The 241,775-nt window shown below is 49.9% G+C and overlaps 7 protein-coding genes and 1 pseudogene across 20 annotated transcripts in view; 4 read left to right on the top strand and 4 right to left on the bottom strand.

Annotated features, from left to right (window-relative positions):
- Positions 1–15,940: 15,940 nt before the first annotated feature.
- Positions 15,941–21,554, top strand: LOC309378815 (struthiocalcin-1-like). The gene is made up of 5 exons (XM_081927514.1): positions 15,941–16,052; positions 17,870–17,967; positions 18,766–18,903; positions 20,077–20,191; positions 21,282–21,554. Exons 1-5 carry the CDS (start codon positions 15,986–15,988, stop codon positions 21,341–21,343), a joined length of 480 nt encoding a protein of 159 aa, XP_081783640.1. The 5' UTR covers positions 15,941–15,985; the 3' UTR covers positions 21,344–21,554.
- Positions 21,555–25,542: 3,988 nt separating this feature from the next.
- On the bottom strand, positions 25,543–61,779 carry CPT1B (carnitine palmitoyltransferase 1B). Of its 4 annotated transcripts, none has more exons than XM_081926952.1 (20): positions 52,577–52,713; positions 52,229–52,376; positions 50,284–50,444; positions 46,391–46,530; positions 45,506–45,683; positions 44,323–44,424; positions 42,863–43,000; positions 41,153–41,230; positions 40,626–40,733; positions 39,143–39,227; positions 37,549–37,744; positions 36,760–36,945; positions 34,089–34,194; positions 33,403–33,519; positions 31,931–32,095; positions 29,531–29,665; positions 28,380–28,532; positions 28,067–28,180; positions 26,537–26,629; positions 25,543–25,936 (listed from the first exon to the last, which is right to left on the bottom strand). In XM_081926952.1, the coding sequence occupies exons 3-20, from the start codon at positions 50,422–50,424 to the stop codon at positions 25,847–25,849; spliced, it is 2,325 nt and encodes a 774-aa protein (XP_081783078.1). In that variant the 5' UTR covers positions 50,425–50,444; positions 52,229–52,376; positions 52,577–52,713; the 3' UTR covers positions 25,543–25,846. The 4 variants fall into 4 exon arrangements, with proteins under 4 accessions (XP_081783078.1, XP_081783079.1, XP_081783080.1 ...); XM_081926953.1 differs by having other exon boundaries at positions 52,232–52,376; XM_081926954.1 differs by lacking the exons at positions 52,229–52,376; positions 52,577–52,713 and adding an exon at positions 61,759–61,779.
- LOC309378843 (lys-63-specific deubiquitinase BRCC36-like) lies at positions 60,122–65,315 on the top strand (annotated as a pseudogene). Its single transcript, XR_014173333.1, has 3 exons — positions 60,122–60,158; positions 63,953–64,343; positions 64,790–65,315. The product of XR_014173333.1 is annotated as a lys-63-specific deubiquitinase BRCC36-like (transcript).
- Positions 65,316–66,610: 1,295 nt separating this feature from the next.
- Positions 66,611–76,411, bottom strand: LOC309379126 (kelch repeat and BTB domain-containing protein 13-like). Its single transcript, XM_081927970.1, has 4 exons — positions 76,076–76,411; positions 72,666–73,397; positions 68,692–68,992; positions 66,611–67,401 (listed from the first exon to the last, which is right to left on the bottom strand). The coding sequence occupies exons 1-4, from the start codon at positions 76,346–76,348 to the stop codon at positions 67,007–67,009; spliced, it is 1,701 nt and encodes a 566-aa protein (XP_081784096.1). The 5' UTR covers positions 76,349–76,411; the 3' UTR covers positions 66,611–67,006.
- A 2,711-nt stretch (positions 76,412–79,122) lies between these two features.
- Positions 79,123–96,838, bottom strand: CHKB (choline kinase beta). The gene is made up of 11 exons (XM_081927320.1): positions 96,611–96,838; positions 93,068–93,176; positions 91,674–91,787; positions 90,230–90,363; positions 89,164–89,268; positions 88,334–88,392; positions 86,957–87,044; positions 85,785–85,893; positions 81,840–81,946; positions 80,770–80,851; positions 79,123–80,558 (listed from the first exon to the last, which is right to left on the bottom strand). The coding sequence occupies exons 1-11, from the start codon at positions 96,787–96,789 to the stop codon at positions 80,502–80,504; spliced, it is 1,143 nt and encodes a 380-aa protein (XP_081783446.1). The 5' UTR covers positions 96,790–96,838; the 3' UTR covers positions 79,123–80,501.
- Positions 96,839–97,052: 214 nt separating this feature from the next.
- Positions 97,053–106,741, top strand: LOC309378836 (uncharacterized protein). The gene is made up of 5 exons (XM_081927543.1): positions 97,053–97,233; positions 99,063–99,218; positions 101,045–101,146; positions 104,541–104,666; positions 106,300–106,741. Exons 2-5 carry the CDS (start codon positions 99,063–99,065, stop codon positions 106,441–106,443), a joined length of 528 nt encoding a protein of 175 aa, XP_081783669.1. The 5' UTR covers positions 97,053–97,233; the 3' UTR covers positions 106,444–106,741.
- A 13,345-nt stretch (positions 106,742–120,086) lies between these two features.
- On the top strand, positions 120,087–164,769 carry MAPK8IP2 (mitogen-activated protein kinase 8 interacting protein 2). Its single transcript, XM_081926809.1, has 12 exons — positions 120,087–120,217; positions 138,411–138,516; positions 145,412–145,636; positions 150,532–150,649; positions 152,754–155,042; positions 155,614–155,689; positions 157,662–157,834; positions 158,658–158,767; positions 160,027–160,146; positions 161,614–161,684; positions 162,100–162,198; positions 163,073–164,769. The coding sequence occupies exons 1-12, from the start codon at positions 120,153–120,155 to the stop codon at positions 163,143–163,145; spliced, it is 3,525 nt and encodes a 1,174-aa protein (XP_081782935.1). The 5' UTR covers positions 120,087–120,152; the 3' UTR covers positions 163,146–164,769.
- Positions 164,770–178,329: 13,560 nt separating this feature from the next.
- SHANK3 (SH3 and multiple ankyrin repeat domains 3) overlaps positions 178,330–241,775 on the bottom strand; it is a 436,398-nt gene continuing 372,952 nt past the window's right edge. For 4 of the 10 annotated variants that reach the window (XM_081926705.1, XM_081926703.1, XM_081926710.1 and 1 more), the window contains 7 exons: positions 234,722–234,857; positions 229,175–229,255; positions 227,775–227,798; positions 222,625–222,752; positions 219,910–220,003; positions 202,074–204,387; positions 178,330–182,081 (listed from right to left, as the gene is read on the bottom strand). In XM_081926705.1, the coding sequence (XP_081782831.1) occupies positions 181,538–182,081; positions 202,074–204,387; positions 219,910–220,003; positions 222,625–222,752; positions 227,775–227,798; positions 229,175–229,255; positions 234,722–234,857 (3,321 nt within the window). In that variant the 3' untranslated portion in view covers positions 178,330–181,537. Of the gene's footprint in view, positions 182,082–192,126; positions 192,723–198,837; positions 198,891–202,073; positions 204,388–219,909; positions 220,004–222,624; positions 222,753–227,774; positions 227,799–229,174; positions 229,256–234,721; positions 234,858–241,775 lie in introns of all 10 variants that reach the window. The other 6 variants (XR_014172130.1, XR_014172131.1, XM_081926708.1 and 3 more) reach the window with 6 other exon arrangements.

Raw genomic sequence — 241,775 nt, 5'->3', positions numbered from 1 at the left:
TGCCTCCGTGGGTTTGGCATGGTCTCAAGCCAAACAACTTTGAAAACAAGCAACAAGATCGCCTCAAATAACTTTCGTGATTGAGGCCTCTGGAGTTCAAATGTCTTCCAGTCAGAAAAAGGGTTTCTCAACCAGTCCCTCTGCCTTGGAGCCTCCATGAGTGGCAAAGGATTCTGGGTGCAGCACATTTCCTGGTGCCCATTACCGCTTTGAATTTGCACGGCCATTGTCCAGTGGCAAGGAGAGAGTGAAGACAGGGGGAAGTTTTTCTCTCTCTCTCCTAACACCAGAAGTCATGGGCATCCGATGGAGCTGAGTTTTGGAGGTTCCAGCACAGATAAACAGAAACTCCTTCACCCAGCACATAGTTAAACTATGGAACTCCCTCCCACAGGAGGCTGTGAAGGTGTCATGAATGAGCCAAGCCCCAGGGAAGGTTTGCAGCCAGATCCCAGTGAAAGTTTGCAACCAGCTGAAGAAAGCAGCCAGGAACAGAGAGGGTTAACTGCCAGGCAGGATGAGCATCGGCTAGTGCCAGCTCCCCCACCCCTTGGAGTGCCATTTGATAAGGGAATGGCTGAGAGCAGGCCAACGCTCTTAAGATGTGCAAACTGGCACAAACAGAGAAGGAAGCAGTTTGTCAGAATGGGAAGAGATCGGAACTGAGCCAATCCCTTCTAAGACTAGGCTAAGGGGAGGGCTGTTAGACCGGAAACAAAGCAAGAGGCACAAAGTGAGAAAGTTCAATATCTTCTGTAAACGGAAGGGGTCTTTAGTGTTGGAAAAACGCCCGGGAAGGCCGCCACCTTCCCAAGACACTGGGGTGTCTCTCCGATGGTCACTCTCTGGCTGTAAATCTCCCGCAGTCCAGAGAGACTTGTGATAAGCAACCCCTCCTTCCTGAGAGGAGCACACTCGTCTTCTGGCATCCCATTGCAGAAGAAAGAGTCATTCAGTAGCTCTAAACTAAATTTATTTTACGGTCTATATACAAAGAATCTATCAGCATGTCTGTGCTCTCTCAGCATCAGTACAGAAAAACATCACACACAGAAGTGAAACTAAAGTTCCAGCAGTATTAAGACTTCCTGTCTCATGCTCTCAGACACTCACATGATATAAACTACATAGTGCTACGTACTGGAGCAGCACAGGTGGATAAAAATCCTAACATCACTCCCCCAATTTTAAGTAACCCTCACTGTGAAAGCTACTGCAGCATCAAGAGACAGAAACATTTGTCATACACATAGTATACCCCTGTTGTACCAGTTCCATTCTTGGAACTACCTGCAACTGGATTGACCAGTTCAAACCTCTGGTTACCTGTCTTCCATGGGACCAGAGCTCTTGCTCTATCTTGGTCTGAGGAAACAGTGTTGACTCTTGCAACCTTCAGGTGTGGCTTTGTCTCTCCTGTGGACAAGACCTCAGTGTCTGGTTTGAGCTGCTAGCCACAGCTATACATGCAACAGCTGTGTTAGCAAACTCCTGAGAGTACCTCTTGGGTGGCAATCCCTTTGTGACTCTCTCAGATCTACGTATCAGGTGCAAATCCTCTTTGCTGGCTGGTTCTTCCTTGGGACTTTTGGGAGAACCATGACCAACAGTAAACAGTGGCTCTGGCAATTCCAGTTCGGCCTCAGACGATGGCCTGGACATTGCTTGTGTACATCTTTCAATAACCGTGTCATCTGTACTAGAACTCTCAGTGGTGCTTTCAGCGTCACTCTCAATGTCATAATCTATATGTGTGTTGGCATTTATGGGGAAACTGTGGAGAAACTCTCCTGTCATGGAGTGCATTCTGCATTCCTAGTAAGAATCACTGTGTCAGAATCAGGCAATAAAACTCTGTATTGACCTTTCTCATAACCCATGAAAATGCCTTGTCGTCATGACTGAGCCGTCTGGAGCTATCTGTTTTGACAATAAATCATCCCTTTTAATTAACTTCACTTACTGGAAGTGAGAGCTGGACCATAAAGACGGCTGATCGCCGAAGAATTGATGCTTTTGAATTCTGGTGCTGGAGGAGACTCTTGAGAGTCCCATGGACTGCAAGAACATCAAACGCATCCATTCTGAAGGAAATCAGCCCTGAGTGCTCACTGGAAGGACAGATCCTGAAGCTGAGGCTCCAATACTTTGGCACCTCATGAGAAGAGAAGACTCCCTGGAGAAGACCCTGATGTTGGGAAAGATGGAGGGCACAAGGAGAAGGGGACGACAGAGGACGAGATGGTGGGACAGTGTTCTCGAAGCTACCAGCATGTGTCTGACCAAACTGCGGGAGGCAGTGGAAGACAGAAATGCCTGGCGTGCTCTGGTCCAGGGGGTCACGAAGAGTCGGACACGACTAAATGACTAAACAACAACAACAACACTGTGTGATCAAGCCAGGGACTGGACTCCTGACAGAAGGCCACCAACCTAGACGGGCTGTAAAGGAAAATCTGACAAATTCATGGAAGCGAGTGCTATTTATTTATTTATTTATTTATTTATTTATTTATTATCATTCATTCATTCATTCATTCATTCATTCATTCATTCAATTTATACACCACCCTATCTATACATGGAGGTCTACCAGCCATGATGTCTTTGCTTCTGCCTTTACAGTTGGAGGAACCCACACTTGCATTGTAGAAGGCATCTGATAAGGTATGCTGGCACCTCAAGATTCTTTGCCACGTTATTGCGGACCTCTATGGTGCTTCTGAGCATTTCAGCATTAGCTGAGAGACTGTAAGCTAACATAGCCTGGAAAAAACTATTCCTAAAGGAGAATCCCAAATGCTTGTATTTATTAGCAGACTATATAATCCAGGGGCCATCTAAGACTGCTTGATGGATCTGTGTATGTGTGCATGCATGCACATATTTGCGCGTGTCCACAATGTGAGAGAGAACGCAAGGTGGGCACACCAACTCTGGGGCATGCCCACTGCATTCATGAACCGCCCTGGGAGACTTGGCCAGGGGTGCCTGCAGTGTTGGAGTCAAGGGTTAGGGTTGAATTCAACCAAAAAAAGACCCAGTGAAATTAATGCACTTAAGTTAGTCCATGGTGTCTCCCTGTTGTTATTGTTTAGTCATTTAGTCGTGTCCGACTCTTCATGACCCCCTGGACCAGAGCACGCCAGGCACTCCTGTCTTCCACTGCCTCCCGCAGTCTGGTCAAACTCATGTTGGTCTCTTTGAGAACACTGTCCAACCTTCTTGTCTTCTGTCGCCCTCTTCTCCTTGTGCCCTCCATCTTTCCCAGCATCAGGGTCTTCTCCAGGGAGTCTTCTCTTCTCATGAGGTGGCCAAAGTCTCCCTACTTGTTCCTTTTCACCCTTGGGGACCCAAGCTCTCCTATTCAAATTTTCACCATGCAGGGACTCTGCAGATCTGTGGAGGAGAACATGTGGGGCAGCAGCAGTTGCAGAAGAAGGCTGCGTGGCCGGGGAGGAATGGAAGCGGGAGCAACGGGCTCATGATCCTGTAGCAGGAACCCCCCCACCCCAATCATTCTGTTTGTATAAACTTCACACACACACACACACACACTCACACACTACATATGCCACATTTCTGTTATAAATTCATAGAAAATCAACCATACATCGGATTTGCACTGTTCCATTTTTATTTTACTCCATATGACAAGAACTAACAAAGGGGGGTGACTTGGTCCTGCTCAGCCATAATCCCTTCACCATCTCAGCACATCCACAGGAGCCCTGCCCATGCCAACCCTGATGATCCCAGACAGAAGACAATCAAGATCACAAAGAACTTGCATATGGGAGTGGATTCAGCATGGACTGAAACAAAGGACACTGATCAGATCTTCCCTCTGGGGGCAGGAAACTGCAAACTCCCCTTTGTCTCCTGGAAGTGACTCATGGGGAGGGGGGAAGGGAGGAACCAGCCAGGTGACAAGACACTCAGGTTACCAGCAACTCCTCCCTCAACCCCTCCTTTCTGTAATGTATGCATGATGTCTCTGGGGGTGGGCTAGACCTAGAGGAGGGGAATTTCAAAAGTTTTTATAAGACCTTGCACACTATTCTTCTGGGTCTGTCCTCTCTCCTGCAAGTGAGGGGAATACCCTGTTGCAACAGTTCAATAAAGGCCAAGCCTACAGGCTGCTGTTTTGCTCCAAGTTATCCTGGTTGGTGTCTTTGTTTTGTCCAAGGGAGCCCTCGGATTTTTCCTGTAACAATCCACATTAAGCTGAGGTGTGGACAAGCCCCATTTGATGGACAGCAGAGACAGATCAGAGTCTGGTGATGCAGTGCCTTGGAATTCCACTGGAGGGCTGGAGCATCTCTCTGATGGGCTATCTCAGCCCCTAGGAATTGGCTCCTATACACACTGTGTGGGGCAGGGTGTGTGTTTATAACCCCCCCCCCCCCGAATGAGTATCTTAAGAGAAAACTTGTGGTGATGCCACCTCCTTGAATTCATCTCTCACAGGTGCAGATAAAAGAATCATTTTGCAGTGGACAAAAATTAATTCCTATTTCTTTTTGTGGATGCAGAGAGTGTCGACGCAATCTGTCTCTTACGTGTGTCCTTTGGGGATGAGGGAAGAGGGACCCTGGAAACTGAGAAATGAGAGGGACAGGTAGATGAACCGTTTATTGATTTATGGCATTTGAGTAAGAAAGACTCCCAGAGCAGCTTACAAAAATCCCTATGAAGGTGGTACTTGTTCTCAGAAAGACAGAGCAGACAAGGAAAAGGGAACAGGAGGGACAAGGGAAAGAATTTGATTTATTCATCAAATTCATGTATTTAATGTACTCAGGGTATTTATTCAGGAATGGGGAGGTGCACACATGGAGTAGATGTGCATTTTGGTTGGAGGATGGCAATGGGGGCCTTTGTGGTGGTGGTGGGGGGAGAAACTTCAGCCCCCAGCCCAGGAAGCCTTTCAGAGGACCAGCATGTTTTCCTCTGCAAAGTCCTTCTTGGGAGTGATGCCAAATGGAAGTTTCCAGAGAAAAGACGAAGGCCACAATTCACCCATCTGGTGGGAAGAGGGGAGACGGACCTGCCCTGTTAGGACCCTTATCAAAAAGTTCTCATGGAGCAACATTCCAGGACCATGGCTGGCGGGAGTTCAAAATGGCGTCCAACTTTGGTACCACTTGCATTCCGGGGCAAGAAAATAATAATAAAGCAATGGTGGAGGATTTGGACTGATTACAGGGGTGAAATTTGGACTGGTGGGGCGTAACTTACCAACCAGTTCTGGAGCTCATTTTGGTGAACACCATTTTTCTTTCCATTTAGCCTCCCAGAGCTGTTTGATGGTGGCAGCATGATGGCCGAAGTTCTAAGATTTGGTGCGTTGCTCGGGATTGCCTCTGGGTGACTACTGGCAGAGGAAGGCGGGTGTGGGGTGCACACTGGGTGTCAGTCGTGAGGGTGGGCGACATCACCGCACCACTCCCAACCCCACCCCACGCTCGCCTCATGGGAAATGCCCCCGGACACTGGCTGTGTGGACAGGAGGCAGCTAGGGATGCTCGCCATATGGGCGGCTAGATGTGCCACTCCACGCTCATCACGCGGGCGGCTATCCCCGCCCCCACGGGCCAGTTGCCCCACCTCCACACTGCTCCGGGTGCTGGGGCAGGTAGTTCCGCCCCTGTGGGTGATAGCAAGTTTTTACATGAAGAGGGTAAGAATAGTCTTTCCTCCTGCCTCATGAAGACCACACTGTTAGGAGTTCAGCCCACACTCGAGTAGGACCCTGGCAGAGACACATGCCCGACTGGCATGTTCCCTCCCTCCCGGTCGATTATTCAGGAGCTTCATAAGCTTTCTTCAACCCGAAAATCACAGAGACTGATGCCAACAGACATCGGCACACTTAGGGATCCACAGAGTTTGCGCATCATGCGTGACAGACCACAGCAACTCAGCATTTTGGCTAATCTACTTTATTTACATATAAACACACAGAGAGCACTGCAACATGGCTCCCTCTCTCTCTAGCATCAGACAGCAAAGAGAGAGAACAAAGGACAATAGTCCCACTTCACGGAACACAGTGACACAAACATCCTGTCTCCGTCACTTCCCACTCTGTGGAGTCAAAACATACACCGTCATGTGAAAGACAACAATCTCATGACTGCAATCACAGAGCAGGAATTCTAACGCAAACATCCCAGTAGCCTCATTCTATTTCACTTCCATTGACCACCCACCCATCTCTCTTCTGCCCTCAGAGCATTGCCTACTTAACTGAAGGGGAAATATATGAATAGATGACTCTTGGGGTCCCTTCCAGCAATACAATCCCTTGATTTGAAGGCAAAGGATCTCCCTGCATCTAGCAGCAGCTGAAAAACACTCTCTGACTAAAGGAGAAATCACCAGGGGAAATAGAACCTCATTTTTTAACACTTCTTTGGTGAGGGGAGGGGCAGAGACAAACGCCCAGTTATGCTAGAGAGGAGGTCTGCTGGGTTAAGGTGCACATGCAATTCCCCCTTTAAAAAGCGCAACAACTTTGGGCCATCTCCCCTCATTTTCTTTAAATTTAGTCCTCCCAAATAGGGGGTGTCTTATACACGGAAAAATACGGTATGTGCTGTCCCATTTCCCTTGATGCCCTAAGCCTGTGCTTATTTTGCTACATGGTTCATCCAGACCTAGTCTGCCATCAAATTTGCCTGCTATCAAAAACAGACTGTCATTCTCACATAATGAACACAGCGGCAAACCTGATGATCCTTCCGAGAGATTAACTCCACCTCCTCGGGGCATAGTTTACAACCTTCTGATATTCCAGGAGGTATTTCAGGTCGCTTATTCCTATAGATGACGTGTTCTTCATTCAGTGTGTACATCAGGAGTCACTTTTTTTTACCTCCTTTTCTCTCTTGGTGGTTTTAGCTTTCATCTTTCCTGACAGCTGGACAGATATCTCCTCCCTTCTACAGGAACATTTTACAAGACCCCTGGGAGTCCTCCTTAAACCACCGAACCTTTGATACGCCTTCTGGTGCCATCAGCACAGCTGCAGAGTAGGTTCAGAAGAAAGCTTTGGTTCTGGAGAAAGTTTGGATGGTATTAGTGTTATCAGAGAGTAAACACTACGGATGAGGATCCCCATTGTCCAACAGACAGTTCTGAAGGAGCAGGGATGTTTGCTCTTCAAATCCCCAAGTAACCTGGCCTTTGTTGACTGAAAGTGATATCTAGGAAGCGTTCCCCCCCCCCCCTTTCCATCTACCACCTGTAACTTCAGAGTTTAGAAGATGCACCTATTATGTCGGCTAGTAGCCAAGACGACTATGTTCTTCCTCCGTGGTTGGAGCTGATATGTCTCTGAGTAACACCAGCTGCTGGAATCCGCAGGACGAGAGAGGGGTCTTGGGTTTGAATCCTGCTTGCAAGTTTCCCATGATGGGCACCTGCTTGGCCACTGTGAGAACAGGACGTGGGACCACATGGGTCGTTGCCCTCCTTTCTTATAGTCAAGAGTCCTTCTTTGTAGCCTGCCAGATGGTAGTGTCAGGGTACTGGAGCCAAGGTCCCAAATATATATACATAAAGTTCATAAATGTAAAAGGCAAACACGTAAGTATATAAACCACGTGTCTGAAATAGCACAGGAGAGCAATTCTGAAGCCATTTTGACTCTCCCAAATTGACCTCAATATATTTCTCCTTTGTCTTTTTGCCTGAAAATCATGTCTTAAGGCCACATTTGTGTATGGATAGGGTGAGCCTGTGACCTGGATTCAGGAACTAAAAGTATTAACCATCACAAACGAATGGCCAGGCTGCCCAGGTGAAGCAATCAGTGACCATTATCAGGTATCCTGACAAACACGATTTCTGCTGGAGACTGCCTCCTCTGTGATGTATGTTTGATGCTTTAGGGAGGTGGTCTTGGGCTACAGGGTGGGCAATTTCAGAAGTCTATATAAGGGCTTGCGCACCATTGTTCTGGGTTCTCCTCCCTCCTGCATGTGGTGAGTGAGGACCTTGTTGCAACAGTTTAATAAAGAACATGCTCACTAGCCGCTTTGCTTCTCAACATTCCCTGCTTGGCCTCTGTTATTTTCTCCTACCAATAGGGAACCCACTTAAGGACTCCATACAGGCTCTTGGATACCCCATAAGAGGAAAGGAGCAGGTTTTTTCCCCCTTATAACATATATAAAAACATAATAAAACATTTTATGAGTAAGCCATCTTGGAGATCCTTCTATGGCATGGGAGCGATATCATCTGCCTTTTTAATTGACGATGACCTTAAGTTGCACGCTAGTGACTCAGCTAATAATGCATGTTATTTCTTCACTTCATAGCTTTTTAGCCTGCATTTGGGGATAATCTCCCGCATGGCAACAATACAAAACACAGTCTGGAACTTTGAAGCATTCCCAAAGCCTTAAAGTTAGCCAGCACATCAAAACAAGGATCCACACAGTGCAGTCATGAAAACATGATATTAGCAGACCCAGAACGGCACCACCGTATCAGCCGCCTGCTTAAAAACAACCTCATAAAAGCAGCAGAGAACAGATGCTCAGAAGAGGAATCTCCTTTGATCCTAAAGCCAGCAAACATTCTAGAAATTTCATCCAACGCAGATATGGTTGGGAAGAGGGCACGGGGCTCCTCTTCCTCTTCTGAGGTCTTTGTGTTGTGTGTGTGTGGGGGGGGGGGTGTGTGCCTTGAACATCTGTTGGGTTACCCCAGGTCCCCTCGAGGGCCAGGCACCCAGCCCAACTGTCTTCCCACCAAATGGATGCTTTAGCTGAGATTCCGGCATTGCAGGGGGTTGGACTAGATGGCCCTTGGGGTCCCTTCCAAGTTTGATTCTGTGATATTGTTACTTGAAAATCAAAATCCAACCAAGACTGTAAGGTGTGGCCAAGTTTACAGATGCTTCTGCTGACACTCCAATGTCGTTCTTCAATATCTCAAGGCAAATGACAACACTTCAAGGACCGCCTCTTTCCATATGAACCTACCCGGACTCTGAGATCATCTTCTGAGGCCCTTCTTTATGTACCTCATCCAGAGGGTGACAACCTGAGAACAGGGCCTTCTCTGTAGTGGCTCCCCGTTTGTGGAATGCTCTCCCCAGGGAAGTTCACCTGGCACCTTCATTTAGGCACCAGGCAAAAACGTTCCTTTTTAACCAGGCCTTTGGTTGATTTGATTTACATCCTATGCCCTCTTAGAATGTGGTGGGGGGTTTTATTTGAGGGGGGTGCTATTGGGTTGTTGTTTTTATGTATTTTGTGGTTTTGTATTTTGATTTTATTCTGTGAACCAGAATAAATGACAGGCAGGGCCACTGCCGACTACAAAAGGTTGCACGAAGATCGACAGTTTACAGAAGCAGAGAAATATTAATGGAAGAAAAGGAGCGTGGTGACACAACATTGCTGATCTATTAAGTTCAGAACCTGCCCTTCCTCCTCCCAAGGGAACCTCGGGTGACAACCCTTAAATGGCAAAACATATAACCAACTAGACAAGCAGGTGAACAATATTTCGGTAGCCAAACAAGAGAAATTCAAGAGGGTGAATAAGGCTATCGGTGGCTACTAGACACAACGGCTATGTTCTCCTTACCTAGTTGGAGGCCAGGAATCCTAGAAGGGAAAAGTGCCACTGCTATGCTCAGGTCGTGTTTGTGGGCTTTCCCGTGGCACTGTAAGAACAAGATGCTGGATATCTGAAGGAGCGTCTCCACCCCCATCGTTCTGCCCGGACACTGAGGTCCAGCTCTGAGGGTCTTCTGGCAGTTCCATCACTGAGAGAAGCCAAGTAACAGGGAACCAGGCAGAGGGCCTTCTCGGTGGTGGCGCCCGTCCTGTGGAACGCCCTCCCACCAGATGTCAAGGAAATAAACCAATATCTGACTTTTAAAAGACATCTGAAGGCAGCCCTGTTTAGGGAAGCTTTTAATGTTTGATGCATTACTGTATTTTAATATTTTGTTGGAAGCTGCCCAGAGTGGCTGGGGAAACCCAGCCAGAAGATGGGTGGGGTATAAATAAGTTGTTGTTGTTGTTTGATGGGTCCCCCTCTAGCCTGATCCAGCCGCCAGCTTCTTCCTTGTGCTCTTATTGTTGTGGGTTTGGCAGGGGGGTCAGTCTGGAGCTCCAGGGGCAGGGAGATCCGCCAAGGGGGGCACCACAGCGAACTGCCCCTGGAGTCTGCCTGGCTGACACAAGCCCCACGCTGCTGTTTTGGTCAGTGCTGGGCCCTGAGCCATTGCCTCACTCCCAGGAGAGACGCCTGGCTCTGGTGTGCTGCAGGCCAGACCCCGTGGTAAGTGCTGACCCCCCCGCAGTGTGCCATTTTGTCACCCCCCCTCAAGGATGACACCCAGGGCAGTACACACCCCTCACACCACCCTTCCCATGCCTAGGAGGGAATAGTGCCACTGTTATGCTCAGGTCGTGCTTGTGAGCTCTCCCTTGTGGATTTCATGGGTCCAGATTGTGGGTTTGGCAGGGGGGTCAGTCTGGATGATGCCGGGAGTTCCTTCCAGCACTTGGGGTCCTGTGCTCAGTAAGGGTTAGAATCGAATACAGGATTCAATTGCTAGTCACACAAGTTTCTGTGTTGGACAATGACTTTTGGTGACCACTGGAGTGTCATCCTCAGCATCCCAAAGGAATGAGCCAGTTTGCAAGAGCTACAACTAAGTGAGGGGGCCCTCCAGGCTTTCCTTCACCCCCCCCCTCAACCAGCTGCTAGATAGGAGAACAACAGCAAAAGTTGGGGTGTGAGAGCTGAGCTGGAACCAGGCTGGAAGCTGGAGACACGGAAACCTGCTTGCTCTGTGCTGGATCGGACTACTGCAATGCACTCTCCGTGGGGCTACCTTTCTTTTTTTATATATAAATGATATTTATTAGAATTTTCAATATTAATACAAAGGGGAAAAAAGAATCAAAAAAGGAAAAAAAGGAAAAAGGAAAAAAGAAATGACAAAAATACAAGCAATTTTTTTTAAAAAAACACACAAAATTTCTAATGCTTATTTTTCATTAACATGTTTCCTCGACCTCCTCATACCTCCCTTTTATGTATTCCAATTCCAATTATTAATTCAGCAAATCCTTATATTCCAGTTCAAATTATTAATTCAATAAGTCCTTTTCACAAAGACCTTGATTTAACCATATTTTTTCTCTATATAAACTTTTTTACTTTATCCATACTTAATTCTCGTCCATATCTATATAACAGTGCTTATTCTTAAAACAATACCCTAAAGTCGAAAGAAAGTTCCCTTCCACAAATTTCCAATTCTCCTAAGAGTAAGACAAAAAAAGATTACACAAAAGAGCAACTTGTATTATGTACACTTTAAATTCCCATTTTTTATTCCACCCATCCCTCTTCCCGGTTGCAGTCCCCAACAGATCTCAGAATATACCCATCAACCCGGTGACCTTATGTCCGAGGCTCTTAAGTCTCTCTCATGGCCCCTCTGCCACGTGGGGCTACCTTTCAAGGTGACCTGGAAACTACAACTAATCCATGCTCTGCCTTCCATGCTTCCACACGGCGCCTCTAGTCTTCTCCCCGATCGGCCATTGAATGCCCACAATCATGAGATGTAGGGACTTTCCATGATAGCTTGTGGCTTTTAAAAAGAAAGTCTCCTTTGCAGCCTTGGAAGACCACACTTTGTGTTTGGCAATTGGTTCTGAAAAAATCCTTTTTAATTATTATTATTTTATTTATGATTTCCAGTTTTATACATTTCAATAATTTTACATTTCAAAACTCGACTTCCTTCCCCCTCTTTCTGCCGTTCCTGAAATTATTTTTTTATATTTTCTGCATATTCCAAGTTAACTTAATTTGCTCATTTATTCATCTTCTTTAAATACACACTCTTATAAAACTGCAGGTTATTACAATAACCCTGCCAATCTTCTTATCTGTTTACAGTTTATTTGTAAATATTCAACAAACCCTTTCCATTCTTTTATAAATATGTTTGTTATCTTGATTTCTTACTTTTCCGGAAAGTTTTGCCATTTCTGCATATCCGATAAGTTTTTTGTATCCATTCTTCTTTCTCTGGGACTTCTTCTTTCCACTTTTGGGCAAAGTTTTCCTAAAATTTTCAATAAGGTTTAAAATAATAAAAAGAAATTGCTGGGTTATCTGATGGTGTTAGTCATTTGGAAATGCTTTTGTAAAAATAAAAAAGCAACTGATAAATTCAAATAAGAATAATGGTGGCGATGGTGATGATAAATGGAGATGATTTTATTTTATTAATGCATTTGCACCCCATCTTTCCCCCCAAGCAGCTCAAGGTGGAACCCATGGCTCTTCCCTTCCTCATTTAATCCCCACAACAACCCTATGAGGTACGTTAGATGAAGAGAGGAAGCATCTCCATTCCCATGGTCACCAAGGGAGCTTCATGGTGGAGGTGGCATTTGAACCCAGATCTCAGTCTGACGCTCTAACCACTATACCACTGCTGCCTCCCCCTCTGCTGTTTGCTGTTCCGCAAAACCTGTCTGCTTCCATTGAGAAGTTTCTGCATGTCAGTACCTCACTCCTTCCAGATTATCAAGAATGTATAAAAATTTGGCAAATGCTTGTTGGAGATGTGGAGGAAATAACGGTGACATGATCCACATGTGGTGGACGTGTGAAAAGATTAAGATTTTTTTGGGGAAATATACAATGAATTAAAAAGGATGATGGGGATAACCTTTATTAAAAAACCAGAGGCATTTCTATTAAGCATTTTAGACAAAGAGATCCCAAAAAATTCAAGAGAGTTATTCTTGTATGCAACTGCAGCGGCTCAAATACTCGTGGCCAAGGAGTGGAAAGATCAGGAGGCTCCCAAAATAACAGATTGGCAAATCAAATTACAGGAAATTGTGGAGATGGCTCAATTGACCAGCAAACTCAGAGGAAACTCAAAGCAAAAATTTGCGGAAAAATGGGATGGTTATAGAAGATATGTTCAAAAATACAATAATAGTTTTGACTCCATGGTAGCATTCGAGTGACAAAGGAAGTAAAAGGAGGTGGATAACAATTAAGGATTTGTTATGTTTTCTGAATGTATTGGAAAATTTATATAGAAAGGTTTATTGTTTTGTGTACACTCAATTGTAAGATAAAACATATGCAAAGGGACTTGACAGGAAGTCAAAATTGAAGAAAAGATTTTGTAAGATAAAATATTTATTTTCATTATTATCATTCTTATTCTTTTTGTGTGTGTGTGTTTTGTATGGGATGTTGGGGAGGAAATAAGACGGTAAATAACAAATAACAAACAAACTATTGATGTACCAGTATGTGATTTTTATTTCTCAGTTGTATTTTGTGGTAGTATGGCTGTAATGTTTTTTGTAATATAAAATCATTCAATAAAAATTATTTTGAAGAACTTTCTGCATGTCATGAATGTCCCTGGACATGTTTTAACTTTGCACAGTTCCTTTTATTTATTTTTTGAAAACGCAGAATAGTCCTTTTTTGTGCTGCCAGCTGCTGGGCCCAAGAGGGGGGAAAAGGGGGAGTCAGACTGCAGTGACAATGCAGACCTAGAGAATCTCCCATCGCCTCCTTTCATCTCCAGCTCCTGCCTTTGATCTCTCTGATAAGAGGACCATCCCTGTCTGTCCGGTTTGCTGAATCTCTCTAATCTCTTGTTTGCTTTGGGTGGGGGCTTTGGGGTTATATCTGCCACATGTCCTGCAGAGAGCCGGATCTCCCCAGACGGAGGGGGTATAAAGGCGGCAGAAACCACCCGTCCCCTCCACTGGCTGACCTGGAATCGCCTCCCTTTGGACGGACAGGTGAGTCTCACCCGCTTCCCCTTCCTTTTCTTCCCCTTTAGGCTAGAAAGCAGCAAGCTCTCCTTGTTTGATCAGTGGGTTTAGCCAACTGATGTTTGGCAGAGGATTAATATTTTTATTCCTTTTTTTGAAAAAATCATAGCCCTTTAGCTGGAAATTTGCTAGCCCCTTTGAGCAAATCTGGGACCCAACGCCGAGCCAAAGAGCTCACACAGAAGCATAGCTGTCAACTTTCAGATTTGAAAATAAGGGATCAGCAGCCTCAAAAATAAGGGATCAGCAGCCTTACCTGTCCCGGGGACAGTCTACAGGATATCTAACAATCCTGGATAGCAGCGGGAAGCAGCGGGAAATGGCACTGGAATAAGGGAATTTCCCGCAGAAAATGGGAGGTTGACAGATATGCACAGAAGGGAAACCTGTGCTTGCCAGGCCTGTGGTTGGCACCTTGCAAGGAACAGCAGCACCTAGAAAGCACAAGGGCTTTGCCCTGTCCCAGCTGCAGCCCCCTGGAAAACCTATTCTTTAGGGATAGGTAAAGGTAAAGGGACCCCTGACCATTAGGTCCAGTCATGACCGACTCTGGGGTTGCAGCGCTCATCTCGCTTTATTGGCCGAGGGAGCCGGCGTACAGCTTCCGGGTCATGTGGCCAGCAGGACTAAGCCGCTTCTGGCGAACCAGAGCAGTGCATGGAAACTCCGTTTGCCTTCCCGCCAGAGCGGTACCTATTTATCTACTTGCACTTTGACATGCTTTTGAACTGCTAGGTTGGCAGGAGCAGGGACCAAGCAATGGGAGCTCACCCTGTGGTGGGGATTCGAACCGCCGACCTTCTGATTGGCAAGTCCTAGGCTCTGTGGTTTAACCCACAGCGCCACCTGCGTCCCTTCTGTAGGGATAAATCAGAGCAAATGTCAGTTCAGAGAAAACCCTGTAGTTGTTTGCTCTGATTCAACGGTAAATATCAGGTTTCTCCTGGGGAAAGAGGTGGAGCAAGAGCAAGTCTGGATGAAACCATAGAATCGTAGGGTTGGCAGGGATTCCCAGGGGACATTTAGTCCAACCCCTTGGAATCGCAGCAAGAGAATCCCTGACAAGGGCTGGCCCAGCTGCCGAGATGCTATTGAAATACTCAGATGAATACAAATGCTTACAAAGTGTATTAAACAAAAATCTGCCCTTATTCCCTTATGGGGAACACATGAGCCCTTATAGAGTCCCTTGTAGGTTCTCCATCAGTCGGAGAAAATAACAGAGGCCAACCAGAGAATATTGAGAAGCAAAGCAGCTAGCAAGCCTGATCTTTATTGATCTGTTGCAACAGGGTGCTCCCCTCACCACACGCAGGAGAGGAGGAGGACCCCAAACCAAGGTGTGCCTGCCCTTATGTAGACATTTTAAATTCCCTGCCCTGGAGCTCAAGACCACCCCCCACATACATCAAACCTACATCACAGAAAAGGCGGTCTACAACAGAAATTTGAATGTTGTCATTTTTCCTGTCTGGCAGGTTTTCTGATAATGCCTTATCTGATTCCCTTTCCTGGTAGTCTGGCCATTCCTTTGAGATGGTGATTTCCCAATTCCTGAGACAATGGGAAGGTTCCCTCACCCCCTCCCTCCTTGCAGAGTAAACCTTTGGGAGTCAAAATGGTTTCAGGAAGGTCTTCCTGTGCTGCTCCAGACATTGGTACATTTATGAACATTTCTTATACAGTGGTACCTCAGGTTACAGACGCTTCAGGTTACAGACGCTTCAGGTTACAGACTCTGCTAACCCAGAAATATTAGCTTGGGTTAAGAACTTTGCTTCAGGATAAGAACAGAAATCGTGCTCCGGCAGCAGCAGGAGCCCCCATTAGCTAAAGTGGTGCTTCAGGTTAAGAACAGTTTCAGGTTAAGAACGGATCTCCGGAACGAATTAAGTACGTAACCAGAGGTACCACTGTATATATAAGACCTTTTTTATTATTTCAAAGGAAACAAACAGCACTGGCCACCCCAAGCAGTCAGTTCAGGGATGGCAAGGTTGTCTCCAAACATTTCTGCTTCTGGCACTGAATGGGCAAGGACCACAGAGCCCTCCTCTCTTCTCCTGATTCCTCTTCCTCTCTCTCTTCCTTCCCAGAGCTGAAGAAGAAGCAAGAAGATGGGTCTGGTTTCCTATTTCAGCCTTGGGCTCCTGGGATGCTTAGTAGTTGGACCCTTCATGAGTGGTGAGTTCCTCCAAGACCCCAATGGGGATGCATGGCCCCCCACCCTGTCTCTTGCACCCTGAAGATTTTAAGGGGATCATCCTGGTCCAGTGCCCATTATGCTTGGCAGGGGGTTGGACTCGATGGCCCTTGTGGTCTCTTCCAACTCTATGATTCTATGATGATGATGATGATTATTATTATTATTACTATTACTATTACTATTATTCCTGCTTTTTTCTTTAAAAAATGTTTAGGGATACTCTCATTTTGACGCAAGAAAACCACCATTTTATAGTTCAAATCAGGGAAAATAAATAGACAAAAGTACAAAGATTCACAAAATGTTTAGGAGTATGCGTACCCCTGAGTACCCCCAGAAAAAAGCACTGATGATGATGATGATGATGATGAATTTATACCCTGCCTTTTTCCCTAACAGGGACACAAGACAGCTTAGAGATAAAAATAAACACAGCTAAAACCCCCTTGGGGAGGGGAGAACAATAATTTTTTAAAAAGCAACTAAACTTTGATAGTATATATGTGTATACTGGTGTGTAAGAGAGAGAGAGAGAGATCTAGCCAAACATACAGATCATTGCAATGAAAGCAACACAGCTGCTGCGCTTTCCTTAAAAGCAGTCCGTTCCCAAAAGCCTCTTGGTGCAAGAAAGCCTTTGCCAGTGACAAGGAGGGGCAACAAGGAGGGAGCCAGTGTGGTTTCCCTAAGGAGGGAGAATCAGAGCTGCCTGGGAGTTTTGGTCCTAGCTTTTTGACTGTGTCATTTTAATTTGTCCACCTCGAGTCTCAATCTGGAGATCTGCACCGGGTTGTATATATAGAGTGAGAAATGTCAATTTGTTGTTGGGTTGGTTGGTTGTTTAGTGAAAGCTGGTAGTGGTGATGTGTGTATAGTTGCTCAGTCGCTTTTGCAGAAAGACTTTTAAGAATAAAAGCAGAAAGTACTCTGCAAGGACACTTTCCTCGTGGACTCTTTTATGCCGACAAGGGTCCAAGGACCAGGCTGAGGTGACAAAGGCAGGTCAGAACCCTTTTTCTTTTTTAACAAACACTGACAATATTGGCATACAGCGGTAGCTCGGGTTACATACACTTCAGGTTACAGACTCCGCTAACCCAGAAATAGTACCTCGGGTTAAGAACTTTGCTTCAGGGTGAGAACAGAAATCGTGCTCCGGCGGCAGCGGGAGGCCCCATTAGCTAAAGTAGTGCTTCAGGTTAAGAACAGTTTCAGGTTAAGAATGGACTTCCGGAACGAATGACCGTATTTTTCGCCCTATAGGACGCACCGTCCCATAAGGCGCACCTAGTTTTTTGGGGGGGGGAATAAAGGGGAAAAATTATTTTTCCCCCCAGGCGCGGGGCTGGGGCGGGGGAAGCCCGAGCTTGCCCCAACCCCAGCCCCCAGAACAGGCAACTCTCCGGGCTCCCGCGCCTTGCGGAGAGCTGCGCGAAGCCTGGAGAGCGAGAGGGGTCGGTGCGCACTGACCCCTCTCGCTCTCCAGGCTTCAGCGAAAGCCTGCATTCACCCCATAGGACGCACACACATTTCCCCTTCATTTTTGGAGGGGGAAAAGTGTGTCCTATGGGGTGAAAAATAAGGTAAGTACTTAACCCGAGATACCACTGTATAAATAAAATAAGAATAGCAAATAAGCAAATAAGCCTGCAGCCCAGACCCTTTGTGCCCACCATTGGAATGGGGCATGCTACCAGAGGTGCCCCTCCCTGTCCTCCTCTCTCCTAGGATGGGTGGCTGGGGGGCAACCAGGGGGTTCTGTATCTCTCACGATGACGCTCTGTGTCCCACGCAGGAGGTGTCCGTGCTGCACAATGTCCCAACAACTGGCTGTCTTTCCAGGGGAAATGCTATGGTTACTTCCCCCAGGAGGTGTCCTGGCAACATGCGGAGGTGAGCAGCGTAAAAGGGCTCGCCCCGAAATGGGGTGGGAGGGAGCCTTCCCCCTTTGTGGGTCCCACTGGCAACATGAGTAGGGATGCGGGTGGTGCTGTGGTCTAAACCACTGAGCCTCTTGGGCTTGCTGGTCAGCGGTTCGAATCCCCGCGACGGGGTGAGCTCCCGTTGCTCTGTCCCAGCTCCTGCCAACCTAGCTGGAAGCTCCTGTAGCCAAATAGAAGCAGCGGAAGCCATGCAGACCGTTTGGCTTCTGAAAATTGTTCAAAAACCGGAACACTCACTTCCAGGTTTCGATCGTTCGGATGCTGATTTGTTCAGAAGCCAAGGCATTTGAGTTCCAAGATATGACTGTATTTATTAAATTTCTATAAGCTAAAAAGTCCCAAACTCTGCACCCTTTTCCCTGTATTTATTAAATTTCTGTATTTAATAAATTTCTATAATCTAAAAAGTCCAAAACTCTGTGCACTTTTCCCTGTATTTATTAAATTTCTATAATCTAAAAAGTCCAAAACTCTGCACCCTTTTCCCTGTATTTATTAAATTTCTGTATTTAATAAATTTCTATAATCTAAAAAGTCCAAAACTCTGTGCACTTTTCCCTGTATTTATTAAATTTCTATAATCTAAAAAGTCCAAAACTCTGCCCCCTTTCCCCACAGGGGAGTCTCCCAACCCCATAGATAATTTTGGTTCTGAACCTTCTCCAACTCCTTTTTGAGGTAAGGCAACCAGAACATGACTCAGTATTCTGAGTATCTTGGACTCACCTTTTTCCCCTCCCTCGACCAGAATGAATGCCAGCGCCTGGGGGGACACCTGGCCTCCCTTCTGGACAGGAATGAGCACAGCGCCGTGGCCAGGTTCCTGCAGCAGGCCCAGAGGTGGGACGACGACGACGTCTGGTTCGGTCTCTCCATCCCTGGCAGGGTAAGTGAGAAGCATCATCGCCCATCAAAGAATCGTAGCCTTGGAAGGGTCCCCCGAGGGTCATCTAGTCCAACCCCCTGCAGTCCAGGAATATGCCCCCATATGCCGCTGTTGCTTGTGGTGCGTGTTGACGTTCCAGCTTCCATGTTTCCATGTGGGAGAGGCCAGAGCACCTGAGAAATTGCTGGAAGGGAGAATTCAGGCTCTCACCTGAATGCAGAATTTCCACAGCCCCAAACAGGGGGCACTTCTGGGGGTTCCCCACACAGCCCCTGAGGTTTGGTCGGCCTTTACTAGGGACCAAGCCTTTGGTGTGGGAGGCTTCGCCCTGTGGAACTCCCTGCTAGGGGAAGTTCAGCAGGACCATAGAATTGTATGTTGGAATTCCTGCTCCAGGTTTGCAGTCATGGGATTGTTGTCTTTCACATGACAGTGTATGTTTTGACTCCACGGAGTGGGAAGTGACGAAGACAGGACGTTTGAATTCCGTGAAGTGGGACTATTGTCCTTTGTTCTTTTTCTCTTTGCTGTCTGATGCTGGAGAGAGAGGGAGCCATGTTGCAGTGCTCCGTGTGTGTTTATATGTAAATAAAGTAGATTAGCCAAAATGCTGAGTTGCTGAGCTCTGTCACGCATGTTGCACAAACTCTGTGGATCCCTGAGTGTGCAGGTGTCAGTTGGCATCGGTTGCTGTGATGTTCAGGCAGAAGAAAGCTTTCGAAGCTCCCAAACGATCAACCAGGAGGGAGGGAGCATGCCAGTCAGGCATGTGTCTCTGCCAGGGTCCTACTCGAGTGTAGGCTGAACTCCTCACATTGTACAGTTGGAAAGGACCCTGACGATTATCTAGGCCAACCCCCTGCAATGCAGCTGTCCCATACGGGGATCAAACCTGCAACCTTGGCGTTATCAGCACCACGCTCTAACCAGCTGAGCTATCCAGGCTGACATCCCGACCTTCTTTCAGATGCCGTCTAAAAAAACGGTGTTATTCACAAAGTCCTTTGAGATGAGTTTCTTTCTACCAAGCAGTACTTATTTATGCATTTGTTGTATTTTGTTTTATTTTTAAAAAATGTTACGTAGCGCCTTGCTGGGTTTTTCTGAAAGCTCGGCCCCTAAATGTTCCAAATGCCAGTTCCCAGATACATTTCTCATCTTCCGCATTTGCAGAGCACCACCTGGGCCTGGGCAGACGGGAGCCCCGTGAGCTACACAGCCTGGGAAAAGTACAAGAGCTATCCTGCCCTGAAAGGCGAGCATTGCGCTGCCCTGGATGAGTCTTCAGGTGAGGAAGTGTGCAAGAGAGAGGGATTTAGGAGGGTCGCTCTGTTCTGGGCACCAGGCAGCGCTCGCGGCAGGAATCATTCACGCTCGGCGCTGTTCATCTGCGGAACTCCCTGCCGCAGGCTGTTGCAACAAGAACTCAACGGGGTGTGACACAAATGGAAATATAAAGGCAGTGCAGCATTTGTTAGGTGGGTTCCCGTGGCAACGTGCATGTTTGTCACAGGATCTGCAGTGAACAGGAGGGGAAGGAGCTATGGAACTCGCTGCCACAGGAGGCAACCCAGTCCTTTTAAAAAAGGACCAATTCATGGAGGCGATGGCTAGCAATGGCTACTGGCCCCATTGGCTATTCACGGCCTAGGATCCTCGTACCTATGGGACCGCCTCTCCCGGTATGCCCCGCAGGGGACCTTAAGACCCATAAATAGCAACACCCTAGTGGTCCCGGGCCCTAAGGAAGTTAGATTGTCTTCAAGCAGAGCCAGGGACTTTTCAACTCTGGCTCCAGCCTGGTGGAACGCTCTGCCTCATGAGACCAGGGCCCTGCAGGATCTGATCTCTTTCCACAGGGCCTGCAAGACAGAGTTGTTCCGCCTGGCCTTTGGCTTGGAATCCACTTGATCCCCTTCCCCTCTTTCCTTTTTCCTTTCTCCTTCTGTGATGAACTCCTATCTGGGGACTTTTTTCTGGCCAATGTAGGACCAGTCTGGATAGCTGGCCTTGGTGAAGACTTGACGTTTTCATCCCCCAAAAGTTTTTGATTTGAGATACACTGAAATGAGGCTGCATTTCAATGTTGTATTTTAATCTTGTTTTTAAGTTGTATTTTAATCCATTGTTTTTATACCTGATGTTAGCTGCCCTGAGCCCAGCCTTAGCTGGGGAAGGCAGGGTATAAATAATTTTTTTAATATTATTATTATTATTAATTATTGCTGGAAACCGCAGGAGGCAGAGGGCTCTGGTGCTGGGGTCCTGCATGTTTTCCTTTTGGGGCATGTGGTCGGCCTCTGCAAAAACAGGCTCTTTGGATATTCTTATTGGGCAGGTTTCCCAGGACTGACTCCTCCCTCTCTCCCCTTTTCCAGGGTTCATGCTGTGGGACAACGATTCCTGCTACGACCGGAACCCCTTCGTCTGCAAGGTGTAGACAAGCACACCTGGTGGGCAGGAATCCCGGAAGCTTCAGCACAGACCACAACCTGCCCTGCCCTGGGCGGGTGCCTGGAGACCCCGGTCTCCTGTCTCCAGCCCTACACAGACCCCCACTACACATCCCCTTTCTCCCTCTCTCAAATCAGCCACCCCCCAGCTCCCTTGCTCTGACTCTGGATGCCAACCCAGGAAGCCGCAATAAACTTCTCTTGAGCATGTAGAATGCACGTCTCTGTTTGTCTTCTATGGGACTACACTTTTTAAAGGGGATACATGGAAATTGGGACCCTCTAAAGCATGGGTAGGCAAACTAAGGCCCGGGGCCCAGATCCAGCCCAATCACCTTCTAAATCCTGCCCATGGACAGTCTGGGAACCAGTGTGTTTTTACATGAGTAGAATGTGTGCTTTTATTTACAATGCATCTCTGGGTTATTTGTGGGGCATAGGAATTTGTTCATTCCCCCCCCCCCCAAAGAATATAGTCTGCCCCCCCCAAGGTCTGAGGGACAGTGGACTGGCCCTCTGCTGAAAAAGTTTGCTGACCCCTGGTCGAGTCCAACCCCCTGCAATGCATCCATGCCAGATGGCCACCCAACCTCTGCTTAAAATCCCCCAAAGAAGGAGCGTCCAAAACCTCCCTGGGCATGTTTGCTGTGTGGCCTTCAGAGGACGGAGAGATTTTCCCTCGGCACATCCAAAGTGATAGCATAGCTGAAGATAAAAGTCTTGCAGGAGTGAGGGCAGACGGTGTGCACAGGGTCAAGAAGGCAGTTGAGGTAGCCCCAAATCTGAAAAGGCTTAGGCTGTTCTCATCTTTTGGTGGGGCAGCGAAAAGTATGGACAATGGCACTCTTGGGGAAACGGGCAAAAGAAGGGAGGCCTCTAGCTGGTACAGGAGGTGATGGTGATGGTTTTCTGGAAACCTGGTATCTTTTCGCAACATTCTCCATCAGAAACTTCTTTGGCACCTTCCGGAATCACTCCTGCAACTGTGGCAGAAGATCTTTTCTTCCATAGCCTAGCAGGGTGGGGTGGTCATGGTATGTTCATGGGGAACTGTTGTGGAAATCCACGAGACACAAAGATAGATGAAGGTGATGCATTCTGGGCATCTGATGCCACACCACCCAAGGGTTCCATTGCCAATGGAAAATGAAGCCCTCACTTCCTGGCAGCAGCCAAGGGGGGCCTGTAGAAGATGCAGCTGCCCAGAATCACAGCACCCACAGTGGATGTGCCAAGACCAGAGGAGCTCTCCTCCCCATTTCCCTCGCTGGGCAATCCGCGGTTGTTTGACAGAGTTCTTGGGCTTGGCCTGCTTCTCACCCTGCCTGTCCCTTCTTTGGAGAAGCTCCCTCATCCCAGCCCCGTCTCCATGCCCACCTTAAGATCTGACCTGCACTCAGCACACCTCCAGTGGCAAATCCTTTGAGGAAAGATGAAGGGACTGGCAGTGTTGGCCAAGAAAAATGTTGGGTGGGTGGGGGGAGGCTGCAAGACTCTTGGGGAAGCCCCGGTGGGCTCAGTGCAACTTACTCCTGTGTAAGCACTCGTACGACTGGGCTGCTTAAGTGGAACCCAAGACTTGCAAATAATCTCCAAAAAGCTCTCCCAGCAGGGATGCTCAAAAACTGCCTCCTTTGGGGTTCAGAGATGCACACTTCTTTCTAAAGCTTTCGGATTCAGCTGAGTTTTCGTGGCACTAAGAAACTGGGACCCATTAGGCAGCTTCAATGTGGACGAGAGCAGGAAGGGCCAGTGCTGCAATCGAGGGCCAGGGCATCCCTCTGTGGCCCCTTCCTCCTCTCCCTGACCAAGGCTATTGACTTGGGCCCAGCCTTGCGAATTTGGCTCCAAGGCTGCGCTGCCAATAGCCAATAGACTGGGGGGGGGGGGGTCTGGAAGGTTGCCAACGTAAATGAGTGTGGAAAAGAAGGTTGTTTAGCAAGGTGTTCTGGGAAGGAGATGGGGGGGGAAAGACTGGGATCCATCTTGGGCAGGCTGGCTGAAGGCTGGCTGGGAGAGATGCCTTGGACTCTAAGGTTGCAGTGGTGTAGGGGACAAGCCCCTCTTGAAATGACCGTGCTGTAAGTTCTGGATGTTAGGATATAGTTCCATTTCACCTTAAAAGGGTCAGGCAGGCCTGTTGTGTATCACATGCCTGTTTACGTCCAGCACAGTCTGCTGGGAACTTCCGTTGTGTATAGCTTTTGCACTACTGTTCTTTTGCTGGACATGAAGTCAAGCAGACGTGTTTTTTTCCTTTGTTCCTGAACTACGCTGAATAAATGCTGTAAATATGCTTGCACATTTCTCTGTCCGCCTCTTCTGCTGTATGAAGATTCACGCACTCTGCTGACAGAGCGTGCATGGGTCTCTAAACGTATCTGAGGCTTCTGTCACTAACTGATGCTGTTCCAAGGGAGACCGGCTGCCGGCCGGTGGCTGGAGCCGACTGGGGGCCTGCATGATGCCCCCGTCTCCCCGGCAGTATCCCAACACTGGACCCCCTCCATGCAGGCTGAAGGTGCAAATAGGTGAATAAACCATATTTCTTGAAGCTGTGACAGTCTCTGCCATGTCTCAGGACTCCAAAGGCACCACAGTGCTGGGAACCTCCTGGAGTCTTGCAGAGAGTTGGCACCCGACTTGTGTTACAATACTGCGCAAGAAAGAACATTGGTCCAATAGAGGGGCTTTGCCACACGTCCAGTTGTGCTGTGCCTAGAAAGCACTGCCCCCAGGGATTTCCTCCCTTTCCTATCTGAGTGGTTTTCTGTTTGCCACGCTGCTCTCCCCTGGAAAACCAGCTCTTTGGGACTAAATCAGAGAAAATGTCAACCTGGGGAAGCCCCGATGTTTGCTTGCTCCAATTCAGCGGCAAAGTTTGGACATTTGCCCCGGGAAAGCTGAAGAGCAGGTGAGCCCCCAAAGCAAGACGGCATCCTGTGCCCCTGTTCTCCAGCAGCTATGCAGCAAGGAGGTTATGACTGCTGACCAATGCCTGGAGTAGGCAACACGGTGACCATGTACATATGCCATAAACAATCTTTGTAGAATGCCTTCAAACCATAACAAGTCCAAAATGAAATCTTTAGTCTCAAAGTCTCTGGAAATCTTTAAATGAAGCGAGGTACCAGACTTTATGGGACGCGGGTGGCACTGTGGGTTAAAGCACAGAGCCTACAACCTGCTGATTAGAAGGTTGGCAGTTCGAATCCCCATGACAGGGTGAGCTCCCGTTGCTCGGTCCCTGCTCCTGCCAACCTAGCAGTTCAAAAGCACCTCAAAGTGCAAGTAGATAAATAGGTACCGCTCTGGTGGGAAGGTAAACGGCATTTCCGTGCACTGTTCTTGTTCGCCAGAAGTGGCTTAGTCCTGCTGGCCACATGACCTGGAAGCTGTACGCCGGCTCCCTCGGCCAGTAAAGAGAGATGAGCGCCACAACCCCAGAGTCGGCCACGACTGGACCTAATGGTCAGGGGTCCCTTTACCTTTACCAGACTTTAAACGATGACAGACAAGCTGTGAAACTTTGTGTCTTCAGCAAATATGATGTCCAACACTGAACAGTGATTCCGGAAATTGAGTACTAGAATCCTTCGTCAGCGTGGTGGCAGGATATAGAATTGCTTCATGAACCCATCTTATTTCGAATGAATGTATGTAAATGAAAATATGCAATGTTGTGAACTACATTATTACATGAGCATTGTTCCACGGGATTGGATATTTTCATTTACATACATTCTATATGTAGTCTATATATAAAAGATTGTTCGTTGCATATGTAGATGATCATCGTGTTGCCCAGACACTGCTGATGTTCTCTTTGCAACACAAAGGGGTCAGTGTGAAAGGAAGCGCAGGTGAGCCCCCCCAAAGCACAGCGACTTCCTGTGCCCCTGTTCTCCAGCAGCTATGTGGCAAGGTTGTTAGGACTGCTGACCAAAACTTGGAGTAAGAAGCCTGCGAATTTTCAGAGAAAGATCCATTCTTTGTACCTTGGCTGGGATTGGAGAGGGAAGGGCCCTGGGAATGCACACACTGCCCAAGAAAGAAGCTGAGGGGAAGCTCCCAGCTCCTGCCACCCCCCTGCCCAACTTGCATTTCCTCTGCCCCCCCCCCGTTCCCTCTTAAGAGACACCTACAGCAGAACAACTTAGAAAACAGGCTCAGCGCCAGGCACCCGCAGCCAAAAGTGTTCCTCCTTTATGAGTGACATCGTAAATACACCCTGCCCCACCCTCTTGCCCGTCTCCTGCCAGCCTCTGGGGTCCCTCCATGGGGCGCTTCCTCCGGGCAGAGAGGGCTGGGGGGGGGCAAGCAGCTGGCAGTGGGGCCCAGAAGCATCCTCTTGGTTTCCGCTTGCCAGGAAGGAGCCAGCTCTGCAGCCAGTCGGCCGGGTTTGTGTGTCTCTGTGTGTGTTCCTTGCGGCTCCGGTCAGCGTGGGCCCAGGACAGATGGGTCACCGCCATTGGAAGCCCAGTCCAAGCTCAGTCGGCCACTTTCTTGGGTGGCGTTTCAAACAGGGCTGCAATGTCCAGCATCGCCCGGTGGATGTTCTTCCCAAAGCGCTTGGAGTCCTGGAGAAGGAGAGAGAGAGTTGGGAAAGGGGAGTCAAAATGACCAAGGGGGTGGAGATACTCCCCTGGGTGGAAAGGTTGCAGGGTTTGGGACTCAAGAGAGAGGCGACATGATAAAGAATTGTGTGATTATGTTTGGCATGGAGAAAAAGGGCAGATGGAAGTTTTTCTCCCTTGTGGAAGTCCAGCGAAGCTGAACGTTGGAAGATTCAGGATGGATAAAAGAACTTCTTCACGCTGCACATTACCTATGGAACTCACTGCTGCAGGAAACAGTGATCCACCCCCGAAGTTGGATGGCTTTAAAAGAGGATTAGACAAAGTCATGGAGGATCCTAAGGCTATGCTCTGTCTCCGCAGTTGAATCAGCAAATGAAATAACCAGCTGCTGGGAACCAGAAGAGGGGAGAGTCCTCCTGCATTCGAATCCTGCTTACAAGGTTTCCCACAGGCATCTTGGTTGGCCAATATGAGAAGAGGATGCCGGACTCAATGGGCCATTGGCCGAATCCAGCAGGGATCCTCAAGGCACTTTCCCAAATGGGCCTCATCCCCATAGCCCCCAGGAGACCCCAACCCTGCCTCCCCCGTCACGCTCACCGTCTCAGGGCTGGAGAACTTGCTGGAGATGTGGAAAGTGATCAGGTTCTCTCCAGCGATGATGTAGGAGACGCCATAACCGTCATCAGCCACCTGCAGGGAGCAGAGGGAGAGGCGCTGAGGCCCACAGCAGAAGTGGGGTGGCCAGTTCCGCACCAGAGGGAAAGTGAACTAAAGGCAGAGGGGCAGTAGGGGCTAGTGGCACCGGCAGGTGTCAGAGGCTGCCTGCATTTCAATGCTGGCTTCCTGGGGTCTATCAACAACAACAACAAACTTATTATTTGTACCCCACCCAGCTGACTGAGTTGCTTCCCTCATGTATAAAAATATAATAAAACATCACACATTGAAAACCTCCTGACACGAGGCTGCCTTCAGATGTATTCTAAAAGTCATATAGTTCTTTATTTCCTTGAGATCTGACAGAAGGGTGCTCCACAGGGCGGGCGCCACCACCAAGAAGGCCCTCTGCCTGGTTCCCTGTAACTTGGCAGGGAGGGAACCGCCAGAAGGCCCTCAGAGCTGGACCTCAGTGTCCAGGCTGAACAATGGGGGTGGAGACGTACCTTCAAGTATACTGGGCCGAAGCCGTTTAGGGCAGGGGTCAGCAAGGTTTATTTTGCCTGGGCCAGATCAGTCCCACAGAGATCCCTCCATGGGCCAGAGAGAATTCCCGCACCCACGATTTTCTGCGTCTGCGCAGACACAATATTCAGCATAAGCGCATGCACGGTTTTCAGCGCCGTGGAAGCAAGTCCCCACGCTGCGCTGCTCCGGTTTAGCGCAGTGCATGAGCAGGTGGCTTGGTTCGAGGGAGGCTTGTGGGCTGGTCAAATGACCTCCACAGGCCACTTCCAGCCCATGGGCCTAAGGTTGCTGACCCCTGGTTAAGGGCTTTCAAGGTCAGCCCCCACACTTTGAATTGCGCTCGGAAACATCCTGGGAGCCAATGAAGGTCTTTCAGGACCGGTGCTATGTGGTCTTGGTGGCCGCTCCCAGTCCCCAGTCTAGCTGCCGCATTCTGGATTAGTTGTAGTTTCAGGGTCACCTTCAAAGGTAACCCCACGTAGAGCGCATTGCAGTAGTCCAAGAGAGAGATAACCGGAGCGTGCACCACTCTGGCAAGAAAGTCTGCGGGCAGGTAGGGTCTCATCCTGCGTACCAGATGGAGCTGGTAGACAGCTGCCCTGGACACAGAATTGACCTGCACCTCCATGGACAGCTGTGAGTCCAAAATGACTCCCAGGTTGCACACCTGGTCCTTCAGGGGCACAGTTACCCCACTCAGGACCAGGGAGTCCCCCACAGCTGCCTGCCCCCTGTCCCCCAGAAATGGGCTACCCAGTTTTCCCTGGGAATGCCAAGGGTTCAACCTGGAACCTTCTACATGCCAAGCAGATGTTTGAGCTACGTCGGCTCTTCCTTTTAAACACGTCCATTGCCCCCCCCCCCCGCTTCCCTCCACCCACCCTGGGGTCCCCAGAAAGCCTTTTCCCATTCTCCCCTGTCTTTCACACAGCTCCTACTCACTGGGCCAAAGCCCCCTCCTGAGGAGACGTGGTCCGGATTGGCTTCCATGTCGAACATTTTGATCTGCTGCTGGGGGGTCTGGCTGGTGGAGAGGCGCCAGGGCTCAGACAGCACCTACGGGCGGCAGGGCAGGAACAGAGTGAGTGGCGGTACCACCCCCCACCCACGCCCCTGCAAAAGCACCTGGGTCAGCAGCCCTCGCTGGACGTGCGAGAAGTCATGGGACGCCAGCTGCAGGGAGCCCCCAGCTGTGCATCAAGGCTCAACCTGCCCAGTCCTGGTGGGTGGGGAGGGAAGCCCCAAGTTGCGTCACCTTGGCGAGGAAGGGCGAGTCAACCCCCAGGTAGCGAGAGACCACGTAGAGGCAGAAGAGGTGCCTGTCGATGCCAGAGCCCGTCATGGCCAGGCGGTACATGTTCTGGTGCTTCTCAGCTGCCACCTTGAACAGCCGCAGGGACTCGGCTGGCTGCAAGGGGGAATCGGAAAATTATGGAGGAAGCAGGTGGAAGAAAAAGGTTTTCCCACCCTCTCTCACGACACCAGAACTCGGGGACATCAACATTATTTTTTTTCTGGAGTACCATACAGATATATTTTCACACTTATTGTTTGTAGGGATGTGTGTAGAGGGGGCGCTTATTAGATATTATCTTTCCTTCCTCACGTCTGTGAGTTCGGCAGTGCATCCCAATTGAAATTGAAATACTTTATTGTCACTTATACAACTTGTACACAGTGAGATTACACGAGCACCCCCCACTCAGCTCTCTTAGTCCCCTCGTTTACTGATGCACACCCACCAAACCCGAAAGTCATTAAAAGGGAAGCTTTGATAGGCTAGTTTTAGCTTTTTAGTTTAAGTAATCTAGGATGCTTTTAGGCAGACTGTCTTCTCCTGGTGCCTTACCTAGCAAACATGACTGTTGGTTTGACTGCATTGTAAATATCCTACAATAATAGTAATAAGAATAATAATAAGAATAAATTTATTGATTTTTATTAAATTATTATTAATTATTATTATTATTACTACTATTATATAGTGTTGCCATCTTTCAAGAAGTAAAAATCAGGACACAAAAAGTTGTTGAGCTTTCTTTGGGGAGATTTCAAAAATCTGGACATTTTGCCAAATCGCCCCCCCCCCGACACTAATTCCATCATTGGAATCACAGACATGTCCAGGAAAATCCGAATTTATGGGAACCCTATATAAGTCTACCACCCTTCATTTGCAGATCTTGGGGCAGTTCACTGTTGGGGGGCACCCTTTTGCTTTTGGAACGGACATCCGGAACGGCTCAAGTTTGAGAACCAAGGTACCACTGCATAACAATATATAAGAGAGAGAGAGAGTGGGAGGGAGAGAGAGAAAGTGCAAAGGGGCTTCTGACAGGCAGGAGGGAAGGGGTCAGGATGAGGGCCAAGGGGGCACAGGGAGACCCTCGCAATGATGAAACTCACACTGCACTTTGCGTTGGACATGCTGCGCACGAAGGCTGTGGACTCACTGGTGCAGGATCGAACCGTCTCCGTCCTCCCTTCCCTGAAGAGCCGCGTCATGGAGGCCTCGTAGGTGAGGCAGAACCGGCCCTTGTCCTGGAAGAAGAGGCAGTGAGGACGTGGGCTGGGGGGCAGGAGAGGAAGCCCACCTGACGGCCCCCATCAGGGACGGATTTCGGTTCGATGAGGCCCTCAGCTACTGAAGGTAATGGGGCCCTTTCTTTGTCAACAACAAATGGTCACTGTTTTTTTTTGTGTTGAATATATGCTATATGGTAATACATGGACCTAATAGGTATCTCAAGCCATTTGCACATGTCTCCATGCAACCAGTCCATGCAGAATGCAGGCACCCTATATTTAGAAAGGAGCAAACCAGGGATATTTGAGGGCATAGCTGTCAACGTTTCCCCTTTTTTAAGGGAAATTCCCTTATTCCAAATAGGATTCCTCACAAGATAAGGGAAAAGTTGACAGCTATGTTTTAGGGAGAAGGCTAGCAGGCAGGGCCCAGGATTTACTGTATTTTTCGCTCTATAGGACGTACTTTTCCCCCTCCCAAAATTAAGGGGAAATGTGTGTGCATCCTATGGAGCGAATGCAGGCTCCTTGGCTTCAGCAATAGCAACGCGAAGTCTCCGAAGCGTAGAGGGAGCGCTCCCTCCGCGCTCCGGAGGCTTCGCGTTGCTTTCGCTGAAGCCTGGAGAGCGAGAGGGGTCAGTGCACTCTGAAGGCTTCAGGTGGCTATCCCTGAAGCCTTTGGAGCACAGCGGGACCTCACGCTGCACTCCGAAGGCTTCGGGTTCCTTTTGCTGAAGCCGGGAGAGCAAGACTCTCCTGGCTTCAGCAGAGAGGGAGAGCTGTGCAGCGCCCCTTCAGCGAAGTGGGAGGAGAAATGGAAGGGGCTCAGTTTCTCCTGCCGCTTTGCTGAAAGGGTGCTGAGCAGAGAGGGGGAGATTTTTTTTCTCTTGTTCTCCCCCTCTAAAACAAGGTGCGTCCTGTGGTCAGGTGCATCCTATAGAGCGAAAAATACTGTACATCATAGGAGCCTACACAACACACAAACACTGTTGCTGTATGTAGGTTTTATTTTATTTGTTTTTTATCATAGATTTTGGAAATGTACATCCAGGGTTTTTTCCTTTAATTTTTTTTGGGGGGGGGGCAAGAGAGAGTGGGGCCCTAAGCTACAGCTTGTTTAGTTTATACGCAAATCTGGCACTGGCCCCCACGCCCCCAACTTTGCAAGGAACACAGCCAGACCCCCATCTTCTCCTAAGCCCCTTCTCAAGGCTTTGTGCGCCCTGACACTTCAGGAAAGGGTCCCAGCTAGTGGTCCCGCCCCCATTTTTTTTTTGGGGGGGGGAATACCACTCCCTCCATTCCATAAACTCATCCCTCATACGACTCTATAAAAAGCATTATTCAGAATAGCAGTTTGCACAGCCCACTTAAGGGAAAACAAGAATAAGATTCAACGCGGTAGCAATCAGTTGCACATTTCTTCAAAATGCTTAAAATAACTAAAGCTATTTAGCTTAACAAACAAAACTGGTGGACTTTGGTGGGGTCTCCAATGGCCATCTAGTCTGACCCCATGCAGTGCAGGGGTCACAGCTGAATAATCCATGATGCAGGGAGGATAGAGGGAGGTTTGTGCCAGGGTGGATTTGATTTAAATCAAATCGATTTAAATCACTAGTCAGTAAGAGTTGTTTTAAAGCATATTTTTTACAGAAAGGTTCAATCTTGCTGGCATCATCTTAATATTTACAGCCAGATGAAGGTTTCATTTTTTGGAATAATAAATTTTCAGAGTAGTTTTTACAGTTATATCAGAAATTACTGATTTGGTTATACTGTTAGAAATACATAGACAGATAATTATGAAATTATTGTGAGGTTTAATAAGTTAACTGTTTATATTTAGACAACTTTTCTGCGGTACAATCATTTCCCTAATAACAATTTAAACAATTTATTTAACTAAAACAATAACATTATAGCATATGTATCCATGTTTGTTAACTGATGTGGTTAAACAATTAAAAACAACTTTGAGTTTTAGCCCACATGAAAAACTTAAAACAAATCCTTACTTCCTGATGAAGAGCCTTTGGACTATAATGTAACTTCAACAGAAAACCTTTAGAAAGGTTTTTCCTCCAAAAGCATTTTATTTTAAAAATTCGATTTAAATTTTTAAAAATAATTCATTTTTATCCACCCTGGTTTGTGCACCGCAGCCGTTGTGCAAAGGTGCTTCTGCACGCGGCCAGTTGTGCAAAGGTGAGACCACATCCTGCACGCCCTTGCCTCGGAACCCACCTGCCACTGTTCATTGGGGAGGGGGGCCCTTACCCGAAAATGCGCCAGCTGCAGGGCGATCTGGATGAAGCTGTCTGGACTGGTCCGGCACTTCTTGATGCGACCTTTGCCAAACTCCGTGAAGCGAAAGGAGTGGAAATCCACGTCGTCCGCCAGGGTCCTGGCCACGCGGTACGAAAGCTCAATGGCCTGGCTGCACTGCAAGGATATGGCGGGGGAGGGGTAAGAACCAGGAGGGAAGACCCAAACCCTGCCCCACACTCTCAAGGGGGAGGAGGGGGCACAACAGCTCTCGGTTGGGAGCCAGAGAGCAGCATGGGCCCTGTGGCCCTGCAGATGTTCCGCACAGCGCCTGGCACTCCGCTGGAGCAAAAAATGGGGGTGCTGTTAACGGAGAAATCTGAGGGCTCCCTTGGACAAAAAACAAGGATACCAGCCAGGAACACCAGAGCAAAACAGCAGCCAGTAGGCTTGGTCTTTATTGAAGACTGTCGCGACAGGACTCCCACCTGCCACCAGGTGGAACAAGATGGAAGGACAGAACAAAAGAAGACCCCAACTTTTATTAGCAGCTAGTCCCCATGTTAAAAAGGTAAAGGGACCCCTGACCATTAGGTCCAGTCGTGACCAACTCTGGGGGCGCGGCGCTCATCTCGCTTTACTGGCCGAGGGAGCCGGCATACAACTTCCGGGTCATGTGGCCAGCATGACTAAGCCACTTCTGGCAAACCAGAGCAGCACATGGAAATGCCGTTTACCTTCCCGCCAGAGCGGTACCTATTTATCTACTTGAACTTTGAGGTGCTTTCGAACTGCTAGGTGGGCAGGAGCAGGGACCGAGCAACGGGAGCTCACCCCATCGTCGCGGGGATTCGAACCACCAGCCTTCTGATTGGCAAGTCCTAGGCTCTGTGGTTTAACCCACAGCGCCACCCGCGCTCCTAATCCCTATGTTACACCCCCCAAACTACATCACGGTTACACCATGAAAGGGGAGGTCTGGTGGCAGTAATCTGAGCATCCTGGACCCTGCCCCATGGTTCCCCTTGCCCTCCACCAAACACCCATCAAGTGAAGCAAAAGAGATCTTTACATTTCCCTGTTTCCCAGCCAAGTTAATCACACCCTTTTGTCTTCATCTGGGTTTGGTATTTCTGGAATGGCAGCCTGTCTGGCACTCAGGTATCAGGATGCCAGGGATTATCACTCAGGCAGAGGGGCTGCTGAGGAGCTGAGCTCACATGTCTATATGAACTTCTGAAGTTTTCCCAGTGAGCCAGTACATAGAGACATTTATCAGTGAACTCATACATTTGGTTTTGTGCAGCAGAGGCCCTTTGAATAGATTGGAAGAAACTGTGATGAAGTGTTTTGTGGGGACAAATCATAAAAGTCACAAAAGTGATTGTGCTGGTTTTGGTAGTGGGCTGCATGTGCATGAGATCTGCTGGAGGGGCAACCCCCCCCAACCTATACATAAATTCCTGCAACAGTGCAAAGCCTACCTCCTCAGAAATGTCCCACGTCAAGCGCTGTGGCATGGGGAGGTCTGTGTTGGGCACCCCGTGGCAATGTCCGCTGCTGCAGTACCCCAGCTGGAACTCATCTGTGGCCAGCATGAACTGGGGAGGAAGGCAGAAAGGATGAGAGCTGGGGGGGGAGAAGTTCCTATAGAACAGGCACCCCCAAACTCGGCCCTCCAGATGTTTTGGGACTACAATTCCTATCATCCCTGGCCACTGGTCCTCTTAGCTAGGGATCATGGGAGTTGTAGTCCCAAAACATAGTCCCTTATGTTTCCCTCCCCTTATGGTCTTGATTGAGGCTGCATTTTAAATTGCATTTTAACCTGTATTTTAAATTGGGTTTTTTTCCCCTCTCCCCCCCCCTTTCCCCCCTATTTTGCTGTGATTTTATTGGTGTTAGCCACCCTGAGCCCAGCTCTGGCCAGGGAGGGCGGGGTATAAATAAAATTTATTATTATTATTATTGCTGTTGTTGTTGTTGTTGTTGTTGTTGTTGTTGTTATAAAACACCTGGAGAGCCGAGTTTGGGGGTGCCTGCTATAGAATCACAGAAGTACACAGTTGGAAGGGGCACCCAAAGGTCATCCAGCTCACAGCAACCCTATCTCACAGTTGTTCACATGGGGGAGTAAAAAAGGAGGTACTCCTCCCTGCCTGCGTCTCACCTCCCAGAGGTGCCCCATGATGGGCGCATCGGCCCACGAGTGCTCAGCATTGGCACCCAGCTTGCCGTTGCGATACACCACCAGCGTGAAGGACTTGTCAAACCACCTGCAGAGAGAAGGACAACCCGCGTCAGAACAGGGCAGAGGCTGGGACAAGCCAGGCAGCCCCAAGCAGGGCCAGATTGAGGCTGGATGAGGCCCTGAGCTCCTGAAGGTAATGGGGCCCTTTCAATGTCCAGCTGTCCTTTGTCCAAAACAAATTGTCACTTTTTTGTGTTGAATGTATGCTCTATGGTCATTTATGGACCTCATAGGTATCTCGAGCCATTTGCACATAACAAAACATATATTTTAACAAAGTGATTGTTGAACTGAAATACAATTAAGAAGAAGTCTATTAATAGTGACATAATTCTTAAGCTCTAACTTAACATGATTTTTTTATTCATAACAAACTTAATAATGCAAACACATTGGCATTTGGCAATAACAAATTTCCTTTAGAAACACAATTTACAAAGACTCGCAATCTAGTCTCTAGAAACTTGCTATAACCTGAAATAATAATAGGTGTAAATATATGATGCAAATAATTAAAATATCCCTCCGGATCTGGCCCAATCGCCTTCTAAATCCGGCCCCCGGACGGTCTGGGAATCAGCGTGTTTTTAGATGAGTAGAATGTGTCCTTTTATTTAAAATGCATCTCTGGGTTATTTGTGGGGCATAGGAATTCGTTCTTTCCCCCCTCAAAATATAGTCCGGCCCCCCACAAGGTCTGAGGGACAGTGGACCGGCTCCCCTGCTGAAAAAGGTTTCTGACCCCTGCACTATGGGAATGTAGAGGTGCGATAGCCTTAGGAACATGGAGGAAGCCCAGGAAGATAGAGAAACGCGGCAGCCAGGTGTGGGGGCACCTGCCGCTCCCCTGAGCAGCTGGCACCTGGAACAGGTGAGATCCCTCAGAGCAGCAGGTGGGCAGGTGTGTGCGCTGGGCTGCCCAAAGAGCTCTTTTCTTCCCTGCTCATCAGGGGAAGGGTATTTATGGGCTCTGGGCAAACAACCAGGAGCAGAAGCATCACGCCAGGTGCCCAACAGCTGCCCCAGGCGACTCGTGGAAGCGAGCCAAGCCACGCCTGCACATCCCTACCCCAAAGGAATTCAAGAGCAAGTAATCATGGATCAGGAGTGAGGACTAGGCATATAAACGATATTGTTTTAAACCGATATTTGGAGAAAATCATGATAATAGTTGTTTTAAAAAGAGCTGGCAATTTATCGTGAATCAAGCGTGGTATTGGAAAATCTGGGGGCAGTCTATGCTTCGCCCTTGCTAAATCTGCCCAAACTCCTTCCTGCCTCCTGCAGGCAGAGAATCACCAGAACTGGCTGTGGCTGAAAAGACTAAGAAAACACAAGCAGCGTTTCCAGTTCCCCCTGCCTACGGCTGCAAATCTCAAGAGCTGGCTGGCAAAAAAAGTCAGAATCTCTCTGCAGCCAGTGGTCTGCTTAAGAGGTTGCTTAAGAATGCTGGTCCATTACTAGGAGTGCCGGATTTACATGTAAGCTAAACAAGCTATAGCTTAGGGCCCCGCTCTCTTGGGACCCCCCCAAAAATTTAAAGGAGAAAAAAACTGGATGTACATTTCCAAAATATAAGATAAAAAACATATAAAATTAAACATACATACAACAACAATGTCTTGTGTTGTGTAGGCTCCTATGATGTAAGTCATGGGCCCCGCCTGCTAGCCTGCTCCCTAAAACATCACTGATATTGACTATGAAACAATAAATATCCGGAATAACTGTTCAGTGTTGGACATCATATTTGCTGAATACACAAAGCTTCACAGCTTGTCTGTCATCCTACACAGTCTGGTACCCCGCTTCATTTAAAGATTTCCAGAGACTTTGAGCCTAAAGATTTCATTTTCTCCTTGTTATGGTTTGAAGGAATTCTATAAAGATTGTCCATTGGGTATGTTCATGGTCATTGTGTTGCCTAGACATTGCTGAAGAATATGTAGAAAGCACAGTAAGGTGAATCGGAAGTCAAAAGTGTGTGGGGAGTAAGAAGGTTTGTTGTTAGTGTGTCAGCAGTTGTTACTGACGTACTGTTCTTTTTCTTTCGTTTGTGCCGTTTTATGTAAACTGTTTTGCTATATACAGTGGACACTCATGTTGCGAACGTGATCCATGCGGAAGGCACGTTCGCAACCCGCAGTGTTCGCAACCCACAGCGCTGCATCTATGCATGCGCGGGTTGCAATTCGGTGCTTCTGCGCATGCACAAAGTGCGATTTAGCGCTTCTGCGCATGCGCGACCGCTGAAATCCAGAAGTAACCTGTTCCGGTACTGAACTGAAGGGTTCAGTCAGCCTGCTTATATAGAGTTCCACTACAGTAACCATTTTCTGTAACTATCCAATCACTGAATGTCACTTTCTAACCCTTATTTGCATATGTGGCCCAGGGTGAGAACTTCAGTACATAACACGAGGTATGACTTTGTGTGTGTGTAAAATTTAGAGAAAATATTAATAGTAATAAAAAGATATATCTTGATGTTGAAAATCAGACTCCGCCCAGCCCTAGTGAGGACCACAGCGGTGGCGCTCGGAAGGGAGGTCCAGCTAGGCAGCTGGGCAGAGCGAGAGAGACTCCTTACCTGTCGTAGCATCTCCCGTGCAGGAGGCTCTTGGAGTAAAGGTCCAGGCTGTCCTCATGGTCTGGGGAGAAGCCTTGCTCATCCTCATCCAGGGTCAGGAAGAAGGCGGCTCGCTCGATGCAGTCCAGGGAGGCCTTGTTCTTCCCTCGGCCAAAGTATTTCTTCCGGGCTTCGGCCCACGGACCCCTGGAATATAATAATAATAATAATAATAATAATAATAATAATAATAATAATAATAATAATTATTATTTATACCCTGCCCATCTGGCCGGGCTTCCCCAGCCACTCTGGGCAGCTTCCAACAAAAGATTAAAAATACCAAATGTTTTGCTCTATCAGACTCACTTTTTCCCTCCTAAAAAGTAAGGGGAAATGTGTGTGCGCCTTATGGAGCGAATGCAGGCTGCGCAGCTACCCCAGAAGCCAGAACAGCAAGAGGGATTGCTGCTTCCACTGCGCAGGGATCCCTCTTGCTGTTCTGGCTTCTGAGATTCAGAATATTTTATTTCTTGTTTTCCTCCTCCAAAAACTAGGTGTGTCTTGTGGTCTGGTGCGTCTTATAGAGCGGAAAATACGGTACATTAAATTGGAAAAATACATTAAAATTGAAAAATAAATTAAAAGCCCTAAAAGGAAGAGGAGAGCAGCCAAGTCATCCCAAAGGAGGCTCCTCCGTCTGGGGGGGAAATAAAATTCTATTGGGGGAGGGGCCTCCCCTGCTGAACTGGGTGGGGGGACCTGACCCGGGAGAGTCCCCCCTGCCCCTCCCCCAGCCACAGTGCTTACCGTTCCCCGGCGGTGAGAGCGGCCAGCCGCACCTCGTTGGGCTGGGGGGGCGAAGGGTCGTCCAGGATGCGCTGGAACTGCATCTCCAGGTCGCGGGGGGAGAGCAGCTTCCCCGCCTGGTAGAGCCACAGCTTGTAGAAGCGTCCTTTGTGGAAGACAGCCAGGTGCCTGCTGTCCGACAGGTGCAGGAGGTAGTCTAGGGGCAAGAGAGAGCCAGGATGAAAGCAGGCCTTCCTCGCATATCATTTTTTATTAAAATTGCTGTTTTGCAATTTAAAATACAGTGGTCTTCTTCTTCTTCTTTTTTGGTGATCCCTCGTAGCCGAGTACTGTATTTTTCGCTCCATAAGACACACTTTTTTCCTCCTAAAAAGTAAGGGGAAATGTCTGTGTGTCTTATGGAGCGAATGTGTGGTCGGTCGCTGGCTCCCTTTCCCAGGCCTCCATTGCTGAATGTTCTGCAGACAGAGGCCATTTGTTTCCCCAGCGACATGGGACTGGCTGATTAGATTATCCGTCTGGAAACTGTAGAAACAGCCCCCTTTCCTTTCCTAAAAAAGCTGCAGAACTGTGAGCTGAACCCCATAAAAACAGGATTTTTTCCCTTTGCAAAGTAAGCTCAACAACTGTGAGCTCATCCTCAAAAAAGGGGAGGTTTTTCCCCTTTGCGAAAGAAGCTGCACATCTTTGAGCTGATCCTCAAAAAAGGGTTTTTTTCCCCTTTCCTTTTCTAAAAACTAAGTACATCTTATGGTCAGGTGCGTTTTATGGAGTGAAAAATATGGTAAGATTGTCTTCCATAAACACGGCCTTAACAGTGAGTCCGTAAGTGACTGTGGAGGCCAATTCTGGATCCACACATCCTTCCACAGTGGGGACATTGGTTTCTGGGCAGGAGTTGATCCCGGCGAGGGTTTGCCAAGCGTGCCTTCCTCTTAGCATGGTTCTCCCTTGTGTCCTGAGTTCGAGTGTCTTCAAAGCCCAGGACACCTTTGGTAAAGGCTGTTCTCCAACTGGAGCGCTCGCAGGCCAGTGTTTTCCAATTGTTGGTATTTATACTACATTTTTTAAGATTTGCCTTGAGATAGTCTTTAAACCTCTTTTGTTGACCACCAGCACAAGGCTTTCCATTTTTAAGTTCGGAATAGAGGAGTTGCTTTGGAAGACGATCATCAGGCATTCCCCCAACATGACCAGTCCAAAGAAGTTGATGTTGAAGAATCATTGCTTCAACACTGGTGATCTTTGCTTCTTCCAGTACACTGATATTAGTTTGCCTGTTTTCCCAAGTGATGTGTAAAAATTTTGGAGATTTCGTTGATGGAATCTTTCAAGGAGTTGGAGATGGCGTTTATAAGTGGTCCATGTTTCACAAGCATATAGTAAGGTTGGGCACCCACGACTCCAGGCACCCACAGTTGCGGGACCAAGCTGGCACTCCCGCAGAGAGTCCCGAGGGCCAGGTAGAAGGTCTACAAGGCTGCTTTTCTGTACCGCACCTGAGGAATTTCAGCGCATCACACCACTGAGCTGGCAGTGGGCGCCTACCCCCACTCTGCCGTGCCACCTTTGTGCCACCCTAAATGCCACCCACCTGCCTCTTCTCCAGGGATGCGGGTCGTGTTGAACATCCTCTCCATCTGGTAGGAGCACATGGGGACCAAGCCCAGCGCCATCACCTGGGGGCAGGGAGAAGGAGTGTTAGCTGCTTATCGGGTTAATCAGTTTTCGGTCCGGCTGCTGACGAGATTGCTAATGGTAATAACATAAGCCAAAAGTTAGCATCACATCTTTAAAAAATATATTAAAAACTACGGGCTAGGACCTGGGAGAGACCAGGGTTCAAATCCCCCCCTTGGCCATGAAACTCATCGGTTGGTCGTGGCCTCTCAGCGTCGCCTAACTCAAAGGGTTGTTGCGGTATAAAATGGGGAGAATGATGAAACCCACCTTGAGCAACTTTGAGGAAAGAAGGGGGGGCATAAATATACGAGGGGAACTTCCACCTTGAGAAATGTCGTGACGTGGCATAAAAATTATTTTAACTTCTCTTGGGACCCTCAGGCAGGACCCTCCAGCGTGGCAAGAGTTGGCCTGTCTTCTGTCCAGAGAGCCTGTGAATCAGAGGCATGTCTTGCAAGCAAGAGGGAGTGGAGTGGAGTGGTTGGAGCAGGGGTCAGCAAACTTTTTCAGCAGGGGGCCGGTCCACTGTCCCTCAGACCTTGTGGGGGGCCGGACTATATTTCGGGGGGGGGGGATGAACGAATTCCAGAGATGCATTTTAAATAAAAGCACACATTCTACTCATCTAAAAACACGCTGATTCCCATCCGCGGGCCGGATTTAGAAGGCGATTGGGCCGAATCTGGCACTCGGGCCTTAGTTTGCCTACCCATGGGTTAGAGTATCAGATGCCACAACAGTCCTGCTGTTCGCAGCCTTGACGGACTCTCAACAGAACAGTGTGTTAGATCTGATGCCACGCTGACATTCACCAGCAAATACCTTTTGGGTTTCAAGGTTTTGAAAATGGGGGAGCGCATTGGATTCGCAAAAATAGGATGACCTAAATTCCCGGATAGTGATGTATGGAAGTGAGAGAGCTGGACTATAAAGAAGGCTGATGGCCGAAGAATGGATGCTTTTGAATTCTGGTGCTGGAGGAGACTCTTGAGAGTCCCATGGGCTGCAAGAAGATCCAACCTCTCCATTCTGAAGGAAATCAGCCCTGAGTGCTCACTGGAAGGACAGATCCTGAAGCTGAGGCTCCAAGACTTTGGCCACCTCATGAGAAGAGAAGACTCCCTGGAAAAGACCCTGATGTTGGGAAAGATGGAGGGCACAAGGAGAAGGGGACGACAGAGGACGAGATGGTGGGACAGTGTTCTCGAAGCAACCAGCATGAGTTTGACCAAACTGCAGGAGGCAGTGGAGGACAGGAGTGCCTGGCGTGCTCTGGTCCAGGGGGTCACAAAGAGGTGGACACCACTAAACGACTAAACAACAAAAATTCCCAGATCCTTCTTTTGGGAGCCCCCCACCCCAACCTCCAACCCCCTTCCCTGGCCCTGACTCACGGGTGGAAGGTCCTCGTGATCCAGGCGTCGTCGGTACAGCATGATGGAGTGCACGGCATTGGCTGCCCGGGCCGCCTGGTTGTGGGTGGGCGTCACATACAGGAAATCCTGGCCAAGGAAAGGGTGGGGTTGGAAGTTCGAAAGCACATCAAAGTGCAAATAGATAAATAGGTACCGCTCCAGCGGGAAGGTAAACGGCGTTTCCGTGTGCTGCTCTGGTTCGCAAGAAGCGGCTTAGTCCTGCTGGCCACATGAACCGGAAGCTGTACGCTGGCTCCCTCGGCCAGTAAAGCGAGATGAGCGCCGCAACCCCAGAGTCGGCCACGACTGGACCTAACGGTGAGGGGTCCCTTTACCTTTACCTTACTGGGACATCTGCCCATAGTAAGGGCAAGGAGCGGGGGGTGGCGGGGCTGGAGCCCACCTGCGCTCTGCCCGCTCAGTGGCCAGATTCTGGACGGTGGGACGGAGACCTGCCCCACCTCCAGGAGCACTCCCCCCCCCCACGAGACATGCCCCCCCCTCACCATGACGTAGTAGTTGCTGTTCACCATGATGGGGCTTCTTCCTCGGAGGTAGATGTACTCCTCCCACCAGTCGCTCACCTGCCGGAAGTACAACAACACCTGTCACAGCCCGGCCAGGTGGGCAGAGGAAGGGAGCGGGAAGACCCCACAGGATCAGGCGAAAGGGGGCCCATCTGGACCAGCATCCTCTTCTCAAAGGGGCCATATGGGGAAACCCACAGGCAGGATCTGAGCACAATTCTCCCCTCCCGTGGTTTCCATCCAAAAGGATTATCCCGGAAGCTAGAACAGAGCCATCCTGACAAGCTTTTTGGTCCTCCATGAATTTGTCTATTTCTCTTTTAAAGGCATCCTCTTCTCCCTTCTGCCCCCGGGACTTCAGTCTGGAGAAAAGGATAGTGATTGGGGCATGATAGAAGTTTATAAAACAATTAGGCACGCCATTGAGAAAGTGGATGGGGAAATAAAGCGTCAAAATCGAGATGTGGAAAATATGGAAACGACAAGGAGAGGCAGGACTGAGATGTGGAGATACGCTTCAGAGATCCAGACCGTGGGGAGCTCCGAAAAATTAATAATTATAATTTGGACTATAATTTGGTGTGTGTGTTTTTAATTTTTAATTTTAATTGGAGTATTATGATTGGGTATATTAATTGGGTGCTTTTCGTTGGAAAATCAATAAAAATGATTTATAAATAAAAAAAGAGAAAGTCCCCCCCCCCCCACTTATCATAAAACTAGTATTTGATGACATTCAGTGGAGCTGAGCATTGGAAGATTCAGGACGGATAAAAGAAAGTCCTTCTTCATGCAGTTAAACTATGGAACTAACTGCCACAGGAGGCAGTGATGGCTACCCAGGTGGCTATGAAAGAGGATTAGACAAATGTTGGGGTGGTGTTGGGCGTATGTGCTGTGGAAGCCCAGTCAAGCAATTAAGCTCACCACAGAGAACAGTGGTTTGGCAGAGCTGTCTTTACTAGACCAAAACCAATATCCACCGCTACACCCACTATTTGCAGAGGTTACAAGTGATCTTCTCTCTCTGAGCCCAGAGAGGGCTCTTTAACTTCAAAGTCCTTGTCATGATAAGTCGGCAGCCAAGTCCTAAGTTCAGTTGCTCGCAAAGTCCTGCAACTGATAGACTTCTCTAGGTTCTGGCAATTTTCCAGCACCTTCCCCATAAATGATCTCTCTCTGAGCCCAGAAAGGGCTCTTTAACTTCAAAGTCCCTGCTGTGCTAAGGTCCAGATTTGGATAAGCTCAGGTATGGAACTCACTCCCATGGGAGGAAGCGACGGCTTTGAAAAAGGGTTGTATACATTCATGGAGGAGGAGAGGTCTTTCGACGGCTCCTCGCCAGGATGCCAATGCTTTGCCCTCCACAGTGAGAGGCAGCCATACCAGCCGGGTATGGGAAGGGAAGACAGCCCTTGCGCTCGTGTTCTGCTTTCCAGCTTCCTACAGGCGTCCAGTGGCTTGACCCAGCAGGCTCTTATGGGAGGCTTTTGCCCAGGGAGCCACAGAAGGGGTGGGACGCCGGGTAAGAATTGGGGGTAGATGCCCAGGATGGAGAAGAGGAGGCAGGAGCTGCTCTGAGGTCTGGCAGAAGGCATGCAGGTGGAGACACCCTGGGGGGCTGCTCAAGTGCCCCACCCCCATTGACACGGGTCGGAGGGTGCGCCATGGCGGGGCAAGCAGACTCACGTAGTTGGTGGCCCACCAGGACTTGAGGATGAGGTATTTCTGGAGGCGGGGGGCCAAGTTAAGCTGGAAGTCCAAGGCTAAGGCCTCCATGTCGTCATACTTGTCTGCGTCCAGCAGGGGGCGGACAGATTCCAGGTACTGCAGGAGAAGGAAAGCATGGGAACATTGAAAGGAATCCTGCACCCTTGGGACCCCGTCGCCTTGCCCCAAGGCAGAGGAGATGCAGGATCCGAGCTTGGAAAGGGTCTTGGCATCTCCTCTGCCTGAAGAAGGTCCCCGGTTCCATTCCTAAGAGGATAGGTCACTGGGGAGAGCATGAGACTCTTAATCTCGGGGTCGTGGGTTCGAGTCTCACCCCAAGCAAGCAGGGGGGTGGGCTAGATGACCCTCGGGGTCCCTTCCAACACAATGAATCTATGACCTCCAGCGTGGCATAACGGCTAGAGTGTCAAAATATGGTCCAGCAGAGAACAGGGTTCAAATCCCCATTCAGCCACAAAGCTTCCTGGATGTGACCTTGAGGGCCAAGTTGCCGTCTCCCAACCTAGCCTACCTCACGGGGTTGTTGTGAGGAGAACGATGCACACCACCTCGAGGGAAAGGGGGCAGATAAATGGAACAAGTGTACCAAGCTACCAAATAAAAAACAGGGCTGAGAAAGGCTCCCTGCCTGGGACCCCGGAGGGATACTGCCAGTCTGTGCAGACTGCACTGGGTTGCATGAACCAATGGTGTGGTTCGTATGGTGAAAGGACATGCTCAGTGGAAGAATATCTGTCTCGCCAGAGTGGTACATGCTCTAGTTATCTCCCGCTTGGACTCCTGCAATGCGCTCTACGTGGGGCTACCTTGGAAGGTGACCCAGAAACTGCAGCTAATCCAGAATGTGGCAGCTAGAAAGGTGACTGGGGGCGGCCGTCGAGACGACATAACACCAGTCTTAAAAGACCTACATTGGCTCCCAGTACGTTTCCGAGCACAATTCAAAGTTTTGGTGTTGACCCTGAAAGCCCTAAACGGCCTCGGTCCAGTATACCTGAAGGAGCATCTCCACCCCCATCGTTCAGCCCGGACACTGAGGTCCAGCTCCGAGGGCCTTCTGGCGGTTCCCTCCCTGTGAGAAGCCAAGTTACAGGGAACCAGGCAGAGGGCCTTCTCAGTAGTGGCGCCTGCCCTGTGGAATGCCCTCCCTTCAGATGTCAAGGAAATAAGCAGCTATCCTATCTTTAAAAGACATGCTGTATTCTTTTTAACACTTGACTGGAAGCCGCCCAGAGTGGCTGGGGAAACTCAGCCAGATGGGCGGGGTATAAATAATGAGCTGCCTTGGGGCTGAAGCAAGATCTTTCTCTCCCAAGCTGTCTTGACTTGGAGGAACGGAGCCCCAGTCCCTCTTCCCTGGCTGCCATTCCCCGCCCAGGCATTGAGCGCCCGCCCAGTGCTTTGCTCGTTCCTCTTACCCTCTCAATGGTGTCCTTCACGCAGGGCACGGGCAGCTTGGGCAGGGAGGTCTGGAAGCTGTAGAGCATGGGGTTGCACCCGGACATCACCTTCACCATGGCCTGCCAAGAGAGGGGGAGGCAGATTTGACCGGTCAGCCCTGCGGGCCACAGTGTTCCGCATTCCCTCAGACTGCTCATTTTAGGGGCAGTCGGGTGGCGCTGTGGTCTCAACCACTGAGCCTCTGGGGCTTGCCGATCGGAAGGTTGGCAGTTTGAATCCCTGTGACGGGGTGAGCTCCCGTTGCTCAGTCCCAACTCCTGCCAATTAGCAGTTCGAAAGCATGCCAGTGCAAGTAGATAAATAGGTACTGCTCTGGTGGGAAGGTAAACAGCATTTCCATGCGCTCTGGCTTCTGTCACGGTTGCTCCAGAAGCAGTTTAGTCCTGCTGGCCACATGACCCGGAAAGCTGTCTGGACAAAGGCCAGCTCCCTCGGCCTGAAAGCAAGATGAGTGCCGCAACCCCATAGTCGCCTTGGACTGGACTCAACCGTCCAAGGGTCCTTTACTTTTTTACCTTTACCTTACATGTGTAATCTCACTGTATACAAGTTGTAAGGTAAAGGTAAAGGGACCCCTGACCATTAGGTCCAGTCGTGGCTGACTCTGGGGTTGCGGCGCTCATCTCGCTTTATTGGCCGAGGGAGCCGGCGTACAGCTTCCAGGTCAACATGACTAAGCTGCTTCTGGCGAACCAGAGCAGCGCACGGAAACGCCGTTTACCTTCCCGCCGGAGCGGTACCTATTTATCTACTTTGATGTGATTTGGAACTGCTAGGTGGGCAGGAGCAGGGACCGAGCAATGGGAGCTCACCCCGTCGTGGGGATTCGAACCGCTGACCTTCTGATCGGCAAGTCCTAGGCTCTGTGGTTTAGACCACAGCACCACCTGCGTCCCTACACAAGTTGTACAAGTGACAATAAAGTATTTCAATGTGCTGCCTTTCTACAAACTTACAAAGAAAACGAGGGTGCTGCGCCCAAAATCTACATGCAAACAGTAAAAGTGCGGCTTGGAGAAAAATACCAATTCTGCCGTTTAAACTGCATGAGGAACAAAAAGTGAGGGAGGAGCACGTGGAAAGGTGCAACAGAATAATTCTCCGACCCCCCCCCTCCAGCCCCCCGCGATGGCCGCTCACCGCCCAGATCTTGGTGCTGCGGCTGGTCTTCCCGTGGGGCTCAAACATCCAGCCGTGGTAGGAGAGGAGAAGCTTGAGGGTCTGTCGGCAGAGCAGGATCCCCGAAATCCAGGCACCCGTGGAGAAAAGGACGACGCCCAGGAGGTGTTTGCTCCGGGGACTCAGGCAGTAATTGCAGCTGGGGGGGGGAAGAGAGGGTTAATAATAGGGGGTGCCAGCCCCAGGGACGTGCTCCTCCTGGGTGACTCTGTGGCATCCCCTGCCTCCTGGGGCTCCTCTTCCTCTTCTAGGCACCCAAAACTAAAAAATTTGGGGGCCCCAAGAGAGTAGGGCCCCAAGCTATAGCTTGTTTAGCTTACGAGAGGGAGTTCTGTATACCTCAGTCCTGTATACCTGAAGGAGCGTCTCCACCCCCATCACTCAGCCCAGGCACTGAGGTCCAGCTCTGAGGGCCTTCTGGAGGTTCCCTCCCTGCGAGAAGTGAGGTGACAGGGAACCAGACAGAGGGCCTTCTCGGTGGTGGCGCCTGCCCTGTGGAATGCCCTCCCAGCAGATGTCACGGCAATAAAGAACTATTTTACTTTTAAAAGACAACTGAAGGCGGCCCTGTTTAGGGAAGTTTTTTAATGTCTGACGCTGTATTGTTTTTAATATTCGGTTGGAAGCCACCCAGAGTGGCTTGGGAAACCCAGATGGACAGGGTATAAATAATAAATTATTTTTATTATTCTGTTGCACGGGCAAAAATCCTTGCTCCAGAGGATCTGTTTCTTCAGACACCACCCGTCTCTCTTGCTTTGATATCCCAGGAGATGAGGGAGTGCAGGCCTGGGATGGAGAGGTTTGGGGAGACCTGGGAAGGAAGGAGATGAGGTGGGCACTCACCTGCGTGGCAGGTGCCTCTGGATCCTAAAGATCAGCCCCATGGAGACGTCAACGTGGAATAAGCTGGAGCCCAGGGTTGTCGCGAAGATCGCCAGCCAGCCGGAAGGTGTTCCTGGGTAGACCCCGGTCAGGATGCTGTTCTGTGGGAAGCAGCCGTGTCAGAAGGGAGAGACAAAAACAAACCCCTGTGTTGCAATACAGAGATATCTGCTCAAATACAGTGGCAACATGTGGCTAATGAATGTATGGTAATAGATGTGCTGCTATTGGTAGCAGAAGGTCGTCCAAAATTTTCAATTTCCAAATAATATCCAAATAATATATATATGTCAGTCCATAACCAAAGAGTAGTCAATGTAATGAGTTACTGGAACACCACGATTTTGGCCTTTCAATTTCCAAGAAGTATTGTACAGTGGTACCTCGGATTAATTCGTTCTGGAGGTCTGTTCTTAACCTGAAACTGTTCTTAACCTGAAGCACCACTTTAGCTAATGGGGCCTCCTGCTGCTGCTGTACCGCCAGAGCACGATTTCTGTTCTCATCCTGAAGCAAAGTTCTTAACCCGAGGTACTATTTCTGGGTTAGCGGAGTCTGTAACCTGAAGCGTATGTAACCTGAAGCGTATGTAACCCGAGGTACAGTACCACTGTAGTGGGTGCTCCAACGTAACGAATACAATAGCAATCAGCAAACAAGCAGAACAGTATACAGTCATACCTCGGGTTACAGGCGCTTCAGGTTGCGTTTTTTTGGATTATGCACTGCCAAAACCCAGAAGTACCGGAACGGGTTACTTCCTGGTTTTGGCGGCCGTGCATGCACAGAAGCGCTAAATTGCGCTTTGCGCATGCGCAGAAGCGCCGAATCGCAAGCTGCGGGTTGCGAATGTGCCTCCCGCATGGATCACGTTCACAACCCGAGCCTCCACTGTATCCGGATTGGATCAATTGTTTCGAAGATGAATCTTTGTCAGCTGATGATGGAATTAAACACATTACATGCAATGAATGACAACAAAAATAAACCTGCAACCTGCAGAAGGGAGGCCAGAGGTGAGGGAGCACAAGGAACCCAAGGGGTCAACCCCATCTGCATTGGGGGGGGGGTTGGACTAGATGATTCTGGGTGTCCCCATTCCCCCCCCCCCCCAGCATTCATTTAAGCAAGGATTTGGGAGCTTCTACAGCCCAGGAAGCACCTTCTCCTAACAGATCAAGGTTTGCCAAAGCTCTACAACCGGTATCCCGAATTCGGAGCAAGCAAGGGCTGTTTTCCTTGCACGAGAGGGTCCCCCTCTGCACCTCACATATTGTTATAGATCTGGGTAAACCCTAGAAATCAATAAACTGGGATATGGATTAAAGTGCAGAACAGGGCCAGAGAGGGAATTCAGGGAATTATGGAATCCAGCCTGGCCAAGCGAGCGCCATTAAGGGGGGGAGGAGATGGGGGGTGATGGGGTGTAGGTCTGAGGGGGCAGGAAAAGGGAGGTTTCAAGCAGGGATTCCTGGGAAGAGGAAGGAGGAAGAGGGGGGATCCATCTTTGATTGATTGATTGATTGATTGATTGATTGAATTTGTATATGGCCCGATACCGGGGGTCAGCAAACTTTTTCAGCAGGGGGCCAGTCCACTGTCCCTCAGACCTTGTGGGGGGCTGGATTATATTTTTTGAGAGGGGGGTGATGCAAGAGCACCACGAGCCCCAGTGGCTGCTTGCTTGTGTCTTGCGAGCGGCAGGGGCCGGCAGCGGTGGTGGAGGGATGATGAGTGGTGCGCAAAGGGCTCCGGAGAGGGGCTGCTTAAAATGGCGGCCGCTTGAGCACTGCTGCTGCTGCTGGCACCAACAAAGCCCAACCCCCTTCCTCCTCTAGGCAGGGCAGGGAGAAGCCAGCAGGAGGGAGGGAGGAGTCACTGCCACTGTCATGGGAGGGAGAGGGAGGCAGAGGGAGGGAGGGAGAGGAAAAGATCGCATGCACTGGCGATCCAAGCGGCAATTCCTAGACTGTCTGCAGGCCAGATCCAGAAGGCCACTGGGCCTGATCTGGCCTGCGGACCGTAGTTTGCCAACCCATGCCCTATACCCAGGCATCAGGCAGCTGATGCTGCGGCCTCTGTGATGTAGCCAGTGGTGAGAGCCAGTGTGGTGTAGTGCTTAAGAGCGGTAGTCTCGTAATCTGGGGAACCGGGTTCGCGTATCCGCTCCTCCACATGCAGCTGCTGGGTGACCTTGGGCCAGTCACACTTTTCTGAAGTCTCCCAGCCCCACTCACCTCATGGAGTGTTTGTTCTGGGGGAGGAAGGGAAAGGAGAATGCTAGCCGCTTTGAGACTCCTTAAAGGGAGTGAAAGGTGGGATATCAAATCCAAACTCTTCTTCTTCTCTTGGAATGACTCTGCTGTAAGATCTGGACCCCATCCAGGCTGAAGGTGTAAATAGGTGAATAAACCCTATATATTCAAGCACGACAGTCTCCGTCGTGTCTTCCATTCTCCAGGGGGACACAGACCCTGTGTGGATGCCCAAGACCCCCACAGGTTCTTGCCATGGCTTGGCAGTGAGAGAGGCTGGAACCGGGCTTCTCTAACAAAATAAAGCAGAGCCAGCAAACTAATACCAGTGCACTGGAAGAAGCAAAGATCCCCAGTGTTGAAGCAATGATTCTTCAACATCAACTTTGTTGGACTGGTCATGTTGTGCAGATGCCTGATGATCGTCTTCCAAAGCAACTCCTCTATTCCGAACTTAAAAATGGAAAGCGTAATGCTGGTGGTCAACAAAAGAGGTTTAAAGATGCTCTCAAGGCAAATCTTTAAAAATGTAGTCAAATTCCTTCCAGTAGCACCCTAAAGACCAACTAAGTTAGTTCTTGGTATGAGCTTTCGTGTGCATGCACACTTCTTCAGATACACTGAAACAGAAGTTTCCAGACCCTTCTATATAGTGAGAAGGTGGGGAGGGGTATTACTCAGAAGGGTGGTGGGAATGGGTGATTGGCAGAAATTTAAATATGTAGTATAAACACCAACAATTGGGAAACACTGGCCTGTGAGCGCTCCAACTGGAGAACAGGCTTTACCAAAGGTGTCATGGGCTTTGAAGACACTCGAACTCGGTACGCAAGGGAGAATCGTGCTAAGAGGAAGGCACGCTTGGCAAATCCACACCGGAATCAACTCGTGCCCGGAAACCAATGTCTCCACTGTGGAAGGACTTGTGGATCCAGAATTGGCCTCCACAGTCACTTACGGACTCACTGTTAAGACCGTGTTTGTGGAAGACAATTTTACTTGGCTATGAGGGATCGCCAAAGAAGAGCCCGATACATTTTGGCACCCGTGGCAGAGCCCAAAAGGATGCCTGCCCTCCCTGAGAGGGGGAATCTGCATCAGGAACAAAGGGGAAGAAAGACCGACATTGGGATCTGCTGCGCTGAAAAGACCTACCACCTGAGGCAGCCCCCTTCCCTTGCCTCTTGGGTGGGCCGGACCTGACGTGACACAAGGCATTCTTTTACTACTTCAACAGCCATGCTTCCCCCAAAGAACCCTGAGCACTGTTGGTTTGTTAAGGGTGCTGACCCTCCACAGAGCTACAGATCCCAGAGTCCTTAACAAACTACAATTCCCAGGATGCTTCACAGCTGTGGAGTTTTGAATGGAGGGATGCCTCTGTGAAGGCCAAGCACTGGATGGGACTATCAGATATGGCACTGTGGAATAGATGAGGCTAACACAGGTGAAATAAAACCCAAGGTACACAGAAGGGGACTCTGAAGCTCTGGAGGAAATTGTAGCGCTGGAAAGGACCCTAGAGGTCTTCTAGTCCCTGCAATGCATTGGAAGGAAACAGATTCCGCGTCGTTCCACTCGAACTCAGATCCTGCTCACCTTGATGCGGGCAAAACGCTTCTTCCAGGAGGAGAGGCCAGACAGGTAGATCTGCTTGAGGGCTTCTCGGCTCAGCTGGAAATCCACCCCTTCCGGGGTGACCGTGAACTGGAAGGCCACGGCCTGGTGGGCTTCCGCCATCTTGGAGGGTCTGCTGTCACCTGGACGTGGGGGAGGGGCGGGGAGGAGGGGTTGAGAACAGCACCCACAACCAGACAAATCCACTGTCCCCAGAAAACCCAGAGCGTTCTTGTAAAAGACTGACCCTGAAATAGGAATAAAAGCATATGCCCCACATCGCTGACCCTCCAAGTGTCCCTGTTTTTCCAGATTTACAGAAGCCGCCCTGCTTTTCCTTAAAAGCTAAAGGGACCCCTGACCATTAGGTCCAGTCATGGCCAACTCTGGGGTTGGGGCGCTCATCTCGCTTTACTGGCCAAGGGAGCCGGCGTACAGCTTCCAGGTCACGTGGCCTGGTACTAAGCCACTTCTGGCGAACCAGAGCAGTGCACAGAAACACCGTTTACCTTCCCGCTGGAGCAGTACCTATTTATCTACTTGCACTTTGACGTGCTTTCGAGCTGCTAGGTTGGCAGGAACAGGGACCGAGCAACGGGAGCTCACCCCGTCGCGGGGATTCGAACTGCCAACCTTCTGATTGGCAAGTCCTAGGCTCTGTTTCCTTAGGATGTCCCTATTTTCATTGGAGAAAAGTTGGAGGGTACGGAGTTATGTGACCCCCCCCCCCACCTGCAAGGGTCTGGGCAACTTTATGGGATGCATGGCAGTGGTGGGCGGGGCCATAGGCCAAGGTGGGCAGAGCAAAAAATGCAAATTGCACCCAGGTAAAGTGCGCTTGCTCCTCAACGCCCATGCACACACACACACATACCTGAGAATGGAAGGCAAGAGGTAGATCAGACTTCCAGGATAAGCGTCCCCTGTCAGGCGAAAATAATCAAGGAGGGCTATGATTTATTTATGGGCTACATTTAAAATGAGGCTACTTTTTAAATTGCATTTTAACCTGTATTTTAAATTGGGTTTTTTGTTTTTGTCCCCCCCCCCCATTATGTTTCCATTGTAATTTTATTGGTGTTAGCCGTCCTGAGCCCGGCTTTGGCCAAGGAGGGCGGGGTATAAATAAAATTTATTATTATTATTATTATTATTATTATTATTATTATTATTTGGAGGGTCGGTGAGGGGTGTTGCCTGAAGACAGGGGGCGTGTCCCAGGGAGGATTCCGGGGGGCAAATAGAGAAATCTGGCCCCCAGGCCTGAGGTTCCCTGCCCCTATTCCTAGTGGTTAGGATTTCACACTCTATAGGGTCACATTTCCTCTATTTCAAAACACTTCACTTCACAACACAAGAAATAAACGATGCAATCAAAAGCAGCAGTGCTTTTTTTCTTTTTTTTAATGTTTAGGGGGTACTCTCATTTTCCTGCTCATATTGAAACAATGCCCCTCAATGAGGCCAAACTTAGATTCACAAAATGTTTAGGGGTATGTGTACCCCTGTGTCTCACCAGAAAAAAGCACTGAAAATCAGAACAGCACAACGTAGCGACGTAACCACTAAAAACCATAGCTCCGTATATATCAGTCTCAGATTATCTAATGTGCATCCCCCAAAGCCCATTGAAAGAGATACGCTTTAGCTGCCCGCCACTGCAAATCCTCGGTGCCACTACAGAAAAGGCCCTACACATAAGTCCGTCCTCTGGGCTTCCTACGGCTAGGTACACAGGGCAGGGCCCCCTACTTTGCACCTCAGTGTGGGGGCAGCTCTGTAGGCCAAGAGGCGGTTCCTGGGGTCTCCTTGCCCCACTGGGCCCTTTAAAAATTGCCCTTCTTCCTATTTTATTTTAAGGAAGGGGATAGCACCCGTTTAAGAAACAGCGAGGAGTTTGGCGCGCTTGCATCTGCTCGGAAAGTACCACCCAAAGCAGCTCCCAGGAGAGAGGCTGAAGCGAGCCAGGGTCAGAGCGGAAGGTCTAGCTTCCTCCTTCATCGCATCTCCATGCTGGGGAAAGCCCGTCCTGTTGAATTCCTGCCCGTCATGGAGCTGTCAAAGGCACAGCAGCCCTGCCAGAAGGGGGGGGGAAGAAAACGGCAAAGTTGGCGATGGAAATCACCCCCTCTTGGGCTGCACGGCACCAAAGGCAAGCCAAGGGGTTTCCGCAGAAGCAAGGTATTTTGGAGTGCCAGGGGTGCCAGTGCGAGATCCAAGAGGAAGGGGCTTCACCCCTCCCCCTGCAAGATGCAGGTCAAAGGTAGCTGCTCACCTGTGGATGTCTTCTCAGGGCAGGGGGAAGCCTCTTTCTTCTGAGCCCCCAACTGCCATGGAATCCCCAGACAGAGCACCTTCCTCCCTGCTCCATTTAAAGGAACAGGTCTACTGTGGATGTCATCTTCATAGCAAAAACAAAAAAATTCCTTCCAGTAGCACCTTAAAGACCAACTAAGTTAGTTCTTGGTATGAGCTTTCGTGTGCATGCACACTTCTTCAGATACACTTCTTCAGATACACACTTCTTCATAGCAAGAAATGCGGTGCCTCTAGCAGCCGAGGAGCAGGCAGAAAGTCACCAGGGGGAACTTTGTGATAAGAATTTTAAGGTCTTAGCTACGTAATAAATGTTCATAAATGTACCAAGCAAACACGTACATAAATATATAAACCCCATGTCTGAAAAGCCCACAGAAAAAAAGTCCCGAACACATTGACCTCAATTATTTCTCTGCAAGGTCAAAGTGGGAAACCTTCCCATTGTCTTTTTCCTTCACAAATCCTGTCCTAAGGGCACATTTAAGATATGAATAGGGTGTGAGGCTGTGACCTGGCTCAGGAACTAAGTATTTATCATTACAAAAGACTGGCCAGGCTCCCCAGGCAATCCAATCAAGTGACCATTAAGAAGGTAACCTAGCAGACAGGAGGTAAACAAAGCACTCAGATTTCTGCTGTAGACCGCTCTTTCTGTCATGTAGGTATGATGTATAGAGGGGTGGTCTTGAGCTCCAGGGCAGGGCATTTAAAATGTCTATATAAGGCCTTGTGCGCCATTGTTCTGGGTTCCTCCTCCCTTCTGCGTGTGGTGAGTGAGGACCCTGTTGCAACAGATCAATAAAGATCAGGCTTACTAGCTGCTTTGCTTCTCAGTATTCTCTGGTTGGCCTCTGTTATTTTCTCCTACCAATAGGGAACCTATGTAAAGACTCTATATGGGCTCTTGGGTACCCCATAAGGGGAAAAGGGCAGATTTTTGTTTACAACAACTTCTCCCTTCACAGCACCCCCACATTGTTGTTTTTAAAATTGATTTCCAATATATAATAAGAGAGAGAAAAAAGAATACAGAACCACAGTCCTCACTTGCCCCCCCCCCCCTCACTCCAGGACAGATCAATCTAGTTAAGTTTGCCAAAGTCCGATCTGTGATTTCGGTCATCGCCATTCTCCGGCATATACCGTATGTTTTGCTCCATAAGACGCACCTGACCATAAGATGCACCTAGTTTTTAGAGGAGGAAAACAAGAGGAAAAAAATTCTGAATGAAACAGTGGATGTATCATTTTTGTGGTTCATGCTGTGGTCACAGACATGTGATTTGACGGTGAGTTTGGAGAATCCATGTGGATCCGTGCTTTGTAACCACGTTTTTGCACCATTGCGGCCCCACGAAACAGTAGATGCCTGATTTTTTGGGGTGTAGGCTATAGCCATGGACATGCTATGTTATCTGATGGTGAATTTGGGGTGACCCAATGCAAAAATCCCAAGAATCCATGGGCCTTATCTCCCTCACGATCACTTGTCCCTTATCTCCCTCCCGATCACTTGCCGATCAGCGGCCGAACACCCACTTCTCTCCTTCCCCCCCCAAAAAAAGCACAATCTGTTTTTGCCCCAGGGCAATTCGGCTCCAAGGACCACGCATTCACTCCATAAGATGAACAGACATTTCCCCTTGCTTTTTAGGAAGAAAAAAGTTCATCTTATGGAGCGAAAAATACGGTATTTTATAAAAGGATGCCATATTTCAACAAAATCATCTACACCACTTGTATTCTTCAACGCGTGCAATCTCTTTGTTATTTTTTTCTGATGCAGCAATAGCCCCTGCTGTCGGTTTCCAGCGAGAGACACACAGATGTTTCCTTCCTTTCCAATGCTGTGTCAACGCATCTACCTGGTTGTGCTGCTGTGGAAAGCTCATCTCCACTAAGGAAAGAAAGGAAAAAGGCAAAGGGGGAGGACTTTCTAAACAGTGGCTCTCCTTTGCCTGCCCAGGAAACGACCAGTTTACATGGCCTGCTGTTGTGTTCACCATAATGGCTATCGATCTGAAATATTGTTGCGGGTTTGGGAGGCCAGACAAGATGTTGTCTTGAGTCCCTCTCCATTCTTGGGACCCTGTATCTGTGCAGGTAGAAAGACTCTCTCAAGGCAAATCTTTAAAAATGTAGTAGGAACACAGACATCTGGGAAACACTGGCCTGCGAGCGCTTCAGTTGGAGAACAGCCTTTACCAAAGGTGTCATGGGCTTTGAAGACACTCGAACTCAGGACACAAGGGAGAAACATGCTAAGAGGAAGGCACGCTTGGCAAACCCTCATTGTGATCAGCTCCTGTCCAGAAACCAATGTCCCCACTGTGGAAGGATGTATGGATCCGGAACTGGCCAACACAGTCACTTGTGGACTCACTGTTAAAACCGTGTTTATGGAAGACAATCTTACTTGGCTACAAGTGATTGCCGAAGAAGGAAGAAAAAGAAGAAGAAAAGAGCAAGTTTGCCAAACCAGTCCTTTTGTTGGAAGATCGGCAGTTTGAATCCCCGCGACGGGGTGCGCTCCTGTTGCTCGGTCCCTGCTCCTGCCAACATAGCAGTTCGAAAGCACGTCAAAGTGCAAGTAGATAAATAGGTACCGCTCTGGCAGGGAGGTGAACGGCGTTTCCATTTGCTGCTCTGATTCGCCAGAAGCGGTTTAGTCATGCTGGCCACATGACCCGGAAAAACTGTCTGTGGACAAATGCCGGCCAGTAAAGTGAGATGAGCACCACAGCCCCAGAGTCGCCCACGACTGGACCTTACGGTCCCTTTACCTATAAAGCAGGGAACTCTTGTGAGAGCCCATCCCCGGCTGCTGACCATCGCCACTGCCTCCTGGGGGAGTGAGTTCTGTACATTAACAGGCCTCCTATACCCTTCAAATACGTACAACTGGGTGGGAGAGGGGGCTTTTCCGTCCTCCCTCTCTGCCAGCGCTTGCTGGGAGCAGCAATGCAAGGGAAGAAGGCAGGTCCTGAGCCAGGGGCCCCCCCTTCCAGCCACCTTCTCTGGCTGGCTCCTGCCACTCAGGACTCACTGTTTATATCTCCTGCTGGGAACAGAGCTCAGCCTTGGCTCAGGGAGGCTGTTTCCATCACGTGGGGCTGGCCTGGGGCCAAGAAGGGAAGTCTCAGCCTCTGCCCTCGGCGTCAGGCGCACATGAGCCACATGCTCCCTCCGGTGTGTCACTCCCAGAAGGCTGCTGCCAAATGAGAAAAGGATCAGCTCCAGGAGCCATGAGAGAGAGTTCTTCTCCTGAGCGCATGCAAAGTGCATTTCTTTCGACAGTGAGCAATCGTGCCAACGGAGGAGGCGTGCGGCGTGGCTTCTCCACCGAATGCCTGTTGCATTCTGAAAGTGGTGCCTAACCCAGCCTCCCTCCCAACTTCGTTCCAAAAAGGCAGCAAACTGGCCAAACAACATTAAAGGTAAAGGTAAAGGCACCCCTGCCCGTACGGGCCAGTCTTGACAGACTCTGGGGTTGTGCGCCCATCTCACTTAAGAGGCCAGGGGCCAGCGCTGTCCGGAGACACTTCCGGGTCACGTGGCCAGCGTGACATCGCTGCTCTGGCGAGCCAGAGCCGCACATGGAAACGCCGTTTACCTTCCCGCTGGTAAGCGGTCCCTATTTATCTACTTGCACCCGGAGGTGCTTTCGAACTGCTAGGTTGGCAGGCGCTGGGACTGAGCAGCGGGAGCGCACCCCGCCGCAGGGATTCGAACCACCGACCTTTCGATCGGCAAGTCCTAGGCGCTGAGGCTTTAACCCACAGCGCCACCTGCGTCCCCAACTTCGTTCCAAAAAGGCAGCAAACTGGCCAAACAACATTACGGCTCGCTAAATGCAAAGAGCAGCTCTGTGCGACGCAGACGCTTCCTTTGTTATTTAAAAATGATTTGATAGCCTGAAGGCATACTCGTAGAATCATAGCGATGATAATAATAAGTAATAATAATAATAATTTATTATTTATACCCCGCCCATGTGGCTGGGTTTCCCCAGCCACTCTGGGCGGCTTCCAACAAAATATTAACATACAATGGTCTGTTGAACATTAAAAGCTTCCCTAAACTTCCATCATGAATGTTTTACTTACTCGCCATCTACTTCTGGTCGCTTGCATACACAATGAAATTTGCCACCAAAATCTACCGTATATACAGAGATGGAAGGGACCAACAAGGGTCACCCCCCCCCCCCAATGCAGGAATCTCAAACTCGAACCCATGAGATTGAAAGTCTCAGGCTCCACCGACTCTGACGTTCTTAACATTGTAAGCCGCTCTGAAATACTTTTGTAGTGAGTGGCAGGTAAACATAAATATGAATACGAATAGAAGCAGCATTGGACTATGACAAAAGTGCCTCTGACCACAAAAGAAGTGCCTTCTGGTTCCACTGGTCTGTATATTCAGGTACCGCCAGTGCAGTTCAGAAGCATGCAGTAGCACCCTGCGCCTTTACAAAGCGATGCAAAATGCATTGCAGGGGTTGGACTAGATCAGTGTTTTTCAACCACTGTTCCGTGGCACACTAGTGTGCCGCGAGATGTTGCCTGGTGTGCCGTGGGAAAAATTGAAAAATTTGAAAGATTTAAAAATAAAGTATTTTATAATTTTTCATATTTCTGTTTACTTACTATTTCATAATAAAGTAATTATAAAATACTTTCTTTGTGTCTATTTGATTCCTATTCAAGAGAATTACTTTATATATAGTCAATATAGGCACAGAGTTAATTTTTTTAACATTTTCTAATGGTGGTGTGCCTCGTGATTTTTTTCATGAAACAAGTGTGCCTTTGCCCAAAAAAGGTTGAAAAACACTGGACTAGATGACCCTCGGAGGTCCCCTCCCGCTCTAAAATTCTAAGGTTCTTTGGGAATGTGGAGCCTGCCCCTCAGACAACCCTCCCAACAGCAATCTGATCCACTGATGACTCAACAAAGTAACAAACGATGTACTTTACCAATAAAGGCAAAGCAGGGATCCCTTATCATCTGTATTTTTTCTTATCATTTTCTGGGTTTGTTTTGAGTGAGGGGGGCCTGGAGGGGGTGAACTGCTGCCTTGGCTGCTCCTCCCCAGCTGGCAATTCCTGCGTTTGTTTAAAAGGGGGATTAGACGTGGGTGGCGCTGTGGGTTAAACTACAGAGCATAGGACTTGCTGATCAGAAGGTTGGCGGTTTGAATCTCCGTGACGGGGTGAGCTCCCGTTGCTCGGTCCCTGCTCCTGCCCACCTAGCAGTTTGAAAGCACACCAGTGCGAGTAGATAAATAGGTATCACTCCGGCGGGAAGGTAAACGGTGTTTCCGTGCGCTGCTCTGGTTCACCAGAAATGGCTTAGTCATGCTGGCCACATTGACCTGGAAGCGGCCAGTAAAGCGAGATGAGCGCCACGACCCCAGAGTCGGCCACCACTGGACCTTATGGTCAGGGGTCCCTTTACCCTTTACCTTTAAGAGCAGCGAGTGACACACCCCCAAGGACTAGCATCTGGAGTCCCTTTGCTCCTGGGGTGTCTCTGCCCCTAAGCACGGAAGGCCTGGCCAAACGCCCCCCACCCCCAATTCCACCCATGTCCCCCTGAAGCTGCAAGACCACCTGGCTGCCCAGCCTCCTGATCTCACACAGATGGAAGATTCGGGACAGACAAAAGAAGAAGAAGAAGAAGAGTTTGGATTTGATATCCCGCCTTTCACTCCCTTTAAGGAGTCTCAAAGCGGCTAACATTCTCCTTTCCCTTCCTCCCCCACAACAAACACTCTGTGAGGTGAGTGGGGCTGAGAGACTTCACAGAAGTGTGACTGGCCCAAGGTCACCCAGCAGCTGCATGTGGAGGAGCGGAGACGCGAACCCGGTTCCCCAGATTAGGAGTCTACCGCTCTTAACCACTACACCACACTGGCTCTCAAAAGGACTTCTTCACGCAGCACGATGTTAACCGATGGAACTGCCTGCCACAGGAGGCTGTGCTGGCCACCAAACTAGGCATAGCTGTCAATTTATCCCTTTTCTTGTGAGGAATCCTATTCAGAATAAGGGAATTTCCCTTAAAAAAAGGGGACAGTAGACAGTTATGAACTAGGCGGCTTTAATAATAATAATAGTAAATTTTTATTTATACCCCACCCTTCCTGGTTCAGAAAATCGGGCTCAGGGCAGCTAACAACAAATTCAAAACACTTAAATGATGCAACAAAAAAACCAGCATAAAAAACAGCATAAAACGTGAATAACAATAAATTCAGAATTCAAAAATCAGTTTAAGGGGGAAATCCATCCAATAAACATTAGATGATCACCAGGGCTAGCTGGCTAAATTAGTCCTATTTGGGCCAGCGAGGAGACCAGGGAAGAATTAGCTGTGGGATCCCAGAGCGGGTGATCTTCATAAAAAGGGGAGAGGGAGGGAAGGAAGGGGAATAAAAGATCAAGCTAAGTTCAAATTGAAAGCCAGGCCTAATAGCTCTGTCTTACAAGCCCTGCGGAAGGACGTTCAATCCTGCAGGGCCCTGGTCTCCTGGGACAGAGCATTCCACCAGGTCGGAGCCATCACTGCGAAGGCCCTGGCCCTGGTGGAGGATAATCGGACTTCCTTAGGGCCTGGGACCTCTAAACTATGGTTGTTCATGGACTTTAAGGTGGGGCAGACCAGGAGAGACCGTCCCGTAAATAGGAGGCCTGGACAAATTCCTGGAGGAGGAGAGGGCTACTGATGGCTACTAGCCATGGCTGGAGGCAACAACGCTTCTCTGGTTTGAAACCAGAGGAGGGGAGACACAGGACTGGATGGTGTCATGGGCCTGATCCTGCAGGCACTTCCAAAGTTCTTAACCAGATGCAACCCCTCCCCCTCAAAGTGAAGAAGCCCTTCTCTCCCCTCCTGCGATGTGCAGCACCTGAGACTCAAAGGCAGCTTCCCTCTCTGGAACCACCGCTGACCAGGGGGCATCGCTGGGCAAGAAATGGGTAGGGGGGGCACCAGCTGCTCCCGTGGACTTCAGTAGGCCCCCAATATTCAAATCAAGGGGGGCACGAGCACCTCCTTGCCTATCCTGACACCACACAGTGGCTACCTAGTGGCTGAGATTCCTGCATCCCAGGGGGTTGGACTGGATGACCCTTGGGGTTCCCCACAGGAGTCGTCGTAATTCCCCTGAAATTGGCCGGGGGGGAGGGGGCCTGTGGGATTTTCTAGGGAGGGGGTCTGTCTTCTCCCCGTTGAAATATCGTAGCGTCTGGGTGATCCCTCCGGGGTGTCAGAAAAACCCATCGCCGCAGTCCATCGCTCGCTGCTGCGGGGGGGGGGGGGCGTGTTGCGACGGAAAAGCACTCTGCACGCACTCAGAGACGCCGGTGTTTTACCTCTGGTAGAGGCCCGGCGCAGCGCCTCTCCCCGCGTCCGGAGCGCAGTTTTGCGCCGCGCCGTCGGGGAGCTCAGGATCCGGTCTCCACCCCGCACCCGCGCCCCGACCCTGCAAAAAAAGGCAAGGCTCCAGAGCCCCCACCCCTGCCAGTCGGACGGTAGGCGCTGGTACCTGCTCGGGGGCTGGGAGGCGAGGCAAGGCGGGGCGGGGGTCCCCGTCGGGCGACGGCTCCGCTGCAGCCCTTCCCCGGGAGACGGGACGGCTGGCCGGCGGGCGGGCTGGTTCTCTGGCGGGGCTCCCTGCGCGCCCGTAACCTGAGACTGGCGCGGCTGCGGCTGCCCTACTTGGAAGGAGGGGGCGGGCGGCGCCCCCACCTCTCCAAGGCTCTTCTGCGCCACAGGGCGACGGGGTGGGCTGGGGGCACCCAGGACGCTGCCTCGCTCCCCTGGCCGCCCCCTCCGATCATCAGCTGGGGAGACCTCCCCCCTTCGCACAAGAGCAGCGCCAGTTCCCTTCCTTGCGCCCTCGCCCCTGGGCATGAAGACTCCCCAGCCTGTATGTTGGGCGGTGGGGGGCGCGAGGTTCCCCGCAGGTTATTGGCTCATAGCTGTCAACTTTTCCCTTTTCTTGCGAGGAATCCTATTCGGAATAAGGGGATTTTCCTTTTAAAAAAAGGGAACGTTGACAGCTGTGTATTGGCTGCGCAGGCTGGGCTGATCGATTTATTCTACTTTTCTGACATTTGTATCCAACTTTCCTCCGAGGAGCTCAAGGTGTCCTATGTGGGTCTTCCCCTTTTATCCTCACAGCAACACCGCGAGGCAAAGAATGGGCCTGAGTGACTGGCCCAAAGTCACCCCTGTCGAACTTTGTGACTCTGACCACTAGGCCAGATGTTGATGGGAGTCAGGCTCCAAGAGCTTTTGGAGGGCCACAGGGTAGCCCTCCCGTGCCTTCGGGCACAGACGCTTCCTGAGTGCATGTCTCTGGCAGCATGTCCAACAGAACCCACTGAAAAAGCATTTGCTGTGCACATCAATTGCATTTTAACGTGGCTGCAATATATAGATATATAGATTAGAGGCACAGGTCGGACAGGGAGGCATAACAGAGTAGGACTATGACTCCCGGTGATCTGGACACTGGACTTCTATTGATGCAGCCCAGAAGAGCCTTTTTTGCTGCTGCATCACACCGTGGACTCATGTTCAGCTTGTGGGCCACCAAGACCCCCAGATCCTTTTCACATGTGAGTTCCGTAGTCTGACTCTGCACTGTGTGGGAAAGTCTTTTATCTGTCCTGAATCTTCATTGAAAACCCACAAATTCTCCTTTTGGGAGAAAGAAAACTTACCGGTACCTCTATCTGCTTTCTCCAGGCCATGGAGAATTTTATCAACTTCTGCTGTGTTGCCTTCTTACTCACCTTTTTTAAAAAGCCCCCAAAACAATGCAATTTTTCATCCTAGGGGAATCACTCCACAGACACCCCCCTCGATTATTTCAGTTACCCTTCTCCACCCCTACGGTATCCTTTCTGAGCTGCTGCAATGCTGCTGTAACTGTGTGATGTCTTGCACATTCTCACCTGTGTACAGTGCAAAGGGAACCCTCTCCAGGAATGAGTTCCCTGGGTCTCCTCTGATCACCTGCACCAGGATATGCAGAGATAAACCCTCCAGCGTCCCCCAACAGCACCCAGGTGGCCAGCTTGCTTGTGGCTGCGCCTCCCTGCTTGCAAGCTCCAAGGCTTTTACCTGCAACCTTCTCCTGGCGTGGCTGACCTTTCTTCCTCCAGGTGAAGCAACTCAGCTGGGCCCAGGTAGCTACTGTTGCAGCAGGCTGCAAGCAGCAACCTGCAGCCTGGGATGGCCCCTTGCAGCCGGAAGGGCATTTGGAGGAGACTCCTGGCTCCCTGTGCGCCAGGCTGAGCCATCCCCGCCCCAGGAGTCACCAGGCTGCACGGATAGAGGAAGCAGGAGGGGCCAGTCCTGCTGCTTTTGCTAAGCAAAAAGGGGTGTGTGAACAACAGGCATTGTTCCAGCTCCACCAACTGGACTCGCTCTGCAAGTTCTGTGCAAACTCCACTTGGCCTTCAGAGAAGAGTGTCTTCCCAAGGTCCTGGGTAAATGTAAGAGCGTAAGCAGAGTTCTGCTGGATCAGGCCAAGGGCCCATCTGGTCCAGCATCCTGGTCTCACAGTGGCCAGCCTATTATGGGAAACCCGCAAGCAACATCTGAGCACAAGAGCAACTCTCCCTTCCTGCGGTTTCCAGCACAGTGGGACCTTGGTTCTCAAACGCCTTGGTACTCAAACAACTTGGAACCCAAATGCTGCTAAACCCAGGAAAGTGTTCTGGTTTGCGAACTTTTTTGGAAGCCGAATATCCTCCATTTTGAGTGTTACGCTTCCGATTTGAGTGCCACGCTCCAGTTTGAATGTCACGCTAAGGTTTCTGTTTTTGCTATTTATTTTGCATTATTGTTCAGCTCAGTTCTACCACTGATTGATTGTGTGACTGCGGCACATGGCTTATTGCTTTCATTTTATGGATCCGTGGCATGTCTCGTGATTAATAAGCTAGTAGAAGAAAGAATTGCTATATATAGACCTGACTGCCCCTTTGCTTCCCGTTGCTTGAAAGTGTATAGAATTCATAAACTCATAAGATTGGAAGGCACCTCAAAGGTCATCTAGTCCAATGCAGGAATCTCTGTGCCCAACGTGGGGCTCAAACCCTGAGATGAAGAGTCTTACGCTATGCCGACTGAGCGCCCCACCCCCCGCTTTGGTGTGCCACTCCTCAACTACCATATTTTTCCATGTATTAGACGAGGTTTTCCCCCTCAAAATGAACATAAAAAAATGGGGGGGGGAGGATCTTATACATGGTCAGTGAATTTTTGTGACGCGGGATGGGTAGCATCCACGTAGGTGTGATTGTCGTCGGTGTTATTTGTGGGTGTGATAAGGGCTGTTGTGTGTTTGCTGTTGCTGCGGCGGCTTCTTGCGTTGGGGGAACAGCTGATAGGCGGGTTTAGCGGCGCTTATGCAGCAGCGCAGATCAGATGTGCCAATTTTCGGCAGCCCTCCCCCTAAAAAAAGCTGGGGGGGGCAATCATCCACAAAAAACAAAACTGCAGAACTCTGGGCAATGTCCCCCCCCCTATTTTCTTCTAATCTCCCCCCTAAAAATAGGGGTCGCCTTATACATGGGGGTGTGCTATACATGGAAAAATACGGTACTTGCTGGTGGGGATTGTGTCACACCAGCAACACCAAAATAAGTATCTTGTTTGTCTCGTTCTCTGTGCATCTGCAATGTCTAGGCAACACGATGACGACGTACATACACAACAGACAATCTTTATAGAATTCCTTCAAACCATAACAAGGACAAAATGAAATCTTTAGGCTCAAAGTCTCTGGAAATCTTTAAAGGAAGTGAGGTACCAGACTGTGTAGGATGAAAGACAAGCTGTGAAGCTTTGTGTACAGTGGTATCTCTGGTTAAGTACTTAATTCGTTCCGGAGGTCCATACTTAACCTGAAACTGTTCTTAACCTGAAGCACCACTTTAGCTAATGGGGCCTCCTGCTACCACCACGCCGCTGGAGCACGATTTCTGTTCTCATCCTGAATCAAAGTTCTTAACCTGAAGCACTATTTCTGGGTTAGTGGAGTCTGTAACCTGAAGCGTATGTAACCTGAAGCGTATGTAACCCAAGGTACCACTGTATTCAGCAAATATGATGTTCAGCACTGAACAGTGATTCCAGATATGGACTACTATTTCGTAGAATTCTTCGTCAGCGTGGTGGGAAGATATAGAATTGCTTCATGAACCCATCTTATTTTGAATGAATGTACGTAAATGAAAATATCAAATGCTGTGGAACAGTGTTCATGTAATAATGTAGGCACATCTTGTTTGTCTCGTTCTCTGTGCAGGCAGGCCTTGGCGGAAGGGATGTTTGGGGCTGTTGACTGGCACATTTGTCGTCTCTCTCCCTCCTGAACAGGAGCGGCAGGTAGAAAGCGAAGCAGGTGGCGATGGTGTTACAGGCCGCGAACTTGGAGGCAGACGTCTTCCTGGTCTGCATGGTCCACGCTCTGAGCACTCAGCGAGAAGAGGTCATGGGCCTCTGCCTCGGTGAGGTTGGAGCTGGCCGAATTGCTCACATTCGCTTGGTGATCATTCTGCTCCGCTCAGATAAGAGGAAAGATCGGGTGGAGATTTCCCTGGAGCAGCTCTCGGCTGCTTCGACGGAAGCGGAGAGGTTGGCTAAGTTAACGGGACAGCCCACAAGAGTTGTGGGCTGGTATCATTCCCATTTTCCCAGTAGTGAAGTCTGGAAGTGAAAGCTGGACTGTAAAGAAGGCTGATCACCGAAGAATGGATGCTTTTGAATTCTGGTGCTGGAAGAGACTCTTGAGAGTCCCATGGACTGCAAGAAGATCAAACCTCTACATTCTGAAGGAAATCAGCCCTGAGTGCTCACTGGAAGGACAGATCCTGAAGCTGAGGCTCCAAGACTTTGGCCACCTCATGAGAAGAGAAGACTCCCTGGAAAAGACCCTGATGTTGGGAAAGATGGAGGGCACAAGGAGAAGGGGACGACAGAGGACGAGATGGTGGGACAGTGTTCTCGAAGTGACCAACATGAGTTTGACCAAATTGCGGGAGGCAGTGGAAGACAGGAGTGCCTGGAGTGCTCTGGTCCAGGGGGTCACGAAGAGTCGGACATGACTAAACAACTAAACAACAACAACAACATTCCCATCCCTACGTCACTGTTTGGCCATGGAACATCGACCTCTGCATGCAAGCGATGTATCGGATGTTGGGCAGAGACTTTGTGGGGCTGATCTTCTCCTGTTTCGGCGAGGACAAAAGCACAAAAACGGGCTGGATCGTCTTCACCTGCTTCCAGCCCTTCAAGCCCCAAAGAGCTCCTGCAAATATGAAAGGGTTGAAATTCCTGTTCACCTGATTCCTCACACTGGCATGGGGAAAGCATGTCTTGAGTCCATGATGGCGTTCCCCAGGATCTTGCGTCAAGAGGAGCAAGATGCCTTCAGGAAAATCCATAGTCTTTCTCATCTGGATCCTATAAGCAAGATCCACAATGGATCGGTGTTTACTAAGAAGCTGTGCAGCCAGATGTTGATCATCGGTGATCCTCTGATGCAGTGGCTGGAGGGTCTCTTGAAGAGAAACGAAGAGAGATTGCAGGCGCTGCAGCAGGAGAAACAGAAACTTCTGGAGGAACTCAGTGCCCTGGAGAGAGAAGAACAGAACCTCACGGCCTGAGAAATGTAAGCTTGGCTTCATCCTGTTTTGCTGCTTCTCCATCCCTTCCCATCTTCCTGGGCGCGTTCTGTGTTTGTGCAGCACAGAAGCTTTAAGCTCACCACACGAAACATTTGTTTAGCAGAGTTGTTGTTTACTGCACACACACAAACATGCACTGCATATACATATGCTTTATATCCCGTTACAAGTAGGACTCTCTCTGTTCCCAGAGAGGGTCTTTTTGCTTCAAAGTTCTTGCTGTCCCACAGTCTGCAGCAAGTTCTGAGCTCTTTCAAAATCCTGCAACTCAAAGCAGGATTCCAGTCTGTCTCCTCCTGCTCAGATCTCCCACGCTTTCACGACGCTGAACACAGTTAAGCAAGCAAATAATAGTTTATACCAGTAACAATTCAAAATTATATGTTTCGGAATCCATTCTTTTTGTCACTGGTTACAGATATCAGAATTAAATGGAGAAACAGCGGGGAATGAAGAGGGATAACCTACATGCACCAAACTGTATTGTATAATATAGATACCTTCCTACCATATGCTTCATTGTTTGTGAAATTAATAGTCACACCAAACTGCAAATAAAATAAAATAATCCTGTATGACTGGCAAATGGTGTCTGGATTTTATGAGCTGCCCAGGCTGTGAACCCAAAGGGTATCGGGTACTGAACCCCAACACTTCTCCAACAGAAGCAGGCCACTCCAGGCACGGGGGTTAGACTAGATGGGATTTAGGTGCCCTCCTTGTGCCCTGCAGTTTTGTGATGATTTGTAGTAAGCTTAACCCTGCAGCTCCTTTGCAGCAAAACGAGACATTCTGAAGGACCCTGGGCAGTTGTGAGTTGGGGGAGGAGAGAAGCCCCAGGTAGCTTTTTGGGCCTGGGGCAGGGGGAAGACACACGCCGTGTTGTGCGTGCAGAATCGGGAGTGGAGGAAGGAGCCAGACCACCCTTTTCGTTTGCAGCAGCAGCTGTTTTGCAAGCCGTGGTGCTATAAATAGAGGCCGGTATTTGGGTGAGAGGGCAAGGGAGGGAGGGGGAGGGTGCCCAGCAAGAAGGCTTGACCCATGAATGGCCCATCTCAGCTGATAACATCAGACAGGTCAAGGTGCCGTGAGCCACCAACCGACTTGGACAGGTCATCAATAATCCGGTCCAAACCCCAGAGCTGCTGGACAGACGGGAAAAGAAATTATAAGATTTTAAGGGATATCAAACAAGCTCAAGACCAGGTTTGAAGTCTTTAACATCAGCACTCAAGAGTGCGCTTCAGCCCTGTTTTTGAGTTTGTTTGAAACTTCAAACCTCAATTTCTTCTCACTACTGCTTGATTCTCTTAAATAGGGCTATGTTTAAAACTTGCCATTGAGGTTTTCATACCTTTTTTGTAAACTCAAGGAAGCATTTTCAGCCCTGCTCTTGAGCTTGTTTGATATCACTTCAAATCTTATAATTTCTTTATTTCCTTCTGAGGAAACTGATTAGTTCAGTGAGACGAATTTTGTAGCCGGCATCTCGTAAAGTCTTTGTTTAATTCTAGTTTATTTTTTTATATTTTTTTATTCTATAGTCGATTACTTCTCGTTTCAGGGATTTTCACAGCAATTTCTTTTGTGTAATTTCTTGGTTCCGCAACTGTCTTATTTTCACTGGACAGACAGGAAAAGACAGGCAGACAAAAGGGAGGAGGGGAGACTCAGAGTCCCTGGAGTCCCTTTGACTCTGTTTCTTCTTCCCCACAGCCTTCCGGGGGGAAGTGGAGCAGGAAGATGGCCTCGTAGGACAGGGGAAAGGGTGGCGGAGGCAGCGGGCGACAGTCCGGGACCCCGAGTTCCACTTCCAAGAGGGCGCCCAAGTCAGGAGAGGCCATATAGAGGGTGCCGTCCAAAGCCAGGCCCTGTCCGGCCAGGCTGCACTTGGGCAGGGTCCGGGCAGGGCCCCACTGCCGGGTGCTGGGGCAGAAGGAGGTGACCACGTTGTCTTGGGCATTGCCCCCCACCACAAAGAGGGGCTCCGTGCCGCCCAGGAAGTAGAGCCCAGGCAGGTCAGCGTCTGCCCGCGTCAGAGTCGGAAGCAGCTCCTGCCACGTGTCTGCAAGGAGAAGAGAAGGCGGGGATGTAACCACCCTCAGGCCGGACCCACAGCCCAGATCCCCTGCCCTCACACCCACCGCCAGCCCTTGTTCATACCCCTGTCCTTCCCTGCCCACTTAACTCACAATCAGCCACCTCCGTCTTCCCCAGTATGTGCCCACCCGACCATGCTGATCAGTGGAACCGCCACAAAATATCTGTTCTGTTTTCGTGAGAACTCCTGGCATGGCTGCACCTACACTTTGGAACTCCCTGCCTCTTGATGTACTCTTTGCTGTACACTTTTCGGCACCCGCCGAAAAGGTTCCCGCTTAGAGGAGCCTCTCCAGATGTTTCAAAACTTACAAGCTTTAACCTGTTTTAAAGGTAAAGGTAAAGGTACCACTGACTATTAGGTCCAGTTGTGGCCAACTCTGGGGTTGCGGCGCTCATCTCGCTTTACTGGCCGAGGGAGCCGGCGTACAGCTTATGGGTCATGTGGCCAGCATGACTAAGCCGCTTCTGGCGAACCAGAGCAGCGCATGGAAACGCCGTTTACCTTCCCGCCGGAGCGGTACCTATTTATCTACTTGCACTTTGACATGCTTTCAAACTGCTAGGTTGGCAGGAGCAGGGACTGAGCAACGGGAGCTCACCCCGTCGTGAGGGTTCGAACCGCCGACCTTCTGATCGGCAAGTCCTAGGCTCTGTGGTTTATCCCACAGCACCACCCGTGTCCCATAACCTGTTTTTAGTCTACAGTTATTTCAACTTTCTGAAAGTTTCAAATCATTGTTCGTTTTTCTGGCTCGTAATATTACTATCCAGGGCTTTTGGGGGGGGGGGCAGAACTCACCGGAACACAGTTCCGGCACCTCTCACCCATGCCCTTATAAGAGAACAAGGTTCAAGGCTGAGTTCTGGCACCTCTTTTCCCAGAAAAAAGCACTGTGGTTATCTTTTTTTGTAAACCCCTATGAGGGTTTTCTTTTTTAAAAAAAATCAAGCAGTGTGTAAACCTTCTGCAATGAATAAAAATAAGTACTGACACCCCTTTCTCTTTTCTCACACATAACACACCTTGGCTTCCCCTCTCTGTGCAATGCTGTGGCGCATGCGTGCCAGCCTGGCAGCGCAACTGTGGGTGTCCGGGACGGTGGGTGCCTTGCAGTGTGCATGGCCCTGGCACAGAATTTTGTGGGTTCCTGGCCGATCAATGGGGAGTTTTGTGGGTGCTGAGGCACCCAGGGCCCCAGGGAGTCGGCACCTATTGCGCGGCGCATCGGCTGCCTCATTGCCGTCTCCTCACCAGCGGCCACATCGTAGCACAGCAGAAGTTTCTCTCCGGTGCGTTGTATGCTGCCCAGGGCATAGATGCAGCCGCCATGCGCCGTGCAGAGGGGCAGGTCGTGGGACAGGGAGACGGCGAAGGAGAAGTCGCCCATGGGCAGGGAGGAGACGAAGGCCCAGGAGTCGGCCCAAGGGTCGTAGCGCTCCACGGCCGTGTACAGGCAGGTGCTGCTGTCCGGGGGCAGGAGCGAGTCCAGGAACCAGCCCCCAACGGCATAGATGTGGTGCCCCACCACAGCGCTGCTGAAGTGGCGCCGGCGCTGCAAGAGGAGCAGGAAAGCAGAGAGCGTCAGGAAGGGAGAGGCACTGCTGAAAGAGAATAAGATTGAAGGTGTCCCAAATTTACAGTTGTATTATGAAGCAGCATGCCTTTGTTGGGTAAAAGAATGGATTGTCATTAAAAATAAAGATTTGTTAGATCTAGAGGGTTTTAACTTAAGATTTGGATGGCATGACTATCTGTGGCGGGATAAAGGAAAGAAACATAAAGATTTTTCTAACCATATTATTAGAGGGCCACTGTTAGAAGTGTGGGAAAGGAATAAAAAATTATTGGAACAGAAAACCCCCTGGTGGTTATCACCAATCGATATACTGACAAAAAAGAAAATAAACACTGAAGGGGAAAGATGGACATATATGAAGATCTATTAGTTAGAAATGAATCCGGGTGGAGAATCAGACCATATGAAGAAATAAAAAACAAGTTGACTGGCTGGATTCAATATCACCAAATTAACTCCATGTGGACGGAAGATAAAAAGATTGGGATAAATGAGAAGAAATCTAGATTTCAGATTGAAATAATAGAAGGAAGAACAAAATTACTATCAAAAATGTATAACCAGTTCCTTGAGTGGGACACCAAAGATGAGGAAGTGAAGGAGGTGATGGTGAAGTGGGCAGTGGACTTGGGTTATAATATAGAGTTTGGCAAATGGAAGGCTTTATGGTGTAAAGGTATGAACTTCACGGCATGTACAACACTCAAGGAGAACATGTATAAGATGATGTACAGATGGTACATGACGCCGGTAAAATTGGATAAAATTTATAAAACAGGTGATAAAATGTGTTGGAAATGCAAGAGTAAGGAGGGTGACTTTATACATATGTGGTGGTCATGTGAGACACTTAAAAAATTTTGGGAATCTATCTATAATGAATTTTAAAAAGTCCTCAAATACACCTTTAGCAAAAAACCTGAAGCTTTCCTCCTGGGGATAATTGGCGAAGAAATCAAAAAGGAAGATAAAACATTTTTTCAATACACAACAGTGGCTGCCAGAGCCCTCATAGCACAGTATTGGAAAACGTCTAAAATCCCAACGATAATAGAGTGGCAATCTAAACTATTTGACTATTTAGAACTGGCAAAATTGACACAGAAAATAAGAAATCAAAAAAGTACAAAATTTAATAATGAATGGGATAAATTTAAGTTATATATGGAAACAGAAATAAAAGGAAAATAAAAATGTTGATAAAAAACAAATATATATTTGAAAAATCACAGTAGGTATGAGATAACGCTTACTACGTAAAAATTGCTTGAAAAATTAGACACTGCGGAAAAAAATATGATAACTTTATTCCGAAATCGAGATAAAGGGAAGTCGATGAGTGTTTGTCAATGTAAGTTGAGTTGCCTATGTTTTTATGTATTACATGTTTCGTTTTTCTTTTTTTTCTTTTTTCCTTTTTTCTTGGCTGTGTAAGCATGTTTGTGATATGTATGATATGTATGTTAAAAAGCAATAAAACAAATTATTTTTTTTTTTTAAAAAAGAGAGAATAAGATTGAAGGAATGGGTTTCTGTGCAGTCAGTCTGAAACAGGACCCAAAATCCACATTTTTCCTCCTCCAAGGGAGCATTTCTAAAATGCATTAACTTGAGCACTTGAGTCAATGTATAAACAGAAAACCAGCTGTATAAACAAGTGCTCAAAGCCCTCTCCCTTATCAGTCCGTGACGGCAATGGATGGCCTTGCCAGTTCTGAGTGGAGCAGGGATGGCACATCTGGGTCTCATCTTACACACTGACGCACAGACCTTGTCAGGTCTGACAAGAGACCCGGGAACGGCGCCAGGAGTGCTCTTAGAGTTGGTGATCTTCCTGCCCCAAGATAAGAGTATAGGAACAGGAACAACCTTTTATGGTCAAGAGTACCGGAACAGGAATATCTGTTTATGGTCATGGATGCCAACTTACATGTATAAGCTGACGGGGCTGGATTCCTGGGGGAGGGGGGAGAGGGTGTCTGGAGGATATATATACTGCATGAAATTTCTCATTTCTTTGGACTTGCTGTGAACTGACCACGCAAGAGCCTTTCTGCTATCCAGAGAACAGAATAAACTCTTTCTCTGAATCAGCCTCGGTGTCATTTGACTTCCTTTCTCCCTCCCGGGAGCAATGCAGACACCACCAATCGGTATAGTCTAATAAGGCTACAAGATGAAAATGATGTACCGGTGGTATCTAACCCTGGTTAAATTAGCAGAAAAGCATAGAACAAGAGCTAATAAGTGTTGGGGGTGTAAAGACCAGGAGCAGGTGCGCAGCCTGAACTCCTATTTACACGGAGGAAGCCGCAAAGGCCATTCGCTGTTAATAACTCATTCTCAAATTGCCCCCCTTAAAAATCAAATCGCCCCACGCTGGGAATCACGGAATTGGAGCTTTTCATTTGTTTTGTTTTTTTGTTTCACGCTCGGATTTTAGGAAACAAAGCAAATGGAAGAGGGGCAGATGAAAATGATGGACTTTGCAGAACTGGCGAAGCTGACAGGAAGGACCCGTAACCAGCAGGATCGAGTATTCCACAAGGACGGGAGTAAATTTTTATATATACGACATTTGAAAGATCTCTGTAAGCAATTAAACATCACTAGCAGGGTAGACTGAAGACTTGTAATGGGCAACTTCCTCCCTTTTAATGATAATATTAATTTCAATGCTATCTGTAATGAATCAACTAGAATTGGAAAACGTACAAAGGCAGTAATATAAAGGTTAATTTTGAAAGCCATGAGACGGGAGGGACGGAAGTCAATAGGCTCTAATGAGCAAAAGAGATAATGTGAATACAGTGGTACCTCTGGATGTGAACAGGATCCGTTCCGGAGCCCCGTTCACATCCTGAAGCGAACGCAACCCGTGTCTGCACATGCATGGGTCACGATTCGTCGCTTCCACACATGCGCATGACGTCATTTTGACAGTCTGCGCATGCGCGAGCGGTGAAACCTGGAAGTAACGCACTCTGTTACTTCCGGGTTGCAATGGAGTGCAACCTGAAAATATTCATCCCGAAGCTACTTCAACCTGAGGTATGACTGTAATAATGATGTGGTTATACCGTATATTATAAAATGGAAGGACAGATTGTGAAGCTGAGGCTCCAGTACTTTGGCCACCTCATGAGAAGAGAAGACTCCCTGGAGAAGACCCTGATGTTGGGAAAGATGGAGGGCACAAGGAGAAGGGGGCGACAGAGGACGAGATGGTTGGATAGTGTTTTCGAGGCTACCAGCATGAGTTTGACCAAACTGCGGGAGGCAGTAGAGGACAGAGGTGCCTGGCGTTCTCTGGTCCATGGGGTCACGAAGAGTCGGACACAACTAAACGACTAAACAACAACAACAACATACACACACACACACACACACACACACACACACATACACCGTATTTTTCCAAGTATAAGACTAGGTTTTTTCCCTAAAAAATAATGTCCAGAATTTGGGGGCATCATACATGGGGGCCATCTCCCCCCATTTTCTTAAATCGGAGTCCCCCAAAATAGGGGGTGTCTTATACATGGGGGCGTCTTACAGACAGAAAAATACAGTCTGTGTGTGTGTGTGTGTGTGTGTGTGTGTATTCAGTCATCTGAGACACAGCCCTGACCTTAGAGCAGGACCTGACCTTATTGGGGGCGGCAGTGGGTGCCCACGTTCCCGTCAAGGGGTTGTAGCGGAAGGCTGCCATACGGAAGGTGAAACTGCGGGCCCCCCGCTTCTCCCGGTAGCCCCCCATGACGAAGAGGTAGTTGAGGAGCTGTGCTGTGCTGAAGCTCCACTTCTCGGCCTGGAAGGGCAGGCGGGTGGCACAGCGCCAGTCCCCCTCCTCGGGGGGCAGAGGGTGGTGGTAGAGGCCCCGCAGAGACTCCAGGGGGACCCCGGGAGCCAGGCTGACGTTCTCCTTGCGCAGGGCACACAGCATGGGGCGGCCATTGAAGCGGAGCTGTGCCAGCTCCTCCCGCAGTTGGGGGTCCAGCTGTTCTGTGATGGAGGCTGGCAGCTCCAACAGGTGGGCACTCAGGTAGCTGGACACCAGGGCCCTCAGCTCAGGGCATCCCACAGCCTCCGCGAAACCCAGGTATGACAGACAGTTCTGGGGGCTCAGGAGAGGGCTCAGGGCCACCCAGCACCGGTCCAGAAACCCCGGGAGCATCAGGTAGCTGGCAGTCTGCACCGCTGGCAAGAGGTCTTCCTCTTCTAGGCTGAAACGCCTGGAGAAGACCCACTCCAGGATGGCATGGAAGGTCCCCGAGGGCACGTGGCTCAGATCCAGCTGCCTCTCTGAGGCCTCCTGCATGCGGGATCTCAAGAGGGCCTCAAAATAGGCACTCTCCGTCGCCAGGCGGGCCAGATCCACCTGCCAGGCAGAGAGAGAAAGAGAGAACATAAGAAAATTATGTGAGTACAGTGGATTCTTGGGTTGCGAATGTGATCCGTGTGGGAAGCACGTTTGCAACCTGCGGCGCCGCGTTTGCGCATGCGTGGGTTGTGATTTAGTGCTTCTGCGCATGTGCAAGCGCTGAAACCCAGACGTAACCCATTCCGGTACTTCTGGGTTCGGCACAGTGCGCAGCCCGAAATCGTGCAAACCGAAGCATCTGTAACCCGAGGTATGACTGTACTTGGAACTCGCAAAAATGACGGCGTCAATAAGAAATCAATCAACAGACAAAGTCAAAAAAGAATGGGAATGTTTTAACAATTACTTAACAAAACAAGGTTCCAACGATAAGACTTGGCTGTGTCTAGAATCATCTCACAGATAGTAAAATATTCCTCTTCATTCCAAGATGAGTAAGAAAACAATGAAATACAGGGCAAAAAAATAGGAATACTCAAACTGAAACTGTAATGAGGTAGAAGGAAGTCAACAGTATAATAAATTGAAAAGGGATTCAACCCAAATTGAAGGCTAAACACAAAAAACAGTAATATTGGTTTGAATGATATTAAGTATTACTTTACAATAGATAGGTATTTTTATTGTTTAAATTGTCATTTTGACACAGTTGTTTTTTCTCTTCTTTTCTCCCCCTTTTTTCTTAGATATTGTATTGTATACATTACTATAGAATATATATAATTTATACATTACTATATAAATCTTAGATTTGTAAATAATTTCACTATATATAAGTCAAGATCTAAATCAGTATAAGAATAATCATTGTAAGATTGTTTCATCTTTCTTTTTTCTAGCAGCTCGGAAGCACGTCAAAGTGCAAGTAGATAAATAGGTACCGCTCCGGCGGGAAGGTAAACGGTGTTTCCGTGCACTGCTCTGGTTCGCCAGAAGCGGCTTAGTCATGCTGGCCACATGACCCGGAAGCTGTACGCCGGCTCCCTCGGCCAGTAAAATGAGATGAGCGCTGCAACCCCAGAGTCGGCCACGACTGGACCTAATGGTCAGGGGTACCTTTAACTTACTCCCTGGTCCTAGTTGGACACTCGAACCACTGCACCCCACGGGCTTTTGGGGGCCATCACTGCCCTCTTGTGTTTTCTAGGGGCCACGGCAGGTGAGAACTAGGCAGAAAGGTGCATTTTTTAACTGCCTGTGGCGATGGGTTGCCGGAGCTTGTGGCCTGAGAGCCAGCCTTGATTCTGTTCAGAGACCGGAGCTGCCTCCCCTTGCTGCTATTTCCTCTTGCTTGCATTTAAAATAAAAATAAAATATTTATAAAGATACTTGCATACCACTGTGTATACAAATATACATCAAAGCCATTTACAGCAATAAAACATAGAACACTACAGTAAAGCCATACATAGGTGAAAATCAGGCATCAATTAGTCATAAGGACATGTTCTTAATCGCCTGCAAGAGGAAAAAGTTTCCAGTAGGAGTTTGAAAGTTGGCCCAGAAGGCGCCGGCTGAGGTTCCAGTGGCAGGGAGTTCCACAGGGCTGGGCCGATGGCACTCAAGATTTAGTTTCCCATCTGTGAAAGACCAAAATTGGGACCCCCTTCTCTTGCTTTCCGTCCTAAATTGTTGTGGTGCCCGCTGCAGCACTCTCCCGGCTCAGTGCCCCCTGTGGTGGACTGGTTGCTCTCCTGTAAACCTGTCTCTATTCCCATGGTTGCCAAATGAGCCTCTCCAAATCGGGGGAAGCTCTGTGATGCTCCTGCAGGTGATCTTAGTGATTGAGCTGGGCTTTAAGGGTTCAGACAGTCTCTGAGATATTCTGGACCTGAATTGTCCAGGGCTTGGCAAATTGATACAAGCACCTTGACCTTGGTTGGGTAGCAGATGGGCAACCAGTGCAGCATTTGGTGTTGCATGTTCTTCACCAGATGCTCCCATCAGACCACAGCATCCCGCACCTGCTGGAACTTCTGAACCAACCCCAAGGGCAGCCCCACATTGAGTAGTCCAGATTTGAGGTTACCCATGCATGGACTATAGTGGTCAGGCTTGTCCAGAAACGGTCATAGTTGGCGCTGTTGCGATTCCATTCCACCCTTTGCTGCAGACATGGGATTGTTACATGTCACACGTCTGTTTGCATTCCAGCACAGATTGCTGGCGTGAGTGGTACTTCCGCTCTGTATTGCTTCTGTTTTCCTTCTCTCTCCAACATTTTCTTTGTCCTGGTTTATGTTTAATAAATGCGTAGTTTAGTATGTGTCTGGAGCCTTAAGCCTCTTCTGTTGCGCAGTTTACACTGCTGAGTAAAGTGTCCTCAAGTCTGCAAGCTTGAGTCACTGAGCAGAGGTTGAGGGATCTCCGCAGCGGCAAGGCTGAAGGGAGACGCTCCAGCTGGGGCTGAGCCAGCTGGCCTTTTGACCCCCCCGATTCTAACAGGCGCGACAGGTGAATTTGCACCTGACTCCCGGGGAAAGCTTCCATGCAGCCTGGATAGCTCACCATGGTTAGATAACCATGGTGGCGATAACACCAAGGTTGCAGGACAGCTGCCTATTCCTGCATTGCGGGCGGTTGATGATCCTTAGGATTACTTTCAACTCTACAGTTCTATGATTCTATGATTCCTGCCACCCCTTAGCACAAGAGAGCCCCCTGCGAGACCCTACCTGGAAGCTGTAGGGCTGTGTGTGGACCGTGAGCAGCTCGGCCTCACCATCTCCTCCCCGGTAGACCCTCAGCTCGGGGCAGCTCTCCCATGGCTCGGGCAGGGACCCCTGAGCACCCTGCCTTTTCCAGGACCAGGCGATGAGGCCCCACAAAGCCCAGAGGGCACCGGCCAGGAAGTCGAACACCTGCTTGGCAAGGCGGGCCCAACCCAGCCAGGCGGATGCAGCAAGAAGCCCCTGTAAAGGGGTCGAGCGCAGACCTCCATGGGGCATGGCCAGGGGATCATTTGCAGGTCAGAGCGCCCCTTCAGCCGTCCCAAAGCACACACAGGCTGCAGCACAGAGTTTGGCTCGGGCGCTAGAGCTATTTTTAGTCTGTGTTTACAGCAGAGCAGGCATGTTGGTGCCCAGAGCCATCGCCAGGAGCGGGGGCCACAGACGTCAGAAAGTTACTGGGGGGACTTTTGGCGGGGGAGAGGAGAGATCGTGCAGAACACTAACGTTGTGTTTCGTTAGCCCCAAAATGGAAAATGAATGAGGTCCCAACCAAAGAAGCATGGCAACTTAAACTGCTGGAATATGTGCAGCTTGCGGATCTAACTTACAGAATAAAAGAACAAGAATAACATTCTTGTAACAAATTTAGTTGGTCTCTAAGGTGATACTGGACAATTTTTTAAATTTATTTCAAGAAGAACATTCGTTTAAAGAAGATTGGGAGATGTTTATTGAATATACGGGGGGAAATGGCGTACACTTGAAAATGTGGGGAGCATTAAGATAAATTCAACAGTGTAAATAAGTTTTGATGGAAGTAATATACAGCGGATGCTCAGGTTGCGAACGTGATCCGTGCAGCATGCGCGTTCGCAACCCGCAGCATTCGCAACCCATGTCTGCGCACGCACGAGTTGTGATTTGGCGCTTCTGTGCATGCGCGACCGCCTAAACCGGAAGTAACCCATTCTGGTACTTCTGGGTTTTGGCAGTCCACAACCCGAAAAGACGCTACCTGAAGCGGCTGTAACCCGAGGTATGACTGTAATGGAATAATGAAGGGTTTCATTTATATAAAATATGCAGGGAATGAATCACGGAACGAGAAGGGAAGTCAGATATTTTAAGGTCGCTTAAATGTTACAAATATTATGCATAAATGTATCCTTTTGACTTGACAGCTCAGGGAAGTTACCTAGCTTTGAAAATCATATAAAATCAACTCCTTTGCCAGTTTACTTCATTCCACCGCCAATTTGCTTCATTGGCTAAGAGCTTTGAAACCACTCGGTCCCCCGCCATAATCCCTCAAGCGGGAGGTCACGTATTTACAGGAAAGTACTCCACGGTGTCAATCGCTGGGCAAAGGCTCTCCTCCGGACTTGCCCAGGTGGCAGACTATGCAAACCAAAGTTCTATTGTTCTTTTGCAGTAGGTGCTTAGAATGTACTTCCCAATACATATCCTGTATTTGCCTGTTCCCCTGAAACATTCCTCCTATGTGAATCATGTATAACCCTCCCCTTGTCTGATGTAGTGATGATGCTCCACAAACTGCATGCTGGGATAAGATGGAAACTTTTAAAAGTCCTTGTCACCCCATCCTCAGGGTTCAATTCCTCTTTGAACCTGTTGCGCAATAAACTTTGGTCTACAGCTATTTGCTCCGGTTGGTGGCCGGACTCCTTCCTTTATTCCGCAGGGACCCACGGACTCTGCCCAACGAGCTGGGTGGCTGAGCAGCCTCACACCTAGATTCTTCCGTAACAATGATCAAGGGTCTGGAAGTCAGGCCTTATGAGGAGTGCTTGAAGGAGCTGGGTATGCCTCGCCTGGAGAAGAGGAGACTGAGAGGAGATAGGATAGCGACCTTCAAATATCTGAAGGGCTGGCACATGGAAGAGGGAGCAGGCTTGTTTTCTCCTGCTCCAGAGGGGAAGACCCAAACCGATGAGTTACAAGAAAGGAGATTACGACTAAACACCAGGAAGGACTTTCTGGCAGCGGAACGGACTCCCATGAGAGATGGTGCACTCTCCTTCCTTGGAGGTTTCTAAGCAGACATTGGAGGGCCATCTGTCATGTTGGATCTACTTGAGATTTCTGCATTGCAGGGGGCTGGACTGGATGACCTTTGAGGTCCCTCCCAATTCTACACTTCTATGATATTGGTTGCTGGGGGTGGCAAGTGGCGGAAAGAAGAAGAAGAAGAAGAAGAAGAAGAAGAAGAAGAAGAAGAAGAGTCTGAATTTGATATCCCGTTTTATCACTACCCGAAGGAGTCTCAAAGCGGCTAACATTCTCCTTTCCCTTCCTCCCCCAAAACAAACACTCTGTGGGGTGAGTGGGACTGAGAGACTTCAAAAAAGTGTGACTGGCCCAAGGTCACCCAGCAGCTGCAGGTGGAGGAGCAGGGAAACGAACCTGGTTCACCAGATTACGAGTCCACCGCTCTTAACCACTACACCACACTGGCTCTCTTTAAAAAAGGAGGGGGGGGGAATTGGTTTACTGCCAGCATAAACAGTACCATGCAGTTGCCAAATTTTTCAGAGGGAAAAACAAATACATGACCAATTGAAAAAGCAAGCTATTGAAACAGTGGAGAGAACGAGGTGAAACTTCTACCTTTGCTAAGAATTTAAAACGATGCCCTGTATTCTGCAGACAACATTCTGTGATGACCAACTTTATTCCGAAGAGTCAGAAACAATATTTTTACACTTAAGTGAGGGGAAATACTACATTTGGCCTAATATATTCTTCCTTTCAGTCTTCTTTAAAACTCTCAGAGTCTTATGGCAGGAATCCCTTTTGCTCATATGCTGACCAGATATATTATCCAAACGGATGCACTGAACACCCAACAGGACGAGATAGCTTTCGACGTGGAAGGGAAAATTTCGATTGAGCTCTGGGTCCCGTTGTGGGGCTTCCCTCTGGGGGAGCTGGCTTGCAACCAATTCTACGACCTCCGACCTCCTCCCCTGGCAACAGACACCCCAAAGTGATCAAGCCAGGGACACACACACACACAGGATCCTAGTGGGTGGAGTGCCAGGCTTTTATTGGCAATTGCAGAGATTACATTCCATGGTTATCATGAGCGATGCCGGAAGAGAAGAGCGGCCCTGAGAACAGAGAGAGAGGGCAGGCTGCCTGCCAAAGGCTAGCTTGGGCCAGAGAGCCGACTGCATCCCTGGCTCTCTCTGCTGGACATTCATAGAAATGCAGATACAACCAAGTTAACAAAGACCAAAAGGTGTCATTTATCTCCCACCGCCCCCAGCAAACAAACCCATTCCCGGGGAAAGGAAGAAACAAGGTGGAAGCCCCCCCTCCCCTGCAAAATCTGGACCTCCGGCAGGTCCAAAAGCTTGTGGTGCCCCTGGGCAAGGGCCGGAGCCGCCCCCAAGTCCTGGCCTCAACTGCCTGTTGTTCCAGGGAGGCTCCGGAGAAGTGGACTGGGATTACATCTGGGGAGGGAAAGACTCCAGAGCAAACCCTGCCCCCCCCCAGCCGAGGAGCGTCCTCTGGGGCGACCTTTGCCCTCTGGCCCTGCCTCTGAAGCCCTCCAGCTGCCTCCCCAGTCCTGGCCAAGGCGTCTCCTTGGGAAACTGCACAAGGGAACCGATCCAGTAATGGGAGACGGCGGCCAGAGCTGGGGGTCCCTGCAGAAACAAGTAAGGCCTGGAGACCCTCTACCTCTGCCCCAAGGCTCACCGGAGTGGAGGTGGGGGGCTCACTGGTCCTTGGCCTTCCGCTGTGCAGTCTCGGTCCCCAAAGGCAGCCCCCCCACCATGCCATCTGTGGCTGGCACTGAGGCAGACCAGAAGGACCCGTGAGGAGTCTAAGATCTGGAAGGGATGGGCTAAGAAGGGAAGGAGAGGGGTGAGCTTGTGCATAGATCTGGGGCAGGAGAGAAATCTCTGGGCGAGAGGGCAGAGCATGGCCAAGGGAAGGCACAGTGGTGGAGGCAGCAGAGGGCATGGAGGGCCGAGGGCAACAGAAGGCGGAATGGAAGCAGGCGAGGGCCCGGGGGGGGGGGGTTCGCACATCCCCTCCCTGTCCCAAAGTGCAGTGATCTCCTCTTCCCACCCTCCCCGTGCCCAAAGGACCTCCATCACGGAGTGACCACCTGCTGGAAGCCATGCCTGCAACATTTAGCTGCCTGGCATCCTCCAGGTGTGCTGCCACCCCACGGGGGCTCCTTGGCCCCCTTGCCTGGCTACAAACCAGCCCAGCCAGAAGCCAGAGAGTTTTTGCCGCTGCGGAACGAGAGCTGGCCAGCCAACCCTCTTCCTGCGTCTGGGGAGAGAGCTTTGGTCCACTGGCAACAGTGCCTCTTGAGGTCCAGGAGTTCGAGTTCAGGTCCCGCGATGGCGCCAGCCAGGCTGAAGCCTGGGCGCGGAGGCAGGACGGGTGAGGGTCACTCGCAGAGAGATTTCTGCTGGAAGTAGGCTTCGAAGCGGCACTGGGCATATTCCTGGATGGTAAGAGGAGGGGAGGAAGGAGGAGGGCAGAGTCAGGGTCAGGCATGGCACCACCTTTCCCAGAACATGAGAAGCCAACCAGCACCCAGTTCTAAAGGGATGCTCTTGTTGCACAAGGCGTCCGTCTGCCTTCGCAAACCACTGGAAGCTCGCTGAAAGCATCGCATGAGAAGAGCTTGCTGGGTCAGCAATGCAAGGACTCACCAGGTAGCCAAACTCGATGGTGGAGATCTTGGCCTGCAAGATGGACCACAAGCCCCAGAAGAAGTGGGAGGCCATTGCAAATCTGGGAGAGAGAGAGAGATGGGGAGGAGAGGAGTCAGGGAAGGAGGAGGAAGAGGAGCTGGAGGCGAGGCAATGGGGGTCCAAAGCGGCCTCTCTCCATCGTATAGAGGGGTGCTGGCTCAGGGATGGGGCAACTGCTCTGGACATCCATGCTTCCTGACTCCATGTGGCGCAATGGTTAGAAAAACGAGCTGGGACCCAGGAGACCACGGTCCACACTTGGCTACGAAGCTCACTGGGTGGGGCCTGGGCCTGTCGCTACCTGCCTGCCTCAGCCCAACCTGCCACACAGGGTTGTTATGAGGATAAAATAGGGGCGGTATATGCTCAGAGACTTTGCGCCTGTTCATTGGGGGAGATAGGAAGCCCAGAGCACTTGTTCTTTAGATGTCCCTTTTATGAAGAGGCATGTAGTGAGACCATTGATCCCCTGCTGCTGAGGCTCGCTGAGCTCCCAGAAAAGCAAAATTTTGACCTTTTCCTATTAGGGCCTTCTCAGTGATGGCTCCGACCTGGTGGAATGCTCTCTCCCATGAGACCAGGGCCCTGCAGGATTTAACTTCCTTCCGCAGGGCTTGTAAGACAGAGCTATTCCGCCTGGCTTTCAATTTGAACTTAGCCTGATCTTTTATTCCCCTTCCTTCCCTCCTTCCCTTTTTATGAAGATCACCTGCTCTGGGATCCCACAGCTAATTCTCCCCTGGTCTCCTCGCTGGCCCAAATAGGACTAATTTAGTCAGCTAGCCCTGGTGATCATCTAATGTTTATTGGATGGATTTTCCCTCTAAATTGATTTTTGAATTCTGAATTTATTGTTATTTACATTTTATACTGTATTTTATGCTGTTTTTTTTGTTGCATCAATTAAGTGTTTTAAATTTGTTATTAGCAGCCCTGAGCCCGGGAAGGGCAGGGTATAAATAAATAAAATATTATTATTATTATTTATTAATTCCCAAGGCGACTTTCCTGCGTTCCCAGACACTGACCGGCTGATCTCCAGAAGCATCTCCTCCTCGAGGCGCTCCTGCTCTTCCGGGGACGGGCGCGCTTTCTTCCCAGCCGCCTCCTCCAGGTAGCAGCGGATAAAATGCAGCTGCGGAAAGAGTAGCCTCAGGGTGAGTTGGGAGAACAGAGCCGGGTCCTGACACGGCAGGCTGCTCCCCTCTCTGAGATCTCCTTGCTCTGGCCTTTGCTTTATAACCACCTCAAGGTCCCAGGGCAGGTCACAATGCTTTCAAAAGGCAACACTGGAAACCAAAAAGCTTTTGCTTTTTAGAGACCTACAGCTGTTTCTCCCCAATAAATATTTCCCTTTAAATAAAAAAAAGACGATTTATTGCTTTTCGGTGAAGCTGAGAGGCAGCTCAGAGAAACAGAAGAGGCTGCTAGACCAGGCCAGTGGCCCATCTGGTCCTGTTGTCCACGGTGGCACAATCAGATGCCTGTGTGAAAATCTGAAAGCAGGATTTGAGCACAAGAGCAACTCTCCCCTCCTGTGGTTTCCAGCATCTGGGATGGAGAAGGATTGCTGCCTTGGATACACAGCACAGCCATCCTGGCTAGGTAAAGGTAAAGGTACCCCTGCCCGTACGGGCCAGTCTTGACAGACTCTGGGGTTGTGCGCCCATCTCACTTAAGAGGCCAGGGGCCAGCGCTGTCCGGAGACACTTCCGGGTCACGTGGCCAGCGTGACATCGCTGCTCTGGCGAGCCAGAGCCGCACACGGAAACGCCGTTTACCTTCTCGCTGGTAAGTGGTCCCTATTTATCTACTTGCACCCGGAGGTGCTTTCGAACTGCTAGGTTGGCAGGCGCTGGGACCGAGCAGCGGGAACGCACCCCGCCGCAGGGATTCGAACCACTGACCTTTCGATCGGCAAGTCCTAGGCGCTGAGGCTTTAACCCACAGTGCCACCTGCATCCTGGCTAGGAGCCCTCAAAAGCCCTCTGCTCCTCCATGAATTTGCCCAACCCTCTTTTAAAGCCTTCCAAATTGGTGGCCCTCGCTGCCTCCTGTGGCAGTGAGTTCCACAGTTCAGCTATGCGTGGAGGACTTCCTTTTCTCTGCCCTGAATCTTCCATCACCCAACTTCATCGGATGTCCACAAGTTCTGGTCTGACAAGAGAGAGAAAGACCTTTTCTCTACCCTCTTTTTGCGTGCTGCGCATCATTTTATAAACTTCTAATGTGTTGCCTCTTTCCCACCTTCTCTCTGAACTAAAAGGTCGCAGACATTGCAATCTATCTTTGGAAGGTCATTGTGCCATCCGCTTTCCTAAACTTTTCCAAACTCTGCAATATCCTTTTTGAGGTGAAGCAACCAGAATGTGGTTGTACCAAAATTTTGTACAGTGGCACCAACGGTTAATTCGTTCCAGAGGTCCATTCTTAACCTGAAACTGTTCTTAACCGGAAGCACCACTCTAGCTAATGGGGCCTCCCGCTGGCGCCAGGCAATTTCTGTTCTCATACTGAAGCAAAGTTCTTAACCCGAGGTACTATTCCTGCTGAATTGTTTCCAAGTCAGGGACTCTCACAGTTTCCAATTGTGTCAGTCTGTCACCCGAGATACCACTGTATAACAGCATGACAAAATTGACAGCCTTGTTCCGAATCTTCCAAAACTCTGCCTCTGTATTTTAGTGGAGTTTAGTGTGCTTTGGAAAGAACTGTGACAGATGAGGGAGGCAGGAATCAATGTTCAAATAAAAATTCCTGTCGTCTTGCTGCTCTGGGCAGGGGCTTCTGAGAGACCCCCTGCCCTCCAGCCTCCCTGAGCCTTCAGCCTCCAGAAGCATTAAGACTGCTCAACTGACCAGTTCCAAAAGCACAGAGTCAGCTGCTAAGTCAAACGTGCACCAATGGCTGGTCAAGCCAGCAGCAACTTAGTATAAGAGCCCAAGAGGTTTCTGCCAATTACAACGACACCCTCCAAAAAAGACATTGCGTGATTAGATTCAAAACTAAAACTCTTGTAATCCATGATTTATAACGAAATGTTATGCAAATTTAAGGGAGAGACAGTGATACTCAGCAGACCCAGCTGTTGATATACTGGCATTTATTCCTGAACCCCAAAGCCAGGTCCCGTAAGTTAGAAATGGGTTTACAAAGCAATTATAATGCTTTCTTTATAACTATGCAAAAAAAAAAATCAACACCCCTGCCCCCTGCGCAAAGCCTGCAGGAACTACAGAACACAGGCATCTGCTTTCAAATGCTTGTTGCAAACCACTTTTGAGATGTAAAGGCAGCCAAAATTATCAGGTATTTGGGACTTTAGAGCATAGACGAGTGAGAGGCAACCTGATAGAAGCTTATAAAAATTATGCATGACATGGAGAAAGTGAAAAGAGAAAAGTTTCCTCTCTTCTCTCACAACACTAAAAGTGATGCACAGCCAGCAAAGCTGAATGTTAAGAGGACTTATTGCAAACTGCTTTTAGCCAGGGTTTCCTGTTGGCCTTGATATTAATTCTCCTTCTACCTACATTTACTGTATTTTTCGCACGATTGGACACACCGGACCATAGGACGCACCTAGTTTTTTGGGGGGGAAATAAAGGAAAAAAAAATTTCCCTTTATTTCCCCCCCAAAAGCAGGTCAGGGAAACTGAACCAGGTCGAGGAACAGTGGGATAGTGGCGCTGCGCCTCCCTGCTGTCCCCCGAGCTTGTGGGGCTGGCTGATGTTTGCCTGGCGCGCGGGGCGCTCTGCTTCAGCGGGCCCCACCTGCCAGGCAGCAGGCTGTTATCCGCAGCGTGGGGAGCCCTGCGGGGAACTCCTGCAGAGCTCCCCACGCTGCGGATGTGTTCCCGAAGCGCCGGGCGCTCTGCTTCAGGGCGCCTCACCCGCCAGGCGGCAGGCTGCTATCCGCAGCGTGGGGGGCCCTGCGGGGAACTACTACAGGGCTCCCCATGCTGTGGATGTCTGCCGGCATGAGGGGCGCTCTGCTTCAGGGCGCCTCTTGCACCGGGCGGCAGGCTGCTATCCGCAGCGTGGGGAACTCCTGCAGGGCTCTCCACTCTGCGGATAGCAGCCTGGTGCGAGGGGCGCTCTGCTTCAGCGGGCCCCACCCGCCAGGCAGCAGGCTGCTATCCGCAGCATGGGGAGCCCTGCGGGGAACTCCTGCAAGGCTCCCCACGCTGCGGATATGTTCCCGAAGCGCCGGGTGCTCTGCTTTCAGGGCGTCCGACGCTCCGGGAAGCAGGCTGCTATCCGCAGCCTAGACATCTCTGCGGGACCTCCCGCAGGGCTGCCTAGGCTGCGGATGTGTTCCCGAAGTGTCGGGTGCTCTGCTTTCAGGGTGCCCGACGCTCCGGGAAGCAGGCTGCTATCCGCAGCCTAGACATGGCTAGCGGAGCGCTAATCCCGAAGCTTGGGGCGTGCGGAGCTCAGCGCGCCCCAAGCTTCTAGGTGCCGGCAAGGTCTAGATGGCTAGTGGAGACCTTGCCGGCACCCAGAAGCTTGGGGCGCGCTGAGCTCCGCACGCCCCAAGCTTCGGGATTAATGCAGCGCTCCGCTAGCCGTGGGAGAGCTGGGTCTCCCACGGCTAGTGGATAGCTTCCTGAAGCCTGGAGAGCAAGAGGGGTCGGTGCGCACCGACCCCTCTCACTCTCCAGGCTTCAGTGAAAGCCTGCATTCGCTCCATAGGACGCACAAACATTTTCCCTTGCTTTTTAGGAGGGAAAAAGTGTGTCCTATGGTGCAAAAAATACGGTACTCAAACTGTGATTCATCAGCCGTATGTTATATGAATGCACATGTGTCATTCTACTTCTCCCTTTTGATGTGGACGCTTCAGCGCAACGGCAAGCCGCCAACATGGAATAATTCGGCGAGAAACAAAAATGGGCCGTCGACCGAGAAACGGCCACTTCCTTCAAGCGAGAGACGTCACGTCCTAGTGGTGAGCAGAGGGCAGGCGTTACCTGTTGCTGGCGGCTGGGGTAGTTTTCTGGGCTGGCTTTGTAGAAAGGCCACTGGTCGTGGGCGTAGTTGTACACCCATTCGCAGAAGTGATTGGCAATATCGAAGCCCCTGCAGGGAGAGAGGGAGGGAGGGTGAAGCTCAGCCCACTGGACTCTGTGGCTGAGCATCAAGCCAGGATCACACCCGCCCCTCCAATATGGGCAGGTCCCTCCAGTTGGCCTGCTGCAGGGCTGGGGCATGGGACGCTTGCCAACGGGCTTCACTGGAATGAAACCTCTTTTGAGAGTTTCATGGTGGGAAAAAAGCCCCATTGGTTGTGGGGCAGCAGGCCTGTCCCCCCCCATTTTTCCTCAGCATAAAGAAATCCAGAGACCTGCCTGGTTAAGGAGTCACCAAGCCTGGCCCTGCGGTCATTGCCAGGCCTCTTGCCAATAATAATAATAATAATAATAATAATAATAATAATAATAATTTCTTATTTATACCCCGCCCATCTGGCTGGGTTTCCCCAGACACTCTGGGCGGCTTCCAACGGAACACTAAAATACAATAACCTATTAAACATTAAAAGCTTCCCTAAACAGGGCTGCCTTCAGATGTCTTCTAAAAGTTTGGTAGTTGTTTTTCTCTTTGACATCTGGTGGGAGGGCGTTCCACAGGGCAGGTGCCACCACCAAGAAGGCCCTTTGCCTGGTTCCCTGTAACTTGCTTCTCGCAGGGAGGGGACCACCAGAAAACCCTCGGCGCTGGACCTCAGGGTCTGGGCAGAATGATGGAGGTGGAGACGCTCCTTCAGGTATACTGGACCAAGGCCGTTTAGGGCTTGAAAGGTTAGCAGCAACACTTTGAATTGTGCTCGGAAACGTACTGGGAGCCAATGTAGGTCTTTCAAGTCCGGTGTTATGTAGACTCGGCGGCCGCTCCCAGTCACCAGTCTAGCTGCCGCATTCTGGATTGCAGGAGTCCAAGCGGGAGATAACTAGAGCATGCACCACTCTGGCGAGACAGTCTGCGGGCAGGGAGGGTCTCATCCTGCGTACCAGATAGAGCTGGTAGACAGCTGCCTTGGACACAGAACTGACCTGCGCCTCCATGGACAGTTGTGAGTCCAGAATGACCAAGTCCCGATGTCTGCCGCCCGCTTCCCTCCCTGCCCTCACCCCCAGCTCACCGGTAGTTGTAGCTGCTGTACTCGAAGTCAATCAGCATGAGGCGGTCAGAGGCGGCGGACTCACGCCCAGCCAGGAGCAGGATGTTCCCTGGGTTGTGGGGAGAGAAGGAGGAAGAGGAGAAGGCATCAGTGGCCACTCGCCATGGCAGCTATGCGCTCCACGCCCCTCCAGTATCAAGGGCAGCGTAGTGTAGTGGTTAAGAGCGGTGGACTCGTAATTTGGTGAACCGGGTTCGCGTCTTCGCTCCTCCACATGCAGCTGCTGGGTGACCTTGGGCCAGTCACACTTCTCTGAAGTCTCTCAGCCCCACTCACCTCACAGAGTGTTTGTTGTGGGGCAGGAAGGGAAAGGAGATTGTTGGCCGCTTTGAGACTCCTTAGGGTAGTGATAAAGCGGGATATCTTCTTCTCTTTTTATAATTATATTTATTTATATCCCACCTTCCCCTCCCCCCCGACAAGAACTCAAGGCAGCTCAGTTGAAACAGAACCTTGTGGGGAAGCAACTGTTAAACGCATACTTATTTTGTAGGTATAGGTAATTTTACATGTAATATATATGTGTAACAAAACATTTCTCTCCCATTGCCATCTGTATTTCTCCAATGGTTTGATTTCACTCCCAAAAGTGCCCCTGTACCCTGAGACAGATGGATGCCAACAAAAATTGAGCACAGTGTATGTCTCCCTCTGTGTGATCTACAAAAACATACAGATAATTGCAAGAAAAACAGCCCTCTCGTTAAAAGCAAGCAGTTCCCCAAAGCCTGTTGGAACAAGGGCAGCACTCATCTGCTGAATAGGGATTCTAGATCTGCTGCTGTAGGTATTCATCTGCTGGCGGAAGGAGAGCCAGGAGGGAGCCCGTCTGGCTTCCCTAGGCAGGGAGATCTAAAGACTGGGAGCTGCCTCCAATAAGGCCCTGTCTTGCATCCCTACCCAGTATGTCTGTGAGGGGGATAGGAATGAAAAAAGGGCCTCTTCTGGAGCTCTCAGAGCCCAGTCAGGTTCATATGAGGGAACAGAATCTTTCAGTATTCCTCTGGATACTGGTTTCTGGGAGTCACAGGTGGAGAGAACCCTGTGTCACTCAGGTTCTGCTCCCAGAACTGGCCTCAGTGGGCCCTTTGGGTCTGATCCAGCTGCAAGGCTCTTCGTATATGGCCTTCCATTCAGGGTGGCTGCAGACACTGCGTTGCTCTCATAGCAGAAGGTGTGCCTTGCCCCGCTCTGCTCCAAAGCAGCAATCTCAGCATCATTCAGGGGGTGGGGAGTGGGACTCTCGGCACCACCCAATATTCACAGGCCCCTGGCCAGAACCTGGGGGAAATATCACACCACCACCCCAGCTTCCCTTCCCCACTTCAGTGTCCTCACCTTCTTGCACGTCGTTGTGGCAGAAGACCACGGGGGACGGGGTGGACTCCAGCAGCTCCCTGAAATTCCAGGAGAGAGAGAGAGGGAAGAGAGTTGGAAGAATGAGGAGAGTGTTTACTTTGCACAGGGGAATCCCCCCACCCTGAAACAGAGCATATTTGCAGAGGGAAAGGGCCCCCGAAAAGAAAACACAGAAAATATTCACATCCACCCCATCAATTCATGGGAGACAAGAGGGAGTTTTCTCCTGTTCCAGAAAGCAGGATTCAACCTGAACCAATAGATTCAAATGACAAAGAAGGAGATTCCAGCTCAACATTCGGAATAACTTTCTGACGGCAAGAGCCATGGAATGGACAACCTTGGAAGGTGGTTGGAATCTCCTTTGTTGGAGGTTTTTAAACAGAGGTTGGATGGCTGTCTTTCAGGGATTCTTTTGCTGTCTTTCCTGCAATGCAGGGGGTTGGACTAGATGGCCCTTGGAGATACCACCCGTCTCTACAATTCTGGCCAGAAATGCATCTTCCCTGTTTTGAGGCCGGCTGCCTCTTGCAGCCACAGGCTAAAGATATGTCGCTGCTTCAGGCAAGTCCATTTCCTCTGGCGCTGGAGTCCACCCCCCACGGCTGCCCCAAAGCCTCCTGGCAGGAGAGGGGCTGAGGCAGGCAAGGGACCTGCTCTGCCACTTAGCGCCATGGACCCTGCCTTGGCAGGGGGCGCGTGATGGATAGCAAGGGGCAAGGCATCCCATCACAGACTTGCTAATTCTGCCAGGGGGCACAGCACTGACCCAAGGCCCCCGATCCTGTGCCCCACTGCCACCCGCTCACCTAAGGCTGCGCATTTCCGCTTCCAAGTTGTACGCCTTGAGCTTGTTGAGCTTCTGCAGCTGGGCTTCTTGGGGGAAGGTCAGATCGGAGATCTGCCTCAAGTACCTGCCAACAGGGGGAAAGGAGAATCGGTCAGTCACTGGCTTTTTCCAGCCACAACCCAACAGGCTGTGATGGCCTGGGACTCGGGCTCAGACTCGGAAGCAGAGGAGTCTCAGCCTGAATCAGATCCTTTGCCTCAGGCATCATCTGAACCAAGTCTGGGGCCTGATCCTGAAGAACGCCAGTTGGCACAGGTTCCCCTGCAACAAGCACCAGCTGGGCTGAGTCCGGGGCCTGAGCCTGCCCTGGCTCCAGATGTGGGGATTCCCTCGTTGCCTCCAGCTGGGCCATCACTTACAGCTGCTCCACTACCGGTAGGGTCAGGGGAGGCCGAGGTGGCCTCCGGGTCTAGTAACCCACCAACATCTCCCGAGCTGCAGAGACTAAGGTCTGAAAGAAGGAGAGACCTGAGTACTCGCTGGAGGAGTGCTCGCCTTCAGGCAAGACAGGGAGGTGAGTCACCGGGGGATCAGGACCGGCCGTTACCCCAACAGAGATAAAAGGCTGTCGGACTCTGTCCCAGGTTGAGGGAGCAACATTGCTGTTTGCCAGAACCTGCCTGAGATCCTGTACCTGTCCTTGCCTGGTTTCCTGCCTCGTGTCCTGCCTCGGCCCTGTTGGACTGACTCTTAGCGGAACTTCCGGATTCTGGACTGGTCCTGGACTGCGTTTCAAGGGTTTCCCCCGGGCCCAGCACACTCCTTATTCCCATTTTGTACCATATCTCCTCTTATCCTCCCTGTTAGTTCGGCAATATGGAAGTATTCCATCATTTTAGATAAACGGTCTGTTTTAGTTGGGACGCTGCTGCCTTTCAAATTTTTGGCAATCAATAACCCTGCTGCAGTAGTTGCATACGTAAAATATTGGTCTGACTGTTCTTTTTATTTCCTCTGACATGATACGTAGGAGAAAGGATTCTGGTTTTCTAGCCTGCAGCTTTCAAAAGCAGAAGGAGCCTTACTTCTCCATCGTCCCGAACATCCACTTGGGCTGCTTATTGAAGGGCATCACCATCTCGTGGAAGCGAGCCATCTTTGTGGCGATCTCCCCCGAGATGCTGGGGTCGGGCAAGTCCTCCGTGGTCAGGCGGCGGCTCTGCGGGGAAAAGACACGGTCGGCATGAGAGCCTCTTCCTCTCCCACCCGACGGAAGCCAATTCCCTCTGCGAGCAATAGCTCCGTGGGACCTGCCCCAGAGGTATGGGGACCCCTGTGCAACAGAGCGCAGAAACAGCAGGCAAGAAAACATCTTTTGAGAGTCCGTATCACGGGTGGAGGAAAGTTGGGTGTGCGTGTCCGGGGCCACTAAACCACAGCCAGAAAATGAAGGAGGGCATTGGCTCGGACCCAGGTTCCAATGTCTGTATGTTGGCAACATCCACAAGCGGACCAGCCTACCTCACAGGGCCTCTGTGATGAGAACACTGGACAGCGAACTTGTACAAAGCATTACTCAGAATAGCAGCTTGCACAACCCATTAAAGAAGATAATATGACACTGGCTCCCGGTGGAGTACAGGATCAGGTTTAAGGTGCTGGTTTTAACCTTTAAAGCCCTATACAGCCTAGGACCCTCATACCTACGGGACCGCCTCTCCTGGTATGTCCCATGGAGGACCTTACGGTCTTCAAACAAAAACCATCTTGGAGGTCCCGGGCCACAGAGAGCTTAGGCTGGCCTCAACTAGAGCCAGGGCTTTTTCGGCTGTGGCTCCGATCTGGTGGAACAAGAGACTAGGGCCCTGCGGGACTTGACATCTTTCCACAGGGCCTGCAAGACGGAGCTGTTCCACCAGCCTTTGGTCAGGGCAGAGTCAGACCCCCTCCTTCTGTAATCCTCATAGAACTCTAGCCCAATGGTTGCCATTAATGTGATTCTGAATTGATTTTAGAATGTATTTCAATTAATTGATTGTGATTTTATGTAAACTGTGTTATTTTTACTGTTGTTAGCCGCTCTGAGCCCGGCTTTGGCTGGGGAGGGCAGGATATAAATAAAATTATTATTATTATTATTATTATTATTATTATTATTATTATTATTATTATTATTATTAAATTCAAAGTGGAAACAATTAATTGCATTTATTCAAAGCCCAATTAAAACTATTTAGTTCAGGTTTCCTCAAACTCGGCCCTCCAGATGTTTTGAGACTACAATTCCCATCATCCCTGACCACTGGTCCTGCTAGCTAGGGATCATGGGAGTTGTAGACGAAAAACAACTGGAGGGCCGAGTTTGAGGAAGCCTGATTTAGTTTAATTAATTCCAACAAACCTGATGAACTTGAGCCAGCTTTTCCCAGTCTAAAAGCCATTTACACCTCCCGTATTCCTTCTGCCAGCCCCTCAGGTAATCCCACCCACCCCGTGAACCGCTGACCCAGGGCACAGCCAACAACCCACCGGGATATATTCCTCCAGGCGCCCCTGGGGGAAGATGCCGTAGAGTCGTGGTCCCAGCATCCGCTCGGCCAGGATGGCAAACATGACGCTCTCGAGAACCAGCGAGTCGACGCCCTGCGGGAGAGAGAAAGGCGATGGGGTCAGATTCTGCCCTTGCCACTACCCCCCCCCCAAAAAAAAAAAGAAGAGAGAGGGTGTTGCACAGCCCTGGCAGAGAAAGACGTGCAAGTCATAGAATTGTAGAGTTGGAAGGGACCCTGACAGTCATTTGACAGTCAAACGGCCTCAGCAGGGAAGGCAGCAGAATTGTGGGGCTTCCAAACCCCAGAGGGACAGAGAAGACAAAAAGGATTCAAGATCAGGCTGGCCACAAACGAGACCCTGAAGTGGCCTAAGAACAGAAGAAGAGCCTGCCAACGGCCCATCGAGTCCAGCATCCTGTTCTCACAGTGGCTGACCAGATGCCTCTTTGGGAAAACCTGCAAGCCGGATTCAAGCACCCAGAGCAGCACTTTCCATTCCTGCGGTTTTAAGTAACTGGGATTCAGAAGCTTTCCTTCCTCCTGCTGTGGATGGCATAACAGAGCCATCCTGGCCGGTGGCCATTGATAGCCCTCTCCTCCTCCAGGAATCTATCTAATCCTCTCCAAAATCCACAACCCGAAGCCTCTGGAGCACAGTGGGAGTTCCTGCTGCGCTCTGGAGGCTTCAAGCGGCTATGTCGGAAGCCTGAAGAGCGAGAGGGGTTGGTGTGTACTGATCCCTCTCACTCTCCAAGCTTCAGTGAAGGCAACCTGAAGCCTCTGGAGAGTAGCGGGAGTTCCTGCTGTGCTCCGGAGGCTTTGGGTTCCTTTAGACCTGCTCCCCAGGGCTGGTGGTGGGGGAAGCCCAGCTTTCCCCCGCCAGCCCCAAAGAGCAGGTCGGGGAGCAGCGGAAAGGATGCACACAGCCTTCCCGCTGCTCCCTGAGCTTGTGGGGCTGGCAGGGGAAGCCCGAGTCCCGCCCCAGTCCCAGGGACCACACATTTGCTCCATAAGACGCACAGACATTTCCCCTTAGATTTTAAGAGGAAAAAAGTGCCTCTTACGAAGTGAAAAATACAGTAACCAGGAGAGCTGCTCCTTTGCAACCAGAACTGGAGGAGGATTGAGACCCGCCCACCCAGGCTGCCCCCAGTGGTAAAAAGCAAAAATTGCAGACGAGAGCCCTACTCCTTGCTGGATCCTCAAATGAGGGGCAGGGCTGCATTTAGACACCTCCCTGCTCTTCACTAAAGTTTCCCGCAAGGTGCTGTCAGTGCTACATCAGTTCCTCTTCAGCCCCTGGGGAGCCAGCACAGAGAAGGCCATGCCAAGGGGTTGGGAACCCAGAGCACCAGGACCAGAAGATCTCACCTGGAGGATGACTCCGTAGATACGCAGCAGAACTTGGCGTGGCTCATCTTCCGCAGTCGCAATGTGATCGGGGAGAGTGCACTTGTAGAGGAGGTTGCTCAGCCCCCCGCTGTGGAGAAAGCACAACCCAGGAGGGGAGGAAGAGTCAGAAACGGGGAGGGCAGGTGGAGACGGAAGAACAGCAGAACTGGCAGGGAGAAAGAGCCTCCAGACAGGTAAGCCAGCAATAACCTCCTTCCTCAGGAGGCCAAACACCCCCCCCCCTCCCAAGTGTCTGTGTGCAAATGCTTAGACTTTAATAATGCCAGAAGAGCCTCCTGGATCAGGCCAATTGCCCACCTAGGCAAGCATCCTGCTCTCACAAGGGCCAAGCAGATGCCCCAACAGAAAACCTGTAGTAGTAGTAGTAGTAATTTATTACTTCTACCTTGCCCATCTGGCCAGACCTCTCCAGCCACTCTGGGCAGCTCCTAACAGAATATTAAAAACACAATAAAACATCAAACATTAAAAACGACCCTAAACAGGGCCGCCTTCAGATGTCTTCTAAAAGTCAGATACAGTCATACCTCGGGTTACATATGCTTCAGGTTGCATTTTTTCGGGTTGCGGACCGCCGAAACCCGGAAATCTGGCTCTAAATACGGCTAAGACCAAGGAATTGGTGGTGGATTACAGGAAAAAAAAGGCGGACATTCAGCCCTTGTATATCAACGGGGAACGGGTGGAGAGGGTGGCGGAATTCAGGTTTTTGGGAGTGACTATCGATCAGGGCATGACTTGGAGCGCAAATACCACTGCTCTGGTGAAGAAGGCCCAGCAGAGAATTTACTTCCTCAGACTTTTAAAGAAGAACAATCTGAGTGAGAGACTGCTGGTGTCCTTCTACCGAGGCTCCATAGAGAGCATTCTCACATACTGTATTTGTGCTTGGTTCTCCAGTTGTACAGCTAGGGAGAGGAAGGTGCTCCAGAAGGTCATAACCACAGCCCAAAGGATTATTGGTCATCCTCTCCCATCTTTGGAAGAACTGTACGGTTCCCGTTGTCTTAGGAAAGCAAACAACATCCTGCAGGATTCATCTCACCCGGGATACAGTCTGTTTGCACTACTGCCTTCTGGCAGGAGATATAGAAACATCAAGTCAAGGACAAATAGACTGAAAAATAGTTTCTATCCAAGAGCTGTGGCCTTTTTGAATGCTGTAACTCGATAGTGTGACCTGGGAGTTTGATGGGTGTGGGTGTGGCTGGAATGTGGTTTGTTTGGTTGTTGTTGTTGTTTTGCTTTTGTTGTTTTTAAGGGATGGCATCCAATTTCGTTGCACTTGTGCAATGTTGCACTTGTGTAATGACAATAAAGAATCTATCTATCTATCTATCTAAAAGTACCAAAACGGGTTACTTCTGGGTTTCGGCGGCTGTGTATACGCAGAAGCGCTAAATCGCGCTTTGCGCATGCGCAGAAGTGCCAAATCGCAAACCGCACACGCACAGATGCATCCACTGTATATTTAAAAAATGAAAGCTGCAAGCTAGACTGCCCCAGTTGTGGGTAGGGCACTGGGAGAACATTACCAGTGGCTGCTTGACACAATGGCTCATCACTGCCTCTGCAGCTGGAGGAGGCAATGTTTCTGAATCCCAGTTGCTGGAAGACACATTAGGGGAGAGTTGCTCCTGGGCTCAGATCCTTATATTTTATGCTATGAAAATTAGGTAGTGTGTTGTGTATGTGTGTTGTGTAAATGTATATGTATGTGTTTTATATGTTAATAAAATAAAAAAAGGAAAAGTTGTCTCCACTGTGCGGGCAACAAAATGCCAATTTTAGCTACTCCCCAGAAGATATTCTGCCCTCCTTCACTGCCCTGTTGTTTGCCAATCTCACTGGCAGCCCCCACCCCAGCCATGCTCTGTGCTGAGCAGGGCTCTGGCAGTGTGGGAAGCGTTCCTGGAATGCCTTGAGAAGGAGACGGTGACCCGTGGGCCTGCTGTGACACATCCCATAGCAGAAAGGAACAATTGACCCACACCAATCCTCCTCTGGGGGCAGGAAAGCCGCAGAGCCTGCAAGGAAGAAGTGAGTCATTTTCCGGAGTGCTGAGCTGTCCAGCTGCAAGAGCAGCAGCAGCAGAAGCAAAGAATAATAATAATATAATAATAAATTTTATTTATACCCCGCCCTCCCCAGCCATGACCGGGCTCAGGGCAGCTAACAACCGATACAACTTAAAAAACAAGATTAAAGTACAACATTAAAACATTAAAGAAGCAGGCCAGAGGGATTTATATCTCTCTATATATACAGGAACGTAATTGCAAGGGCCTACGGCTTCAAATATCTGAAGGGCTGTGGCGTGGAAGTTGGAGCAAGGTTACAAGGAGCAACGGCTTCAAGTTACAAGATAGGAGATTCCGACTCAACATCAGGAAGAGCTTTCCAGCGGCAAGAGATGTTTGACAAAGGAATGGGCTCCTTCTGGAGATCCTGGGCTCTCTTTCCTGGGAAGGAGGTTGGGTGGCTCTGTTTGAGAATCCCTGGCAAATCAGCCACCCAACCTCCGCTTAAAAAACCTCCAGCGAGATCCCACTTCCGAACAACTCTCGCCAGCCAAAGGTTTCTTCTTCCAGGTGTATTTAGAGTCTCGTTTCTTGGAACTTGAAGCGACTGGTTGGGTCCTACTCACCTGAGCAGGGGGAAGCAAGTTTGCGAAACCACACAACAACCCTGTGAGGTAGGTCAGGCTGACGGAAGACAGCGACTGGCCCTCACAGGGAGCTTCATGGCACAGTTGCAGGGGGATTCGAACCCTGATCTGTCTGAGGTTCTATTCTGACACTCTAACCATTACACCGCACTGCCTCTCTTCCCCATTTAACCTCTCCCACAACAGCCCTGCCAGGTAGGTTAGGCTGAGGGGCAGTGACCAGCCCCCAAGGCCACCCTATGGCTGAGAGGCAGAACTTGGAACTCTGCTTTCCCCCAGGTCCTAGTCTTCATTTGACCCCCGACGCCAACCCTTCTAGGTAGGCTAGACTGGGAGAGGTGGTGCCTGGTCGCTAAGGTTCCTGGCATCAAGCCCTGCTCTCTCCCAGGTCCTGGTCCAGTGCTCTAACCATTGCACCGCACTTCCTCTCCTCCCCATTTCACCCCCACGCCAACCCTTCCAGGTAGGTTGGCTGGGAGAGGTGTTGCCTGGCCCCCAAGGTTCCTGGCATCAAGCCCAGCTCCCTCCCATGTCCTACTCCCGCGCTCTAACCACTGCGCCGCACTGCCCATTTCACCCCCACGCCAACCCTGCGAGGTTGGCTAGCCTGAGATTCTAGCCCCATTTCACCCCACACACACATACACAGACATAGCAACCCTGCGAGGTTGGTTCACGGGCGAGATTCGAACTCCGCTCCCTCCTCGGGGCTCTTTTCTGGAAAGCCGGTGCGCCGCTATTCGACGCTCTACGGCAGACGCGGCGAGTGGAGCGAGGCTGACGTCATCCGGCGCGGCTCTTCGTCGCATTACGGCGGTGGGGGCGGGGCTCACCTGACGGGGACGATGCCGAGGTCTTCGGGCGCCGCCAGGCAGCGCCAAGCGCCGGCCAGGAACTCCCGGCACCAGAGGAAGGCGCGGAGGCGCGTGGGCCCGGGCACGGCCGGGGAGCCCCGGGGCGAGCTGGGCACGGCGAAGTCCCCTCCGGACCCGTTTCCCTCAGGCGACTCCATCCCGCGGCCCGCTCGCCTGCGCTGGCCGGAGCCCGCCAATCAGAGCGCCGCTCGCCTCAGCGCCTCGGCCAATGGCGGACCCGCCGGGCCTTCGCCCCACCCACCGGGCCCCGGCCCGCCCAATCGCCTCTCCGTCGCTTGGACGGCCCCTTCCAGGCTCCTTTCGCTCTCATTCGCCGCGCGGTTCTCCTTGATTGGCCTCTCGCGGCGTCAACGGAGCTGCTGACGGAGAGGTGGGCGCGGCCTTGGTGAGACCCCACCCCGCAACCCCGCGGCCAATCCGGAGCCGCCGCTCCAGACCCGCCTCTGGAGCAGGGGGCCAATCACAGCGGTCAGGGAGAAGGGAAGCCTAGGCGCGGGAGACACGCGTTCGAGTGCTTGTGGGAACGCGCAGGCGGGTCGGGGTCGGGCTTGGGGGCTCCAGCCAAGCTTCTGGGACTGACGGTGGGTTCAGCTTCTGCAACCCCAGTGCTTGAGATATAGAGCATGCGGTGAGGTGGGGGGTTAGGGCCGGGTTGAGGTTGGACCAGGCCCTCAGCTCCTGAAGGTAATGGGGCCCTTTCTATGTCCAGCTGTCCTTTGGCAACAACAAATTGGCGCTGTTTTTTGTGTTGAATATATGCTCTATGGTCATTGATGGGCCTAATAGGTATCTCAAGCCATTTGCACATCACAAAAGATGTATTTTAGCAAAGTAATTGTTCAACTGAAATACAATTAAGAAGAAGTGAATAATGAATAGTTAAATAACTTAACATGATTTTTTATTCATAACAAACTTAATAATGCATACACATGGGCATTTGGCAATAACAAAAGTTCCTTTGGAAACACAATTTACAAAGACTCGTAATCTAGTCTCTAGAAACTTGCTATGACATGAAATAATAATTGCTGTAAATATATAATGCAAACTACTTTGTTGCTGTTGTTTAGTCGTGTCCGACTCCTCGTGACCCCCTGGACCAGAGCATGCCAGGCACTCCTGCCTTCCACTACCTCCCTCAGTTTGGTCAAACTCATGTTGGCCGCTTCGAGAATGCCATCCAACCATCTCGTCCTCTGCCGTCCCCTTCTCCTTGTGCCCTCCATCTTTCCCAACATCAGGGTCTTTCCCAGGGAGTCTTTTCTCCTGAGGTGGCCAAAGTCTTGGAGCCTCAGCTTCAGGATCCGTCCTTCCAGTGAGCACTCAGGGCTGATTTCCTTCAGAATGGAGAGGTTTGATCTTCTTGCAGTCCATGGGACTCTCAAGAGTCTCCTCCAGCACCAGAATTCAAAAGCATCAATTCTTCGGCAATCAGCCTTCTTTATGGTCCAGCTCTCACTTCCGTACATCACTACTGGGAAAACCATGCAAACTACAAATTTTTATAAATAGCAGAATGTAGGCACCCTCTATATAGAAATGAGCAAACAAGGGATATTTTAGGGAGCAGGCTATCAGGCGGGGTCACAAAGGAAAGTCTTCCACAACATAGTGCATAGTTTGGACTCTGGAACTCCCTGCCACAGGAGCCAGTGACAACTATCAATTCTGATTGCTTTCAAAGAGGATTAGACAAATTCATGGAGGAGGAGAGGGCTATTCAGGCCCTATGCTCTGAGGCAGCCATGCTCCTGAGTCCTAGTTTCTGGAAGCTGCAGGAGGGGAGAATTGCTCTTGCACTCGGATCCTGCTTCCGGTTTTCCCACAGGCATCTGTTCAGCCACTATGAGAGCCAGATGCTGGACTAGATGAGGCCCCTTTGGCCCAATCCAGCAGCATCTTTTTAGGTTCTTAGATTTAGACAAACAGAAGCAGAGCAATGCTGGTGATGGGGGTGTTAAAATGTGTCTGGAATGGGTCACGTTTATCCATAAAGTCCTACCTCACGTTTCTGTTCCTTGGGTGTCTGTTTTTAACTTTTTGATGGCTTTATGTTATGGTTTTATGGTTTTATTGCTGTAAACCGCTTTGATATATTTTTCTTTTATAATATAGCAGTATTCAAGTCTTTTTTTATATACAAATTCTTCCCCCTGAGGTTCCTAAGGTTCGTAGCCAGAGGGGGAATTTGCCAAACTCACATGCCTTGGGGCAACAGAGAAAGTGACCAGCAACCCTGCATACAATGAGAGAATTCTCTGCAATGCTGGTTCCATGGCAGACCTGTGGTTTCGGTAGTGAGGACACCTTGGTGTGCAAGGATTTGCAAAGAGTTTCCCAGGAGCTTGAAAGCACCTGCACTGGATAATCTTATTTGCCTCTTTTGAACTTCGCTGTTTTCTTCCAGATGCCTGCAAACGTGGAGATCAAGGCGCGGGTTCGGGACCGGGCTGAGCTACTAAGGAACGCTGAGCGGCTGAGCGGATCCCCAGGCTGTGTCATTCTTCAAACAGACACTTTTTTTCCTGCCCCCAACGGGCGACTCAAACTTCGGGACTTCAGGGTGAGTGAGCCAACACAGATGGGGGTCTTTCTGTGCTTAGATGGAGGGTGTCTCTGAACTCTGATAATCTGCTTCTTTGTCTAGTCAGAGCATTGGTTCTCAGAATAAAAATTAGCAATACATGGGAAAACAAAAAGGAACAACTCCTAGCAGTGCTTGAACATGAATCATTCCCAAAATAGAATTATAACCGAGCCTCTTACGTATGTACCTTAAATATGCATACATACTCAATGAGAGGTGTGAGTGAGCTTGCTTTTTTGCCGGATAATCTCATTTATATTAGGTCTAATTTGAGACAAATAAACTCTCTCCATCTACACATAGAAGCCTTTCTCTTTTCTAATCTTTCAGATTGGTCAGAGTTGAAAATCCCTGTTCACAACAATATGACATGGAGAACTGTAGAAGAATGCTATCCTATACTACATCTAAATATTTGAATCTTTCTTATTCTTGACTCTCCCTGCCACACCAATGTGGCACTCCACTCCCTTTGAGAACCACTGGGTCAGACGATAGAGAGGATTGTTTTGCCTGTGCCTATTGCACACACGTAAACATCTCTTTTTATTGCCCCACCCACTTTTGCCTCTGGCTCCACCCACCATTGACACACGGCCCTTGAGTTTAAGACGGGTTCCCAGCCCTGGCCTTGAACTTGAACTGCTGCCCGATTTCCCCTGCTTTATTAGACTGACCTCACAAGCGAGCTGTCAGCCTCCAGGAGACCAAAGCTCAAACTCTGCGGGTGGGTGGATAAATTATTAGACAGGAAATCTATCGTCAGTCCAAGGGTGAGGCCATTCTGGAGTTCTCTTAGCTCAGAACTAGGCAGCGGTCGAAGTCAAGAGCCTGATAACCATCTCTAGTAGTACTTTAAATCCCTTCTCAAGGATCCTTTCAGTTTCCAGAGTGCTTTGTGGACTCGTATGATTTTTCTTCCCAAAGATCTTGTGAGAAAGAGGCCAGTACCCATTTTTACAGGTGGTGAGCTGAAAAATCTCCATCCCTTTTAGGTAGTGGTGATTGAAAAGCCACATTGGCAAGAGAAAGAAGGTCTTGTAGTAAGGTTAAAGCTTACTGGGAAATGATGCATAATGAATTGAAAAGGATATTTAAAACAAACTTTGTAGAAAAACACCAGAAGCTTTTCTTTTGGGAATTATAAAGACAGAACTACCTAAAAGGTATAGAAATTTATTTATGTATGCGACAACAGCAGCAAGAATGTCACTTGCCCAAAAGTGGAAAGAAGCAAAAGAATGGATACAAAAACCTAGGGAATATGCAAAAATGGTGAAACTTACCGGAAGAATAGGAAATCAAGATAACAAACTGTTTATAAAAGAATGGAAATGGTTTGTTGAATATTTACAAACACACTGTAAACAGATAAGAACATAGGCAGGAGTATTGCAATAACCTGCAGTTTTATAAGAATATATATTTAAAGTAGATGAATAGATGACTAAGTTAATTTGGAATATGCAGAAAATATAAAAAATAAATTTAAGGAACTGCAGAAAGAGGGGGAAGGAAGAAATGTTAAAATGATTGTAGATTTATTGAAGTGCATAAAATTGAAAATTATAAATAAAAAGAAAAGAAAAGCCACATTTGCAAAAATGAGATTATAATAATAATTTTATTATTTATACACCGCCCTGGAGGGGGAGGGAATCCATTTGTGGACGGTGCAGGGTGGAAAGAGGGTCCTACTTCACATCTGATGAATAAAAATGGCCATACCATGAACTTCCTTTCCTCTCGGGGAGGCGGCTGTTTCATCTCCTATGGGCTGACGCCAAATCTTCTCTTCCCAGGACGGCCGTGGGCAGCTGGTCTTCTACAACCGCCCTGACGCCGAAGGCCCCAAGCTCTCACATTATGCCATCTCACCCACGGATGATCCCACCGGGCTTACGGTAATTCCTTCTGGGGTGGGAGCTGTTTCTCGCTGTGCTTTCTAAGGGCTCCTGGATGCTGCCCAGCAGACCACCTGGATGGGAACTCCCTCATAATAATTTATTATTTATATCCCCCCCATCTGGCTGGGTTTCCCCATCCACTCTGGGCGGCTTCCAACAGAATATTAAAATACAATAACCTATTAAACATAAAAAGCTTCCCTAAACAGGGCTGCCTTCAGATGTCTTCTAAAAGTCTGGTAGTTCTTCTTCTCTTTGACATCTGGTGGGAGGGCGTTCCACAGGGTGGGCACCACCACCGAGAAGGCCCTTTGCCTGGTTCCCTGTAACCTCACTTCTCGCAGGGAGGGAACCGCCAGAAGGCCCTCGGCGCAGGACCTCAGTGTCCGGGCTGAATGATGGGGGTGGAGACACTCCTTCAGGTATACTGGACCGAGGCCATTTAGGGCTTTAAAGGTCAGCACCAACACTTTGAATTGTGATCGGAAACGTCCTGTGAGCCAATGTAGGTCTTTCAAGTCCAGTGTTATGTGGTCTCGCAACCACTCCCAATCACCAGTCTAGCCGCCACATTCTGGATTAGTTGTAGTTTCTGGGTCACCTTCAAAGGTAGCCCCACATAGAGCTCATTGCAGTAGTCCAAGCGGGAAATAACTCTGGCGAGACAGTATGTGGGCAGATAGGGTCTCAGCCTGCGTACCAGATGGAGCTGGTAGACAGTTGCCCTGGATACAGAATTTACTTCCACCTCCATGGACCATAAAGAAGGCTGATCGCCGAAGAATGGATGCTTTTGAATTCTGGTGCTGGAGGAGACTCTTGAGAGTCCCATGGACTGCAAGAAGATCAAACCTCTCCATTCTGAAGGAAATCAGCCCTGAGTGCTCACTGGAAGGACAGATCCTGAAGCCGAGGCTCCAAGACTTTGGCCGCCTGATGAGAAGAGTCCAAAATGACTCCCAGGCTGCGCACCTGGTTCTTCAGAGGCACAGTTACCCCATTCAGGAGTGTCTCCCCTTCTCTTGGAAGCTGTGCTCTTCCCATCCTGCCTCTTGAGGACAGTCAGAGGCTGTTCTTTTTGCACAGGACCTGCGTAAGAAGAGCCTAGTTTCTGAAATCAGAAACAAGGAAGAACAGAGTTTCAATAAAGAATGGAGGAAATATATAACTTACCTTGGAGACTGCTATAAACAGTTGAGCTCTTGAGGATTTGAATAACACTTGTAACAAGAACTAGGAATACATTGGATATTAAAAAGTTGGAGTGACTTGAAATATGCAGCGGGAGGGGTGGGGGAAGTCCACAGATTTGGTTGAATGTTCGCTTATCTTTTTACTGTTCATGATTTTGGATGCAAATTTTAATTTGTAAAACCATGATGTATGGAAGTGAGAGCTGGACCATAAAGAAGGCTGATCGCCAAAGAATTGATGCTTTTGAATTGTGGTGCTGGAGGAGACTCTTGAGAGTCCCATGGACTGCAAGAAGATCAAACACATCCATTCTGAAGGAAATCAGCCCTGAGAGCTCACTGGAAGGACAGATCCTGAAGCTGAGGCTCCAAGACTTTGGCCACCTCATGAGAAGAGAAGACTCCCTGGAAAAGACCCTAGTGTTGAGAAAGATGGAGGGCACAAGGAGAAGGGGACGACGGAGGACTAGATGGTGGGACAGTGTTCTCGAAGAGCAGCATGAGTTTGACCAAACTGTGGGAAGCAGTGGAAGACAGGAGTGCCTGGCATGCTCTGGTCCAGGGGGTCACGAAGAGGCGGACATGACTAAACAACTAAACAACATACTGCGCATAAGAAGAGCCTGCTGGATCAGGCCAAGGGCCCAACTAGTCCAGTGTCCTGTTCTTGCAACCAGATGCCTGAGCACAAGAGCCCTCTCCCGTCCCGTGGTTTCCAGAATCATTGCTACCTCCAACCGTGGAGGCAGAACATAACCACCAATGCCTGGTAGCCATCAAGAGCCCTCTCCTCCTCCATGAATTTGTCCATTCCTCTTTTAAAGCCATCCAAGTTGGTGGCCATCCCTGCCTCCTGTGGCAGGGAGTTCCATAGTTTAGCTTCTGCTTTGCATGAAGAAGGACTTCCTTTTCTCTGTCCTGAATCTTCCATCATTCAGGGTCCTTGGATGTCCACCAGTCCTAGTGTGAGGAGAGAGGAAGAACAGCTTTTCTCTATCCCATTTCCACGCTATGCATAACTTTATAAATGTCTATTGTGTTTTATATACAGTGGTACCTCGGGTTACATATGCTTCAGGTTACATACACTTCAGGTTACAGACTCCGCTAACCCAGAAATAGTACCTCGGGTTAAGAACTTTGCTTCAGGATGAGAACAGAAATCGTGCTCCGGCGGCGTGGTGGCAGCAGGAAGCCCCATTAGCTAAAGTGGTGCTTCAGGTTAAGAATAGTTTCAGGTTAAGAACGGACCTCCAGAACGAATTAAGTACTCAACCGAAGGTACCACTGTACAGTGGTCCCTTGGTTCTCAAACTTTAATCTGTTCCGGAAGTCTGTTCCGAAACCAAAGCGTTCCTAAACCAAGGTGTGCTTTCCCATAGAAAGTAATGCAAAACGGATTAATCCATTCCAGACTTTTAAAAACAACCCCTAAAACAGCAATTTAATGTGAATTTGACTATCTAATGAGACCATTGATTCATAAAATGAAAGCAATAATCAATGTACTGTACAATAAAATAAATAAGACAGTATTGTAGATGATAAAAAATAAAATTAATTTTTTTTCTTACCTGCACTGATGATAGTCATTGTTTCCGGAGTCACACAATCAATCAACCAATCAGTAACTGAACTGGGTTCCACACAGTCACAAAAACAAATTAACCGAAAAAGCTTCAAAAACAAAAACACAAAATAAATAGCAAAAACAAAAGCACCTAACTTAATCCATTCTGGAAGCCGGTTCAACTTCCGAAATGTTCGAAAACAGAGGCACAGCTTCTGATTTCTGGGGCCCCGGAAACAATAGCCGACAGCCGCATCGGACCTTTGGCTTCCGAAAAGTGTTCCAAAACCTGAACACTTCCTTCCGAATTTTCGGCATTTGAGAACCAAGGTACCACTATAATTGTAAACTGCTTTGGGCGCCTTAGTAGAAAGGCGGGATATGAACCCAGTGAAGAATAATGCTGCCCCTGACCTCTGATTGGCAGCTGCTGTCCTAGGCCTGAGATGCAGAGAAGGGGAGCCCTTTCCCAGCTCTCCTCCCTTGAGAGCCTTTGAACCAGGGTCTGAACTCAGGTTCTTCCATGTGGCATGCACAGGCTGGTTTTAACCTGGTGGAGAACCTGATATGTGCATGTGTGAATGCTGCTCTCCCTCTGCCTGACCCCCACTTGGTCTTCCCCTTGCAGGCTGTGCTGTCCCAGGCCCTTGGGGTGCAGGGGACGGTGAAGAAGGAGCGGCGCCTCTACCTGGTGGGCCAGACCCGTGTCCATGTGGACCGCGTGGAAGGGCTGGGCGACTTCATGGAGCTGGAGGTGAGGGTAGCTGGGGGTGCGTAGCACCTTTGGGAATCTTTCCAACGGACTTCCCAGGTGCTAGGTCAGCTGGCGGATGTGAAATTTGGCCCTGGAGGGAGGCATTGCTCAGACAAGAGGCTTAGGAGTTGAGACCGAAGGCAGGATTTGGCCTGGAGAAAGGAGCGAAGCGGGATAAAGGCCCAGTGGGATCTGCTTGCACCAGGGGAGAGGAATCTGGTCAAGGTAGCAGATCCAAGGGGAGGTGGAAGAAATCTAGGCAGGTCAGGGGGACTGAACAGAAGTGCAGTCAGAGTTCTTCCAGCTTTTTTTGGCAAGGGATGCGAGGAAACTGGAAGCCAAGAAACCAAATGAAACAGTCTTGCTAAATTGGGTTCTAGTTATGGAGTTGGGCAGAGTGAGGGGGAAAGGTATTTGATCCCCTGCTAAATTTGCCCGTTTGCCCTCTGACGAAGAAATGACCAGTCCATAATTTTAATGGTAGCTTTATTGTAGCTGTGAGAGACAGAATAACAGCAGGAAAAACCCCAGAAACCCAGAAGACAAAAGTCAGAGATTGGTGTGCATTAAAATGAGTGAAATAAGTATTTGATCCCTTTGCAAAAGATGACTTAGTACATGGTGGCAAAACCCTGTTGGCAATTACTGAGGTCAGATGTTTCTTATAGGTGGCCACCAGGTTTGCACACATCTCAGGAGGTGTTTTGTCCCACTCCTCTTTGCAGATCCTCTCCAAGTCAGTAAGATTTCGAGGCTGATGTGTAGCTACTCAAACCTTCAGCTCCCTCCACAGATTTTCGATGGGATTAAGGTCTGGAGACTGGCTAGGCCAGTCCAGGACCTTAATGTGCTGCTTCTTGAGCCACTCCTTTGTTGCCTTGGCCGTGTCTTTTGGGTCCTTGGCATGCTGGAATACCCATCCTCGACCCATTTTCAATGCCCTGGCTGAGAGAGGGAAGGAGGTGCTCACCCAAGATTTGACGATACATGGACCCGTCCATCGTCCCTTCAGTGCGGTGAAGGTGTCCTGTCCCCTTAGCAGAAAACACCCCCAAATCATATGTCCCCCTCCATGTTTGACGGTGGCAGTGGCGTAGCGTGGGGGGGCAGGGGGGGCCGGCTGTACCGGGCGCAACATCTGGGGGGCGCACTCGCAGCTCTCTGCCCCCTGCTAAAATCCATGGGTTAGGGGGCGCAAATTACTTGCCTTGCCCCGGGTGCTGACAACCCACGCTAGGCCACTGGACGATGGTGTTCTTGGGGTCATAGGCACCATTCCTCCTCCTCCAAACACAGCAAGTTGCATTGATGCCAAAGAGCTCGATTCTAGTTTTCTAGCTTTCAGCTTTCAAAAGCAAGAACCGATAACTTGGGTGGCTTTAAAAGAGGGTTGGAGAAATTCATGGAGGGGGAGAGGGATGGTGATGGCTACAAGCCAGGCGAGCTAGACTCTGCCTCCATGGCTGGAGGCAGTAAATGCTTCTGAATTCCAGAGCTGCTCTTGTGCTCAAACCGTGCTTGTGGCTTTGCCTTTGGGGTATCTGGTTGGCCACCATGAGAACAAGATGGTGGACTGGAAGGGCCCTTGTCCTGGCCCAGCCAGCTCTTCTTAGGTTCTCTTCCATCCCCGTAGGTGGTTCTTCAGGAGCAACAGAGCCCCCAGGATGGTGAAGACGTGGCCCGGCAGCTGATGAAGGAGCTGGGCGTTCGCCAGGAGGACCTTCTGGCAGGAGCCTACCTGGACCTCCTGCTGGCGGGAGGAGAGCCTCGCCCCTGACGCTGGACCTTCCTGGCCCATTGGAAGGTCCTCTTTCGGGATTGTGTCTCCTTATCTGCTAGATAAACAAATCAAAACGCAACAGGTGCAAGAAGGGATGGAAACTGAGCTTGGCTCAGCAGAGAAGGTGGCTTCTTTTCACATCTGCAGTTCATCTCACCTCCGTGGTCCAGACTTGCTCTTAAATAAAGTCAAAAATCTACTCCAGCTTCAAATGAATTGAAAAGCCCAGAGCTCATAGCTGTGTTGCCTTTTATATTGCGACTCATGCAACACGTTGGCGATGAATATGCACACAACAATACAATTGTAATATACACAGAACAATACAATACAATATAATACAATACAATAGAATACAATACAGAACAATTCTGAGAAAAATACAAAATATTAAACAAAGCCGCAGAGACTTGTGAACTACCCAGCCTAAAACGAACTTATAATGTCTGGTTTCAATAGATTTTTCAAATGCTTAACTCAGTCTTTTAGATAAGTTCATGAAGATACCAACAAAAGGTAAGTTCGGTGTCATTCACAATACTGAGAGATGCTAGTGGAGTTGTAGATAGATGTTAATAAAATTGTAGACAATGAAGTTGTAGACGACAGGGTACCGGTGTTTTGCACCTGTTTTGCCCTGGCAGTCCAAGTACCGTATTTTTCACACCATAGGACACAGTTTTTCCGCCTTCAAAACTAAGGGGAAAAGTCTGTGCGTCCTATGGAGCGAATGCGGGGGGAGGCAAGCAGGAAAAGCCCCCAAGAGCCACACACAAGCTTCGCACGGCTCTTGCGGGATTTTCCCCTGGATGGAGAAGGGACTGACTCCCTCCTCTAGAAAAGCCTTGCACAATCTCCAGCCGCGGGAAGCTACGCAAGGCTAAAGAGGAAGCCCGGGCAGCGAGCGCAATCCATCACGGTCACTGCCCAGGCTTCCTCTTTTGCCTAGCACACCTCTCCAGCCGCGGGTGGCTGTGCGAGGCTAAAGAAGCCAACTTTTTAAAAATCTCTCTATCTCTACCTCTTTTTCTTTTTCCGTCCTTTCTCCACCCCCTTCTTTTCCTCTGGATCAGTGTTTTTATCTAGATTAACGTTTTAGTTTGGAGGGGGGAATATTATAAAAAATATTATAATTCCCCCCCCTTGATTTCCCCCTCTAAAAACTAGGTGCGTCCTGTGGTGCGGTGCGTCCAATAGAGCGAAAAATACGGTAATCAAGAGGCCGCTGTTCGCCCCCAATGGGGCCCTTTTACTGGGGCTTGCAGGTAGCACACTCACACGGTAGTTTTCCGGGCTTCTTCAGTGGTCTAATCTCAAAATCTTGATATGTATGTTAATACTCAGTCTTATAGAGAATACTCTTTCTTGGCTTAAACTTAAGAGACTGATTTGCTTAGTGTATCAAGACTGAGAGAACTTACCTTTTGAATTTTTCTCAGAAGGTTGATAAAGTATGTATAATTGTTCTGTGCATATTAATCGCCAACGTGTTGCATGAGTCGCACTACTATCAGCAGCACACGTTGCATTTTTCTAGCAGTGTTGCCTTTTGTGGCCAGAATGTCCCTTGGATTTAGCCTCCCTGCCCCACCCCCAATATACTAGCAGCCCAGGCGATTCTGTTGGGCAGCAGCAGCAGTGCTGGGGCATGAAAAGTGGCATCACGCAACCCTAGAGTCCTCTGTGGCATTTCAAGGGCACCCAGAGTGCACCACCCAGGCCCCAGCAAAATGCCTCTGCTGAAACATATCTGAGAATGTGAGTTCATCACAATAAACCTGTTTATCATGAAGAGGCCACAAGGGTCTTTGTTGTTTTATCTTCATTTTTTTTAAATGAAATATTTATTAAAGTTTTACAAAGACATAAATACAAAAATACATGAAAAAATAAAAAATTAAAAAACAACATACAAAAGACAAAAAGAAAATAAGAAAAAATTAAAAACAAATCCGTTTTTATGACTTTGAACTTATTTGCTTGTTTCCTTGACCTCCTCTCACCTCCCCTTTTTGTATCCCATTTACATAATCAAATCAGCAAATCCTTACCCTCATTCATTGTCTTAACTCTATATCTTAACATATTATAACTCTATGTTTCCAACCATTATCAATTCATTTTTGCATCTTCTTTTGTTGTTTTATCTTCAAATGCGCCCCTCTGCAACCGCAGTGACCCCTCTGGATCCGGGGTACTCTGTCTCACAGCCAAAATGTTCAACGGGTTGCCAGGCTCCTTGTGGTTTCGTTTTCGTGACCCTGTGGCTGGCTTAATGTGCAGAGCGGTGGCCACATAAGACAGGGGTAGGCAACCTAAGGCCTAGGGGCCGAATGCAGCCCAATCGGCTTCTAAATCCGGCCCACAGACAGTCTGGGAATCAGCGTGTTTTTACATGAGTAGAATCTGTGCTTTTATTTAAAATGCATCTCTGGGTTATTTGTGGGCCATAGGAATTCGTTCATATTTTTTTCCAAAATATAGCCCGGCCCACCACATGGTCTGAGGGATGGTGGACCGGCCCACGGCTGAAAAAGGTTGCTGATCCCTGGCATAAGATGTCAACACAGGCGATGGGCAGTTGTGGTCTGCAAGCTCCTCCAGCTGTTCGCTAAGCTGTTCCAGGAAAGGAAGGAAGCTGGTTGGTTGGGGATGTGTCCTTTTCTGAACAGATGTTGATCCAGCTTGCTCTCTTGCCCTAAATGGCACAGAAAAATCAATCCTAAGTGCGTTGCCTGAATAACAGAGCAGAGGCAGATTGCGACAGCGCCATCAGCGCCAGACCTACTTGGCAACAGTGAGCAGCAATTTCTTTAAACATCATAATTTGCAATCCCTGTTTTTAATCCTCAGTATTTTCATTCGCCTATCAATTCTTCCTTGCACTGGGCAGCCACTCACTATTTCCACTATTTTTATTTCATAAAATCTAAACATCACTTCATTGTAAAAAAGAAAACAAACAAAACCCAACCATCCCTCAATGTGGTTTACACAAAAAGGATAAAACAATAAAATTATCAATAAGAAAACTAAAAAACAGTAAGGCTTTCGCAAAACTAAACAATACCCTAAATAATAATAATAATAATAATAATAATAATAATAATAATAATAATAATAATAAATTTTATTTATATCCCACCCTCCCCAGCTGAAGCCGGGCTCAGGGCGGCTAACAACAATAAAATAGTACAATATTCTAAAATCATTTCAATATAAAATTAATTCAAATCAAATTGATGGCAACCATTAGGCTAAAGTTCTGTGAAGATTGCTAAAGGAGGGAGTCAGGCTGTGCCCTGACCAAAGGCCTGGTGGAACAGCTCTGTCTTGCAGGCCCTGCAGAAAGATGTCAAGTCCCGCAGGGCCCTTGTCTCTTGTGACAGAGCGTTCCACCAGATCGGAGCCACAGCCGAAAAAGCCCTGGCTCTAGTTGAGGCCAGCCTAACCTCCCTGTGGCCCGGGACCTCCAAGATGTTTTTGTTTGAAGACGGTAAGTTCCTCTGTGGGACATACCAGGAGAGGCATTTCTGTAGGTACGAGGGTCCTGGGCCGTATAGGGATTTAAAGGTTAAAACCAGCACCTTAAACCTGATCCTGTACTCCACCGGGAGCCAGTGCAGCTGGTATAGCACCGGGTGAATGTGATCCCACGGCGAGGACCCCTTAAGGAGTCTTGCCGCGGCATTCTGCACCCGCTGGAGTTTCTGGGTCAGTCTCAAGGGCAGCCCCACGTAGAGCGAGTTACAATAATCCAGTCTGGAGGTGACCGTCGTGTGGATCACAGTGGCTAGGTCAGGGCGAGAGAGGTAAGGAGCCAACTGCTTAGCTTGGCAGAGATGAAAAACATTTTAAGACTTGCATCAACTTCCTAAATATCTAGACATACTTGTCAAAACAAGTATTTATTAGCAGACACCAAGAAAGGTGCAGTGAAGGGGCCCGGCTGATATAAACAGGCAAGGAGTTCCATAGTGCGTTTGTGCTGCTGTACGAAAGGGCTGAGTTCTTAAAAATGCAGAGCGGTTATTATGGGGCACCTGTCAAGTTGGCACCTAGGGACTAATGTAATCTTGTAGGTAAGCCATTTCCAAGGACTCTATATACTAAGAGTAACACCTGGAACTTGGCACTCCTTTAAGATATACGAGAAAACCCCAATACCCCAGGTGGCTTTCTCCCTACATAGCAGTGCTTATTTAAACTTGTTTACCTAGAAAGTTGGGCTTTGTAAATTCTTTTTTAAAAAAATAGTTTTTATTAAGTTTTTCTAATTTACGTTTCAAGATAATCATTTAGACAACCTTAAGTCAATGATTGGGACGCAGGTGGCGCTGTGGGTTAAAGCCTCAGCGCCTAGGACTTGCCGATCGAAAGGTCGGCGGTTCGAATCCCCGCAGCAGGGTGCGCTCCCGCTGCTCGGTCCCAGCGCCTGCCAACCTAGCAGTTCGAAAGCACCGCCGGGTGCAAGTAGATAAATAGGGACCGCTTACCAGCGGGAAGGTAAACGGCGTTCCGTGTGCGGCTCTGGCTCGCCAGAGCAGCGATGTCACGCTGGCCACGTGACCCGGAAGTGTCTCCGGACAGCGCTGGCCCCTGGCCTCTTGAGTGAGATGGGCGCACAACCCCTGAGTCTGTCAAGACTGGCCCGTACGGGCAGGGGTACCTTTACCTTTACCTAAGTCAATGATTTCTCTCTCCTTCCGCGCTTCATTTTGCATGTTGTACATCCCTGTATATTTTACATGAACTAAAGCATTCATTCAGTAATCCATTGTTACACCATCAAAACATATTTACACTGCTGAAATTATCTTCATGCTACCAGTGTTTTTAAATGTACTTTCACCCAAATAATCAGTAAACATTTCCCAGTCTTCTTTAAACGCATGTTCTTCTTGTTTTCTTATTCTATGTGTTAATTCTGCAAGCTGCACATATTCCATCAATTTAAGTTGCCATTCTTCTTTGGTTGGGACCTCGCTAGTTTTCCATTTTGGGGCTAGCATGGGCCGCAGTAGTAGAATACATAAATAACCTTTTTTGACACCTGGGAATTTCCGTCTGAATTATCCCCAACAGAAAGGACTCTGGTTTTGTTTTTTGTAAATGTATTTTTAAACATTTCCCCCCAATTCATTGTGGATCATTTCCCAATACTCTTTTACCCTTTCACAAGTCCACCACATATAGAAGTAGTCTTGTTGGCAGGATTTAAATACAGTGGTACCTCGGGTTACAGACGCTTCAGGTTACATATGCTTCAGGTTCCAGACTCCGCTAACCCAGAAATAGTACCTCGGGTTGAGAACTTTGCTTCAGGATGAGAACAGAAATCGTGCAGCAGTGGCGCAGCAGCAGCAGGAGGCCCCATTAGCTAAAGTGGCGGTTCAGGTTAAGAACAGTTTCAGGTTAAGTACGGACCTCTGGAACGAATTAAGTACTTAACCTGAGGTACCACTGTAAACATTTACAACTTTATTTACAGAGAACAAGAAGTTTAACAATGTGATAACATAATATTGTATATAAACAGCAGAATGTATCATGTGATGTAATAAACCAGAAATGGTAGTTGAGGGGGAGTCAACAGGGAGGGGGGGGGAATTGGAAAATGGATACTTATTTTGAGAAAATAAAATCCTATTCATATATATAAACAAGTCCACCACATTGATAATACATACCCTCTACCTCATTGCACCTCCAGCACTTATCTGATTCAGACATTTTAGCAAGTCTACTCGGGGTTAGATACCATCTATAAATCATTTTCAGGTAGTTGTGCTTCAATGAAGAATGTGCTGTGAACTTCAGATCGCTGGGCATTTTTAAATTCAAGCAAGGGGGAAATCTGAGCCACCCTCCTTCAGCCTGTTCCACACACAAGTGCTGAACTCACAGATCTGCTTGGTTGCTTACCTTCCTGTTTTTCCCACTGGAGCAGAGACGCTTGCCAGCTGGGCCTCCTCCCCTCCCACCTGTACAGGTGACTTTCCTAACCACCAGGCTGCTGTTGTTTTCTCCTAGCAGCAAAGCGATGCCCCACCTGCAAAAAAAAGGGGGGGTCAGGGAAGCCGGCTGGTGGACGGTTCGGGAATCAGTGGGTTTTTACATGAGTAGAATGTGTGCTTTTATTTGAAATGCATCCCTGGGTTATTTGTGGGGCCTGCCTGGTGTTTTCACATGAGCAGAATGTGTGCTTTTATTTAAAATGCATCTCTGGGTTAGTTGTGGGGCATAGGAATGAATTCATTCCCCCCAAAAAAAAATATAGTCAGCCCCCCCCAAGGTCTGAGGGACAGTGGACCAGCCCCCTGCTGAAAAAGTTTGCTGACCCCTGTAGTCATAACCCTCTGCAATACAGGAATCACAGCATGCCATCCAACCTCTGCTTCAAAATCTCCATTGAGGAGTACCATTCCACTGCTGAACAGGTCTTAGCAGCTCTTGCCATCAGAAAATTATTCCTAAGGTTTATTCAGAATGTTTCATGCCATTTGTTTTTCTTTTTTTATATTTTCTATTAAATTTTCTTTTTTACAATTTCAAATACTCAATTTACATCCTTAAGATCCCCTTCTTTTCTTTCCATGGTTCATTTTACATATCATAAATCCCTGCATATTTTACAAAAACTATACCATTCAGTATTCCATTATTGCATCCATCAAAATGTATTTACACTGTTGAATTTATCTTAATGCTGCCAGCATTTTCAGCTAGACACAATTATTTTCCATATGTTCAGTAAGCGTTTTCCAGTCTTCTCTAAACATATGTTCTTCTTGTTTTCTTATTCTATAGGTTAAGTTTTCAAGTTGTGCATATTCTGTCAACTTAAGTTGCCATTCTTTGGTTGGGACCTCACTCATTTTCCATTTTTAGGCTAGCAAAACACAGACTGCAGTTGTTGCATGCATAAATAACCTTTTCTGACACCTAGGAATTTCTGTCTGAATTATCCCCAACAGAAAGGACTCTGGTTTTTTTTTGTTTTGTTTTTTGGGGGAGGGGGGGAGTACTTTTAAGCATTTTCCCCCCAATTCATTATAGCTCATTTCCCAATACTCTTTTACAAGTCCGCCACATATGATAAAACATACCCTCTACCGCATTGCACCTCCAGCACTTATCTGATTCAGACTTATACATTTTAGCAAGTCTAATTGGAGTTAAATACCATCTGTAAATCATTTTCAAGTAGTTCTCCTTCAAAGAACAACATGCAAATTTCACTTCGCTTTTCCTCAATTTTCCCCAGAGGTTGAAATCTATATTGTGTCCTATCTCTACTGCCCAGTGTGTCATTGAGACTTTAACTAGCTTGTCTTTCGTTTCCCATTCTAATAACAGGTTATATATTTTAGACTAATGTTTATCTTTTTTTGTGGGAGTTCTTTTTCGAATTGTGAGCTTTGGTCCGGAAAACCATTCTTTCTATCTAATTTGAACATTTCATGTAACTGATGGTATTGTAACCAATCCGTAACATAGCTTTCCTGACATTTTAATCCATTGGTTCAGGTCCTACCCTTCCGAGCAGCAGAAAGCAATTATAATTTATTATTATTAAAGCAAGCTTGCTCCGTCTTCCAAGTGATAGCCCTTCAGATTCTGTGATATTCTGTGATTCTATGAAGCAGCCAATGTGGCAGTGTGCTTTTCAACATCTACATGCAGCCGCAAGTAGAGATCATTGGGGGTTCGGGTTGGGGGTTCATCAATATGTGGATGATACCCAGCTCTACCTCTCTTTTAAATCAGAACCAGTGAGAGCACTGAAGGTCCTGTGTAAGTGTCTGGAAGTGGTTGGAGGATGGATGGCGGCAAACAGATTGAGGTTGAATCCTGAACTGTTCTTGGGGGACGGGGCGGGATGGTGTGGAGGACTCCCTGGTCCTGAATGGGGTAACTGTGCCCCTGAAGGACCAGGTGTGCAGCCTGCGAGTCATTTTGGACTCGCAGCTGTCCATGGAGGAACAGGTTAATTCTGTGTCCAGGGCAGCTGTCTACCAGCTCCATCTGGTACGCAGGATGAGACCCTCCCTGCCCGCGGACTGTCTCACCAGAGTGATGCATGCTCTGGTTATCTCCCACTTGGACTACTGCATTGCGCTCTACGTGGGGCTACCTTTGAAGGTGACCGGGAAACTGCAATTAATCCAGAATGCGGCAGCTAGACTGGTGACTGGGAGCAGCTGCCAAGACCATATAACACCGGTCCTGAAAGATCTTCATTGGCTCCCAGGATGTTTCCGAGCACAATTCAAAGTGTTGGTGCTGACCTTGAAAGCCCTAAACGGCCTCGGTCCAGTCTACCTGAAGGAGCGTCTCCACCCCCATCGTTCAGCCCGGACACTGATGTCCAGCACCGAGGGCCTTCTGGTGGTTCCCTCACTGCGAGAAGTGAAGTTGCAGGGAACCAGGCAGAGGGCCTTCTCGGTAGTGGCATCTGCCCTGTGGAACGCCCTCCCAGCAGTTGTCAAGGCAATAAACAACTATTTTACTTTTAAAAGACAACTGAAGGCGGCCCTGTTTAGGGAAGTTTTTAATGTCTGATGCTGTATTGTTTTTAATATTTAGTTGGAAGCTGCCCAGAGTGGCTGGGGAAACCCAGCCAGATGGGAGGGGTATAAATAAATTATTATTATTATTATTATTATTATTATTATTATTATTATTAATTCTGCTCTTTGAGAGCGGGAGAACTTTCTGCCCTGATGCTGCCTGCCTCCCCTCCTCCCCGGGTGAAACCTCCTTTCAGCCAGTTCCTCCACCAATCTCAGCAGATCCCAGTGTGCCACCAGCAGAGAACCACAGGAGGGGCTCTTTGGAATGAGACTGCTAGAACAGATTGTCCCAGGTGGTTCAAGATGATGAGCCAATGTATAGGGAGAGGAACAGTGAGTGGAAACAGGTCAGCCTTACCTGGGGAAAACTTCCTGATGTCAAATATAGTAACTAAATTCCAAATATAGTTGGAAGCATGATGCTGGGCTTAGATGGAGCTTTGCCTGATCCTTGTGTCATTGGATCCAAGTACCTCCCCCAAGGCAGGGTCTTCTTCTTGGTGGGCCCATTTGACCAGATGGGGCACTCATTGCCCATTTGAGGCAAGGCCCAGGAGTGCAGAAATCCCTGCAAAGCAAGGCCATCAAGCAAAGCGGCCAAAAGGGCAAGAGAAGCCAGAATGCAAACACTGATGCTGAGCGAACGACTGGGACATGTTCAAGCTATTGATGCTAACACACAAATCCATGCTCAGGTGACCCGAAATACCTCCTGCCACTGCGCAGACCTGCAAAGTTCATATGGGGAAATTCTCGTGGCACCACCACCGCATCAAGGTGGTGACCTGGAAACGGACGTTCTCTGTTTTCGCCCCTGCACTGTGGAGTGTCCTCCTTCCCTCTGCCGTACAGGAAGCAGCAACCCTCAGCAGTGCCTTCAAACACCCTTGCGAAGGGTTAACCTTCTGCCCAGGTCTCTGTTCTACGATTCTAGAGCTCCTCCAGCCTTGCCTCATAGGATTTGGTCTCCAGGCCACCTGTCACACACATTCCAGGCTTTTTTAATATCCGTTTTAACCTGTGGAACCCAGAACCAGGCACAGATGTTTTAATGTATTTTTAATCTCCTGTTGGAAGCTGCCCAAAGTGGCTGGGGAAGCCCAGCCAGATGGGTAGGGTATAAGTAATAATTTTTTATTAATATTACTCCTCCTCCTCCTCCTCCTCCTCCTCCTCCTCCTCCTCCTCCTCCTCATCCTCCTCCTCCTCCTCCTACTACTACAGAACTTCAGGGGACGTGGGTGGTGCTGTGGGTTAAACCACAGAGCCTAGGACTAGCCGATCAGAAGGTTGGTGGTTTGAATCCCCGCGACGGGGTGAGCTCCTGTTGTTCAGTTCCTGCTCCTGCCAACCTAGCAGTTCGAAAGTACATCAAAGTGCAAGTAGATAAATAGGTGCCGCTCTGGCGGGAAGGTCAACGGCATTTCCGTGCACTGCTCTGGTTCGCCAGAAGCGGCTTAGTCAAGCTGGCCACATGACCTGGAAGCTGTACGCCGGCTCCCTCGACCAGTAAAGCGAGATAGGTGCCACAACCCCAGAGTTGGCCACGACTGGATCTAATGGTCAGGGGTCCCTTTACCTTTACCTTACTACAGAACTTCAAGTGAAGCAGGTCAGGGTTGCCATGTTCAAAACAGTGAAATTCCAGACAGATTTATTGGAAAAGGTCTTTTTGTTTTTTGTTTTGCCAATGTTGTTGAGATTTTTTTGGCAAAACCGCAAAAAAAATAAAATAGAAGTTTTTGAACTATTATTAAGGAATATCGCCAAAAACAACACTGCCGACATTTTGCGCAATTTTCGCCCAGATGCTGCTTCTGACTGTGGGGAAAATCTGGACGTATGGCAACCCAAGTTGTGCCATCGCTTCTCAGCCTCTATTTGTGTTAGCCTTGTAACAGCGCAGTGGGTGCTTCTGTGTCCATTATCTGTCTGGCTGTGCACGACCCGACCTGGTGCCCTCCAGTTGTTGTGGAAACCCATCAGCCCTGACCACAGGCAACCCCCCCCCCTTACACGGGGGCTACGTTCCAAGGCACCACACACGTCATTAAAATTATGTATATTTGAAACACCAGTGGAAAAGCCTGCAAACGCCCCATTCCAATCCCCGCCCCCACACACACCCTACACATTTTTGTGGTGTTTTGGTGTGACATCTGGGTTTGGCACGATGTGTGTATGCACAGTCGCATATATACTGAATGCACGTAAATGAATGGGGAATTCATTTGCACCGGAGGCAGTGAGGGCCACCAGGTGGAGTGACTTTAAAAGAAGTTTATATAAATTCATGGAAGAGGAGAGTGCTAACAATGGCTACTAACCATGATGTCTGTCCTGCGCCTCCACAGCAACTCTTCTGAATCCCAGTTGCTGGAAACCACAGGACGGGGAGGTGGCTCCTGTGCTCAAATCCTGCATCTGGTTGGCCACTGGGAGATGCTGGACTATGTTGTAAACAAAATCAATCTGCCCTTTTTCCTTTATGGGGTATCCAAGAGCCTGTATAGAGTCCTTACATGGGTTCCCTATTGGTAGGAGAAAATAACAGAGGCCAACCAGAGAATATTGAGAAGCAAAGCAGCTAGTAAGCCTGATCTTTATTGATCTGTTGCAGCAGGGTGCTCCCCTCACACGCAGGAAAGGAGGAGGACCTTGAACAGTAATGCACAAGGCCTTATATAGACATTTTAAATTCCCTGCCCTGGAGCTCAAGCCCACCCCTCCATACATCATACATACATCACAGAAGGGGTGTAACCCAAGACACCCACAAACATCATATCTGAATCATAGAAAAGGTGGTCTACAGCAGAAATCTGAGTGCATTGTTTATCTCGTCTGACCTGTTAATGCTCACTTGATTGAATATCCTGGGGAGCCTGGCCAGTCTTTTGTAATGATAAATACTTAGTTCCTGAGTCAGGTCACAGGCTCACCCTATTCATACACAGACATACCCTTAAGACAGGATTTGTAGAGGAAAAGACAATGGGGAGTCTTTTCCATTTTCCTTTGACCTTGCAGAGAAAACATTTGCTCAGTTTGAGAATCAAAAATGGTTTCAGGTCAGTCTTCCTGTTCTGATCTATGTACGTGCTTGGTTGGTACATTTATGAACATTTATTATATATCTAAGACTTTAAAATTCTTATTACAACTAGTTGGGCCCCCTTTGCCCTGACCCTGCAGGCTCTCTCCTCATATCCTTATGGAGGACTGGTGTACAAATTCCTTAAGGTAAAGGTAAAGGGACCCCTGACCATTAGGTCCAGTCGTGACCGACTCTGGGGTTGCGGCGCTCATCTTGCTTTATTGGCCGAGGGAGCCGGAGTACAGCTTCTGGGTCATGTGGCCAGCGGGACTAAGCCGCTTCTGGCGAACCAGAGCAGCGCACAGAAATGATGTTTACCTTCCAGCCGGAGCGGTACCTATTTATCTACTTGCATTTGGACGTGCTTTTGAACTGCTAGGTTGGCAGGAGCAGGGACTGAGCAACGGGAGCTCACCCTGTCGTGCGGATTCGAACCGCTGACCCCCTGATTGGCAAGTCCTAGGCTCTGTGCTTTAACCCACAGCGCCACCCTCATCCCTTACACATTCCTTACACTGAAGTAATTATGAGTGTGTGCTTCTGTGACTATTGCCAGGTGTCTTTAGAGCATCAGGTGCTGCTGTTAAGAGACAGGGTGCTGTGTGGGCAGACACCTCATCCCATTCCAGCTTTTCATCCAAACTGACAGCTCTGATGACCCCATCATTTGAGCGGTGATGAGATCAGTGTTGGCAGCCGAGGATGCTGGTCGGCATAAGGTGCAGGTGGGCCATCGCATGTGTCTGTCACGCTGCCAAGAGCAGCCTATCCGCTGCCCCAAGGGAGCAGCTGGTGCCCTTCCCTGGATGTAAGGGCCGCTCGCCTTGCAGCCACCAAGCACCACCTTGGCAACCCAGAGACGTCGCCCGAGGCTCCTGGGAGCTCCGCACAGACAACCGAGCCTGAGGCCACAAAGCATGTCTCTCATCCAAACAGCCACCCAATGGTGCTTGCCACGAGGAGGCCAGTCCCTTCAGCAGCTGGGCTGGACTAGATTCCTCCAAGAGTTGTTTGGTCCTAAAATACCCCACCCCCGTGTAGAAAACCACGGGGCGTGAAGCTGGCTTGCAGATACATCCCTATCCATCGGCTGCATCACTATGGCAATGCGCCCGCCTCCCCCGGCCTCCGGGGAGGAGTCACGGGGCAGCTGGGACGCCCACTTAGCCACCTCTCTCCAGGAGAAGCTGGCAAACCAGGGGAAACCAATTAGTGCCCAGCCCTGGCGGTGGGGGTACGACACCCCCCTTTTTTTAGCTCTTTCCCCTCTCTGGGGAAAATGGAGACCCTCGCTGCGCACACAGAGGCATAGGAGACCCAGGCCTGTCGGAGGTTGCCCTTTCGCCCACGGTGGCGCACGGTCCTTCCCATTTCAGCACCGGGCACACGGACAGCTCCCCACGGCCGTTGTTTCAGCACCAGAGCCGGCGGACAGCTCCCCATCCTCCTGCCGGGCTCCGCGCCGAGCGGTTGTTGGCGGAGAAGCGGGGAGGTTGCCAAGTGGGGTGTCCAACTCCCAAAAAGGGGGGGGCAGAGGTTCCGTAGACTGTCTCATCCAAAGCCTTCCTTCCTTTGTCTTCTGGGGAGGCGGGGATCGGAGGCTCAGGGCGCGAGTCCTTCTCTCCTCCGCCCCTCGTGCGTCGCCTTTGCTATAGCGGCGCCGCATCTGCATTGGGGGGGGGGCGCTGTTGAGCCTCGCCCCTCCTCCCCCGGCGTCGTCGAGCCGGAGAGCGCCGGGCTGGTGGGTATTGGCTCAGGCCGCCTCCCTCCGCTCCTCTCCGCAGCCAGCGCCCCCCCCTCCTCCGCCCCCCGGCCGCTGTTTACTCGGGCCTTGCCGGACGGAGCGCGCGTGATGGCTGCAGTGGCGAGCGGCTCCGGGCATCAGCATCAGCAGCCTCCGCAGTGACAACCCCCGCCCGCCTGCCCTCTCCAGCGCAGCCCGGCCCTCGCCGCCGCCCCGCCCGGCCCCCGACAGCCTCGCCCTGCCGTGCGCCCCGCCAGCCCCAGCCCGGCTCGGCTGCGCCGCGGAGAAGATGGCGGATCGGGCGGAGATGTTCTCGCTCTCCACCTTCCATTCGCTCTCCCCGCCGGGCTGCAGGTAAGCCGACGCGCTTCGCTTGGCGCAGCCCCGCCCGCCCGCCCGGGCTCCGGGGTGCCCGGGGGTGGGGGAGTGGGGGCGGTCGGTCGGTTGGGCGCGGAATCCCCCGCACGGCATCAAACCCCACCCCGGATTGATGAGGTTGGGGGCTGGAAGGTTTCCTTAACCTAGAGCTGGGAGCTCAGCCTGCAATGAGTAGGGGGTGTCTTCAGGTTGGCCTCCCCACATTTGCCCCCGAGGCCTTCTAGGACGTAGAGACAGGCTCTCGACCCCAGGAGGACAGAGTGGGCAGGGGGAGATATACCCCCAAGGCCTGGCTGTTTTCTGCTCTCGCCCCCCTCGGAAGAGCATCTGTTGGGCTCTTCCTCGTCCCCGAGGCCTGGGCCGGCCCCTTACCTCTTACCGCCAGACTCTGGGCCTGCTTTGGGTCGCAGGCAAGCCCCCCCCCCCGCTCCCACGGCCTACCCTTACAAAGGGTTGGCCTCATTCCTCCCGTCCTGAGAACCCCCCATTGGATCCATCCCTTGCTGTTTTCGGGGGCTGGGGGGGGGGTCCCTTGGGGAATTCCCAATTCAGAGACTGCTGCAACACTGCCCCGCCCCAACGTGCCCTTGGGATCAACACCGTGCAGAGCTTTGAAAGCTCCCCCACATGTTTTCTCTCTCCCCCTCCCCCTCCTCCCATCCATCCAATCCTTTAATGTGTTTGTTGCCAAACCCAGCAGATTTCGCTTGATTAATCTCCTTGCCCCGCTGCTTTGCAAGCAAAGTGGATCCCTTGGCAAAGCCCCAGCCATCCCTCGAACCTTCCCCCCCCTTCTCTCACGCTCCAGGCTTTTATCTCCTTCTTCCCTTCCTGTCCCCACTGGGGGCCTTGGATCCCATTTGCAGAGATGGGCCTCCTTCAGATGGATCTGGGAGGCCATGGGAACAGGTGTTTCCTGGCTCGGCCTCCTGCCCTCCCAAAGTACTGGTGCAGAAGACGAAGGGGCCTGACCAGGCCAAACAGTAGCTGTGCCCACTGCCCAGGGCTCTATTAAGGCAAGAACCACACCTGGTTCCACGGGCAGGTGGCGGCAGGTGGCTGATGTGAGGCCCCACACCTGGGGAGTTGCATCAGGGAACGAGGTCCCTAACTGCACACAGGGCATCAACGTGGCCTAAAAAGCATTGGTGATGTTCAGGGTACCTGGGAGGCGCCAGGTAGTCTCTCCCCACCCCCATCTCTTGAGTCCAGGAAGCCCGATCCACCTTGATGCAGCGATGCCACAGGGGATTCTGCTGCCTCCCCCCAGGGGCGGGGAGATCCAGCACTTTACTCCTGTAACCCCTGGTAACTGCTGCAGAGCTGGTATAGTGATGTGTCGCGTTTGCTGTTGCTGCTTTTAGATCCTACCTCTCCATCATCAGTGCTTGGAGAGGCGTCACCCTGGAGATGGGGAAGCAAAGCTTGGGCTTCCTGAATAAGGGAGAGGAAGTTAGGAGTTGGTGTCTGTTCTGTGGGGCTCTGGAGAGATGGAGCTTCCGGGCGTGAGGGTCCCGGGGAAAAATGAGGGATGCTTTTCCTTGCATCAACCTCCAAGGTTGTATCGGGTGAGGACTGTGCTGGACTCCAGCAACCATCGCAGGTCAGGTCAAGGGGAAGAGATGATGTCCAGGGGTCCCTGGCGGTTGTCACATGGGCCCGCAGTGAGCATTTGGGGATGGTAGGGTGGCCAAAAGGTGTGGACTACGTTGAGGAGAGAGATGACTGGCTGCCTATGGTTCTCATCAGCTGTTTCTCTGAAGGAGGAGGTGGGAAGGGGCGTCTATCACCCTGTCTGCCATTCTCATACTCAAATGTGAAAGCGCAGGAGACCATATCCCTCTCTAGGTAAAGCAGGCTCTGGGATGACCTTCCTTTTAACAGCAGTTACATTTCGAGACTTTTCCACTTATTGTGGGAGAGGATGCACCTACCAAAGGAATGGACGTTTGTGGATGTGCTGGGGAGCGACTATGGAACTCCCTGCCTCTTGAGCCACCAACTTGGGTGGCTTTCAAAAAGGATCAAACAAATTTGTGGAGGATAAAGCTATTTATTGTTGGCTCCTAGCCACAATAGCTCTGCTCTGCCTCCACCGTCAAAGGCAGCGATGCTTCTTAATCCCAGCTGCTGGAAACCACAGGAAGAGAAGGTTGAATCCTGCTTGTTGGTTTCCCACAGGCATCTGGTTGGCCAATGTGAGGACAGGATGCTGGACTCGGTTGGCCTCCTTTGGCCTGATCCGGCAGGTTCTTACTTAATTTCTCCAACACCTCCAAGAGCTCACATAGCAGAATAGACTGCCCCTTCCCCATATGAGGGCTAAGAAAACAGCGACCTGGTTCCCTACAGATGTTTTGGCCTTCTACTCCCATCAGCCCCAGTGCCCATGGCCAGCTTATATAAAGTTCAGCTCTGGCAATGAAGTCCACCAAAAGCCAAGCTAGATAACCAATGGGCATCTTAAGGTGAAAAGGAGAAGGCAGAGTGGAGGACGTTCCAAGGATTGAACCTGGCAACTGAGGAAGCTCTCCTTTATGCTGCTACATAGTAGGCCTCAGCTATTGACGAGCAGAACAACTAAGAGAGTCTCCTTTGTAGATCCAACAAATGGACAAATAATAATAATAATAATAATAATAATAATAATAATAATAATAATAAATTTTAATTATACCTCACCCTCCCCGGCCAGAGCCGGGCTCAGGGCGGCTAACATCAATAAAATTTCAGTAAAAACATAATAAGAAAAAGGAAAAGAAAGAATTTAAAATACAGGTTAAAATGCAATTTAAAATGCAGCCTCATTTTAAAAGTCAAAACCATAAGGAGAGGGAAACCTAAGGGTCAGACTGAGACCAAACCAAAGGCCAGGTGGAACAGCTCTGTCTTGCAGGCCCTGCGGAAAGATATCAAGTCCCTCAGGGCCCTGGTCTCTTCTGATAGAGCGTTCTACCAAATCGGGGCCAGTACTGAAAAGGCCCTGGCCCTTGTTGAGACCAACCTAACCACCTTGTGACTTGGGACCTCCAGAATGTTGTCATTTGTGGACCTTAAGGTCCTCCGCAGGGCATACCAGGAGAGGCGGTCCCGTAGCTACGAGGGTCCTAGGCCGCATAGGGCTTTAAAGGTCAAAACCAGCACCTTGAACCTGACCCTGTACTTCACCGGGAGCCAGTGTGGTTGGTAAAGCACTGGATGAATGTGATCTCACCCAGATCTGCCCAGGAGAAGCCATTCTGTCAGCTAACCAGGCTTCAGGCAGCGTCGGGCTTTGTAAGCCAGTATTGTTACACACCACCCAAATCTCCTGGTGGCGAGAGATTCCAGGCGTTCCAGAAGCAGTTACCCAGGTCCTCTTTCCTTGGAAAGAAGGTCAACAGAGATTGTGTGGTTTTATCTACAAATATATACAGCCTGAGGCTAAGGAAGAGGGGTTCTCAGCATTAACACCCAACAGATCTTGCTTCTCCATTAGTCATGGCTTTGGGCCCAGCATAGAGCAAGCAAGTCTCTGTGTCTCCAGCTTCCAGCCTCTCCACGGCTCTGCTCATACTCACTCCTCTAGCTATTGCTGGGTGAGGGCAGGGTGTGGGGAAAAGGCCCACCCATTAGTTTGGAGGGCCTCATCGCTTAGTTGTAGCTCTTGCAGAGTGGCACATTCTTTTGGGATGAGGATACTTCAGTGGCCAGTTCATGCCATCGCCTTGCAAAGAAACTTGTCTGACTAGGTTTTGGCAACATCTTTGGCTCCCAGTCTGTTTCTGAGCACAATTCAAAGTGTTGGTACTGACCTTTAAAGCCCTAAACGGCCTCAAAGGCCCAGTATACATGAAGGAGCATCTCCACCCCCATCGTCCAGCCCGGACACTGAGGTCCAGCGCTGAGGGCCTTCTGGCGGTTCCCTCCCTGTGAGAAGTGAGGTTACAGGGGACCAGGCAGAGGGCCTTCTTGGTAGTGGCACCTGCCCTGTGGAACACCCTCCCAGCAGATGTCAAGGCAATAAAAAACTATTCTACTTTTAAAAGACATCTGTAGGTGGCCCTGTTTAGGGAAGTTTTTAATGTCTGCTGTTGTATTGTTTTTAATATTCAGTTGGAAGCTGCCCAGAGTGGCTGGGGAAACCCAGCCAGATGGGCGGGGTATAAATAATAATAATAATAATAATAATAATAATAATAATAATAATAATAATTATCATCATCATCCTCTGCAAAGACTCAGGAGTAATGGAAAAGACAGGCTTGGGTATGTGGGGCCAAATCTCCATGTGCTGCCCCACCTGTGGCCTGTGGCTGGCTCTGCTGCATTATGGACCCAACCAGAAGCAAATGCAGATGTGCCCCGGCGCATGAGCCAAGAGATCATAAAGGCATCACTGGGTCTGTATGGGTGGGTGCAGCGCATAGCGGGCATGTTCTGGTGGGCCAGGAGCACCGGCAGCCAGAGCAGGACCCCCCCACATACACACATCCCAAGGGAAAAGAAAGTCCTTCTTCATGCAGAGCATAGTTAAACTATGGGGGCCAAACCTAGATGGCCTCAGAAGAGGATTGGGCAAACTCATGAAGGAGAAGAGGGCTGCCCATGTGTGGTGTGCAAATTTTATGAAATAAATAGAATAAATAAATGGAAAGGACAATAAGACCTTCCAACTACAGAGTAGTTGATGGTGAATGTTTATCTGAAATAAATAAAATCCTTCCTTTGGATTCTTTTCATATCAAATCAGTTCTCCCCCTTTAATATTTTTGAAGCTTAATTACAAAATGGGAACCCTGTCGGAAGCTTCCCTGCCCCCCACCTTCATCATGCAGCTAGCTAGGCCAGCCCCTCTGACTTCTGTTGACCAGCCCCTGCTGGTCACTTCTGACACCATGTTGTGGAGGGAATGGCTCTTGGGTCCTTCTCCCTACCAGTCAAGTCATGACCATAAGTGGGATCTTGTAATGTCCTTGAGAATGCTCTGGGCGCATGGGAATGCGGGGAGGTTGTCTTCTACCAGACTGGACCCTTGGTTCCTTCAGCTCAGTACAGTGGTCCCTTGGTTCTCAAACTTATTCTGTTCCGGAAGTCCGTTCCAAACCCAACGCGTTCCAAAACCAAGGCACATTTTCCCATAGAAAGTAATGCAAAACGGATTAATCCGTTCCAGACTTTTAAAAACTACCCCAAAACAGCAGTTTAACATGGATTTTACCATGGGTAGGCAAACTAAGGCCCGGGGGCCCGATCCAGCCCAATCGGCTTCTAAATCCGGCCCACGGACTGTCTGGGAATCAGTGTTTTTTTACATGAGTAGATTGTGTCCTTTTATTTAAAATGCATCTCTAGGTTATTTGTGGGGCATAGGAATTCGTTCATTCCACCCCCCCCCAAAAAAATATAGTTCGGCCCTCCACAAGGTCTGAGGGACAGTGGACCAGCCCCCTGCTGAAAAAGGTTGCTGACCCCTGGATTTTACTATCTAACGAGAAGACCATTCATCCATAAAATGAAAGCAATAAACAATGTACTTCAGTCACACAATCTATCTGGGTTCCACACAGTCACAAAAACAAAACAAAAAGAGCCGTAAAAACGCAAAATAAATAGCAAAAACAGACAGACCTCCGCGTAACATTCAAATTGGAAGCGTAACACTCAAAACGGAGCACGTTCGGCTTCTGAAAAAGGTTCAGTGGGGGTGAGCAAGAGGGGCCTTCTCGGTGGCTGCTCCCAGGCAACTTTGGAACTCCCTGCCTAAAGAAACCAGCAGGTTAAGACTTTTCTTGTTCCAAGGGGTTTTTTGGGAACCGGCTGCTTTTAATGAAAGAGCTGGTGCCGTGGTGCTTCCATGGTATTATCTGTATCCTTAACAGATTGTGTGCGTCTTAAATTGCTTTTTAATTATTGCCTTTTCCATGGTTTTAGCTCTTGAGTCCCTGTCTGGGGAAAAGGTGGGATAATAATAATAATAATAAAAATCAAGCAATAATAATAATAATAATAATAATAATGATGATGCATTCCACTGTCAAACACCACAACACCCATCAGTCACAATCCGCATGGTGGGTTGATGGGAGCTGTACCCCCAAACAGGTTGATCCAACCTCAGCATCTGGGGCCTTCCTGGAGTAATTGAACTTCTTGCTGGGGTTTCATGGGAGTTGTAGTCCAATAACACCTGGCATCCACCACATGGACTGCCTCTGATCTCATGGTACATGCACACTGCGCATGGCAACTGGCCTCCACCACCCAGAGTTACCAACAAAGGACCCTGAGAACTCATCTCTGCAAAACATTCAGGGGCTTCAAGCGATTCATTCCTGGCAATAATTCCTGGCTCTTTTCACGCAAGGAGCTGTTATGAGTCTTGGTAGGAGGTTAACTCACACGGTTGGCAACAGCATGGCTGAACGGGCCCAGGGCTGACTCATGTGGTGAAAGGCCTTGGGAGGGAAGGAGAAGAAAGCAGGGAGTAGTGTTTTGGAGCTAGTGGTCCCCTGGTGGCTCTTTGTATCATTAAACGCCACCCTGATCTCCAAGTGCTGAGAGACTCCCGGGGTTCCAGGTGCATACCCTGGTTGCGCTTCCTTGGAATGAAGGTCAGCAGAGACTGTGGTGTCCTTAGGATAAATGGTTTTATCTACCCACACAACCTGGGCATAGGACTGGGGTCTCAGTGCATTAACCCCCCAGATATTGCTTCTCCATCAGTCACAACTTTGGATCCAGCACAAAGCGTGCAGGTCTCTTGTGGATCCAACTTCTAGCTTGCATCCAACTCACTCTCGCACACCTCTTTGGCTATTGTTTTCCAGCCTAGCAGCTAGGGGAAGGGGGTGGAGAAAATGCCCACCCATTACCCCAGGAGGCCCCCTCAATTAGTTGTAGCTTTCCCAACCGAGCCCATTCTTTTGGAATGCTGATGAGGACACTTAAGTGGCCAGCTAAGGTCACTGTTTTGCCAAGGGATGCGGGTGGCGCTGTGGTCTAAACCACTGAGCCTCTTGGGCTTGCTGATCAGAAGGTCGGCGGCTCGAATCCCCGCGATGGGGTGAGCTCCCGTTGCTCTGTTCCAGCTCCTGCCAACCTAGCAGTTTGAAAGCACGCCAGCGCAAGTAGATAAATAGGTCACGCTGCGGCGGGAAGGTAAACAGCATTTCCGTGCACTCTGGCACTCATCATGGTCCTCCATGCACCAGAAGCGGTTTAGTCCTGCTGGCCCCGTGACCTGGAAAGCTGTCTGTGGACAAAGGCCGGCTCCCTCGGCCTGAAAGCGAGATGAGCGCCTCAACCCCATAGTCACCTTGACTGGACTTAACCATCCAGGGGTCCTTTACCTTTTTTTACTGTTTTACCAAGAAACTTGCGGGTTGGTTCAACAACAGAATACTCTTATTAGATCCTAACCACCACACCTCACCCAAGGATCATCTTGTCCAACCCCTCAATGTAGGAAACATCTAAAGAACTCGTAATAGATGGCCCCCCAACCTCTGTTTTAAAATCTCCAGCGATGAGGAGTCCGCTGCCTTTCAAGGGAGTCCATTCTGCTCTTACTTTCAGAAAGTTCTTCCTAATGTTGAGCTGGATTCTCCTTTCTTATAGATCATGTGCTTTGCCTCTGCACTGAATGGGCTTTCAGCATATGGCGGGGGTCTGCCCCCTAGGAACCGTTTTGCTTGTGCCGGGAATATTGTGCTGCAGGAGTTGAATCCAAGAACATCCTTGCATTAGTTGCTAGCAACACTTAATGGTGGAGAGCAGAGAGGAATTGTTCCCCAGGGGCCGGACTGTACCTGCTTGTTTTCACCTTCGCCTCGGCTTCTTCCTTCGTCTGTTGGCAGAGCTTAGCTTTTCTTTTCCTTTTTAACCAGATGGTGCACATGCCCGTCTTTGTTCCACTCTTTTCCTGGTTCATTTCTGATCTCGTTTTTTTTTTTTTAAATTTTCCCCTGCATATTTTTAAACATAACTTCTGACTTATATATAACATAGCAAACATTTGGCTACCCTTAGCCTATGGCTTCCATCCTCCTCAGCTGATGGTTTTCCAACTTACTCTCTGATATTGCATTTTATTATTATAGTGTTTACTATTAAATCCTTTTCATAAATAAAAATTACACATTATACTTTGCAATAATTAATAAAATTATCCTTAGAAAACTTCTTGTAAACCTGCTATGTCAGTTGTTTACAGTCGTCTTTCAAATATACCATAAATTTATTCCAGTCTTTCAGGAAAGTTTGGTCTTGCTGGTTCCGAATTTTCGCAGTTAATTTAGCCAACTTGGCATAGTCCATCAAATCTTCTTTCATAGGCATCTCTTTCTGCTTCCATCGTTGGGCTGATAATAATCTTGCTGCAATTGTTGCATATAAAAACAGTCTTTTATCTTGCTTATGTATTTCATTACCTACAATAATAAGTAGGAAGGCTTCTGGGATTTTTTTTACAAATGTATATTTCACTCTTTTTTTCCTTTTCTTTTTTTGCACATCTGACCCTCTCAAAGTTATGCCTGCCTAGCTGGGTGTGCACCTATTTAGCATTAGGCAGATTTTAAAATAACAAAAACCCAGCCAGACCAAAACAGTTTACCCGTAAGATCGCCTTCCCCACATGAGCCCACACAACTGCTTGAATGCGTAGCATTCTTAATGACGACACATAGTGACCATTCCGTATTTGCAAGAATTTGATCGTTCCGCGTGGCAGCACCTGCGCTTTGGAACTCTCTGCCTGTTGAAATCAGGCAGTCACCTTCACCCTTCTCTCTTTGGCACCTGCTAAAAACCTTCTTTAGCCAAACTTACCCAGATGCTTAGGAAGTTGTTGATTTTAATCCATTTTTATATTTTAGCTTTTGTCTGTTTTAAGGTACAGCTGAGGGATGCGGGTGGCGCTATGGTTTAAACCACAGAGCCTCGGGCTTGTCGATCAGAAGGTCGGCGGTTCAAATCCCCATGAGCTCCTGTTGCTCGGTCTCTGCTCCTGTCAACATAGCAGTTTGAAAGCACGCCAAGTGCAAGGAGATAAATAGGTACCACTCTGGCAGGAAAGGTAAATGCCGTTTCCGTGCTGTTTCTGGTTCGCACTGCTGGCCACATAACCCGGAAGCTGCACGCCGGCTCCCTCAGCCAATAAAGCGAGATGAGCGCCACAACCCCAGAGTTGTCCGCGACTGGACCTAATGGTCAGGGTTCCCTTTACCTTTTTAAGGCACAGTTGTAATATATATTTTTGTTTTCTTGTTTGTATCTTTTTGTAAACTGCTTTGAGGTTTGTTTGTTTGTTTTTAAGGTCAAACTGGGCATAAATTTTATGAAACAAACAAACAAACAAACAAACAAACAAACCCTAAAGGGGAGGGGACATCTACCTAGAGCCCTAGATCTTTTTCACATGTACCCTTATCAAGGCAGGTGTTTCCCCATCCTATATCTGTGCACCTGGTTTTCCCTGCCTAAGGGCAGGACCTTACATTTGCCCCTATTGAAATTCATTTTGTTAGCTTGTGCCCAGCTCTCCAGCCTGTGAAGGTCGTATTGCAGAATCTTGTTCATATCTCTCACACATATCTCAGGCATCCTTCCATCCATCCGTCAGGAGACCCACAGGAGAACTCAGAGTCAATTCCCTGGGGGTCAATTTCTTTTCTTATCCACAAGGCTAACCTTATCAGAAGACCTGAGCCTTGCTCGGCTGCCAGAGAAAATGAGCCTCTTTTCCACTGCCGAGTCATTTAAGCAACTTTGGCACTGCTCCCGCTCCGCCTCCCTCCTTCGCCAAGCGGGCAAGACATCTGATGGAGGGTCAGAATTCGCTGGGTGGTCACAAATGTGCAGCTTGAGGGACTGTGGTGGTGACTTGGCAAGCTGAGAAGGATTTGCTTTGCCTTCCCGCTACATCAGCCAGCCTGTCCTTGCTCCCAGACAGCAGAACCACCTTGCCCAGCTGGTGCCAAGGACTGTCCTGGCATCAGCGGACTGGTGGCATTTTGGATTACATTAATGGGAACCTCTTATCTGGGACGCGGGTGGCGCTGTGGGTTAGACCACAGAGCCTAGGACTTGCCAATGAGAAGGTCGGCGGTTCGAATCCCCAAAACGAAGTGAGCTCCTGTTGCTCGGTCCCTGCTCCTGCCAACCTAGCAGTTCGAAAGCACCTCAAAGTGCAAGTAGATAAATAGGTACTGCTCCGGTGGGAAGGTAAACGGTGTTTCTGTGTGCTGCTCTGGTTCCCCAGAAGCGGCTTAGTCATGCTGGCCACATGACCCAGAAGCTGTATGCCGGCTCCCTTGGCCAATAAAGCGAGATGAGCGCTGCAACCCCAGAGTCGGCCACGACTGGATCTAATGGTCAAGGGTCCCTTTACCCTTTATCTTTTAATGGGAGCCTCTTATCTGGGACTTGGGGCGGGGCAATAATAATGATGTGGGTTTGGGGGGGTCTGTCTGGATGACACCCTTGGCTCCCTTCCAATTCTTGGGGTCCTGCGCCCAGTGAGAGTTAGAACCCAATAGAGGACTCCATAGCTGAACTAGCCAGAAAAGTTTCTTTGTAAGAGAGTGACCTTATCTGGCCACAAGTGCCCTCACCAATATCCCAAAAGAAGGAATCAGGTTGCAAGAGCTACAACCAAGGTTAATGGGTGTGCCTTTACTGCCCCCATCACCTAATTACTAGATGGGAGAACAATAGTCGAAGGGTTTTGCGTGAGCTGAGCTAGAACGTGGTGAGAAGATGGAGACACATGGAACAGCCTGCTCTTTGGTGGATCGAAAGCTGTGTGTAATAGAGAAGCAAGATCTGTTGGGGTGTTAAGCAATCAATCATTTTATTTGTATGCCACCTTTCCAAACATAAAACCATCCTCAAGGTGGCATACAAAATATGAACAATTACATAATTACAAACGTAGCAAAAGTAGTCATAAACAATAAATATAATATCAAAAAGCACACAACCAAACGGAATGATTTCCACATAAATCATAAGATCTAAAATAAAGACACCGAAAATTAATACAGTCCTACCTTGGAAGTCAAACGGAATCCGTTCCGGAAGTCCGTTCGACTTCCAAAATGTTCAGAAACCAAAGCGTGGTTTCTGATTGGCTGCAGGAAGCTCCTGCAGCCAATCGGAAGCTGTGGAAGCCCCGTCGGACATTTGGCTTCCAAAAATAGTCCGCAAACCGGAACAGTCACTCCCAGGTTTGCGGCGTTCAGGAGCCAAAACGTTTGAGAACTAAGCTGTTCAAAAACCAAGGTACGACTGTATCAGTAACAGCAACAATCCCTGCCCAACAAAACCCCCTAATCAATACCCTAGCCCATGCATAGGCAAACTCGGCCCTCCAGATGTTTTGGGACTACAACTCCCATCATCCCTAGCTAACAGGACCAGTGGTCAGGGATGACAGGGATCATAGTCTCAAATCATCTGGAGGGCCAAGTTTGGGGATTCCTGCCCTAGCCCAAGAGTCTGTTCAGCAGCCTCAGCTTTTGTAGCTGGAGTCCGTCTGGGCCCCTCCCTCCCAGGCCACGTGGGGAAAGCCTGCAAGGCAGGGAGCAGGTCTTAATGCAGTGAGCTCTATCTCATGTTCAGGTTCTATATATTTGAAAATAAAACCAGATCTCCTGAAGACGCCACTGTCTCTGATGAGCTTCATTCCAAGGAAGCCAAACCTGGGTAAGAGCCCAGAACCCCAGGAGTCTCTAAGAGATTGGGGTGGCATGGAACAATACTAACAACACAGCTGTGCCTGGAGTCCTGCCTCTGGCCTGTCTTGTCAGTTTGTGTTTTCCGCTCCCTTTCAGACTCTAGTGGGCAGTTCCTTCTCATTTTATCCTCTTCCCCGACTGAAGAAAACGACTTCAGAAGGCTGGAAACAGCCAAAGGACCAGTCCTCCTTGTCAGGCTACACCAGTGGAAACCAACATTTTTTGGGGGAGGGTCCCTCACAGTTCCATAAACCCGGGGGGGGGGGTTCAGCCAGAACTCACCAGAACTCAATTCTGGCACCTCTCAGGTGGGCACCATTGCCATTCTAAGAGAACGAGTTAGGTCAGGGGTTGGCAAGGCTTACTGGGTATGGGCCGGCGGAGATCCTCCATGGGCCGTACTGGCGCAGCGCAACACCAGAAATCACATCTGCACATGTCCTCGGTGCCGGAAATCACTTCTGCGCATGCCCAGATGCCGAAAATTGTGCCTGTGCAGAAGCGATTTCCAGAGCCGCTGAAGAGAGTCCCCACACCGCGCTGTGCCGTTTTAGTGCAGCGCAGGGAGACTCATCAAGCGGGCGACTCATGGGTTGGTTAAACGGCCTCCGTGGGCCACTTTTGGCCCATGGGCCTTAGGTTACCGACCCCTGAGTTAGGCGTTCTTGGTGATTTCCAGCACCTCTTTTTCTAGCAAAATAGAATGGCATAAACCCATCCTTGGTGCCCCCATCGTACCCAATAAAAAAAGAATTATTCCAAATAGCGGTTTGCACGACCCACTAAGGAAGATAATAACACAAAGAAATTCAAAATAGGAAGAATCAATTGCACCTTTAGTCAAACTCCAGTTAAAACTATTTTGTTTAATTAATTCAACTGAACTGAACTTGATCCAGCGGCGCCAGCTATTACCAATAATTGGCTATCTTGTGATGACTCAGAATCGTAAATGGCCAAAGGAAATGGTTTTGAAAGCGACAAGGGCAGAAAAACTTTCTTTCTTTTTATATATATATTTATTGGTTTTACATAATTTTATACATTTTAACTTTCACCATTTCAAACATTAAATTAAAAGGTTCATTTGAACCTTCGGGCCTCCTTCCCTCCCTCCCTGGGTTCCGTATTTAAAATTAGATTTTCTGCATATTTTACCATTATCCATCTGTTACATATCCATAGTTACTGTAGTGAATTCCACATTACAAGTGCCATCACATCCCTGCCAATGCTTACAGTGGTCTTTTGTGTAAATTAGGAATTTACTCCGGTCTTTTAAAAATACTTGATCTTTCTGGTTTCTGATCTTCCCCGTCAGTTTCGCCATCTCTGCATACTCCATCAGTTTCGTCTGCCATTCTTCTCTGAGCAACAACAAGCAACATGTCGGCTAATAAAATACTGACACCTTGGGTACCACAGGGCTCCACTGACCGCCTAATTCCCTAAATCCTGATGTGCAGTTCAGTACTCAGTGGTAGCGAGTGACATACACTCTGCACATGCTCAGCAATGCGCTTCTTTGCCATTGGGTCCCCTTTGTTTTGCCAGTGCTGATTCTGGCCCTGAAAACCGGATTTGAGCCTTGGCTTAAATGAAACCTCGGCACTACTGCTGCTGCTGACCGTTTGACGTTGCAGGCTAACGCTTTTCTCTCTCCAAGAGGCTGGAAAGCACTGCAAGCTATTAGAGGAGGCAGAGCAAGCACAGAGCTTAATAAATCAGGAGAGGAAGATGGATCTGGCACAGTTCCCATTGGGCAGATTCTTACCTTTGCCGCTAAGCTCTGCAGCATCAGATGCTGGATGAGTGAGGGAGCAGACAGCGTGGATCTGAGAGGCAAGATCTTGTTTTGGACTATATACGCAACTCCCATCACCTTCAGCCACAGCTGGCTGGGCCTGATGGGAATTGTAGTTCAGAACACCTGGAGGCTGTCAGATTGTGGAGGATCTCCAAAGAGCCATGATGCCCAAAGATGGAAGCAGGTCAGCCAAGGTGGGCCCTTTCTCTCAGGCCTCGCCCGTCCACTGCCACCTGATTTAATAAGAGCATGAAAAGAGCCTGGTGGATCAGGCCCATGGCCCATCTCAGTGCCAGATTTACATATAAGCTAAACAAGCTATAGCTTAGGGCCCCAGTGGGCCCCCCAAAAAAATTAAAGGGAAAAAAAGAACTGGATGTACATTTCCAAAATATACGATAAAAAAATAAAACTAAAACCTACATATAGCAACAGTGTTTTGTGTTGTATAGGCTCCTCTGATGTAAGTCATGGGCCCCACCTGCTAGCCTGCTCCCTAAAATATCATTGGTTTGCTCCTTTCTATATATAGGGCTTGCTGATCAGAAGGTCGGTGGTTCAAATCCCCGCAACAGGGTGGGCTCCCATTTCTCGGTCCCTGCTCCTGCCAACCTAGCAGTTCGAAAGCACGTCAAAGTGCAAGTAGATAAATAGGCACCACTCCGGCGGGAAGGTAAACAGCGTTTCCGTGCGCTGCTCTGGTTCGCCAGAAGCGGCTCAGTCATGCTGGCCACATGACCCGGAAAAACTGTCTGCGGACAAACTCCGGCTCCCTCGGCCAGTAAAGCAAGATGAGCGCCGCAACCCCAGAGTCGGTCACGACTGGACCTAATGGTCAGGGGTCCCTTTACCTTTGCATTCTGCATGGACTGGTTGTGTGGCAACATGTGCAAATGGCTTGAGATACCTATTAGGTCCATCAATTACCATATAGCATATATTCAGCACAAAAAACAGAAACCATTTCTTGTGGACAAAGAACAGCTGGACATTAAGGGCCCCATTACCTTCAGTAGCTGAGGGCCTCATCAAACCTCAATCTTGCCCATCTTTTCCAGCATCCTGTTCTCACAGCAGCTGAACAGTTGCATGTGGTGTGGGAAACCAGCAAGCAGGATCTGAGCGCAAGAACACTGGGATTCAGAAGCATCGCTATCTCCCACTGTGGAGGCAGAACACAGCCTTCCTGACTAGCAGGCATCCCAAAATCCAACTCTTCTGGACATCAATCATACCAGAAATATGCAAAATAACTAAGCAAGTGTTAGAAGCCACCCCAGAACTGGCCCTACTGAACTTCTTCCCAGGCAATAATGCCCACTCACAACACAAAGAACTCATAGCCCACCTACTCTCAGCAGCCAGAAGCTTCATAGCCAGACACTGGAGAGACCTGTCAGGAATAAGCATGGACCAATGGTATCAAATAGTACAGTGGTACCTCGGGTTAAGTACTTAATTCATTCCGGAGGTCCGTTCTCAACCTGAAACTGTGCTTAACCTGAAGCACCACTTTAGCTAATGGGGCCTCCTGCTACCGCCGGAGCACGATTTCTGTTCTCACCCTGAAGCAAAGTTCTTAGCCCAAGGTACTACTTCTGGGTTAGCGGAGTCTGTAACCTGAAGCGTATGTGACCTGCAGCCTTATTAGAAAAACTAACCAGTAAACTGAAACTGACATGAGGACAAATAGAAGAGGATGCCTTTGTCCTGGTATGGGTCCCCTTTATCACATATGTAGCCCAACAAGACATCGATGAGAATCCGCCGACAGCATACAAATCAATCTGGCTAACCTGATCCAAATACACACACACACACACACACAAATCTCACTATAGCCCAGTGGCGTAGCGTGGGTTGTCAGCACCCGGGGCAAGGCAAGTAATTTGCGCCCCCTAACCCGTGGATTTGCGCCCCCTAACCCTAACCCCCAGATGTTGCGCCCGGTGCGGCCGGCCCCCCCTGCACCCCCCACGCTACGCCACTGCTATAGCCAACCAAAGACAACCAACCACACCCTAGGCCAGGGGTCAGGAAACTTTTCCAACAGGAGACTGGTCCACTGTCCCTCAGACCTTGTGGGGGGCTGGGCTATATTGGGGGGGGTATGAACGAATTCCTATGCCCCACAAATAAATCATATATATATAGCCCATTCCTCCATGAATTTTTCCAATCCTTTTTTAGGTTGGCAGCCATGACTGCTCCCTGTGGCAGTGAGTTCCATAGTTTATGTGCCATCCAAAGAAGTGCTTTCTTTTAGCTGTCCTGAACCCCATCAACGTTCAGCTTCATCAGATGTCCCTGTTCTGGTGTTATGAGAGAGGGAGAAAGACTTCTTCTCTCTGTCAATTTCCTCCATGCCACGCAGATGGGTGCCCCTTGCCCCTTGCAGGAGAGGTCTGCAGCTGGCATTGGGGCTGCCCAGCTCCACTGGAATCTCTGGCGCTTGTACAGCAGCCAAGCATTTCTCTGGTTATATAAAGCCTGTGGTTAAGATACGTGAGGATTTGCGGGAAAATCGCATTACAACTGTGAAAATGTTAATTGCAAGAAACATTAATGACGGCATGTTGGGCAATTAAGGCCTGGCTGGTGCAGAGAGCCCAGGGCTTGGCGAGGAGGTGTGGAAGGCAGATGAGATAACGGGTTTATCTAAGGAGCAGAAGAAATGCCAGATGTATCAGAAACAGTACATTCTGTTGAAATTTTTTTTAAAAAGACCTGTGGTTCCCAAACCTTTTGGAGCCACTGCCTCGTCGGTTCCATAATCTCACCCCAAATGTCCCCCCAAAAATAATAATTCAGAACAGTGCTTTGCTTCAGACCTACTCAGGAAGATAACACCCCCAAGAAATTCAGAACAAGAAAAATGCACATTTATTCAGGATCCGGTTAAAACTAGTTACCTTGATTAAGGCAACAAAATGGATGAACCGGGTGCTTTTCGATGTCTGATAGCCATTTACACCTCTAGCGCTTCCCCCCATCGCCGCCACCCCTTGCCTCTTAGATCCCCCCCCCCCCACTTTGGGAACTGCTGGCTCAGATCGTAAGCTGCTCAAGTTGTTCTGCCGGGATGCTGCAAGCGCGATGTACTTAATAACACCTGGGACAATGAAGGAAGCTGGAGGGCGGCTGCTGTTTTGTCTGCAAGGAAGAGAGCACAGCTGGGGGTCTCCCAATTGCTTTCCCCACCCCACTGAGCCAGTGAGTTGGGCGTATAATTATTTCGCCCCCCACAAAGGACCACTATTTCTCTCTGGGTCCACCACCTGGGAGAGACTTTTGCTGCGTGGGCAGAGAGATTTTGCATTTGTGCAAAAGATGAATTATCCTTCTAAGATAAAACAGTGTGGAGAACCACCACAGAAGCCAGCCCGCAGGTGGGTAGGCTCAGCTGGTTAGAGCATGGGTAGGCAAACTAAGGCACGGGGGCCGGATCTGGCCAAATCGCCTTCTCAATCCAGCCCGCAGACGGTCCAGGAATCAGCATGTTTTTACATGAGTAGAATGTGTCCTTTTATTTAAAATGCATCTCTGGGTTATTTGTGGGGCACAGAAATTTGTTCATCTTTTTTTTCAAAATATAGTCCGCCCGCCCCAATGATCTGAGGGACAGTGGACTGGCCCCCTGCTGAAAAAATTTGCTGACCCCTGGGTTAGAGAGTCCAGGGAGGGGTGCGTCTGTTCCGCTGCCAAACAGCTTTGGGAGAGTCCTCCCAGACCTGAGTTTCTTAGATTTGGAGGAAAACGCTTGGCTAATTTATGGAAAAGCAGGGAGGGAGATTGGGCTTAGGCTGTGAGTGAGAAGGCTGATTGGGTAGAGTATGAGGCTGTTAATCTCCAGGTCATGGGTTCAAGACCAGTGTTGAGCAAAAGATTCCTGAATTGCAGGCGGTTGGACTAGATGTCCCTCGTGGTCCCTTCCAGCTCTATGATTCTTCTAATTTATGAAGCAGCATCTTAAGAACACTTTTTGCAGGGGGTTAGACTAGATGACATTTGGGGTCCCTTCCATCTCTGCAATTCCATGATTCTATGATCCCTTTTGAATTTAACATTGGGATGCCTGGAGCCTCCCTGGTGGTCCCTTATTCCACTGTCCTGCCCAGTGCCGGATTTACGTTTAAGCTAAACAAGCTATAGTTTAGGGCCCAACTCTCTTGGGGGCCCCCAAAAAATTAAAGGGAAAAAAGAACTGGATGTACATTTCCAAAATATAAGATAAAAAACAAATATAATAAAACCTACATACAGCCAGAGTGTTTGTGTGTTGTGTAGGCTCCTATGATGTAAGTCATGGGCCCCGCCTGCTAGCCTGCTCCCTCAAATATCCCTGGTTTGCTCCTTTCTATATATAGGGTGCCTACATTCTTTATGGGCTGGTTGCACGGCAACATGTGCAAATGGCTTTAGATACCTATGAGGTCTATCAATTACCATATAGCATATATTCAACACAAAAAACAGTGACCATTTGTTGTGGACAAAGGACAGCTGGACATAGAAAGAGCCCCATGACCTTCAGTAGCTGAGGGCCTCATCAAACTGAAATCCAGCCCTGTCCCTGCCCCTGCCCCCCCATCTCAAAACATTCCACTAACAGGCACCCCCCCCTCTCCTCTCTCTTCTCCAGGCCTCCTCAGGACATCAGCCTGGAGGAATTTGATGATGAAGATCTGTCTGAGATCACCGACGACTGTGGCATCGGCCTTAACTATGACTCGGACCACTATGAGAAGGTGAGAGGGGCAGTGGATGGGGTCAAGGAGGGATCGGTGGAGTTTGGACACCAAATCTGTGAGTGGCATCCTCTTTCTTGCAGAAGCCCCGAAGCCCAGCTCTGTGGGAGCTCCACAACTTGCAGCCCCTCTGCTCCAGAATAACTCTCAAAACTTTGTTTCCTGGGTTTTCCTTTTGCTTCCAATGAAAATAGGAATGTCAGAATTTTCCTGCTGGATCAGGCCAGCTTCCCTTTCTCATACGCAAGCGGGATGCAAGAGCGATAGCCTCCTCCCCCTCTTGCTGGCTGCCATCCTCAGGTAGACTGGCTCTGTCCATGGAGGTTCCATTTAAGAATCACGAGAAACTAAGGAGAGCCCTGCAGCAGCTTGGCCAGGCCAAAGGGGGCCTGTCTCTCAGTGGCCAATTGGATGCTCAGACCCTGCTTGCGATTCCTAGTCATAGAATCATAGAATTGTAGCGTGGGAAGGGACCCCGAGGGACATCTAGTCCAACCCCCTGCAATGCAGAAATCACAGCTATTTAGGGCCAACACTGCCTTAGATAGATGTTTGGTGCCCTTTACAGTGAGACTTGGGAAAAGGCATCTAAGGAATGTCTTTTGCCATGCACACACAGAGAGGATTATTATTATTATTATTATTATTATTATTATTATTATTATTATTATTATTAAAGCAGTTGAACCAGATCCTGCAACAGGAGGTGAAAATTCCTGTTTATTTCCTTGCCAATCAGAAGGTCGGTGGTTCGAATCCCCGTGACGGGGTGAGCTCCCGTTGCTCGGTCCCAGCTCCTGCCAACCTAGCAGTTCAAAAGTACGTCAAAGTGCAAGTAGATAAATAGGAAACGCTCCGGCGGGAAGGTAAACGGCGTTTCCGTGCACTGCTCTGGTTCGCCAGAAGTGGCTTAGTCATGCTGGCCACGTGACCCGGAAGCTGTACACCAGCTCCCTTGGCCAATAAAGCGAGATGAGCGCCGCAACCCCAAAGTCGGTCACGACTGGACCTAATGGTCAGGGTCCCTTTACCTTTTTTAAAGGTACAGGAGAAGCATTAAAAACTACCCTAAACAGGGCTGCCTTCAGATGTCTTCTAAATGTCAGATAGTTGTTTATTCCTTTGACATCTGGTGGGAGGGAGTTCCACAGGGAGGGAGCCACCACCGAGAAGGCCCTCTGTCTGCTTCCTTGCAACCTCACTTCTCACAGGGAGGGAACCATCAGAAGGCCTTCGGACCTGTCCAGGCTGGACGATGGGGGTGGAGATGCTTCTTCAGGTTTACTGGACTGAGGCCGTTTAGGGCTTTAAGGTCAGCACCAACACTTTGAATTGTGCTCGGAAACGTACATTGGGAGCCAATGTAGGTCTTTCATGACCGGAGTTATGTGGTCTTGGCGGCCGCTCCCAGTCACCAGTCTAGCTGCCGCATTCTGGATTAGTTGCAGAGTTAAGAGCAGGGGTCAGCAACCTTTTTCAGCAGGGGGCTGGTCCACCGTCCCTCAGACCTTATGGGGGGCCGGACTATATTTTCAAAAAATATATATGAATGAATACCCATGCCCCACAAAGAACCCAGAGATGCATTTGAAACAAAAGGGCACATTCTACTCATGTAAAACTACGCTGATTTCCTGACCGTCCGCGGACTGGATTGAGAAGGCGATTGGGCCGCATCCGGCCCCCGGGCCTTAGGTTGCTGACCCCTGGTTAGGAGGGTCTGGAGACCTTCCCTTCCTTGTTTAGCCCATGTGGGTCTCTCTCTGTGGCTGGGAGGCCACCTTCAGCTGAGCAGGCGGTTGACAGTCACCTGCGGTGCGTTTGCTGAGTCAGTGCCCGTTCCCGGCTGCTGAGTCAGGGAGAGCGACTTCCCTGCCAGCTCTTTCGCACCCTGCGAAGGTACAAGACGGTCAGCACTTTCCGTCTTGGGAAATTGCGGAGCAGAACATCCCATAAGGACACAAGAAGAGGCTGCTGCTGGATCAGGCCAGTGGCTCAGCTGGTCCAGCATCCTGTTCTTCTCACAGAGGCCACCCATAAGCCCATTATGGGAAGCCTGAGAGCAGGATCCGAGCACCAGAGCAACTCCCCCCTCCTGGGGTTTCCAGCAACTGGGAAGGCAGTGAAGGTCCTGTGTGAGTGTCTGGAGGTCGTTGGAGAATGGATGGCGGCTAACAGATTGAGTTTGAATCCTGACAAGACAGAAGTACTGTTTTTGAAGGACTGGGAGAGGGCAGGTGTGGAGGATTCCCTGGTCCTGAATGGGGTAACTGTGCCCCTGAAGGACCAGGTGCGCAGCCTGGGAGTCATTCTGGACTCACAGCTGTCCACGGAGTCGCAGGTGAATTCTGTGTCCAGGGCAGCTGTCTACCAGCTCCATCTGGTACGCAGGCTGAGACCCTCCCTGCCCACAGACTGTCTCATCAGAGTGGTGCATGCTCTGGTTATCTCCCGCATGGACTACTGCAATGCGCTCTACGTGGGGCTACCTTTGAAGGTGACCCGGAAACTACAACTAATCCAGAATGCGGCAGCCAGACTGGTGACTGGGAGTGGCCACCAAGACCATATAACACTGGTCTTGAAAAACCTAGATTGGCTCCCAGGACATTTCCGAGCACAGTTTAAAGGGTTGGTGCTGAACTTTGAAGCCCTAAATGGCCTCGGCCCAGTATACCTGAAAGAGCGTCTCCACCCCCATCATTCAGCCCAGACACTGAGGTCCAGCACCAAGGGCCTTCTGGCCGTTCCCTCCCTGCGAGAAGCCAAGTTACAAGGAACCAGGCAGAGGGCCTTCTTGGTAGTGGTGCCCGCTCTGTGGAACACCCACCCACCAGATGTCAAAGAGAAAAACAACTACCAGACTTTTAGAAGACATCTGAAGGCAGCCCTGTTTAGGGAAGCTTTTAATGTTTAATAGGTTATTGTATTTTAATATTCTGTTGGAAGCCGCCCAGAGTGGCTGGGGAAACCCAGCCAGATGGGCATGGTATAAATTATTATTATTATTATTATTATTATTATTATTATTATTATTATTATGATCCAGCACCGAGGGCCTTCTGGCAGTTCCCTCATTGTGAGAAATGAGGTTACAGGGAACCAGACAGAGGGCCTTCTTGGTGGTGGCGCCCGCCCTGTGGAACGCCCTCCCTTCTTTTTAAAAGACATCTGAAGGGAAGTTTTTAATATTTAATGCTGTATTGTTTTTAACACTTGACTGGAAGCCGCCCAGAGTGGGTGGGGAAACTCAGCCAGATGGGTGGGGTATAAATAATAAATTATTGTTGTTGTTGTTGTTGTTGTTGTTGTTGTTGTTGTTGTTGTTGTTGTTGCCTCTGACTGTGGAGGGCAGAGCAGAGCCATTCTGGTGAGTAGGCAATGACAGCCCTCTCCTCCATGAATATGGCTCAGGGCCGGATTGAGATTGGATGAGGCCCTCAGCTGCTGAAGGTAATGGGGCCCTTAATGTCCAGCTGTCCTTTGTCCAGAACAAATTGGTGCTGTTTTTTGGGTTGAATAGATGCTATGTGGTCATTTGTGGACCTCATAGGTATCTAAAGCCATTTGCACATCACAAAAGATGTATTTTATCAAAGTAATTGTTGAACTGAAATACAATTAAGAAGTAGTATATTAATAGTGAAATAATGATTAAGCTCTAACTTAACATGATTTTTTATTTATAACAAACTTAATAAGGCAAACACATTGGCATTTGGCAATAACAAAAGTTCCTTTAGAAACACAATTTACAAAGACTCGTAATCTAGTCTCTAGAAAGTTGCTGTAACATGAAATAATAATAGGTGTAAATATGTGATGCAAACTACTAGTGATTATAAAGAGCAGAATGTAGGCACCCTATATATAGAAAGGAACAAAGCAGTGGTATTTTAGGGAGCAGGCTAGCAGGCGGGGCCCATGACTTGCATCCTAGGAGCCTACACAACACAAAACATTCTTGCTGTATGTAGGTTTTATTTTATTGGTTTTTAATCTTCTATTTTGGAAATGTACATCCAGGTTTTTTTTCCTTTAATTTTTTTGGGGGGCCCCGAATAGAGTGGGGTCCTACGCTATAGCTTGTTTAGCTTATACGTAAATCTGGCACTGAGATGGCTGCTCCTCTTTTAAAGCCATCTGCCTCATCACTGCCTCCTGTGGCAGTGAGTTCCATCGTTTCATGCTCCCTGCGTGAAGAAGGACTCTTCAGTCCTGAATCTTCTGATGCTCAGCTTCATCTCATGTCCAGGAGAAGCAGACGGCAGAGATGAGGCTGGAAAATTCATGTTGAGTCTGGACTATTATTTATTATTTTATAATTAAACAAAATAAACCCAAGGCCATGAAGAAATATCTTGCCATACCTCTCCGGTCTGGTTTTTTAGTTTTGTTTTTACACAGAGTTCTGGCACATACCTACCCTAAGGCTGTTTTCTTGCTGCATAAAACGTTATATCAATCACTGCCATTTTGACAATATTTCAAATGGGACAACTAATGGAATGTTTAGTATTAATAAGATTCAGAACACGACGCTCCTTTTTACTGTAGATATTCTCCCGTACTGTGAGATAGGTAAGGAATCCCAAAGGAAGGAACTTTTTATCACATGTGGTGGGAATGCAAAAAAATCAAAAGCTTTTGGGAAATGATATATAATGAGATGAAAAAGATGTTGAAATATACATTTATCAAGAAACCAGGAGCATTTTTACTTGGCATTGTAGAAGAGGATATTAATAGACAGGATTGTAAGTTGTTTTTATATGCAATGACAGCAGCAAGAATACTATTGGCACAAAAGTGGAAGCAAGAAGAACCGCCGACGAAAGAAGAATGGAGGATGAAGATGATGGACTATGCAGAGTTAGATAAATTAACAGGGAGGATTCAAAACTTGTGGGATCAGAGATTCTTAGAAGACTGGAGTAAATATATTAACTATTTGAAAAGTAATTGTGATGAACAGAGTACGCTAGTAGGATTGCAAGAAGTTTTGTAAAGTGGATTATTTGAAATATTGCAAGAAAGACTACGAAATGAATTATTAGTTAAGGATAATTATGGACAACAATTTTTTACTTTTTGAATGTTGTCTAGATTTCTAAAACTGATTTAGGGTATTTTTGCACTGCTGAATCAGGAAATGGCATCCGTTTCTCTTCGTCAGGTCAGGTTTACTGTAAACTGAATGGTGGTCATTGATAAAGGTAAGTACACATAAACTGCATGTTGCTTCACCATTTTTCAAACTTCAGGGCTTGAACTTCCTTTTCTTGGAACTCCTGGAATGCTCAGCGGCAGGGAGGTCTCGCTTCAGAGTCCAACAGTAGTCAGCCATCATGACTGCATCCCAGTGACCCTGATACCTCGTCTCCATCTCTTTCATGTCCTGATGGAATCTCTCCCCCTGCTCGTCACTCATTGAACCCAGGTTCTCAGGGAACCGGTCCATATGTGAAAATAGGTAGTGCATCTTGACGCTCATGTTGCAGCCCAAGTTTCTGAAAGCAGTCAGCATGTTGTTGACAAGTTCTGCTTAGTTTCTGGCCTTATTGTTGCCAAGAAAGTTCTTCACTACCAGAACAAATGCCTTCCACGCTTCCAGTTCTACTTCGTTCATTGACTTTCCGAACTCTGGATCTCTGATGAGCTGACGGATCTGAGGACCGTCAAAGATGCCAGCTTTCAACTTCTCCATGGTCAATCCTGGAAAAGCCTGGCACAAGTAAGTGAAGCAGTCACCATCCTTGTCCAGAGCCTTGGTGAACTGCTTGATTAAGCTGAGCTTGATGTGCAGCGGTGGGAAGAGTATTCTGTCTCTGTCCACCAGAGGGTTGTTGATGACGTTCATTTTTTTGCAAGGCACCAATTCCTTCCGCACAGGCCAGTCCTTCTTCATGTAATGCTGAGCATGGTCCCTACTATCCTACATGCACAGAAAACATGGGTACTTGGTGAAGCCAGACTGTTGCCCCAACAAAAAGTTCACCATCTTCAGGTCAACAAAAATAAACCACTTATGCTGATCATAACCAATTTTCTCCAGCACATACTTCACCGCTTCATAGTTCTCCTTCAGTGTACTCGAGTGAGCCAGGGGTATAGAGGCAAACTGGTTGCCATTGTGTAGCAGAACACATTTCAGTGATCACTTGCTGCTGTCAATGAACAGTCTCCAATCTTTGGGTTCGTACTGTGGCACTCCAAGCTTGAGCAGAAGCTGCGCAATATCTGCACAGTACACCAAGTCCTTCTCTTCCGAGAAAAAATGGAGGTTTTATGACTTCAAACTGATCCCTTTTCGACATAATCACCCAGAACCATCGGACCTGAATACTTCTTGTCATTAAAATAATCATTTCCAATCAAAACAATTATTTGACATGGCATTTTACCCCCACCAACTTCTTCTAAAATGTTCCACACAAGCATACATGTGAACAAAAACGTAAAAAAATGACATGTGGCCATAGCTCAAAAACTTGACCCGATTGAGCAAAACCAATGTGATTTTTGGATTCAGCACATCAGATTCATCCTAAATCAACTGAAAAAACGCAGACAACAAATTTGTTGTTGACCAGTGAAATGTAATAGGAAATTAAGAAATGCAGAATAAGTGATAAACAATGGAAAATCATCAGAGGTGTTGATGGAAATAAAAAATATTGTATAAGATGTGAAGATATGTTGTATGACTATTGGAATTGATATGTTAAAAAATCAATAAAAATTTACATAAAAAAAGAGATAGGTAAGGAATTCCAAAATTCCAGCTCTTTTTCCAAGCCACAAAACAGCTTGACTACATTTTTTTATTTATTTGTAGCCCATATTACAAATATATCCAAATATCTGATAGGATTTTTTTTTCTTCCCCTGCCAGGACTGCCTGGTGCTGGAGAGATGTGAGCAGCCAAACCCCATCTCCACCTTCCAGGATGATTTCCAGGAGTTTGAGATGATCGATGACAACGAAGAGGAGGAGGAAGGGAACGGGCTGGAGGAGGTGCCCCCCTCGCCCTCGGGGTCTCCAATCCCTTCGCCCACTCCAGAGGAGACCCAGAAGCATCGCCCCACCACTCTCAACCTGACTGTGACGGGCACACAGGTGAGTCCAGGAGGAGAGCCACGGGCACCCAGAGTTTTGCAAACGCAACTCCTGGGAGCAACTTGGTCCCAAAGCATTCTGCGAGAGCAGGTTTGTTGTTGTTGTTGTTTAGTCATTTAGTTGTGTCCGCCTCTTCGTGACCCCCTGGACCAGAGCACACCAGGCCCTCCTGTCTTCCACTGCCTCCCACAGTTTGGTCAAACTCATGCTGGTAGCTTCGAGAACACTATCCAACCATCTCGTCCTCTGTCGTCCCCTTCTCCTTGTGCCCTCCATCTTTCCCAACATCAGGGTCTTTTCCAGGGAGTCTTCTCTTCTCAGGAGGTGGCCAAAGTATTGGAGCCTCAGCTTCAGGATCTGTCCTTCCAGTGAGCACTCAGGGCTGATTTCCTTCAGAATGGAGAGGTTTGATCTTCATGCAGTCCATGGGACTCTCAAGAGTCTCCTCTAGCACCAGAATTCAAAAGCATCAATTCTTTGGCGATCAGCCTTCTTTATGGTCCAGCTCTCACTTCCATACATCACTACTGGGAAAACTATAGCTTTAACTAGACGGACCTTTGTTGGCAAGGTGATGTCTCTGCTTTTTAAGCTGCTGGCTAGGTTGGTCATTGCTTTTCTCCCAAGAAGCAGGCGTCTTTTAATTTCGTGGCTGCTGTCACCATCTGCAGTGATCATGGAGCCCAAGAAAGTAAAAAGTTAGGAAGGATATTAATAAACAATATATCCTCTCCTGACTCCCTGAACATTCCCACATCCTGAGCCATCCAAGCAAGAGAGAGAGAGAGAGAGAGACGGAGACGGACTGACTCCAGGAGCATTTCGCATCATAAATAAACCAGGAAGGAGTCACTCTTCATCTGCATTAAAAGCTGCAAGCAGAGAGCAGAGTCCTGCTTTGCACCCCCCAAATGAGGCTGGGGGAAGGGAGTCTTCCCTGCCTGGCAACTGCTGCTGCCACCACCACTGGCCTATTTGATGCACAGATGGGTTTCTAGATCTGACAGGATGTCCAAGAGTTTGGATGGCAAGGCCTGCGATGCCCAGAGAGGCAGTGTGGCGTTTCTACGCATCCCCCGGTGGTCTCACGGACTATTGACCCGTACACCACTAATTCGCTGCCACCAACCAGGTCTTCCCTGGTAAATCACTTCTTCTCAGTCAGGTTCTTAAGTTAACAAAGAAGAGTGTAGATTATTGCAGACACAAATAAACTCTAACTGCATTCAAAACGTTGCTACTCTTTACCTTCTTAGTCTTATTTTTATCCTGCCTCTAACTCTTCTACCTCCTCTCACACAAGAACCAACTGCTCTAGCTGTCTCTCTAATTCCAACTGCCTGCCAACTGTCCTTCTTCATGTAGCGCGCAATTAAACTATGGCGCTCACTCCCCCAGAAGGCAGGGATGGCCACCAACATAGCTGGAAATATAATGTTTTAAGTGCATTGTTCAAACGTGCCATTAGATGGCAATGTTGAGCTAATGGCAAATTCAAGTGGACTTTTGAACTGATAGCAACTCAAACAGGCTGATCTCTGCCTCTTTCATTGCAGGAGGTTGGACTAGATGATCCTCAGCCCCCTTCCAAGTCTAAAATTCTCTGATTCTCCGATTCCTTCTTCCAAAAGGCACCCAACAGGGTGTTGGATTGGGGCATCTTTAGTCTTCCCTCCTTTCCCCACGGAAGCAGCTGCTTCAAACCATCCTCTCCCCCCCCCCCCATCTCGTGTCAGTTCATGTGCTTGTCACTAAGCCCCTTTTGGAATTAATCTTTCCCAATCTCCCCCCCACCTTTTAATCTGCTGTGTCATTAACCCTCCCTAGAGGGCTCAGTCGGCAGGGCTGTAAGTGCAATTTTCCGAAATATGCGTTCCGAATAATGTGCCGTGCGGAAGAGAGGCAGGAAGGCAGAGGAACGGCAAAGAGGCCTCGCTTTCTGAAAGCACCTTAGCATTCCAAAAGATGAATGAAAACATCTTAAACCACCAGTGCCCCGGGTTTTTGTCAACATCGAACGGACGGGTTCCGATTCATTCACATAAAAACCCTTTCCTAAAGCCACTCATGGCAGTGCACAGATCAGGCTGGAGTAAACCTGAGGACACTTGCAAGAACTCAGTTATTTTCGCACAGCTGGCAGCGCTTGCACTGCGGAACTCCCTGCCTCTTGATACCACTGCACGCTTTTTGCAGCCTGCTGAAAACATTTTTGCTCAGACAAGCCTGTCCAGATGTTTAGAAAGTTGGCACGAGTTTTAATTCTGTTCTTAGTCTGTTAACTTTTAAAGAGTTTTTAATTATTAGCTTTTCCTTTTAATGATGGTCATCTGTCATAGATAATTTAGTTGTGATTTCTGCATTTCAGAGAGTTGGGCTGGATTACCTTACAACTCTGCATTTCTAAGATAATTTTATTGATTTGTCCTTTTTTGTAAACCTCTTTGAAGCGTTTTTGTTTTGTTTTCATGAAATCATAGAATTGTAGAGTTGGAAGGGACCCTGAGGATCATCTAGTCCAACCCCTTGCAATTCATGATAGGCAGTCATCCAATCCCTCCAATGGGGGAAAAATTGGGAGGTTTTTTTTTGCAATCAAACATTGTGCATATTTTATGAAATAATTTAATAATGCAGAAATGTTTGGCATTGTGGCAGTTTTCTCACCAAAAACAGGCATTCCCAAACACATGTCACCTGGAAAGGCACTATTTTAAATTCCCTTGGATACTTCTCCAGTTCAAGAGTTGCTCCACAAAATTCATCTACATTCTGATCTGCACGTTAATCCAGATCAGGTAAACTCATACCAGAATTTGGAGTATTTGTGCTTCATGCGGCAGCTAGACTGGTGACTGGGAGTGGCCGCCAAGACCATATAACACTGGTCCTGAAATACCTACATTGGCTCCCAGTACGTTTTCGAGCACAATTCAAAGTGTCGGTGCTGACCTTGAAAGCCCTAAATGGCCAAGTAGACCTGAAGGAGCATCTCCACCCCCATCGTTCTGCCTGGACACTGAGGTCCAGATCCGAGGGTTTTCTGGCAGTTCCCTCCCTGCGAGAAGCAAAGCTACAGGGAACCAGGCAGAGGGCCTTCTCAGTGGTGGCACCCATCCTGTCGAATGCCCTCCTGTCAGATGTCAAGGAATGAAACAACTATCCGACTTTTAGAAGACATCTGAAGGCAGCCCTGTTTAGAGAAGTTTGTAATGTTTGATGTATTTATCGTGTTTTTAATATTCTGTTGGGAGCCGCCCAGAGTGGCTGGGGAAACCCAGCCAGATGGGCAGGGTATAAAAAACAAATTATTATTATTATTGTGCTAATTCTTGAGCATAGCCATCATGGCTGGTGACCCTTGACAAACCTGCGCCAGTCCTATCTGGAGAAGCCAACACTCACCTGGGGCTTTCTGCAATCAAAGCAGGTGCCTTCCATTCCCACTGCTAGAGCTGCCGGTTAAGTGCCTTAATCTGATATCCAGTGGCACAATCTTTTGCGGCTCCATCCACCTGCTCAGTCAACCCACTTCGTGCCCCAGACCCTGCGAGTCAGGTGGGACTCCGAAAGGAGCAAGGGCTGCTCTCATTCTTGGAGGCAGCTCCTTCTGTGCCATCGTGGTTTTGGAAAAGCCCCTTTTCCGGTTCAGTGCTGCAAAAATGCTCTCAACTGTAGGCCCCAAAACAGAGGTGGATCCTCTCTTGGAACGGTAGACTGCAGCAATCCCCGACTGAGCAGCTCTCTCCTTCGGCACAGTTTGTTGTGATCCCTTCATTGCAGGGGTTGGACAAGATGACTCTTGGTGTCCCTTCGAACCCTACAGTTCTATGATTCATTGGAGGGTTGCGGGCCCGTCTGTTAGGGCTTCCTAAGCTGTTATTCCAGCATTGCAGGGGGGTGGAATAGGTGAGCCTTTGGGTGTATGAACCCTACAATTCTGTGATTCTTCTTATTAAATTTATTTCCCCCCCTAGTTTCCCCCCGAAAGGCTATATATTGTTTAACTAGCCAAAGGCCTGGGAGAAGAGGAATGTTTTTGCCTGGTTCTCTTTTTTATATACAGTGGACGCTCAGGTTGCAAAGGTGATCCGTGCGGGATGCACCTTCGCAACCTGCAGCGGCGTATCTGTGCATGCTTGGGTTGCGATTCAGTGTTTCTGCGCATGTGCAAAGCGCGATTTAGCGCTTCTGCACACATGCGGCCACCAAAACCCAGAGGTAACCCGTTCCGGTACTTCTGGGTTTCAGCGTGTCTGTAACCCAAAAAAACCTGAGGCGTCTGTAACCCGAGATATAACTGTATATATAAATTTATTAGTTTCCATTTTATCACATTCAAACACATCCTCATTACTGTATACTCTTTACATATTTGCTCTATCGAGCTTCAGCTTCCCTCCATCGTGTCTCACGACTTTCATAGTTCATTATTACTTCATAGCATTTACACATTTTCCAGTTTGCGTTTCACTCCTTCCGTTTATCACAAAATTTTAAATAAATATACAGAAGGTACAAATCACACACCTTGCAAGTTTTCTTACAGCCACCCTGCTAGTGTTGTTAATTGTTTGCAGTTATCCTTCAGATATTGTACAGATTTACTCCAGTCTTTTTGGAAAGCTTGGTCACGCTGGTTTCGGATTTCCCCGGTCAGCTTTGCCAGTTCTGCATCTGCCACTCTTTTCACGAAGCGATTTCCTGTTGCTTCCATTTTTGGGCCAAAAGAGTTCTTGCTGCTGTTGTCGCACACATTAAACGTTTAATGTCTCTCTTTGTGTTCTCTTCCCCTGCTACAGCTAACAGAAATGCCTCTGGTTTTTTCCACAAAAGTACTTTTAAACATTTTCTTTAACTCATCTCTGCTCTCGTTTCCTCCCCTGCGTGACCAGGACTCCCTGAACAACAACAGCGGCTGCAACCCAGCGCCCCCCTTGCAAAGGGCCACCTGGCAGGAGACTCTGCTCCACACTTCTACTTCCTCCTCCTCCTCTTCGGTGCCCCATGGCGGTGAGTGCTCTCCCGTGCCCCTGGCCCCCTGGGGAGAACTGGCTCTCCACAGCAAGCAGAAACTCTGCAGGAGGGTGGAGGTACAGAGGTACAGAGACGTTCAGCCCACAGGTCTGAATGACCCCAGTGCAGGTCCCAGTTAGATCACACGGCCTTCCCCCCCCCCCCGACAAATCACATTCTGTGTGGTTACAAGTAGGTAGCCGTGTTGGTCTGCCATAGTCGAAACAAAATTTTTAAAAATTCCTTCCAGTAGCACCTTAAAGGTAAAGGGACCCCTGACCATTAGGTCCAGTCGTGGCCGACTGGGGTTGTGGTGCTCATCTCACTTTATTGGCCAAGGGAGCCGGTGTACAGCTTCCGGGTCATGTGGCCAACATGACTAAGCCGCTTCTGGCGAACCAGAGCAGCGCATGGAAACGCCGTTTACCCTCCCGCCGGAGCGGTACCTATTTATCTACTTGCACTTTGACGTGCTTTTGAACCGCTAGGTTGGCAGGACAGTAGCACCTTAGAGACCAACTAAGTTTCTTCTTGGTATGAGCTTGGTCTCTAAGGTGCTACTGGAAGGAATTTTATTATTATTATTATTCTGTGTGGTGTTGGGTATGGAAGTGGCTGCAAAGGAGCAACTGAGAACTGACAACGGTTCCTTGCAAGCAGGGCTCACTGTTGGTGATGATCAGCCGACAGGGAATCCTGCTGGTGCCAGGAACTCCATAGCGCAGCCCTGGTTTGTCGGGGTCACTTTCTCCATTTGCAGGAAGCTGTTTGCATTCATTCCCGGCCCCCTCTGCATTCTTCCTTCTGCAGAGGAATCTGCCTGCATGGACACTGCTTCCTCCATCCCAGCTGCAAGTCCCCTTCCAGGGCGCCCTCTCAGTGCCAATCAGCTGATTGTTGCAGAAAGTGTGTCTCCAAAGAAGGTTGCTGCAACTGCCAATCAGCTGAACGTTGGCAGCTGTTAGTCACCTGTTGTTAAGGCATCAGGCAATTGAGTCACAGGTGGGAGGTCCCATCCCCTTGTCCAAGTTGGTGCACAGCAGAAGTTGCTGCGGGGGGGGGGCGTAGGGATGTGGATCCAACTCCCCACTTCTGCACTAGACTAACTCAAGGGATGGGCTGTGGAGTTCAAGAGCTGCAGGACTTGCCAGTCAGGGTCTGGGCCATGGAATGGCAACAGCAAAGACCTTTGGAGGTCTGGGATATATCACACTGTGAAACAGGACTGTTCATGGTGTCCCGACTATAAAATTGAAGAAATCGATTTATATATATAGCCGCACCGGCAGCATATTTCTTCTTTCTCGTATCCAAAAATGCAAGGAGGGCTTTTACACTCGCCAGCAGCTCAGCCCTCCCCTCGCCGGTCCTGGAAGGATCCTTTTAAAAAGTCCCATATGCTCAGAGACTTTGCGCCTGTTCATTGGGGGATATAGGAAGCCCAGAGCACTTGTTCTTTAGATGTCCCTTTATGAAGAGGCACGTAGTGAGACCATTCAAATCAAAACTTTATTAGCAAAGCCAACAGGCCACAGCTATACAAGAGTTAAAAGTGAAAATAGGGATAAAAGGAGTGAGTGAGACCATTGATCCCCTGCTGGTGAGGCTCGCTGAGCTCCCGGAAAAGCAAAAAATTGACCTTTTCCTGTTAGGCAAAGGTCATAAGATGACCCGGATGGTCACCAGATTCTGTGTACAGATCTGTAGGCGCAGACCGTCCCCCGACCCAAACTAGTTCAATCCCCAAACTCGATTCCATGGATGACTCTGGGTCATCTCTCTGCGGTAGCTTATCTTAAAGTTTAAAGTGTTTATAGGCTTATTGCATTTATAAATCTTAAATTTATTGTTGTACATTGTTTTAAATGTTTGTTTTCCTTCTGGGATTGTACCCCCAAGTGTGTTTTATAAGCTGGTCTCCGACCATAATAAATTATCTATCTATCTATCTATTGCACGATGATAGGTTGGTCCTACTAGATAAGGCCCAGGGTGAGACGGTTGTGTAGACTCCCCCAGATTGCTGGTTTTGACCTCACTAGAGTGCTGTTGGGATGGTTCCTGAGTCCTGAACTTTGCCGTCTGCTCCTTCCCCTTGCAGAGCGATCCTCCCCTGTGCACCCGTGTCTCCAGGACGGACCGTGCTCAGACGCTCGGAGTGGTACAGGCCCTGGCCGAGCCCAACCTCCTTGCAAACCACCGCTTTATGATGCCGAAGGGAACAGCCAGGAGCTGCGGGAGGCCCCGCCCCCTGCCCGACCTGGGGAGGACTACAACATGAACATCGTCTCCTCCATGCCCTGCTCTCAGCCTCCTTCAGATTCATCTGTCCAGGCCCCCAGGGAGGTTGCAGAAGATCCCCAAGGTCCCATCACACGCCTGGCATCTAAGTCGCCCGTCTTCAGCCCCCACAGGTCACCGGCAACGGAGATTTACTGCGCCAGGTTCCAGAGGGATGCGGCAGGATGCCAGGAGGCAGAGAAGGTAGCTGGGGGCTCCCCCATCGTCTTTGCTGAGGGAAAATCAGGGCACGGGTCCCCCATCTCACTGATTGACCAGGGAGGCTCCCTGCTGTCGGACGATGAGGCTCCCAAGGGCCGCCGAGATGCTGGGTCTGGAAGGAGTCAACCCACGGGAGACCATGCCGCCCCAACCAGAACGACGACGGAATCCCTGAGCTCCGAAGGAGAAAGTGGCCACAGGGGCCGGGCGCCCAGTGTGCGAGGGCCACCTTCTGCCTCCTCAGACACCACGTCCCCCTCATCAGACCCCGGTATTGAGGCAGACCTCACCAGCCGCAACTCCAAGTCCTTCCCGCCTTGCAGCCGGCACAGCGAGGACCTCAGCTCGCCTGGCTCTGACTCGGACGTGGAGGGCGAGATTGAGGCGGCCTTTGCCTGCAGCGGGAACCGCCTGGCCAGCAACATGATCTCCAGCATCTCGGAGACGGAGCTGGACCTGAGCAGCGACAGCAGCAGTGGACGCTCCTCCCACCTCACCAACTCCATTGAGGAGGCCAGCTCCCCGGGCTCAGAGGCCGAGCTGGAGGCAGACCTGGAGTCCCGGGGGGTGCTGGGCCTGAAGGACACCCTCCTGCTAGACGTGGGCAAAGAGGAGGAGGACGGGGTGGCGGTGGCCCCGGAGAACGCAGTGGTGAGGAGGGACAGCCTGGCAGCCCTCAAGATAGAGGAGTTCTACGAGGACCCGTCCGCTCCCGTCGAGCCAATGGACAGGCCCCTCTCGGACTCACTGGACCTGGAGATCGACCCCGACCACAGCCTGGAGACCCTGCGGCGCTCCTTCTACTTGCCGGTGGGGGCCAAGCTGGTGCCCAAGGGCCGCAGCGACAGCGCCGACCGAGCGGGGAACAGCGAGTACGACTCCGATTCCGACTCCGAGTCGGAGCCGGACCTGAGCGAAGATTCCGACTCCCCGTGGCTGCTCAGCAACCTGGTGAACAAGATGATCTCAGAAGGCTCGTACCCCATCAAGTGTGCCGATGAGTGCTTCCCGGCGGCCCACTCCCTCTCGGACACCATCTCTCCCGCCTCCGACCTGGAGCCCGAGATCCCCAGCGAGGCCCTGGGGGAGGCGCAGCCCGGCCCTCCGCAGAGCATCGAGCTGGTGGACATGGAGACGCTCCGGTGTTCGCTACGAGAGGACGAGAAGCCCACCGAGCCAGGGGGCCCGGCGGACGAGGTGGGGCCCTACCTGTTCATGAGCAACCTGACCAACGATACCATTGCTCCCGTCTTTCCTGGCAGGCCACTCTCCGGCTGCTGCAAGAGCAGCGGCGGCACCCCAGCCAAGGGCTTGCCCCCCAGGGAGGTAGCGGTCAAAGCCGACCCAGCCACGGGGCCCGAGGACTGGGCGATCGACGGGGACCTGGACTCTGGCATCTTGGAGGACAACGACATGATTGACGACGTCCGGTTAGAGGGCAGCAAGGGGCTGGACATCTCCACCGCCAAGACCAACCGTTGCTTCAGCTTCGCCTACTCTCCCGAGGAGGAGGAGGACGGGGAGGCCCCTTCCCTAGGCAGCCTGAAGGGCTCCCCCTTCTCTGAGGAGATGCCCCTGCCCCCGCCCACCATAGCCCTGGACGACTCCCTGGCCTACGACTCCGTCAAGTACACCCTCGTCGTGGACGAAAACACCCAGCTGGAGCTGGTCAGCCTCAAGCGTTGCACGTCGGTGCTGAGCGACGACAGCGAGCTGCTGAGGGCCTGCGACGCCGCCGACCTGGAGGACGTGGGCAGTGACTTTGGGGAGGGGCTGGTGGCTCCAGACGGGCGCAGCTCTTCCTCGGAGGACTCCTCGCCCGAGGCTGACCTCCACTTCTCAAAGAAGTTCCTCAACGTCTTTGTCAACAGCACCTCCCGTTCCTCCAGTGAGTGCCACCCCCTCTGTGGCTGCAGGGGGCGAGGTGGGAGGGAGGGAGGGCACTTCCTGCGACCAGCACACGACTGCCTGTTGCCACCCCAGTCACCTGGATGCAAGATCCAGGGGCCCTTCTGCGTTGGTCTCCTGGCTCCCAAGCAACAGGGACCCCCTCAGGGCCTCACCTGCTGCTGCCCCATTGTGGCCACAGACGGTCTTGATTGGCTGTCTTCCTGCCGAGAGGCAGGCCTCTGCAATTGCCTTCCTATCCTTAGAAGAAGCAGCCCTCTGTTCTAACAGTTTGATTGGTACAGATGCCACACCCTGCCTTTGATTGGTAGAGGTGCCCCATCGCATCCCTGATTGGTAGAGGTGCCCCATCGCATCCCTGATTGGTACAAGATGCCGCACCCTGCCCTTGATTGGTAGAGGTGCTGCGCAGCATCCCTGATTGGTACAGATGTGAAACTCCTTACCCGATTGGTGCAGCAGACGCCCCCCTTCCTGATTGGTCAGCCCCTTGCTTTGGGTAATCCTCTGTCTGCAGCCTGCTGTGATCCTTTCTCTGCCCCCTCAACCAGGTACAGAGTCCTTTGGCCTCTTTTCTTGCATGGTGAACGGGGAGGAGCGGGAACAGACCCACCGAGCCGTCTTCAGGTGAGAAGGGAGAGGGGAGAGGTCTGAGGGTCCCCAGCCCTTTGTCTTGAGGCTCCTTCAGGCCAGGAGATCAGTCCTGCAGGGCTGTCTTGGGGAGGCGGGGCTCCCACACTCCCCGGCAAAGCAGAAGGGCATACGAGAAACCCCCTTGAGAAGAGGGAACCCGGCCCCACATACGCTGTTTGCCATGGCCACGCCAGTCAAGGCTTAACCGTGGCTCCAAAAGAGGCTTTTCAACACCGTGGATCTCAGCAGCAACTCCAAGATGACAGAGGGTGCTGCCAGGACACAGGGTCCCGAGTCAATTAAAAACACCAGCCCCTGCTCAAAGGTAAACCACCACACCACCTGCTGGTGTACAGACCAAGAGGGGTCCAGATTCAGGAATCCAGGGAATGAGACCATCCCCTGCTAGAAATTTAAGAACCTCAGAAGTGCCTGGATCAGGCCAAAGGGGGCCCATCTTGTCCAGCATCTTGTCCTCACAGCAGATGCCCCTTTGGCCATATCCAGAAGCAGGATCCGAGCGCAAGAGCCCTCTTTCCTATTGTGGTCAGTAGCCACTGATAGATTATTCCCCCTCCATGAATTTGCCCAATCCTCTTTTAAAGCCATCTGAGTTGGTGGCCATCGCTGCTTCCTGTGGCAGGGAGTTCCGCTGCCTAAAAAAAGGAAGGGGGGAAAAACTTACGTCAGTAGGCTCAGTGACCCAAGGAAACTAAAGTAGTTGGCTTGGAGCCAGAGTAATTTCCCAGTAGCTCACGCCAACTCTTCCAGTAGCAAGAGTTATCTAAGGATTGCAGCAATAATTATCATGTAAATCCCAGGACCCCAAACTTCTCGGAGCCTCCTGTTCCATAACCACAGCACCCTACTGCCTTTTGGAAAGCAGCGCGAACACACACAAGAACTAATAAAGAACTGAGCTGGAATGAGGACAGAGAGAAGTTTTTCTCCATCTCTCATAAGGCTAGAACCTGTGGACACGTGGTGAAGCTGAATGCTGGAAGACCACAGAGTTAATCTATGGAACTCCCTGCCACAGGAGGCAGGGGTGGCTACCCACCTAGATGGCTTTAAAAGAGGGTTAGATAAATTCATGGAGGAGGAGAGGGGTATTTGGGGCACTCCTGCTTGGATCCTGCTCCCAGTAGGTTTCCAAGCAGAACTCAAAGTGTTGGTGCTGAGCTTGAAAGCCCTAAACAGCCTCAGCCCAGTATATCTGAAGGAGTGTCTCCACCCCCAACGTCCAGCCCGGACGCTGAGGTCCAGCTCTGAGGGCCTTCTGGCGGTTCACTCATTGCAAGAAGCAAAGTTACAGGGAACCAGGAAGAGGGCCTTCTTGGTGGTGGCGCCCGCCCTGTGGAATGCCCTCCCACCAGATGTCAAGGAGATAAAGAACTATCTGACTTTTAGAAGACATCTGAAGGCAGCCCTGTTTAGGGAAGTTTTTAATGTTTGAATAATAATAATAATAATAATAATAATAATAATAATAATAATTTATTCATACCCCTCCCATCTGGCTGGGCTTCCCCAGCCACTCTGGGCAGCTTCCAACAAAATATTAAAATACAGTAATGCATCACAAGTTTTAGCATGTTTTTAATCTTTTGTTGGAAGTTGCCCAGAGTGGCTGGGGAAACCCAGCCAGATGGGCGGGGTAGAAATAATACATTATTATTATTATTATTATTATTATTATTATTATTATTATTATTAGCCTAGAGTGATACAGGGAAGGGAAGCAGCGTGTTGGCTGTGGGCCCGCCCCCAAATTCTCCCCCAAGCCTAGTGCTTCTGAGATAACATCAAGAAGCTGCTTTCTACTGAGTCAGACCCATTGGCCCATCCGGCTCAGTCTAGCCTACACTGGTTGGCAGCCGCAGCTCTCCCAGCCCCACTTGGGAGCCTTCTGCTGCTGAGCTGCTGCCATGTTCCTTCCCCAACTGGCTCCTTCTCCTGCCTCCAGGTTCATCCCTCGCCACGAGGACGAGCTGGAGCTGGACGTGGATGACCCCATTCTGGTGGAGCTGGAGGAAGATGACTACTGGTACCGGGGCTACAACATGCGTACGGGGGAGAGGGGCATCTTCCCGGCCTTCTATGCCCACGAGGTGGTGAGCCAGGCCAAGGAAGTGACAGGTGAGCCGGGGGGTGGGGTGCTGGTGGTGCTGCCGGGCCAGAAGGTGGGGGCAGAGGGGGGGGCAGAAGAAGCTTCCTGGCTGCCCAATATCAGAGGTTGGCTGCACAAAGGCCAGAAGAGGGAGGAGGAGGAATTGGGTCGAGGGAAGTATGGTATAGTGTGGTGTAGAGGTTAAGAGCAGTGGACTTGTAATCTGGTGAACCAGGTTCGCTTCTCCGCTCCTCCACATGCAGCTGCTGGGTGAATGACTAAGGTGGACCCATCTTTCTCATAGCTGCTGCTGGGTCTCTGGAGTGGGGTCTTCTCCAGACCTGTGTTCTTTTGGGACGTGGGTGGTGCTGTGGTCTAAACCCATGAGCCTTTTGTGAGAGCCAATGTGGTGTAGTGGTTAAGAGCGGTAGATTCGTAATCTGGTGAACCGGGTTCGCTTCTCCACTCCTCCACATGCAGCTGCTGGGTGACCTTGGGCCAGTCACACTTCTTTGAAGTCTCTCAGCCTCACTCACCTCACAGAGTGTTTGTTGTTGGGGAGGAAGGGAAAGGCTTTGGGGTGTTTCATGATGGGCGCTGTAAGAATTTGGGCCAACTGAGCTCAGCAGAGAAACCCATTTACTGGATCCCATTTGGGGAAAGTTCTTCCAAACTCTACTGTGAGAGAATAGAATAGAAAAAGGTGGTTTGGGGTGGAGACTGGGGGTATATGGGTGTCTCTGGCATGCCACCCAGCCTAGTTCCCTTGGGACAGGGGAGCCAGCCTGCACTTTTCTGCAAGTGGCGACGAAAGGGGAACTGCACCTTGACTCTCTGCTGGGTTCCTTGCAGGCCTGAAGCGGAATCCGTGCTGGGTGGAGCGCTTCAACGTCCAGTTCTTGGGCTCCGTGGAAGTTCCTTACCATCAGGGCAATGGCATCTTGTGTGCCGCTATGCAGAAGGTGAGGCTGGGAAGAGGGGCTGTGTGCCTGTGCCTGTCTGTCTGTCTGCCTGTCTGTCCATGCAATGCTGTCTTGGGGCTGCTGCCAGGACAGAGAATCTGACCTGCTATGTGTGGGAATGTTGAGGGTGGCAGGAGAGGATATATTGTTTATTAATATCCTTCCTAACTTGCGCTAGCAAGTTCCTTTCCTTAGCAGAGTTACATTCCCCTTTTTACATGCACAGCAGATAGCTGGTTGCAGGCTCGTGTGAGCCTCTCACTGTTATACAATTCAGTCTGTCTCAGATTAAATTATACGTTTCTGGTAAATTCCCTTGAATCCCTCTTAAAAGAATAAAGACACCACAATCTTATTCAAAGTCAATAAAAGAAGTTTACTCACATCAGTTCACAGTTGGATCCCTGAAGGCAGACTTAGTTACAAATATGTACATGTGGATCTACCCCATATGGGGGAATAATCCCAGTGCTTCTGCTAGCTGAGAGCTAGCAGAGCGGTCCTAGCTAAAAGCTGCTTAAATGAAGAAGGAAGTCAAAAAGAGAGGGAGGTGTGCTGCGTGACTCATCCTTTTGTTACCTGGACAGGTGAGGTCACGCCCACCTTCTATCACATGCAAAAGGAAGGATGCTCCAGCCAGGAGGAACAAGTTTCGACTGGCTGGACCAAACATTCCCTCGCGTGTCTTCTCTAGCATTTCAAGGAATGCTGTACTTGACTGCTCTCAGTGGATTACCGTATTTTTTGCTCTATAAGAAGTACTTTCCCCCTTCCAAAAATTAAGGGGAAATGTGTGTGCGTCTTATGGAGCAAATGCAGGCTCCATGGCTTCAGGGAAAGCAACGCGAAGCCTCCGGAGCACAGCGGGAGTGCTCCTGCTGCGCTCTGGAGGCTTCACGTTGCTTTCTCTGAAGCCAGGAGAGCAAGAGGGGTCTTGCTCTCCTGGCTTCGCTTCACTGGAGAGGCGCTGCACAGCGGGAGGAGAAATGGAAGGGGCTCTGTTTCTCCTGCTGCTTCGCTGAAGGGGCCCTGCGCAGAGAGGGAGAGATTTTTTTTTCTTGTTCTCCCCCTCTAAAACTAGGTGCGTCTTATGGTCGGGTGCGTCCTATAGAGCGAAAAATACAGTACATCCCACACTACATCTGCCTGGTGCAATGTCCCCTTTCCCTTTCCCTTGGGATATGCTGTCAAAACTCGGTGGACCCCTTTCCGTCTGAACCCGCACCCCTGCATGCGCACCCACCCTCTGTCCTTTGCAGATTGCTACCACCCGCAAGCTCACCGTGCACCTGAGACCCCCAGCCACCTGCGACCTGGAAATCAGCCTGCAGGGCATCAAGCTTATCCTGACCGTGAACGAGTACAGCCGGGACGAGGAGGTGAGTGGCGGACGCAGGAGGAGGCGGCACTGGGGTGGGCCTGTGCAGCTGGGGTGGGCCTGTGCAGCTTGGTCCATGTCCCCAAAGACTTTGGTGAGGTGCCCAGCCGAGCAGGAGGCAGGATGTGTTCAGGGCACTTGCGTAAGCTTGGACTTGCATCCCTATGGTCTCACTTGGCAGAGTCTGCTTCTGTCAAAAGAGCCCCCTGCCCAGAGGGAGAACTTGGGCAAGGAGGGGGCAGGTGCAGCCGTCGGGGCCGTAATGGGGACGTGGATTTTGAGGGGAAGGGGACCCTGCTCCTGCCCCATTTTCCTCTGGCTCAGTCCTACAAAGGAGGGAGTGGCGTGATAGACCCACATTGCAGGGAACAGGTTTTGAGCACCCAGTTTGAGACCCAGATGGCTCCCCTCAGCCACTTGCAGGCATTTCCTCTCGTCATCCCTGTAAAGGTATCATTTCTTTCTTTCTATGTATACCACCTTGTGATGGTTTATTGCCTTCACCTCTTGGCATAAATCACTTCCGGCAGAGTTAGTTGCTGGTGGCAGTTGCTCTAAGACAGCGGTTCTCAACCTGCGGGTCCCCAGATGTTGTTGGACTACAACTCCCATAATCCCTGAGCTCTGGCTTTGCTAGCTAGGGTTGATGGGACTTGTAGTTCAACATCTGAGGACCCACAGCTTGAGAAAGGCTGCTCTAAGAGATGACTCTCAAGACACAGGAGCAGTCCAGGCCATTAGCTCTTTATGGACGGTACAAAGCATTAACGGTTGCAATATACGCAGTATAGTCCATTTAAGCTACTGGTCCCAGCAGCAAGGCATCTCATACAAAATGCAGCCGCCTATGGCATTTGTCCATAGCTGCAAGCAGTTGTAGCAGCAGGTTCATCAGTTGGCAGGCGAAGAGAGAGACTTAACACACTCACTGACTCTTTCTCCTGCTGAAAGATAGACCAAAAAGCCAGCCTTTTTAAGGCTACAAGTTCCTGACACTGTGCGAAAGAATCCAGTTAACTCCTGAACCTTATCTTGCTCCTGTGTAAGCAATTAGGCTTCTTGGGTCGGTTTCTGGAACATGCTCCACTTCCAATTGACAGAAACTCACTCAAAACAAAAAAAATTCCTTCCAGTAGCACCTTAAAGACCAACGAAAGCTCATACCAAGTACTAACTTAGTTGGTCTTTAAGGTGCTACTGGAAGGAATTTTTTTTGTTTTGACTATGGCAGACCAACACGGCTACCTATCTGTAACAGAAACTCCCTCAGACAGTTTTCTGCAAAACAGCCTTCATCCAAAGACCACAGGGTGGTTCACAACATGCTGTGATTGGACTTGTTCTATGATTCTAGACTGGAGGGGGCCCCTGCTGAAGATTTCGGGAGCCCCTTGGGACAAGGCCTTGAGGGGATTGGGGGGTGGCTCTTCCTGGGGTGTCCTTTAAGCCCTCCCTCTTCTCCTTCCAGTTTGAGCGCTGCAGCCACTTCTTCCAGATGAAGAACATCTCCTTCTGCGGCTGCCATCCCCGCAACAGCTGGTGAGTTGGAGCCCCCCTGCCCCTAGGGAAAAAACCCAGTTCCGGGGGCAGGAGGGCTGCTTGCCCCCAGGACGTGAGGTTTCCTTGCTGCGGCACCTCAGGCAGGAATCCCCTCCTTGGCTGTAAAAATACAGCAATGGCAGAGGAAAAGAACTAGCCCGTTGGCTGCTCTTTCCTGACACCCCAAACCACTGCCTGGGGGCTCTTCTTATATTCTTCCTTTAAAATTTTAGGGCTACCTTTAAAACTGTGATGCATGTGAGATGGTCAGCTGAGGGTGGGCCTTGCAAGCTGGCTGGCTGGAGATGTCCTACCGGTTCCTGGATTGATGACCTTTCGGGCCCCTTCTAACTCTTAACATTTTCATGATTCTACGATTCCCACTTTTGGTGCTGACCCTTCCCTTCCCTTCCAGCTACTTTGGCTTCATCACAAAACACCCCGTGCTGAGTCGCTTTGCCTGCCACGTCTTCGTTTCCCAGGAGTCCATGCGGCACGTTGCAGAGTGCGTTGGGTGAGTGGAGGGGGTCACAGAGCTTTTTGGCTGTAGACTGATGGGAGCTGTCCAAGGTATTGAGAGCACCCTTGAAGCTGACCCAGATACTCCAGCGGGTGGAGAATGCCGCAGCGAGACTCCTTATGGGGTCCTTGCCACGGGATCACATTCATCCAGTGATTTACCAGCTGCACTGGCTCCTAGTGGAGTACAGGGTCAGGTTTAAGGTGCTGGTTTTGACCTTTAAAGCCCTATGTGGCCTAGGACCCACGTACCTGCGGGACTGCCTCTCCTGGTATGCCCCATGGAGGAGCTTAAGGTCCACAAATGACAACATTTGGGAGGTCCCAGGTTGCAAGGTGGATAGATTGGTCTCAACTAGGGCCAGGGCCTTTTCAGTACTGGCCCCAACTTGGTGGAACACTCTGTCCCCAGAGACTAGGGCCCTGCGGGACTTGACATCTTTCCGCAGGGCCTGCAAGACAGAGCTGATCCACCAGGCCTTTGGTTTGGACTCAGTCTGACCCTTATGTTTCCTTCTCCTTATGGCTTTGATCTATGGGCTACTTTTAAAATGAGGCTGCATTTTAAACTGCATTTTAACCTGTATTTTAAATTTGTCCCCCCCCCCATTATGTTTTTTACTGTAATTTTACTGATGTTAGCAGCCCTGAGCCCGGCTCTGGCCGGGGAGGGCGGGGTATAAATAAAATTATTCATGATGATGATGATGGTCGGATCCTGCATGCTGTTTCCCATTGGGGCACCTAGTTGGCCTCTGTGAGAACAGGATGCTAGCCTAGCTGGGCCATTTGCCTTATCCAGGAGAATCTTACTATGTTCTTTGCTCCCACGAGTGCTGACTCTGGCTCTTCCTCCCTTCCCCTTCCAGCCGCGCCTTTCAGGAATACTACCAAGAGCACCTGGAGTTTGCTTGCCCCACAGAAGACATTTACCTGGAGTAGGACCTGAGCCCGGAGTGCCTCCAGCTTCTGCACCCCCTCCAGAGACTCTGCCCCAGTGCCCCAGGACCCTCGACTCCGCCAGCCTCGACACCACCCATGCCACCATTTTTCAACCCGGCACCCTGCTGCAGCAGAGGGGAGGTGGGGTGGGGCGGGCGAGGGGGCAGAGAGATGGGGAGGGCGGCAGGTGCTAGCTGTGTGCAGTTGCCCCTTGCCCTCCCCCTCTCCCGGAGCCCCTCTCCCAAAACACCCGGGAGCAAATCTCTGGTGAGAGAGCCTTCCTCCTTGAAGCAGGTTGAGACCAGCTATGGGGCTGGAGGATGAATTTGGGAGTGGCGAAGCCAGGAGTCAGCGCTTTCCAGGAAAGCTCCAGCCTTTGCATGGCACTCCTCTTCTCAGGGGCTGGGAGGAAGGCTTGGGGCACAATGGAAGCCATCACTCTGCCCCCACGCCCACCCCAGTCCTCTAGAAACACACTCTGGGGCTGTGGGGAGCTCCCATACCTCACCTGCTTCCAGGCTAAATTCCTTTTTTCTGTGTGAGAGGTGTGTGTGGGGAGAGGGAACAAGGAACCCCCCTCCCTGCCCCCCCCCACAGTGCGTGCCCATCCCTGGGCCAGGGCACTCTGCTCTCCCTTCCCTGATTCTCAGTCCCCATTGCCTCAGCTCCACACTTGCCATGTGGGCTGCCCCGTTGCCATCCCCTGGGGGGGGCAGTGCATGCAACTCCAGCTCATGCAGTGCCATAGGAAACTACACCGCCCCCGCCCCACCCTTTCCCCAAAATCTGCATCCCTCACTGCTATCACTCACCCTGCCAGAGACACTGTTGGGTTGCAGGAGGCGGAACAGCCTGCATGCTGCTTGGGGGGGCAGGGTGCTGGGAGCTGAAAGGGGCCCCCAGATGGGGCCTTTGGGGTGTGTGTGAGCGATGAGCATGTGTGGGGCAGGGCTCAGCTGGTAGGCTGCCCACCTCGCAAGCAGAAGGTCCCAGGTTCCATTCCCGATTTCCACGCAGAGACTCCTTGCCCAAATTCCTGCAGAGCCACTCGATGGGCCAGTGGTCTCAAAATGTGCCAGCTTCCTACCGCTTGTCCTGCCTGTGGCGGAATCAGAGTCAATGTGCCCCATGGCATCGACCATTCATAATCTGGCGAATTCCCCCAGAGGAAGGGCCAGGGGGCGGCTGATCTGGCTCTGTGGCCCATGGCCAGCTGGGGTCTCGCCCCGCAGTCCCGTGTCCTTCCCCAGCGCTGCCATCTTCCCTTTCTTCCTCTGTCGCTGTATCAGAGCATATCTGGGGGGTTGCTTGTCCGGCTCAGGCGCCCTCTCCTCTTTCTTGGCCTTCTCTCCCCCCCCCCACGACTCTCCTTGCCGCCTCCTGCCTCGCCCCCCACTGCTGTGCCTGGTGACCTCCTTTGCTTGCCAGCCCCGCCTGTTTCCACTCAGTGCTAGCTGACTGACGTAGCGCTCACTGCTGTCCGTGTATGTAACGACGATATTTATCCGTAACCTTAACCGAGCAGCGAAGTGACCTGTACAAACCCCGGTTCAAAGGCCCTTCCTTCTCACTGCCTTGTCATGGAGTTGGTCTTTCAATAAAATATACGCTTGGTGTCACCACAGGTCGTGCCTGGTCTGCTCTGTCTTGTTGTTGGTTTTTTAAATATATTTATTTATTGTTATGCATCACCCTGATCCGGGGGGGTGAGAGAATCCAGGAGTTCACGGCACTTACACCCAGGGTTTGTTTTCCTTGGAGCAAAGGTGCGTTTCAGACTGTGACGTCTTTAGGATGTATGGTTTTATTTCCACATATATACAACCTGAGGGGAGTGGAGTCCCGAATTTGGCAGCTTGTACGCCCCCTTCTGGCAACTCCTGCAGCCAAGCCGGTGCCATTGCTCTGCTTTCTTTTGGACCACATCAGCGAGCCCAAAAGGGTGGGGGTCTTGTCATCTAGGCAGCCCAGGGTCTCCAGACACACTGCCCAGCTCTCAGCCTTTGGGCAACCGTCTTCCTCCCCCATGGCAGTAATTAAGAGGCTCAAACGAAAGCAACATCTTACCAGTTAGATTCTTTAATAATCACAGTGAGAGACAAAAGACCGTGTCTCCCTAGAAATGGCGGTGCTCCCAATTAAGGTCTACACCCCCTCCATCCCTATTAATCTTTGTCACTCCTACGTCTTGTAACCTGAGCTTGTACCCTCTGCACTTTCTGTTCCGAGACTTTCTGAGCCCGTCTTGACCTTGGGGAGTGCGGTGGAGGAATGCTGTCCAACGACTGTGACTCTGTTAACCCTCTCCCTGCCAGTATTTCTTTTCCTAGCTGTTCCCCATCCAGTATTTCCCAACTTCTGCCTTCTGAACTATGCCCCTCTGCAAGCCACTGTTCCAAATCTATGCAGTCCTCCTGCTCCTGGGAAAATTCAGGATCAGGGGGAATGGGTGGCTCCCACCATCCCTCCTCGGTGCAGTCCTTGTCAGCCTGGTCCCAGACACCAGCCTTGGGCCCTAGGGAGGTTAAGACAGCAGTAACAACGCAGGAGGAAGCTGTTATAAGTTACTAGTCCCTGCAGCCATAGTGCATGCTGCAACTTCACCCCCGGAGGTGCACCCCATTGTCTCTCAAAACAGATGGGTGCCAACAACCTGAGCATAGGAGGAAGCAAGAGAACTGATCACTCCTGGAAAGAGGGATATTGTTGTTGTTGTTGTTGTTGTTATTTATACCTCGCCCATCTGGCTGGGCTTCCCCAGCCACTCTGGGCAGCTTCCAACCAAATATTAAAATACAGTAATACATCAAACATTAAAAGCTTCCCTAAACAGGGCTGCCTTCAGATGTCTTCTAAAAGTCTGGTAGTTGTTGTTCTCTTTGACATCTGGTGGAAGGGCGTTCCACAAGGAGGGTGCTACTACCGAGAAGGCCCTCTGCTTGGTTCCCTGTAATTTGGCTTCTCGCAGGGAGGGAACCACCAGAAGGCCCTTGGTGCGGGACCTCAGTGTCCGGGCAGAACAATGGGGGTGGAGACGCTCCTTCAGGTATACTGGACCGAGGCCATTTAGGGCTTTCAAGGTCAGCACCAACAACGATGGGGTGGAGATGCTGTTCAGGGCTACTCTCATTTTGACACAAGAAAATCACAATTTTATAGTTCAAATCAGGGGAAATAAATACAGTAAATGGACAAAAGGACAAGGATTCACAAAATGTTTTGGGGTATATGTACCCCTGTGTACCCCCAGAAAAAAGCGCTGGTTTATAACTTGATTCTAGCAAGGCTCCTGCCTCAGGCCATCTCTGCACAGGCCTTCCTCTGCATATTTTGAATTTATAGTACCTATCAGTGGCCACATCATATGGCCATGCTGCCCGTGGCTGATGGAAAGTGGTTCAAAACGGAAAGCCCCAGCTTGGGGAAGACACCCTTCTCTGAAAACCCTGCTGCTAATATGTGCAGCCCTGCTTTGCTCTCGATTGTGACAGCGCTCTGTGTGTGTCTGCAAGCTGCTAGTTCATATTGACAAGAGAGGTCAAAACGATCTTTTTAGGTCGAAAAGGCAACTGCAGTGCTAAACTACTTGCTGCTGGAAGTTGCTACTGCCGAGTAAGGAACAGGAAGCACATCTGAAAGACCTGCACAACAGACTCTGAATCTTTTGTTTGCAGCTGGGAGGTCATGCCTGAACCAATCCTGGCTCCTGCAGAGTTTGTCACTGGAGAGAATGCAAGATTCATCTTGGAGCCTTTTGCATCAGACTTATTCCTCGCATTTCCATGAGGGTTGCTGCCCAAGCTTTCAGACCACAAACCAGCCTAACAAAATAGCAGAAGAGGCAATCGTAGAAGGGAACCCAAAGGGTCATCTAGTCCAACCCCCCAGCAATGCAGAAATTACTACTCAGTAATTCATGACAGGTGGCCATCCAACCTCTGCTTAAAATCCTCCCATGAAAGGGAGTCCAGCACCAGCTGAGGGAGTCCGCACCACAGGCAAACAGCTCTAACCTCCCGGAAGTGCCTCCTAATGTTTGGTTAGAATCTCCTTATTTGTAATTTCCATCCATTGGTTCAGATCCTACCCTCCGGAGCAGCAGAAAGCAAGCCTGCTGTGTCTTCCACAGTTCGGTCCTTCAGATATTTGAAGATTGCTATCACATCACCTCTCAGCCTCTTCTCCGGGCGAAACAGACCCATCTCCCTCAACCGTTCCTCATAAGGCAGAGGTTCTCAACCTGCGGGTCCCCAGATGTTGTTGGACTACAACTCCCATCATCCCTGAGCTCTGGCCTTGCTAGCTAGGGGTGATGGGAGTTGTAGTTCAACAACATCTGGGGACCCACAGGTTGAGAAAGGCTGTCATAAGGTCTTGACTCTGTATTGGATTTCTGTTTATAGTCTCTCCATTTCTGTGGAGCTCTAGGGGGCATACATGACTCTGCCCCCCCATCCCAATTAACCCCCCAAACAACTCTGCTTTGAGGTAGGCCAAGCTGGGAGGCAGTGGCTATCAACAAGGTCACCCAGTGAGAGCTTTATGTCCAAATGTGCATTCAAACCCTGGTCTCCTAGGTCAGTGGTGTCCCAACTTTTTTCAAAGAGGGCCAGATTTGATGAAGTGAAGGGCCGTGAGGGCCGACCAAAGTTGTTAACCATTTTTTAGGATTGAAGTTGTTGAGCTTTTTTAGGGTTGAAGTTGTTGACTGGCCTCCAACGCCACCCAAGAAACATCATGGCTGAGTGGGGCGATTTGAACCAGGCCCTGGTAGTCCACTAGACTCTAACCACTACACCACACTGTCTCAATGTCTGCATAGATGTATTTGCATATGCAAATTTAGGATGACCCCTTCAACCGCACCTCATCCAAGGTACAAAATGTTGGTATTAAAGGGTTAAGAGGCTCTAATCAAGACGCTCTAATCACTGAGCAGCTGGAGGTCATTAGGCTTCCAGGAATCTGAGTTTGTATAAATAGTCAGTCTCCCGTGTGTTTGTTCTCTTTCCCCCCTTTGGGCGTGTTTGCTGATATGTGTGGTTCATCGCCAGGGTTGTTTTTTTTTCTTTTGTAAATAAACCTTTTCTTTGAGTTCCAAACCGCTTGCTCCAAGATTCCTCTTTGAAAAGATACTGCCTCTCCTGCCCTTCTTAAACTGCTGCGCGAAATGCTCTGCTGTAATGGGACTGGTGACGATGGAAGCGCACTGGACATTTACTTAGCGTTAAACTAATTAAAGTTTAATGGGACAGGTTATGGGCCCAGCACGCTTCCGCTGCGCCTAAGAGTGGGGATGCTGAGTTTGAGAACACAGTAAATGCTTTTGCAGCTAGACACTGTCTTCGCTGTGGTTCCCCTTCCCATTTAATTAGGAATTGCACACGTGAACCTGGTCAAGACAGCACCAAGGCCGTTACCCCTAGTTACCAGACAAGGAGTTCCAGGGGACGTCGAAGAAGAGGAGGAGGTCGTGGCTACTCCCACAGCACACAGCACATGGCTTCAGCAATGGCGTTGATGCAAGGGCGTGGCCAAGGCAGCAATCTACGCTGGTTGATCGACAGTGGTGCATCTCACCACCTGGTGGCGCCATCTAGTGTCCGTTTGCAGAATTGCAGACATTTGCAAACCCTTAAAGTTGTGACAATGGCAGATTCAACTAAACGTTCCTTAGAGACCGTAGGCACAGTGTTCTTGAATTGTTTGCAAACAGAAAGTGATGCCTACATGCTAAAGGGAATGAAGGGGTGTATTTTGTCTGTGTCAGAACTTGATAGAAATGGGTTTAAAACTGTGTTTGAAAATGGGGTTTGCACTATTTCAAAGAATAACGTATCTCTTTTGCAGGTGGAATGCAGAGATGGGTTATATTATTTTGAGACAAGTCCAGATGAAGTTGAACAGGTTCATGCTGGTTGTGTGAACTCGCCTACCCATAATTCTTGTGTTCATTTATGGCACCGCCGTCTGGGACATATTAATTTTCAGTATGTTAAAAGGCAACCTGAATTATCAGAAGGGTGCAAAATGAACAAATGTACTAAGTATTTGGATTGTACTGCATGCAAAAGGGCGAAGGTTCATAGATGCAGCTATCCCAGTTCAGATAGGAAATCTGACAAAGTATTCCAACTTGTGCATATGGACCTATGTGGCCCAATGCCTATTGCTAGCATGGGAGGTTCGAGGTATGCACTGTGTCTCTCGGATGACAAAACAAAGGTTACATGGTTTTTCCCTCTCAAAACAAAAGCAGATACTGCAGAAACAGTTAAAAATTGGGTTCATGCAGTAGAACTTGAATTCGGTACTAGAGTACTTGCTTTTCAGACAGACAGAGGGTCAGAATTTACCGGGTCTGTGTTGCAGAATTTCTTTAAGAAAAAGGGAATTAAGCATCATCTGTCTACACCTTATTCCCCCCAAGAAGGAGGCGTGGCCGAACGTAAAAACAGGGTTCTGCAAGAGTTGGCAAACTCTATGTTGTTTGATGCTAAACTCCCTCAAAGTTACTGGGCGGAAGCCTGGCAGGCGGCTACTCATATTCTGAACCGAGTATATAATTCGGTAATTGATACTACGCCATATTTTGCTTTATATGGGAAGAAGCCCAAAGTTAATTACTTTCGGGTGTTTGGATGTCAAGCCTATGTACTTATCCCAAAAGCGTTAAGGAAAAAGGGAAGTCCAAGGGCTAGGAAACTCATCTTTTGCGGGTACGAACCACACGCCAAATCTTGGAGGTTCGTGAACCCAAATGGGGATACTACAAGAGTGGTCCTCAGTAGGAGCGCTGAATTTTGTGAGCAATCCGGATGGACTCACTTACATGCTAACCCTGACATTTTGAGAGATGATTTAGGCATTTATGCTGAGAATGAAAGTCCAGAGGGTGGTGAGCCAGAAGGGGATGGTGCACATGGTTCAGATGCAGATTCTGACCAGGCACAAGGTTCTTCTCCTAAGGTAGAAAAGCCAGAATCTAGGAGTGTTCCAACATCGCCAGTCAGTAGGCCTAGCAGACAGCAAAAGCGAAGCAGGTCACCTGCAACACCAAGCCCAAGGGAGGTATCTAAACGGAGGTCTTTATCCCTAGGGGCGCGTCCAGATATAAAGTCTGAGACAGATTCTGACAGCCAACGGTCAGAGGGGGCACAAGAGGAGCAATTGCGCAGGTCAAAACGTGCCACAAAGGGCAAGCCGCCAGAGCGGTTTAAGGTGACAAGTGTATACGTAAATATGGCACAGTGTGAGCCAGATAGCTATATGGAAGTACAACAGCTTCCAAGCTCAGAAGCCGTTAAGTGGCAGGAAGCAATGGAAAAGGAGATGGCTTCAATGAAGTCTCTCGGTGTGTTTACAAGTACAGAGCTTCCGAAAGGGCAACAAGCTGTAGGTTGTTGATGGGTATATCGTTTAAAGCCCACAACTACTGAGGAGTTGCAATATAAAGCCCGACTAGTTGCAAAAGGGTTTTCGCAGTGCAAAGGTGTTCACTATTCTCAAATCTATGCCCCTACTTCAAGATCGGAGTCATTAAGAATGCTTTTAGCCTCTTCAGCTAAGAAGGGAAATAAGCTGTTTCATTTTGATGTCAATGTGGCTTATTTAAATGCAGACTTACAGGAGGAAGTCTATATGACACCACCACCAGGTTTTGAAGGAGACAAGCCAAACCAGGTCTGGCGCCTACACAAATCCATTTATGGGTTGAAACAGTCCGCCCGTAATTGGAATTCCTGCTTAAACGATGCTCTAGAGAGCATGGGGTTCAGAAAGAGCGCAGCAGATGCGTGTCTTTATCTAAAAGGCTCGGGATGTGAACAAGAAGCAGTCTTGATATTTGTTGACGATTTATTATACAGTGGAAAGGATGATAAACTTGCACAACAATTTGCCACAAAGCTTGGAGAAAGGTTTCAGATAAAATCACTAGGCAATGTATCTGTTTATCTAGGAGTTAAAATTCAGCAAGATGAAAATGGGAACTATTGGCTCAGCCAAGAAGCTAAGATCCAGCAGTTGCTGGAAAGGTTTAAAATGGACAACTGTGCTGGTGTTAAAACCCCAATGGAGTTAAGTTACACAAAGGATGCTCAAGCCGAGCAACAGGCAGAGTTCTGTAATCCCGGGGTTTACCAGTCAGCGATAGGCAGTCTACTCCACATTGCGCAGTGGACTCGGCCCGATATAACATATGCTGTCAACATGCTGTGTAGACAAGCTGAAAAACCATCAATGCATGCTTGGCAAGGAGTAAAAAGAGTTTTAAGGTATCTCCAAACTACCAAAAGGTTCCGCTTAAAACTATCAGCAGAGGGCAGCACACAACTTGAATGTTGGGCCGACAGCAGTTGGGCAGATGCTGGACCAGATAGAAAATCAGTGTCAGGAATGGCGATAAAATTTGGAAATGCACTAATTGGTTGGAGATCAAGAAAGCAATCACTTATAGCTTTAAGTTCAACTGAATCTGAGTTCAATGCATTATCAGATGTATGTAGAGAACTGGAATTTTATAAGCAACTGGTACAAGAATTGTTTGGAGAATGTTCCCTACCTATCAGAGTGTGGGAAGACAATCAACCTTGTATTAAACTAGCTAAATCAGGTCAATTCAAGGCACACACAAAACACTTGGATATCCGTTATCAAAATGTATGCCAAAGTGTAAAACAAGGTTTAATTGAACTAAAGTATTGTCCAAGCCAAGAAAATCTCGCAGACGGTTTTACAAAAGCTTTGAGTCCGCAATCTCATAAATGTTTCTGTTCAGGTTTAAATTTGAATTAAGGTTGGTACAGCTCAGTGTTACGAGCGAGAGGGGGTGTTGGTATTAAAGGGTTAAGAGGCTCTAATCAAGACGCTCTAATCACTGAGCAGCTGGAGGTCATTAGGCTTCCAGGAATCTGAGTTTGTATAAATAGTCAGTCTCCCGTGTGTTTGTTCTCTTTCCCCCCTTTGAGCGTGTTTGCTGATATGTGTGGTTCATCGCCAGGGTTGTTTGTTTTTCTTTTGTAAATAAACCTTTTCTTTGAGTTCCAAACCGCTTGCTCGAAGATTCCTCTTTGAAAAGATACTGCCTCTCCTGCCCTTCTTAAACTGCTGCGCGAAATGCTCTGCTGTAATGGGACTTGTGACGATGGAAGCGCACTGGACATTTACTTAGCATTAAACTAATTAAAGTTTAATGGGACACAAAACACGCAGGATTATATTCCTTCTCCCCTTGACGGAACAAAGAGCTAAGAAGCAGCCAATAGATTTCTTATAAATTTATTACATAATAATAATTGTCATAATAATAATCATAATAATAATCATAATAATAATATAAGAAACATAGATCTCTCTGTGTGGGGGGCGTATCACAAGGTCAGGGGTCAGGAGGTGTGTGAGCTCCCTCCCCACTCCCTTACTCTGCGGAAGGAGAGATCTCCTCAATAAATCCATATAAAATAAGGGGTGAATTCAAAGAGACCCTGTCAATAAAAAACAATCAAAGAAACCAAAGGGCACAGGTGGGTGGGTGGGTAGGTGGGTGGGTGGGTGGGTGGGGTGACAGACAGGGGAGGGTGAGACCGGGGGCTGCTTTGGGTGAGGGTGGGTGTGCCTCTTCTGTGGACGTGGGTGGGTTTTTCCAGGGACGGGAAATTCAAAACCGCCCTTAAGTTTCGGGGCAGCAGCCAAAACAGCGTCTCACCTCGGAGGGGTGGGGATAATGGCGAGGTTGGGTGGGTGGGAGGGTTGATGCCTTGCTTGCTTTAAAAGTCTAGAGATGGAGGAGTACAGAGAAGTGATGGATTTTGAGTCAGGACCAGAAACCCAACACCCTGAAAATGAAATAAAAATATTCCAGAGCCAAAAAAACGAAAACCCTTGTCCCTAATTTTGTACAGAAGGTAACAAAAGTCATTGAGAAGCCAATGAGAAATCACAGTTAGCTCCGTGTGCAGCTGTTGTTATCGCCTCCTGCGGCCCCCTCCCCACTGCTGCATACTGGGGAGGGGGGGGGTTGTGTTGGTTCTCAGGACGAGCCTCACCCTCAAGATGTCCTAGTCAGGCTCTCTTCCTGCCTTCCCCAAAATGGCTTTTTGGAATGGAATGCTCTGGAGAGAGATTTGGGGTCACCTCACCCAGGAGGGCAGAATAAATTCCGGACAGATCTATCTACAAACAGAGACCAGTCAAAGGGTCCTTTTGCTTCAGCTGGGAATGAAACAGGAAGGGGACGTCAAGCCACTGAGCTGTCAGGGCCTCTGCAGATGCAAAATGGTTCCTTCTGGCAGAGCCGCCATCTTGGAGGGCGTACATGGGAAAGGAATAGCACAAAAGCCTTTCTTCCCCACTTACGTGGCGTGAGACTCACAAGAGACTCACAAGACCACAGAACAAGGAACTCGAGGCAGAGCCTGCGGCTCCATGGGACACTTTCTTCCTTTTGTCTCCCATCTCAGGCCATAAATTCCCTCTCCTGTCAATCCCTCTTGCCAGGACAAAAGTGGGAAAACTCCATATTGGATGCAGCCTCGGTTTCCCAAACCAACCTAAAAGCAGCCTGGGCTGGCTGAACAAGGGAGGCCTGGGAAGCTAGGGGTCTTCCAAGAGCAGTTGCAGCCTCTGGCTGTTCTCCCTGGCCCTTTTCATTTGATGATGGGACCATCTGAATTTTTTAGGTCTCCCCCATCAAAGGAGAAGAGGGCCTTGTGCCCCTAATCTTTCGCTCCTGCTGGAGGCAAGGGCAGGAGAAGGATGCTGTTTCCCACCCAGGCGAGTGAAGTTCCAGCCCATAAAACTGTCTTAATAATTTAATAACAATGTTATTATTTATACCCATTTGGCTTGAATACTTGGAAGTGGCATTTTACCCTTTAACTATGGCCGGATCGAAAGGGGCTGGTTCAGAGAGACACCTCTTTCCCCCGCAAGACACTTTTTGTGCTCACGGCCAGACAGAGCTCAGCTGACCAGAGCTTCCATTTGCTAGATGCAATGGCCCTACTTTAGGAGCTGAGTTTCAATGACTTTAACACAGAGTCAAACGATGAGCAATGTCCCATCATGAGTGGAGGAAGATGGAGCCTTTAACCTTCCCAACTGTGCAAATGAAAGAGTGAAAATGAGGAGAATGTGGAGAACTGAGGGCTTCACTCTAAACAACCTTGAAGACACGTTGCCAAGTCTGGAACCATGATTCTAACCTGCTGTAGGATCGGTGCACAGCTATGCATGTTGACTTGGACCCAAGTCCCATTGACTTCAGTAGGGCTTACTCCATGGGAAACGCGCAAAGGGGGTTTCATCCTGAGACAGCCAAAACTCTGGGTGGCATTTATTTCAGGGGTATTAATCTTGTGAAAAGGGGAGGCCCTTGAAGTGCCCCCATAGGATTTGGCAGGTAAAATTGGCCAAGCATATGGACTCTACATTGTTTGGGGTCAGTGGGAGAGCCAGGAATTCAATTCAAAAACGTAAGGAGGGAGGAAATGATTCAAAGTCTCCTTCAGCCCTTGCGTTCAGTGGCTCGAAACTCACCATTGTGTTTCCCTATTTGCTACCTTACGAGAGCACGTTCTGGACTAGGCACCCAAGGTTGTTGGGTACCATGGGAGAGGAGAATGCCCTTGGGTCCTGCTTCCTGGTCTCCCCCACAGGGAAGTTTCTGGGGCCCGTGAGAAGAGGATGCTGGACTAAGATGGGCCATTGGCCTGATCCTAAAGGCTTCTTCTGACCTTCTTAGGTGGTCTACATCAGATTCTAATGTCTTCACAATGAGGTGGACAGCAACCAGTATCAAGAGGGGGTTCAGAATCAGGTTACAATGTGGCAGGTGCAGGATTTCGGTTGGGTATCACTTTCCTTTGTGCTATGCCTGACCAGGACTTAGCCGTGGTGTCCCCATAGCCGACGGCACAAGGCCTCAGGCTGTGCATTGAGGGGATCACGCAGTGTTCGCAAACACAGTTACGGCTGCAGCTGCTTAGTGGGGAAGAAGCTGAGCAGCCTCCGCCCAAGGGGAGGCTCAGCTGGCCTTCGAGAGGAGCAGCAGGAAGCAAGAGCCCTGAGGTTCTCCAGCCCTCATGAAGAAGGGACAGAAGCGTTGCAGGCTCAGAGGGCTTTCCTGAGGAAGGAAGCAAGAAGGCGTCCAGCTTTCCCAGTCCTGGAGTGAACTTCCTGCAGACAAGTTCCGTTCTGCAGTCTTCAAGCCTCCATCTGCGGGATGAGGCTGTGTGCAGGTGGGCGGGTGGGCAGGGTCTCCTCGTGTCGTCCCAGAAGCAGCTGCAGAAGGGACAGAGACCCAGAGCCCACGGCAGCCACGGGCTGCAACAAAGCACCTGCACTCAGGCGAATAGACAACCAGAGAGACTCCAACCGGTTTCATGGGCGGCAGATACCACGAGGGAGGGAGTAGGGTGGTGGCAGTAGAATGGAAGTCAGTTTCCACCAAGTGAGGAGTCCATAGCCATCCTAGAGCAGCGGGCTGAAAATGGTCGCAGTGTCTCTGCCCACATGAGGGGTTCTAGCTGGGCTGAAGGGTGGAGATGATGGGAGGAAAATGTTGGCTTGCAGTTGGACGGCAAGCATGCGGCGGGACTGAGCAGTGCAATGGAGCAGAAGCCAGAAGGAAAGAGCCAGGAATGGGATGGTTGGTGCCCCCTTATTACCTGGAGATGGCACTCGTTTCTGTAGGATTACCAGGCACGAGACCATAAGACTACTGGCTCAGGCCAATGGCCCACCTAGTCTTAGATCCTATCAGATGCCTGCAGGAAGCCATCAAGCAGGACTCTTCCCTCCTGTGGTTTCCAGCAACTGGTACAGGACATTAGAGGGAAGCAACCAAGGTGGCTGCCTCTGAGGAAATATTGTGCGCCTGGGGTGTCTTAGAGAAGCAAATGCCATCTCTGGCTTTCAAGGCAGCAGAAACAATCCCCTCACATGATCATAGCCCTGAAACATTGGGAGGGACGCAAAGCATCCTCTAGTCCCCCCTCTGTGATGCAGGGATGTCAACAAAAGCATTCATGACAGATGGCCAGGTTGGGCATTAAATGGGTTGGCATGTAACTCAACTGTGAAGGCAAAGGTGATGTGGGGACCAGGGTGAGTTATTGGGGTGGACGGAAGTAGGCAAGTGCAGGGTAGCTGGTGGGAGAGGAGAGCACTTGACCTTCTCTGCTGCCATTCTCCAGACCTTTTTAGTGCTGTGATGGGAGCAGAGGACCTTCTCAGAACATGCTTGTCCTGCATCAATGTGGAAGGCAGAGAGGCACCTTCTGGTCAGGGAAGTGGTGGGTGGCCTGACGGTGAGGGGAGGGGTTTGGGGGTGGAGCGGGATCAATGAGACACTGATAAAGCATGAAGGTGGGTTACGACTAGGGAATGAGCAAATCTCTCAATCATGCCTTTTTTCTTTTTAAAGTAACAAAGTATGCATGAAAATTCACCAGCGTTATAGTGCAAATTTCTCCTAACAAACACATTTTTGTAGACGATTTCCCCCAAAATTTTCTTATGCTATTTTATGCATAGCAAGCACATTTTATGCATGCTTTACCCTAGCACATACATCTTGACACACATTACTTGGAGAACTACGTTGCAAAATTTGTAGAAGTGCAAATTTCAAAGGATGGCTGTGCTTTGGTTGACGTCTCCTTTTGGCAAGTGGGACTCGGGTAGGTCCGCCTTTAAATGCAAACGGAAACCAGAGAAGGCATTGAGAGAGAGAGAATTGCTTCATGCGGTGCCACCTGCAAAAACCCCGAGTTGCAGTATATTCGCATGCTAGAGTATGCGAATGTAAAGGGCTTGGGAAGCGTAGCAGGGCATGCATGGAGAACATATCAGATGATGCAAGAGTTAGGTAGACCAAGGCAATGTATATGGGTTATTGTCATTCCACAGCTGGGTATCTGAGGACAGTTTCGCGATGAATGCCAATGCCAATGGCAAACCAATGTTAAGACGGTATGATCTGGTAGTGGCAACACCAGAAAACAATATATGATGGTGGGATGTTGGAACACAGCGTATGTTTGTGCTTTATGGCAGCCTTCCTTATCCTTGTGCTTTCCAGATGTTTCGGAGTACAACTAGCCCCACCAGTGCTGCCGTGGGATGCCAAGTTAGAGTCCAAGGCCTCTGGACAGCACCAGGTTAGGACTCTTCACAACAAAATTGTTCTAGGTTTTAGCAACGTCAGAGGTGACGCTGGCCATGCCTTGGATCAGGGCCACCTTGCAATGCCCTGTTTGTGGAACTCTCTCCTGCCTAGATTGTAAGAATGGAAGATGAGCCCTGTCAGATTAGGCAAGTAGCCCATTTAGTCCAGCATCCTGTTCTCACAGTGGCCACCAAGATGCCCCATTGGCAAGCCCGAAAGCAGGGGCAGAGTGCAAGAGCGCTCTCCCCTCCCATGTTTTCCAGCAAACAGTGTCCAGAAGCATTGCTGCCTCCAACTGCAGGAGGAGAGCAGAGCCATAATGACTACAAGCGACCAATAGCCTTATCTTCCTACATGAATTACTCCAATTCTCTTGCAATCTTCTGTTTTACTCCAAACAAAGTAGGGCGTCAGTTGTCAAGATTATGGATTGACAGAGATGGCAACACTGACCTGGTGCTTTGTGGGCTGGTAGTTCTCAGTGCTGGGTGATGTGGCTTTGCATTTCATAGCTCAATGTTGTTTGAAAAGGAGAAACTGACACCGGACTAATTCCGCAATCCTAAACACACCATGGAGTAAGCTCTAATGAACACAGTGGGATTTGCTTCTTGATACCCACACAGAAGATGGTGCTATAAACGCTCGACTATTCAGCACTAGGGTGATGGAGCATGATGTGCAAGATGGTGCTTATGCTCTGTGTTCGGATAGTGCTGTGGGTAGCAGAAGGCATGATTCAGCTTATAGCAGGCGAGTAAGACAGGTTACAGTCTGGGAACAAGCTTGGAAGGATTAGATATACCAGGTCAATTCATATTCCCTTTTCTCAAATGTGCTCTTTAGAAATCAGATGTGAAAAAGTGAAATGTGTAGCTAAGGCAAACACAGACAAAAAAAAAGCCCACACATAACTTTGAGAAGTGGGGTGGTGGCAGCGGGAGTGGGGGGAAACCACCACCTGTGTTAAGTCAAACTTTTCTGTGGTACGATATATTCCATTGGCAAGTTGGGTTTCATTTGGTTTAGAAAGGTTCAAAATTTTGGATGGAGCACAATTGTTCCATCTTCCTAACTTCCCACTATTGTGAAAAAGTGTGTGAGTGAGAGGGAGGAAGCGAGCTAGAGTGTGCAATTCACATTCATTGCCCATTCAAGTGAGTCGAATGCCTTCCCTCCCATCATGGCTATGGAGGCAGTGAAGGGGCAATCACTGTGCAAGGGCCACTGCGGATAGAATTGACAGCCCCCTTGAAGCTCAGAAGAGGCTCCTGTGCTTTTAAGAGCTCTATGGCACGGAAGTCCACACAGGTGCAAATACCTGTTGAGCTCCTTCCTGATGTTGAGTTGGTTCCCCCTCCCCTCGCACACACAGACCTCCCCACCAGAGAAATTAGCAGTTCTACTTGGTACTGTCTTTTACTAGGCAAGTATTTAATCCCAAGTGGTAGTGCCCTGCTCTGAAAGGGCAAGAGGAAGAAGCCCCCAGACCCTCAGGCTCTGCCCTAAGCCTTGACTACAGAGAAGAAACTTGGAACAGCAACCCTCCCATCCTTGCCCAGCAGCAGGAGCAGTTTGCAAGCGAGGATGCCCTGGGGTGAGGAGACTGGCCAGCTCTGACAGCTTGCTCACTCCTCTACTGAAATAAACTCAGAAAAGTTCAGAGATGTGTGAGGGTTGGCGAGGATTTCTCTTCTCCTCCCCTCTAGCACCAGAAGAAGTAATGCCTTTTACAGAGGAAACTGACAGGGCGGGTTGGCAATCTGCTTCCCAAAGCCCCATACCCTCTTTGGAGGGGAACCATTCCCAACCATTCTTGCATGGACGGGGCCATTTGGCGCATGGGTTGGAAAAGGGCCTACATACAGCCACGGTGGAATGATAAAGGACATGGAGATCAGCACCCACGGGCGGAGCAAAAACGTCTCTGGGGGAGTGGGCTGTCTCTGGTTAAAGAGCTACCCACTCCCTCCTTCCCTCCTCCTAGGCTCCAAAGAGGGAAGGCAGTATGAAAAGTGTGTCGCCAGCAAAAAACTGTGGGGTCCCCCTCCAAGCTCAGTGTGCTGGAGGAAGGCAGCTCAGGGCAGGTGGGAGCAGAGTTGCACCTCCAGCTGTGCAGTTAGGGCCAGACAGAGTGCATAAGGACCAATAAGAGGCACCCAGTTGCACAGGTGACAACAACCCCTCGTTTCAGCTGTGCCAGCCCCCTCGTTTGCAGTCTTCACTAGCAGAGACCAGCAAGAGTGTTGGTGCCATCCCCAGATGGCCAGGGTGTTTCGATATAGGTAGAGTAATCCTCCTACCTGGCCCCAGTTCAGAGGGCTTCCCTTTTGCTGCCTCCTCCAGCACCTGGGCCTGGATTTTTGGGGGAAGGGGCTTTGCGACCACCCACAGCCTAATCACTTTCCCAAAGGTGCGGCTCCACCTCGGACTTTTCCCGCCTCCACAGCGGGGACTTCCAGGGCACTTTGAAGGAAATGCTAACGGGTTAGGTGTATCTATCTCCCCCCAGCAAAGAACAGATTGGCAGGGGCATTTTTTTGGGTGTGTGTGGCCCAGGACCAGGACCAGCCCTGCAGCTCTGCCCAGCAAGAATGGAAGACTTGGTGTGTCCCCAAAACCAAGTGCAAAGTTGTCTTTTTTTAATCACCCCACCCCCACCCCACCCCCGGCAATTCTTTAAAATTCAGAGCGCCTGAAAGGAGCTTTTAAAAAGACTCTCTCTCTCCTTCTTCGTCTTCTTCACATTCATTGTCAGTCACTAAAAACTCCCATAAGTGTCGCAGGAAGGAGCAGCGAGGGCCCCTCCTCCTCTAGCAAGATATAGCTTTAGTAAACCATAACAAAACAAGGTGGCTATAGAGATATAGATATATAGATATTTGTTCTTTTTTTTTTCCTTTTCAAATATATAGCTGATTAAAAAGATGCAAAAGATGAGTGACCAGGACGGAGTGGGCGAGATCCCCTGGCGTTGGCATCTCCTCGCTTGGATCACCAGCAGATCTATGGAAATGCACAGAGATTATAGAGACTCCCTTCGACGCGTCCCCACGACAACCCCCCAGAGAAAACGTGACCTCCCCCCCTCCCCCACGAACGTTGGCAAAGCAGGAGCTGCTGGGTTCCCCACTTGCCTCCCTCGGATGCCCCAAACATGCTTTCCTATCCATGCGACTTCAGTCCCCCTCTCCCCAGGGCAAAAGGAACAGAGTCCTCAAAAAGGCAGGTCCTTCTCATCTCTCTCTCTGTGTGAACGTTGCGCTCTCTCTCTCTCTCTCTCTCTCTCTCTCTCTCTCTGAAAGTACATCAATCTTCTGATCTTCCTGGCAATGAGATGAGCCTCTTGGGGGCAATATGTATGCATGTTGCGTGGGGGAGAAAGGCCTGCTGACTCAGCCTAGGGCAAAGGTCTCCTTTCCTGCCCTTCCCAACAGGACTCCTGGTGGCCAGGGCAATGCCCCGAGAGTGCACCCTGGGCCTGTCCCAACACTGTCCCTGCTCAGAAGCTGCTGTCCAGCAAGAGCTCCAGCGCTCTGCTCAGCTTCCCAGGAATCCCCAGGGAATAGCCACTGATGATGGTCTATTGGTACCTGCAAGATGCACACCTGGCCATGAAGATGCCTCCAAGCTGGCAGCTGACCTCTGGAATGGCCAGTGAAGCCACCCCAGAGCCACTAGCGAAGAGCTCTTCTGGGACACCATCTCCGCCCGCCTCAACCCAGCGAACCTAAACCAATGGGTTCCTGTCCTGCTAAATAGCCCTCTTCCTCCTCCTCTGTGCCACCTGCCTGCCAGCCTAGGCCAGCATGTTCCACATGGGTGCAAAATTTCAGGAGGAGCACCCCTTCCTGCCCCCCCCAATAACAGCCCGTCCTGCAGCAACTCTCTTGGGCAAAGGTGCATCAAGCGATGTACAGCCCAGGCTTCCCCACCCTGCCCAACAAAAGGGCCGGGCATCTATCTTCATGCAACATTCCTGCTCCCTGAGGCATCGTGGCTCTGATTGCACGGATGCCAGGGACCCCAGCCCACCCTGGGGTGTCGAGAGAGAGGGAAAGAGAGAGTCTGCGCTCACCAGTTTCCCGCCCTTCAGTGCAGTGGCCAGAGTAGAATAGAAGCCATTTGGTTCCTGTTTGCTAGTCTAGTGGTAGAAATGCCCCACCCCACCCTCTAGGGAGTCGGCCCCGGCGGAGGAGGCCAGCAGCGCCGCCCGGGACGGTCAGCTGTCCACCAGCTGCTTGAGCGCCCGCTCAATGTTCATGCGGTGCCCGACCCGCGTCACCCCCAGCTCCACAAAATCCTCCTTGGTCAGAGCCGGCAGGTGGGTGCCCTCGATCTCGTTGTCCTCAAATTTGTCCCGGTGTTCCACCAGGTTGATGCTCTCCAGCCAGTCCCCGACGTCGTACTTGTTCCACAGCTGGAGGGGCTTCTGCATGAAGGGCCGAGGCGGGTGGAGGGCGTGCAGGGGCCCCCCCGAGGAAGGCGAGGGGGACGGGGACCGGCTCCGGGCGCTGACGCTCCTCACCACAAAGCGCACCTCCTTGGGTTCGTGCGGGATGGAGAGGCTGGAAGATTTGAGGATGGTGGGCGGGGTGAGCCCATAGGGACGCATGGAGCTCAGCGGGTCTGTCCTATCCAGGGTGGGCTTTACCGGGCTGGGGGTGCGGCGGGTCACAGGGTAGCGGCTGCCGGGACGGACGGTGTAGGTGGTGCCCGAGCTGCGCTGCGAAATGGTGCTCAATTCTCCTAGACTACTGAAAAGTCTGCAGAGAGAGAATGGGACAGACACACAGAGAGAGAGACAGAGAGAGAGAGAGAAAGCAGTGGTGAGGGAGAAGTCCTCAGACACCAGAACACACACAGACACACACACACAAGCACACAAGCACACAATCTACACAGGAGAGTAGGGTGGTTGTGGTTCTGCAGAGCCCACAGCTGATGCTACCTCAGCAACTCCCATGGCCGTCAGAAGCCCAGCGGCCTCAGGCTCTCTTCTTGTCCAGTCACAGAGACAAACCTCTCAGGTAGTTCTCTAGAATGTGCACCTCCTATCTCTAAATCGCTGGCCTTTCCTAGGGTGGTCCAGGTAATCTCCTCCTGCTAGTCCCCAAATCTGCCCAGAGATCACGAGGTCCTGGACATGCCCAAAGCAGGAAATCTATCATGACTAGAGCACCTGCATCTCCCGTTATGTCCCACAGAGGACCTTACAGTCTGCAAACAAAAACATCTTGGAGGTCCCGGGTCACAGGGAGGTTAGGCTGGCCTCAACCAGACCCAGGGCTTTTTCGGCTGTGGCCCCGATCTGGTGGAACGCTCTGTCCCAAGAGACTAGGGCCCTGCGGGACTTGACATCTTTCCGCAGGGCCTGCAAGACGGAACTGTTCCACCAGGCCTTTGGCCAAGGCACAGTCTGACCCCCTCCTTTGGTGATCCTCACAGAACTCTAGCCTGATGGTTGCCATTAATTTGATTCTGAATTGATTTTAGAATGAATTGATTTCAGAATGCTGTGTTACTTTTATTGTTGTTAGCCGCTCTGAGCCCGGCTTTGGCTGGGGAGGGCGCGATATAAATACAATTATTATTATTATTATTATTATTATTATTATTATTATTATTATTATTATCTCTGAGGAGCCTGACATGCAGCAGAGCTTCGCACAGGGGGTGGATCTTCAAGGAAATGTGATTTGGGCAAGGGAGAGCACTCCTTGCTTTTCTGCTATCCACCCAAGAGTGTAATTGCTGGTTTTCTAAGAAAAAAAAGTCTGCTGCTTGTTCCAAAGATTGACCCCTGTAACATATTTTAAAAATAAACAAACAGGATCTAGGGGGGCTGGGAAATGACTGTCCAGTTCGTTTTGTTCCTGAAAAGAATGGTAGAAAGCATTATGAAAGGTAGAATTACCAAGCATTGATAAGAGCAAGTTTTGCTGACGCAGAACCAGAAGGCTCCTTCAAGCGCAAGTCCTGTCGCTTTAACCTTTTAGAATAGTTTGTCAAGGAGTGTTTAGACAAAGGTGGTTCACTGGATGTAGAAGACTTGAATGTTCAAAATGCTTTTGACAAAATGCCTTGCCAAAGACTCCTGAAAAAGTCAAGGAAAAAGAGGAGAGGTCTGCTTGTAGACCTGGAATCGGTTAAGTTGCAGGAAGCAGAGAGTTGGAATAAATGGACTGTTCTCCAAATGGAGAGAAGTAGCAAGTGGCGTCTCCCAAGGATCAGTGTTGGGACCTGCACATTTTAACTTGTTCATAAATGATATAGGAGAAGTGAGGTGGTCAAGTTTGCTAATGACCCTGAATTGTTCAAACAAAATGGGGCTGGGACACACAAATGGGGTCTGAGCTGGTGGTGTTTGGCCAGGAATGAGAACTCAATGAACATGCTGCAAAAGAGGTGAATTCCATGCTAGGGATCACCAGAAAAGGAACCGAAGCTAAAACTGTCAATGTCATAATGCCATTGTACAAATTTATGAAGTGTCCACACTTGGAATACTGTGCACACTTTTGGCCCCCTTAACTCAAAAAGGATATTGTGGAGTTGGAATGGAGCGACTCTCCCAAGAGGAAAAGTTGCAGCATTCAGGAATTTTTAGCTGAGGAAAATGTTAAGTGGAGGCAAGAGAGTGGTGTGTATGATTCCACACGATGTGGAGACACTTTTCACCATCTCATAACCCTATAACCTGGGACCATCAAATGAAGCTCAATGCTGGGAGATTCAGGACTGACTGAATGAGCCACTTATTCACTCAGTACTTGGCTGAACTATGGGACTCATCCCAACAGGACTTAGTGATGGCCACCGGCTTAGGCAGTTTGAGAAGAGGATTGGGCAAATTCATGGAGGGGGGCTACCAGTGGCTACTAGGCTTCCCTGTCAATGTCAGAGACTCTCCAAAAAGAAGACCAGTAATTCAGACGAGCCATACAGCTTTAGGGTCTGTGTCTGTGCATACGTCAAGCAAAAGACCACAAGCAGCTGCTAAAGTGCCAGATGGTGAGTTGCTCTGTCTCAGTTCAAAAGAAGAAGAAGAAGAAGAAGAAGAAGAAGAAGAAGAAGAAGAAGAAGAAGAAGAAGAAGAAGAAGAAGAGGAGGAGGAGGAGTTTGGATTTGATATCACGCCTTTCACTCCCCTTCAGGAGTCTCAAAGCGGCTAACATATTCCTTTCCCTTCCTCCCCCACAACAAACACTCTGTGAGGTGAGTGGGGCTGAGAGACTTCAGAGAAGTGTGACTGGCCCAAGGTCACCCAGCAGCTGCATGTGGAGGAGCGGGGATGCGAACCCGGTTCACCAGATTATGAGTCTACCGCTCTTAACCACTACACCACACTGGCTTCTCTAAGGAATCCGACAAAGCAGATTCAAGTACCACTTATGATGCTGGCCCTGCCTCTTGAGTGGATGTGGGAGGGCACAGAGAGCCCACAAAAAGCACTGGGACAGGGAGTGGTGCAGCTTGGTGGAGGAACGAGGGCTGGGTTTCTGAGATTGCAAGGGACACGCCTGCCACTCTCTGAGCACACAGCTCCTTTACATGCTCTCATCTCGGGAGAGGACTTCTCGTCTTCAGGCTACGAATCCTCAATGCTTCATTGCCCATGCCCTCCAGGCTAACAGAAAGGCTTGGGCCGCCACCACATTCCCAAAGGTTTAACCAACACCCTTGTTGCACCAACACCTTCCATTGCTAATCTGCATTATTTTGCTGAATATGACAATGTGCCTTGAGGCTCACTCATATCTGCGTTCCCTGGATGTTCCTTTGAACAGGAAGCCACCTGCTCACCTGGTCCCTCTGCTGCTGAGGGGCCCTGCCAGACCCCAGGAAAGGAAGGGTCAAAGGGCCACTTGCCTCTAGGCCAGGCTTCCTCCCCAGTGTCAGGATCGGGGCTGAAGTGGGATGGACTTGTCTTAAGAGCTCAAGCTTGGTGGGCATTGGGGTTCCTCTGGGGTGTGGGGTGGGGAGGGCAAATGGTGGCCACAGGCATGAAAGCGGGAACAAAGGCAAGTGTTAGTCGGGGAGCTTCGGCCAACGCTTCATCTCCTGGTGAAGGGAATGGGTGGTGCTTTAAGCACCATAGAAGTACATGTGAAAAGGATCTAGGGATGTTAGTAGACCACAAGCTTCACATGAGTCAACAGTGTGATGCAGCAGTAAATTAATAATAATATTAAAAATAATAATCTAGGTTGCATCCACAGAAATATAGTGTCCAGGTCAAGTGTGTGCAGAGGACGGCTCTAGTCAGATCACACCTGGAATACTGTGTCCAGTTCTGGGCACCACAATTTAAATATATTATCAAGCTGGAATGTGTGCAGAGGAGGGCAACCAAGATGACCTAGGCTCTGGAAACTAAGCCTTATGATGAACGGTTGAGGGAGTTGCGTATGTTGAGCCTGGAAAAAGAGGAGGCTGTGGGGAGATATGAGAGCCATCTTCAAATACCTCAAGGGCTGCCCCATGGAAGATGGGAGCAGGCTTGTTTTCTCCTGCTCTGGAGTGTAGGACCCAAACTCATAGCTTCAAGTTACAAGGAAGGAGATTCTGAACTCCCTTGGAAGGTGGTGGTCTCTCCTTTCTTGGAAGGTTTCAAAGCAGCAGTTGGATGCCCATCCCTCAGAGATTCTCTAATTGGAATTACTGCATTGCAAGGGGTTGGATTAGATGACCCTTAGGGAGATTCCCCCAACTTAACCATTCTATGACTGAAGCCTAAAGCAGATGCTTTGGGATATGAGGTGTGCATGGATGGAGATGGGTCAATGTGGAAAGCATTCCATTGGCTTCTTCATGGGGCTGCCATCTAGCAAGACAGCCCTGAGCTCAGCCCTTTACCCTACCTTATGGGGCTTGACCAGTAGGAACCATGTGTCATAGCATTTTTAATCTCCTAGTTTTGCATTTCTCGATCTACCTGCTTGGCCTTCCAGATGGTGCTGCAGCTTCTAGATGTTCTACTCTAAGAGCAGCCAGCAATCAAACCCTGAAGGAAAAACTCTTGGAAACCTGCAAACGTTCCTCAGCAGCTGTGCCATGAAGGCAGGAGGGCCCTGTACTCTTCAAGTCAAGTGCAGGAAAGGAAGAAGAGCTGGGTCATTGGCCGGATCCAGCTGTTATGTTATTAGGTAAAGGGACCCCTGACCATTAGGTGCAGTCGCAGATGACTCTGGGGTTGCGGCACATCTCGCTTTACTGGCTGAGGGAGCCGGCGTACAGGTTCCGGGTCATGTGGCCAGCATGACTAAGCCGCTTCTGGCAAACCAGAGCAGCGCACGGAAACGCCATTTACCTTCCCGCCGGAGCAGTACTTATTTATCTACTTGCCCTTTGACATGCTTTCGAACTGCTAGGTTGGCAGGAGCTGGGACCGAGCAACAGGAGCTCACCCCGTCATGGGGATTCAAACTGCTAACCTTCTGATCGGCAAGTCCTAGGCTCTGTGGTTTAACCCACAGCGCCACCCGCATCCCAAAATGCAAGTTGTATTGGCCGGGAATCAAACGCGGGCCTCCCGCGTGGCAGGCGAGAATTCTACCACTGAACCACCAATAATCTTGGCAGCCACTTCAAGACAACTTATTCTGGGCTAGCCAAGGATTAAAGTAGACTGTCTGCCTTTCTGCTTGCAAACACTAACAATTATTTAAAACCCCTTTGCATCGAAAGCACCTGTGCATTGTACTGGCACAGAAAGTCTAAGAATTCGTTGCTTTTTATGACTGCCTGCATTGGAGACTGATCCTGGCAGTCAGGAACTGTCCTTGGCAAGCAGCAGTTCAGCAGAAGCCATGGGATGCGTTCAGAGTCACCCTTCCAGCAGGGTGGTCCTTCTTTTCATGGGTGGGCTGTGTGACCAGCTCAGTGCCCAAAGAGGGGATTCATTTCCTCAAGCATCTCCATGCATGCCGAGCAAGTGACCAGGGCAGATGGTGTAGCATCCAGCCAGCACCTGCCATGCTGTCCTCTCAGAATACAAGCTCTGCTGAGAGTCCATTTGAATTGGCCGTTGGGTAGGAGAAGGACCTGTTCTTCCAGAGCTGCAAGGAGTGTCAGGATCACAACCTTCTACTCTTGGGATTGGCTTGGTTGGAAGGAGTGACCCATGGTGGGGTGGTCCACAGCACAGGGACAGCCAACCTGGGACCTTCTTGATGTTGCAAGAACATAAGAAGAGACTGCAGGATCAGGCTAAAGGCCCATGGGGTCCACCATCCTGTTTTCACAGTGGCCACCAAGCAGGATCAGAACACAAGGACGCTCTCTCATCCTGAGTTCCCCAACAACTGCTATTCAGAAGCATTGCTGCCTCCAACTGTGGAGGTGGAATGTGGCCAGCATGTCTAGCAGCCCTGGATAGTCTTCTCCTGCATGAATTTGTCTAATCCTTTTTTAAAGCCATCCAGGTTGGTGGCCTCCTGTGGACTACACCGGCCAGTTTAGCCATTGGAGGACACCATTTTCTAGACTGCATCCACAGAAGTCTAGTGTCCAGGTCAAAGGAAAGTAACAGCCCTACTCTATTCTGCCTTGGTCAGACCACACCTGGAATACTGGAATACTGCGTCCAATTCTGGGCACCACAATTCAAGAAGGTTGTTGACAAGCTGGAACGTGTGCTGTGGAGGGCAACCAAGATGGTCAAGGGTCTGGAAACCAAGCCTGATGAGGAATGGCTGAAGCAGCTGGGTATGTTTAGCCTGGAAAAGATGAGACTGAGAGATGTCATAGCCCTCTTCAGGTAACCGAAGGGCTGTCAGATGGAAGAGATTTGTTTTCTCCTGCTCTGGAAGGTAGGACCCAAGCCAGTGGCTTCAAGTTACAAGAAGGAAGGTTCCAACAAAATATCAGGAAGAACTTTCTGACAGTAAGTGCTTTTCGACAGTGGACAGGTGTCCCTCGGGAGGTGGTGAACTCTCCTTCCTTGGAGGTTTATAAGCAGAGGTTGGATGGTCATCTGTCAGGGATGTTTTAGCTGAGATTCCTGCATTGCAGGGACTAGATAACCCTTGGGGTCTACGATTCTATGATTCTGGCCGTAGCACATGGTGTGGCCCATTTTTTAAGCCACAAGAAGACCGTGAAGGCAGCTGTGGAACAACATGGACCCAGCTTAAGGGCTTTGACCTCACTCTAGGAATCTCTCTTCAATCTCCCCTGCCCACACTTTACTCAAATTATGTTGCCCAAGGAGAAAACCTTGGGGAACCCTAGGTAGCACAAGGGCCTTTCGAGAGACTTGTGTGTGTGGATGCGGCCCTGGGTAGGCTGCAATTGCCACGGGCAACTCGCTCTTTCTCTCCCTCCCCAAGTCCTGCTTTGCCATCAGTAACATGCAAACAATAGCCATCCTATTCAGAAGTCAACTGTGAGGATTCACAGCGTTGTTAAGTGGTTTGCGGCCTGTCAAGTGCTGGGAAATGATGCCCATAATAACCCCCATCTACTCTGCTGACCCCCAACCCCTGTGCTGGCCTTGCCAACTGAGAGGTGGGGGCTGGCTCTTCACAGCACCGCCCCCCCTTTCGCTTCAGGAAATCGGGGCAGAGAAGCGCTGGCAGAGAACTGGGCAGCCCCAGAGTCACAGGGGAGAGAAATGTGGTTGGAAGCCAGAGCTGGTGGTGGTGTCATGGTCAGAGGGCTGGGCTAGGATCTGGGAGAGACCAGAGTTCGAATCCCAACTTGGCCATGAAGCTCGCTGGGGGTGTAAATTTGGAGGACAGTCCCCTGCCTCTCAGTCACAGGGCTCTTGTGGGCATTAAGCGGTCTGTGTGTGTGTGTGTGTGTGTGTGTGTGTGTATGCTTCACCTTGAACTCCTTGGAGAAAAAGGCGGGACAGAAATTCAACAAAATAAATGGACAAAGTGGCTTTCAGGGCCAAAAAGGGTTTTGCACTTGATCTTTGCTGGCTCTTGCTGACCAAATGGAGACAAGGTGCCAGGGTGGGGGGAGTTTTCCTTGGAGCCTGGAGGTGTTAATGGTGGTTGGAGGAGAGAATCTTCTAGGTGCCTCTTTCTGAGCCGGAATGTGGAATCCGACACACCCCGAGTGCTCTTCAGTTAAGTGAGCATCATTTTCATTCCCACTAGATCCTGAACAGATCAATATGGACTAGGGAGGTGTAATCCTCAAACCACAAACATTTAAGTGCTCTCTCTCTCTCTATCTCCCCCACCTTGCTTTCGCTAAACAGAATTTAATAAGAGAGCACGATCGTGACAAAATTAAGCACTTTCAAGTCCCAGCCGCTTCAATGGGAAGCATTTGAGCATGTGCTTAATGCTCCCAGTGGAACACAGATTGGGGAGAGTCAAAAGTGCTTAAAAAGGAAAAGGTAAAGGACCCCTGACAGTTAAGTCCAGTCGTGAATGACTCTGGGGCTGCGGCACTCATCTCACTTTACTGGCCGAGGGAGCCAACGTTTGTCCACAGACAGTTTTTCTGGGTCATGTGGCCAGCATGACTAAGCCGCTTCTGGTGAAACCAGAGCAGCATGCTGAAACGCCGTTTACCTTCCCGCTGGAGTGGTACCTATTTATCTACTTGCACTTTTACGTGCTTTTGAACTGCTAGGTTGGCAGGAGCTGGGGCTGAGCAAGGGGAGTTCACCCCCTCGCAGGGATTTGAACCACTGACCTTCTGATCGGCAAGCCCTAGGCTCAGTGGTTTAGACCACAGCGCCACCCACATCCCTCAAAAGTGCTTAGCTGGACCTTAAACATTCCCCACAGATGCTTTGCAAGAGAAAATGGAGACAATTCAATGAACCAGATTTATGTCGCGTTAAAAAGGATCTCTGCCTGAGTGCCATCTATCATGGATGCATTGCAGGGTTTTGGACTAGATGACTCTTGGGGTCCCTTCCAATTCTATGAATCTATGAGGTCTGGAGCCTGAGTGCAGAGCCTGGGTAGCTGACCTCTTCAGGATCAGGGTGGGGAAGAAAATGACTGAGCCTCAAGTGCTGATTGCAAGTGCCTTGTTTGAAGGAAAGGACTCAGGAGAACCTAGAGAAACTGTGGACAGGGACTTCCAGGAGCAGAGGGCATCCCCTTGCCTCTTTTTTCAACCTCCCTGGAGTTATTAAAAGTTGATAACTATGCTAAGGTTGCCCTCATCCGTGCTAAGGACTGCCTTTTGCTCTCCTTGGGTGCTCGTCCATCACGCCCTTTCTGCGCTCAGGGCAGAAAGTGTCAGGACCAAGCCAGGTTTGCCCAGCCAGGCGTGCCGGAGATGAAAGGGCCCTGGGGCAGGGGTGGGAGGGGGCTATTTCCAGGTGTGTGGAAGAAACAGCCGATGAGAAGCCTCAGCACCAAGACACCAGCCAAGCGGACGTTCGCTCGCCCCAAGCAAAAGTGCTGCCCCAGCCACAAATGGGATGGAGACAAGACGTGGTTCCGAGATCACACATAACTGGATGTGGCGGACATGGGACAAAATGAGCGCATGTTTGCAGCAACATGGACAGCAAGGTTTTTTTGGGGAAAACCTGGAAACATTGCCAGGGGGCATGGGCAGAGGGATGGGACAGGGTTTGGGGCAGGTGGGTTTCAGCCGCTTAGTGGAGGTCAGGTGGGCTCATGTGGAAGCGGAAGACCAGCACTCTGTGGACCCGAGAGGTGGTCTGCTGAACTCTTGAGTGACCTGGAACATAATCCATGCCTGATGCTCAAGGGGGCAGCAGCACCCTCAGGCCCTACTCATAAGGCCCCTTGGCTCAAGCTCTCCTGGCCCTTTCCAAGACTGCTCTCAGCAGAAGGATGAACATCTCACACCTCTCTGGCTTATAAATGGTGGGCTCCATTTGTTGCTTATGGCAGGGAAGGGCTTCGTGGCCACGATTTTGTGGGTCTGCTTTGGGCAGCGGGAGGAGCGTGAAGAAGACAGTGTGCACACCTTATTTCCTGGGAGCTGCCTCCTCCAGCTGGCGGACCTCAGGTTGGCTCAACTGATCAACATCACACACACACACACACACACACACACACACACACACACACACCAGAAGCAACAACACACCCAGGATACACACCTACACTCGCACAACTGGAGCACAAGAAGTGCTTTTGGGTGGGAACAGGCAGACCCCAAGCTGCTCCTGAGGGCAAAACGCTTGGCCAGGGACTCTGGGTGGCCACAGAGGGGCAAGTGGAAGGCTTTGCAGGGCACGTCAGAAAGCCCTGCAGGGCACCGGCACCCCTTTTAGGGGAACAGCCACAGGAGCGAGGGTCCACACAACCCTACTGAACTCCTACTGTCCTCTAAACCACAGAGTTCCTTCCTGGATGTCAGAAAGAGGATGCAGAGTAGTTTGGGAGGCCTGCTTGCCTCCCCCTCGTGGGTTGGAGGTCAAACTTCTTCCTCGAGATGGGAATTGGGTGTGGGGGGTTGTAAAGAAAGGGAACCCCTGCCCACCACCCACTGGTGGTGACTTGCTTTCCAGACCCTCTTGTTCCCAGCTTCCCTCCCCACCGGAAACGGCTCTCCTCGGCCACGCTCCGCGTCCCTCGGGAGGCTGACGGGGGCTTCCTCCTGGGACTCGGTGGCACAGAACATCACGAGACAGGGAGACAGACATGCTAAGGGGGCACAGAGGGGCAGGAAGGGGACAGACCCACACTGCACAGCAAGCGTTGCCGCCGCCCTCCTCCCGGCACCCCCAAGCCCAGCCCAGCCCATTGCACAAAGTAGCAGCAGCAGCAGCAGCAGCAGCGGCGTCGGCGTCACAGACAGACGTACGGAGGGACGGAAGACATGGGGTTGCTATGAGATGAGAACATGCTCACTTACACAACTCGCCCACCCTCCTGAGGCCTGAGGCGGTTCTAGACAGAGCAGCGGAGACATGCAGATGGGAGAGCAGGAAGAGAGGCAATGAGAGAAATGTTAGCATCAGTCCAAGGCGCCAGGAACAACAGAGAAGAACGAACAGACGTCGGTCACAAACCAGGCTGGGGCCACTGCAGCTCCCAGAAGCCAACATGCCTCCTGGCTGGGGGGCCGGCTGGGGAACGGGAGGGCCGGTGGGTGAGGTCAGGAGGAAGGCCTGCGAGGGCAGGGGTGCTGCGGAAGACACCCCTCCTCCTCTCTGTGATAGGCCGTGCGGAGAAAGCTGCTGGGGTGGAGAGCCAGCTGGACTCTGACTTCCCCCCCATGGTACTGGTCACCTGCTCAGGTGTGCCTGTCCGCCCCAAGCTGCTCGCCTTTCTCTCTGGGGATGGAGCTGATCTGCCACCAGGGGGGGCAGTGGATAACCGGCCAAGTGGGGGGGGCAGGGGGTCAAGCCGCTTGGGAAGGAAGATGGTCAAGGGATCCAGGCCAGTGGCACCAAGGATTCTGGGAGGCAGCTCAGTTCTGGTCAGTTCCTGGTATTCATTGAGTCACATCTGCTAGAGGAAATGACACATTCATCATCGCATGGATTCAACAGCCAAAGCCAGAGACAAAGCAAAACAAGGGGGGGGGGAGGTTCAGGGTCAGGTCATGGATGTGGGGTCAGGCAAATGGGTGGAGGGAGGAAGGTTTGGGGGCGGAGGGGGGGGGAGAACAGAGACAGAGGCTGGGAGAGGGGGAGAGGACTCGAAATGAGAAGGGTGCGTCACAATTTGGCACGACACCTGCTTACCCCAGGAATGTGCAGAAGTGTTGGAGAGCGCATTTGTATGCAGAGCCAGAGGTCGGAAGAGCGAAAGGCTCTGGGAGAGGATCATGTGCCCCTGAGAGAATCAACTGGGGGAGGTGGCGTCTATTCCCTGGGGAGAAAGCAGCAGCAGCAGGCCCCCCTCTCCAGAAAGGAGGAAGGGGCTTTCGGGAAGCGAAGGCTGAAAGCGAAGGCTTTGCCAGACCCTCTCTTCCATGCGCCACACATCCTAAGATTGCACCTGCCATCTTTGCAGCTCCACTATTGCGCGGGATGCTCCCCGGCAGGGCAGCAAAGCTCTCGCAGTGACAGCAAAGACCGTATTTTTTGCTCTATAAGACTCACTTTTTCCCTCCTAAAAAGTAAGGGGAAATGTGTGTGCGTCTAATGGAGAGAATGCAGGCTGTGCAGCTATCCCAGAAGCCAGAACAGCAAGAGGGATTGCTGCTTTCACTGCGCAGAGATCCCTCTTGCTGTTCTGGCTTCTGAGATTCAGAATATTTTTTTTCTCGTTTTCCTCCTCCAAAAACTAGGTGCGTCTTGTGGTCTGGTGCGTCTTATAGAAAAATACGGTATCTCTAAAAGTTATTGGATGCCAAAGAGAACCTCCCCGCAAAAAAAAAGGCAATAAGAAAACGTTGGCTGCCCCCATGCCCCACTGGGTTCAGACCAATTGCAAAGTGTGAATGGAGAAGTTTACTGCTTTGCAAAATGGAGGTTGTGGTCCCGGACTTGGCACTTAACCTGGGAATAAGGGGACTGACTTCTGGGTGGGAATTTGTAGGGCTGTGCTGATCCTCTGGTGGTCAAAGGGAGAGGGGCACATGACTCTAGAGGCCATTGGGAGCCGCACTCCTGACAATGCTCTGGCTCCTGAAACCCATTGCTTACCCTCCAAATCCCTCTCTTACCCTCTAGCTCAGCGGTTCTCAACCTGTGGGTCCCCAGATGTTGTTGGACTACAACTCCCATCATCCCTGAGCTCTGGCCTTGCTAGCTAGGGGTGATGGGAGTTGTAGTTCAACAACATCTGGGGACCCACAAGTTGAGAAAGGCTGCTCTAGTTCATCTCTTAGTCTCCCACCTGGCTCTGGAATTTCACCTGCAAGGGCCAACGTTGCATTCAAGCACGTCATCTCTGCAATCATGAGGACCAGAAGCAGAATTCTGAAGCTTTTTGGAGCCTCTGAGGATGCCCAGGCCTGACCGGGAGGCTTGTACAGGCCACGTTTTCTTTGGACCAATGGGGACGGCTTTCTCTTTCAATGCAAAGCAGTGACAGCCCCATGTCTGCTAGAGCAACAGTGTGATTGTCACACAAGCACAGTGGATATGGCCTTGGTTTGGTTGGGATAAGATGATGTTTGCGTGTTTGTGAAAACCAGTTTGCTCTTTTGGGAAGAGTACGTGTGTGTTTTTTGGGGGGGGAAGCGGGACCCCCAAACAAAACCCCAGCAATGCACCTTCTTGCACCAGAGGGTGGAGCACACATTCTTTTAAAAATAAAAATAAAGCTCTCTAAATGTGTGGGCGCAGCCGTTAACTGTCCCCTCTCTTTCCAAACAAAGCTGTCTGCACTTTGCGGCTCCCATGGATCTTCACGCACCTTTTGGGGAACCCCCAGCTGCCCTTGGAACCACATCCAAAACTCCCCCCCCAGCACTGCAGTCTCTTTTGGGGGGCACAGCCAGGACCGCCCTGTGGATCCTCTTGCAATGGTGGTGAAAGGATGGCTGTGTTCCTGAGGATTTTGCAGAGGGTTTCCCAAAGCACCTTCTGAGGGTGGGTGCCAGCACAGGAAAGCCTGTGAGCCACTGGCAGAGGTGGGGCTCACAAGGCAAGAGGGGCTCACAGAACATGGGGGAGGTGAGCACATCTCCAGGTCCCTGAAGACTCACTGTCTGCAACAGCCCATCACTGAGGTCCTCCTCTGAGGGTCTTCTGCTGGTTCCCTCACTGCAAGAAGTGAAGGTACAAGGAACCAGGCAGAGGGTCTTCTTGGTAGTGGCACCCTCCCTGTGGAACACCTTCCCTTCAGATGGCAAGGAGATAAAGATCTAAACAACTTCTAGAATACATCTGAAGGCAGCCCTTTATCAGGAAGTTTTTAATGTTTGATGTTTTGTTATGTTTTTATATATGGTGTGAGCCACCCAGAGTAGCTGGGGAAGCTCAGACAGATGGGTGGAGCATAAATGATAAAATTATTATTATTATTATTATTATTATTATTATTATTACTACTACCCTGTCTCATCAGCCACCTTCTCTGGGTTTCTTTCCTTCTTGACTGCTTCCAGATGCTCCCTTCCTTCCTTCCTTCCTTCCTTCCTTCCTTCCTTCCTTCCTTCCTTCCTTCCTTCCTTCCTTCCTCCCTTCCCCAAAGGCTTGTCCTTCCACGCTGAACCCCTGCGCACCCCAGGCCATCCCTCCCACCTTTTTACACAAAACTTCTCTCTGGTGATTCCTTTCCTCTATATTTGCAAAGCTTTCTAATGATGATGCCCACAAATTTAGAGAGACACACACCTTTCCAACCCCTCCTCCAGGGTCACTCATTGAATTAAGAGGCCACAAGGTGGATCCCTTAAATCAAAAGTTGGTGTGTTGAGGGAACCCTTCTGAGCACAGCCCAGACCCAGGCCCTTAATCCATGGCACACTGTTTACTCACTGGGTCACCGGGCACAGCAGCAGGTCGCCAGTGGGTCTTGGGCATTGGTTCAAGAAGGTGCTTCGCAATGTTGCCTCCTGCCACTGCAAAAACCACACCTGAGCTTAGACATCCTTGCCCTGCTGCACCTGGGGCTGAGATGGAGAAGCCGTGGGGTGCATTTAACCCTTGCTGCCCTCTGCCTGCCAGGAGACAGTTTTCTCCTGCTGGCAAGAGAGGTTTTCTGCTTGCTGCATCTCCTCCGCTTGCCCCACCCAGCTCATCTTCTGAGGAACAGAAGCCAAATCTTCTAGTTGCCATGGCAGCTCGACTACCATCTCCTTGTCAGCTCAAGAGCCTCACACACGAAGCAGGGTGCGCATTGGAGAAAGGAAGGAGGAAGGCAGCCTTTGTCAACCTGGTGCCCTCCGGCCTGCAAATGATGGCTATGGCTGTTAGGAGATGGGAGTCCAAAGTGTTTGGGAGGCTATGGGATTGGCTGACACTGCCTTATGGTCCTCCCCTCTCTGCCATTCAGCACCCACTGGGTGCAAGACATCCCTGAGGGTAGCTGCAGGGCCCCATCCAGAGACACGTCTGGAGAAGTTCAATGGGGTCACCTGGGGAAAAAAAATATTTTTCTGTATTGGGGATCTTGGCAAGGGTGGTGTGGGGGACAAAAAACAGCTTAGTCTTAGGCTTCAACCTGCTCCTAGTGTTCATAAACACACATTTTAAGCTGTGTGCCAAGATTCCAGGAGGAGGTTGCCACACAAAAAAGCCACTTTGGACACAGCATTGCATGTCACAAGGTTGACTTTTAGAAATAGAGTATGGCTGCATTTTATGCGGGATACAGCGGCAAGGGTTTTGCATATGCATGGAAATGGGGGAAGAGTGAATCCGCAGTCCTCCCAAAGCCCAGGCACTGAGTGGGCGCTGCTTGCTGAGTGGCGAGGGATGCTCCTGCAAGATCTTGCAGGAACTTGGATGGCTCCGCAAGGTCCTGCCAGAGCACCCCAGGGCTGACACGCTAGGTGGGCCCTGTCTCTACCCCCACCTACAGCCTGGACTTGGACTGCACAGCGGAGCTCAAAAGCTCCTTGCGCACCAAGTAACCCCAAGCAGACCTGGTGCAAAAAGAGCTTTCCAGTTCTCTGGCTTCCATGGATTTACTTGCGCGATTCCAGCCAGCCAGCTGTCATCGGCGCATGGTTGAAACAGCGCAAGTTAAACACGTGTGAGATGCCATCGTACTGCGCTCTGCTTCAGCATCATTTCCAGGGATGCTCCGGTGAACTGAGACTCAGCATCAAGGCGGAGTCCCAAAAACGGCACATAGCTGAAGCACCCTCACGTAATCCCAGGGTGGAGGCACGCTCAGGAGACGACTTCCCAAAGCCGCTGCAAGAGCTGCGTGGGATGCACCGGAATAGTTTGAATGGGCCAGGCCTGTCAAATGTCTTGCCTCTGGAAAACGCCCTCAAAACCCGGGAGCACTGTTTGGAATAATTCTTTTGCTTGCTGCCTCGGTTTCCCTGGAGGGAAACCACGTCCTGTTTGGTTTCGCACCCTTTCAAAATTTAGAGCCATCTCTCAGGGGCACAGCGCTGTGAAAGAGACACTCCTAGGGAACAGATGTAACACCGCCCCCTGCCCCCAGGCCCAACTCCACCCCCCTGCATGAACATGCGGGAGCCAGAGGCCACGACCCATTGCTCATCTCCCCACTCGCCGGGCTGAGCAATGGGGCACATGCGCTGGGAACGGAGAAACGTTCGTGAGCGGATGAAGTGAAGCTGTCAGGAGTCGGTAGGTTACGCATGCATGCTGTGATTTGTTACCCACAATGCCCCTGGATCCTTGTAGGCTGTGTGCCTGCAAAATCAGGAAAATGCCTCCTCCTCTCTCTGGCAAAGAGCCCTTCCCTCCCCTTGGCTGCTTTTGGATCGGGGCCTCTCCTGCATCTGCTCGGTTGCCTCTGAGTTCTGCAGAAAGTGAGCACCCAGTAACCCACAATCTCCAAGAGGCATTTTCTCTCTTCCCCGTCCCATGGCAAACACCAGGCTCTGCTCCTCAAGACTCTGTGTTGCCCAAAAGGTGGGGAACGGCTTGGCACCAGCCTTGCGGGTCCCTGCTGTGACTTGGGAGAGGTTTGGCACCCTCTCTGCCAAAGTTCACTCTGCCACAGAAAGCATCTGCAGACCACACGTCTGTGGCCAGGCTGAGAAGTGGCATGGCATGTAATTAAATGCCATTGCCAAGGAAGGCACTATGGACCGGATCTGATTTAGGATCTCACATTTTCAGAAAAAGAAACAAGGAAGTAAGTAGCTAAGTAGAGTCTTAGCCCAGAATCCTCTTCTCACAGTGGCCGACCAGGTGCCTATTATGGGAAACCCACTAGCAGGATCCCAACACAAGACCCCTCTCCCCTCTTGCAGTTCAGAAGCATTGCTTCCTCTGACTGTGGAGGTGGAGGAGAGCCACTGTGGCTTGTGGCCATCGATGGGCCTCTCCACCTTTGGCATACACTGTGCCACAAAACCACAGCCCTTCTCCTCATTTCACCTTTGATATCTCAAGGTTTTCCGGAGACTGCTGTTTGTGTGGGCTGGGTGCTGCAAGGCAATAGCCCCAAGAGTCAACCTTCTGCACTGGAAACCAATCTTGTGAATACTCCCAACGTACAAGCCACGATAATAAAAAACGAGGCTCAGGAACCTCCTGGCTCAAGCCACATGATGATGGCAAGATGTAAGAATGCCAAAGTTGGCTTGCAGGGGAGTAATCACAGCATCGGTCGCCATACCCAAGAAGCCTGCTCTTTTGCCTCATGGCATAACTACTGCCATGGCAAGCAAAGGCTGTGTGGCACACCCGGGCACCTCAGGGGGTGGTGAACTCTCCTTCATTGGAGACTGGATGGCCACCCACTGGGATTCTTTCTCTGGGATTCCTGCCTTGACCCCAGGGGTCCCTTCCAACTCTGAGATTCGATGATTCTTCTGTTTCTGTGCACCTTGCCTGACCTGGGGCCTGCCGGTCTGTTTTGGCTCTTGGCAGGAGACGGACGCAGCAGCAAAGCCTACAAGGAAATGGGGGGTGTTGTTAACCTCAGCAGCTGGAAGCTCACGTCAGGGACATGGACGCCTTTTGACCGAAGACAGAATTAATTGATGAGTTTATATAGAAAGAGGAAGCGTTACCCTAGGAGCTAAATGCCTAAAAGGCTTATTTCTCTTCACTCTCTTTTTCCGATCTGTAGGAATACAAAGCAATTGCGGGTTTTCCAAACAGCACACTGAATATATAAAAAAATAGATATAGATATAAATCCTCCTCTTTTTTCTCCACATTTAGGAACTGACTCCAAAGTCACCCAACTGTTGCTTAAGAGAGAACAAATTGTGAAATGGACCTTCGCTTTGGGGATGAGTCGGCCTCAGGCGGCACTGTGTCTTGAGCAGGGTTCCCTAGTGGGAGGCGAGGGCTCTTCTCTGCGCCCTTTGACCTTGGGCCCTGGACCGGAGGATGTGGCCGGGCTCCTGTGCTGACCTCAGCCTCGCCCCCAGTGCTCTGACACAGTCCTAGAGTCAAAGGGAAGGTGATGCTCTGGCCTGGGCAAGATGTCTGCGTGGCAAGGAAGGCCGGTAAAGGCAGGATCCCTTTTGCTTCAGAGCTCTTGGGACTGGATAGCCGGGAAAGGGCAGAAAGGTGGGAAGGTCGGGATGGAGGGAGGAGGTCAGTCTTAGGGAGGTTTGCCTCTTTGAAGTTCCATACAGAACTCACAAAGGATTTGCAATATCTATACAGACACACAAACACAGAAATCGATAAGATATATTTACCACGGCATGCGACATGCGCTTTTAGGGACCAGGGAGAAATAACGTGGGCATTGTTTTCAAAACATTGCTGTCACTCATGTCATGACGTTGATGCTCTCCTGCCTTGCAGAGGGTTGGCTCAGATGCTACAATTCTATGACTAGTCAGAAATCTTGCCAGTGCATTGTCAGTAGCTCAGTCAATATGGCAATATGGGTCTGAGCCCCACGTTGGGGAAAGATTCCTGCATTGCAGGGGTGGGACTAGAGGACCCTTGGGGTTCCTTCCCAACTCTACAAGACTATGATTCAAAGGGCTTGCTCTTGCCACCCTTCTTGGTGACACCAAGCTGCGACTCTGAAGCTAATAAATGGATATGAAATGAACCACGCAGCAGCATGGACTGTGTTGAAGAGCCTTATCAGCAAAGGAGGTTGATTTCAATTAAAAACAACCCATGGGAAGGTCTGAAGTTTGATGGGAAATGGCAAAGGAGAGGGTCATTTGTAGGAGGGGAGAGTCTGTCCAGACAAGCAACTTCTGTGTAATCTGCTCCTCGAAGGCACTGTCCTAGCTGCATCCCATAATCCCACTGCCTCCAGTGTGTGGCACATGCCCCTTTTTCTAGCTGCTGTCTCGCATTTCCTCCTTCCCTGCCCAAACTTTTATGCACTGCACTCAGGCTTTCTCTTGGAGAGCAGCTCCACGTCTAGTCCATCCTTAAAGCAGCCGGAGGGCCCACAATGCATGTGTGCAGGGGTTGACAGACAGGCCATGTGCAATCTGTGGGGCTTCCCTTGCACATGATCCAGAGGCTACAGTTGGGGCAAGATGCTGCAGCATGAAGTTGTTAGCAAACAGCACTTGTGCTCCAGAGACCTCCACTGGCTGCCAATTTGCTACCAGGCCAGGTTCAAGGTGCTACTGCTAGTATATAAAGCACTTAACAACTTGGGACCAGTCTACCTGAGAGATTGCTTTGCTCCATATAATCCAATCTGACTGCTTCCATTGGAGGAATTTGTACTATTGCAGTTGTGACATAATACCCATTCTGCCTTTGCAAGCATTCGATCGATTAGTGTGGCAACACCTAAACCAGGCATAGGCAACCTTGGCCCTCCAGATGTTTTGGGACTACAACTCCCATCATCCCTAGGTAACAGGACCAGTGGTCAGGGATGATGGGAGTTGTAGTCCCAAAACATCTGGAGGGCCAAGGTTGCCTATGCCTGACCTAAACTATGGAACTCCCTGCCTACTGATCTCAAGCAGGCGCCTTCACTGCATTCTTTTCAGCGCCTGCTGAGAACATTATTGTTTGGGCAAGCCTACTTAGAGGCGTAGAAAGTTGGTGCGAATCTTTTCCTGTTTCAGTAGCTTAACCGTTTGCATGCTTTAAAGCATTGTTGTGACATTTTCTTCTTGTAAATGGCCTTGAGGTTTTTTAACGATCAAGCAAAAAGGAATCTCTGCTGCAGGAGCCGGCAAGGAGACTCTGGCAGGCAGGAGGAGGGGTGAGGAGCCCTGCCCCCTGGCCGCACTGGCTTCCAGGGCTTTGAGCCCAGCCTCATTTGGTGAGCCGAGGTCTCCTCAGCCTGGGCCAAACCTAATGCGACCTGTGAAACTGGTTTGGCTCCCCACTTTTCCCCTGGGCAGCACATGGGTGCAGTTGAGCAAATGTGTAAGTTGCTTTAGATTGCCTTGGGCAAGATAAATAAACTAACCAATATAACAAACAAACAAATAAGGTGTTTTTTTTTTAAGGTGAGAACAGACACACCCAAGTGCTAGGAATGCACCCAGGCTCATCATTTTGGGACAGTGGGGGAACAGGGGATGGGAGCATGGGAGGAGAAGGCTGGGCTGGACACACTCCAAGGGCAGGGGAAGGAGGGAGGGAATGCCCGACTGGGGGAGGGGATCAGCCTTTCCCTCATCTCCCCCTGCCTCTGCCTCCACCATCTTCGAAAACAACTCCCAGGGGTTCTGCCTGCTGTCCCCCAGCCCTACCATGCTGGCTGGAGCCGTGGAGAGCTTCTGCCTTATACTGGCACCCATGCCTCTTGGCGCATCTAGCTGAGTATGGTACGATCGCATCTCACACAGGGGTTTGGTTCCAAGTGTTCTGCATATGCGCATAAACACGTATACTGCGCACTTGGACCCACCTCCCTGTGCTAGCACCCCTAGTTTAGGCTTTCCATGTTTTGAAAAAAGACGACACATTTACCGACTTCACCTTTTAACTATGGATTGCTATGATGGCTCTACCCATGAAAAAGAGGACGTGTCCTGGAAAAAGAGGACGTATGGCAATCCCACCCAAGTTCCCTAGAGCTGGTGTGCTGGGAAGACTTGTAACCTGCACTATTCCAACCAGCCAGCCTCCAGCCACATATGGCTGAAATGTCACAGCTGAAACATGTGTGAGATGCGATCGTACTGTATTTTCTACACCGGCCAGCAGCCGTGACTCTCCAGAGCTTCAGGAAGCGGGTATTCCCAGCTCTGCCTGGAGGTTATGCCACTGGTGAATCGAATCTGGGATTTCCTTCTGCCTGCTCTCCCACCCCCTTCTCCCGCCTCCTTTCCCGGCCACCCCTCTGGCTTACCGTGCTGCGACCACGGGGGACTTCTTCCCAGGATCCAACACGCTCCCAGCAGGCTCCTCCCCCAGGGAGCGCGTGTCCTTGTTCAGCTGCTGGAGCCGGGAGCTGAGCTCGCTGATCACAGTTGGTTTGTCATCCTCAGCCCCATGCGTCGGCCTGCTGTCCAGGGGGTCCCCCCACAGCTTGGACCTTCGCTGAAAGAGGTAGCGTGGCCGGCCGATGCTGGCGGAAGCCAGCATGGCCGCGTGTTGCTGGGAGATGAGCTCGCTGTCCGAAGACTGCTTCAAGAGAGGGTCCCTGAAAGTAACCGGCCCCTTGCTGAGCTGGGACTTGAGTTTTGGCTTTGGAGGCACTGGTGGCTTCTCGAGTATAAAAGTTTGTCCGTCCGCAAAGGAAGTGTAGGTGTCGGTGGGCTCCCCGCTCTCGGAGGACAGCGTGGACATGCTGGAGACGGTGGAGATGGTGCTTGTGGTCTCCAGGTGGTGATCGCTCGAGCTCCTGGTGTCCACCTCTTCCACTCCAGAGTCCGCCGCGGACTCCGGGGCCGTGGGGGCATCAGAGGGCTTCCCTGAGGGTGTTCCACCAGCGGTAGAAGGTGCTACAGCGGCCGCTGGCATGGATGGCGTGGCGATGACGGGAGAGGCCAGCTGGCTGATGGGGGTGCCGGGGGTGGTGACCAGGACCCCGTTCGCAAACTCGTCTGGCGGAGGAACCAGACCGATCTTGGCCAGCTCCTCTCGCGTCTCCTCGTCGCTCGAAGACAGCTGGGCGGGTGGCAGGGTGACCGTGTAGGGCTCCACCTCCTCCTCTGAGCTCCCTTGACCCAGGGTCTTGTCAGAGACTGGGCTGACGGGTGCCACCCCAGCCACGGGGCTGGGCTGTGCCTCGGCCAGGGATGCCTCCGTGGGCTCCAGGCCCCCCTCGGGAATGGGCGGCTTCTCCTCTTTCGCCTCGAGACCGAGGTCCTGGCCATTGCTCGTGGCGTGGACCATGATGAGGCCGGCTGTCTTCTGCTGCGACGTGTCCACGATGCTGATGATCATTGACTTCCGGTCCTCCGCTTTCCTCTCCTCCTTGGCGGGGGTCTCGGCCCGTGCCTCGCCCTCTTTCCTCGCCGCAGCTGGCATCCCCCAGTGGCTTTGCGCCGGGGACAAGACTCCTGGTGTGGGCGCCTTGACCCCGGGCGAGTAGGCAGGCGAGGCAAGGGCCCCTCCCTCCAGCTCTCCCCTCTCGTGCTCTTTGGTTTGGATGTCCACAAACAGGGGCGCTGCGCGGTCCGAGTCCGGGCTGTGGATGGGGGTGGGTGCCCTGGAGGGGACCTGGGTGGACAGCGCCCGCTCCCTTGCGGCCAGCGCAAGCGCCAGAGGCGAGTTGGGATCCAGGGGCTTCCCCGTGAGAGGGTGGATGAACGTCGACGAGGAGCTGCTGATCAATGGCTTTAAAGCTGAGACGGGGGAAGGCAGAAGGACGTCCCGGCTGCCGAGGAGCCGCTCGTCGATCGACCTCGACTGCTGCAGCGATGGCATCTCGATGGTGGGGGGGCTGCCTTCAATGGCCCCGACCGAGAGGAAGACAGTGGATTTCCGCTTTTCGTCGAGGCGCCGATCTCTGTCCTTCATGACGCCGGCGATGGCAGTGGCGAAGGGGAGGCTGGAGGCGTCCACCTGCTGTGGCTGGTACTCCATGCCCAGGCGGTGGCTGCGCCGGGTGGGGGACGGCTCCCGCGTGAAGCCCCCCATGATGGAGAGGGCGGCCCGTTCCTGGGCGTCCTCCACCTGCAGCTGCTTCACCAGCGGGCTCTTCTTCCTCTGGGGCTTGGCAGGGGTGAAGAGGCTGACGTTGAACTGGCCCATGTTGGCATAGGGATTGTCCACGGCGCGCCCCTTCCGCTTCAGCTTCTCGGGCGGGGTGGCCGAGGGGGCGGGGCGGGGGATGTCGGTGGGCTCCACGGGGACGTGCGAGGAGTCCTGCAGGATGATCATGGAGCGTGCCCGCTTCTGCCGCTCGGGGTAGGGGAGGGGCGTCCTCGCCTGGTCGTACATCTCGGCCGCACTGATCACCTGCGGCAGCCCGTGGAGCTTGGCCTCCAAGCCCGGCTTGAAGCTGGAACGGATCGTGTCGTAGACCCTTCCCGGGGGCGGAGGGGGGGAGAAGGACGGGGGAGGGCCCGTGTCAAAGTAATAGGGGGATGGCGGAGGGGGAGGGGCCGTCTGGGGCGGGGGTGGGATGCCGTGCCCTTCCCGGACCGTGTCTTGCATGGAGGTGCTCCGGGGGAACTTCCCGTCCATTAGGGAAGCGGCAAATTTCTCATCTTCACCTGCAAACCAGCACAACAGGAAACGTCAAGGATTGCTCAGCGGGAAAGGAAACAACGGGTTGGCAAGGCAGGAAGTGAGTCACAGACCCCCCCCCATAGGCTGCCCCTGGGCCTGCTGGCCACTCCACCTCCTAAGGCTCAGGTTGAACTAGGGATGGGCAGCTTGTGGTGACCCCCAGATGCTGCTGGTCTCCACCCAATGGCTGTGCAGGGCATCCGAGTTGCCACTGAGACCATATTACACCGGTCCTTAAAGACCTACATTGGCTCCCAGTACACTTCCAAGCACAATTCAAAGGGTTGGTGCTGACCCTGAAAGCCCTAAACAGCTTCAAAGGCCCAGTAGACCTGAAGGAGCATCTCCACCCCCATCATTCAGCCCAGACACTGAGGTCCTGCACCGAGGGCCTTCTAGTAGTCCCCTCCCTGTGAGAAGCCAAGTTACAGGGAACCAGGCAGAGGGCCTTCTTGGTGGTGGCGCCCACCCTGTGGAACGCCCTCCCATCAGCTGTCAAGGAAATAAACAACTACCTGACTTTTAGAAGACATCTGAAGGCAGCCCTGTTTAGGGGAGTTTCTTTTTAATGTTTGAAGTTTTATTCTGTTTTTAGCGTTCTGTTAGAAGCCGCCCAGAGTGGCTGGGGAAACCTGGCCAGATGGGCGGGGTATAAATAATAAAATTATTATTGCTATTATTATTATCTGTGTTCAGCGGTGGATACTGGCTGCCAGTAGGCAAAAGGGAGCCCAGGTGTGGTTGGGCTTGTGCCTTCATGCAACCCCCCACTTGTGGGCTTCCATTCAGGCATTTAGCTAGCCACACTGGTCCTGGATGATGAGCCCCCTTTGGCCAGCAGTGCTGTTCTAGAGCACTTTTCTAGGCAACACCTCTCCTAGTGCCTCTTTTAGAGAAGCCCCAGTGGGATTTGGACTGGCCTGGCTGCCTCTTTAGTTTTTTCCCCAAATGGTTTTATGGAACTTCAAAATATTAACAAATGAGTTTCTCAGACATACAGGCAACGGCCATTTTGAGCATTTCCAATTGATGAGGGGGTCCTTGGAAGAGGGCGATTTTAGGAACTAACATTGTACAGTCATACTTCTTGTTACGTTTGATTCAGGTTACGTCTTTTCAGGTTGCATCCTGTGGCAACCCGGAAATGACAGAACGGATGCACAGCTCGTGCATGCACAGACGCTCAGAACGACATCATGGGCATGCGCAGAAGCGGCAAACCGCGACCCACGCACACACAAACGTGCAGACATGGGTTGCGTTCTGCTCATGTTGCGAACAACCCTCCAAAACAGTGGCACCTTGGTTTAAGAACAGTCCAGTTTAAGAACAATTTGGTTTACAAATGCTGCAAAACCAGAAGTAGTGTCCCAGTTTGCGAACTTTACCTCGGTCTAAGAACAGAATCCGAACGGTGGAAGGGCAATGGCGGCGGGAGGCCTCATTAGGGAAAGTGCACCTCGGTTTAAGAACAGTTTTGGTTTAAGAACGGACTTCTGGAACGGATTAAGTTCGTAAACCAAGGTACCACTGTAATGCCAAGACAAATTATAATAAACTTTACCATTAACTTTGCAACGTTTCACTTATTGCATTGACTTCTTTGCTACTACAGGATGCAGATGGTGGGAAAGAATGATGATGATATTTTTAAAAAACCAAAAAAGGAAGAAATCCTCCCTGGTTTCTGTAAGCCAAACCATCCCATTACATGGGGATACTTTCCAGGCATGTGCTCCACTAGAAGAAGAAGAGTTTGGATTTGATATCCCGCCTTTCACTCCCTTTAAGGAGTCTCAAAGCGGCTAACATTCTCCTTTCCCTTCCTCCCCCACAACAAACACTCTGTGAGGTGAGAGGGGCTGAGAGACTTCAAAGAAGTGTGACTGGCCCAAGGTCACCCAGCATGTGGAGGAGCAGAGACGCGAACCTGGTTCCCCGGATTACGAGACTACCGCTCTTAACCACTACACCACTATTTGTATATGCAATAAAACCATGCCAGACATCATGGAAATTGTCATGTTGTCATGTTTCTCTTGTCCCCTTGATGCTTTTAATTTGTGCGATAGCTTTTCCAGTAAGGCTGTTTGCCAAACTATGCGATAGTACTGCAGTCCTCTGTCCCATCCACCTAAGGCAAGGACTTGCCACCCGTCTAAAATGCTCAAACATCCCATTGCAACTTTACTGCGGCTTTGTTTGCTAAATCTGTGGGACGATCCATTGAAAAGTTTCAGCTCTCTGGAGTTCTTGACATGGATGCTGGCAGCTGCCCAGATCCTCAGTTGCCCCAGCTTTTGCTTCAGTATAAAAATACACGGAGCTTAGCATTAGCTAGGCAGGGAAAATAAGTCACAAATTATGTGTTGCCAATGGCTTGGAGAACCTTGGAAAATCTTATGCTGCTTGATGGGGGTTTATCCTCTATAAAACAAACACAGCCCCAGGACTCCATTTCTACAGTACAATGTGAAATTTGGCTTTCCTAATCATCTTAAGTACCCTGCCAACCTAATATTAAGTCTCTTCTGGATATAATGTGCTGCTTTCTTTTTTTGGCATTCTATTATTTTTATTGTATCCATTTCTTTGATTTACTTCAATAAAGACTTTGAAATAAATGCCGTCAGTGTCCCAGTCCTGTAGGACGCTGGCCATGCACACAAAAGCGAGAGCACAGAGCCAAGGAACATGGCACCCTCAACAGGATTGGCAACCTCAACAGACAAGGTGCAGCAGGAGGAGCTCCAGAGAGGGGCCACCAAGGAACAGGTTAACCCAAGGAAAAGGCCAAGAAGAGACAGTCTCTTTCCACCACTCGTCCATGTGGTCGTCCTGTTCTTCAACTCCAGCTGGACTTGTTAATGAGAAGCTGCTACTGTAGATTCCGGCGTATTAGGCAACTGGGCATATAAGACGACCGCCAACTTTTGCTGATCAATTTTAGAGTTATAGAGTTTGAGCGCCACCAGGGGCAGAGCACACACCCCTCCACTGCCTCTGCCGTCGCAGCAGCAGCACCCCGAGGCAAGGCATTTGGCGGGTGGGCGGGTGAGCGCCACGCTCAGAAGGACTTTCCGCGTCCCCTTCTGTGGGGAGGGAGGAGAAGCGACGTCAGAAGGGGCGCCTCTGCTCACTGTCTCCCTCTCCTCCTTCCCAACACGTATACCCGACATATAAGACGACCCCCAACTTTTGGGGTGATTTTCCAGGGATAAAAAGTTGTCTTGTACGCCGGAACATATGGTACTTAGAACTTAACTACTTAGCCCTCCCCAAAACAGCACACAAAATTCAGGCCACTGCCCTTCAGAGTTCGCACTGCTCTGAACTTTGCAGTGTAGTTTTCCACCTACGTAAACAACCAGGATAAAGTGTGCAGGAAGAGGAAGAGGAAGAGGAAGAAGAGGAGGAGGAAGAAGAAGATCTTGGTGAAAAGAACATACAAATATATTATGGGGAACTGCTTTGCAAAAACGCGCATATTAGCAGAAACTCCCACTTAAAGGCTGATGAATTTTCATGAGGATGTTTTTAAAGAATATATAAAACGGCTAACTGATGTGGAAATGCGGAGAACTGGATTTCAGATTGGCAAAACGAGAAACTGTAAACTGGCCAATTTGCACACCCCTTGCTGTGATTGCATTTCAACACATGCCGGAGCCTCTACAAGTGAAATCGAAGCACCTCAAAATCCCCTAAAAAGACAGTTGGCGTTGGAAGTCCCCCTACAAGTAGACCCGTCCTTAGAGCCACCAGCAGGAGGTGTATTTACTAATTCAGGCCCCAAAGCCCTCAAAGAGAGGCTCACAAGACAGCAGTTACAAACCCCCTCTTTTCCTGCAAACTCCCCTCCACTATACTGTCTATTGTGCTCCTCTTTCTGGACAGGCCGGTGGCATTTCTGCACCACCAGAAGGTGGGGTCTACTCCACAAATAAACCTGTAAGCCCAAAGCGAACTGCCGAGTTTCACGCAGCTCATCTGGGGCACAGAGCTCCAACCCGGCCACCCCAACCTTCTGCAAGGGACTGGAGAGGGGCAGCGATTTGAGCCTTGGGTGCAGTGACCCATTTACCCCTGGCATCCTGCCTGCTTTGCACAGCAGATGACAGGGTTGCTTTCCTCCACAAGCCTCCTCTTTGCAAAACACTTGCTGCCATTTTTCTTAGGAAGCTACACCGCTGGCCCACCTGGCTTGGCCTCACCCACCAGCAGCAATGGCCCGCCGGGATTTCGGGATGGGAGATGCTGTCATTGGGGATCAGGAGCTTCTGCATGTGAAATTCTGGCACTCTGCTACAGAGCCATAACCTGAGGCATAGAGGACTCCCAAGGCCAGATTCTGTGCCACAATGAGGCATTCATTCATCCCATTGTTTATGTGGCTTTGGAAAAATCAGACAAGACTGAAAACAGGGCTGTGCCTTCAAAGACACCACTCCTCAGTCCAGCCTACCAGTCCAGACACTCAGGATCCACTGCCCAAGGAAAAGACAAGATTTGGAGAAAATGTGGGAAATGATTGTTGTATAGGACTTGATGGACTTATAGAGCGAAAGGCTTTGTCCTGGCATCTGAGTGTCGACGCCAGGCCAAGATCAGCCCATCCCTATAGAAGGTAGAAGCCACTGTCAAAGAAGATATGAAAAAAAATATTAATGAACTATGCAGGACATATTAGTTAATTTGAAACCAAAGAAAGAAGGAGGACATTGGGTTTTTGTTGTTGTTGCTGTTGTTAAAAAGGGAAATGTTTAATGCATACTTTTTTTAAGGGTTGTGTATAGATTTTTACATTAGTAGAACTTTCAAAAATCACTTGTATGAAGATGAATCAGGTTTTAGAATTGGATGGTCATTATGGACATGCATGAATGAGCTCATATAATGGAACCAAGAAGTGGAGTTGAGGGAAGTTAAGATTTAAATTTATATATTTGATTTGTTTTGCTTTAAATTTGTATTGTTTTTGTTTTGCTCTTTGTTGTTGTTGTTTGGTTTTTTTGGAAAATTAATAAAATGTTATCAAAAAAAGAAAAAAGGGGGGGTCCATTGCCCAAGGAACCCACTGGCAGAGCCACAGGAGGAGATGGGGGGGGAGAGTTTGAAGGTTGCATAGTCCCTGTAGCTCTGTCCCCTTGAGCTGGTTTGGAGGTTCTAGCAGGGGAGCGCAATTACTGTATACTCTTGACTGAAGAACGGTGCACTCCTTCTATGTGGGATAGTTGTCCTCTTCCATAGAGCGTGCAGCTTCGGGAGGGAGGGAGGGGATACCTGCCTAGCCAGCCAGATCAGCTGAATCAACCCTGGTGATCAATGGGGTGACAGATGTGGCAGCCAGATTGCCCTCATGCCCAGAGATGGGAAGAAGACAAAGTCCCTACCAGAGAAGAACGGCAGATGAAGCTGACAGACTGTGCCGAAATGGCTATAATGACCGGGGGAACCAGAAATCAGGAAGACCAAAATTTTAATAAAGAATGGGGGGGGGGAAATTGATAACTTATCTTAAAGACCACTGTAAACAGTTAAAATCGTTAGTAGGATTGGAATATCACTTGTAGTTTAAGGGAGAATTTTGGGCACAATGGGAAAGGTAAAGGGTTTGGATGATCATAAAAGATGCAGGAGGAAATGATTCACAATAGGACCCACAAAGGGGAGGATGAAAGTCCAGGAGATTCCTTCAAATCTTGTTTTTATGATTTATGTTTGGTATATCTCTGTTAAATTTTAATTTGAAAAATCAAATATATATTTTTTAAATAAAAAAAGCTCTGCCCTGCCCTGTGCCCAGTTCCCAATCCTTCTCTGGATGCCCTGACCAGCCCCACATGGTAGTTTTCCATTTCAAAGCGCTCCCTCCCTCCCTGCTGTTTTCCGCAGAGAGGCTGCGACTCTTGGGGGGTTTTCGTTTAAAGGAATGGTGAGCAAGAGACAACATCATAGGAGTTTATAAAACAATGCCTGGCATGGCAAAAGCAGATGGAGGAAAACTTGTCTCCCTCTCTCCTAGTGGTAGAACTCGTGGACACCCAAGGAAGCGGAATGTTGGAAGATTCGGGACAGATCAATTCTCATTCATGCAGCACAGCGTTAAACTACGGAACTCCCTCCCACAAGACGCAGTGATGGCTATCAGCCTAGATGGGTATGCTTGTGAAACATGGACCACTTATAAACGCCATCTCCAACTCCTTGAAAGATTTCATCAACAGTGTCTCCGAAAATTTTTACACATCACTTGGGAAGACAGGCGAACTAATATCAGTGTACTGGAAGAAGCAAAGATCACCAGTGTGGAAGCAATGATTCTTCAACATCAACTTCGTTGGACTGGTCATGTTGTGTGGATGCCTGATTATCGTCTTCCAAAGCAACTACTCTATTCCAAACTTAAAAATGGAAAGCGTCATGCTGGTGGTCAACAAAAGAGGTTTAAAAACTCTCTCAAGGCAAATCTTAAAAAATGTAGTACAAACACCAACGATTGGGAAACACTGGCCTGCGAGCGCTCCAGTTGGAGAACAGCCTTGACCAAAGGTGCCATGGGCTTTGAAGACACTTGAACTCAGGACACAAGGGAGAAACATGCTAAGAGGAAGGCACGCTTGGCAAACCCTCACCATGATCAACTCCTGCCCGGGAACCAATGTCCCCACTGTGGAAGGAGGTGTGGATCCAGAATTGGCCTCCACAGCCACTTGTGGACTCACTGTTAAAACCGTGTTCATGGAAGACAATCTTACTCGGCTCCGAGGGATTGCCAAAGAAGAAAAAGAGAGCAGAACTGGGCATATCCTTCTTGGCAGCTGTTTTTTGGGTATGTATGCAGACTCTTCTCTGCCCCGCTTGCCATGCAATTCAGTGGAGAAAATCTCTCCACTGACCTACATGGGGTGAGAGAATAAAGAGTTCGAATCCCCAGAAAAGGAATCTTAGCCCCTCAGCATGAACTTTGTTTCACACCAAGGTTCCTTAGCAGGGCAGGTGGGCTTCCACCCTCACCTGTCTCTTGTGGGGGGGGGTGCAGTCTATTCTTTCTCCTCATGCAAATTAATTGAGAAAGCAATTCCGCCATTAACTTGAACGGGGTGGAGAGAGAGGCTGGATTGCCAGGGCAACGACTGTCCTTGGTTGACCCCTGAGTTGGCGAGGTTCATTGACGGAAACATGAAATAGAGCCTTCAGTGTCATTGGCCCAGTCTTCGGGGAGCTCTGCCAAGGGAAACCGAGAAGGCAACTTCTGCCTCAATATTGACACATCCACCGAAAACTTTTTCATTCCATCAGGCTTTCCACAATAGCTCGTTGATGGGCCTCTGAATTTAAATTTTTATGTGTGTTCATTATATATAGGTATTACTGTAAACCACTTTGATGTTGCTTATGACATAGTGATATGTGCAGATTTGCATAAATATAGTTCTTTATCTCCTTGACATCTGAAGGGAGGGCATTTCACAGGGCAGGCACCACCACTGAGAAGGCCCTGTGCCTGGTTCCCTGTAGCTTTACTTCTCACAGGGAAGGAACCACCAGAAGCCCCTCGGAGATGAACTTATACCAACAGAAGATAATTATTAATCTTATTTTGAGACATTTCCATGTTGCAGAAGGGGCAAAGACCAGATTGGGAAATGGTCCTTGCTGTATGGTCCTTTTTTCTCACCATGAAACTTAATTGAGCGATCCCTCTACTAAACTTGCATTAACTGTCTGCACAGGTTTGGCGATCATCGAGTTGAAAGGGACCTCTAAGGGTCATCTAGTCCAACCCCACACACGATGCACATATGCACACCTGAGTTTTAACACACTGTATGACAAAGACAAGATGGCACACTTGACTTAAGACTCTCCTGCTTCTCTTTTACTATTGTCAAAAATGGCCTCTTAACCAAGTGAGATAAATCCATGAGCAGTAACATGCGCAGCCATATTGAGAGGCTGTGCAGAGGAGGGGGACCAGGATGATCAAGGGTCTGGAAATCAAGCCTGATGAGGAACGGTTGAGGGAGTTGGGGACGTTTAGCCCGGAAAAGGGGAGACTGAGAGGAGATAGGATACCCATCTTCTAATATCTCAAGGGCTGTCCCACGGAAGACGGAGCAACCTTGTTTTCTTCTGCTCTGGAAGGGAGGGCTCAATCCAATGGATTCAAGTTACAAGAAATGGGATTCCAACTAGGGTTGCCATATTTCGAACAGCAAAAAAAGACGACACATTTTCCGACTTCTACTTTTAACTACCGTATTTTTCGCTCTATAAGACGCACCTAGTTTTTGGAGGACGCACCTAGTTTTTGGAGGCTTCTGGGATAATAATAATAATAATAATAATAATAATAATAATAATAATAATAATTTATTATTTATACCCTGCCCATCTGGCTGGGACCCCCCAGACACTCTGCGAGGCTTCCAACAAAACACTAAAATACAATAACCTATTAAACATTAAAAGCTTCCATAAACAGGGCTGCCTTCAGATATCTTCTAAAAGTCTGGTAGTTGTTGTTCTCTTTAACATCTGGTGGGAGGGTGTTCCACAGGGAAGGAGCCACTGCTAAGAAGGCCCTCTGCCTGGTTCTCTGTAACTTGGCTTCTCGCAGGGAGGGAACCGCCAGAAGGCCCTCGGTGTTGGACCTCAGTGTCCGGGCAGAACAATAGCCTGGGATAACCGCGCAGCCTGCATTCGCTCCATAAGACACACACACACATTTCCCCTTACTTTTTTGGAGGTGAGAAGTGTGTCTTATAGAATGAAAAATGCGGTATCTATTGCTATGATGACTCTCATTTCACATTCCCATGAAAACGAGGACGTGTCCTGGAAAAAGAGGTCACATGGCAACCCTAAACAGGAAGAACCTTCTAGCTGTGAGAGCTCTTCAACTGTGGAACGGACTCCCTTAGAAACCTTCCTTGGAGGTTTGGAAGCAAGGGGCTGGACTAGATGCGCCCTGGGTTTCCTCTGCAGTTCTATGATTCTGCTGCTCCACGAATCTTGCCATCGTGCCTCGTCCCCCAAGTGTTTTGAGACTCTGTCGAACTGGATTCCAGGAGTATCTCGGAATACCAGCCCTCGGCTCCGAAGTGAATCACTGGCGGATTGTTGCCATTGTCCGTAATTAACTCTTTGGGAATCCCTGGAGGGAAGACGTGGTGGCTCACAATGCCTGACGACGGGGCTGTTCTCTGTGTTGTCCAACATATCATTAAAAGCGCGCCAGTGACTAGCAGGGTGCTAATCGGAGGCAATTAGTCCTTTTTAATACCAGCAGAGCTGAGTCAAAGTGGGTCAGAGGATGCGCAGGGATCTCATGAAATCACAGAGCCAGACAGGAAGAGGCCATGTGTTCTACTCTCTTGCCCTGTGGTACGATTCACTGGCAGAAAGAGCCCGTGACCTACGCTTTTATACACCTTCACAAGTTTCTTTTCCAGGGACAGGACTTGGGTAACTAACTCAAAAAGAGGCAGGAGGGTTGCTGGATGAGGCCAGTGGTCCATCTAGCACAACTTCTCAACAGTTGCAAAAGAGGAAATGTCCCCAAAATGAGGAGGTTGGTAAAAAGGGAAGTTGAAAGGCAAAGTCAAGAGCTTTAAGTCACTCCCCAAAGCTTGGGTGTTGTTTACAAAAACACAATACAGTCAAACCTCGGTTGTCGAATGTAATCCATTCCGGAAGACCATTTGACTTCTGAAACATTCAAATTCTGGGTTTCCGGCGTTCGGGAGCCGAAACGTAAGATAACGGAGGCATTCAGAAACCGAGGTTTGACTCAATTGGAGCGTAGATCAAGTACTGTGAGGGCTAGGGGGACATTGGAATGGTTTATGAGTTTAGTCAAAGATGCTGTTAGAGGCCATGAGGCTTCCTTCAAAAAATTCACAGAAGACTTGCCCAAAGGAAGAGAACAAAAAGAATACGAGGAAGTGAAAAGAAAGCTGCCAATGTCCTAATCCCAAAGGCAAGTAAGGAGTGACATGATAGAAGTTTCTGAAATCATGCATGGCACGGAGAAAGAGGATACAGAAGAGTTTTTCTCCATCTCTCCTAACTCTAGACGTCAGGGACATCAAATGAACCAAGCTGAAGGTTGGAAGATTGAGGGCAGATAAAAGAATAGTCCTTCCTTGGAGGTTTTTTAGCAGAGGCTGAATGGATGTCTGTCATGGATGCTTTAGCTAGAATCCCTTTATTGCAGGGGGTTGGACTAGATGACCCTCGGGGTCCCTCCAACTCTACAATTCTAGGATATGAAATAGGACTTAATTCTAAAAGAGCAGCTACAACAGTCTGCAACAACCAACGCGGAAGAGCCCCTTCAGGCCCCACAGATGTCAAGGTATATTGTGGCAACTGCTCCCTTCTTCAGATGCAGGTAATTTGCTTTTGGCTCATCAGCCTGGAATAAAAATATCAGAGCCTGATGACTGCCCTCTTCCTTTGCCCTCCTCCTCAGATCCTGCTGCAGCCTGCTCTGAATCCACTTCCTTTTAAAAAAATAATGCCAATCATTGCCTTTTAAAATTCTAATTCTGGGTCTACCTGGAAGGGTTCCACTATGGAAAGCCAATCTTGGATCTCTGCTTCCCCATTCGTGTGCCTCAGCGTCACGCCGAGGAGGAACAGTTTGGGAGATGCTGGGCTGTGACTCACAGCCATTTATTCATCAGCGCCTCCAGAACATTTCCAGGCGCCCAGAAATGTCTCGCATCATGAGGTCGCCCTTCCTCGCTTTCTCAATGGGAGCAGCGCTGTAGCCACAGCTTTGGCGTGATGGGGAGAGAGCAGAGAATTCCTCGGGTCTCCTGAATGCCACCAAATACCATTTGGGGTTCTCCATCTATCTGATGGGCATTTGTTTCTCAAGGCCCTCAACTTCAAGGATGCTCCAGACCAGGGAGAGGCAACCAGCAGTAGAAAAAGCTGGATGCTATTCTAGGTTGCATCAAGAGAAGTCTAGGGTCCAGATCAAGGGAAGTCATAGTACCACTTTATTCTGCCTTGATCAGAGCATGCCTGGAATCCTGTGTCCAGTTCTGGACAACACAATTTGGGAAGGATGTTGACAAGCTGGAAGGTGTGCAGAGGAGGGCGACCAAGATGATCAAGGGTCTGGAAACAAAGCCTGAATGGTTGAAGCAGCTGGATATGGTTAGCCTGGAAAAGAGGAGACTGAGAGGAGATAGGACAGCCATCTTCAAATATCTCAAGGGCTGTCACATGGAAGAGGGAACAAGCTTGTTTTCTGCTGCTCCAGAGGGGAGGACCCAAACCAATGGATCCAAATGACAACTAAACAACAATAACTTTCTGAAAGGACAAGCTCTTTGGGAGGTTGTGGACTCTCCTTATTTGGAGGTTTTTAAGCAGAGGTTGGACTGTCATGGATGCTTTAGCTGAGATTCCTGCATCCCAACTCTACAGTGAGTCCATGATTAACCTGGTCCCATCCAGATGTTGCTGGACACAGCTCTCATCAGCCGCTGCCAGACACCCTGGCCCTAGGGACTCTCAGCTGTGGCATACAAGTGCAGCCGTCTTACAAATCTCAGGCTTGCTGTGCGAGCTGATGGGACATCTGGAGCCTGAAACATCTGGAGGGCACAGGTTGGTGAAAGCTGATCCAGCAGGTCACTGAATTGATTTGGCAGGGATACACAGATTGCTTCTTTTTACAGGACACTGAGTTATTTGGGGCTGTGGAAAGAGAGCACCCCAGCGTTCCTCCAGCCTCTTGAAATATTTCACATCCATCTGGGAGTCATCCGTTTGTTCTCTTCTCCTGCCAGCTGCAGGCAGGGCTGCTCATACTCTTCCTCTGCAATGTTTGCTGTTCGAATCAGCGATAGCTTCAATTCTGCAGCACAATGAACTCAGGGCAAACCCACCTTCTTCTATATATTTTGAAACGGATTGTAGGAAGATTCAGAACAGATTTTTTTTTTCATGCAGCACTTAGTTAAACTGTGGAACTCCCTCCCACAGGAGGCCACCAACTTGGATCTAGCAAGACTCTCCCTTTGTTCTTATAATTGCACTCCAATTGCACACCCATTTGAGCCCTGGTTATAAGGCCAGAGGTCCTTTAAGCTGCCACTGTTTCCCTCCCGCCCAAGGCATTCCGAAGAGACCATTTTATTTCTGCTAAGACAAAGGCTTCTGAGCCGCATGAGTGAGCAGGGCTGGTTTTGTGGTCAGCGAATCAAACCTGGCTTTCAAAGGACTGACCGGGCAGAGACACCCTTGCCGTGCATATGCTCCATCAGGCCACAGACCAAAGCATGGAGCTCTCCGCTACAAAAGCCAGGAAAAGATTTGCTTCGAGTCACACAGAGCGGCTACCAGATGCCAAGTCTCTTATTACACCAGAAGGATGACGAGTGGTTTGGCTCCCAGCTGGCTCCTTGTCAGGAGGATGAACCTTCCTCAAAAGCTTCTTCCACCTGCTGAGGTCTCAAAGGTAAAAAAAAGAAGAAGGTAAAGGTAAAGGACCCCTGGACGGTTAAGTCCAGTCAAGGCGACTATGGGGTTGCAGTGCTCATCTGGCTTTCAGGCCGAGGGAGCCGGTGTTTGTCCACAGACAGCTTGGTCATGTGGCCAGCAGGACTAAACAGCTTCTGGAGCAACGGGACACTGTGATGGAAACCAGAGCGCACGGAAATGCCATTTACCTTCCCACTGCAGCAGTACCTATTTATCTACTTGCACTGGTGTGCTTTCGAACTGCTAGGTTGGCAGGAGCAGGGACAGATCAACGGGAGCTCACCCCATTGCGGGGATTCGAACTGCCAACCTTCCAATCGGCAAGTCTTAGGCTCTGTGGTTTAGACCACAGCGCCACCTGCGTCCCTATAGTCTCCAAGATACAAACATCTCAGCCACATCATAGATGGGCCAGATTGTCCCTTGAGCTCTCAATGCATCCTAACCCCACAGGGCACCATCTGCCACGACTATGGGCTGCTTGTAGTGGTTCTGGTCAGCAGTGGATGGCATGGGAGGGCAGAGGTGCCCCATCAGATGTCCCTGTCGATGAGTCACAGCTGCTTACTGGGCGGAGGAGAAGGTAGGACAAGGCGGCATAAGATCACAGGAAGAGCTTGATGTGTCAGGGCAATGGCGCATCCACGCCAATATCCTGCTCTCACAGAGGCTGAGCAGCTCAAGAGCCCTCTCCCCTCCTGTGGTTTCCAGCCATGGGTATTCAGGTGCATTGTTCCCTTCCAGCTGTGGAGGAAGAGCTGAGCCCTCACATCTAGTAGCCATGGATGTCTCCATGTCCAGTCCAAGTTGGGAGCCATCACTGCCTCCTGCCACAATTTCACTCTGCGCTGCCTTAAGAAGGACTTTTTTTTTGACTACGCGGAACTAGCAAAACTGACCTGTAGGATCCGATATCAGGAGGAAACAAAATTCCAAAGAGACTGGAGAAAATTTATAGGATATATAAGTAATAACTGTAGAAATTTGAAGACTCTGGCAGGAATGAAATAAATCTTATGACGTAGAGAGGATTGGATACAATAAGGAACTGTGGAAAAGTAACTGAAGTAAGAAAACCTGTTGAAGGGAGGGAAGGAAGTCAACGTTGGGCAGAGTGTGGGGGAAGAATGTGGGAAAATGACTATTAAATTTCACTTCATTTTGTTTGTCTGAATTAAAGGAAAAACCAATAAAAAGCATTTTTAAAAAATGAAGAAAAAGGACTTTCTTTTGCCTGTCTTGAATCCCCCAACAATCAGTTTCATTGTATGTCCACGAGGCAGGGAGGGTGGAGAGGCGCAGAGCCAAATTCCCACATGGACAGATGAGTGTGGAGGCAGCGACAACGGGAGATGATGGGACACAAGCTGCCTCAGACCAGGTCAGGCCTTTGGTCATCTGGAGCAGCTATGTCTATCTTGACTGACAGCCGCTCTCTCCCCCTTATCGTATTGTGGCCCCACAAGTCTAACGCACAGCAACGGCAAGGGAGACATTTTTGATGACGGCGAAATGTAGAACCGTTGCGATAGCAAATCGTAGAACCACAGAACCACAGAGCTGGACGTTGACTGCACTGCGCTGAGCCCAAAAGACTCGAGGGGAACAAAAGGGCTGCAAGCTGTTCTCTGGGACCCAAACACAAAAGCACCCTAGAGAAGCTGCCCTGTACCGAGTCAACCCATTGGCCCATCTAGCCCAGCTCTGTCCGCACGGGTTGGCAGCAGCTCTCTGGGGTTTTAGAAAGGGGCCTGTCCCTGCCTCACCTGCCGAGGATCAAACCTGTGGCATTTTCCATGCAAACCATGCGCTCCACCACTGAGCCACACAGCCCTTCTGCACCTGCAGATTTTTGAGTGGACAACTCCCTTAGAAAACCACCAAGATGCCAAAGTATTCGTCTGTTCACCCTGCTCTTGCTAGAATCCGAGGGTTGGGCGTTCGGGGAACACAGATGACAAACACGAGATACACATTCCAAGGGGCAGCTCCTTCTCTGAGATAAGAGTGTGCAGAGGCAGCGCTATGGCGGGTGCATGAACCACGGTTTCTTTTCTGGCATTTTAAAAGGGCCAGGGGTTCTTTAATGACAAGGAGGCAAAGAAGGGGAGATACAGAAGGCCTCACTAATAGCTGATATTCCTATTTTTCCTCAGAACCAGGGGGAAAAGAGATGCTGGTTTTTAAAAGAGAAGCTGAGAGACAGGGCAGCTGAATGCCAGAGAGGAGTCAGTAGAAAAAAGACAGTCACGGAACCGAGAAATTACACAAAACAAATGAAATACCGTGAAAATCCCTGCAATGAGAAGTAATCGACTTTAACATCAGCAGTAACATCTAGATCAGGGGAGCATTTCAGCCCTGTTTTTGAGTTTGTTTAAAATCTAAAACAGCTTATCTGGCATTCCTTTCTTTGAATTTGTGCTATTTAGGTTTTTAAAACCTTTTTGTAAAGGCAATACTAGAGTTTTCACAGCCGAGTCCTCAACTCCTTATTACTAATGCTTGGCTTTCTTCAAGTTGGGCTGCGTCTAAAACTTGCCATTTAGGTTTCCAAACCATTTTTGTAAACTCAGTTTTAGAAACTGTACCTTTGAGTCCTCAATCCTTTATTATTGCGCTTTGCTTCACTTATGTCGAGCTAGGATTGTAACACTTCAGAATTTTTGAGAGTTTTACCCCCTTTCTTTGAATTTGGTCATTTAAGGCTTAGGATTTCTCTATTTCTTTCTGAGGAAACTGAATAGTTCAGTTGCTCAATTCTAGGTTTTTCTAATTTTTTCCTTAAACTTTTTGATTTTTGTTATTTAGTTTAATTCTATAAGATAATATTTCTAGTCGGTTACTTCTCGTTTCAGGGATTTTCAGGCTATTTCATTTGTTTTGTGAATGCCAGAGAGGAGTCTCTGTGCCCCTGGAAGCTGTGGCGCCACGGTCCTGGCACCCAAGGGAGAAGCCTGGGGTCGTGGTTTGGGGTAGGGCAGAAGCATCACACCTACCTACGGATTTTGTCCGCGGAATTCCTTTGCGCAGGGAAATGTGGGGTTTCTCTGGACCAGTGTGGGCCGCCATCCCCTGCCGCTCAAACAGAGACTGGAAAAAAAGAGAGAGGGACAAGGGTCACTCTTCTGCCTGGCCGTAAAAAGGGACAGCCTTGCATCATAGTTTTGTGGAGGTGGAAGGAACCCTAAGAGGTCATCGCCCCCCATGAGATGCAGGAATCCCAGCTCAAGAATGCCTGGCAGTTTGATGGCCAGCTCTCAGGCACATAGCTGTCAACCTTCCCTTTTTTTGCGGGAAATTCCCTTATTCCAGCACCGTTTCCCACTGCTTCCCGCTGCTATCCAGAATTGTTAGATATCCTGTAGATTGTCCCCGGGACAGGTGAGGCTGCTGATCCCTTACAGTGGTACCTAGGGTTACATACACTTCAGGTTACAGACTCCGCTAACCCAGAAATAGTGCTTCAGGTTAAGAACTTTGCTTCAGGATGAGAACAGAAATCACGCGGCGGCAGCGGGAGGCCCCATTAGCTAAAGTGGTGCTTCAGGTTAAGAACACTTTCAGGTTAAGAACGGAGCTCCGGAATGAATTAAGTACTTAACCCGAGGTACCACTGTATTTTCAAATCTGAAAGTTGACAGCTATGCTCAGGCATTCGTGAGCTGGGATTCTGGCACTGCCGGCGGCTGGGCTAGATGCCCCGTCTGGCTCCTTCCCAATCCTACAATTCCACAATCCCTGAGACTTTGGTTTCCGCCAGCTCTGGAGAAAGAACAGCGAGGCTTTGAAGGGAGGCTGCTCTCCACCTCGACAAGTGCTTTTACTATTTTTAAAAATGGGTGCATCACCTACGTTGTCGAAATAAATAAAAAAAATTGCCCAGTAGAACCTTAGAGACAAACTACCGTATTTTTCGCTCTATAAGATGCACCAGACCACAAGACGCACCTGGTTTTTGGAGGAGGAAAACAAGAAAAAAAATATTCTGAATCTCAGAAGCCAGAACAGCAAGAAGGATCGCTGCGCAGTGAAAGCAGCAATCCCTCTTGCTGTTCTGGCTTCTGGGATAGCTGCGCAGCCTGCATTCGCTCCATAAGACGCACACACATTTCCCCTTACTTTTTAGGAGGGAAAAAGTGAGTCTTATAGAGCAAAAAATACGGTAAGTATGTTCTGGGTATAAGCTTTTCGTGTGCATGCCCACTTCTTCAGATACACTGGAACAGAAGTCGCCAGACCCTTATATATTGTGGGAAGGTGGGGTGGGGTTTTTCTCAGTAGGATAGTGGGAGATGGGTGACTGACTCAATGGATATGGTCAACCTGTTGATGACTGTTAACGACTGCAGTTAGTCCTACAGGAAAAAGAATGGGATAAAAAGCTTGCAGACGAAAGCTTATACCCAGAGCAAACTTAGTTGGTCTCTAAAGTGCTACTGGACAATTTTTTTATTTATTTTGACTGCATCAGACCAACACGGCTACCTACGTGAATCTACGTTGTCAAGACCACCTTGACCGCTTCAGTTGGCGGAATCGGCACTACAGTGGTACCTTGGTTCTCAAACGCCTTGGTACTCAAACAACTTGGAACCGAAACACTGCAAACCTGGAAGTAAGTGTTCCGGTTTACGAACTGTTTTCGGAAGCCGAACATCCTCCATTTTGAGTGTTATGCTTCCGCTTTGAGTGCCACACTTCCATTTTGATTGTTACAGTCTGTGTGACTGCAGTACATTTTTTATTGCTTTCCTTTTATGGATCCATGGTCTCGTTAGATAGTAAAATTCATGTTAAATTGCTGTTTCAGGGGTTGTTTTTAAAAGTCTGGAATGGATTAATCCATTTTACATTACTTTCTATGGGAAAGCACGCTTTGGTTTTGTAACACTTTGGTTTTGTAACCGACTTCCAGAATGGATTAAGTTTGAGAACCAAGGTACCACTGTACTGCAGGTACCCCATAACACCCATTCCATGTTTCTAAGCACTTGATAGTTTAGTGTGGCAGCACCTTTGGAACTCCCTGCCTATTGATATCAAACAGGAGCCTTCACTGTACTCTTTTTGGTTCCTGCTAAAAAACCCCCAACATTCTTGTTTAGACAGCCCAGAAGCTTAGGAAGTCGATGTGAATTCTAACTTGTTTTAGTACAGTCATATTTCATGTTACGTTTGCTTCATGTTACGTTCTTTCAGGATACGCCCCACGGTGACCCGGAAGTACCAGAAAGGGTTACTTCCGGGTTTCGCCACTCGGGCATGCGCAGACGCACAAAGTGACATCACGCACATGCGCAGAAGTGGCGAATTGCAACCAGCGCGTGCGCAGACGCGCTGCTGCAGGTTGCATTCCTTTCATGTTGCAAATGGGCCTCCGGAACGGATCCTGTTCACAACCAGAGGTACCACTGTATTTTAATTTTCGGTATGTTGCAATTCTCCACCTTGATTTTCTTGACTTATCTTTTTGTAAACCTCTTTGAGGGGTGGGTGTTTGGTGTATAAATTTCATGAAATATATAGACATCCCCCCTTCTTTCCTTTTCAACCAGGGCAAAGCATTCCAGTGAGATGGGCCATGTCCTTAGCTCTCTCTGTCCCGAAAGGCTGCTCCCTTCCAACCCCTGGAATCCTTCCCAGTTTGTGGCTTTCCTTGCCGCACCCCCTGGCCTGCCCCCCCCAGCCCGCTGTGCTCCCGTATCTCTCACACTGATCTCCGCAGGGGTGATCCTTCTGCTGGTGGGTCTCTGCTTCACAGTGGCTGCCCTGGAATCTGCCTCCACGATGTCCGCTCTCAGCGAGGGCTCGGCGGCTGCCAAGATCTCATCCAGCTTCTCTGCAAAGTCAAGACACAGCATCCCCGTGAGCCAGGCTTGGCCTCTGAAGGCAGGAACTGGACACAGAGATGGGCTGGGTGTGCTGCCAAGGGGAGGGTGTGCTTGCATGCCAGCAAGGGAGCCCTGCGGCCTTCTGGGTGGCTGGCGAGGCATCGCTCCCTTCGCCTTGTAGGAGAAAAGAGCCCCCCCCACAGGAACCTTGAAAGGATCAGCACCCAAAGGGCCACAATTGGGTCCATGAGATCACCTATGCACCTGTTCCATGGAAGTGAGAGCTGGACCATAAAGAAGGCTGATCGCCAGAGAATTGATGCTTTTGAATTCTGGTGCCGGAGGAGACTCTGGAGAGTCCCATGGACTGCAAGAAGACCAAACCTCTCCATTCTGAAGGAAATCAGCCCCGAGTGCTCACTGGAAGGACAGATCGTGAAGCTGAGGCTCCAATACTTTGGCCTCCTCATGAGAAGAGAAGACTCCCTTGAAAAGACCCTGATGTTGGGAAAGATGGAGGGTGCAAGGAGAAGGGGACGACAGAGGAGGAGATGGTGGGACAGTGTTCTTGAAGCTACCAGCATGAGGGAGGCAGTGGAAGACAGGAGTGCCTGGCGTGCTCTGGTCCATGGGGTCATGAAGAGGCGGACACAACTAAACAATGCACCTGTTCAGCCACTTTGATCTGGCACTATTACAGGTGCAACTTAATGCCAACTCCACATTTGTAAGGACTCAGATCCTTTAGTATGGTGGTGTCTGTACTTTGGAACTCCCTGCCTCTTGATGTCAGGTGGGTTCCTTCACCATGCTTTTTGCAGTGCTCAACAACAACAAGCCTACCCAGAAGCATAGGAAGTTGATGCGAGTTCTAATCCTGCCCTCTGCCTACTGTTATTTTAATTTTTCAGAAGTAAATGGTGGCTGTTGCTTGTTCTTAGTGTCAATGTTATTGTTGTATCTTTTCCCATAAACCACTTTGAAGATTCCTCCTCCCATTAAAAAACACCAAGTGGAGTACAAGAATTATGAAATAAATAAATAAATGAAAAATGGGCCCCTCCCCACCTTTGTTCTTTCAGGTCACATACATGTGTGTCCGTTTCACCCTTTCCAATCCTTTTGTTTCAAAAAAAGTGCTCAACAACACTTGGACATGCTACTTTGGGCTCAGCTATACAGCTGCAAATTTAACATTTTAAGTATGTTTTAAGTGTGTTATACAAATGTGACACTAGGGGTCATTTTACCTTTACTCCCATAGAAAGACTACCTTAAAAAAATAAAGGGACCCCTGACCATTAGGTCAAGTCGCGGACGACTCTGGGGTTGCGGCGCTCATCTCGCTTTACTGGCCGAGGGAGCCGGCGTACAGCTTCTGGGTCATGCGGCCAGCAGGACTAAGACGCTTCTGGCGAACCAGAGCAGTGCACAGAAACGCCGTTTACCTTTCCACCGGAGCGGTACCTATTTATCTACTTGCACTTTGACATGCTTTCGAACTGCTAGGTTGGCAGGAGCAGGGACCGAGCAACGGGAGCTCACCCCGTTGCAGGGATTCGAACCGCCGACCTTCTGATCGGCAAGTCCTAGGCTCTATGGTTTAACCCACAGTGCCACCTGCGTCCTTGAGCCAATGGTTGGGCCAGCGCAAAAGGCTGGTTTCCCCATGGTTTCTCATCACAGCCTCCCCTCCTCCTCTCTCCTCCTCTCAGGCCCCTTCATCCCTCTGGATGAGACCGTATGGCACACCCACCACTTCCTGCCAGGAGCTGCCAGCAAACATCTCGCTGCTGCTTGTTTGGGCACATTCGTCTGCTGGCCCTGATTTGGGCATCCTTTCTCTGCCTGAAGCCCCTTCCCCCTTCGAGTCTCACTGCTGCCCGGTCTGATGGGCTCACTTTCATGCCCAGGCTCTGAATCTAAGAGGCGCCTCTCCCCCCAAGGAAGATGGCAACACACCTGCCAGCCACCGTTATGCGATCAGGGAGTTGCTTTCACCATTAGAACCACGGCAGTCATAAAGAAAGAAACAGCCCGTTGCTTCATTGCTTGAGGACTACTGATGAAAGCAAGCACCCAGGTCAATCCTTTAAAAGCTTGTTTTAATAATAATAATAATAATAATAATAATAATAATAATAAAATATTTATACCTCGCCCTTCCCGGTTCAGAAAACCAGGCTCAGGGCGGCTAACAACAAATTAAAAACACTTAACTGATGCAACAAAAAACAGCATAAAATACAGTATAAAACGTGAATAACAATACCTTCAGAATTCAAAAATCAGTTTAGGGGGGAAATCCATCCAATAAACATTAGATGATCACCAGGGCTAGCTGGCTAAATTAGTCCTACTTGGGCCAGCGAGGAGACCAGGGGAGAATTAGCTGTGGGATCCCAGAGTGGGTAATCTTCATAAGAAGGAGAGAGGGTGGAAAGGAAGGGGGAATAAAAGATCAGGCTAAGTTCAAATTGAAAGCCAGGCGGAATACCTCTGTCTTACAGGCCCTGCAGAAGGAAGTTAAATCCTGCAGGGCCCTGCTCTCCTGGGACAGAGCAGTCCACCAGGTCGGAGCCATCACTGAGAAGGCCCTGGCTCTGGTGGAGGATAGTCTGACTTCCTTAGGGCCCGGAACCTTTAAACTATGGTTATTCATGGACCTCAAGGTCCTCTGCAGGGCATACCAGGAGAGGTGGTCCTGTAAATGCAAGGGCACGTGAGAAAAATCTCCTGTGTCGCATATTAGCCGGCCTTGCTTGTCTCTGGGTGGTTCTAGACTGTTGCCTTATGGCGTTTAAAATCCTCTGTTGTTGTGCCGTTAATTGCAAGTGGAATTGGAGTTGATTTTCAATGCTTTGCATAGGGTATGCACTTTCCTTGGGAGCACCCCCTGCTATGCTCTACCGAGACCAGCGTGTGATGGCAGGATAAAGATGGACATCTCTCAGCCCACCAGCGGACATGTTTGCACATAACGCCATGCCAAAACACGGCTTATGGCCGATGCGCACCTGAGCTCTGGCTTGGTTTTCTGCTCTTTAAAGCTCCATGTCTGAGTGCCCTTTTAATTTCTCCGGAGCGTTCCCTGGTGAAAACCCGCTCTTTAAAGCTCAGTTGGAGCAAATGTCAATCTGCAGAAAACCCGAATGGATGTTTGCCCCGATTCAGCTTTAAAGAATGGGTTTTTGTGGAGAAAGCTTGGGGCAAAGACCATTCGGACACAGAGCCTTAATAAATTGTGGACCTCTGCCTGGGAAGAACAGGACAAAAGCTAAGTCTGGAGAAGCCCTTAGTGTGATGTCTGAACCCGGGGTCATGAGGACCAAGATGATGAAGAGTCTGGAAGCTGAGCCTTATGAGAAGCAGTTGAGGGAGTTGGGGATGTTGAGCCTGGAAAAGAGGAGACCGAGAGGTGATGTGAGCCCTTCTGAAGGGCTCTCACATGGAAGATGGAGCAAGCTTGTTTTGTGATGCTCCAGGACCTGAAGTGATGGGTTCAAGTTACAAGAAAAGAGATTCTGACTCAACATCTGGAAGAACTTCCTGAGGGCAAGAGATGTTTTCACTGCCATGGTTTCCCTCGGAAGGTGGTGGACTTTCCATCATTGGAGCTTGGCTGGCCAGGTGTCCATGGATGTTTTAGATGTGATTCCTGCATTGCAGAGGGTTGGCTTAGATGACCACTGGGTTCCCTTCCAATGCTACAGTTCTGTGATTCTTTGATTCTACTAAAAAGCCTGCTGGATGAGGCCAGTGGCCCAGCTAGTCCAGCAACCTGTACTCACAGGAAGTGACCAGATGCTCATTATGGGAAATCAACAAGGAGGATTAAGTGTGCGAAACCACCCAGTTTCTGAATGCCTGAGGACTCCAGCCTGAAGCTCGCAATTGGCGTGGCGGAAGGAGCTGCTGTTTCACACTTTCTTGATAATTTTAATGCCTGTGGAATTTGCATTTGGCTATCAGCAACTTCTAGCCATCTATGTTTGGGAACCTGGAGAGGAGCAAGCCCAAGAACTCCCTCCTGGTGTGGTTTTAGGCCACGATGAGGTCGCGCCGATCTATTTATGTAATTCTTTTATTGCACTTTACATTTTATCATGTGGATACGGAGCTCTGGCAATAGAAACAGCCATTAAAAAGCTATAAGAAAGGGGAACAGGAGCCTTGAGGCAATTGCTCGGAGGCTGAGGAAACGGTGTCCCCAATTAGTTTAGTGGTTCCTCTCATCTTGCTGGCTTTCGGAGAGCGTGCAAAACCTGAGAGGCCCAGGGCTGCTGCTGAGGGGTCACCATGGCCCTGAGTTACCATAGAATTGCAGATCTCAAGGGATCCCTAGGGGTCATCTTGTCCACCCCTCTGCAATGCTAATGAAGGCGCTGCATTGATGACTGTTTTTAACTAATTGCCATCGCTGTTTATTTTCTGCTGGAATGGAGGAAGCCTATACATGGGGTGTGCTGTTTGGATATACGTTTTGTGTGTGTATGTGGGTGTGCACACAGATCTTTGCACAACGCAGCCACAGTCATGCAAGCAAACAAAACACCCTAAGCCCTCGTCGTTCTTTGAACCTGAAGTGGTGTCTGGAGGGGTTGCCCCTGAGCTCAGCAAGAGTGCTACATCCAGAAATCCACACGGACACACTGGCCGGTCTTCAAGGAGCTGACCTCACATTCCCCGGGAAAACTTTACAGAGGACTCATGGATGGACACTCATTCCACGGGCTGCACTGCCGTCCTCCCCACCAACAAACAACGTGAACTTAGGACGTGGTTTGCCAGACTGGCACGAAGCCTTCCTCTCCAGAACCTCCCTCCTTCCACAAACGGAACAGTGTATTGCAATGACCAGAGCAAAAGGCCCACTCTCCCATGTGTCCTGCGGCCATTAGCATGGACTGGGGTCCCAGTGCACCTTCCCATCAGGCTGGGGAGAGAGGGAGGGAGGGACGAAGGGAGGGAGGGGCAGCTTGGATCAAAAGGGGTTTGGACGAGCCCTGGAGACGGGCATTTGAACTCACCCCCTTTCCTCCTCCGCATTGAGGCTTGGAATCAAGAAACAAAAGTACAGGACATCAATGGTGTGCAGGGTGCACTCCCCCCTTGCCCCCACACCCTTGGCATGCTGCGCCCCCTTCTCTGCTGCCTCTGCCAAGGCAAGATGGCTCTATGGGGAAGGGTCTGTCCCCAGGTTTTTTGGGGGGTGGCAAGTTGCAGTCTGTGATGCTTCCCAACATGCAAGCCCCCACCCTGTCATGCACCCTCTCACCTTGGGGGGGGGATGCCTTCCCATCCTCAAATAGCCCCCCCCCAAATTGCCGAAGAAGCCACCGCTGGCGATTTTCCTTACGAGGCCTCCCCAAGGAGCACCCTGAGCAAAGACAGACTTTGCCACCCCAAAGGGGGGAACAGTGACCCCCCCGGGATGCCAAGACTTTTCTCTGGAGTGGGGTGGAAGCAAAGGGGCACAGGAAACCATGGTTCTCTCTCCCCCCCCATAGGGCACCGACCTTCGCACTCCACCAAACCTTCCCTGCTCAGAGAAAGAACACAGCATTCCTGAGTCTGGAAATGGGTTGGGGGGCATTTAGTGGGGTGGGCATAGGGGTACAGCCCCGTTAGCCCAGCTAAGCAGGTCCAGGCCCGGGTGAGAGACCTCTTGGGCACCCACCCAAATCTATGCCACCTTGACGTCCGGGGAGGAAGGAAGGTGGGAGAGAGCAAGGCTGAGAATGAGTCGAAAGGACGACAGGCTTGGAGGGGGGGTGGCTGTGCCTGGGCAGCATGAGGGCAAAGGCCCAGAGCTGGCCACAGAGAGGGAAGCTCTGCTGGAAGCGCCAGGGAAAGCAGTCTGGCATTAAGCAGGGAGCCTCAGCAGCATGTTGCTGGCGGCAGGAATGGGCACAGCGACGCAGGACCAGGAGGGGAAACCGGGCCCCACAAGGACCACGCCAGGGAAGTCGGGAGAGGGGAAACATTGCTGTTCGTGCAGGGGGGAGAGTGTTGGGCCAGGACCCGGGAGAGGCCTGGGTTCAAATGCCGCCCACCCACTCTCAGCTCACCGGGCGTGACTTTGGAAGCCAGTCACTCCCTCTCTCGGGCCAACCCACCTCACAGGGTTGTTGTGCTGGTTAAATGACATGGGAGAGGCCAGGGTTCAAATCCCCCCACTTGGCCAGGAAGCTCACTGGGCGTGACCTTGCTGCACCGCCAGTCTCACCTACCTCCAGGGTTATATTTGGGAGGGCAGTGGCCTTGAAACAGCCTCGGAACTGGAGCCCAGGGCAGGTGGGTGTGGCCAGGGGAGGTGGTGCGTGCCTGAGGAGTGGGGGCAGCCACCCTCCGCCCCGCCCGCCCGCCATGCATGCTCTCCTTTGGGTCCACCCCCTCGACTCCCCCCCGCCCCCTTGCCAGGACTCACCCAGCTCCTCCAGCTCAGCGGTCATAGACTTGGATCGCAGCGTCAGGGTGGTGCTGGGCGCCCTCTTGGGCGGTGGCGGGGCTGAAAGGAAGAGGGAGGGCATTTTGCACTTGCGGTCCAGCAGCTTCCTGGGCGTTGCCAGGTGCAGGTGCCACTTCTTCTCCACGGCCTGGATCTCCTCGTACTCGCGGGAGGAGGAGGAGTCGCACTGCTGAAGGATCTTGTTCAGGCTGCGAGTGGAGGCAAACTTCTTCATGGTCCCGCGGCCGGCCGGGGTGGGAGCAGGGAGGGCAATCAGGGCAGGGGCAAGAGAGCGTTCTGGCCGGGACCCTCAGCTCAGGGGGCTCCCGGGCATGGTCTGCCCAATCCTGCCTCTCAGCAGACCCTCTCCCTGGCCGGCGGCCCCCTCCCTGCCAGGGAGGCCATGGGCAAAGGGGGCACGGCACCAAGGTGATATCGCTGGTCCTAGGTCCTCGTTCCCATGGCCAGGCCCTCGTTCCCCTGCCTGGCCTGGCTCTCCATTAACTCTGGGGGCTGACACTGCCCTTGGGGCCTCTGCCCGGTGGCAGTGCTGCCAAGCGGCTTGGGCACGTGGAGACCTCGCTCTGAGGCGGCGGCGGCAGAGGGCAGGGCTGGTCTCCGGCTCTCCCTAGCCAGCCCGTCCGGCGGCGGCGATGCCAGAGCGAGGCTCCATCTGCCATGGGGTTTGTGACAGAGCGGAGGAGCGGAAAGGCTGGCTCGTCGCTCCGCTCTCCCTCGCCCCGAGATCCGTAACAATGCGGGCTTCAACGCTCCCCGTCGCCATGGAAACCGGAGCTCCGAGCTGCTGCCGGAGGCGCCTGCATCAGAGACCCCCAAAACAGGGGCGGGGGGGGGCAGAGAAGAAGCACAATTCCCACACAAGGCGAGCCGGGGAGGAAGCTGCGGGCCCAGTCGGGGTGGGGGCAAGGCCAGAGAGTCGAGGGGGGCGGGAGGACCTCTGTCCGCCACGCGATCCTGCCCTTGCTGAAGCCGCGAGCAATTGGGCTGTCTCCTGCCAGGAGATGGGTGCCAGCCGGCTCGTGCAGGAGGTGCCCGGGGTCTTCACTGCCGGAGAAGGTCTTCGCGGTGCCCAGCCCAGAAGGTGCACTTTCTGAAAGCAGGAGACAGGTGCTTTGCTGGGTGCCGGCCACCTGGGTGCTCAGGGATGGATCGCCACGTCTGCAGGAGGTGCCGAAAGCTCAGAAACGTGTCTCTCTCTCTCTCTCTCTCTCTCTCCCTCCAGCCAGGGAATGTGCAGACCCCCCAGGAGGCAGTGAGCAGAGTCAGCAGTGTGATGCCCACCGCACAGCTCCGTCTTCCCCACGACTCGCACTCGCGCGCTCTGGCAGCGCGCAGGATAATTACAGCTCTGGGTGGCAAGTTGCCTCCCTTCCTCTCCCCACTGCTGGCTCTCCAAGCCGCCTGGCTCCCTGCCACCCAAGCAGGCAAGGAGGGACCCTGGAGCTCCCCCCACAGCCGTCTCCTCCTTCCCCACAGCACAGACCCACGGGGCTAAAAATAGGAGCCGAGCCCACCCTCCCCCTCGCTCTGTCTCCGCTGTGTGGGAGGGAAGCTGCCTCGCTTTCCCAGCTCCCTCTCCACTCGCTTCTGTGGCACCAGGGAGTGGGGGGGGGGGGAAGGCAGCCACTGCCCCACCCCATACCAGGAAGGAGAGGTGGTGTGGTGTGGGGGGGGGGCTCAGCCAGAAAGGAGAGCTTGTAATGGGCGGGTGCTGCTCACATGGAGCATGGGAGGCGCATGAGATGTGACTGGTTGGTTCTCATGCCAGAACTACAGCTTCGCTTCCCACCCAGTCCTTCCCCAGGGCTAGCTTCTTGACAAAGCCAATGGTAGAATCAGAAGGGACCCCCAAGGGTCATCAAGTCCAACCCCCTGCAATGCAGGAATCTCATCCCCGACAGAGGGCCACCCAACCTTCTGCTTTAAAACCTCCAATGCGCGCGCACACTGAGCAATCCTCATCATCCGTCTATTTCGGGCGGCGACGCCTCTGGCACAACTTTTAGGAGGGGCAGATGCCTGCTTCTTGGCAGAAAAGCGATGACAAACCTAGACAGCATCTTAAGAAGCAGAGACATCACCTTGCCAACAAAGGTCCGTATAGTTTAAGCTATGGTTTTCCCAGTAGTGATGTATGGAAGTGAGAGCTGGACCATCAAGAAGGCTGATCGCCGAAGAATGGATTCTTTTGAATTCTGGTGCCGGAGGAGACTTCTGAGAGTCCCATGGACTGCAAGAAGATCCAACCTATCCATTCTGAAGGAAATCAGCCCTGAGTGCTCACTGGAAGGACAGATCCTGAAGCTGAGACTCCAAGACTTCGGCCACCTCATGAGAAGAGAAGACTCCCTGGAAAAGACCCTGATGTTGGGAAAGATGGAGGGCACAGGGAGAAGGGGACGACAGAGGACGAGATGGTTGGACAGTGTTCTCAAAGCGACCAGCATGAGTTTGACCAAACTATTGGAGGCAGTGGAAGACAGGAGTGCCTGGCGTGCTCTGGTCCAGGGGGTCACAAAGAGGCGGACACAATGAGTAAACAACAATGAGGAAGCTCTATGAACGGTGGGCAGCCCCATCCATATTGATCGATCAAATATTGGCCTGTTTTTCAATCACAGTTGAATCCTGTGGACCATCCCAAGGGGCCAATGCACAGCCAGCTTCCTAGAGTGCTGCCAGGTTGACCTTTGCTTGCGATGGAAGCCTGGGTCCCCCTCAAAAAAAGCATCTCTCACTGGCTGGCCATGAGAACCAGAGGCTTCAGTTCACACAAGGAGTCCTTCACAGCAAAGGTCACTGCCTGGTGGGCAGAGTCAGGGGCAGAGGAAGGGGTGTGTGGTGGAGCGGACCCCCCCGGGTGTCTTCGCTGAGGGGGGTGACATTTGGTGTGCTGCCCACCCGTGACTCCCAAGCCTACTCCAAGCTGTCAGGGGAAGGGGGGTAGCTGCCCCTCTTTGCCAGTGGTATTCACCCCTTCCCCCTTCGTCTTGACAGCTCGGGGGAGGCTTGGGAGTCACGGGCGTGCAGTGCGCCGAATGTCCGCCATCGCTGGCTCACTCTGTCCGTGGCTGCAGGGCGCATGCGCCGCTCCGTGCACCCGAGCGGCTATCCCGCGCCTACGAGGGCACCCTCCGTGCCACGCCTGCCCTGGGCAGTGTGGGCATATGCTCTACCGCTGGGCAGAGAGCCTGGCTGGCAGCACGGGGGCCTGGGTTCGAATTCCTACCCACTCACAAAGCCCATCAGATGGCAGACAAAATTAATGGGCTACGCAGAATTGGATAAAATGACAGGCAGGATTCGAAACCTGCGGGGCCAGAGATTTACAGAAGATTGGAAGAAATATACGAATTATTTGAAGAGCAACTGTAATCAACAAATTACACTAGTAGGGCTACAAGAAGTTTTGTAAGGAGAAATATATGAAATATTGCAAAGAAGAGAAAGAAGAGAGAGATATTAGTTGTGAGATTTAAATGTAATAGTGAAAATGAGAAATGTAAATTAAGTAAATAGATGGGAAAATTTTCAGATATGATAGATGGAAGTCAAAAAAATTTGTGTAAGATGTAAAAGTATGTTTAATTGCAGTGGTACATCGGGTTACATACACTTCAGGTTACATACGCTTCAGGTTACACACTCCGCTAAACCAGAAATAGTGCTTCAGGTTAAGAACTTTGCTTCAGGATGAGAACAGAAATTGTGCTCCGGCGGCATGGCAGCAGCAGGAGGCCCCATTAGCTAAAGTGGTGCTTCAGGTTAAGAACAGTTAAGAATGGACCTCCGGTATGAATTAAGTACTTAACCTGAGGTACCACTGTATTGTTGAAAATGATATGTTGAAAAATTAATTTAAAAAATATAAAATAAAAGAAGCCCATCAGGTGACAACAGGCTGGTCACGTGGCATTCACAGGCACAGGGGAGACTGAACTCTGCTCCTTTGGCCAACAGCCCTTGGAAGCCTTATTGCCCAGGAATCAGCTAATGCTCCTTTCAAGCCATCCGAGTGAGTTCCAAAGTTCGCAGTGCGAAGAAGGGTTTTCTTTTGTCTGCCCCCGACAGCCTTGTGCACCCCATAGAGCCCCCAGAGCCCATGTTAGGCTGGCAGGGGTTTGCCAGGAGGTCCCTGGAGGCTGATCCTGTCGAGTGCTTGCTCTGCACACCTGCCAGAGGTCAGCTCTGCAGGTACAATTTATCCCTGCTAGGAAACATTGCAAATTAGAATATCTGAAGAACCTGCCGGATCAGGCCCTTGGCTCATCTAGTCCAGCACCCTGGCTGACCAGATGGCCTCGAGGGAAGCCCAGGAGCAGGATATGAGCGCAAGAGGAGCCCTCTCCCCTCCTGCATTTTCCAGCCATTGGTATTCAGCAGCATTGGGAAGGGACCACGAGAGTCATCTAGTCCAACCCCCTGAGATGCAGGAATTCTTTGCCCAGCGAAGGAACTCGAACCCATGAATCAGAGATTAAGATTCCCGTGCTCCAACCACCTTCTCCTCTATGCATTTGTCTAATCCTCTTTCAAAGCCATCCAAGTTGGCCCTCACTCCTCCTGTGGCAGAGAGTTCCGCAGTTTAAGAATGATTTCCCCCCAACATTTGGCTTCATGGAATGCCCACGAGTTTTAGTCTTTGGAGAGGCAGAGAAAAGCCTCTTTCCATGCTCTCAATGCCGTGCAGGATCTTGCAAACCTTGATCATGTCGCCTCTTCCTTGCCTTTGCTCTGAACGAAAAAGTCCCCAGAGGAGGAGCTCGGAGCTATCCTGTCGACGCGGCTCCTCTCTGAAGCTGCCACAGCCCTGTCCTCAGCGCAGCATCTCCCGCAGGCTAAAATCCACCCCCAGGCACCCTGCTCCATCCCAGCCAGCCTTGGGGCATCACCCTGCACTCTTCTCTCCAGCTGAGGCCCCAGGGAGGCTTCCGACTCTCCAGCAAGTTGGGCTGACCCCACTGGGCACCCATGCCGCTGCGTCTCCCTCCTGCTCCTGAGCAAGCAGCTTCCGTTGCAGCGGATCCCTCTGAGGTCCTGGGCCTTGCAGCCCCTCTGCAGGATCTTGGGAAGGCGGTCCGGGGTCCCCCGGATCTGTTCCTGAGCCACGTTGCCCTTCGGCCGGCCCGTTCCACGAGGGTTGTGCATTGCACGCTGTCTTCTTCTCTCTGTGCTCTCTTGGTAGGGCTTCATCCAGCGCACCTTTCGACGCTTCAGGCCTCTCCTTGGAAGTGTGGGCAGCTATGTGTGAGCCACCCCACATGACATGGGTCACCGAGGCTGCTTTCCTGACAGGCCCTAAGGCGGCCGGATGGTGGGATGTACGAGGGGGTCATTGATGGCCCCCAGAGCCACCCCAAAGATGGGGGAATGAGAGCCAGGATATAGGAAGGGGGCACGAGAGCCAGGCTGGGCTGGGTGCCAGGGGGAGAAGCAGGAGACCCGGAGGGGCAGAGAAGGGCCAGGGCTGGGGTGTTTTATTTGGGGGACACACTCTGCACTCACCTTTCTTCCGAACAATGTCCTCCGACTCTGGCTTGCGGCTGACAGAGACAACTTTCATCACCAGGTGGTTTCCCCCCTGGCGGATCAGAGACACCACTTGCTTGTGCCCAACCTTCACCACGTTCACACCGTTCACCTGGGGAGGGAAGGAAGGAACAGTGAGGAGGAGGAGGAGGAGGAAGCTGCCCTGCGGGGCCACCTGGAGGCCTGTTTCGTAGACTCGGCAGGGACCCCCAAAGGTCATCCAGTTCAGTCCGCCGCTTAGGAAACGAAAGGTCCAGCAAGATGGGAGAGGAGGTGGCCAGGATTATTATTATTATTATTATTCATTTCATTTCTATACTGCTTTGTATTTTTAAGAAAAACGTCAAAGCGGTGTACAGCATATTAAAACAATCCAGAATCCAAAATTTCTGAAGAAAGGCAAATATAGAGTATACAGTCAAAGTAACATACCGTATTTTTCGCACCATAGGACGCAGTTTTTCCGTCTTAAAAACTAAGGGGGAAAGTCTGTGCGTCCTATGGAGCGAATGCAGGGGGGGGAGGCAAGCAGGAAAAGCCCCAAAGAGCCCCACACAAGCTTCGCGCGGCTCTTGCGGGCTTTTCCCCAGGAGGGAGAAGGGACTGACGCGGCCAGTCAGTCCCTTCTCCCTCCTCTAGAAAAGCCTTGCGCAATCTCTCCAGCCGCGGGAGGCTGCGCAAGGCTAAAGAAGCCAACTTTTTAAAAATCTCTCTATCTCTACCTCTTTTTCTTTTTTCGTCCTTTCTCCACCCCCTTATTTTCCTCTGGATCAGTGTTTTTATCTAGATTAACGTTTTAGTTTGGAGGGGGGGGGAAATATTATAAAAAAGGAAACTTTGCAGCTTTTATTTTAGTATGCAATAAAAACAGATTAAACCAAACACAAGAGAAGGAACTAGCACAGAAGAAGAAGAGAAAAGGGAAAGAGGGAGGATACAAAGCCATTTACCAGAGGTGGATCTCAACCCTTGCCTCACCTGGGAGCTTCTCTGGGCAGGAATTCCCTCAGCTTAAGTGGGGTGAGGGAAGAGTGGCAGGTAGGGGGGTACCTACCTAGACAGTGAAGCCACATGTTCCCATCCAAATTGGGAGTGGGCATTGTGTGAAGTGGCTGTGGATCTCCTGCCGCAGAAGTGTAGGACTGTATAGAGTTGGGAGGGCCACCCGAGGGTCATCTAGCCTAGCCCCCTCACAATGTAGGAATCACAGCTAAAGAACGCCAGGCAGATGGTCCCCCAACCGCTGCTTAAAAACCTCCAGTGGTGGAGACCCCCAACAACTTCCGAGGTCACAGAATTGCAGGGTTGGAAGGGAACCCCAGGAGTCATCTAGTCCAGCCCCGGTGGACAGTGGGCACGATCCATCCCGTTGTGCAAGGCTAAAGATGCTGCTCAAGGTTAAAGAGGAAGCGCGCAGCCTGTCCGTTGCTCTTTGGGGCTGGGGGGGGATAATATTTTTTTCCTTGATTTCCCCCTCTAAAAACTAGGTGCGTCCTGTGGTCCAGTGCGTCCAATAGAGCGAAAAATATGGTAATTAATGGAAAACTAAGATAAATGTTATCTTAAAAGATTTCAAAATAAAACATTACAAAGGAGGCCAACTCCAGAATACATATTTAACAGAAACAAAGTTAACAAAAAAACACCTCTTAAACATTTTAAAAATAAAACCCCCAAAACTATTGCTAAGTGAAGTCAAATATAAAATGCTCATTTAAAGCAGCATAATTAACAAGAGAATAACGGCTGAATAATCCAATATTTATTTATATTTTAAAAAAATATTAAAGGGGTGGGGAGTTGACCAGCTCATACGAGCAAAAATGTATTGTGAGTAATATGTTGTTTACCGTATTTTTTGCACCATAGGACGCACCGGACAATAGGATGCACCTTATTTTAGAGTGGGGAGAACAAGAAAAAAAAAATCTCTCCCTCTCTGCCCAGAGCGCCTTCAGCGAAGCGGCAGGAGGTGCTGCGCAGAGAGGGGGAGAATTTTCCCCCTCTTGTTTTCCCGCTCTAAAACAAGGTGCCATTCAGGCGGCTACCTTGGAAGCACCGACCCCTCTCGCTCTCCAGCCTTCAGGTTCTTTCGACCTGCTCTTTGGGGCTGGCGGGGGAAGCCCACCACCAGCCCCAAAGAGCGGGTCAGGGAGCAGCGGAAAGGCGCAGCGGAGAGGCTGCTGCCATAGTCGCGCATCACCTCTCCAGCTGGGAGAGGGTCGAGGGGCTATGGCTTCTTTAGCCCCTCATGTGCTCTCCGACCTGGAGAGGTGGCACGCGGCTATAGAGGCTCCTGCCATAGCAGTGCGTCACCTCTCCAGCCGGGAGAGGGTCGTGGGGGGCTATGGCGTCTTCGCTCCATAGGACGCACACACATTTCCCATTCATTTTTGGAGGGGGAAAAGTGCGTCCTATAGAGCAAAAAATACGGTATATATTATGAAGTGGAAACTTAATAAAATAATAATCCAATATTTAGGCCAAAGTGCCACTTTCTGCCCAATTAATATCCCCCCCCCCAGTCCTCGAGGCAGAAAGATGTTCCAGGTTTGCTTGAGAAGCTTCTGCTTATTTGGGGGAATAACTGTTTACAGGTGGAACAGACGGGAGGCAGGTGCTCAGGGAGGGTGGTGTGAGGGCCAAATACAGCACCAGCCCCCCGGGACCCCCCCCCCTTGCCAGACTGCTCAGACTTCTTTCTCCATCCAAACTCAGGAGGTTTCTTCTCTGCTCCAATCACCCCCCCCATCTTTTTTTGTCCCACACCCTCAGGCCTAAAGACAGGGACAGCAGAATCTCTCATTTTTTTGTTCCACTCAATTTCTCATTTTTTCAACCGTAAGTGTGGCTGTCTGTTCACAGCGATTTGTGCTTTCTCTCTCTATATATATAAATAAATCCTCGTGAAAATCAGTCAGTGTTTCAGCGCACATTTCTCCTAATATGCACATTTCCGTACACCGTTTTGACTAATATGCACAGTTTTTTGTCCACAGCTTTCCTTAACATGATGCGCTTTGTATGTTGTTTTCATTAATACAGTCATACCACGTGTTGAGTTTGCTTCAGGTTGCGCATTTTCAAGTTGTGTCCCGTGGGGACCCAGAAAGGGTTACTTCCGGGTTTCACCGCTGACGCATGTGCAGACACACAGAATGACGTCACGCGCATGCGCAGAGGCGGTGAATTGTGATCCATGCACGCGCAGATGCAGTTTGAATTCTTTTCAGATTGCAAACAGGCCTCTGGAATGGATCCTGTTCGCAACCAGAGGTACCACTGTATATGTATCTTTTTCGAACACTAGAGAACCATATCAAAAAATTCAATTTTCAAAGGATCGCTGCTGCCTCTGTGCTTGTGTGTTGGTTCAAAAGATGCAAATTAGGCAGTTTCACATTAAAGATCAAAATTTATCCTCTGTCCCTATGCCTAACCCTGCTCAATGGTTTCAAAAAATGGCTTCAGGTGACAAGTAAGGAGATTCTGACTGAACAACTGGAAGAACTTTCTGATAGCAAGAGCCATTTGACAGTGGAACGGTCTCCCTTAGGAGGTGGTGGACTCTCGTTCCTTGGAGGTTTTTAAGCAGAGGATGGATGGCCAACTGTCATGGATGCTCTAGCTGAGATACATGCATTCCAGGGGTTGGACTAGATCAATGTCCCTTCCAACTCTACAGTTCTGTCATTGTTTAGTTGTGTCCGATTCTTCGTGACCCCCTGGACCAGAGCACGCCAGGCATTCCTGTCTTCCACTGCCTCCCGCAGTTTGGTCAAATTCATCTGGTAGCTTCAAGAACACGGTCCAACCATCTCCTCCTCTGTCGTCCCCTTCTCCTTGTGCCCTCCATCTTTCCCAACATCAGGGTCTTTCCCAGGGAGTCTTCTCTTCTCATGAGGTGGCCAAAGTCTTGGAGCCTCAGCTTCAGGATCTGTCCTTCCAGTGAGCACTCAGGGCTGATTTCCTTCAGAATGGAGAGGTTTGATCTTCTTGCAGTCCATGGGACTCTCAAGAGTCTCCTCCAGCACCAGAATTCAAAAGCATCCATTCTTCAGTGATCAGCCTTCTTTATGGTCCAGCTCTCGCTTCCATACATCACTACTGGGGAAATCATAGCTTTAACGATAAGGACCTTTGCCTACAGTTCCATGATTCTATTATTCTAAACAGCAAACATATTTAAATTCATCCAGTAGCAGCTTGGTAAGTGAAGAGCTAATGCAAATCTGGATTCTTAGTTTCAAAAGAGAAACACTGGCAGGATGATAATCTGGAACACCGTTTATAAAGCAGTAGAATCGCAGACTTGAAGAGCTTGAAGGGACCCAAGGATCATCTAGTCCAACCCCCTGCACTGCAGGAAATCTGGTTGATCATTGTGACAACAGAGTGCTGGACCAGATGGGCCCCCTTTGGCCTGATCCAGCAGCCAATCTCTTCTTATGCTCTTAGCAAGGCTGGAGCTTCAGTTGGGAGTAAGGCACCCCTTTCCCCCTCCTTTTTTAAAACTTTGGGTCCTTTGCTGTTGACCTGCCTCTTACACTAATACCCAGCACTACCCAGGAAACCCATTTTCTTCAGCGTTCCTTATTATTTGCTTGCACAAAGTTTGCGGGGAGGCTAGACGGCATTCCTTCTGGTGGCTTGCAGGTAATTCAGATGACCCTGCACTAAGCAGCAGTTCTTTCGCACTTCTCACCGCAATTCCCCTTCATTGCAAAAAGTCCCACCTTTGAGGGATGTGAGCATGATGTGCAAAGAGCTCCAAGCCAATGTTTAACTGCATAGCCTAAATCTGCAGGTATATAACTGAATCCCAACCCCCACGAAAGTGGCAGCTTGGAAGTTTCCCTTGTTCCACCACCCTAAATAAACCTAATCTCTTCTTCCAATGCGATTACCACATTCTTTGTTCCATAAGACGCACCTGACCATAAGACGCACCTAGTTTTTAGAGGAGGAAAGCATATATATATATATATATATATTCTGAACAAAACATTGAATGTATGATTTTTGTGGTTCATGCTGTGGCCACAGACATGTGATTTGATGGTGAGTTTGGGGTAGCCCAATGCAAAAATCCTGAGAATCCATGTGGATCCGTGCTTTGTAACCACGTTTTTGTGCCATTGTGGCCCCACGAAACAGTGGATGAGTGGTTTTTTGGGTGCATGCTGTAGCTATGGACATGCTATGGGATCTGATGGTGAATTTGGGGTGACCCAACGCAAAAATCCTGAGGATCCATGTGCTTTTACCTCCCTCCTCCCATGCAGCCTCCTTTATCGCTAGCATCCTTTATCTCCCTCCTGATCGCTTGCCTCCTGATCGCTCAGCAGCTTCGTTTCAACACCCCCTTCCCTCTTTCTTTCTTTTTTTTAAAAAAGGACGATCTGCTTTTTGCCCCCGGGCAATTCGGCTCCAGGGACCATGCATTCACCTCATAAGATGCACAGACATTTCTCCTTACTTTTCAGGAGGAAAAAAGTGTGTCTTATGGAGCAAAAAATACGGTAGATTCTTGTCTAATTAAGAGTCCTGCATGTTGATGGCAATGTGGCTTCTGGGACCTGGCTCCGGACGTCTGAGCCTTAGAATGCCCTTTTAACCAGAGGGGAAACTGAGGCAGGCCTGTGGCAGCTGCGGATTAAGGGGGCTGCTCACAATGTCTCTGGCACCAGCTGCTCCAGTGCTCAGAGCCAGTTGGGCTCAGTGGTGCCATGCCAGTCCCAGAGTCTACCAGCTAGGTACCACCTAGCCAGATGAACCTTCCCAAAGCACACCTGAGCCCTGAAGGCCACAGCGCCTGAGACACAGGTGGGCTTGCGGTGAGTCAACGCTTCTGAAACAAAAGCTGTTTGCTTCAAATGCCTGCTTCTCCCAATGACATCCTTCAGCTTCCTTTCTCTCCCCAGTCAGAAAACTGAAATGTTGGTTCAAAATAGAAATTCTTGCTCAAAAGTGTTGAATGTCATTCCTCTTAATTAGACTTGCAAAAATAGCCGGTTTTGCACACTGAAAAGAAGGCAGCAGCAGCAACAAAAGATGAAATTTAATGAAAGGCGCTTGGACAAAAATCACTTGGGGGGGTCTCTTTAGGGTCTCCCCAGACATGATGGAGTTCTGCCAGCTGGGGCGGCAAGGTGGAGACCAAACCAGCCTGGCAGATCCCTCAACTCTGACATAAGAGCATAAGAAGAACCATCTGGATCAGGTCCATTGAATTCAGCACCCTAATCTCACAGTGGCCAACCAGATGCCCATTATGGGAAACCCGCAAGCAGGATTCGAACACAAGAGCAACTCTCCCCTCCTGTGGTTTCTACCAACTGGGATTCAGAAACATGGCTGCTTTGAACCATGGCCTCAGAGTCAAACCTCCTCCATTAATTGCATCATGGACATGTTGCAGAATATGGCACAACAAAAATACTAGCCTGGTCCCCACACCTCCTAATACTGAACCTAAAGATTATCTCCTGCTTGGACTACTGCAATGCACTCTACTTGGGGCTCCCTTGGGAGGTGACCCGGAAACTGCAACTAATCCAGAATGCGGCAGCTAGACTGGTGACTGGGAGTGGCCGCCGAGAACATAGGACACCAGTCCTGTAAGACCTACATTGGCTCCCAGTATGTTTCCGAGCACAATTCAAAGTGTAGGTGCTGAGCTTTAAAGCCCTAAACGGCCTTGGTCAAGTATACCTGAAGGAGTGTCTCCACCCCCATCGTTCTGCCCGGACACTGAGGTCTAGCACCGAGGTCCTTCTGGCGGTTCCCTCATTGTGAGAAGTGACGTTACAGGGAACCAGGCAGAGGGCCATTTTGGTGGTGGCATCTGCCCTGTGGAACTCCCTCCCACCAGATGTCAAAGAGAAAAACAACTACCTGACTTTTAGAAGACATTTAAAGGCTGTCTTTATGGAAACTTTTAATATTTGATGAATCATTGTATTTTAACATTCTGCTGAAAACCGCCCAGAGTGGCTGGGGAAACCCAGCTAGATGGGCAGGGTATATA

Source organism: Podarcis melisellensis (genome assembly GCF_964234715.1).
Source record: "Podarcis melisellensis genome assembly, chromosome: 10".
In the NCBI taxonomy this organism is placed as follows: Eukaryota; Metazoa; Chordata; class Lepidosauria; order Squamata; family Lacertidae; genus Podarcis; species Podarcis melisellensis.
The sequence above is the reverse complement of the archived record's forward strand: the minus strand, read 5'-3'. Positions and strand labels throughout refer to the sequence as shown.

Coding starts and splice junctions, on each gene's coding strand:
- LOC309378815 (XM_081927514.1), top strand. CDS start 15,986: ATGGGTCTGGTTTCCTATTTCAGCCTTGGGCTCCTGGGATGCTTAGTA. Junction 16,053..17,869: donor AGTTGGACCCTTCATGAGTG/GTGAGTTCCTCC, acceptor TGTCCCACGCAG/GAGGTGTCCGTGCTGCACAA. Junction 17,968..18,765: donor TGTCCTGGCAACATGCGGAG/GTGAGCAGCGTA, acceptor TCCCTCGACCAG/AATGAATGCCAGCGCCTGGG.
- CPT1B (XM_081926954.1), bottom strand. CDS start 50,424: ATGGCGGAAGCCCACCAGGCCGTGGCCTTCCAGTTCACGGTCACCCCG. Junction 43,001..44,322: donor TGAAGGACACCATTGAGAGG/GTAAGAGGAACG, acceptor CTTCTCCTGCAG/TACCTGGAATCTGTCCGCCC. Junction 28,181..28,379: donor ACTCGCCCTTCCTCGCCAAG/GTGACGCAACTT, acceptor TGCCGCCCGTAG/GTGCTGTCTGAGCCCTGGCG.
- LOC309379126 (XM_081927970.1), bottom strand. CDS start 76,348: ATGCCCCATGGAGGTCTGCGCTCGACCCCTTTACAGGGGCTTCTTGCT. Junction 68,993..72,665: donor CCACTGCCGCCCCCAATAAG/GTCAGGTCCTGC, acceptor CTCCTCTTGCAG/CGCCGGCGCCACTTCAGCAG. Junction 67,402..68,691: donor GTGCTACGATGTGGCCGCTG/GTGAGGAGACGG, acceptor TTCTCCTTGCAG/ACACGTGGCAGGAGCTGCTT.
- CHKB (XM_081927320.1), bottom strand. CDS start 96,789: ATGGAGTCGCCTGAGGGAAACGGGTCCGGAGGGGACTTCGCCGTGCCC. Junction 85,894..86,956: donor TACAGCAGCTACAACTACCG/GTGAGCTGGGGG, acceptor CTCTCCCTGCAG/GGGCTTCGATATTGCCAATC. Junction 80,852..81,839: donor ATGCTTCTGGAGATCAGCCG/GTCAGTGTCTGG, acceptor TCTCTCTCCCAG/ATTTGCAATGGCCTCCCACT.
- LOC309378836 (XM_081927543.1), top strand. CDS start 99,063: ATGCCTGCAAACGTGGAGATCAAGGCGCGGGTTCGGGACCGGGCTGAG. Junction 99,219..101,044: donor TCAAACTTCGGGACTTCAGG/GTGAGTGAGCCA, acceptor TTCTCTTCCCAG/GACGGCCGTGGGCAGCTGGT. Junction 104,667..106,299: donor GCGACTTCATGGAGCTGGAG/GTGAGGGTAGCT, acceptor CCATCCCCGTAG/GTGGTTCTTCAGGAGCAACA.
- MAPK8IP2 (XM_081926809.1), top strand. CDS start 120,153: ATGGCGGATCGGGCGGAGATGTTCTCGCTCTCCACCTTCCATTCGCTC. Junction 120,218..138,410: donor CTCTCCCCGCCGGGCTGCAG/GTAAGCCGACGC, acceptor TCTCTTCTCCAG/GCCTCCTCAGGACATCAGCC. Junction 145,637..150,531: donor TGACTGTGACGGGCACACAG/GTGAGTCCAGGA, acceptor CTGCGTGACCAG/GACTCCCTGAACAACAACAG.